The sequence below is a fragment of the Musca autumnalis genome, unplaced genomic scaffold, assembly GCF_047663935.1.
Source record: "Musca autumnalis isolate F117 unplaced genomic scaffold, ASM4766393v1 scaffold_3, whole genome shotgun sequence".
NCBI classification, from domain to species: Eukaryota; Metazoa; Arthropoda; class Insecta; order Diptera; family Muscidae; genus Musca; species Musca autumnalis.
Genome location: NW_027411866.1, coordinates 112,843,655 through 113,071,982, shown reverse-complemented (window position 1 = coordinate 113,071,982; position 228,328 = coordinate 112,843,655). Strand labels below are relative to the sequence as shown.

Sequence of the window (228,328 nt, the reverse complement as noted above, 5' to 3'; positions counted from 1 at the left end):
CATGTCAAGTTTGAAGAAGATCGACAGCACTATTAGGGTGGTTTTAAAAAAATCGATGTCGGATTTTTTGGCGGCACCCCTCTTATGTGTTAAGTTTTTTTTTAGATTTTAAGATTATCAAACTTTGAGCACAATCGGAATATGTTAACGCGTGCCACTGGGTCCTAGAAATTTCCATAGTAATTTGTATGGGCACTATTAGGGTGGTTTTAAAAAAATCGATGTCGGATTTTTTGGCGGCAACCCCCTAATGTGTTAAGTTTTTTTAGATTTTAAGATTGTCAAACTTTGAGCACAATCGGAATATTTTAACGAGTGCCACTGGGGCCTCGAAATTTCCATAGAAATTTGTATGGGACCAAAGGCGAATTTTCATGAAATTGCTCTAAAGACCGCATTTATTGTCCAATCGTTGAGAACATTTTGTCAGTTCATTGCTATGGCTTGAAAACGATGCCTTGAAAAATTTATTATGATCGGTTATCTGTAACCAGTGCCCCATTTCACGAAATGGCTCTACAGGTCGCATGTATTGTCTAATTGCTGAAAATGTTTTCTCACCTTTTCTCCCGAACCTCTCTCGTGCGCTATTGATTGAAGACTAGCCTTATATGCCGCATTTTTCTCTTCGGTAGCTGCACAACACTCCTGGTCATACCATGGATTCCTTAGTGGAGGTCTCTGGTATCCAAGTATGTATTTTGCGGCTGTTTGCATGGAGTGGGCAATACTTTGCCATTGTGCTGATATGTTATCCGGATGAAGAGTGCTTTGATTAAGCAATTGGGCCAGTTGAGTTGGAATATGCTGTGGCTATCTGTCGTGATTGCAGCTTACCCATGTCCAACTTCCGTGTTGTGGTTGTTCGTACTTTATTTGCTACGTTTAACCAGGTACGTACCTTTGCTGCAACATGGTGGTGGTCGGAGTCTATGTATGCTCCTCGGAACGAACGTACATCCAACACGCTCGATGAATGTCTTTCATCTAGGTTAGGTTAGGTTAGGTTGAAAAGAGGGGCGAATATAAGAATCGCCACATGCCCGTATGGGGCATACACTTAAGTCAGTATAGGCCTTGTCTTTCATCTATCACAACGTGATCAATTTGGTGCTCTTATGATTGTAGAGATGCCTAAATCTGGTGCTGCTAACTACCTTGATTTTGCCGCTGCGAGTCTATCAGCCTCATACCATTGACAGATGTTTCCCTTTGTTGACTGAATTTTCCGCCTAGAATACTTTTAATGTCATGGGTAGGGCAACGGTCGTATGTTTCTTCTAAGCGCTCGTAAAATATATCTTTGGTCTGTTCGTGCTTGTCTTGAGTGGGAGCATGAACGCAAATAAAGCTGATGTTGAAGAATTTTGCTTTTATTCTATATAGCAAGTCTTTCATTCTCCGGGTTGAAACTAAAGACCAGATGTTTTAACCTCCGACCAACTACTAATCCGCAACCAAACTCATGCTTTATATCATGGCAGTTATAATATAGTGCGCGTCACATTCAGATGTTGTTGTGACGCCTTTCCCAATCCATCGTATTTCTTGTATGACAGTAAGGTCGACCTTGTACTTTTCAATTACATCGGCCACTGCGTAAACTGCACCTTATCTATAAAGAGTGCGCACGTTCCAGGTGCAGATTCGTAGATCATAGTCCTTAAAACGTTTGCGTGGTCGTCAACTTTAGAGGGGTTTATTTTTCTTTTCCTTTGTTTTTTTTCATGGTAGGATGTTTTTTTTTAGAGAATGATTACTAACCAGACGCCCAAACACAAGTTTTTATCGTTCTTATCGGTGACCGCGCGGCACATGTTAGCTCACTACCTTTAAGGGGTGTTAAAGGCAGCTCGACAGGTGGCTTTGTCATGTTAAAGCCGGCCAGGTCCAGTGCTTGGTATGCTCCATCCCCTAAGTCACTCTAAAACAGTTCCTGATTTCCAATGAATTTTCCATGTTAAATCTATTTATAGATCCGTTTCGGCCCTTCTACAGGGCAGATTTGGATTTTCCCCCCTCAGAAATATTCACACAGACTGGTCATTCGATTAATATCCTTAATAGACTAATTATGCTAGTAAATCACAGTGGACGTGATTTTGGAGCTCCTTGGCCAACTTTGTCTCTTATTGTTATGTCATATAGCGCGCAGCTTATCTCCAAGGGCCCGGTCAACCTGAAACTCGTCTAAGAAAAGCTCATTCGATGCATGCAGCGAGTGTATACATCTTCAAAGGTGCTCACTATGTGGTTGTTCTAGTCCATGTAATGCGGTTTCCTCTGATCTACCTTTAAATTGTGTATATTGAGTGCATTTGAGCATATCGTTGGGAATCTTACTTTTTATCCTGTTGTCGACCGTGCGTTCCCCTGTCTAGAGTAAGAATGAGGTTTAACTCATCTGGCGATACAATTTTGGTACTTGCCTTGCCGTGTTTGGAAATAAAGACTAGCCTTGCCTCTTACCAGACTATGGACGAAATATAGTCGACTTCCTTTTGAAGTAGGTCCGGCACTTGTTGCTTCGTTGAGAAACTCATGATGGCTTGTTTTTAACCATCGATTTGTGGATTTTTAGTGCTTATTTTGATACGTATTCACTCTCTGTCGATGTCACTATGTGATCAGTAGTGTTATCATCCATTTATTCGGTTTATGTTTGAGTTTTAGATAAAAAGTTTTTTTTTTCACTTTTGATACGTCATTTACGCTATCAACCTGTTCACAAAAGATTTTCCTGGAGTTGCGTCATCCAGGTTTTTTGTATGTAGTTTTATATTCTCGAAGGGGGCAACTTTCTTCAAATGACCGGGCGTAGGCATTCTTCATTTTCTTGCCCTAGTCTTTCTCTCTCTTGCTTTCCAAACTTAGTATAATTGGGTTTGGCGGTGGTTTCGATACTCTAAACCTACTATACCTGTAGTCTAAAATAACCTGATAATTTTTGTTAGTGTAAAGTGGGGTACACACGATCAGTTTTGACTGTCAGTTTTGCTCAAATAATCGGCTGTGTGCAAAGTGGCCGTTCATTTTCGTCAGTCATAAGGCAACCACAAAATATTTTGTGGTTACTTACTGGACAGTTTGACATTTATCGATATTTCCAAAAAATCGCAAGTCAAATCGTGTGTACCCCGCTTTAGTACAGCCCTTCGAAAGGTGGTGTGAGTTAGCATCGCTACCTAGTTATTGAAACCCTTTGTTTTAGTATAGTGGCATCCGACGTTGACAATTTTGGAGAAAAAAGCATACATTTATCTAGCATATAACGTAGGATCTCGTTATAGGTGGATAATTTGTATGATATAGTCCAGTCATCTTGTTCTTTACGGTCCAAGGTTTTATGGGTTAACCCAACATGTATATTAACTTTATTGATTTTCTCCATCAGGAGATAGAGGTTTATTTGGTTGAACTTAATCAATAAATGGCTTTCTTGGCCATGCAATAGGGAGGCATGTTGCTCAGTGGTTTAATCCTCTCCTGTTCTTATTCTTCCAATTTTGAAGCTGACTGCACTGGGGTGCAAGGTGAGTGCCATCCTCTTTTTCCTCCCTGTGAAAGACTTCCCATCTCTTCGCTTCGAAAGTTTTGTCTTGGATTTCCATGCGCTCCGTTTCGATTTTGGGGCCTACCCCTTTACGAATATTTTTGGTGATTAGGGATTTCGTCCATCCTCACAAGCTGCATTTTAACACCTTTTCAAACAGGTTTTATACTGCTGTCTACCTCCCCACAAGGCGACTGCTATCCCCTTTCTCCTTCCTGTGAGAGACTTTCCATATCTTACCTTCCAAAGTCTCGTTTTGTTTGCTTTGTCTTATACTGCCGTTTTGGACAGGTGATTTCTTTCTTCCTCACCTGTTTCAGGACTTGTTATGCTACTGACTAATTCCCCACAAGGAGAGTGCTATATTCTTTCTCTTCCCTGCGAAAGACTTTCCATATCTTATAGTGCTTGCCAAAGACCACGAGCATGCGTTCCGCTTCCATATGCCTTAACGTATACCTCCGCATTTGTCAGGTGAGGCATTTCGTTCTTCGTTAACAGCTTCAGTTTGCCACCTTTCCAGAGTGTAATAATCGTTCAATTCTCTGGGAATAACTTCCCATCTCTTTACTTCAAAAGAATCGTTTTGTTTGCCAAAGACCACAAGCGTGCGCTCAGTCTCGAGTTGACGTATACCGTCGCTTTGATCAAGTGAATGATTTCGACCTTCCTTACCAGACCAAACCTCCCCGACAGCGGCCGAGTTGACATACGGTCCCAAATCGTACATTAGTTGGCCCCCCAAACTGACTGCTTATTATTTTTATTGGCCCCTTTTGGATAGTCTTTGGATAGTCTGCGAAACACTCTACTAGTGTCGATCACCGCATAACACAGTTCGTCCCTGTAGTGCCTTTTGGACACATTAGCACAAGTTAATGGCGGCTCCGTTCCAGTCTCTTTTGCCATCTTCCCCAGTCGTTTTTCAGAAAACAGAGTGATCACCCTCTCCATATCCAAGTTCATTTTGTCGACATTTGGCAAAGCGTACTTGGAACAGTCTTCTCAGTGTGGGTCTTGGCGAGTTTTAAGGTGGATAGCTCTTTTTCTTCTTCAATGGATTAGTCGTGTTGTGTTCTGCGGGAGATCAATTCCTCTTCACCGCTTACGTCGAAGAGGAGGGAGTGCTTTTGATCTCCTGAAGAGCATCTTGCTGTTTTTTTATTAAGCAGCGTCCGGACGTCGTTGAACCTCTTCCTTTTCGTGCGATACTCTTGCCCACCTCATGCACCACCTTGTGGACATTGTCGTTATTAGAAAATTCTACAACAATTGTGTCTGTTCGATTTTGCTGTCAGAGTCAGGGACGCTCCCAGTTTCTAAGGTTTATGTCAAGATTAAACTCTCCCATAGTTTCCCGTTCTCCTCCTCTAATTTACTCGGCGCATTTGAAGGCTCTTTTTCTTCTTCAATGGTTTATACTCTTCGCTGTTTCCTTGAAAGTAGAGGGAGTGCCTTTGATCTTCTTCAGAACATCGCGCCTGGTTCTTCTTGAACTTCAGTTGTTTAGCCCCAAACTACTGCCTTCTTTTTGGTACAGAATTCCACAACGCTTGTATCTGTTTCGCTTTCCCTGTCAGGGTCACTCCCAATCTCTAATGGTTGAGTCCAGATTAAACTCTTCCATCTCTCCTTCTCTATTTTTCCTTTTTGTTGTGTGTTTAGTCAGTAGTCGCACGCACAAAGTTTGCGGTAAAAAATTCGAGTTTTTGGGTGAGGGCGGGGAGGAAAAAGTATAGAGGAGCTCTTTCCACTCCGCTCTCTCCTAAAAACTCAATTTTCTTTACCACAAACTTTGCACCTGTGACTATTGACGTATAGCAGTACCTTCGAATGTGGTAAAGTATATTTTTGCGATCAAATTTGTTGTAATCTCCAAAACACTTTTTTACCAAACTTTAGGATCCCCTTATAACAGTACCTACCAATTTTGGATGTTTAGAAGTTTAGCATCGATACCGCTCGGTTAAATATGCTTCGTGGTTTTTAGCCCATAATTTTTCAAATTGACATATGTATTTTGGCCCCTCTTCGAGGTACTTATTCTGAATACATTCAAGTTCCAGAACTTTAACCTGCTGTAGAGAGAACGAAGGAATTGGTATGAGTGATTTTTTAAAGAATATTTTCCCAACATTGTCAGGAATTTCTTTCCCAATGATGTGGCATCATTTGAAAAGTAACCACCAATTTGCAACTCTACACGTCGTATACGAAAACAACGGAAAGAGCAAGAGAGGAACTGGAAATAAAGAGCAGTGTTGCCAATTTATTTGCAGCAAAACGAGCGAGAACGGATGAGTCAAAGCCGTAAAGGATTTGGGGCAATTCTAAAACCAAACAAAAATCTCAAATAATTTGCAGAAATGCAAAGAACAAAACTACTGAAGAGAAAGAGAGGAAGATAGTATGGGAAAATGAGCAAATGAGCGCCATCATTTATTGATTCAATTTAACAAAATTGAGAGGCCATAATGCGGAGGATTGTTGCGACAAATGAATGGGCCATAGCGAAATTCTCGCACGCACTCACACACACATGCACCAGAACAAAACCGAATAAAACACATACAGTTATAGATTTGTATTTTATGGAGCAACAAAAACATAAAGGATAAAAATGGGTTGTTGAATGTTAACAGGCAGCTCCGCTAGCCTAGGCTGGTCATAGAACGGATGGTGGTTGTTCAAGGCGTAAATGCCGTTATAAAAACATTTATTGCTTTTCATTGTTTTTGTTGTTGTTGTTGGTGGTGGTGGTAGTAGGTTGTTTCGATGGTTCGTTTATTATTATTGTTATTTTTTTTTCTTGCCTCTTTTTGTGTGTTCTGTTTCTTGCTCCACATGATATCAACAGGAAACATATGACATGTTCGTTCATGTTAAAGGATTTCGAAATGTTGCTATTCTACGAAATGAATTGAAACTTGAATGGGTTACTAGTGGGAAGGCGGGTGCTTGGGGTTGTAGATTTTCCTGTGTTTGGCGAGTCATGTGAGATGTTATGATACGATAACGAACACGAATGAGAGTTTTTTTTATTTGACAGTAAAATTTGTAAGAAAAAATTTAGATAAGTAAACGTGGACTGTTGTTCAGTTGAAAGGAGCAACATTTGTGTGTATTATGTATTTATTTGTGTGTGTGTGTAAGTATTAACACACACACATCCAAGTGTACATACTAGTTGATTAATAAGGTCAAGTGTTTTGAAGTTTTGGGCTGCACTTTCTATATCTAAACGGATATACACATGCACACTGACTCCATACGACGTATCCCTGCCAGCAATTGGAAGTGAGTTTTATCTAATTTTATAAATGAGGATCTTTTTGGTGTCTAATTTTCTGTAAAAATGCGACATTTGTCTAATATACAATAACAATTGCATTGTTATCCCATTTGTATCGTATCCAGTCACCATTTAGAAAAGAATACGATAGACAAATAACAACAATAACATATGTATCTAAAAATAAATGTAAGCTATCTCATTTATATCTCAATGAAGGATGGAAATTAGATAGACATATCTATTTTCCATCCTTTATTTGGATACAAATTAGACAGCTTACATTTATTTTTAGAATTGTTGTAAGTTGAACAAATAAGACATTTGTACACAGATTGTTATATACGCAGGTGGTGCAATGGTAAGCATGCTCGCTTTGCAATTTGAATGTCCGGGGTTCGATTACCAGGTCAAGCGACATCACATTTTTCAAATGACAAAATTAATATAAGCGACAATTCCTGAAACAAATATAAAAATATAATGAATTAAGTAATAAAACCAAAAAGTCAAAAATAACCCAAACAAAGGATTAACGACACAAAAACAACAATAAAACAAAACATAAAATAAAAAGGAATTAAATTAAGTTAAAAAGAAAATCAAAATAAAATTTTGTTCTTTTTTATTTATTATTATTTTTATCAAGTTTTTAACTATATTAATGTTTTATAGTTAAAAAAAAGATTTGTCATTAAAAAAATGTCGACTGGCCTGGGAATCGAACCCGGGCATTCAGATTGCAAAGCGAGCATGCTTACCATTGCTCCACCGATATTATCGTTTTAATAACTTTCTGAAATGTCCAATTAGACACTCAAAAAAGTATCTAATGAGTGGAACAGTTCTTCCCGAGAGCTTTATCTTTTTGGATAAGAATGCGACTATCGCATTCGTTTGTGCAATCTAATTGAAGTGACTCATTGGACAATAAACAGATAGCAAATGTTGGCAGGGATCCCTGCAAACATTTGCTATCTGTTTCTTGTCAAATGAGTCACTTCAATTAGATTGCACAAACGAATGCGATAGTCGCATTCTTATCCAATAAGATCATGCTCTCGGGAGGAACTGTTCCACTCATTAGATACTTTTTTGAGTGTCTCATTGGACACTGCAGAAAGTTATTAAAACGATAATATGGGTGGTGCAATGGTAAGCATGCTTGCTTTGCAATCTGAATGCCCGGGTTCGATTCCCAGGCCAGTCGACATTTTTTTTGAATGACAAAATTATTATAAGCTATAAAGCATTAATATAAGCTAAAACATTGATAAAAATAATAATAAATAAAAAGAAAAAAATTATTTTTTCTTTCTTTTTTATTTGATTTGATTTAATTTTTTTTATTTTATGTGTTATTATTGTTGACCCATTGGTCGTTAATCCTTTGTTTGATTTATTTTTGGCTTTTTGGTTCTTTATTTATAATTCATTATATTTTATTATATTTTATACAAGTTATGTTTTTAGAATTTTTGTCGCTCATATTAATTTTTTCATTTGAAAAATGTGATGTCGCCTGACCTGGTATTCGAACCCCGGACATTCAGATTGCAAAGCGAGCATGCCTACCATTGCACCACCGTCTCATATAATCATCTGTGCACAAATGTCTTATTTGTTCAACTTACAACAATTCTAAAAATAAATGTAAGCTGTCTAATTTCTATCCAAATAAAGGATGGAAAATAGATATGTCTATCTAATTTCCGTCCTTCATTGGGATATAAATGAGATAGCTTACATTTATTTTTAGATACATATGTTATTGTTGTTATTTGCCTATCGTATTTTTATCTAAATTTTGACTGAATACGATGCAAATGGGATAACAATGTAATTGTTGTTGTATATTAGACAAATGTCGCATTTTTACAGAAAATTAGACACCAAAAAGATTCTCATTTATAAAATTAGATAAAACTCACTTCCAATTGCTGGCAGGGATGTATGTACATACACATACAAACACGAAACAAGTCACCTAGAAGCATTCTGACTAGAAAACAAGGTAAAGATTTTGAGTTTGCGAAATCCCTTAAATATTTTAGTAGGTATTACCATAGAACAACAATTTAATTTTGAACGCTGTAAGGTGCAGAAGATCTTTATTTTCCTTGCAAGATATAAGAAATAAGCAAAGGCTATAGTCGGGATGTAGCACATAGGGGAAATGTACAGTTAGTCAACTATATTATTGCAAACGATGAATTTTTAAAAATTTAGATGTTTAATTAGGAGTTACTACAAGAAATTCTTTCAATAATGTTGGGATTTTTGCAAATATCTGTTGATTTACCTGTTAATGACAACATCAAGCCAATAAATCCAGAAATCGTTTGGAAATAACAAAAACAAGGGGCAAAAAGGAAAGGTACATGGGTTTTGTCGTGTCAACTAAATAATTGCAAAATGAATTAATGTGCAATAAAATCGTGGGGTTTCCCCCGGGAATTTTTGCATTTAAGGATTTTTAAGACTTTTATGGTATGTGGACATGTACATAGATCCATAATTTTTGATCATAAATTAATTTTTGTGAATGGTATATTCAAAAAAGAGAAAGTCAGGTAAACGGTTTCGAAAAATATGCTACATTTGGTCTATTCCACTTATTATAGTGGTAAATCCGAAACAGAAATCCCTAAAATCACTGCTCGTAAGCTGAGAAGTGTACACGCAGAAAAATTTATGTTAGAAATAAGTTTGGATCCAAACAAATATATGTTTGGTACCGGTTGCAAACAAATATATGTTTGGATCCAAACATAATATGTTTGGGCCCAAACAAATATATGTTTGCAACATTTTGTAACAGATCTCAATTTGATATGACATTTGACATTTTTTTCATAGGTGGAGAGAGGATGTTTGCCAACGAGAGTAATAAGAGTGCTCTCGCAGCTGTGGAATGCTGTTTTATAATGAAGTGTTGTGTGTATTGTATAATAGAAGACGTAGAAGCGAAGAAGGGGGCTTTGGTTGCATGTATGCGTCAAACTCGTGAGTTTCTTGTTTTGTTGTTATTAACCAACTTAGCAGGAGAAGAAGAAAAGAAAAAATTATATGAATTATATTTTTTTCTTTCTTCAGTGTTTTAGACGTAAAGTGAGTGAATAAACCAGTGTTTTGTGTTTTCTTAAAGAAATTGTGCATTTTAGTAAATTAAATGCCCAATACATTTTATAACTGAATCGGAAAGTTGAATGGAATTATTTTATTGGACAAGGAAGAAATCGCATTTAATATTGGTAATTACATACATACTTATGTATATTTGAAATATGGCATATCCATATTTATTTATTACATTACATAATCATTTGATTCCAGATGCCGATTCCCCGCTGATGATTTCAACTATGAGGACAATTTGTTTTATTTCACAACTAAGGAGAAGCGTTCAACTACGTTTCTATATATTTTTCCTTTTTAAAAGTGTGACTATTTACAAATTATTTCAATCAGTCTTTTATTAAAGTGTATTGTGTATTTCTTTGGAATTTTGTATGTACCTATGTGTTTGTTGTTCTTTTGCCTTTCAATAAACAACCTCAACATTTGTGTGTATACTATAGAGATAGCCAGTGAGTTCTTACTGAGAGCAAGTGAGCACACATTTCAAAGAGTTTTACATTGAATTTTACGCTCCCTTGCTCTCAGTAAGCGCGCACTGGTGCATGTGTTTGTTTTTTTTTGTGCCTTTTGGGTTTGTACTTTTTTGCACCCAAACATATAAAATGTTTGCACCCAAACATAAAATTGTTTCCACCCAAACATATCTTTGTTTGCACCCAAACATATATATCTTTGCACCCAAACATAAATATCTTTGCACCCAAACATATATATGTTTGCACCCAAGCATATATTTGTTTGCAGACCCAAACATATATTATGTTTGGGACTGTTGCAAACATATGTATGTTGTCTGCAAAATATGTTTTGGACATATGTTAGAGAGGCCGTTTTTTTGCACCAAAGGCGCTATACACTACATTCGATAGAAGCTTAAACTCGATGAATGTATCCAAAAAGTATGCCTAATTTGGTCCAAATCGGTTCAGGGACGTAGTCAGAAATCCATCTCGACACCATTTCGGATTTTGTGAGTAAAATACACACCCACTGACTACGTCGGTGGTCCCCATATATACATACATATATATATATATTTTTTAATCCCAAATTTTCTTCAAGCTGCACAAAACCCACAATATACCTCAGACCACGAAGATATAAGAATTTAAATTATAAGAATTTAAATTATTAATTACACGCAGAAAAATATATGTTAGGAATATGTTTGCATCCAAACAAATATTTGTTTGGGACTGATTGCAAACAAATATATGTTTGGATTCAAACATAATTTGTTTGTGTCCAAACAAATATATGTTTGCAGCATTTTGTAACATATCTCAATTTTATTTGTTTGGGTACCAACATAGTTTTTATGTTAGAACATGTTTTTTATGCGTGGAGAGAGAATTTTTGTCAAAGAGAGTAACAACAGGGATCTCGCGGCTGCGGAATGTTGTTTTATAATAAAGAGCTGTGTGTATGGCGTAATAGGAGACGAAGCTTTGGTGGCGTCTATGCGGTAAAACACGTGTGTTTCGTGCTTTGTTGTTGTTAACCAACGTGGCAAGCGAAGAAGAATAGAAAAAAATGGTATTAATTATGTTGTTCTGTTTTCTTCAGTTTTCTAAATAGAATCGTTGAGTAAAGACGGTAAAGTGAGTAAATAAATCAGTGTTTTGTCTTTTCTTAATGAAATGGTGCTTTTTATTAAATTAAATGCCCACCACATTTTATAATTGATTCAAAAAGGTGGATGAAATATTTTATTGGACAAGGAAGAAATCGCATTAATATTGGTAATTACATCAATACATTTTTCATTTACATACATATGTGTATTTGAAATATGGATGTACCTATTTATTACATTATAGCTTCGAGAACTGCAAAAAATTTGTTGTCACACACAAGTTTTTTGAAATAGTTCGGGAACGGAAAAATGGAAAATACGTTAAAAAACTGGAACAAATGTCAAAGTCGGTGTATCAGCCAATCAGACGCCGGAAACCATGTTACTATTTTTTTTACTCGCCCAAATTTGTCGTGTAAAAAGTTTTTAAAGAGAGCGTCATTCAGCACTATTTTTGTTTAAAGAGAAGTGAACATTTTACAACTTTTTTGTGTACGGGAACGGTTTTTGGAGTAAAATGTGTAAAAGTCGTAAAAATTGTAAAAACTTTTTAGTTCTGGAACACAGCTTATATAATCATTTGATTCCAGATGCAAGCTGATGATTTCAACTTTGAGGAAAATGTGTTTTACTTCACAACTTAGGAGAAGCGTTCAACAATGTTTTTATATAATATGCTGTGTTCCAGAACCTGCAAGAAGCTACTATTTTTTACTACGATAACATTTTTCCCTTTATGTTATCGGAAAAAATAGAAAAAATTAGTAGATTCTTGCAGTACTGGAACAGACCAATGATTTATTTTTAAAAGTGCGACTTTTTATAAATTATTTCATTCACTTTTTCTTTTATTAAAGTCTGTTATGTGTTTCTTTGGAATTTTTTTTATGTACCTATGTGTCTGTTGTTGCTTTTTTTCTATGCCTTTCAATAAACCCCAAGCCAACAATTTTTGTCGATGGCTCTGATATCAGATATTTTTCCGAGTTTTGTCCGAAATTTTGCAGAGAATCCAAAATTCCCTCAAAATTTCCCTTTTTTCATTCGAGTTTTTTACGAATTCGTTTAGAATTCGGAAAGAAACTCGAATGTTCCTTCTGATTTTTTTCCGACGAAACTTTCCGAATTCGTGGGCACCTTCACACAATTTTGTTCCGAATTCGGACGGACATTGCTCAATCGACTCCAAATTGTCTGAAACATATTCCGTCCAAACATACTTGGGGTCTAAAACCATTATTTCGATGAGGCACATTTTGCGCGTATGAAAGTGAAAATACCCTCGTTAGCATAAATGCTGAGGGTATAAAAACAAAATTTCTTTTAGAATTCCATTTGAAAAAAATTAAAAAAAAATGATTGTGAGCACATCTACAATTTTTATACCCGCAGCATTTATGCTAACGAGGGCATATACACTTTCATACGGACAAAATGTGCCTCATCGAAATAATGGTTTTAGACCCCAAGTATGTTTGGTCGAAATGTGTTTCAGACAATTTGGAGTTGATTTAGCCATGTCCGTCCGTCTGTCTGGCTAGAGCGCACGATAACTCTCGAACGGATCAACCGATTCGGTCAAAAATTTGGCTTTCGTAATATTTTGTCCAAACTTAGTTTAAGTTCGAAGTGGGTTATATCGATCCACTCCTTCCGGTACATCCCCTAGAAAAGTTCAAAAATGTTCGGAAAATTTGTGCGCATGATAACTCTTGAAGGCAGTAACCGACTTGGTCCATATTTTGCACATCGTCAAATTTCTACCAGACTTAGATGAGGTTCATATATGGACGCAATCGGTTCACTCCTTCGGGTACCTGCCACACAAAATTTCGGAAAAGTTCAGTTTAGGACCATCTCTCGAATCGCTTTGATTTTTGTTGTAGCAACTTGTATTCACTGCCCCCCCCCCCCATACAAGGTACAAGTTCCGTCAGGGGCAAGCTCATACTTCCCGAGAAAATAGCCCGAAAGGTGCGAGAAAACCTATGACACCGTGTGTATCACTTTGATTTTTGTTGTATATAGTAAACGTTTTTTCTGGGGTAAGTCCACGCTTCTTAAGACAATAGTCCCAAATGTGTCAAAAACCCCTATGACACCATATGTAGTGGCTCAAACCGAATACTGCGTTCGTCCACACTTTGGACATCGTAATATTTCTTTGAATATTAGATGAAATTCGAAGGCGGTGCTTATAGGTCCACTCCTTCCGGTACCTTCCCCACAAAAGTTCGAAAATGTTCGCAATATCACAAACGGAGCAACCGATTTGGTCCAAACTTTGGATATCAAAATATTTTGTCCAAACTTAGTTCATGTTCAAATTTGGGATATCGAAATATTTTGTCCAAACTTAGTTCATGCCCTATCGGTCCAAACCTTGGGGTACCAACCACACAAATGTTCAACATTTTTGTTTGGTAAGGGTCCTTTCGAGAATCCTTTGGATAGTGACCCTGTTTACAGCGATATTATGTAGGCTAATATGGTACAAAAAGTCTATCGATATCCCCCGCAAATTTTTGAGCTTTAATCCAATCCATATTTTTGTCGGTTCATACGCCCAAAATTTTGAAAACCCCCTAAACACATAAGCTTTTTTGGAAATAAAGTATTTCAATCCACAAAGGCTGAGGGTATATCACTTTGCAACACTGAAAATGCAAACAACTTCTAGTATGCATTTTTTGAAAATACATATTTAGACTACAAAAACTCTGGTAGGGTTTTGTCCTGTCAGATCCAGTTCGGATTTTATGGCCTCATCTAAACGGGGCTGTTTGCACAAGATCACCTTAAAAATGTTGCACAGTGTATCTCTGTCGGCAAAGCCGACTGATACTTTTTTACTTGTTGGTATAGGGGTTAAGAAAAAAAATGTCGGTTTCAAATTCGTTCAGGTTCACAAAATTGGACGATGCGCGCAAAAGTTATAGCGGTTTTTATTCTCATTTAAAGAAAAAATATTTAAAAATGTTTTATTTATTTTTGTGAGAAAATGTATGCATAAATCTCTAACAGAATTTCATATCTATTCGTAGATGTTTAAATATTTACTAAATTTTCGCGAAAAATCAACAAATAATAAAAAATCTCGAAGTAAATCCAAAATATCCTGCGCCAAAACTCTAAAAAATAAATTAAAAATCTGTAGATATTGTAGATATCTAGACAATGCATATAAATGCAAATAAATTGCATATTATAAGAACAACAAAACAGAAAAAAACATTTGGTTAAAATATTATTCCAAATATATTTTTTGGTTCGATTAGAAAAATTCGTTCAAAACCCATATAATAATTAATCTATACTTCTAAAAGTTCATCAAGAACTATACAACCAGTTTCTATATGACGATAGAAGAATGTGTGCGAATGAAACACGCCCGAACTTTAGATTTCGAAATAATTTTACCTTTGCTTTTGCTTCAAAACAAAAAACAAATTTGAAAAACACACAAGAGCTTGGACGTGTTTCTTTCGCACACATTCTTCTTTCGACATACAGAAACAGGCTGATAGTTTACCATCGCGAAAGCTTAACTGGTTACTGTGATAACTAGACATCGGATTTTGCATATTTGCATATTTTTTATTAATAAAGATACGAAAATTCTGATTGGACCAAAATTCGTTTTGACGAAAACTGAATGCAATGACAGGCTCATATTTTTGATTTTTTTTTTTTGCATATTTTGCATATGCACAAAATATGCAAAAAATATGCAAAATATGCAATTAATTTTTTTGACGAAAATCGTCAAATTAAATTTGGAAAATCATCCAAAAGTATTCTAAATTAACTTGCAAATAATTTCAGATCATCAAGCTTAACTCTAAACGAGAAAATTAACAAAAATCATTAAAAAATGATCTTCGCCCTAAAAAGGCAAAATATCAAAAAATAAAAATTCTAAATTAAGTTTATTGCTGTTAAACGTCAATTTCTTAGCAGATTATTATGTTATTAATTACTATTCCGCCACAGCAATAAATCTGGACTGAAAGACTTAGAAAATTTCCTATAACCCAGCCTTCTTATTACAACATAAGTTGCTTTCATATAAAAATTTGTTCAAAAACTCAATCAGAAATGTCAAAATGAACTTATCCAAATATGTTGATAATTAAGACTAAGAAAATATTGAATATTACATAAAATCTTTCATATTTTACTAAAAACATATAACACATAATAAACATATACAGGGCAATTACGAATATTTCCCTCTGAATTTTCCGCACGGAAAATAATTTTAAAAAGTGAAATTCTTTTAAAATCAAAATTTGTTAAAAGTTGACAACTACTAGATTCGCTGGCGTATTCTAGTCGACTCGACAAAAATATTCCCTTTTTGGGCATAAATATGGAAATAAAAAATTGTGAAATTGGTGAAAGGAAACAAATTCCGCACGGAATTTTTATTCATGATTGCACTGATAACTACATTTTAATACCCTAAGGGTATTGTCTTAGTGAATGAGTTTGCAACATGCAAAAGGAAACGAAATAGACCCACATTTCCTTTTGATGATCTGCATAGATTCGCACTTACCCATCTGGCCATGTCTTTTTGAAAACAATGTACAGGTCACATTCATAGACCAATTCGCATAAAAATTGGAGATTTTTTGGCCCTAAGGCGATCCCTATTTATTTTCGTAAAAATCGATTCAGATTTGGATATTGCTACCATATATACAGTATAATCTCGATAATCCCTACACCACAGGTTTCGGCGGTGTCCGAATTATCAAATTGTCCGGATTAACGAATAGTAAAGAAAATAAATTATTTTCTATGATTTAATCACTCGTGGTAGTAATATAATAATATTTTTTAAATTGTAATTGCTGATACCGAACTTTTAAATAAAATAAAGAAGTAAAAATAGTGAGATTTTTCTACATGAGAATCCGGAAATTTTTATTGGCATTGCCCTATTTGTTCCTTTGCTGGCTGGAGCGCGCGATAACTCTCGGAGTAACCGATTTGGTCCATACTTTGCACATCGTTAAATTTCTACCAGAATTATTAGTCCATACTTTCTGAGAAAATAGCCTGAAAGTTGCAAAAAAGCCCTATGACACCGTGTGTAGTGGTCCAAAATTTGGCCTTCGTAATATTTTGTCTAAACTTAATTTAAGATCGATGATAAGCTATATCGCTACACTCCTTCAGGTACCTCCCCAAAAAAAGTTCAAAAATGTTCGGAAAAATTTTGCGCACGATAACTCTTGAATGGAGTGACCGATTTGGTCAATACTTTACGCATCCTAATATATATACCAGATATAGATGAGGTTTGAATATGAAACATTATTTGTCCACTCCTTCGGGTACCTCCCACACAAAATTTCGGATAAATTCACTTTAAGGCCCGCTCCGAATCACTTTAATTTCTGTTGAAGCAACTTGCATACGCTGCCTCCTTTACGTCGGCAAGAGTTTTTTCAGTGGCAAGTTCATACTTCTTGAGAAAATAGCCTGCAAGTTGCAAAAACCCCCTATATATCTCGAACGGATCAACCGGTTTGGTTCAAAATTTGGTCTTCGTCATATTTTGTCCAAACTTAGTTTCAGTTCGAAGATGGACAATATCGGTACTTCCCCCAATATTTAAAAAATGACACTAAAATGATATGCACGATATATCTTGAACGGTGCAACCAATTTGGTCGAAACTTTTGATATCCTAATATTTTGTCCACATTTAGTTTAACTTTTAAAATGGCCCATATCGGTCCTCTCCTTAGGGTACCTCCCCCACAAAAGTTCAACATTTATGTCTAAGTGAAGTTTAGGGTCTGTTCGAAGATCCTTGGGAAATATATACCGATGCCGTTCGTTGTGGTCCCGTTTGCAGCGAGATTATGTTTTCCGTGGACAAGTCAATGATCCAAAAGTTATACTATGACCCACTAAAGTGACTAGTGGGAGCTATATCAATCGAAAAGATATGACCCACAAAATAAGATCAGCTTACATAATGGACTATGTCGGTCCATTAATTCACGTACCTCATCCGCAACCTTTTGAACTTTAATCCTAATACAAATTTTTGTCGGCAAGTTCAAATGTCCAAAAAGAGCCAAAAAATGCTGTACGTAGATGAAAGTTTCGATTCATATAGGCTCAAAAATTGTGATGACTAACTCTAGTTCTTTGTTTTTCTGCTAGACAATTTTGGCCGAGTAGAAACTATCACCATATTTGGACACGTTGATTTTGACATTTTTCCATCACCTACATTTGTATAGGAAGCAAATTATGTTGTAATAGGAATGCTGGGTTATTTGGCATTTTCTCACCCTGTGAAAACTGATTTAAGTCTTATAAGCCCACATTTATAGCTGCGGCGGAATATCTGGAGAGTCTCAATAACATAATAATCTGCAAAAACCTATGTTAAACGGCAGAAAACTTAATTTAAAGCGCTTTTTTGATGATTTTCCAAATTTAGTTGACGATTTTCGTCAAAACAACACTTGCATATTTAGCATATTTGTTGCATATTTTGCATATTTTTTGCATATATTTTGCATATTTTTTGCATATTTTTTGCATGTTTTTGATATGACCCCAAATATCGAAAAATTTACCCTCAAAACGCCTAAATCCAAAATTTGAGTCCAATCGGATAAGAAATAAAAATCATGCTAAAATCCGATGTCTAGTGATAACTTATAAGAATAGGGAATTAATCAATCATTCCAAAAATATGAAAATTAAAAAGCCTGTTATTCGCGAATTAAAGTCGGTTGATGCGCATCTCATTTTGGATGCAGTGAATCAATCTCTTTCAATATCTACACGCAAAAAAAAAAATCGGCCTCTCTAACATATGTCCCAAACATATTTTGCAGCAAACATATATATGTTTGCAACAGTCCCAAACATAATATATGTTTGGGTCTGCAAACAAATATATGTTTGGGTGGAAACACATATATGTTTGAGTGCAAACATATATATGTTTGGGTGCAAAGATATTTATGTTTGGGTGCAAACAATTTTATGTTTGGGTGGAAACAATTTTATGTTTGGGTGCAAACATTTTATATGTTTGGGTGCAAAAAAATACAAACTCAAAAGGCACAAAAAAAAACAAACACATGCACCAGTGAGCGCTTACTAAGAGCAAGGGAGCGTAAAATTCAATGTAAAACACTTTAAAATGTGTGCTCACTTGCTCTCAGTAAGAACTCACTGGCTATCTCCATAGTATACACACAAATGTTGAGGTTGTTTATTGGAAGGCAAAAGAACAACAAACACATAGGTACATACAAAATTCCAAAGAAATACATAACACAATTTAATAAAAGAAAAACTGATTGAAATAATTTGTAAATAGTCACACTTTTAAAAAGAAAAAAATATATAGAAACGTAGTTAAACGCTTCTCCTTTGTTGTGAAATAAAACAAATTGTCCTCATAGTTGAAATCATCAGCGGGGAATCGGCATCTAGAATCAAATGATTATGTAATGTAATAAATAAATATGGATATGCCATATTTCAAATATTCATATGTAAGTAATTACCAATATTAAATGCGATTTCTTCCTTGTCCAATAAAATAATTCCATTCAACTTTCAATTATAAAATGTATTGGGCATTTAATTTACTAAAAAGCTCAATTTCTTTAAGAAAACACAAAACACTGATTTATTCACTCACTTTACCGTCTTGACTCTACAAAGGCATCTAAAACACTGAAAAAAGAAATAAAATATAATTCATATCATTTCTTCTTTTCTTCTTCTCCTCCTAAGTTGGTTAACAACAACAAAACAAGAAACACACGAGTTTGTCGCATACACGCCACCAAAGCCCCCTTCTTCGCTTCTACGTCTTCTATTATACAATACACACAACTCTTCATTATAAAACAGCAATCCACAGCCGCGAGAGCACTGTTATTACTCTCGTTGACAAACATCCTCTCTCCACCCATGAAAAAAATGTTCTAACATAAAAAATATGTTGGTACCCAAACATATCAAATTGAGATATGTTACAAAATGTTGCAAACATATATTTGTTTGGACCCAAACATATTATGTTTGGATCCAAACATTAATTTGTTTGCAACCGGTCCCAAACATATATTTGTTTGGATCCAAACATATTTCTAACATAAATTTTTCTGCGTGTATGCATATTTCGAGGTTTCACCCAGGTTTCACAAATAGATTCTTTAAGAACCGTGGATGTGCCTACACATTCTACTTTGCGCAAAACCCCATGTTACTCGCGTATCTCTGTAATTTATGACACGCGTTTTCGCGAATATTATAATCACGTATAAAGGATTCCATTTATGTAAACATTTTTAAAGGAATTCGCGGATTAGTACGCGGTTTGTCAAAATATATTTTAGCTGATTTTCCTATTTTCAAGGTATCTATATCCGCGGTTGTAGTGGATGGATTTGAAGGTCTCATTAGATCCGTCGCGTAAAAAAGAAAATTCACGCATCAAATTTTGGCCTTTAGACTCCAAATACTAATGTGTTGTAAGGAGCACACTCAAGAGATATACATTAAACGACGTAAATTCACGAGTTCTATAATTCTATTATGAGTTTGGAACATTAAGTCTGTCTGGTTACTTTTCCAGCAAGAACTTTCTCAGAGAGTAAGGAGTTTTTATTCTCTTTTGCAAGAAAATTGTAAAAAGTAAACAGACACCTTCCCAGCAGAAACCAGCAAGCAATCAGCTGACTTGCCAAAACAGAACAATTTGTCCGCCAATGAAGGAACCAAAGGAAGCAAAAATGTTGTGTTTTATTAAAAACTAGGGGACCCGGCGAACTTCGTCTCGCAGTTTGTTAGGTATAGAACTTGATGGCTTTGGTTCAAACCTATAATACTATTATTGCTATCACCTTGTTCAATGGCAAATATTTCTTTGTTTTGAACTATTTAGGACGATCTTTGAAGCAGATGTACATTAGACAATTGTCAGTTTGACGAAGAGACAAGGTACTGAGAGGCGACGTGTTTCTATTTTCCTCGACATTCTCTCCTATAAACTGACAATAGCCGCGAAAAAAATTGGCAACTGTAAATCGGGACTAAGATATATTTTTTAGTTGCTTAATGAAGTTAATTAGTTTTGCGATGAAAATAAAAATATTTTGTACCACAGTGAAGCAAAATAATATCATTCGTTTCATAATCGATGGTTTTCTGCAATTCTTGTTTTGACCACTGAACACGACATCTCACTCCAGCAATTGAATACGAAGGAAGGAATGCGATCGTAGGAATTTGAATTTAATACTGAATATAATGCTTATTTAAATTTTCGTTTTAATCAATTAACCTATTTTGAGCAGAGGGATCCGATCGTTATCACGTAACCACCTTCGTCTGCCTTTTTTCTGACTTCTCTGTTTAACGTGATCTCCCGAATTCTACGTGCATTGCAATTTGAATGCAATGGCTCTGGTGTTTCGGATGCTTAAAGTCTTGTCACACTAACACGTGACTGTTGTAGATTACTTGGTCACCCTATATTTAATTTCGACGTGAATAACATAATCAAATTAATATCACAAACTTATTAACGTTTAATAAGTATTTACCTACTTATGTCACCCGATAAAGAACATTTGTCAGATAATTCGGCCAAAAAACTCTGCAGTACCTCCGATTTCTTTTTTTTTTCTTTCCAATTTTGAATGTCATCCTTTTTCGATGTACACACATACAGTGTACCAACAGTACCAGTGTACATATGTATGTATTTGGCCATTTGTAATTGCCTTCTAGCTCTACGGGAACTAAACTGATTGAATTTATTCCTTTCAGTGGGGAAATCATTTTTTAGTATCATGACAGGATCTGAACAGTACAAATATATATCTGTTACAGCTTAAATTTTATACCGCATAAATCAGAAGTTGATCATTCGAAGATGTTTTTACTTACAGTTTAAAAGTATACATATATGTCACAACCTCACTTCCAATGAAATTACATCGGAGCTCTTGATTTTTCAAATAATTTTGTGGATTTCCTTTTTCCTCAAAATTATGGAAACCACTTTCGGCGTTATCATCTTCACCTTCTAATCGGAATCTGACCGAAACCACCGCTAATATTTACAAACTCTAAACAAAGCCCTCTCTTTTTAACCATTTTTCGCTGTTAATTTCCTAAAAAGACGCTTGAAAATCAATTTGATGGTGAATAAAAAATTCTGTACAACTTTCAAAAATTGACAAAACAGAGGTGTACAATGAACCTCACAGTTGGTGCGTATACAATTTTCTCCAAAAACTGTCCAAATAAGTGTCAAGATACATATATTCCAAACGAGAAGCTCGATAGAAATTTGTAGAAAAATTGACTTTCTTCAAAAATATTTTTGCAAATTTTCGCGATTTTGTTAGGTTTTATCCTTTGCTGCCATGAGACCATTCCGAATTGGTGCGAATTGTCAAAATCTTTTCCGCCGTTCTTGAGTTATAAGCGTAGTAACTAACATCATCATTTTTTATATATATAATAGATAAAAAAGACAATGACCCAAAAATTGTTTTTTTCCATTTTGCAACTTTGTTCTACAAAAAAATAATAAAAGTAGACTTGCTATTTCCGCTGTTTTGGCTGTTTTCAGGAAGAAGAAGAGTTGCAAGTTCTTGCTAGAAGAAATTTGTCCTGCAAGAATTTGCAAACTCTCAGTAAAAGAACTGTCAAAATGTCTCTCTCGAATCGCTCTCTTTTGCTCACTTTTTGCGTTAACAGACGACTTCCCAGCAACAATTGGTACAAATTGTTACAAATTTTAGGGTAACCACACAGACCACACAGACCACACCGAAATTCCGTCTTCAAAATGTCAGCATCAATTTTAGGTGGATGCAGTGGATATATCGAAAAATCATACACTAGTATCATGTTGTGTCCATGGAGTACTTCGTGATTCTTTCTTTCAGAAATCGGAAGGGAACATAAAAAAACTTGTTGTCTTCAACCCATTTTTTTACATTGATGCCAACAAAGCTTCCACGAAAATTAATGTTAATGGTCAAATTTTATGAAAACCCCTCCTAAAACACTTCATTTTAAAGAGTTACAGTCATATATAATATAATTGTTCCACAAACATCCCATTCGGGACAAGGGAGACTTCTCTCATACCAATGAGTGCACCCCGATTCATATTAGCTCAATGATAAGGGACCTACTGTTTACTGCCGAGTCCGAACGGCGTGTCCTAAGACACCACATGCAGAGAAGTTTTACATGGCTGAAATACTCATTTTTGATGTTGCCTGGCCGGGGAATCGAACCCACGACCTTTAGTGTGCAAGACGTGTGTGCATACCATTGCACCACGGTGACGAAATCTGAATGCGTGAAACTCGGATTCATCGATTGTAAAACATGTTTGGTTTTTAATAATATTTTTTTTCAAGGTACGATACTTCTTGAGAAAACAGCCCGAAAGCTGTAAAAACCCCATATGTCACCATATGTAATGGCTGGAGATTTTGAACCGAATACACCCAGAGAAGAGATATTGTTGGAACAATCATATTCTAAGAGCAAAATAGTGTATTTTAAAAATCTGAAAATATATATTATTGTTTCAACAATATATTTTTTATTAGGTAACATGATGACACAAAATATATTGTTGTGCCAACAATATATATTTTAAGAATTTTAAAATACACTATTTTGCTTTTAGAATATGATTGTTCCAACAATATTTTTTCTCTGCGTGTACTGCGTTCGTTCACACTTTGGATATTGTTATATTTTTTCGAATATTAGATAAAATTCGAAGGTGGTGCTTATAGGTCCACTCCTTCCGGTATCTCCCCCACAAAAGTTCGAAAATATTCGCTAAGATGGTACGCGCGATTTTTCATAGAAATAGCAGCCGATTTGGTCCAAACTTTGGATCTCTAAATATTGTCGAAACGTAGTTTATGTTGAAGTTTGGGTCCTATCTATCCAATCCTTGTGGTACCACTTGTTAACAGCGATATTATGTTTTTCGTAGGCTACTGTGATAAAAAAAGTTCTATCTATCGATATCCACGCAAATTTTCGAGCTTTAATCCTATCCATACGTTTGTCGGTTCATACGCCCAACATTTTGAAAACCCCCCTAAATACATAAGTTTTTTTTAGAAAAAAGTATTTCAATCCACACGGGCTGAGGGTATATCTCTGTCGGCAAAGCCGACTGATACTTTTTTACTTGTTGGAATAAAACTATTCCAACAATTAAAAAAGTATCAGTCGGCTAAATTTTCGGTCAATGAATCTGGAATTTTTCCCCATCCTTCTTGCAAGGTATTTTTCAGGGTTCCTATACTTGAGATGTTATGATTTCTTACATTTGTCTCCAAAATACACAATAAATTGTCTATAGGATTCAAATACGGGGTTAAACCACTTTTGGACAGTTATATAACATACATTCTCGAACAATGTGTGATTTGTGCTTGGGGTCATTATCTTGATAAAGTTGGAATATTCATTGCTACATACATACATTACAAAATGTCCCTTAAAATGTTTAAATAATACATCTTACCTATAATTCCTTCAATAAAGACAAGACTTCGTACACCGTGGTGCACCGGAAGCACTCATACAACCCCAACCATATCAAATTCTCCTCCGTGCTTTACGGTCGGAATTGTGTATTATGGATCCAAGGCTCTATTTGCCCTACGCCATACCTTAATGGGTCCATCCGGCCCAAATAGTTGAAATTTGCTTTCATTTGCAAAAATTACAGTCTACCAAAACTACAAATCTTTTTTTCGTGTTCCTGCACGAACTCCAATCGAATTGCCTTTTCAGTGCAACTCTGCCATGAAGACCATGATTACGCAAAATTCACTTAATGGTTTCTGGATTACACTTTTTGTTAAAATAATTCTCCGCGATTTCAGCAAGTTTAGGTGTAGTGTACCTAAACTTCGGGTATCGACCACCTTTCGAAGCAACCACTTTTCGTCTCTTTTAGTGAAAAAATTTTTTCTCGTTGTTTTTATACCCTCAGCATTTATGCTAACGAGGGTATATACACTTTCATACGGGCAAAATGTGCCTCATCGAAATAATGGTTTTAGACCCCAAGTATGTTTGGACGAAATGTGTTTCAGACAATTTGGAGTCGATTGAGCAATGTCCGTCCGTCTGTCTGTGTGTCTGTCTGTCTGGCTGGCTGGAGCGCACGATAACTCTCGAACGGATGAACCGATTCGGTTAAAATTTCGGCTTTCGTAATATTTTGCCCAAACTTAGTTTAAGTTCGAAGATGGGCTATATCGGTCCACTCCTTCCGGTACCTCCCCCACAAAAGTTCGAAAATGTTCGAAAAATTGTGAGCACGATAAATCTTGAAGGATGTGACCGATTTGGTCCATACTTTGTACATCCTAATATATCTTGTACATCCTAATATATCGAATACGGACTATATTTGTCAACTCTTTCGGGTAGCTCCCACACAAAATTTCGGATAAGTTCACTTTAAAACCTGCTCTCGAATCACTTTGATTTTTGTAGAAGCAACTTGCATTCGCTGTTGTTAAAAGTTGTTTCAGGGGCAAGTCCATATTTCTTGAGAAAACAGCCCGAAAGGTGTAAAAAACACCTATGGCCCCATATGAAATGGCTGGAGACCACGCTTAACTCTCGAGCTGGTAAACCGATTAGGTCCAAAATTTGGCCTTCGTCATATTTTGTCCAAACTTAGTTTTAGTTCGAAGATGGCCAATAGCAATCCACAACTTCCGGTACTTCCCCCAATATTTAGAAAATGTAACTAAAATGAGCGGGACAATTTGGCCAATTTGATCCAAACTTTGGATCTCCTAATAATTTGTCCAAATTTAGTTTAACTTCTAAAATGGCCCATATAGGTCCTTTCGTTAGGGTACGTCACAAAAGTTCAACATTTGTATCTAAGTGCTTTTAGGGTCTGTTCGAAGATATACCGATGCTGCTCGTTGTGGTCCTGTTTAGAGCGATGTTATGTTTTCGTGGACAAGTCCAGGCATGCCAGGAAGGCCCAAAAGTAATACGATGACCCACTGATATGACTAGTGGGCGCGATATCTATCGGCCCATTCCTTTAAATATCTCCTCCGCAACACTTTGGAACTTGAACTAATCAACATTTTTGTCGGCAAGTTCAATTGTCCAAAAAGGGCCACAAAATTTGAAAGGACTCTAAGTACATTCGTTCTGTCCGTAAATGAAAGTTTCAATTCACATAGACTGAGGGTATATCTCTATCGGCAAAGCCGACTGATACTTTTTTGCTTGTTCGTTGAGATTTTCCCAGTTCAGCATGATGAATAACTAATTATCTTTCGGCAATCGTTACATGGCGTCCCATGGTTTTAATTCGAAAAAAATTAAATCTCAACTGACAAACTTATGCAGAATGTGTAAAAGCAAATTTTGCAATATTGTGCTTATAATTTGAACACAAGGATCTTTACCGTTATAAAATTGTAAGTATTACTAGGTGGATACTTTTCATTGTGAAGTAAAATATTATGTTGTTTAAAAATTATTATTATTTGTTTTTAAATTTTACAGAATATTGCATATTTTATTTTAAGTTAAGACACTAATGTAATGGCTCGAAGATCTTTCGTAGAATATTTTTTCAATCACACCAAAAACTGCCTTATCTGCTGTGTCCAGGCTGTATGAATTATTTTTTCTGGGTATCAGCGTGTCGCGTCCGGTTTTGAAGTGCTCGGCTGCTAAGCTATCGGCTTCTGCTGTTTTATCATTCTTCACATTTTTTGGTAGAGCTCCCATAGAACGGTACCTCCAGATTTTCGGTATTTTGAAGATTTCTGCCACATCACCCAAATGAAACAAATAATATGTTTGGGTGCAAACAAATGATATGTTTGGACCCAAACATATTATTTGTTTGCTGCATTTTTCTCCGGGCACAGGTCCATTGGAGTTAGATGAGTAAGATTGGCAGGGCAGTCATGGGCGTAGCCAGCTAAAAAGTTTGAAAAATTATAAAAAAAAAAAACTGCAGTTGTTCTGATATGCTATTTTTTAAATTTAATAATGGCAAATGGACGAATAATATCTTTCGAATAAGCAATATTTTTTTAAAAGCGGTTATCAAATGTTTGGGTCACAGTCATAGAAGTGTAAAAACGCATTAAAAATAGGAAAATGCTTTTCCTCCTGCTCTAAGCTGCTTAGAAGATACCAAACATAATTTATTATTTGTAAGTATATTTTGAATTCTGTTGAAAAATACATGAGATATGCAGTTTTTAATTTAAAACTTCTCTACAAGTGGTGTCTTAGACACGCCGTTCGGACTCGGCGATAAACAGTAAGTCACATATCATTAAGCTAAAATGAATCGGGCTGCACTCATTGATATGAGAGAAGTCTTCCTCGTCCCTTCTGGTATGTTTGTGGAACAACTATTATTATGCAATTTTTATACCCCCCACCATAGAATGGAGGGTATATTTTTCCGTTTGTAACGCATTGAAATACTTATTTGCAGCCCTATAAAGTATACATATTTGTTATCAGGATAAAATTCTGGGGTTCCGCCCGTGGAAAAAATTCGAAAAATTATGGCAACAAATTTGATTCCGATTGAAATAAATATTACCTAAACACATAAATTGTTAATATCCAGTACAATTTTGCCAATTTACAGCGGTAATATGTCAAATAATGTCGAAAAATTGAAAAGCATTCGCAGCTTATGAGTGAAATTATAAAAAAATAAAGAGGTAAATGTACAATTTCCAGATTTAAACATATAGTTGATAGCATTGACAATGTTTTTACGTAAAAAGATATTCATACATAGTTTTCTAACTTCCTTAAAAATAAATTCTTTGTAAATAATTTTTCTGGTAGTTTTAAAATCCGTACTATAAATTTATGTTGAGTTTTACTAATGTTGGGAGTTTTTGGGAGACTCCGTGTTTTTTTTTTAAAAACACCTTTATATGGGGGCTATACCTAAACATGGACCTACATATATTGAACATTTTTTGTGAGGATGTATTTTGTTCACTGAGAACTCAAAATGCGAAATTTCAACCAAATCAATTGGAAACTGTGTCTAAATTCATAAAAATACCAAAAATCAGGCATTACCTTTATAAGGGGGCTATACCTAAATGTGGACCTACATCCACTCAATTTTTATACCCTACACCACTATGTGGGGAGGGTATTATAAGTTAGTTTTGGCCAAAAAGTTTGTAACGCATCGAAATAATGGTCGTAGACCCATACTTATATATACCAAAATGAATGTCTCGACGAGCTGAGTCGATCTGGCTATGTGTGTCCGTCCGTCAGTCCGTCCGTCCGTCTGTCCATCTAAACCTTGTAATCACGCTACAGGTCGTAATTTTGATCGGATCGTCACCAAATTTTGGGTGTTGATAAGGGTCCCGGAGGGGAAGAAGCCTATTGATTTTGGTGATGGTCGGATAATATTCAGGGGTCGGAATGGGCAAAAAACTTATTTGGGGAAAAAGTCAACGTTTTATTTCAAAGCGAATATCTCCGCATCTATAATGGGTATATCAAAAGCAAACCCTGCTAATGAAAGTAGAAAACATCACCTTTACAACGATGTATAGTAGGTTGTCGTAGGTTGTCAAACAAAGAAGAAATCGCAATAGACGCTAATACAACCCATCTTTTTATTTTTGCGATTTGAGTTATAATTACGAATATCACAGCTTTGGTTGGGGATCTTCCAAAAGCAAAGCCTGACTATAAAAGAAGAATATCCCACCTTTACAATGATTCAAAGCGGGTTGGTGTAGGTGGCCAAATAACGGAGATATAGCAATAGTCGGTAATACATCCCATTTTTCAATTTTTTTCAAAATCGCGCTACAGGTTGCAATTTCGATCGGATCGTCACGAAAATTTGGGAGTTAATGGGGGTCCCACAGAGGAAGAAGCCTATTGATTTTGATGATGGTCGGATAATATTCAGGGGTCGAAATGGGCAATAACTTATTTGGAGAAAAGGTCAACGTTTTATTTCAAAGCCAATAGCTCTGTCTCTTTAAGAGGTATATCATAAGAAAAACCTGGCAAGGAAAGTAGAAAATATCACCTTTACAACGATGTACATTAGGCTGTCGTAGGTGGTCAAACAACAGAGATATCACAATAGTCGGTAATGCATCCCATTTTCCGATTTTTTTGTAATCACGCTACAGGTCGCAATTTTGATCGGATGGTCACGAATTTTTTGGGAGTTGATGCGAGTCCCACAGTGGAAGAAGCCTATTAAGTTTGGTGATGGTCGGATAATATTCAGGAGTCGGAATAAGCAAAAAGCTTATGTGAAGAAAAGTCAACGTTTTTTCTTATGCCAATATCTCCGCTTCTGGCAGGAGCATTCCAAAAAGAAAGCCCGCCAATGGTAGAAGAAAATATATCCTTTATATTGATGCAAAGTATGTTGGCGTAAGTGACCAAACAACCGAGATATCGAAAAAGTCAGTAATATATCCATTTTTTTAATTTTTTGTAATCACGCTACCGGTTAGAATTTTGATCGGATAGTCACTAGATTTTGGGGGTAGATGCGGGCCCCACAGAGGAAGAAGCCTATTGTTTGCAGTGATAGTCGGATAATATTTAGGGTCGGAATGGGGAAAAACTCATGTGGAGACAAATTCAAAGTTTTATTCTTTGTGAATATATCGGCTTCTAGTAAGGGTATTCCAACGACAAAGCCTGTCAATAGAAGAAGAAAATATTACCTTAAAATTGGTAAAGTAGGTTGGCGAAGGTGGCCAAACAAGGGTGATACCACAATGCATCAAATTCTTCCATTTTTTGCAATCACGCTACAGGTCGCAATTTTGATCGGATGGACACGAAATTTTGGTTGCTTATGGGGGTCCCGAGAGAAAGAGGCATATTATGTTTGATGGTATTCGGATTATATTCCCTAAAAGAAATGCTTACCAGTGAAAAGCTTATGCACAGGGGTAGTGGTGTAGGGTAACACATGGTCGGCCCCGTCCCGACTATAGCCTTTGCTCACTTGTTTTTCTATCATCTTGCCTCGTTGTAAAACTATGTGGAAATGTGTCAGTGCTGGTTCACGTTTTGGATTACCCCGCATAGAACGGGCGGTACCGTAATTTAATACATATTTAGTCTTCTTTGGGCCTACTAAACTTTTATCCAGAAATTTGTGAGCAGTGGTTCATGTTTTATGTAGCCGAACTAGAGCGGTACCTCCCGATTTTAGGGGTTTTCAGGATATTGTAGGATAGTACGGCTATGCTACAGAAATGGCTGAAATTTAATATTTGGTATTCTATGGGGCTATAAAAACTCTTCCCCCTAATTTGTCCATACATTTCCACGTTTTGATATAGCCACTGACATTTATGACAATTTCGAACAGTCAACTTTGCACATATGTATGTAAAGTCCTGCTTGTGCATCTAAAGCATCTTCTTTACGTTTTGTAAAACGGTTTTATGTATTGACAATAATTCACCATGATTACTTTTTAAATTTCATGTTTTTTTTTTGTTTTTTAAAATTAATTTAAAAAAGAATTCAAAAATATAGGCTTCGAGGAGGAGGGGAAGTTTTCAAGGGAAGATTTTTTTTATTTGCTGACAGAGAAGACTTAATATACATACTAAAAATTGTTTAAAATTTTACCTTTTTCCCAAATTCAAAATTTTTATTTTTATTTACATTTTCTCTCTAAATTGGGTGCAATTTAGCATTAAGTGTTCGTAGTTGCGGACATTGGTCCACGTTTTGGTTTACCCCTAAACAACGATACCGCCAAATTTCAAGTACGCAATTCACCTAAAATCGTGGCCAACAGAACTTTCATAACGGAAAGAAAACTATTCCACATAAATTCAGAATATTTTATGGTGGAAGCTTTTTTACTTGTTTTTCATTAGGTATGTAAAGGGTGTTTTTTAAGCTAGATAGAACTTTAAATTGTAAAAAGTAACACAAAAAAATTAAATTTTGATGAAACTTTTTTTTTATTTGTTTCAGTATACTCTGACAAATTATCATGAATAGACTCACGCTTGAACAACGCTACGAAATTATCGAAATTTACTTTGAAAATCAGTCGTCGATTCGCGCAACTTATAGACGACTTCGTCATTTGTATGGCGTACATAATCGTCCATCTGAACAAGCCATTCGTCGAACTGTGGATAGATTTTTGGCTTAACGGGTTTGTTAATAAGCAAAATTGCCGCATATGGAGTGAGACCAATCCAAAAGAGACCCTACAGACTCCATTACATCCAGAAAAATGCACCGTATGGTGCGTTTTTCACGCTGGTGGCATCATCGGACCTTATTTCTTCAAAAATGAGGCTGGAGCTCGCGTTACGGTCAATGGAGATCGTTACAGCACCATGATCAATGATTTTTTGTTTGAAAATATGGATGACATTGATCCGGAGGAGATGTGGTTTCAACAGGATGGCGCTACGTGCCATACGGCGAACGCAACCATCGACTTATTGAAATCAAAATTTGGCGATAAGTTGATTTTGAGAAGTGGACCTGTCAATTGGCTTCCAAGGTCGTGCGATTTGACACCTCGATTATTTCCTGTGGGGCTACGTGAAGTCACTGGTTTATGCTGATAAACCAGCAACAATTGATGCCTTGGAGGCCAGCATTGTTCGTGTTATTCGTGACATACGGCCAGCAGTGCTCGAAAAAGTGGCCAAAAATTGGACGTCCAGAATGCACTTCGTCAAGAACAGCCGCGGTGCCCATATGCCCAAAATCATTTTCAAATGTTAATGTCACGTATTGATCTTTCGAATAAAAAAAAAATTTGATTACAATTTAATTTTTTGTGTTATTTTTTACAATTTCAAGTTCTAACGGGCTTAAAAAAAACCCTTTACTTAAATAAAGGGTTTAAAATTTTTATGTAAAACCTATACACATCACAAAAAAAAAAAAATAAGTTGCCCCCCCCTAGATTTGATCCTGCCTACGCCCTTGAGGGCAGTTGAAAAGGATGTTTTGCACGGTGCGATCGATCTTTGCCATATAAGAATTTAGGCGACTGGACTGGCCTTAGCAACTGCGTCCGTGCGAATGCTATTTAAACCTGCTTGATATGCTTGTTGATCTAGGTGTTCTCTTCTGTTTCGTTGGACCTCTTGCTCAAGAACGTGAATATCCTTCTGTGCCTGAGTGTGTCGAGCCTACCCACCACTTGGTTATTGGGATGTCTCTCACGTTAATACCCGAGCAAGTACTGTAACGAAAGTAGAGTTGTGCCAATTGAACTTTATTGAACGACATAGTTCACTATCTATTTATCTGAACACCGGTCGTTTGTATGACCAAACTGTGAATACGTAATGTCATACGTTAGTTTGTATGACGTTCTTCACACCTTTTTGAACTAGGACAGTGAACTAGGTCGTTAAATTGCCCAACTCTAAATGAAAGCATCTCATTGTGTTGCTGTACTGGAAGAATCTTGGCCTCCTCATGTAGATGGTCCACGGAAGACATGAGGAGGCACCCTGCTGCTGTTCTCGGGGACCAAACTGGGCGCCGCATATCTTACCAAAGACCGACCTATCGCGTTATATGTGGTCAACAACTTTTCCTTATCTGCACCCCAAGTGCTGCCGGCTTTTTAGTTTGTCGCAGATAGCTGCGGCCCACTTGTGTCATCGTAATAGCGGATTTCAGCGCAACATGTTGTAAGAAAAATCAAAGCTATTCGAGAGGAGGTTCCAAACTTAACTTTTTCGAAATTTTGTGTGGGTGGTACCCGACTTTATCTAGGTAGAAATATTACGATGCGCAAAGAATGGATCGAATCGTTTACTGTCTTCGAGGGTTGAACTTTTGTGGGGGAAGTATCCAAAGGAGTGGACCAATATGAGCCATCTTAGAACTTATTTTAATTTTGCGCAAAATATTACGACTGCCAAATTTCGAAAGTTATAGTGCGCTCCATCCACCATTTTCTCAGGAAGTATGGACTGCCCCTGTAAAAACTTGTACCGTCGTCATGGGGGAGCGAGTACAAGTTGTAACAAAAAACATAAAATTGATTCGAAAGGAGGTCTTAAACTGCACTATTCCGAAATGTTGTGTTGGGGTTGCCCGAAGGAGTGGACCGATAGAGTCCATATTGAAAACTCATCTATGTCTGGTAGAAATTTTACGATGTGCAAAGTTTGGACCAAATAGAGAGTTATCGCTCACACCATTATACAGAGAAAATTTGAACTTTTTTGGGGGAGGTAGCCAAAGGTGTGGGCCGATATGGCCCATCTTCCAACTTCAACTGACTTTGGACAAAATATTACGAAGTGCAATGAGGCACATTTTTGGTCTTATCAAAGTGTAGGGTATAACCGTTAGCCTAAAGGCTGAGCCACCATATGATGGTGCCACCCGATTTCACGTAGCTTCAAGATTTTATCTTCATTCTTAGCCCGAATGGGCTGCAACATGGCATTTGGAGTTCCCAGTGGTACAGACACTTCCCCACCAAAAATTATGGACATATGTCCAGGTTATGGTATAGCCCCCATATAACGGTACCGCCCGATTTTAGACATTTTAAAGTTTTTATCTACATTTTCGGCCAACATTGGCTGTAGTTTGGTTATGGGTTTCTCAGTGGTCAAAAAAAATTGTATTTACTAAAAAGTTAAAAATAACAAATAATTTAAAAAATTAAGCTACAGTGTTTTATTTATAAATGCATTTAAGGCTAGAAAATAGTTTTTCGCTTAGCATCAAGTAGTATATTCTTCATGATGGAATCTCTCAAATAAAGCGATTGCATTTAAATTAAAAATGGTGACAAAATTAAACGGCACGCGTTTTATTTGAGAGATTCCATCCTGAAGAACAATTAGTCTGTTCGATAACTTCGCAAGTAAAAGTACGTGCAAGTTATCTCAGTTCTCTTTTATTGAACAAGTTTCGAGTATTTACTCAAATGGTTGGTAGAAACTATTAAACTTCCGAACCAATTGACCAAGGCTGCCAAAGTTTGGCTAATGGGTTTTTATTTCACCAGAACTTTTTGAATTGAAACAGCCTCAACGAAACCGTACCTCCCGATTTAAGTTATTTAGCCATTTGGGTATTTACCCACGGTCCATCTCTACGAACAGGCCTAATATACTACTTAATGCTAAGCGAAAAATTATTTTCTAGCTTTTAGTGCATTTCTAAATAAAACATTGTATCTTATTCTTTTAATTATTTGTTATTTGTAGGATTAGTTTTTTATTCTCAACAAAGAACTAGTAACATTTTTTCATCGATTGGAAAATAAATGTTGTCTGTAAAGCGATTTCGTGAAATTTAGCCGTTGGCTCCATACAAATTACTATGTCCCGGTCCATACTAGAGTAATTTCACTGAAAAAATAATGAAATTATGCGTTTCTTGATCGAGTTCCATAGTCCCGGTCCACACTAGAGCGATTTCAATGAAATAAGTTCATGAAATTAAACGCTCTTAGATCTAGTTCCACACTACAGCAATTTCATAAAATCACTTTAGTATGGAACTCGATCTAAGAACGCCTAATTTCATTAAATTTTTCAATGAAATTCACACTAGTAACATATTTATGGATTTTAAGGAATTTTTCAAAGCACGGGAATGACGTTAGTCGCACGGGAATGATATTTAAATATTAAATTTTGTAAGATTCATTGGTCCTTTCATTGTTTTAATTAACTACAGCCTTGACTTTGAAATTGGTCTATTTGGATATAGCTCCAGCGTTGCCGACAGTTTTTGATCGGAAATCGTCAAATCGTCAACAAAATTTGGAAAATCGTCAAAAAATCGTCAGCATGGTCCAAAACTCGGTTTGGCTACCGTTTAATGCGATTTTTCGCTGATATTTTTGTGAATGAGACAGGCAACATAAGATATACAACACTCAGCAATAAATCTTACCCAATATCACTTAAATACCGCTAAAAGAACAGCTCTCAGAAGATGATGGTTTTCCTATGGTTATCGAGTTTGCAGTAATGCAGCATGGTAAAGCTGGGTACACATGGTCATTTTGAATGACAGCTTAGCTTAAATATTGCTTGATTGTGGCCGTCAATGTTTGTCGGTACATGTACATTTTAGTTGTTTGGCAGTCGTAAATCGATAAAAAAATTCATTCAAAACTGGCTGACAGCTTAGAGAGGGCATTAGTAGGAAGTTAATAAAGCTGGATTCATATTTTTTACAACAAAATATATATAATAAATATTTTATCTCGAAAACTTTTTAAGGAAGATTTTCATCCATTAACCAGACTAAACGAAAATCTTTTGCTGATGGAATTTGAATGTGGGGCAAAAACTATGAAAATACCTGTATTCCAGATATGTGCCTACAGCTCAAAAATCGACTTTGGAACATGGTTTTCCTTAAAGTCTTTCGTAAAATTTGTGTCAAAATGTAGCTATCGTCTTTTATTTCATGCATTTCTGGCTTACTGAAAAATCGTCATTTTGGACCATAAAATCGTCAAATCGTCATTTTTCAATTGTGGTCCAAAAATCGTCAAAATGACGATAAATCGTCAAATTCGGCAACACTGTATAGCTTCCATATAATTTAACATATTCACAGTGGTGTAGGGTATCATATAGTCGGGCCCGGTCGACATTACCCTTTTCTTATTGACTATTTATTTTTCCTCTGCATTTCTACTTTTTCTTTATGGTGTTCCATGTTGTATTTGATGGTTTGTTTAAAAATCCTCTGATAAATTTATTTAATAATTATCATAGATTTAATAATCTAGAATTTACATTAATTATACGCACGGTAATGACGACACGGTAATAATGGAAACGTGAGTATTCTTGGATTTAAGTGTGCAAATCTTATTTTTTATAAAATTTAAAATAATTAAATACAGACTAAAACTAGTAAGAAAAGTCTATAGTCGGACGGAGCCGACCATGGGATACCCTATACCACTATCCCTGGACAATCGCTCTCCACGGAACTTCTTTTCAATGATTGTGAAAATTAAATTATCAAATATCAGAGATGTAATGTATAATACTTATGACCAAAACCAAAAAGTTATCTTGCATGACAAAGACATTTTTGTAGCAGGAAAGGAAAATTTAGTTCACACAAACTAAAAGTAATGAAACCCACTTATGTATACTACTACTTCCGTTGTTTAACCACTACGTTATTGAATTTTTTACCAATTTCACACAAAAGTTTCAGTCCATTTAACCCGCTAAGTATTATCTGATCTTCACGTTAGTTTGTACGCTTCTTCTTCACCATAAACTCAAACTTTGTTTAAAATTTTGCGGGTTATTATTTTGACCTACAGAGCCGCTACAAAATTGGTTAAAATTTTGTTTTTGGTCCATTTCATCCCCTGAACATTTCACGATCATCACCAAAAACTAATCATTTCTATTCTGGCCTAACTCAAACTCCTAAAAAATTCGTTGCAATCGGTCCATAATTGCGGCCTTAAGCTTGTTTACAATTTTTAATGGCTAAATCGCTTTATCTCGTCGAGATATGAATTTTGGCATACCAAATAAGGGCTCTAGGAAGAACATTTCGTGGTGTTACATAAACTTTTGGAGAGACAATATGTAGCATGGGCTAAAAATGTGGTTCTCTACACAGAACCCATTATATATTAGGCAGTAGGCCCGTAATCTAGCAAACACTTTATTGCAATTCACAGCAGAGGAAAGGTCAGTAGTTTTTTCCATATATAGGCTACTTTGCGAAATATATATGTCCTCAAGTAATAAAAATATCGACCAAAAATAAAATTATTATATTTTTCATACAAAAGTAATGGTCCATTTCACCCGCTAAAGAATATCAGATCATCATTCAAAATTGTAGGCATCTTTTCCGACCCATACTCTTACTCGGAGCAAAATTTCGTGACTATTGATGTATAATTTCAAAGTGCCATCAAGGTATTTGAGATATGCTGAATTTTTTAATGTAACAACTCATAGAAGCAACTATGCTCAATATGAACCAATTACAAGAATATTAAGTGAATTTAATGTGATAAATATGAGAGTAAACTTGGATTTTACATTTGCTTTTGATAAATTTAAAGAATGTTTAGATTTATATTACTGTAATAATTTCTAGTCTGTAAGGATTGTATTTCCATAGACTGAATAAAAATAAATAAATAATTGCGACATCTAGCGAGTTTATTATTACACTACAAACAAATAACGGGATATATTAGGCTGTAACTCTGTTATCTGATCATGCACACCAACATAATTGGCATCAATTGGAAGGTCAAGCGTTCCACTTTCAAGTATATCTCACTTGACCGGAATGTCACTTCCAGGAATTAAGATATAAGCTGTATATTAAAAATTTTCACAATTTTCACACAAAGGTTTTGGTTCATTTAACCCTCTAAATATTATCCGATCGCCATCTCAAATTGCAAGCTTCTCCTTTGTGATATACTCTTACCATATTTAAAATTACGTGTTAATCGGACTATTATTGAGACCTACAGAGCCGCTAGAAAATTGGATAAATATTATGTTTTTGGTCCATTTCACCCGCTAAATATTTTACGATCATCACCAATAAGAATAGGGATCTATTCTGATCTGAACCCGACCTCCATACAAATTTTCGTGACGATCGGTCCATAATTGCGGCCTGGAGCGTGTTTACAATTTATAATGGACAGACGGACGGACACACATCTCAAAATCGCTTTATCTCGTTGAGATATGAAGATTGGGGGTCTCCGACGAATATTTCGCGGTGTTACATGAATTTTTACCAAAACAAACTTATAATACCCTTTTCCACATTGTGGTATAGGGTATAAAGATTAACATACACATACCTACCATTAATTTGGAAATTATAACATAAAATATATAAAATATACTCACCACGGGAATGACGAAATTTGTGCACAAAAAAACACTGAACACTTCAACAGCTCTAACACAACCGACTAAATTTTTCACTTCTGTCTATTATCTTTAAAACTAACGGGAATTGTCGTTACTTTGACAGATTACTTATAGACAAAAAACCGGTTTAAAGAAGTTTTTCTTAATAAACACATTGACGCACGGGAATGACGAAAAAATTGGGACACGACTAAAATGTCTCAAAAACATAAATTAAAAAATAAAATTATATTTATGAAATCAAAATTGGCTTGGTTCATTCTTCTAGAATAACTCGGCGTACTTCATTTATATATTTTAATAAATTAATGAATATCAGTGTTTTTTAAACACAAAACGGTTGGGGACACGCACGGTAATGACGTTTTGCACCTTGCGACCAATTTTTTTGGATATAAATATATAAAATGTTTTATTTTGTTTTTCGGACCTCGTTAAAGGACATCTTGTTTTACTTATTATGTTTCTAAAAATTTAATTTTTTTTTCGGGATACAGAAACTGGTCTTTTCGCAATATTCACCCATATATGTACAATTCATTGAATTTTAAAAAATCTAAAATATTTAAAATTGTAAAATTGTTTTGGTCAAAAATTTTAGTCTTACATTAAACAGCCGATTAAAAGTCAGCTGGCCAAATTTAAAAATCAGTCACAGAACTGTCAAAATATCACTCTCAACTCGCTCTCTTTTACTGAACAATTCTGTTATCGGACAACATTCAGTAATGTGTCGTTTCCACGGTACGTCGTTCGTTCTCTAGTCATTGTTCGACCCATAACTACGAATCAATTACTTACATATTTCCCCACACAAAATTCTATGAACGCACGACGATTTTTCTACGTTGTTCGAGTAGAAATACTCTCTGAACGACGAATAAAAAAGTCTCATCCCTAACAACTGAGAGAATTTATCGAAAAAATTAATTGTGACATGTCTAAATTCAAAAATGAAAGATTTATTGAAAACACAAACATTTTTGGAAAAAAAGTGAATGAAAATTAATGAACTAAACATTTTATATAGATGCAAAAGGAAGAAGGTTGTGTTTCCTTCTTAATTTCACAAACATTTCTTGTCCATTATTTCAAAACCGCGTAAAAAAATGAGAAACAAATAACTGAAAGTCTGTATACACAAACATGGTTTTGACATGTCTCTCTCTCTCTTTAATTTTGAAAATAGAAACATATAAAAATATATTGAAAATCCAAAATTCTTCAGAATTTATGGAAAAATTAGTGAAAAGTGTGTAGTTAAATATAGAAGATACATTTGAAGGTATTTGATTTGATTTTCCTGTTCATTTAATGTATATTTTATGTGTTTTCGGTTCAAATTTACATGGAAACAAAAACGAATGGTGTCGTGGAAACGGGTTAATTCGTGTACGTCGTTCGACTGGCGAACAACGTAATTGAAACGTTCGTGTGAACATGACATAACAATTTGTTCAAATTTGTACAATTTTTTGTGTTATCGTACAAACCTATTGAGTAAACGAACACACCTACTGTCCACCATGAAAAGTCGTTTATCTATTTTCTTCATAACCTAAAGTCGACATCGATATTTCGACTTTGCCAAACCAAATCGACGAAAGTCGACTTGCGTATCCCTAGTCGTTTGTTTATCGCGTATTGTTTAAAAGGTGGTAGTGGAATTCGATTTTTTCGGTTGTACGGTTGCTTTGCGGTAATATTACGGTAAACGGCAAACGTAAAGTGCGTTCGTTTTTTTTTTGATTTTTCGTTTTGTTCGGCATTTTGTTGTAGTTTTCGGTTCTGTTAAATTTTTCGGTTAAGACCGGCATTCGTTTTGTTTGAATGAAGAAACCGAAGGAGGGAAAAAGAAAAAAAGGGTATTTGCTAATTAAATTTAATTAAAACCCCTCTCATAATAATAATGCTGTTGTTGTTTATGTTGTTAAGTGTATGTGATGCGGCGTGCGTGTGAGTGTTTGGTTTTTTGTGTTAATTGAAGTTCTAAATGAAGAAGAAGTTCGTAACAACTTCTATAACAGAGCAAAGTTGTTGTTCTTTTTGTCAAACAACAACCGGTTCCTTTCTAACACAAGAAGAAGAAGAATTGAATATCCTCTTGATTGATCAGCATTATTAGTACGTTGCCGGTTAACGCGAACAGTAATAAAAATTAAAACAGCATGATACAAATACAGCGAAATACAAATTGTGCAAGAATTAATAATAACAACAACCGGCACAGAACAACGTGAAAAAAGGAAATTATCAGCAGGCGTTTAACTTACCTCTACCTACCTACCACATAACTACCATCAGCCAACCTTGCAATCGGCAAAAAAATAAATAAACAGAGCAGTGAAAAATTTTGTAGAGTACGCATAAAAATAACAGAAAAAACCCATCAACGCTTCGATACACCTTTTTAGTGTGTTCATTGGTCTCTTTTTTGTTGCCTTTCATTTTGTGTACTTTTTGTTTGTTCTTTTGCGCGATACCAACAAAGAAAGATACCAATAAAAATAATAAAAAAAGTTCTATCACTTTTTTGTCTTGAGGCCAAGAATAAATATCACCTGATGTTGTTGTTGTAATAAAAAGTTTGTTTAACGAGAAATCGGTGGTGAAAATAAGGCGTTTGGCATATAATCATCATCATTATCATCTAAAGTCTCATCTCTTGCCCCCCTGCCATCTGTCAAATAACAAACCTACACATCTGACATTCATTCATTTTTTTCGTAAGGGGCAGCAATCTTGCAGTTCTTCGTAGATACTCATACCTCCTCGGAATATTTTCATTCTAATTAATATTATTATTTGTTAGTGCCATCCAACAAAGCTCTGCTGCATCATTTAAAGTGCCTTTTTCAAAAATTTGTGTGCCTTAAAACAACTGCCCATTTACTTGTTTGCTGTCGACGTTGACGCCAGCCAAAGCAGCAGCAGAACTTGCTGCAAAAACTCAGAGACAACCAAACAATCAACCAGCAAGCCAGTGTTTTGTGAAGTACAAAAGGCAATTAATTGTATAACAACAATAAGAATAATTGTAACAGTGCAACAACAACAAAAATAATAACGATAATCATCACCATCATCGTCGTCGTTATCCGAAGAAAACTAGTGCCAAGATCAGTGTCAACATTTGCGCCAACCACGGCGGCCGGCCGTAGTCATATGTAAACACAACAGAAAAGAAACCAACAAGAAGAAAAAACCAACAACAAATGACAAAGGAGGCAACATTCGGTTGCAACAAGAATAATAAATATCTACACAACACAGCCAGTCCAGTAGCAGCAGGCAACAAACAACGACATACTACAAGAATAACAAAAACAAAGGTCACCAAAAGAACTTCTCTTGCCGAGAGAGAGAATAAGAAAGAAAAAACGAGACCTCCAAAGAAAGACAGGAAGGGAGTGAGACTAAATATTAACAATAAAAATACATACAAAGGGATCCCCATAATCCCCACATAACACAAGAACAACAATAACAAAGGTCATCACGCAAACAACTTCGTTTATGAAAAACGAAATTCCCCAGAGAAAGTAAGTGAGAGTAAACATTACTCTTACTAAAAACACAAAGGGATCCATGAGTAAGGGTCGATAGAACAATAACAAAGGTCGTCAAATGAACTTCGTTTAACGATAGCGAAAATAACGAATGTCCCCATAGAAAGGAAGGGAATGAAGGAAGTAAATATTAATTGAAAAAAACTCGTACAAAGGTATCCCAATGGCCCCATAAAAATTCTATAAAAACCGGAAAATGATAAACAACTGAGAGGGATACGAATAACAGAGACTTCCAGAGAATGTGATAAAGGTTTGTAAAACCTCAACATGAAACAATAACCCAGGTCGCCTCAAAATATCGTTTAACGAAAGTGGAAATTTAAAGAAGAGGATTTTCGAATGCTCAGCTCAAACAAAGAAACGAAGTAATAAGTCGCAAAGACGAGACCACCCTTCAAAAGGAATTAAATATAACAGCAAATCCAATAACTGTAAAGACTTACATTTTTCAAAAGTTCTCCATTAACATAATAAACGAGTCTCCACATAACCAAAAGGATCTAAAATCGTACGAGATCGAATTTTTTGCGGGTTTTGTGTTGCATGTCTCTTGCATATTTTGAGGAGCTAAATTGAGGGGGAAAATTAAATAAATTTCTCCCAACAAAATATTGCATAAATTAATGTGTTTTGAAACATCGTAAACCCCATCTCCCATTTATGTAGAGTGCCGCCTGCCTATGCCCTTAACCGTTCCTGCTGTTGCCACTCAACAATATTACCCCAACACCCACCACAATGCATATCCCTTTACTATCAAATTCAAAAATGCGTCGCACCTCACTGAGCCGCAATCATTACTTTGTTATTGGCCTCTTTCTGGGTCTTGTCCTATCATTTTATGTTCCACAAGACATATGGGAATTGGTCCAGCAAGAGGAGTGCCCTCAGGAAGCTGCCGAAAATAGTCTTATTGAAAAATTTGGCCAAGAATTTGAACCACATTTGAATTTAATCAATAAACCATTAGCGGCCAAGAAAACGGTAAGTACATGCCATCGTTTTTTTAATGGGGGGAAGGGGGTGTGATCTTTTTTTGACAAGTTATTGGTAAATCAAGTTGGAAATTAATGGTCAAAAGAATTTTAGATTAAACGTGGAGTTGTACCTAATAAAGTTTAGGTGGGACACCAAATGTTCACAAGAAATCTTTGTACTTTGCCTGAAAGAGGCTGTGCGGTGTAAATAAACGAAAACACAAGTAAAAAAAAGTATCAGTCGGCTATGCCGACATACATAGATATACCCTCAGCCTGTGTGAATTGAAACCATTTTTTCCCAAAAAACGTATGTATTAGGGGGTGTTTCAAATGTTTGTGAATATGAACCGACAAACCTCGGGTAGCTGCCTTTAACATTCGTTAAAGGTATATAGTTAAAATTTGCCGCGCGTTTTCCCATAAGAACGTTAAAAACTTGGGTTTGGGCGCCGGGTTAGTAGCCCTTCCCTAGAAAAAAGCCTCCCACTATGAAAAAAAGAAAAACAAATCCCTCTAAAGTTGACGTCCCCCGCAGCTGCGAATCTGCACCTGGAATGTTCGCACCTGGAGAATGTGCAGTTTACTGCCTTACATGAAATGCGATGGAATGAGAAAGGCGTCACAGCAACACCTAAAGGCGACGCCCTGTATTATAGCTGCCATGACATAAAGCATAAGTTTGGTTGCGGATTTGTAGTTGGTGGGAGGTTAAAACACCTGGTCTCCAGCTTCACCAGTGAATGAAAGGCTTGCTACAATTCGAATAAAAGCAAAATTCTTCAACATCAGCTTTATTTGCGCTCATGCTCCCACTGAAGACAAGAACAAACAGACCAAAGGTATATTTTATGAGCGCTTAGAAGAAACATATGACCGTTGTCCTGCCCATGACATTAAAATTATTCTAGCCAAGGTTTAAAATGCTAACGCCATATTAGCAAAAGCACCGAATATTTGCAGCTTTGCCTGCTAAAATTTCTTCGAAATATGTTTAGCAACAATGAAAAACGGCAACATGTAGCAACAAATTTCACAAATATATTGCTAGCGATGCTGATGCTATTTGATATTGTCGCTTTAATAAAATAGCATCGGGCACGCATACTCATATTTTGCAGCACACATGATCAACACATATCAGAAAAGAGAATAAGCAACAAAGTTTCAACGGCTTAGCCATGTTTTCAGCAAACAATTGTTTTGAGATCAGGGTTACCAGTGTAATGCATTAAAAATCACGATATAATTAATTGCACTTTTTCGTTCAAAGGACATGTGAATTTTTGGTGAAGCTGTTCAATATATATTTTTTATTTTTAAACTATAATAATTAGTATTCTTTAGGTTCTACCATATGATGGAGGCATTTTGACATTAAATGACACCTTTTTATTATTGCGTTGGTAACTCTAATCAAAAAACCACCCTCGGATGCTAATTCGTTCTTACGAATGGTCAGCCGACTGCTAAATATGTAGCGTGGTTGTCGATTATGCCTAACGCAAAAAAGATTAGGAGTAAAAAAACGAAATAAGCAAAAATGTACAAAAATAAATATGCGTTCGGTTGCTTATTTAGCCGTGTGTGTCAATATTGTGTAGCAGTTGAAGTGTACAGCTAATGCTAATGTTTTTAGATGCTGGCTTTTAAACCCTGATTCTAGGCGATTTCAATGCCAAGATTGGAAAGTAAAATATCTTCGGCCAAACAGTCGGAAAATTCAGTCTCCACAATGAAACATCGGAGCAAACATAGGCTCGGACCACTACCTTGTTGCAGCAAAGGTACGCACCCGGTTAACCGTAGCAAACAAAGTACGAACAGACACAACACGAATCTTAGACATCGGTAAGCTGCAATCACAACATATAGCCACAGCATATTCCACTCAACAAGCCCAATTGCATAATCAAGGCACTCCTCATCCCGATAACATTTCAGCGCAATGACAAAACATTGCCCACTCCATGCAAACAGTCGCAAAATCCATACTTGGATACCAGAGACCTCCACCAAGAAATCCATGGCATGATCGGGAGTGTCGTGCTGCTACCGAAGAGAAAAAAGCGGCATATAGGGCTACTTTACAATCCGTAACAACGCGTAGCAGGAAAAAGAGAGAGATGGAAAAGCGGGAGTGTGAACAAATCGAAATGTATAGGAGACAGATTGAAAATTCTACCAAAGAGTGAAACATCAAACTGATGGCTTTGGAACTGGCACATCCTCCTGTAGAGACCAGCAAGGTAATTTGGTAACTGATACATATAGTGTACTCAGGATATGGAAAGAACATTTTTCAAAACTGTTGGTATCCAATAGCAGCGAAGACGAAGAAGATACCACAGTCCCAATCCCAGAAGATGGTATTGAATGTATACCGCCCAGCCAATATATGGTAAAGACAGCAATAAATCGGCTGAAGAATAATATGGCAGCAGGAGGCGATGGCTTACCAGCCGAGCTGTTCAAAACCGGAGGTGACACTAACTATAGGGGCATAAGTCTACTCCCTATTGCCTACAAGATCGTGTCAGGGATATTGTGCGAACGACTAAAGCCTATGATCAACGAGATAATTGGACCATACCAATGCGGCTTTAGACCTGGCAAGTCCACCATTGACCAGATATTTACCCTGCGCAAATCCTGAAGAAGACCCAAGAGATGCAGATCGACATCTACCACCTTTCTGTCGATTATAAAGCTGCCTTCGACAGCCCACTACGTTCAAAGGTATTCCAAACACATTTGCATTTGAAAAACGAAAAGTTCTAGGACAGAGAAGCCATTCCACAGTCGATACGTCTGAAGAGCTGCTCAACTAACAGTGAAACCAGGTCACGTAGTTTGGTGACTGTGTGGGTTCGAGTCCTTGGCTTTTCTTTTTCACTTGCAAAAAATTTCCGATCATCAAGTCTTGTAAAATGACATGGCTTTGGCTTTGTAAAATGACATTAACGGACACGAGATCCTCAGTTCAAATAGGAAAAAACCTCTCCGAAGAGTTTTGTACCAAAAGAGGTTTCAGGCAAGGAGACAGTCTTTCGTGTGATCTCTTCAACGTCCTTCTGGAAAAGGTTATACGAGAGGCAAACGTCAAAAGAAGTGGCACAATCTACACCAATAGCAACATGTTACTTGCTTATGCTGATGATATAGACATCATGGGACGATCAGTAAAAGAAGTAGTGGGTCTGGCGGTAAACGGCAGGAAGGCCAAGTTGATGGTGTCGACGTGCAATGCGTTCATTGAGCTCGGACCAACTGTTGACGTTGGTTCCTATAATTTTTAGTTAGTAAGGGACTTCGTCTACCTCGGCACCGCCGTAAACACAACAAACGACGTCCGTTGTGAAATAAAAAGAAAAATTGTATTGGCCAACAGATGCTACTTTGGCTTAAGTAAGCAGTTTAAAAACAAAGCCACATCTCGTCAAAAAAAAAAAAATAACGCATTATAAAACACTGATACTACCCATGCTGATGTATGGTTCCGAAGCCTGGGTACTTGCGCAAGCAGACATGGCAGTGCTCGGTGTGTTTGAGAGAAAAATTCTTCGAAGGATCTACGGACCAATCTGCGTTGACGGTGAATATCGATGTCGCATGAACCACGAACTGTATCTGCTATACAACGACATCAATATAGTTAAACATATCGAGATGCAACGATTGCGTTGGCTAGGTCATATCATAAGAATGAGCGATGATGAACCCAATAAAAAGGCATATAAATACGGGCCGCTTGGCGGTGCACGCAGAATTGGCAGGCCAAGGAATAGATGGCGCAAACAAAAGTTTTGCGGGGGAGGTACCTAAAATAATGAACCGACATAGTCCATTTTGGAAGTGAGTTTTAATTTGGGAGTCATCCCTCTCGATAGATATCGCGCCCACCTGTCATTTCAGTTGGTCTCCATATAATTTGGAGGTTCTGGACCATTATATCATGAAACATGTACTTGCCTACAAAAAACATAACATCGTTGTAAAAAGGACCACTAGGAGTACCTTCGGTAAAACCGCACAAACATTTTGAACATTTGTATAAGTGGTTCCCCAAGGAGTGGACCGATAGGGAAAATTTTTGAACATAAGCAAAGTTTGGTCAAAATATTTCCATATCCGAAGTTTGGACCAAATAGGTTGTTCGTTTTTGAGATATCCCGCGTACCACTTTAGCGATTTTTTCGACCATTTGTGGGGGAGGTACTGGAAGGTGTGGACCTATGAGCACCACCTTCGAATTTCATTTATTATTCGAAGAAATATTACGATATGCAAAGTGTGCACCAGTTGTCGTGCTCACCAGCCACTACACATGCTGGCCTTATCGTTTTTTTACAGCTTTCGGGTCATTTTCTCAAGAAGTATGTACTTGCCACTCAAAAAACTTGTACCATTGTAAAAGAGGCTTTGAGCGCAACATGTTGCATGCAAAATCAAAACTATTTGAGAGAAGGTCCTAAACTGCACTTTTCCGAAGGAGTTGACATATATAGTCAATATTCTAAGCGGATCTATGTCTCGATGTGTGTGAAAATAAATTGGAATTTAAATTGGAAAATTTAATTTTAGCAAAGGCGCACACCAATAACAGGGTGATTATGAGATGACATTTTAAATTTAAATTGGACAAATTTAATCACAAATTCCAATATAAGGTGACATTTTAAATTGAAATTGGACAAATTTAATCACAAATTCCAATATAAGGTGAAATATTAAATTAAAATTGGACAAATTTAATTACAAATTTTAATACGCAAATTTGCTGATGTGCATACTGCTGGAACCACTGTTCAAAAACGGTGATGGGTGCGCCGGCGGAATAATTTTTTTTGTAATCAACATCGAAAATGCCTACAGGCCATGAATGTCGGATTTTTCTATATCTGTTCAGAGGCTGGTAAACAATTATTTGATATATCCCCAAGAGAAAATTTGATGAAGTTTATATATTGTTTTGCCCACTATTCAAAAACGGTGCCTCGTGCGTCGATGAAATAATTTTTGTCGGAATCAGCATCGAAAATACCCCTAGGCCATGTATTTTGGGAAGATCAATGCTTATTAAAATCTTGGAAAAAAATTTATTTGTATGTACACCCAATGAACCTCTCGAAGTGCATTTCCTGTTGGGCCCACTGTTCTGAAACGGTGGCTCGTGCGTCCGCGGGATAATTTTTATTGGAATCAGCATCGAAAATACCTCTAGGCCATGTATTTTGGGAAGATCAAAGCTTATTAAAATCTTGGAAAAAAAAATTATTTGTATATACACCCAACTTGCAGAAATGCATATTTTGTTAGGCCCACTATTCCGAAACGGTGGCTCGTGCGTCCACGGGATAATTTTTATTGGAATCAGCATCGAAAAACCTCTAGGCCATATATTTTGGGAAGATCAAAGCTTATTAAAATCTTGGAAAAAATTTATATGTATGTACACCCAATGAACCTCTCGAAGTGCATTTCCTGTTGGGCCCACTGTTCTGAAACGGTGGCTCGTGCGCCCGCGGGATAATTTTTATTGGAATCAGCATCGAAAATACCTCTAGGCCATGTATTTTGGGAAGATCAAAGCTTATTAAAATCTTGGAAAAAAAATAATTTGTATATACACCCAACTTGCAGACATGCATATTTTGTTAGGCCCACTGTTCTGAAACGGTGACTCGTGCGTCCACGGGATAATTTTTATTGGAATCAGCATCAAAAATACCTCTAGGCCATGTATTTTGGGAAGATCAAAGCTTATTAAAATCTTGGAAAAAAAAATAATTTGTATATACACCCAACTTGCAGACATGCATATTTTGTTAGGCCTACTGTTCTGAAACGGTGGCTCGTGCGTCCACGGGATAATTTTTATTGGAATCAGCATCGAAAATACCTCTAGGCCATGTACTTTGGGAAGATCAAAGCTTATTAAAATCTTGGAAAAAAAATTATTTGTATATACACCCAACTTGCAGACATGCATATTTTGTTAGGCCCACTATTCCGAAACGGTGGCTCGTGCGTCCACGGGATAATTTTTATTGGAATCAGCATCAAAAATACCTCTAGGCCATATATTTTGGAAAGATTAAAGCTTATCAAAATCTTGGAAAAAAATTTATTTGTATGTACAACCAATGAACCTCCCGAAGTGCATTTCCTGTTGGGCCCACTGTTCTGAAACGGTTAATAAGATTTTAATAAGCTTTAATCTTTCCAAAATATATGGCCTAGAGGTATTTTCGATGCTGATTCCAATAAAAATTATATCGTGGACGCACGAGCCACCGTTTCGGAATAGTGGGCCTAACAAAATATGCATGTCTGCAAGTTGGGTGTATATACAAATAATTTTTTTTCCAAGATTTTAATAAGCTTTGATCTTCCCAAAATACATGGCCTAGAGGTATTTTTGATGCTGACTCCAATAAAAATTATCCCGTGGACGCACGAGCCACCGTTTCAGAACAGTGGGCCTAACAAAATATGCATGTCTGCAAGTTGGGTGTATATACAAATAATTTTTTTTCCAAGATTTTAATAAGCTTTGATCTTCCCAAAATACATGGCCTAGAGGTATTTTTGATGCTGATTCCAATAAAAATTATCCCGCGGACGCACGAGCCACCGTTTCGAAATAGTGAGCCTAACAAAATATGCATTTCTGCAAGTTGGGTGTATATACAAATAATTTTTTTTTCCAAGATTTTAATAAGCTTTGATCTTCCCAAAATACATGGCCTAGAGGTATTTTCGATGCTGATTCCAATAAAAATTATCCCGCGGACGCACGAGCCACCGTTTCAGAACAGTGGGCCCAACAGGAAATGCACTTCGAGAGGTTCATTGGGTGTACATACAAATAAATTTTTTTTCCAAGATTTTAATAAGCATTGATCTTCCCAAAATACATGGCCTAGGGGTATTTTCGATGCTGATTCCGACAAAAATTATTTCATCGACGCACGAGGCACCGTTTTTGAATAGTGGGCCAAACAATATATAAACTTCATCAAATTTTCTCTTGGGGATATATCAAATAATTGTTTACCAGCCTCTGAACAGATATAGAAAAATCCGACATTCATGGCCTGTAGGCATTTTCGATGTTGATTACAAAAAAAATTATTCCGCCGGCGCACCCATCACCGTTTTTGAACAGTGGTTCCAGCAGTATGCACATCAGCAAATTTGCGTATTAAAATTTGTAATTAAATTTGTCCAATTTTAATTTAATATTTCACCTTATATTGGAATTTGTGATTAAATTTGTCCAATTTCAATTTAAAATGTCATCTCATAATCACCCTGTTATTGGTGTGCGCCTTTGCTAAAATTAAATTTTCCAATTTAAATTCCAATTTATTTTCACACACATCTATGTCTCGTAGAAATATTACGATGTTCAAAGTATGAATAAAATCGGTTACTGCTTTCGAGAGTTATCATGCGCACTATTTTTTGAACTCTTGTGTGGGAGGTACCCGAAAGAGTAGACCGATATAGTCCTTCTTAAAACTTGTTTTAATTTTGGGCAAAACATTACGACCGCCAAATTTTGGAACTTGATCTATGCCTGGTAGAAATCTTACCATGTGCAAAGTATGGATCAATTCAATAAATCCCTTCAAGAGTTATCGTACGCATAATTTTTGCGAAAAATTTTGAACTTTTGTGGGGGAGGTACCCGAGGGTGTGAACTTAAACTAAGTTGCCAAGTGACGTCATTTGTCAGACCGTGCGACACGATGCTTATGTCTGCGAACTGTGACACTCTCCCCGAATTCTGGTAGCGGCGTCCTCATTGGTTAAACGTAGAGCTATCAATCTGCTCAGCCCACACTATACCCCTCTGGTCGCTTCCGAGGACAAATACCACAACTCATGGCGAATATTAAAGTCCCTTAAGACCAGACGGTTATGACCTTCGAAAAGCGGACTAATGTTGGGCCTATAACTTTGAGTACAGCTATTTATCAGCGGGATGTATATGTTCAACAACTCTAAATCGGCAGTTCCACACCTGACTGCTACCCCTATACACTCCATGTACGGGTCATTATTGTCAGACTCAAGGGATATATGGTAACATGGGGCGCCTTCGCCACGTTTTTTTTCAAAATGTTTTCATAGCGACATCGTTAAAGTTTTTTCAAATATTATTTTTGGTACAAATATTAGCATATATTGACTATAAGTTTTGATATATAAATGGTTATAATTTTGTTTTTAAAATATTATTTTTGAGAATTTACAAAATGTCTAAAAAGTGGCGAAGCCTCCCCACCCATGGGGGAGCTTCGCCATCGATATTGAACATTCTCCAACGGACTTTAAAATGTAATTTACCATACTTCTTCCTTAAATATCAACATTATGCAAAAAAGGAACATGTTTTCTATTGAATAATCAAAACTGATTTTAAAATTCACAACAAGTAACCGCCTCTGGCGGTTAATTGAAGTAGGTACCTTGAATTTAGGTGCAAAAATCATAATATGACTAAAACAAGATACGTTTAGGATAATATTTGATTTTAATTTCACATTATAGTGTGGTATGACAAATTTCTAACATTAACCCACCACGCCCCTATCATGGCGTAGGCGCCCCACCCCTTACATATTTCATAATATTGCTATATTGACATTTCAATGGCTTTTTTCATGCGAATTATTGGGATTTATATTCTTCAGTAGTTGTCTTCTAACGGTATAAAATGTGTTTTTGATATCACAAGAGGTAAGGAAGATATCACAAAAAATATCTACCATAATTATTTTTCCCACCACCCTGAAAACACAAAGCCGTGTGCGTCCGCTATCATAGCTATGACACAACTGCCAACTTTTGGGAGATGATAGACCTTCATTAAACTCACAATTTTGCCTTTAACGGATTTTTTCTAGCACTTGTATTTTGCGAGAAAATCGGCGCTGGCGTAGCCGCCCCAGTGGCGAAGGCGCCCCATGTTACCATATATGTATATAGGTCTCTATTGAACAGTTTTATACACTTCATGTGCGATCTTTCCTCGGTATGTTGTAACCATCACAACGCTGTTAGATGCAGCTGCTTTTGAGTTTGGTCCCTTGAGATCTTTGGGCCTCCTGTGCACAACAAAGAACCCTTTTAGGTCTTCCATAGACTACAGAAGACCTCTATAGGTTTCCCATAATAAAGTAGTCCCCCTTAAACAACAAAGAAGGACTCATCGTGGTCTTCTGTAGACAACAAAGGCCCCCCTGAAGATTCCTTTAGGCATCAAAGGATATATTCGCCACATGGTCAGTTTGGCCGAAGAAACAGGCGACCCTTTGCTTCGAAGTGCTTCATACATGAACAACTTACGGTTTCGAAGATCTAAACGGTCGATTCCTGTTTTGTTTTGGGCTCCTAAGCATAGATCCAAGATTCGTCATCTTTGACGATCTTACAAACGTCGTTTGAAACACGGCGATCGTTTTTATTCACTATTTCTTTGCACCAACCCACAAGAGTCTTTTTTGAGCGATTTTTTTGTTCACAAGTAAATTCCATTTTTTTTGGAAAACGATTTTTTCAAGTCACTGTAAACAACACCCCACAAAGTCGTATGACAAACTGTCCTGAGTACGTTGTATAATCTAAAAACTGTCAAACTGTCCAAAAATATCAGAAGTGTGTTTCTGGGTGTTCTATAGGCAACAGAGGACTTAAAGTTCTTCTATGTGCAACAAAATACTTCTTGAGACAGAGGACTTCCTGAAGTATTCTACCGACAGAGTACTTCTGGAAGTCTTCTATAGACAAAAACATTTTGTAGTGTTCTATAGGCAGATAGATGGCCCCTTGAGATCTGATATGGACCCTTTGAGGTTTTCCATAGACAATAAAAGACCCTTGAGGTCTACTATAATCAACAGAAAACCTCTTCAGTTGGACTTTATGCAGCAGAGGACCCTTTGGGCCTCGAGTGGACAACAAAGAACCCTTTTAGATCTTACATAGACTACAGAAGACCTTAAGGCCTTCTATAAACAACAAAGGACTCATCGAGGTCTTCTGTAGACAACAGAGGCCCCTTGAAGATTTCCTTAGACATCAGAGGATCCCTTGAGGTCTTCTATAGACAACAGAGGACTTCTTGAGGTCTTATAGAGACAAAGGAGGACCTTTTTAGGCCCTCTATAGACAATGGAATACCTTCTTAGGTATTGTAAGGGCAACATATGACCTCTTGGTATCTTCTTTAGATATCAGAATCCTCTTGAGTTAGCTATAGACAACAGAAGACCCCTTGAGGTTTTCTATAGGCAAGAGAGCATTCCTAAGGTCTTTTGTAGGCAACAAAGGACCTCTTGAGATCTTCTATATGCAACATAATACGGCTTGAGATCTTCTATAGACAAGAGAGTACCTCTTGTGGTATTTTATGAAAAACGGGAGACCTCTCAGAGACTTCTATAAACAACAGATGACTTTTTGAGAGAACAGAGGACCAATTGAGGTCTTCTACGTCTTATATGGTACCATACACACAGCTCATTATTATGGAGTAAGCGAGAGCCCAGTTGTTGCGCTCATTAACAAAAATCCTCTCTCCACCCATAAAAAGTATGTTCTAACATAAAAAAAAATGTTGGTATCCAAACAAATAAAATTGAGATATGTTACAAAATGTTGCAAACATATATTTGTTTGGATACAAACGTATTTCTAACTTATATTTTTCTGCGTGTAGGCAACTGAGGACTTCTTGAGATTTCTTCTGTAGACAACTGAAGACCTCTAGAAATGTTGTATAGGCAACATGAGACATCTTGAGGCCTTGTACAGACACCACAGGACCTTTCCAGAAAATTCACGAAGCGGGAATTCCCGATCCCAAACCCTAATCATGGGTTTTAAAACTTGTACTTTTTTATTATACCATTAATTGAATTCGAATAAATCTTATATTGATCATTCACGTTTGTATGTATAGAAAAACTTGTTTGCGAATTTTACTGTCTCTGTATACACGCTTATAAACATGGAACACTTTGCTAAATTAAAACATTTCCATGATGTTTTATATGAAAGTTCGGTGGAATTTCGTTAGACTTTTTAAGTTCAAAGACCCAATAAAGTAATTTATTATTAAATACTCAGCTCACTGTTCGCTGCACTGATGCCTAATCATTTTTATTGGCCCAATGCTTGAACCCGACTAATTGCTGCCATCGAATAGAAGTATTAATAAGCTTATCTTAAACGTTAATGCCTTAGCGCGAAAATGATTGCAAAATAAATCGAACCAGAATCTCCTCCAGCTCTTATTGTGATGGATTTCTGTCTGATGGTTGAGATGATAACTTTTGAACTTCCTCAAGCAGACAGACGACTCATGCTAAGAACGAATGTATTTGGAAACCATTAAGGCTAAATGTTTTGTGGATCAATAGTGTCATTCAATAACAAAAAAATTCCAAACCAAAACCATGTGGGGAGCAATGAACATACAAACATTCATACATTGTTTGCTTGCATGTTTTGGTAATTTGAGATTTTATTCTTGTTGTTTTTTCTTTTCCACAAGGGGTTCGTTCGGTGTGTTTGTTTTTAATTTTTTGGTGCTCCAAGAAGTATTTGAAAATCAACCCAGTGGGAAAATTGGGAACATCCCAGTGGGAAAATTGGGAACATATTACATTGAAAATATATTAATTAACGCATTATAAGCAATACGTTCCAAAACGTATCCGTAAGAATCGAGAAAAGAATATAATTGGACAAAAAGTTAAATTATTAAACATATTATAGAAGATACGTTATATAATATACCGTAAAGAATCGAACGAGTAATTCCACTTGACAAAAAATTCATATTAATTACCTCTTACATTCCCACTGGATACGACAAGGGAATGCAATGTTTCTTTTTGTATTTTTTTGTAATCCCGTTATCTGCCGACGCCTTTAAGTCGCAGCATAAATTTGCCAGTTTTGTTTGTGTCGTGTAACAATAAAGACGTAATTTTGTAAAAAAAATTTAATGAACTATTTTAATTTCGGTTTTTAATGAATGAATATTCTTTTTTTGTATTCTATGAATACTTTTTTAACTACATAAAATCCTTATATTTCTAAATATAAAAAAAATATGAATTAAAATTAATGGTTTTCTATTTTAATCCAATAAATTACTTAAGGCATACGGGGGAATAAATTACTTATAAAAAGAGAATACATACATAATACGATGCATTCCAGTATATGAATTCCATTATATATTACTAAAGAACTATAAAAGAATATACCCATTGATTACACGATGCTTTCTATGGATACTATAAAGGAATATATTATTTTCCTAGGACATGCACCGTGTTACGAATAATGTATTCGGTAATCAATAAAACATAGTGGCTCTGTATTACCCGTTCGATTCCCATCGATTACATTTTCCCACTGGGAATTAGCAAGATTTTTGAAATGGAAGAAGAGAAACATGAGTTCTTCGTTGCCTCTTTTTTCAATTTTATTTTTCCCCTTTTGGCTTTCGAATACTTTCCTCATTGATGCCCAGACTTCAATTGGTTTGTTTTTGCCACTTGAGAATACATAAACCAATTTGGCGGGAATTGTGTCTTATGTTCAGGCGGGTACACGTGTTTGTGTGGTATTTGAAATCGAATCTGGCTGTATTGACGCAGTTTGGTTTTCACAAATATATTGTTAAAATTTTTTAGATTAATTAAAATAAATACAGCAGAAGGTCATGGAGCAATTGGTGGTGGTAAATGTTCGCCTTGCTGGAGGTTTCCAGCAATATTCGGCCCGGCTTGTGTACTTGAAACTGTTGCATCACATTGTACATTTAAACTATGATCTTTCATCTCAATTAAAATTTTGTTTTTGTAAGAGTGTGTGTTATTTGTTTTATTTTATTAGTTTGCCTGTGGGATTGAACAAAAAAAAAAAAAAAAAAAAAAACTTACTACAAATTCCATTTTATCTAATGGTATTTAAGAATCTCTGCACAGTGTCTAACAAATGGATGAGTCATATTTTGGATTTTTAACATATCTTTCAATTCAATTGAAGCTAAGAAATAATTGGTTAAGAATTTTTGTAGGGTAATTTGAGGCAGCTTCGCCACTGTTGCGCCTTTGCCATCGCCATTTGTATTGATGCTTCAGAAAGATTCTCCAAGGAATAGTTGAGACTTTATCGAAGATATGCAACTTTCCCTTTGACGGCCTTTATGTTACCTATATAGCTCATTTACTACTCAAAGAGTGAGAAAACCCAAAAACAAACAATTTTGCAATATTTGACACTCTCTCTGATATCCACGATAAAATTGAGGTTTCTATACCATAAAAGGTTTTCCAGTTCAAATGAACAAATTCTTCTTCAAACCTTGCCCAATAAAAAAATTCTAATAAGTCGTCATTGACGTCACTGTATAAGGTTGTAACACAACAACAACAACAACAACAACAACAAAATAACTATGAAAATATCTCCTTGAAATGTTTGTCGTTTGTCCATCATTATTTTCTACTGTGATTATTTGACTTGACCGACCGTAATCTTCTTCTTCTTCCACATGATCATCATCATAATGCTCTATGACCGTTTACGCTGTGATGTAAATATCTACAGTCATGAGTCAATGGATTAGGACAGTAGGGTGCAAACAAGAATTTATGGCATATTTCTCTAAGGCAATTATGGAGTTCTTGAACCAACTTTAAATGGAAGGTGCTTACAACTGAGAAGTTTTTGCGCATTCTGAAACTACAATGTTCATAGATGAGAAAAATACAAAAAACAAAAAAATCGTCATTTACATAAATCACGGTCACATAGTTCACATTTTTAGGATATTTTAGTTTTTCACGATTTTGCTGGGAAACCGCAAGACCTATCGAAATCGGAATGGAGAAAATATTGTAGCTGTGAAAATTCTCTAAAAGATTGACCTTTATGATATTTTCGTAGGTTTTTACCATTTTTGAGATATATAGAAGTTCAAATTGGGACTGTATCGCCTCCTTATAAAACAATGTCATCGAAATGGATTTTTTTTCATAAAGTATCAATATTTTAAAATTTCTGCAATTATCATGTACCAAAATTAGTATTTTCTCATAGGGGTCTCAATACCCTATTTAGATGTGCCAGCCATTTATCCGCACGACGCTTAAATTTTCCCTCAATAGGTCCACCCACACATATTAAGTCTTTTCATAAACGGCCAATATTTCAAAATTTCTACAATCATCATGTATCAAAAGTATTATATTCTGAAAGTAGTCCCAATACCCTATTTATAGGTGCCCGCCATATAACCGCAGGACGCATAGGGGGGCCCTCAATAGGTCCACCCACATATATAGAGTCTTTTCATAAACAGTCGATATTTCCAAATTTCGACAATGAACCTATGTGAATCTGTTTTCATTTGTGTAAAGTGGACACATTCAGCTGCCCAACGCTACTTTCCCTGGGCGCGTATCTTTTCTAGATCCTGAGCAATAGTCTAAAACACTGTTGGGCAGAAATGCTCGGCCTCATACACAAAAGTATAAAAGTACATGAGTCTCTCGCAATTTGCCCACCATTGGTCTAAAACATATATTCTTCAAAATCATTTTGTCAAAATCACGTGAGAGAATGTGTTTTTGCTAAATGTGGTAGTAGTAGTGATGGTGGTTTTTCAAAATCGTTTTTATCTTCACGCACATTTCTCGTTAGTTGTGAAATGAAAAACAAAAAATTGAAGTCATCAACGAAAATTCCGTATCTGGAATCAAATGATTATGTACGGGTATGTGATGAAAACCGAATCGACTCAATTTGCAGAATCGAAATGGTATATAATCGGAGTGCCGTTGATGATATATATAGTTTTGCTTCGCAAACGCCCCTTATTTGAATAATATTTTTAAAATCCATTTTCAATTTCATTAAAATATTCACCAAAATGGAGATATACGATTTCGATTTATGGCAAAACGAGTCGAATCGTTTTCCATCACATACCTGATAAATTAATCAAAAGGTAAATCCATATTTCAAATATATGCAAGAGTTGTGTAGTTCCGGAACGAACTAGTTCCAAGAAACTATTCCTGATAATGAACTATTGGAACAATATCCGGCTCCTGCATTTGTATAGTTCATTTAGTTCATATAGTTCCAGTCGAGCATATAATTCCATTCCATTTGTATAGTTGATTTTCTTCCTTTAATTCCACAATCACTTCGATCTTCCTCGTTCGGTTCGTTCATCATTCAGATGCGGTCACATCGTAAAATAAACTTAAATCACATCCTCGTTACATCGCTTTATTTATTTATTTTATTGTTTATTTTATTTATTTATTTGTATGTAAATTAGTCCACCATAAGAATAAAACAAAAAGAAAGAGAAAAGTTCGTTAAAGTATTTCACTCTCGGAACTATTTGAAACGAAGGAATAAGAGGAACCACGAAAGAGAAAGATTCATTGAACTATGTCGGCCTCGGAACTATTGGGAACGAAGGAAACAAAGAACGATGAAACAGAAAGATTCATTGAACTACATCGCTCTCGGAATAATTTGGAACTATGGAATTATATTAAAGAACTAGTTCCTTTTAAGAAAAGGAACTAGAAAGATCGATCCGCTACAGGAACTAGATTGCCCAACTCTAATATATGCATGTATATGAAAAATGTATTAATCTTATTACCAATATCAAATGCGATTTCATTTTTGTCCAATAAAATATTTCCATTCACCTTTTTGATTCAATTATAAAATTTTCATTTATAAAATGTATTGGGAATTTAATTTATTTTTACTTTTGAGAAAACTCAAAACACTGATTTACTTATTCGCTTTACCGTCTGCACTCAACGATTGTCTAGAAGAAACTGAAGTAAAAATGCTCTTTGCCTTGCTCGCAAAAAGAACAGGAATAGTTCATACCGTTTTTTTTTCTTTTCCTCTTTGCTTGCTAGGTTGTTTAAATGTGAGTTACAGAAAAAAATGGATGCTTGTGGAAGAATATCGCAATCGCAAAAATAATAACACTACCAAAGCAAAAATAAACTTTTTCACCCTTCTGTCGTCGCTTCTACGTCTTCTATTGCACCATACACACGGCTCTTTATTATAAAATAAGCGAGAACACTGTTGTTACGCTCTTTTACAAAAAATCCTCTTTCAACATATAAAAAATATGTTCTAACATAAAAAATATGTTGGTACCCAAACAAATGAAATTGAGATATGTTACAAACTGTTGCAAACATATATTTGTTTAAATCCAAATATTTTCTGCGTGTAGCCAACAGAAAAATACACATCACTAAGCTTTGCCATTTCTTTCCCACATTTTCTGGACTTTTTGCTAGTGTATAATAGCTGCCGACCAGACAACAGCTCTGAGTTCGTTAGTTGTCACTAAGTATCCTAATTCCGTTGCCTCACACTGTAACACTCAAATATAAGCTTTACATAAATAATTTTAAGTACAGGTCAGTCAGTCGGCTTAATTCAACAAGTAGGCAGTTTGTCAGGCTGAGACAGACAGAGAGGTCAGACCCGCAGATAAACATTTATTTTTATAACATACCAACTGTGGCTTAATTTAAGTTAATAAAATACGAATTTTTTATGGATTCAAATTTTGATTTTTTTTTACTTTTTACTGTCCGAAAATATTTTTTGTCTCTAGAAAAGTATGTACTTTTTGTTTGTTTTTAATTAAAACTTTTGGTCTGATTCATAGTAGTCGTTATTGTCTGTTTACAACAACACACAGTTAACAAATAAAAAAAGTGAAAACCCCCAAAAATAAAATAAAAATGCTTTTACGAGCGGTATCTTTTCTAGAGGTACTTACATATGAAACACCAGACTCTGACAACAAGTGCGCAGGGCAATATGCCGGGATATCGCTTAGTTGGTTGGTCGGTTGGATGGTTGTGGCAGTGTTGATGTTGTTGATTACATTGTTAACGTTATTAAATATTTACATAAAATATTTTCACTATTTTAATTATTTTTTTTCACAACATTTGAAACAACTGTCGATCTTAGAAGATTCAGAGAGAGAGAGAGAGATAGCAAAATGTTAATGGGATAAGTTTTGTCTGCAGGACACTATGGGCAGAAGAGCAATTTCAAGGCATTCTATAGCAATTATTCAGAAATTGTGGACCAATTTGATCTATTACAACGAAATCCTCAGAGCCCATAGACCATTTTCGTTTAGAGAAGTAGAATCAGTAGCAGTAGAATCAATCATTTTTGTAGGCAAATGTCATGCCAACATCTTTAAATCGTCGCATAATCTAACCTCCTTTGATGGACAGCTGCTAATCGTGACGATGTGTGTGTGTGCTCGCCACCTTCTGAGTAACCTTCTGATTTCAAAGCCAACCCATTATCTTCATATGTAGTGACGTTTATGTTACCAAAATTGTTCTCTCTTTGTTGTTAGAATTTTGCCAAAACTGATAAACGATGATAAGCAATGCGCTGCGATAAATGCTTCATTGCTATCAGCAGTAAATCCTCCAACACAAAACCAAAATAAAATCTTGAAAGCAAAGAGGAGGAACGAACTTTTCGGAAATTAAACATTTGACAAAATTATAAAAAAAAAAAATTAAGAAGAAGAATTAGAAAATGACTGTAGGACGGTTATGGCCCATTTGAATTTAATAGACTTTGTTAAAATTGTTGGCAAACTACCAATTAAGTGGCGCGCCGCAATGAATGGAACACGTGCAGCACGCAATTGAATGCCAAAACGGCTGGCTGGCGGAATTTGAAATATCAACAAGTGGTTCGAATCATCAAAAACATAAACAAATGTTTTTTTGTTTTCTTTGTCAATAATACTGACTTTTGAAATTCAAATAAACAAAAAAGAACAAATAAAGGAATGGGGGGGTATTGGGGAGGATTTGCTTGAGGAAATTCGGAAGTAATTATTAAATTTTTTGAGCGGAAATATGCCAGAATTTAATGATTTTTTCTCATTACTTAAATCAGTAAAGATAATCATATAAAAACTTGTCCTGATAATTATAACCTTTCTTCGGGGAAGTAGGTGGTAGCTAAAGGTACCCAATGTATGCGCAGGATGCTGGATTATTCTGAACGAAAATTCCCCGTCAGTTTTGTCTTTCCGCCGTTTCACCTTAAAGTAGAAAGTGAGAAAACTCTCGCGGAATTTACCGTCAGGTTACCCCAATGGTTTTAGACCTCAAGTGTGTTTGGAAGAAATCTGTTTAAGACAATTTGGACTTGATTTAGCCATATGTTGGTGCGCACTATAACTCCCGAACGGATCAAGCGATTTACTTCAAAGTTTAGGTATCGTAATATTTTGTCCAAATTTAGTTTAATTTCGAAGATAGATCATATCGGTCATCATCATCTTTTTCGGTACCTCCCTTTTGCTTAAAGGGTGCGCACGATAACTCTCGAAGTTGTAACGGCATTGGTCATAACTTTGCATATGGTAATGTTACCTCCAGGCCTAGATCAGTCTAATAGCTCGTCTCGAATCGTATCTTTTAGAAAAAAGTGCAGTCTAACAGATCGTATCGAATCGTTTTGAATTTTTTTGCAACATCTTCTCCTTGTTGGCTCTGTTATGTAGGCGCAATTATTTTCGGGGGCAGGTCTGTACATACCTCCAGCGATATTGGCCCAAAAGCTCCAAAAAAGCCTGCCTACACCAACTAAACAGGGTAGTACGTAAAATAACTCTCTATTGATTACATAGGACTACTCTTTCGGATATCTCCCACACAAAGTTTGAAAAGAATGCAGTTTAAGAACTCGTTTTTAATTTTTTGGCAATAGGTTGTCCTCGCAGCCTCTTCTTGCGAGCCCTATTACGAAGGCGCAGTTATTTTCGCGGTCAGGTTCGTCCATACCTCCTGCGATAATGGCCTTAAAGTTCCAAAAACGCCTGCCGACACCAACTAAACTGGGTAGTACGTAAGATAACCCTCAAAGAGAGAAACCGCTTTGGTTCAAACAACGGATTTGGATTATGTCCGAATATTGATTACATTGGACTACTCTTTCGGATACCTCCCACACAAAGCTTGGAAAGAATGCAGTTTAAGGACTCGTCTGGGATCGTTTTTTTTATTGGCAACAGCTTGTCCTCGCAGCTCCTATCACAACAGTACAATTTTTTTTCTGAGTCAAGTCCATACTTTCTCAGAGAACGGTCTAAAAGTTATAAAGATGGACATAGGTCCATTCCATCCCACAGCAGTTAAAATTTGTTCGCTAAAATGATACGAAAGATGACTGTGGAAGCGAATAACCGATTTGGCCCATACAGTGCACATCGTAATATTTCTTCAAGAGTTCGAAGATGCACAATTCGAACGTAGGCAAGCAAAGGCCCTGACCGAATTGAACATGGGAAAGCCCAGGACTTATGTCGGTCTCTCTTTCATCTCAAGTAGAGACTGACCTCTCAGTGATTTCACATGGGGAGCAGCACCCGTAATAAGGTAAAGGTAATGAGCTAAAATATGCCGCTCAGAGTCTTCTCCCATAACAAGGTAAAATATTTGAGTTGGGCGTTAGGCAAAAAAAAACAAAAATACAGATTATGGAATGGGAGCCACCGAGGTGCAGTGGGAAGCACGCTCGACTTACTCGGCGGTTCAATATCTAAAATTTCATCTGTGGCAAAACCCCTCAGTGTAATGTTGGCTTACACAGAAAAAAAGCCACCCCGGAAATTTTGATTAAAAACTTTAACACCATATTTTTGTCGAATGACGATAAAATATTACGAATATAATGGGAAAATGTTTATCAAACATGAAAATGTTACTAGAAAGCGATCAATAAACGATTTCAAACAAATAATTTATTGAAATTTGTTTATGGTTATTAATAAATTTCTGTAGTTAAAATGATTTTCAACGGTTGTTGCATGTTCTCGCTCTCAAGAGCGAGAGAAACAAATTTTTTAGGGCATAAAGAGAGCGTTACATCAATGTGCTGTGTTTTTTCTTGAGATGTGAGTGTCGTTGCTATGCATATTTCAAAGCATGGTGATGGAATTTTTGCAGCATGCACGATGGGGCCAATGACAGGTTTTCCAGGCAACAAATCACTGGGGCAAGCTAGACCTTCCAAATGTTGTACAGATGTTTATAATGGGCTTAGAAACTAATATGCCAAATTTGGTTCATATCGGTTCATATATACATATAGCTGCCGTATATATGTTCGCCCGATTTCAAGCAATTGATGGACCAAACACGCAAATTCTGCCCAATTTTTATGCGATTTGGAAAATACCACGGAATAAGGACTACAAATAAGTTTGCCAAGTTATATTGAAATCGGTTCAGATTTTGATATTGCTCCCATATATATTTTCGCCCGATTTTAGGTATTTGGTGCACCAATCCCGCTATGTATGTCCAATCTTGATGAAATTTGAAATGTGTGACGGATTTTGGTCTAGAAACATTTTTGGCAAATCATATTGAAATCGGTTCAGAATTGGATATAGCTCCCATATATATGTACGCCCAATTTCAGGAAAATGATTGACCAAGAATGCAAATTCCATCAAATTACAATAAAATTTGGAAAATGTTACGGAATTCGGACTACAAATAAGTTTGTCAAGTTATATTGAAATCGGTTCAGATATAGAAATAGCTCCCCTATGTTCAAATTTCATAATTTTGTCTGTGGTTTGTTATAAGTTAATAAAAAAAGGTTCCAAATTTAGTAAAAATCGGCTAAGATTCCGCCACAAAAGCCAAAGTTTGCGATATCTTTGAAATTATATATTATTATTATTATATACGTCTATTAAATTTTTCCGAAATCCAATTGGTAACATTAATGGGTTTCCGATTATTCGCCAACCAAAACATAAAAATGTCCATATTTTTAAGTATTACGACATCTGAAATCAGATTTTTATGAAAAGGCGCAGATAGGCGCAGCTAATTTTTTCACAAAATGATAGTACACATTAATACCTTTCACCACATATATATAATATCCTAGATCTACCTAGATCTCAAAAGTTATACTCCAGAGAACACATGGATAACAAAGCAAAATACTCCAAAAAAGACATAACATCTTAACTCAAAAATACATTTACCACACCTAACGTTTTTATTATTTGTTAACACTATCTTATTTTACATACCCATTGAAGAGCTTTCCATGTTTAAAAAATATAAAAATGTTGAAATGTTCTTTTTGGCGCCTAAAATGCTTTCACTACTTATTTATAATGAATGTCGGAAAATGATGCATAAGAAAATATGTCACCATTGCCAGATCAGTATGTCGCTATGTGATGTTACCAGATTGATTTATTTTTTTATTTTTAGTGATTCAGAGTGTTGGCAATCGAAATCTGTTATTATTTTTTTCAAATTGTTCACTTCAAAAATTGACTTTTTGCCTCGAAAACCTGCTATTGGCCCCATCGTGGCATGGAGGGATAGTGCGTTTGTGTGGAATTTGGCTTGTTTATTTATTTGTGCTCGGGTGAAGGCTTGCATGTATACAATAAGTTTGTTACCGTTTTTTGTTGCTGATTTTTATGAACCTAACAAACGAATAGGGAAAGAAAAAAACTGTACGATTTCTCATGTTTTTTTTCTGTTTGGTGGTTAAGGAAGGCAGATAACATTTTTTAACCATCAGTTTGGTTTATTTTGGTAGTTTCTTTAAAGCAGCCGTTGTATGTGGATCGGTAGTGCCGAATTAAATCTGCATTTGTGTGTTTTCTTAAAGTAAAGTATATTTGAAATATGTATGTAATATATTTGTAATTACAGATACCCATTTTGCGCCGATGAGTTTCATTGTGGCAGAAGAATGTGTTTCATTTCACAACTAACGAGAAGCTTTCAACGATGTTCCCTGTATTTTATATTTAAAAGCTATTTTTTCTTCTATTACAATTGAAGTGTCCACTAAATAATTATTTACTTCTGTTATTAATTATTCCACTCCGTTTTTCTTTCGTTTATCTGTTATTTTTTATGTACCTATGCGGCGTCTGTTGTTGCCTTTGTACTTGGCATTTCAATTAAATAAAATGTGGCTTTTAGGTTTGTATTTAAGAAAAATACAACAAAATAAATTTAAATATGAAAAAAAATGCATTCAACAATTTTTTTTTAAAAAGAAAATATTTTGTTTTTATCAAGCATAATGTGGAATATTTTGATATATATTTTTGTCAATATGTGAAATATTTTATCAGTGCAAAATAAAAAAATCGATAAATATTTTAATCAATATTACAATTTTATTTTATAAACATGTATTTTTACTTTGTGATCAAATCATTTTTATCGAATTTTGTCAATATGATAAGTTTTTTATCGTCGGAAAATCGATAAATTTTTGATTGAATATTTGAATTTTTTTATCAAATTGCTAAAATTTTTTCTGTCTAGATTTCTTGAGTATTTTACGCCATGAAAAACTTCTCTACACGTGGTGTCGTAAGACACGTCGTTCGGAATTGGCCAAAAAAGTAGGTCGCATATCATTGATCCTATATGCATATACATACACTCATTAATATAAGATAACTCTCCATTGTCCCTTCGGGGATTTTGTGAGAACATATGCATGTTATGAAGAAAAACAAACCCCTCTAACGCAAACGTTTTAAGGACTATTATCTGCAAATCTGCACCTTAATTGTTCGGCACTTTAGAGAGAAGGTGCAGTTTACGCACTGGAAGATGTACTTGCAAAGTACAAGTCCGATATTACTGCCATAAAGGAAAAACGATGGATTGGGAAAGGCGTCACAACAACACCTAAAGGTGACATAGTAAATGTGACGCACTGTATTGTAGCTGTAAGGTAGTTGGTCGGAGATTAAAACATATGGTCTCCCGCTTAAACCCCTTGAATGAAAGGGTTGCTACACAGAAAAAAATTACTGTATTTTAGGAATAGTGTTCATAAAATCTTTCCAAGGTTAAAATTTCTGCATTTCAAGAACGACTTTCATAAAGCAAAAAAAAAAAAAATACTGGTTTCTTCTGAGAGATTGATATTGGTGGTTGTTAGTCAATAAAAACAAAACAACTCGCCAAGTTTTGTTGTTTGTAGTTGTTTGGTTTGTCAGTTAACTACCCTGCAAACCATTTCTATCGCCTAAGAATAATACGCGATTTTCCTGGGCGAATAATTTTTCGCAGGCGATATCGCATAAAAATCTTCCGCGTAACACTAACCTAAAGTAAGTGTTTAAGGAATGCGAATCGCGAGCAAGATTCGCTGACGAATCATTTGGAAGATCTTAAGAAGAATAACATATGAACAAAAAATTAAAGAAATTTTATTTCTCATTCTTCTTTGTTTTTTTGTTTCTTTCATTTGTGGTCTTTGATTTTTATACTTTTTGTTTTATTTTCTGATTTGTTATAATTTTTTATCATTCTTTATGATACAGTGGTTTTTACTGCTCCTCGGGCCTTTCTTAATTTCACTTGGCAAAACCCAGACATGTACTATGTTTGTCAATACTCATAATATACTACGTGCCATTTATACCAAAGTTATGCAGAATGTGTATATGAGAATTATATGCAACCAAATCAAAAATTTTAGTAACAATCGCGTGATCGGGGTTCGGAAGAATAATATATTATTCACCTGCTCTAACAATAGCGGAACATAACACAACTTCGCGGAAAGATCGGCGAGAAGCATAACAGGTAATTTGGTGTAGCGATTGATTATAAACAATAATTTTTCAGAATCGTCTACGAATGGCAAATTACTCGCATGGTTGAATTTTATATAAAAATTCGCTAAAAGATCGCCGGAAAGAAGCGTTGAAGAAAAGTCTGGCCGAAAAATCGTCCAACAATCTTCCAATGGTTTGCAGGGATAACAACAATTGTAGCGACAGTGGTAGTTGTTGTGTGTGTTGTGGTTTGTTAATAAAGTCTCAATGTGATGGTGAGCCGATGGTGGGGGTTGTGTTGTGGTTTCTTTCAGCAAACCAAATGTCGGATGTCCGACACATGAAAACAATTTCGGAAGCAAAATCGTTCAGATTTCGTTCCGATTTCTATACGATTTTTCGTAGGGGAATTCGTTCAGATTTCGTTCCGATTTCGGAGAGAATTTCGGAAGTATATTTCACTTCGAATATACCAATGTTTTTCTTCCGATTTCGGTACGAATTCGGATCGATATGTCTGAAATAAATTTCCCTTCACACAACAACTACCTATGTATATATCTAACAGCAAGGGGTTGGTTTTATTTTAGTTTGTTGTCGAAAAACAAAATTGTTGGTTATAATTATAAAATTCGCATATACAATTTTTAAATATGTTAAATATAAATGCAACATGTAATAATTCAAGCTAGTGCTCAATAAAGAAAAATTCATCAATAAAAAAGAGTCGTCATAGAATTTTTTTCCTTCGATATTCATACGACGTTATTCCAAAATCGTTCAGAAATCTTTACGAAGATTCGGAAGGTGTCTCCGATTTTCATAAGACAGTATTCCGAAATCGTTCAGAAATCTGTACAAAAATTCGGAAGAAAAAATTCGCCTTCCGAATTTCTCAAGGATTTTCTTCCGATTTCGTTCCGAAATCGATCCGATTTCGCTCCGAAATTATGTCAACCACTTCATACAACTTTCGTTAAGATATCGTTACGATTTCGGATCCGACCTCGGACGTAGCGTCCGAATTTTGTTCCGATTTCGTTACAATGTAGGTACGATTGGTTTGCTCGGTTGCTACAAAAGGAAACGAGAACAAAGTTGAGAGCATTTACCAAAGAAGAGAGGCAATATGAGAGGAAATAATGGGAGTATAGGGAAAAATAGGAAAGTTATTTTGTATCTCATGAAAATCAAACATATTTTTGAAAAAAATAGTGGCTTTCGGATGGATATAAGAAACTGCACATGTACATATGTTATGTGAGGTACCTGTACAGTATGAAAAAGCTACATCACGAACGAAAATATGTACATATTCTTGAAACATTTTTTTCTGTGTACAATACGGATAAAAGCAAAATTCTTCAACAATTCTTCAACAGCCTATTGCGTGGTCTCTTCAACATCCTGCTGGAAAAGGTTATACGAGATGCAAACGTCAAAAGAAATGGCACAATATACAGCAATAGTCATTTCAATATTGGCATCATGGATCGATCAGTAAAAGAAGTAACTGATACCTTTAAGAAGGTCGAAGGGAAGTCTGCTAAAGTGGGTCTGGCGGTAAACGGCGAAAAGACCAAGTAGTTGGTGTCGACGCGCAATGTGTCAATAGAACTCGGAAGTTGGTTCATATAATTTTTTGATAGTTAAAGACATTGTCTATATCGGCACCTCCATAAATAAAACCAACATCAGTTTTAAAATAATGAGACGAATTAATATTGACGAACAGATGCTATTACACTGTGCAACAAAATGGACCTCAAAGTCTGGGGGGTGGAAAATTCCTTTTGGGGATGAAGGCTCTTCTTGAGTATATACAGAACCCAGAAGGACAGATCCGCCGTGAGTCGAACTTTTGAGATATGGCGTGATGAATATTTTGCTGGAGACCCTATAAGCCCTCAGATATTAGCGTTATATCTTTGTCCGCTGTTATTTAAGCTTATTTTTGAGATCACATTTCTTCAGCCAAATCAAATGAGGATTATTTTCGTAGAGCATTTTGACCTTCTATCTCGCTTCCTTCAATGTCCTTTTCGTCCTTTATTTAAAGAGCCGCTAGAAAAGTACCAGAAGATGACGTTTCAGCTTCGAAATGTTCTGCAAAAATATCGCTCAGAAAATTTTAGGTACGGCTCTCATTGACAACTAATCGATTTTGTTGTGTTTTCATAGTAATTTTTTACATTTACCCCTGTTTGCTCAAAAAACACTGTGTTTTGTGTTTTTGAATGTTCTGTAACGAATATACAAAAAACAAAATATACAGCCTGTTCATGTATGTCGATAAGAAAATGAATGCGCAAGAAAAACTACCAAATTTGAGTGTGTTTTTCAAATTTGTTTTTTGTTTTGAAGTAAAAGCAAAGGCAATAATATTTCAAAAACTAAAGTTTTGGTGTGTTTCATGCGCACACATTTTCGTTTCGAAATACATAAACTGGGGGATAGTCTTTTTCTGAACAAAAATAGGATAAATGCACAAAACGACCACAAAAACGCGACAAAATCGATTTGTTGTCAATGAGAGCCGTAGCTAAAATTTTCTGGCCGACATTTTTGCAGAACATTTCGAAGCTGAAAAACGTCATCTTGTGGTACTTTTCTAGCGGCTCTTTAAATAAAGGACGAAAAGGACATTGAAGGAAGCGAGATAGAAGGTCAAAATGCTCTACGAAAATAATCCTCATTTGATTTGGCTGAAGAAATGTGATCTCAAAAATAAGCTTAAATAACAGCGGACAAAGATATAACGCTAATATCTGAGGGCTTATAGGGTCTCCAGCAAAATATTCATCACACCATATCTCAAAAGTTCGACTCACGGCGGATCTGTCCTTCTGGGTTCTGTATATACTCAACAAGAGCTTTCATCCCCAAAAGGAATTTTCCACCCCCCAAAATTTCGGTTCACAGTGTTATGGAACAAAACGTTCTGTTTAGGATAAAATAAGTAAGTAATGCCTCAAGTGGATTTTGGTCAATAGCAAATATTTTTCCTAAGAATGATTTTCCTTAAGTTTTATAATCATCCCAAGTCACACTGCCGCACAGATAACATGTGAAAATAACTTAAGGTGGTATAACCACTTATTGAGCACCAAAAAGTCATTTTTCATGAATTTTTATACCCTCAAATAATGGTTTGGACGTATGGTATGTTTGGACGAAATCCGTTTCAGACAATTTGGAGTCGAATTAGCAATGTCCGACCGTCAGACTGTCTGGCTGGAGCGAACGATAACTTTTGAACGGATCAATCGATTCGGTCCAAAATGTGACCTTTGTAATATTTTGTGCAAACTGAGTTTTAGTTTGAAGATGGGCCATTTCGGTGCACTCTTTTTTGCTAAAACGGCGCGCACGTTAACTCTCGAAAGCAGTAACTGATTTGGTCCATACTTTGCACATCATAATATTTCTATTAAAGATAGATGAGTTTTCAATATTGACTATATATGTCAACTCCTTCGGGTACCTCCCGCATAAAATTTCGGAAAAGTGCAGTTTAAGACCTGCTCTCGAATCTCTTAATTTTTTTGTAACAACATGTATTCGACGATTCAAGTTTTTTTTTTCTGAAGCAAGTCCATACTTCCAAAATTTGGTCTTTGTAATACTTTGTTCAAACTTAGTTTAGGTTCGAAGATGAATCACATCGGTCTTCTCCTTCAGACACCTCCTCCAAAAATTAAAAAAATGTCACTAAAATTGTACGCCTTAAATATGTTGAACGGATCAACCGATTTGGTCCAAACTTTGAATCTCCTAATATTTTGTCCAAATTTAGTTTAACTTCGAAAATGGTTTATATCGGTCTTCTCTTTAAGGTACCTCTCCACAAAAGTTCAACAGCACGATAACTCTCGAAAGATAACGATAACTCTCGAACGGATCAAGTCCAAAATTTAGCCTTTGTCAAAACTTAGTTTAGGTTCCAATATGAGCCACATCGATCAACTCCTTCAGTTACCTCTCCCAAAAGTTTAAAAAAATGTAACTAAAATTGTACGCGCTAAATATGTTGAATGGAGCAACCGATTTGATCAAAACTTTTAATCTCCTAATAATTTGTCCAAATCGAAAATGAATGTCGATTCATTCCTTCAGGTACCTCCTCCGCAAGATTTTTGAGCTTATTGTTCGCAAGTTCATATGTCTAAAAAGGGCCACATAATCTGAAAATCCGCCCGTAGCCCGTATTCGATTCTATATTGTCCCTAGATGAAAGTTTCAATTCACACAGGCTTTCTTTACTTGTTTACAAGAAACCTACCAAACTGTTTAGAAGTTTTTTTTTTATCTGAAAGGTCACAAAATGAGTTACTTTCAGATTTTTTTAGTTGAAAAATATTGCATAGTTTTCTGACAAATGACAGCCTACAAAACACTAATTTTACCAAAGCAGTTTGCGGTGCCCTTTGTAGCTCTAAAACGAATAAACCGATCAGCATATATTTTTGTGGGATCAGTAAGAACCCAATATTGTTGTCCATAAGCTAAATAGAATTAAAAACTATCAATTTAAAAAATGAAATTGTGAACTGTTAAGGTCAAAATTTCGATTTTGCATTTTCTTTGCTTGGTTTTTCTCTTTTGACAAAATTAATTGAGGTGATAGATTTTGAGCTAAAAAATTTTTGTTATTTATTTATAGCATAAACTCAGCCAAATACTAAATTTTTTGAAAATAATTCGTCATGTATATAAAAGAAAAATTGGTGGCGAGATTCTGTGGCGATTATCGAAACCAAAATTTCTCCTCTAATAAATTAGTTGTTTTAAAATATTAAAACAAGAATGGGTTTAAGCCAGACTATTAAAAAAAACATGTATGTAATATTTCTTATACCTAACGAATTTTTCTCAATTTTTTTAACATAAACCCTATTTCCTAATGCTATTTCAAATCAGTATTGCTATTTTATCTTCAGAATCTTAAATATAAAAAAATAAAATACAGTCGAAATCGCTTATAACGTCGTAGTTTATAACGTCATATCGGTTATAACGACGATATCTAAAAGCCCCAAATCTCTGGGGCCCTTTATGGCCCTATCGCTTATAACGACATATCGGTTATAGCGACAAATTCCGTCGGTCCCTTGACCGACGTTATAAGCGATTTCGACGTAAATATAAAATGATGTTATTAATTTTCTCGTTTAGAGTTAAGCTTAATGATCTGAAATTATTTGCAAGTGAAAAAGGAAAGCCATGGACTCGAACCCACATAGTCACCAAATTACGTTACCTGGTTTCATTGGTGGTAAAGCAAATCTTCGGACGTATCGACTATGTAATGGCTTCTCTGTCCTAGAACTTATCGTTTTTCAAAATGTTTTTATACATTAACGGATATTTGGCCGTTGAAATGTATTTTCTTCACAACAACCGCTTATTGCGATGCCTTTGAAGTTATGAGTTTTGGCTTTGAACGCTAACACGCCGTGACAACATTTTTTTGATATGTTTTCAAGGACGTGGGTTCAAATCCCAGCCGGGCTCAGCCTATTTTTTATTTTTTGAAATTTTGCCTGTTAGGGCGAAGATCATTTTTTTTAATGATTTTATTAATTTTCTCGTTTAGAGTTAAGCTTAATGATCTGAAATTATTTGCAAGTGAAAAAGGAAAGCCATGGACTCGAACCCACATAGTCACCAAATTACGTTACCTGGTTTCCTTTTTCACTTGCAAATAATTTCAGATCATTAAGCTTAACTCTAAACGAGAAAATTAATAAAATCATTAAAAAAAATGATCTTCGCCCTAACAGGCAAAATTTCAAAAAATAAAATGATGTTATTTTGGTGTTTTTTTTTTCAAACAGCGGATTTTCAACTTCCGGTTCGTTTTACTGTTTGTTTTTATTGTTATATATTATTTTTCTATGTAGTGCACTTTAAAATAATATTCGGAAAGGATCAACATATAGTGAACTTGTCCTTTCATATATTTTTTGGGATTTAATGATATGGAAATTTCCATTTGTATACTAAGAAGTGTAAACGAAAAAATAGATCGTGTTTTCGCCATAAATCCGACAAAAAAAAAAGAAAGCCTCTCGCTTAAGGACAAGATTTTTATGTGTATAATAATTCCACAAAAACATATAAATATCGGATCATCCGTTTCCGAGCTACAGTGGGCACCACTTTCAAAAACACCATTTCGAGAAAAGCACGTTGGAACCCTCACATCTCAGCCAATGATAGTCCGATCGACTTGCATTTTTTGCAACATATTCTATTCCACATGTACTCTGAGCCAATAAAAATTGTTTTTAATATTGTTAAACATTTCCATTAGATTTATGTGATTCGATAGTTTGTTCATATTTTAAGTTCTGTTATATTTTTATTTTAATAAATTCCGACCTACCTATCTCTTTATCTATTATATCGACACCTCCAAATAATAGTATGCTAAGTCTGAAAAGTGAGTTTTGCAGGAGAAGCTCTCAAAGTTTACATTTTTCTTTGACTTTCACTACTATTCTGAGTAAACATTTGTTTATAACTTCTGTTCGGATTGACCGATCGTTACCAAAATTTGACAGAATTTAAGTTAAAGGAGGTAAAATGTAAAAATGTAAAGAACTTGAAAACATGCTAAGTCGACTTAGCATACTATTGTTTGGAGGCGTCGATATGACGTGTTAAATATTCACGCATTCATATACATACATACATTCTTATTAGTTTTATCGGTATATTTATTCAAATGTTCTTAAAAAAATATACGAAGTGAAGAATGGTTCGACATTAATTAATTTGGGTCAAAGCTGAAGACGAATTTCTAACGTTTCTTTTTTGTCTTTTTTAATTTATTCTAATGAGGACAGAATAATTTGCATAATTATATTCCATATATATTATACATCATTTATAAAAAGTTCAAGGTCATATTTGAATCCATACTTTCGAAATTTATGCACGGACTAATAATGAATAATGATGGTTTATTCTGATCATTATAGAAAATCGTATGTAAATTCATGGGGTGTAATATATTAAAGGCCTGAACCCTAAGAAATGAAAGTAAATCAAGTCCCAAAATGCATTTATTAATATTAATTTAAATAATGTTATACACGTATTTAGTTCACATGACCACCGAACTGTTTTAACATAATTTTTAATGTTTAAATTTTAAAATTGATTTTAATTGTCAGTAATGGTGGGACGTTAAATTTGAGAAGATGCTTTTCATCTGAAATAATTGTCCCTAATGATGATTGTCGATTACAATCGAAATATTGGATAAATCAAAATAACATCAAAATTAAACACGACCCAAACATTAGAATCAATATTATTATTTATAGTAAAAATTCGTTTCTTTTTTCTTTTATTTTCCATATAAATTAACCCCCAGTTTTTGTAAAAAATTTTATTCTTCTCACACGAATTGTCAAATTTTGTAGATCGATTTACTCGCTTTAGCGCAAATGTAGAGCGCTGATTTTTAAATGAGGAATCCTTAATGATGTATGGAACGGGTATAAGAAAAATTAGATGTGTATGTAATCTGGGGGCTGAGCTATGAATTCCTAAATTATTACGAATATAGACGAACGAACAAAAATAAGTTACAAAAACAGGGGGTAAATTCTATTTAACGTCTAGTCACCATAGCGTATCTATCAAATATTAGGTGTGTACGATAACCCAATAATTTGTACAAATTTGTACAAATTATTGCTGAATGCTGTTCGATAACAAAATTATCCAGCAAAAGAGAGAGAGTTTGGAGAGATTTTTGGAGAGTTTTGTGACTGAGAACTTGCAAATTTTTGCTGGGAAAATTTGTCCCGCAAAAATTTGCAAGTCTGATCAGCTGATTTGAAAACATTTGTTTTGTTTTATTTTTTATTCTTGTTTGACGAAAACAAAATTAAACATTGAAATATCAAAAAATTAAACATCAAAAGCTGAAAAATATAAAAAAATCATGGAAAACAAGAACATCAAATTGATGCAAAAACTTTTCTTCTTCTTCTTCTTCTTTTTCAAAACAGTTGATTCCTTGCAAGTTTTTACAAATTGTTGTTCGATAACTTTCTGCAATTTTTCTTGCTTGAGAGAGTAAAATTCACTGAGAGAGGTTGCTGGAATTGACTGAGTAATTTTTGCTGGGAAAGTTATCGTACACACCTATTGTTGTTTATATACATATGTTTATATGCATGTACAAAGATATGAATGTTGTGCTGTGGTCTGTCTGTCTTCTCATATTCGCCCATTCATTAACCTATTATGTACGACAAATATTATCTGTCAGTTTTTATCAATATTGCGTCAAATTAAATATTCGTCATTCAGAAGTTTTGTTTCCCCAAAAACTATAGTCGATAAAAAACCCAATGTTGTTATTTTCATATACTATATTTAAAGATTTCTAGTTTTGAAAATATGTGTGTAATTTTGATAAAAAATTTTTCTAAGAATGTTATTCATTTTTCTCAGGTTGATTTGCGGAAAAAACTTTTCGTTTCTTTGTTGCCTCCAGAGTATAAGGGAATTTTTGTATTTTTTTGGAAATTACATGTTGTGTGTCGGAAATCTTCAAGGATTTTTCATGTTTTTACAGAAAATTGCCAATCTTAATTGTTATTTTTTTATTTTAAAAAGCACAAATATTTAATAATTTGTGACCAATTTGGCAATCGCTTAAGAAAGGCTCGTGTCGATTGATGAAAAAAATTAAAAAAATGCGATCGCGGTGCTTTGGAAGACATTTGAAGGAACATCACAGGTGACGAATCATCGATTCTGTAACATAACATTTACTTACATATTATCATATCATCTGATCGCCGTACTTTTCTGAACCATGGAAAAGCTGATTGACAAGAATTCAGATAATTTACCAATCGTCGCTTTAGAGATATGCCATTGCCTCTGATCCTCAAGTAGCTGACAGAATTTTCCGGCACATCATGACAGCTTATGGCGCTTGTTACATACCTGTTAGTCGAATACCCGATATTAGACCAAATTTTCTAGCCGAGGCGACATGATTAGCAAATGAGGGTGATGAGCTTCGTCCTGGAGACCCAGGAATTAGACAACTTAATCTTTAAATCTACTGGCTGGTAGGCGAGCATAAGCGGAACAAGTGACTAGACCACCTGAAGCAATGCAACATTGGTGCAGGATTAAGTGAATTCTAGGCCACGCTGAATTGTAGGCAACGCCACTCTCGAATCCGGAAAATAAGGATGATAGAACGGATATTACTTTCAACATCGTTACACTGATAGATCCGAAGAGGGGCACGTGTTATTTTAATAGGCAGTTTATAGAATACCCCGAAAGCGATAGGGCGAAGAAACCATCCATAACGTTTGGCCCACATGGAATCTGGAAAAAATAAACAAATAAATAAATATATATAAATAAATAAATAAATAAATAAATAAATAAATAAATAAATAAATAAATAAATAAATAAATAAATAAATAAATAAATAAATAAATAAATAAATAAATAAATAAATAAATAAATAAATAAATAAATAAATAAATAAATAAATAAGTAAATAAATAAATAAATTAATTAATTAATTAATTAATTAAATAAATTAATTAATTAATTAATTAAATAAATAAATAGATAAATAAATAGATAAATAAATAAATAAATAAATAAATAAATAAATAAATAAATAAATAAATAAATAAATAAATAAATAAATAAATAAATAAATAAATAAATAAATAAATAAATAAATAAATAAATAAATAAATAAATAAATAAATAAATAAATAAATAAATAAATAAATAATTGTTGAATCGGATGGTACCGTTATATGGAGACAGGACTTTTGTTGAGCAATTGTATTTCTTTTTCGAACAACCCAGCAAGATTAACTAGTTCGGAATCTAAAAGTCTTCGATTCTCAGGGTTCCAGTAACTAGTTCCACTTTAGACACTTACCTTGCACTCTAGTTTACAGTTATACATACATATATCGTTCCTCTCATCTGCTGTTCTTTACAAAGGTGTTGGTTTTTGTTTGAGATTTAATAGCTGTACCTGACGTCTTCTCGTATACTTGGGGATAAAAAGTGTAAACTAGTTCCCTTCGCATTACTTAGGGATCAATTTTGTACTAGTACCGCTTAGAACTAGTTCTGGACTAATTAAAATGCGACAATTGCTAGCGAGAAGTCTTCATTAGTGTTGAGACATTTTTAGAAAAAAAATCTATTCTATTTATGCCCATTTAAAATGATTTAAACTGCTTTGCATTTCTTTTCCAAAAATAAATAAAAAGAACAAATCAATGCTTAATTGTCTTGAGCGGCGTATACATATTATACAATCAGCTAACAGCCTTGTCCAGCAGCAGATAAGCTGCCACAAAAACAAATCACTTTTAATCCAAGGAAAAAGTCAAATGTCTATCATTTACGGAAAAATTTAATTTGATTATCAGTTTTACTGTCTATCTCTGGCTGGCCTGGTGGTGGTTGATTGGTCGTGGTGGTGGTGGTCGCCAGGTTTGCGTCATACCTTAATCGAATCTGTTGTGTTTCTGAAATAAAAGTGTTGTGTCTTTTATGTTTACTTTTCACATTTGACTTGATTACGGAAAAACATACAAACATTTACATACATATGTCTGTGTGTACATGTGTTGGTACATTCCAGCAAAGCACAACCTCCGAACAAACCGTCCATACCCGCAAAACCAACAAAATAATTAAAATAAACACTTTTAAATTGAAAATCCAATAGACATCCGCCGAAAAAAGCGACGACAATTCAAAGAAAGCAAACGAAGCAAAGCTGTGGAAGGGAAAAAAGAAATCAGCAAAGAATCACAAATGTCGACAATAAGGTCGGGATCTGTCCAGTGATTCTTTGTAAACACTATACATTCAGTGTTAAGATACATACATACACCACACGACAGTTGTTGTTATGATGATTGTTGTTGTTGTGCTTTGCATATTCATTCATAAAAGACAAAATATGTCGACCACTAAATAGTCATGGCAGAGGAAATGTATAGGGTAACAAATTTCCTACTCAGAACATCTGACCAGAGATTCCAGTAATTTCTGTATAGAAAGAACTCCGACCGAGGATTTGAAGAGAGGAAATATGAGAGAAAATAATGGGAATATAGGGAAAAATAAGAAACTGATTTTGCATCTCATGAAAATGTTACATATTTTTGAAAAAATAGTGGCTTTCGGATTGATATAAGAAATTTCACATTTACCTACACAGTATGAAAAAAACCACTTCACGACCGAAAATATGTAAAAATTCTTGAAATATTTTTTTCTGTGTAGTTCAGCATCATGCGGTGTTTTTTCCGTTATTATGGAAGATGAGCTAGATGGGTCGACTAAAGCACAAAACATAGACTCCTTCTAGTTCCTTTTCCCAAAAGGAACTAGTTCCTTAATATACGTCCATAGTTCCAAATAGTTCCGAGACAGATATACACGCAGAGAAAAAATATTTTTCGCTTTTGTTGGAACAAAAATATATGTTTTGGTTCCAAAAATGTATTTGTTTTGTTCAAACATTGTAATCCAAATCCAAAAATACCATCTTTTGTTCCAAACATAGAAAACAAAAACAACTTTCGAATTTCCGCAATATTGTTAAAATCGTTAACAATACCGATTGTAGGAACTATCATAATCTAATTTTGTTTACAAAAAGTATTGTCAATACAGAAAACCAGCCCAGAAATTTTTGATTTGAGTGCATATACTTCTCATATACACTTTTCGCATAACTTGGATATAAATGTCGCGTATAATATTGCAATCATTGATGAACACAATACATGGTTTGCTGCATTGGCTGACAACAAAGACAAACAAAAAGCCACAAGAACCCACCACAACATAAGGAATAATTAAACACCATAACAAACATGAAAAGGAAAGCAAAATGAAACAAAACAGAAACAAATAAAAACAAGAGTCTCACAAGTACATACACACAAAAACAAAGGTAAAGGCAGCATGTCATACAAACACACCACAACTCACCAAAATTGTTTTTTCAACACGGCATCGAATAGCGAGAGAAGAGAAACAAATTTTCGAAGAAAAGAGAGAAATATTGTTCAGTTGACACAAACTATTTTTGGATTTACAATACTACATGAGGAATCCAACAATATGTTAACAATACATATTTTGATCTTGGAATATTGTTGGATCAAACATATTTTTTTCTCTGCGTGTAGTTAGACAAATCTTTCTCTTTCATAGTTGTTTGCGTTCCAAATACATCCGAGACCGAAATAGTTCACGATTCTTTCTCTTTTATCGTTCTTTTTGTTTCCTTCCTTTCAAATAGTTCCGAGATCGAAATATTTCCATGGTTTGGTGGATGAATTGGCATAAAAATAAATAAATTGCAGCGTATAAACAGCAACGATAAAAGAACGAGAAGAACGAATGGAACTATATAAACGCAAGAGCTGGATATAGTTCCAATAGTTCCTGAACTACACAACTCATGGGTTGATTATTGGTTCAGTAGTCTAACATTCCGCACTGAAGATTTTAAAGAACCATCTGTAGAAAAAAGGTTGAATTTCTAATCAGCATTGTCCGAAGCACCCAGAGCAGTGAGTATGCAATAAAAGTTAAGACAGGAAACTAATATACAGTGAGAGGAATCCCTAGCGTCAAAAATATACGCTAATATTTAGAACGCCAATGGAAATTGAATCAAACTACGGCCACCCACCAGCAGGTATAAATTGTGGTGGTAGTGTAGAGACAATGGGGGCAGTCGTCTACGGACAGTTGTTGAGTCAAGTGGGGTTATAAAACGTACCTTAAGCTTGTGTGTAAGTAGCTTAGTTGTTGTTGTTGTAGCAGCATACAATGTAGTTTTAGTCGGGTGGAATTGTGAAACAGGCTTCGACTTACAGTGGAAGAAGATTTAGTGTGGTTTCTGCTCACTTGAGTGGTGTTAAACGTTCTCTTGGGTTGAACAGAGGATTGTGTTGTCGTCTGAGTCTAGTGGGGTTGTAAAACCTGCCTTTGGCTTTAAGGCGAGACATTAGCATGTATCGGACAGTCACTGCAGCAGCTCGGTCTGCAAACGTGCCCTTGAAACATTAACGTGCATAGGACAGTCACTACCGTAGTTGACTGTGTCGTCGTCTCAGTCAAGTGGGGTTGTAAAACGTGTGCTTGGCTCTAATGCGAAACATTAGCGTGCATCGGACAGCCACTGCCGTAAAAGGCTGTGTTGTCGTCTGAGTCAGGTGGGGTGGTAAAACCTGCCCTTGACTTAAAGCCGAGGCAATTTGGATTGTACAACCTTCCTTTGGCTTAAGACGAGACATTAGCGTTCGTCGAACCGTCACTGCCTTAGTCGGTTGTGTTATCGTCTGCCCTTGACTTTAAGGCGAGAAACCAGCGTTGCATCGGACCGTCACTGCCGTAGCTGGTTGTCGACTGAGTTATGTGAGGTTGTAGAACATGGCGAAACTCCAGCGTGCATCGAAATGCCACTGCCGTATCTGGCTGTCGTCTGAGTCAAGTGAGGTCGTAAAAAGTGCCCTTGCGTTTAAGATGAAATCACGTTGCCATCAACCGAAATACCTTAACCATTCATCGTATGACCGCAGTGACAAAGCCTCCGGCAACGGCACTGTCATCCGTTCGTCAGGCTGCTGCTGTACTAAAGCCATTGTCAATTGTCCTTTTATCCATATACATAATTCCATGCAACTGCCTTTGATCATTTATGCTCGTCGTATCCTCTCGTGCCAAAGTCTCGTCTTAAATGATTTGGTCTACCTATCAACAGAATCAACAACCACTGTATTTTGTGATATAAGAACGATTTCTGTGGTGTTTCGTAGTGTACGAGGGCTACTATATAAGTTTCTGGCCTAGACAACAGTATGTATTGCCAGGCGAAATGTTGAAAAAATACCATAATTTCCTTATGCCTGAAGTATATATGTTCGCATGTATTTCAAATATTCATATTTGCCAAACCTCTTGAAGCGAAAATCTCTAAGGTACTTGAAAGTCGATTAAGTCTCCACTTGCTACCTTACTATGACTATGAAGTCATTATCAATTGGCTGAAGAGTGCGCACACAACACAACGAATTTCTTCTATCTCACTGACAAACCTCATATGGCATAGCATGGACTCAAACGACATGGCATTCAAGTGGATTCTGTACATTTTGGGTGTCATTGTTGCTGTCTGTCGTTGTTCTCTTGCTCCATTCATTCCACAGCTGCCCCAACAAATTTCTTTAAAATTTTTTCTAATGTCTCTGTCTAAGATACTGATTTAATGTACGCTATCATCGTCAATTGTTGAGATTTATGGGAGGGATTTCGTTATTTTTTCCATTCGTTGTCTGCATCTTTTGTTTGCATTCCTTTTTTTATATTGAAATTCTTAACGTGCGAATATCAATCTTGATTTCGTCGTATACAAACAAGCAGATCTTTTAATATGTATTTGCGTCTGTTTTGAAATGATGACCAACTGACCGAGCGACCCACACGTTGAGGATTTTGAAGAAATGAAATGAAGAAAAAGAAGAGAGATTTAAATGGCTGTGGATATTAGGGTGGTGAAGGACTAAAAAAAAAGATCAATTTCAGGCTGGTGCTTCGTTATACCCTCCATATCGTTGTTCCACAGAATCTTTGGGTCGTTGTTCCGTAGCTGGTATCGGCAATGCGTGACTAGATCGTAGTGTTATTACTAAGGTCATCGATAATCTACGAAGTTCTCAACCCAACAAAGGATAATGGACTTCCCGATCATCTACGAAGCTATTATTCCCACTGGAACAAAATGTGGAAGAAATATTACGAAGGACGAAATTCATACTAAATGGGGTTATCCCTTTTTTGAGTTATCGTGCTCGGGAGGGATTTGGTCGCCGCATGGATTTTAGGATGCACAGCCATCTAATAGTGTGAGTGATTGCTCCTGGATGGATAATTTTGAACATGATGAGGTGATGATGAGAGAGATTTATATGGTCATTGTTTGTTTGAAGATGGAGAAGACGAAGTTTTCGGAGTATTAGCGTATTGTTGATAGATAGAAAGAAGTAAATTGAGTTGTTGTTGTAACAGTGTTTATTTTTATGTTTGTATGTTCGTTCTTCTGTTCAATCTGGCTCTGGGTCTATCTACAGTTCCAGGAAAGTGGTTGCTTCGATGGGATGTATCCACTGGATTTAGATGAGTTTGGCGGGGCAGTCGAAAAGGTGTTTTGTGTCGTGCGGGTCCATGCCGCATACTGGGCAGATGTCTTGCACGGCGGGGCCGATTTCCGCCCAATAAGAATTTAGGCGACTGCAATATCCCGAGCGTAGTTGAGCAAAAACTACTCTGGTTTGTCGTGGCAGATGACGCTCCTCAGCTGCGATAGATGGGGGATGTACCCCGAGGACTTTATTCACACTATATTTGCTTATGGCTTTAGCAACTGCATCCTTGTGAATGCTATTTAAACGTGCTTGATATGCCTGTTGATCTAGGCGTTCTCTCCTGTTCGTTGGTCCTCCTGGTATGCCTTAATGTGTCGGGCCTAGCCAGCAGATGGTGATTGGGATGACTGTCACAGTAACACTCGAACAAGTACTGAAAAGAAAGCATCTCATTGTGTTGCTTTGCTGTAAGAATCCTTGCCTCCTTATGTAGATGGTCCAATTAAGACTTGAGGAGGCACCCTGTTGCTGGTCCCAGGGCGGCATTCAATATTTTTCCAATTCGTATCACATGATCCCGGGGACCAGACTGGAGCCGCATAGTTTACCACAGACCGACCTATTGCGTTATATGTGGTCAACAAGGTTTCTTTATCTGCACCCCAAGTGCTGTCGGCTAGGGACTTGAGGACCATGTTCCTTCTTTTCAGTTTGTCGCAGATAGCTGTGGTTTGCGCTCACGACTTGAAAGTAGTGTCGAATGTGCACCTAAAATTGTGGGGCAGTGTGTGGTCGGAATTCTGCTACCGTCGAATATGACATTCAAACTGCGCTGTCCATGTGTTGAAAAGAGTAGCTGTAGATTTTGTGGCGGAAATCTCCATATTCCTCGCATGAAAAAAGGTGGTAAAATCGGTTAAATAGGAGTTCAGTCTCTCACAATCATCCGCATACGTTACGATCTCGATGCCGTCTGGAGGGGGCGGAATACAGGAGAGGTAGTGGTTAAACAGTTCCGGAGATATCAACCCACATTGGGTAACTCCCTGTTTCACTCTACAGGGTTTGGACTTCTTGTTCCTGAGTTCCACGTACGATTGGCGTCCACACATATAGTTGTTCGCTCAATGTACTCAAAGGCTTTTGATAAGTCAATCTCCACCATCACTGTTCTATCATACGGCGGTCTCTGGTTGAGTCCTTCACAAATATATCTGGGCGTGCAGCGCTGTTGTCGTGCTGTGCTGCTTACGGAATCCATGCTGATGATCGCCAACTTGAAAGCTATTCCTAATATTGGGGAGAACTAAGGCCCAAGGGTCTTTGCTACGAGCGACAAAAGCGAAATCGTCCTGTACGATTCAGTTTTGCACCGATTCACCTTGCCTGGCTTCCATAGCGGGCAACCCTGCCCATATTCCAGACTTCGGGAACAATGAGGGTGGCTAGCGACAAGTTAAGAACTTTAGTGAGGTACTCCACTCCCGGCTTATCCATCTGCTTCAGCATTACCATGGAGATTACATCAGGGTCCAACGCTTTGGATGATTGTAAACTGTTGTGGTTCATCCTCGGCAGGAAGAGATCTGATGCGACGTAATACTCTCCTCTTCGCCCTGTCACTCTCGGGGTTCTCGGCAAACTGTCGATTGAAATAACTTGCGCACCTCTTCGGGCCAGTCAACGTAACGTCGAGAAACGTGACTGAGTTCCTATATTCCTTCTTTCCAGGGTTCGAGATTGACTGAACAGTTGCCCACAATTCACTTATACCGGCTCCAATATTGGAACTCTTCAAATGATTTAACCATTTGTTTCGCTTATGCTAGCCGACCAGCCTGTTAACTTCCAGTGTCAGTAGCACATTGGTGGCCGAATAGACTCATAAACCCGTAGATTGGAGGTCCTATTTCACCCTGCTGAAAAGATTGTGCACATCCCTCGATTGTGATTTGTTGGCTCGATGGGCGTTCATAAAAATTCTGTCCCTTGACTGAAAATTTTTTTCACCTGTATCAATTTACCTCAATGGGCGGGGATTTCAATCAGAAATCTTAATCAATCTGCCTCTGTCCTCAAGACTAGAAAAAACACTCTTACTCAAAAGTTGTCTTTGTGTCTCCATGACAAAAGTTACCAATAGACTTTGAGCTACCTTGTGCTAGTTCATATGCAAATTCGTGTCCATGCGGAACTTTACTGCAATCAAGGATAGCTCGAGAATTTATGATCCAAGAGACTTAAAGTCGCGAACATTTGCATCGCATATGAAGATAACCTAGTCTATGCTCCCCAGCCCGTCTAGCAGTTCCTGTGTGACTTTGCCTGGTGCGTCGGGGTCCTCGTACGGCATGTAGGTCGAAGACAGTAGCGAATACACATTATCTCAACTTGTCTCCATTCGATGCGGTGAGCATAGTGTAAGTTTTGCCGCTTAGTTTGCTTATTTTTTATAAAAAAGGCTTAGATCCAGCCGCTACCATCCTATTGCTTCTTTGGAGGGATTTGGAAGTATAACCTTCCTTTCGACTTGTCGATGTCAAGTCCGTCATTCGATTACGATTTGCAAAGTTTGAACAAAATAGGTTACTACCCAGACAGACAGAGGGGTGGACATGGCTAAATCGACTTCAAATTGTCTAAAGCACGTTTGATCTCATTCCACATATAAATTAGCCATAAGCTTAGGGTATAAAAATCCCAATTTCTTTTGAACTTGTTATTGAATATGAACATATACGAAAACTATTCCACACATACACTTAATAGCATTTTGGAATTTGCCCAAACTATATTCAGTAACTAATTTGTTGCTTGTTTATAGCAACATAGCTCGTGCTCTTAAATTAATAACACCTTGCTGCCGTTCATAGATAAACAAAAACTGCCGACAAATAGATAGACAAACTAACATCAGCAGCACAATTGATAATCCAAAAATATGGTTTTATGTTATTTTAGGAATGCCAATCAGAAGAAGGAAAGATGGTCCCAACAAAAAATCCTACAAAAAGAGATCAATTCAGTACCGTGGCAAGAAGGAAACTTTTTCTATGCCTATCTTTTAAACTTTTGGCATAACTTGGTGTAACATTTGAAATAATTTCGATTTTTACTATTGACATCCCTATCTGCATAGTGCTACAGCTGAGAAAAACAAATCAAAGCGTATTTGGTTTACAAACGAAGTGATGATACTTTGCACCATGTCTCTACAAATTTCCATATTTTGTTTTTTGCAATTATAAATCTCGACGAGAGGTCACAAAGTAATTTCTTTAATCGCTTAAGGTCACACTTGCTATTCTGTAATTACGCAGATATGTAGTAGCAACTACTGATAATGGTTTAACGAATACCAAAGCATCCTCCATGACAGAGAGGTAAATGTAATAAATTATCAAAAAAAACAAAACAAATCACTTATGAATTCCACAACTGTTTTCGTTGTGTCAGTTCGTACTTTATACGCTGCGTTCAATCGGTTACGAACCTTTGCTCTACAACAAGTTAATGATCGAAGTCGATGTTTGGTCCTCGATGCGCACTGCATGAGTGTATTCCATCTATCACAACCTGCTCGATATGGTTTCATATGACTTGATCAACTGACCGCAACTTGGCCTTATACATATTGAGATGGTTGAATTTCATGTTGTTTCCAGAAGAAAAATGACACCATTCGTGGTCAAACTGACCACATCCGTTGTCGAGAGTCTATCAACATATTTTGTGGCCGAAATAAGCACGCAGCTGTCAATTTGACAACGAGAAGGTGTGAACGGTTTCGAGAACTGACTGCGTACCGTGGTCAAAGTGAGCACGATTGTGGTCGAAATATTAAAAATTGTGCACGCATATGATCATGTTAACACCATTAATTGTCAGATTCAAATAAATGACAAAAGCCGTGGTCAAAAAAAAAAAAAAAAAAAAAAAAAATTGATCACGCCTGTTCTCATGTTGCAGCCATACGGTGTTGATTTTGATTCGAATTTTTCCCTCTGTGTACCCTCGACCTTTAGGCTAACGAGTGTATATATATGTGCATCATGGAAATAATGGTTTTTAACCCCAAGTATGTTTGGAATAAATGTGTTTCAGACAATTTGGAGTCGATTTAGCCCTGTCCGTCACTCTGTCTGTCTGGCTGGCTGGAGCGCATGATAACTCTTGAACAGACTAACCGATTTGGTCCAAAATTTGGCTTTCGTAATATATTGTCCCAACTTAGTTTAAGTTCTTAGATGGGCCATATCGGTCCACTCCTTTGGGCACCTCTACCACAAAAGTTCAAAATTTTTCTGTAAAATGGTGTGAACGATAACTCTCGAAGAGATCAATCGATTTGGTCCAAACTTTGTACATCGTATTACTCTTTGCAGATAAAAATCGGCTTAGAATATGGACTATATTGGTCCACTCCTTCGGGTACCTCCCACACAAAATTCGGAAGAAGTGAAGTTTTAAAGCTTCTCTCGAATCGTTTTTTGCCCCGAAAGCTGAAAAAAACTGCTATAGAACCATGTGTAGTGGATGCAGCGCACGATAACTCTCCAACGGATAAACCAATTCGATTTGGGATAAAAGTGTTTCCATTCGCACAGGCTGAGGGCATACCCAACATATGGTGATTGGGATGGCTCTCACGGTAGCACCCGAGCAAGTACTGCAATGAAAGTATCTTATTGTGCTGCTGTACTGGAATAATCTTCCTAAATTATTTGGGATTCTATCCCAAATTATATATTGTCATTAGAAACTGTTTTACCTGATAACCACTTCTACACCTTGAAACTTCATTTGGATTATATTTCCAATACAGTGTATAAATATAAAAACCAGAGGCTGCCACACATACTCTCCTTAAAAATATGGGAAAAAAGAATTTTTTGGGCAAAAGCCACGTGCATTACGTCGCATGTATGGATTACATTAATAAATTCAATGTTAGATAGGCTCAACAGGATAAGTTATATGGAGAAAATAGAAAAGGCGCATGCAAGTGAAAATAGATTTTACCTTTTCTGAATCCAAGTGATTTATTCATAATTTTTCTCATAACAACAAATTAGATATATTTAAATATTTTTCTTTATATGAGAATAAAAACCTCTATAACTGTTGCGCGCATCGGCCAATTTGTGAACGCGAACAGATTTAAAACCAGGATTTTTTCCTTACTCTCTATGCCAAAAATTGCAGATGTGCTCGCAAAAAAAATTTAAAATTTTTTCAAATGGAATTGCAAAGAAAATTTGTTTTTACCATATGCACCCCAAGTGCTGTCGGCTAGGGACTTGAGGACCTTGTTCCTACATTTCAGTTTACAATTTTGGGGTAGTTTGTGGTCGAAATTCTGCTACCATCGACCATGACATTGAACTCTGTTCTCACCCCTGCTGTCCATGTGGAGAAAGAGTGTCCGTAGATTTAGTTGCGGATATTTGCATATTCCATGAGTGGAAAAGGTGGTAAGATTAGATAAATAGGAATTCAGCCTTTCACAAATGTTATCAGGGAACATTGTCAAATGCTTTTGACAAGTCAAGCGCCATCATCACTGTTCTATCACACGGCTTGCTCTGGTTGCGTGGAAATCATACTGTGGTTATCATACTGTGCTGCTTACGGAACGCATGCTGATAATCAGCAATAGGATGGCCATATCTAACGCTGGAGAGGATTATAAACTCATGAGTCTTTGCTACGGGCAACAAAAGCCAAATCGGTCTGTATGACAAGTCATATGTTTGCTGCCATACTTGTCTGGCTTCAGTAGCGAGACCAATTTGTCCATTTTCCAGACTTCGGGAACAATGCGGGTGGCTAGCGACAGCTTGAGAACTTTTGTGAGATACTCGATTACCGGCTTATCCATCTGTTTCCGCATTACCATGTAGATGGCATTAGGGCCCAAGGCTTTGGACAATTTAGCGTTCCTGATGACATTCGCAACTTCATCTATTGCAAATTGTGGTGGTGCCTCGTTTGCTGGTAGGGCTCTTCTTATACGGCGCAGCACACTCATCTTCGCCCTATCACTCTCGGAGTTCTGTCGATTAAAATAACTTGCTCACCTCTTCGGGCCAGTCAACGCAATGTTGCCAAACGTGACTGAGGTCCTATCTTCCTCCTTTCCAGGGTACGAGAGTGGCTTCACAGTTGCCCACAATTCACTTATACCGACTCCAAATGTGTCAACTCTTTACATCATTTAACCACTTTTTCCGCTTATGTTAACTCCCAGTTTCGGCTCCCTGACTATAGGGTCACTGGGGTTGGTGGGCCAAAGCTCATCACGCTAATTTGCTAATCCCGTTGCCTCCCTCTGCTGGGAAATTTGGTCTATGGTAATATTCCATATATGTGCCTGATATTCGCGAGCGGCTGCAGCAGTGATGATGTCTCAGAACGTTCTTTCTGCTACCCTAATATTAGAAGGGTTGGGCAGATCTCTGAAGCGGTGATTAGTGAACTCTATGAAACTAGGCCAATTAGCTTTCCCATTATTGATGATAGTGCAGCGTTCAAAGGTGATGAAATCGGGCGGTCTGAGGATGGGGACAATTATGGGCAGATGGAGCCGGGTTGTCAGCTGACTTAATTTTTCAGACCAGTAGTGGGATTCTGTAACTTTTTTTGCAGTTACCGACAAAAATCGGTAAATTAAAACGCAAAATTATGAATGAAAAGTTGAAGTAAAAGATGACAACACTTGCGGTATCGGTATACGCAGAAAAATATATGTATGTTAGAAATATGTTTGGATCCAAACAAATATTTGTTTGGGACTGATTGCAAACAAATATTTGGATCCAAACATAATTTGTTTGAGTTTATGACCTTAGTATTATGTATTCAATAATAGTGGTTTTCACTGGGCTGATTAGGTCAATTGTTCGATGGAATAAATAAAACTAATTTATTTCATGATCAACTCAACGTTTCGTTGGCCTTTTTCCAACTTCATCAGGAGTTTTTATTTGAAAATCAATTAGTTTATTGTAACATGATTATTAATTATGTTCATTTTTATAAAAAACTGGACTTCACAAGACAGATATTTGTATAATTTAAAAAATAATCAATAATAATGTGTATAATAAAAAAAAAATATTGCAGCAAAAGACTTAACCTATGTGTATCACAGAACTGTACTTCAAAAATTAAAAAAGCAGGCTGAGCCCGGCTGGGATTTGAACCCACGTCCTTAAAAACATATCAAAAAAATGTTGTCACGGCGTGTTAGCGTTCAAAGCTAAAACTCATAACTTCAAAGGCAGTCGTGAAGAAAATACATTTCTGTGGCCAAGTATCCGCGTAAATGTATAAAAACATTTGCATTTGAAAAACGATAAGTTCTAGGACAGAGAAGCCATTACATAGTCGATACGTCCGAAGATTTGCTTTACCACCAATGAAACCAGGTAACGTAATTTGGTGACTATGTGGGTTCGAGTCCTTGGCTATCCTTTTTCACTTGCAAATAATTTCCGATCATCAAGCTTAACTCTAAACGAGAAAATTAATAAAAAATAATTTATTTGTGTTCAAACAAATATATGTTTGCAACATTTTGTAACATATCTCAATTCAATATGTTTGACTGTAATGTTTTTTTTTGTGTTAGAACATATATTTTATTGGGTGGAGAGGAATTTTGTCAAAGAGAGAGAGAGAGAGAATATCAACAGGGCTCTCGCAGCTGCGATATATTGGTTTATAATAAAGAGCTGTGTGCATGGTGTAATGCGTAAAACACGTGTGTTTCGTGCTTTTTTTGTTTTTAACCAACGTAGCAAGCGAAGAGGAAAAGGAAAAAATGGTATTAATTATATTAATCCTTTTTCATCAGTGTTCTAGAGAACATAGTTGAGTAAAGACGGTAAAGTGAGTGAATAAATCAGTGTTTTGTCTTTTCTTAAAGAAATTGTGCTTTTTAGTAAATTAAATGTCTAATACATTTTACAATTGAATCAAAAAGTGAATGAAAATATTTTATTTGACAAGGAAGAAATTGCATTTAATATTGGTAATTACATCAATACATTTTTCATATACATACATACATCACGGTGCTCTTGAATCAAATTTAAATGGAAAGTGCTTACACCTGGGAAGTTTTTGTGACTTCTGAAACAGCAATGTTCATAGATGAGAAAAATCCAAAAACAAGAAAAAATCGCTGGATTTTCGCGGGATTTTTAAATAAATCGCGGTCAAAATTCACATTTTTAGGTGTTTTTTATGTTTTCACGATTTTGCTTGGAAACCGCAAGTCCAATCGAAATGGTGCTAAAGAAAAAGTTGTAGCTGCGAAAATTCTCTACATGATTGACGTTTATGATTTATTCTCAGGCTGTACCATTTTGAGATAAAGAAGCTCAGTTTACATTTTTAAGTTTTTTTGTTAGGGTTTCAGGATTTTGCTTAAATAGCAAGTCTTATCTGCATGGGACCTGAGAAAATCTTATAGCTGTGAAAATTGTCTACAAGACTGGCTTATGTAATTGTTCCTAGATTGTACCACTCTTTTAGATATATAAATTTAAGTTGGGAAATTGCAGTCATGACATTGTTTTATAAGGAGACGATACAGAATTGAATTGAATTTGAATTGTCCCAATTTCAACTTCTATATCTCAAAAGTTGTAAAACCTACGAAAATATCATTTTGATAGCTACAACATTTTCTTTATTCCCATTTTGATGGGACTTGCGGTTTCCAAGCAAAATCGCAAAAACCTAAACAACCATTAAAAATGTCAACTTGAATCGCGATTTATTTAAAAAGCGCTCCGGCGATTTTTTTCTTTTTGATTTTTCTCTTCAAGAGCACCGTGACATATGTGTATTTATAAAATATGGATATACTTATTTATTACATTATATAATCATTTGATTCCAGATTCCGATTTCCCGATGATGATTTCAACTTTGAAAAAAATGTGTTTTATTTCACAACTAAGAAGAAGCGTTCAACGATGTTTCTATATAAATTTTTATTTTTAAAACTGCGGCTAATTTATTTCATTCAGTTTTTCTTTTATTAAAGTGTGTTATGTTTCTCCTTGGAATTTTGTATGTATCTATGTGTATTTGTGGCTTTGCTTTTTTTCTATGCCCTTCAATAAAAAACACCCCCACTTATAAATGTGTTTACATGTTAGAAATAGCCAGTTAGCGCTTGCTGAGAGCAAGTGAGCATACATTTCAATGTGTTTCACATTGACATTTACGCTCCCTTGCTCTCAGAAAGCGCCCACTGGTGCATGTGTGTGTTTGCACCCAAACATATATTTGTTTGCAGGAACCAAACATATGTTATATTTGGGACTGCTTGCAAACAAATATATGTTTGCTGCAAAATATTTTTGGGACATATGTTAGAGAGGCCATTTTTTTCTGTGTGTAGGGGTAAGCGACAACTCCATTTTGGTCGGCAACTTATCGACAAAAGTCGTTAATTATCGAAATTAAATGCAAATAAAATGCAGGTATCGATAATTGTTGGTAATTCTGTCGTTAACTAGTTACAGTATCGCACTACAGGTGACACTGGTCTGGTAAGGGTGTCCTCATTGACCGTGCAGCCAGTGATGCCAGATTTGCCGATTTATCGGAATTTTGCCGATTTTTAGTCCAAGAAAATAGAAATGCCGATTTGCCGATTTTACCCCTAAAATGCCGATATTTCCTATTATGTCCAAATTTATTAAACATATTTTAGTCTTGCCACATTCTTCAGCAAATGTGGAAAGAGTTTCTAGCCAAGTAAATTTAAATAAAAACAAGTAAAAAATTATCAGTCGACAGAGATATACCCTCAGCCTGTGTATATTGAAACCATTTTTCCCAGGGGGTTTTAAAATTTTGGGCGTTTGACAAAAATGTTGATTAGGATTAAAGATCAAAAGTTTTGCGGAGGAGATACTAAAAGGAATGGATCGACATTGACCATTATGGAAGTGGATCTCCAGCCACTACATATGGTGCCCATGGGGTTTTCACACCCTTCGAGCTGTTTGCTCAAGAAGTATGGACTTGCCCCTGAAAAAACGTTTACCATCGTAATTGAGGTAGCGAATGCAAGTTGCTTCAATTAAAATCAAAGTGATTCGAGAGCAGGTCTTAAAGTGAACTTATCCGAAATTTTGTGTGAGAGGTACCCGAAGGAGTGGACAAATATAGTTCATATTCCAACCTTGTCTATATCTTGTATATTTATTTATTTATTTATTTATCAACTTTACAATAATTCTAAGCCATCGGGCCAATTTAAATGAATTACATTATATTACATATGTGTATGTTATCACTACTCAGAGTGCATATAAAACTAGGTATATGATATAATCCTATAATTACAAATACTCCAAGCCATAAGGCTAAAAAAAATACAAATATTTATATTCCCACTACTCAAACGTAAGAAAAGATTAAAAAAAATGTAAAAAAAATAAACTATAGATAATAATAAGGTTATAACCCTTCATATTTGAACTGACAGTTAAAAATAAGTGAGATCACTAAAATAATAAAAAAAAACAATTTGGCGTTCATCAAACGATGGAAAGAGAAAGTATCTGAGCTTCAGAGTAGGTGTTGCAGAAGATGTCTTGAGAAAGAAGCTGGTGAAATATTAAATACTTTTAAATTGTTGGGCAAAATATTATATAGCCGCGCTACTCTTACTTCGAATGAACTATCCATTAAAAAAAATAGCACTAGAAATATTCAATTGGCTCCTTCTTGTAAAAGTGGAGAAGTTGAACAAAGACATTAAAAAAGTAGGACATTGGTTACGAACCAACTTATAGAAAAACACCAGTAATCGAAGTTTTATAAAATTTGGAAAAGAGGTCCCTAGTAATTTAATGGTATATGCCGTAAACATAGCGAACTACTCTATTAATTGCGAGCGTAATCAAGTCAATAATTCCCTGACCTGCACCAGTGTAAACCTCCAAGCAGTACAAAACAGTAGGCAGAACTAGACTATGAGCCAGACGATATCTAACACTCATGGGCAAATATAGATCTACCATATCAACATGACGGTTAAAGCTAAGTTTATCATCCAACAAGATGCCTAGAATGCTCACTTCATGTACAAACTCAATAATTGTGTTGCTATATTTCAATGTCAGATCATGAACCGGAACAGTGGAGAAACACAGGGCTTTAGTCTTTGACGGATTGATGTTCAAATTGTTATCTGACATCCAAGAGTACAAAACTGACATAACCAGATCAATTTTTGATTGAAGAACTGGTAAAAATCTGACCTCACCAACAAAAAGCAAGTTAATATCGTCCGCATATGCAAACGGCATGCACCAACTCTGCAGCTTGGGAAATAGGTCATTAATGAACAGTATAAACAAAAGTGGACCCAACACCGATCCTTGGGGTACTCCACTTTTAACCGGAAGAATGCCACTATACCTCCCACCAGCACATACAACCTGCTTTCTGTTCGTTAGATAAGACATAAGGAGCTTACAAGCATTATTAGAAAATCCATACAAAACACTCAGCTTGGTTAGCAATAATGCATGATCGACACGATCAAAAGCTTTTTCTAGGTCAAGAGCAACTAGGACATAGATTTTAGAACCACCAAAATTAGACCTTACACGGTCAGTTAAACCAAGTAGGAGAGAAGCCGAACTTCTATTCCTACGAAAGCCACATTGTGCATCATGAAGGGAAGAATTACTATCTAAAAATGCAGATATCTGAAATTTGAGGCAGTATTCCACAATTTTAGAACAAACTGGCAGTATGGAAATAGGCCGAAAACTATTAATATCATGGATAGCTCCCTTCTTTACAACAGGAACAATCTTAGATACTTTCCAAGCTGTGGGGAAAGTTGAAGTCATTAGTATGATATTGACAAAATAAAGCAAGTGCCTAGAGATCGCTGTATAAATACGTTTCCAAAACTTCGATGATAAACCATCAAGGCCAGCTGCATTAGATTTAATAGACATAAAAGCTTTATCCAATTCTAAAGAGTCAATGCAACGAAATGAAAAGTTGCCATAATCAGGATTAGGGTTATATTGAAAAGTCGAATTTATATTAATTTGGTTATTTACAAAGATACTATTAAGTTCTTCAGGGCTTACATCGCAGTCATAACATTTATCAGCAGCTACACCAGTAGACCTCAGCAATCTCCAAAAATCTTTACCACTGCTCGCACTATCAAATAGAGTGGAGTGGGCCGTTCTCTTTGCCTTACGGACAATCGACTTTGCTTTATTACGGGCCTTGCAAAAAATTTTCCAATTTGCACTACTTTTGTTTCTCGTATACTCACGAAACGCAATGTCACGCAAGGACGTAAAATAATCAATATCTCTAGACTTATACCACTCATTATTATTCGGTCGATATTTAGGTATCCTTTTAACGGGAAAAATACTGTGAACTTCACTAATGCAAGATTCAAAACGACTCCAAAGCGTATCTACATCAAAAAAATTATACAGTGTAGAAAAATTGACAGAAGAAATATGATCGTGCAGTGTGTCTTGGCTTACAGCACCATAATCGATATATTCAATATATTCCCGCACGGAGTTCACTAACCTATCAACCGATAAAAATATAAAAGAGTGATCAGATATACCAGGACATATAAATTGATCAGACACCAAAACAGACTCTGGATTACTGACAAGAAAGAAGTCTAAAAGCGATTCAGAATTGTGTGCAGCGCTATAATGAGTGGGAATAGAGTTATGAATAATAGAAGCATTTAATCTTATACAAGAATTCCGAACAATTGTAGACGTATCAATGTCAAAAAGATTACTATTGAAATCCCCCATTATAACATACTCAGGATAGCGCACCAAAAAATCAGATACCTTATGCTCGAAATCAGAAAAGTTACCGTGAGGTAAATATACTACTCCAACTAGAAACTTCCGACCACCATCCAACAATTCAACAAACAGATATTCGACATTGCTATTACCATCACTTTTATGCACAACATTAAATTTCAATGTATCCAAAATAAACAAAGCAACGCCTCCCCCACGTTGCGCAAGACGATCATTTCTGACGCAAGAGTAGCCCGTCAAACCAATTTTACTCGAAGGAATGTGTGGTTTAAGCCACGTCTCACTAACACCAACAACTTTCAACAAACTATCTTCCACCACATTTCTCACCTCAGACATTTTAGCTGACCTACAAGACAGGTTAAAACTACGACAATTGAAATGCCCGATATTAAGGCTATTGCTGAGACCACCAAATGATGAACGCAAATAGGAATTATCATGAATAACATTGCCAAGGTTACAAGAATTCATATCAATGATGGAGAAATTGAAGAAATATATAAAAGCGGAAATAAAGACAATAAAAATAATTATTCTCGAAAACTGCAATCAAACACTACACCACTACTCCCACACTAGGCGTGGAAACATTATCGCCAGACGCGCCAAAATAGCGCTCTAATTCAAGAGCATCCAATACTAGCGGTTCAGAGGAAGAATTAGCTGTGACTTTAACCTTAGGCAGGTCGCCATTAATTAGAACATATTTATCTATCCGGTTCTCTCGTCGCAACCTCCGACATTTATAAACCAGCTGAGCAGCCGGTGGAGTTAGGTGATCATTTAAATAAATCCGTGACATGCCACCACTAACAACCACATCCTTTAGGAGAATCGATTTACAACGGTGAAATTTAGCCATTATAGTATCCCTAGTGTGAACCGAAATGAATTTCACCAGCACAGACTTTCCACCATACACGTAACAACAATGGTTAATGTCACTTGCCTGGATTCCAACCCCACATAAACTTACTATCTTAATGATAGGATCACGAAGGTCGACAATACCTCTAGGTAGGCCATTGATTAATATGTTCGAACGATTCATACGCCTTTCGTTAACATAGTTATCCCGTTGAAATCGGGAAAATTTATCAAAGGAATCGGACTTAAGCTTAGCTAAATTACGCTGACACTCATCCACATTGGTATCAGTTATGCGTAAGGACGCCATAAATTCCGATCGAAAACTACCCACCACATCATTCACCATAGCTTCGAAACTTGTCATACACTGTTGTATGTGATCATCTATCTGTTTCTTCATAGATGCCTCAAAGTCCGACATAAACTGTTGCATACGATCATCAAGGTTTTGCTTTAAGGATTTAGCCAACTCATCAAACAAAGACTGCACAGGTACATTACGATGGACCCGATCACCAGCATTTACGGAGCCATTAGAATCACAATTTACGGAGCTTCTTGAAGCTTCCCCATTAGAACCACGACTGCTACAAGGCATTTGAACAGCCAAAGATGTCCTAGACGGTAGTTTACAGGCTGCACAGGTATACTTCAAAGTTGGTTTTGTCTTTAAATCCTGTATGGAGATATTTATACATTTCGGGTGAAAATATCTATTACATTTCATGCACCCCACTCTGTACGTTCCTTTTGTGGTGGCTTTGTCGCACAATGGACATTTGTGACATGACACAGCTTTGCTTGGTGCCATAACAATAACGGCGGCAGAAAAGTAAACAAACAAGATGTGAGTGTATTAGCGAATGTGTGTAATACAAAGCAGCAATCCACAGCTCCACCAAAAATTAATTAATATTGACTGACAGCAAATAATTTACACAGCAACTCCAAACATTAGCAAAAATGTCAATGTTCAAGAACACCACGAACAAAATATATTGGTGTAAAACGATTTTAAACTACACAAAAATCAACTTTTAATAATTTCTTCAAGAGCGCGTAAAAAAGTCAGCTGCTCATGGTAGGGATCTTAAAGTCGGTTGAGGATTTGTAAAGTATGGACCAATTCGGCCACTCCCTTTAAGAGTTACCATACCAACAATTTTTCCGAACATTTTTGAACTTTTGTGGGGGAGGTACCTGAAGGTGTGGACCGATATGGCTTATCTTCGAACTTAAACTATGTTTGGACAAAATATTACTAAGGCCAAATGCTGGACCGAATCGGCAGATCCGTTCTAGAGTTATCTTGCGCTCCAACCACTTCACACGGCGTCATAGGAGTCTTTGCAACTTTTATGCTATTTTCTCAGAAAGTGTGGACTTGCCCCTAATGAAACTTGTACCGTCGTATGGGGGGCAGTAAATACAAGTCGTTAAAACAAAAATCAAAGCGATTCGAGAGATGGCCCCAAACTGAACTTTTCCGAAATTGTGTGTGGGAGGTTCCCGAAGGAGTGGACCGATTGAGTACGTATTGGAACCTCATCTAAGTCTGGTAAACATTTCACGATGTGCAAAGTATGGACCAAATAGGTTACTCCCTTTAAGAGTTATCGTACGCACAAATTTTCCGAACATTTTCGAACTTTTGTGGGAGAGGTACCTGAAGGAGTGGACCGATATTGCCCATCTTCGAACTTAAACTAAGTTTGGACAAAATATTACGAAAGCCAAACCTTGGAAAAATCGGCTCAACCGTTCGAGAATTATCGTGCGCACCAGTCAGGCAGACAGACAGACGGGCGGACATTGCTAAATCGACTCCAAATTGTCTGAAACACATTTCGTGGTTGTTGGTTTATGAATTGTTAATTGTTTTGTTGCACCTAACATTTTATTTTTTAACTTATGCTTATTAAATATAGCATTAATTTGAACTGAAATAAACGTTATTTAATTTGCCGATTTTGGCACCCGAAAAGTGCCGATTTTCGACCAAACTTATCTGGCATCCCTGCGTGCAGCACGTAGAGTTATCAATCTGCTAAGACAGCAATATAACCCTCTGGTCGTTTCCGACGACCGAATGCCACAATTCATGATGTGCATAAGTTCAGCAACTCTACCTCGGCAGTTCCGCACCTGACTGCTACCCTCATACATTCCATGGTCTGGTAAGGGCATTCTCCTCCTCAGAGATGAACAGGGCGAGTGAGCGCCTTTCATCTCACCGTGTTCATATCAGATTTAGATCAACCTAATTCCATCATATGTATCTCCACGTGTTTTATTTTCACTTTTTTAATCATCAACATATTTCTACAGAAATTCGAATTCGTTGAATTTTCAATTTTTAACCTTGTCTATCTTCATCTATTTCACACCACTTCGTTTTTCCGACTAATTGCAGTTTTGTGTATCTTTACCTTTAGTGGGAATTATTCCAAACCACAGCAGCCAATTGTAAAAAAAAAACAAAAACTTAAGAAAATAAAGCAAAACTCAAGGTCGGTCGGTTGGTCGAACAACAATGAGGTGGCGGCATCTGTGCTAAATCTGAATTGGAAATAGCACGAGAGAATAGAAAGAAAACATTAAACGCATTTTTTTCTGCTTAGTTAAATGAAAATGTAAATATTTAGACAAATAAATTAAGAATTAGAAACGGGTGATGGGTGTTGTTGTTAAATCGTTTGTTGTTGTTTGTTTTTCGACGTTGTTAATTGTTTTATTATCTAAATAATGTAAATGCTAGAAAACTATAAACTATACAAAGCTGTATAAGAAACTAATTCCAAAATATAGAATGCAATGGACTGTGGTAAGGACACAGCGAAAGGGATAGAGTTGGGTTCGTTTTTTTTTAAAGTGGGAAAGGTTTTTTCCACGATTTTCCACAACTTTTGATTTTGTACGCTCGAGGTATTTCGGTAGTATTCATAAGAATGCAAGTGCACTACTTTAGTGGCGAAGAACACTTTGGGCGTACGGACGTATTTAGGTCTAGGTGTTATACAAATTCGTTAAGATTAATATTTTTACTTTTTAAGTATGAAAATGAAAGGTATACGTTAGGGTATCACCGGTTCTACATTGTCCATTCCTTAGTTTATTTATATTTTTATCTTTTGCTTCCTTATCACTTCTTCGAAAAATGTATATATGTATTGGCGGAAATTGAATGGTAACAATGTAAGACGTTTTTTGCCTTGGTGGTCACATAAAGTAATTTACTTTGCCCCTAGCCAACCAACCAACCATCCAGCACACATGTTCTCACTTATCTATGGCCGATGAAAAATAAATACAACAACTTTTTATGGGTCATAGAAGTTGTATAAAAATTACCGATATACATAAATATCTTTTTGTCAGTTTACAACCCATTCTTAAGTGGTGGGCTATGAAGGTGTAGGCAGGCTGTCAAGTGCTCATATTCACGTTCCCATACAAAACGCTGTGCTGCACTTCATTTACTGAAGTAACAGCATTTATCGTCGAAGAAGAATTAGAAAAGGAAAATAACAAAAGACAGCTGGTAACCATATCAGGGCCAAGGAACACAAGGTCATTTGGGAATTCCCATTTGTTAGACTCGAAGAAAATTCTTTGTTAATTAATTGGGTGAGAATTTTATGAACAATTTTTAATGTTATTTTTTTAAAGAAACTTCAAAAACGAGATTTGAGTGATTATAATTTTTAGTTTCGAATCAATTTCAGTTGAATCAAGTTGGATAATTCTTCATTTACTGGAGAAACAGCATTTATCGTCAAAGAAGAATTAGAAGCAAAATTAAAAAAAAAAACGAAAAATAACAAAGCTGGTAACCATATCAGGGCCAAGCAACACAAGGTCATTTGGGAATTCCCATTTGTTAGACTCGAAGAAAATTCTTTGTTAATTAATTGGGTGAGAATTTTATGAACAATTTTTAATGTTATTTTTTTAAAGAAACTTCAAAAAAAGAGATTTTAATGTTTATAATTTTTATTTTCGAATCAATTTCAGTCCAATCAAGTTGGATAATTAATGTCAATATTTTAGGGAAAAGTTTTGGCCACTATAGGTTGTTAAACATGAGTTTTCTAATTTTTTTTTAATTTCTTCAGGCAAAAAGCATCTACAGAAGCACCTTTTCTTTTAGAAAGGGTCTATAGAAGCACCCTTTCTTTTAGAAAGGGTCTATAGAAGCACCCTTTCTTTTAGAAAGGGTCTATAGAAGCACCCTTTCTTTTAGAAAGGGTCTATAGAAGCACCCTTTCTTTTAGAAAGGGTCTATAGAAGCACCCTTTCTTTTAGAAAGGGTCTATAGAAGCACCCTTTCTTTTAGAAAGGGTCTATAGAAGCACCCTTTCTTTTAGAAAGGGTCTATAGAAGCACCCTTTCTTTTAGAAAGGGTCTATAGAAGCACCCTTTCTTTTAGAAAGGGTCTATAGAAGCACCCTTTCTTTTAGAAAGGGTCTATAGAAGCACCCTTTCTTTTAGAAAGGGTCTATAGAAGCACCCTTTCTTTTAGAAAGGGTCTATAGAAGCACCCTTTCTTTTAGAAAGGGTCTATAGAAGCACCCTTTCTTTTAGAAAGGGTCTATAGAAGCACCCTTTCTTTTAGAAAGGGTCTATAGAAGCACCCTTTCTTTTAGAAAGGGTCTATAGAAGCACCCTTTCTTTTAGAAAGGGTCTATAGAAGCACCCTTTCTTTTAGAAAGGGTCTATAGAAGCACCCTTTCTTTTAGAAAGGGTCTATAGAAGCACCCTTTCTTTTAGAAAGGGTCTATAGAAGCACCCTTTCTTTTAGAAAGGGTCTATAGAAGCACCCTTTCTTTTAGAAAGGGTCTATAGAAGCACCCTTTCTTTTAGAAAGGGTCTATAGAAGCACCCTTTCTTTTAGAAAGGGTCTATAGAAGCACCCTTTCTTTTAGAAAGGGTCTATAGAAGCACCCTTTCTTTTAGAAAGGGTCTATAGAAGCACCCTTTCTTTTAGAAAGGGTCTATAGAAGCACCCTTTCTTTTAGAAAGGGTCTATAGAAGCACCCTTTCTTTTAGAAAGGGTCTATAGAAGCACCCTTTCTTTTAGAAAGGGTCTATAGAAGCACCCTTTCTTTTAGAAAGGGTCTATAGAAGCACCCTTTCTTTTAGAAAGGGTCTATAGAAGCACCCTTTCTTTTAGAAAGGGTCTATAGAAGCACCCTTTCTTTTAGAAAAGGGGTCTATAGAAGCACATTTTCTTTTAGAAAGGGTCTATAGAAGCACCCTTTCTTTTAGAAAAGGGGTCTATAGAAGCACATTTTCTTTTAGAAAGGGTCTATAGAAGCACCCTTTCTTTTAGAAAAGGGGTCTATAGAAGCACATTTTCTTTTAGAAAGGGTCTATAGAAGCACATTTTCTTTTAGAAAGGGTCTATAGAAGCACATTTTCTTTTAGAAAGGGTCTATAGAAGCACCCTTTCTTTTAGAAAAGGGGTCTATAGAAGCACATTTTCTTTTAGAAAGGGTCTATAGAAGCGCCCTTTCTTTTAGAAAGGGTCTATAGAAGCACCCTTTCTTTTAGAAAGGGTCTATAGAAGCACCCTTTCTTTTAGAAAGGGTCTATAGAAGCACCCTTTCTTTTAGAAAGGGTCTATAGAAGCACCCTTTCTTTTAGAAAGGGTCTATAGAAGCACCCTTTCATTCAGAAACGGTCTATAGGAGCGCCCTTACATTCAGAAAGGGTCTATAAAAGCACCCTTTCATTCAGAAACGGTCTATAGAAGCGCCCTTTATTGAAGTAAAGTCAGGTCTAAAAAGGGAATATTAAAATATGCCTGGTTCTTTTTCGCCATGTTAGATTTATTTTATATTCGGGACTGTCTTAGTTATTTTTTAACTTTTAACTTTAACAACAACAACGTTTATTATTATTAATATGTCATTTCCGTCTTCTTTGTTCTGTTTTTTAGGTGAAAAATGTTATACGACCGCGTTATTATTCCTCGGAACTGGGAATACGTGAGAAAATCTTTATTGGCGTTATGACAACGCAAGACAACATTAATACCCTTGCAACGGCCATAAATCGTACCACCGCCCATCTGGTGAATCGCATTAAATTCTTTATCAATGCCGATAATGTGAAGACGAATTACAAACTCAAGAATATTGTGGGATTTACCGATACCCGGGAGAATTTACGACCATTTCATGTCATTAAATATATTGCCGATAATTATCTGGATGATTATGACTATTTCCTCATCATACAGGATAATGTGTATGTGGATGCGCGGAAACTTAAGAAAATGCTCTATCACATGAGTATAACATTCGATTTGTATATGGGTACAAAATCGGAGTCAATCAATTATGGCAGTTATGGAGCCAATGATCACATGGGCCCTGTCGCGGCGGCACAACGCCAGCCATTGGAAGGTGGTGAAGATGGTGCGGCGGCGGCAGCAGCAGCACCAGAAGCTGCCGCCGGTGATGAATTTCGCATGCTAAGTGATCGAAATTATTGTGATTTAAATGCTGGTATCCTATTGAGCAGTAGTGTTATACGGAAAATGCGTAACAATCTGGATTGGTGTGTTCGAAATGGTATTACGAATGTTCATAGCATTAATATTGGACGTTGTGTCAAGTATTCAAGCAATCTGCCGGGATGTCAGGAGGTATTTCAGGTGAGTTTGACGAAATAAAAAATCTGTTTTTATTTTTTGTTTGGAATTTTTCTATATCGTCACCATAAATGCCCGAGGACGTAACCCACAAAAACAAAACTTTACAGGAGAATCAAAAAACGTTATAAAATGAAAAACTGATTTATAGAATATCAATCTTATGAGGGCGAGTATTTGGGGTATTATCAATCATGTATGAATGGGGGTAAGTAATGAAACTAAAACCGCAAAACGCATGGTTTGTTGTAATGACGGATCCAAACGTCATTACAACAAAATCTGCAATGTTATCCTATTTTCCGAAATGCCAATTATTGAATAGGATCGTTATTTTTGAACGTAGAAGCTTGAAATTTTGCCAGAGCATGTATTTTAGCTTTATGTATCAGATTCCATCAAAAAAATAATCTCGATTTTCATGTAGATTACGTCTTCGGGCATTTATGATGAGGATATACTTTCAAAACATTTCAGTTGTGTTTTGTAATATTTCATTTGTAAGTTGTAACAGTAAACTATAAAGGCCTGCGTACATAAGCTGCTCTGCCTGATTGCCTTGCTTTCCTGCTTCATTTTTGACATAATAAAAATAAAAGAATAAAGAAGGCCGAGGAAATTTCGAACTTGGTTGCCCTTTTCTTTTTTATTCTTTTATCAGAAGTAAGCATGGTAAGCAGGCAAGGTAGCTTATGTACGCAGGCCTTAATAATTCCAATTGAAATTCCAAAGATTTTAATTATAGTTTGGGAATTTCCTCTATTTGAAATTCGAAGTGATTTATTTGATATACGAAATATTTTATTTGTAATTCAAATCATTTAATTTTGCGCTGCAAAACAGGCGGTAGCCTCTTAAGACTTGCAACAGATTCCAAATTGTACATATTGGCAGCAGTTCAGTAATCTTTACTGAAGTAGGGAAACCCTTTCATGTAGAGTACCATAAAAAGCGAAGCTGGAAACCGATTTTTCAAGATCTGTTTTCACTTTTCCTACCAAAGATTTTTCCATAGGAAAATTCCTAAAATCGTACACGATGCCCATTTTAGTCGACATTAAGTTGGAGTGAAAAAATCGAAATTCGAACAAAAATCAGAAAATCTAATATTCTGTTTCTCTAAGACAATTCGATGCCAAATGTTTTTTTGTGTGAAGTATATTAACTATGCAAATACGTCAAAGTTGGTCAAAGTGCACATAGAGCCAGCCCAACCTAAACAATGTGTTCTATTTAATGGCAACAGCAAATTTATGGTTTTATCTCTAAGCGAAAACTTTAAAGCCAAATAATAAAACAAACTACGCATTGTTAGTTATTCTGTCTCTGTCAGTCAATTGGTTGATTTTCAATGGAAATCCATAAAACAGAGGCAATAAAAAGTTATTAAAGTTGTGTTGAGGGAACATGTGTGTTCTCATACATTTAGTGAAGTGTACTACAAGTATTTACTTATTGCACGCTAGTCATACTTTAGTGAGTAATTAGTAAATGTGGTTTATGAGGTTCAAAGGTTTAAGCAGGCATGTCATAATTTTCACAATTTGTTTTTGCATTAGAACGAAGTTAATGACAATAATGTAAGATTTTATATTTCTAAAAATTTGTAGAAATTGTTCCAAAGAAATTTATACTTTTTTAGATTTATTTAGAGACAGTACAATTGTAATTCATGGATTCCATTTGTAATTTGAAACGTTGTAGGTTCAATTTCCCAGCAAAAAAAAAATCATTACAAATCGACCTTACCTCTATAGAGCATTTGTTCTATAAGCCGAACTAAGAAAAAATTTCGATTCATCTCTACTTGTTGCTTTACTTTACCAATTTGGAAAATCGTTTTTTGCAAATTGGTCCATAGATCTTTCGAAGAATTTTCCTCTCAAACACACAAAACACTGCCTTATCTGCTAGCGCAAGTAACCGGGCTTCGGATCCATATATTAGCACGGGTCGTATCAGTGTTTTGTAAAGTGGTATTTTTGTTTGAGAAGATGTGACCAAAGTAGCATCTGTTGGCCAATACTATTTTATTTTTATATTATATTAGCAGACCCAGGTCCGCGTTGCTTGCCCGTTGTATTGAGTTTTAACGACAACTTTCTATGGACTTTATGTTTTACAATTCAAAAATAGGTATTTTCTACCTACTTCTGGTCCATTGTCAAACCAAATTATTCATTGAGGATATTAAAATTTATCAACAGATTTTGTCTGTAACCTTTCTTTTCTCTTACGGACTTTGTCGGATTTGTTCGCTCATTTATTCTGGTTAGGATTAGGATTATCGCCCAGTGGTCGGGTCTTTAGACCCGAAAGAAGTACCTAGATTGTAGATTAATCCGTAAATTTTTAAACCGATACATTCGTAATTTTTGCAAATATTGAGGTACTCCGCCCCCTCTGGAATTCAATAAAATATGTAGCCTCTTTTCGGGGCCATCCCTGTACATTCCCTGACAATCTCAGAAAAATCTGTTCAGTAGTTTTTGTAGAAAAAAAATTTAATTTGAAAAAAGTGGTCGTGGTAAAATTTCCTTTTCATAAAAGCCTAAGTTGGACTATGACAGCATTTGGTTTTTATTAATAAAGATAAGGTTTTTTAATAAGGCACAGGAAGGTACCGAGCCCCCTTCGAAATTCTGAAAATATGCATCCTTTTTTCACCGGGGGCCATCCCTTTGCATTCCCTGAAAATTTCAGGAAAATCTGTTCAGTAGTTTTGTAGATGTAACGTATTTTAAAACGAGTGGACGTAAAAGTGGCCTTGGTAAAATTTTCTTTGCATAAAAATCTAAGTCGGGTTATGGCGAACATTTCACAAAAATAATTTTCCAAATCGGTCTAGCCGTTCGCAACTGATGTCATTACCAACGAACGACATTTGATTTTTATTTAAATAGATATAGCATTTTTAAAGAAATAGGGTATATCGGAAGAACCCCGCCCCTTCGAAAATTCAACAAAATTTGTATCAACAGATTTTGTCGGTAACCTTTCTTTTCTCTTACGGACTTTGTCGGATTTGTTCGCTCATTTAAGCTGGTTAGGATTTATGTATTATCGCCCGGTGGTCGGATCTTTAGGCCCGAAAGAAGTACCTAGATTGTAGATTAATCCGTAAATTTTTAAACCGATACATTCGTAATTTTTGCAAATATTGAGGTACTCCGCCCCCTCTGGAATTCAATAAAACATGTAGCCTCTTTTCGGGGCCATTCCCTGACAATCTCAGGAAAATCGGTTCAGTAGTTTTTGTAGAAAAAAATTTAAATTGAAAAAAGGGGGCGTGGTAAAATTTCCTTTTCATAAAAGCCTAAGTTGGACTATGACAGCATTTGGTTTTTATTAATAATGATACGGTTTTTTAATAAGGCACAGGAAGGTACCGAGCCCCCTTCGAAATTCTGAAAATATGCATCCTTTTTCACCGGGGGCCATCCCTTTGCATTCCCTGAAAATTTCAGGAAAATCTGTTCAGTAGTTTTGTAGATGTAACGTATTTTAAAAAGAGTGGACGTAAAAGTGGACTTGTTAACATTTTCCTTGCATAAAAACCTAGCTCGGGTTATGGCGAACATTTCACAAAAATAATTTTCCAAATCGGTCTAGCCGTTCGCAACTGATGTCATTACCAACGAACGACATTTGATTTTTATTTAAATACTAGCTGACCCGGTTCCGCGTTGCTGGCCCGCCGTTTTGAATTTCCGTGTAAGGATTAGTAATCTATCTACAATGTATCTATCTAATATTGATACCTCTAGATATTCGAACCGAATTGACGATAAATCGACGTTTTGGTGTAACCCTCATGCAATGGTATCTCCATATGTAAAATATAATATTACTTTAATTAAAGCCTCCACCATAATATGAAGGGTATAATTAACTTTATGATTCTGTTTGTAACACATCGGTATATTCGTCGGAGAACCTATAAAGTATATATTCGTGAAAAACATAAAAAATAAGTGAATATAACGAAGTCCGTCTAGCTGTTGAAATCAAGATACAGCTCACGATATTTAACATAGAGCTTTTCAATTTGGTACAGAGGTTTTTATTTTTTCTCGTAGCATGTTCGGTATTGAAAATTGGTTATATCAGTTCACAATTTGATATAGCACCGACTGACCGCCCGATTTTCGGAATGTTCAATGTTTTAGCCGCATTATCCTACCGAAATGACAATACTTTGGAATTTAGTCTCCCTTAGAAGCATAAATCATTTTTCCAAAGGATTATCAGCATAGGTCCACGTGTTGATAGAACTACCCTAGAACGGTACCGCCCGAGTGTCTATATTTTGGAGGTTTTAGTCTGATTGTCCCACCGAAATGGCTGCAAATTGATATTTAGTATTCAGTGTGGGTATAAAACAAAGAATATTCGGTACAGGTCCAGGTTACTAAATAGTCTTCATTGATCTTCGGTATTTTCAAGTTTATAGCCACATTATTAATACGAAAAGGCTATAATTTGTACTTAGTCTTCTTTGGCGGTATAAACCAATTCTACAGAGAATTATCGGCATATAGGACGGCACCTCCCGAGTTTAGATTATTTGGAAGTTTTAGTCCCATTATCCCACCGAAATGGCTATGGCAATTTGGTGCGTTGTCTTCATTGTGGGTATAAAACATTCCCGCATAGAATATTCGGTGGATTTTTTTATGTAGCCTTCATTGAACGATACCTTCCGATTTTCAAGGTTTTAGCGGCATTATTGAACAGAAATAGCTGTATTTGGTATTTAGTCTTCCTTGGAGGTATCAAATATTTTAGCAGGGAATTGTCGGTATAAAACCATGTTTTCATTCATAAAACGATACCTACCGATTTTTTGGGAGATTTTGAATGTTTTAGCCACATTATTCAACCTGAATGGCTTAAACCTGATTTCAATATAATTTATGGTGGTGTGCATAAAAGTTGGGGCCGGTCGAACTTAACGTCGTTTTTACATCTTGTTAACAGAGAGATGTTTCATTGAACACGTTATTATTTTGCACTCCTAAACATGAAAACATCTGTGGTTCATAAAAATTACTTCAAAATGCTATTGGGTTTATCTAGACTTTGTTGTATTAAAAAAACGTGGTCTTGATCGAGTTATTCCAAGCACTGAAGTCAATGTTCATGCCATGTTTGCTGTCTTACTTACTAAATTTGTAAATCTAATCAGTAAGAATAAAGCTTTCAAAAATTGGACGCAATCGCGGTATTTTGCTTCCAAAACACCCATTAATGGCAGAGGCCACAATTGCAATTGTATTAAGTACCAATACGCCTAATAATCTCTGATATTTAGCGATTTGTTAAAACCCGTTGTTGGGGTGGTCCCACACCCTCCATTTTCGGTATTCTACCACCTTATGAACATACACACAATTTCATCCAATTAGGTATAGCCGATTCGGAGTTTTCGAAGTTTAATTTAGAAAATCATGCCAGTCTTAAAGATCCCTATATACATTTAGATAGGTTAGATGCACCGAATTTCTGGACCATCGCTTTAGTGTCCAATTTACATTTTTTAGACGTTCTAGTTATTTAACCATCTTTGAAATTATGTTTTGCCTGATTTCTCAATCGATTTTTTGGAATTTCGGTCAAGGGACATTTAACGTTATTTTGGGTTGTACTGTATTCCAAAATGTGGTGTTGATCGCGCTTTCCCAATTATTGAAGCCAGTGTTTATAGCGTTTTTGTAGTCACGCTTACTAAAATTAAGGACATTACCTATAATTATACATTTTTAAAAAAATGGCCGGACCGCGATATTCCACTTCCGAGATGACCACTCAGGATCAAGTCAGTTATACCTTAGTATTGCAATCAATTTTTAACAATACGTTCAAAATTATCTTTGATTTCACGTTTTCTTAAAAAAAATTTGTGGGGGAGGTACCCTGGTCACTCCACTGACCAGTATAAAAAATAGCTAAAAACCTATTCTCAGACCTAAAAACTCCACATACAAAATGCCAAAGAATTCGGTCCAGCCGTTTCGGAGGAGTTTAATTTCGAACATCATGGCAGTCTCGAAGAATTTTATATATATATAGATATATATCATTTTTAAAGAAATAGGGTATATCGGAAGTACCCCGCCCCTTCCAAAATTCAACTAAATTTGTAGCCTATTTAAACCGGGAGCCATCCCTGTACATTCCCTGGCAATTTTAGGAAAATCGGTTCAGTGGTTTTTGTAGAAAAGATTAAAATTGAAAAAAGTGGTCGTGGTCAAATTTCCTTTTGCATAGAAACCTAAGTCGGGTTATTGCGAACATTTCGCAAAAAGAATGATCGAAATCGCTTTAGCCGTTCTCAACTGTAGTGCAATTCTCTAACTCATTTTTTGAGTTACCAACAAAAATCGGTAAAATTAAAACACAAAATTATGAATGAAAAGTTCAAACAACACTCTTGTTATCGGTAGAACTTTACGACTGCTTTTTATTATTTATTATTATTTATTATTTATTAATAGATTTATACTTGTTACAAAGAGTTTTACACTAAAAATTTGCATTCTATAATAGGCTAGCAAAATGCTGTAAGCCATTTTAATTTACAGATTAATATATTTAGTATAAAATACAATCAGAGTTTTTTTTTTAATTCATTTAAGTAACAATATTTTATACGATTTTGTTTCTAATTAAATTCATTTAATATTAGACTTCTATATTTTATACAAGTTTCCATATATTTATATAGTGATTCATAATTTAGGCCATTCAATATCCTACATACTTCAGTTAATGTTAGAGTACTTCTACCGAAATACGCAGTTCTATATTCTTTGTATACCGGACAGATACCAATAAAATGCAGTGTATCTTCAGGCACGTTCAAGTTACACACTGAGCATATGACGTTACTGTCGTTACTAAAGCATCTTGCATTTAGATTTAGTAACCCACACCTCGCTTTCAGAACTAAACTACTCGCTCGTGCAGATAGCTGTGTAATATAGAGCGGATTAAGATCGTAGTTTAATAGATAGTATAAGTCATGATGTTGGGAGTTTGTAGCGCTTATGCGAAAATCTCGCTTGTCTTTGATATTGTGTAATTCAATTATTTCTTTCGAGAAATAACATATAGGTAAACTTTCATTCGGAGGGGTATAATGTAGAGAAGAGCATATATTAGACCAATCCTTTGCCCAAAATATTCCTTGTCGAATAATCTCCTCTGCTAATATCCGCGGTAGTCTATGAGAGTTTAAATGTAGAACTTTATTGATATAATCAAAATGCAATTTTAATGTTGAAACATATAAGGTATTCAAGCCTGTTTCGATGTGTAGCACGTAATTCGGAGTGTTATCTGGAAGAAGTAAAACTCTCTTTATAAAAAAACGAAAAAGCTTCTCTACTTCTTCATACCGTTTATAACCCCAAACCTGGGCACTGTAAAACAATATAGATTTCGAACAAGCATCGAATATTTTCAATTTATTCGCATATGATATTTTAGAGTTAGAAAGGTATTTTGACCAGGTAGAGTTGATTGCTATCTTTGAAGCAGAAAGTTTCTGTTTCATATGTCTGTTGAAAGAGAGGTTGTAGGTTAAATCAACGCCAAGATATTTGTAACTATTGACAATTTCAATCTCATCCTCACCAAAATACCATTTAAGATTACGGGATATCCTAGAACTTTTGCGAAATACCATAATTTTCGATTTAGAGAGATTAACATTTAGGCTCCATAATGAGCAATAATTACGTAGGGCATCAATCATTTCTTGTAACACATCTGAAGAGTTAGATAATATGACAATGTCATCAGCATATAAAAGTATTTTTATATTAGTGTTGGCAACATCTATACCTCCGGGGAGAAAATCAGGTAGGTCATTTAAGTATAATGAAAATAATAAGGGACTTAGAATGCAGCCTTGCCTAACACCAGACTCAGCGGGAAAGAAAGATGAAAAGTTACTTCCGTCCCAGATCCTACTTTCAGTATTTTCATAAAGGTTCTGTAAAATTCGGACTATTTTAGACGACAAACCCATGTTAGAAAGTTTGTAAAACATGCTGTTTCTGGGAATTAAATCGAATGCGGAGGAGAAATCTACGAAGAAGGCATATGTACGATTGTTTTTCTCGTTGTTAAGGCTTATTATATTTGTTAGGTTGAAAATATTATCAACCGTGGAATATTCTTTGCGAAATCCAGCCTGAAATTCGTTTAAGATATTGTTCCGAGAGGTCCAATCTGATAACCTGTTGAGCAGTATATTGCAGAAAATTTTACATAATGTATTTATGAGGGATAATCCTCTATAATTAGTGACAACTGTTGGGTCGCCTTTTTTAAATAAAGGTATAAGAATTGATCTTTTGAATGATATTGGAATTGTCTCGCGAAGGAATATTTTATTAAATAAATCTATTAAATAGACGTTAAAACAATGAGGTGCATATCTGTAGATAAGAAATTCCATCTTCACCGGGTGATTTTTTAGGCTTTAACCTTTTTAGAACGTTGGTCAACTCCCAATATTCGAATGGTGAATCCAAAAATACATCTATTCTGTAGGGCATAGACCAACATATCGTGTTAGTATTGGTTCTGTTTAATAATAAAGTGCCAAAATGTTCTAAAAAGTCATTAGCGCCAAGACCTGCACTGGCTGTGTGGCTTTGATTCTTTAATGACTTCGACAAGTTCCACCACTCTTTGCTACATGTCACGGAGTCTAATTTCTTTATGTTGTTATTATAATACTCTAACTTCTTGAGGCTACAGGCTTTTTGAAAGATTGTTCGTGAAGAATAGTACCTGATTCTGTCTGCTTTTTATTCGTCGCTAACTTACCGAATAACATCGGTAATTACCGAAATTATAAGCATATGAATTTTACCGACAATTGTCGGTAACCCTAAAAATGAGTTAGAGTATCGCACTACTGATGTCTAGAGTTGTACAATCTAGTTCATTTAAAAGATCTAGTTCAATAGTTCAACTCTTTTAACTGAACTAGTACAGTAATCTAGTTCATAGTTCACTATCCAGTTCAATCATTCGGATCATAATCGTTCAATCAAACGCATACATACACCAAATAGAAACAAACAATAGCAAAAATCTTATGTTGTGTGTGTGTGTGTAGAAACTGTCAATGCGAAAAAGCTTTATGCGTGTGTGTTTCTTTTTTTTCTATCCAGAACAAGGCACATTCAATATGGGAATATGTGGAATTTGTTGTGTTTTTGGAGAAATCTTCACTTTCGAACAGCTATTCATTGTACCTTGATCCAAAACGTAAACAAACTCATCAACGTACGAAGGCATCACTTAACACTGACGACGGCATAACTTTATGCATATGTGAACATGATCGTACGGTCGCCGACTGATTATAGTTCAGTGAACTATTGAACTATAATGAACTATATCGACTGATCTAGTTCATACGCTCTATTCAATGAATCGTTCAATTGAACTAGTTCGTTCATGAACTATACAACTCTACTGATGTCATTACCAACGAACGACATTTGATTTTTATTTATAATGTTTTATTTATTTTGTTTATGCTGCTTCTTGTGTTTATGGCGGAGCCGAGGTAGACGAAGTCTTTAACTAACTCAAAATTATACGTACCAATTTCCACAGTTTGTCCGAGTTCTATGGACCCATTGCGCTTCCATACCAACAGGTTGGTTTTGATCCTGATTACTGCCGGTCCCATTTTAGCATATTCGCCCTCGACCTTCTTAAAGGTATCAATTACTTATTTTGTAGATCGACCCATGATGGTAATGTCGTCGGCATTAGCAAGTAACATGTGGAGCTATTGGTGTATATTAAGTCACTTCATTTTATACCCACAGCATTTATGCTAACGAGGGTATATAATTTTCGCAAAAATTATGCGCACGATAATTCTCGATAAACGATTTTGTCCATACCATGCACATCATAATATTTCTACCAGGCATAGATATAGTTCGAATATGGACTATATCGGTCCACTCCTTCAGGTACCTCCCGCACAAAATTCAGGAAAAGTGCGGTTTAAGACCTCCACACGAATCGTTTTGATGTTTGTTGTAACAACTTGTATTCGTTTTCCCCATTACGACGGTACACGTTTTTTGAGAGGCAAGTCCATACTTCCTGAGAATATGGCCCGAAAACTCTAAAAACTCAGTATAATACCATGGGTAGGGGCTGGAGCGCACGAACGGATAAACCAATTCAGTCCAAAATTTGGCAGTTATAATATTTTGCACAAACTTATATCAAGTTCTAAGATCAAACCTTTTCGCTAAAATGGTGCGCGTGATAGCTCATGAAGGCAGTAACCGATTTGGATACTTTGTTCGAAAATATTCCCTAAACGGAGCAACGATTTGGTACAAACTTTGGATCTCGAAATGTTTTGCCCAAACTTAGTTTATGTTCAAATGTGGGCCATATCAGTCCACTCCTTAGGGTAACACCCACACATATGTTCAACATTTTTGTTTAAGGGTCTGTCTGGGGATCCTTTGGACATTTTTACCGAAGGTACTCCTAGTGGCCCTGTTTACAGTGACATATATTTTTTTCGTTTACAAATCCATATTTCCTGATATAATGGTCCAAAAGCTCTAAATTATATGGTGACCAACAGAAATGTCTCGTGGGCGCGATATCAATCGAAAAGAAATGACTCCCAAATTATGACCCACTTCCAAAATGGACTATGTCGGTCCTTTCCTTTCGGTGCCTCCACCACAAAACTTATGAGCTTTAATCCAAATCAATGTTTTTGACAGCAAGTTCATTCGCCCAAAATTCTGAAAACGCCCTAAATACATTAGTTTTTTTTGGGATAAAAGTGTTTAAGTGCACACAGGCTGAGGGTATATTTCTGTCGGGGTCGGCTTTGCCGATAGAAATATACCATCAGCTGATACTTTTTTACTTGTTACGTTTGCATCTCATATAACCTTTTCCAGCCGAATGTTAAATAGGTAAGACCTCGTAAAATATATTTTTGGTCTGCTCGTCCTTGTCTTCAGTGGGAGCAAATAGAACTGATTTTATTTTTTTTTTTTCACCGTGGTGAAACTAGAGACGATCTTCAAATCCGCAATCAACTACAAATCCGTAATCAAACTCATGCTTATGTTACGGCAGCTATTTGGAGGGGTTACTAGCCCACCGCTCAACGCAAGTTTTGTAGGTTCTTATGGATGAACGCGCGGAACATATTAGCTCACTATCTTTAACGGGTGTTAAAGATAGTTCCCAAGTTGGCACCGCGGGTTTAAAAAAACATTGTCCGTCAATTCCTTCGTTTAAAGACAATATTTTGATGTGTTACTTTGGTTGCAGTCATCTCTACATGGAATAATGACCTCAACTTTTTTAACATAACTGGTGATATATAGTCGCTAGATTTCCCTCGAGAATCCACTATAAAATCTGTTCCTAATTCCCTTATTCCTGCCCATAGGAGCTGTCGCGCCAAACATTCAGTTTATGTTGCCTTAAAGCACTACGAGCTGCCTAACATTTAATGTTGAGCCTCAAAGGACGGAATGCTTACAAAGGCTTTAGTAATTAGAGTGCAAGCAGTTGGACATCGATTTCTGACGTAATGAATGCATAGAGATCCATAGGATAGGGTTGGCATTACCACAGTGTTATACATCCAGTGTTTCTCTTTCCAATCGAATAGAGTGTGTAAGAACTGTTCGCTTCTCAACTTCTCTTTTCCATCGCAATTGACAGTCCAGAATTGTACCTAGGCACTTAGCTTCCATCACTAGTAGTACGTAATCGCCTTGTATTAACTCCAAGGCTTTGTCCCATCAATACAGTTTTAATAAGGCTCCCGGCATATTCGTAAGTTTCGAAATTGTAGATCTCTTATTTGTCAGTAATCAGTAGTACTACAAAATCAGTACCCAGATTGCCCAATTCCGTCAATATGTTGTTGATGACGAGTAGCCATAGTAACGATGAGAGTACCTCAACCTGACCACCTCATGAAGAGCTTTTTCAATAGATTTGCCTGTATGTATGTTACGAGTAGCTTGAACAGGCGGTCGATCAGTCTTTCGAGTGCCTTGAGGGAAAGACAGGGTAAGCCAAAGGGTCTGCAGAGTTTGTAGGGTTAGGTTTCAATGTTTTCAAGATACAGGCTGGGTTTGCATCTCGTCCATGATTTGGTATATTCGCGGTAAGGGAAATTGAAGTAACTTCGGTGTTATACTTTCTGGACCAGGTGATTTATAGGGTTTGAATGTATTGGAGGCTCGTTTTATCTTTTTTTCTGCTTACCACCTTTCCAATGAGATGCATATCCACACCCGCTTAGGTTTGGAAGTCGCCACACTCCACGTGAACGGTACCAACGTCTTTGTTGCAACCTGGAGATGGGTCTCCGTTAAGAGTCGCAAGACCAGGGTCTGTCTACATACCAATTGGTCTCCGACTTCTACCAATAGGCTAGGGTCCTCGTAGCGTATTCTACGAAAACTGACTGCGTCGTTGACTTATTCTATCGACTCGCAAAAACTGACCCAGGACTTTTTGATCCCGCTCTTATATTTATTGAAACTTGCCTTGTACATCCTGAGAAGAAATGATACCACACCTGGGTAAATTGACCACATCCGTTGTTGATAGTGTATCAACACCGTTTGTGGGCGAACTGATCACGCCGTTGTCGAAATATTAAAAATAGAGCCCGCGTGTGGTCAGATTACTACTCCATTGAAAATGTTGGGAATTTCGTCGCATGCAAGAATAAACTTAACATGCCCTTCTTTTCGTCCAGCATCATGCGAACAGGTTTGGTGGGTAGGGTTCCTCAAAAGGCATGAAAACTGAGGACAGGAATGTGAAAGAGACGGACTAACTACATTCACTCTAGCCTTATCTGCGAAGTCATACTAACTGAAGGTATCCCAGTCTCTCCAGTATTGATCCTTCCACTATCCTTTATGGTCCCCGAAGCATACGATACAGATGAATGGAGTCTCTGTTATCACATACTAATCAAGATTCCATATGCCCTCGGGCTTAGTTTTTCTCTATCTATCAATTGTTTTCCTTCCTTTATTCATGAAAAAGATTGGGAGGTGGGGCAACTGAGTTTCTCAGTGAGGAAATCGTATCTTCTCCGGTTTCGTAAGAGTGTTGTTAATGAATCACATTGGTTGATGATTTGCCCTCTAATATTGAAAAGATATTCGCCAACTTGTCTGAAACGTACTTGGTCCATTATTTTCTTCAATTTCTGCCACATCGATTTCCATTAATTTTATACTGCTTTTTCTCAACAAAGCACAATAATTATGATCAAAATTAAAAACGACAATGTGCCTGTCTGGTAATAAAAATTTTAATGAGGACATTACCATGATCTCCAGCAAGACAATGAATATCTCATCACTTTGTCACAATGAGGGAGGCCCACATGAAATTGATTCACAGTAATTTTAATTCTGCGACTCAAATGAGGCCATCTCATCGTCACAACGCGCTTATATTACTCAAAAAACATAAGTAGCGGATTATGCGTTTCATTTTTTTAATGAACAATGCAAATTTGAAATAAGCCGCTTATAAATCAGACGAGAACCGTTTTTCACACATCCTTTTTGCAGCAGAACAGAATAATGTGCTGCTGGGCCGCCAGCGGAAATAATGTGACTCATAAAACAACGAAAAAACTAAATATTTGAATTAAAATGAGTTAATTCACTAGTGCCACATGCTGGAGTTCAGTTAGTTTCGGTTATTATTTGCATGCCTTATGACACCCAATTAAGCAACTAAGTCAGCGAATGTTTGTTTGTTTGCCAGCCAGACGTTCAACTATGTGTCCGGAAATGTCACCACTGTCGTCGATTGGTCGGCCTGTCTACAACCAGACAGCCAGACACAACTTGTTTGGAAATTCATCAACCAGATACCAGAAATGGTAACATTTTTGATTAAAGTTAGTGTTTGGGCTTTTAGTTAGAATTGCAGTAGCACTCAATGAAATAGCAATGATTTTTATTATTGTTTAATAATTGTTCCAAAGCCATCTCAAAAGGGACAAGAGAGACTTCTGTCATATCAATGAGTTTACCCCGATTCATATTAGCTCAATGATATGGGACCTACTGTCTATCGACGAGTCCGAACGGCGTGTCTTAAGACACCACTTGGAGAGAAGTTTTGCATGGCTGAAATACTCAGGGAATTTTGCCAACATTACGCGGAGGAGTATTTTGTCAACGTTGAAAAAAATTATGTGGCTTGTGTACCATTGCACCACGGTGGCAACCTAGTGATTTTTTTTTGTAATAAAAGATTATTACTCAGAGGTAGAGGCGGGTGCATGTCGTGCCGTGAGTAGTGCGTGTTCGTGCCTTCTCGAAAAACGCCGTGTTTGTGCGTGTCGTGCCGGAATACATTTTTGGCCGTGCGTGATCGTGTTTTTTTGTTCGACACGGTTTTGCACGAGACGACTAAACACGATCTGCACTATGTGACACGATCGTGCGAAATTTTTGGTCTCCCTTTAGAAGTCGTGCAAGAGACCATACTAAACACGAAAATCGAACAAGAATATAAAGCCGACCAAAATATTCCTAAAATTATTTGCTTCGTTTTTGTAGTCTGGTTCTTATTGCCCTTTTGTTATGGAGAGGCCAGAGTATGAGTGAAAAAATGATGTTTGTTTGCCATTTGTTTTGTTCATGAGAGAAGCAAATACAAAAACTACTCAGAGGGTTAACGCAATATACACTCTTTGCAAATCAGATGTTTATCTGACTGTATTATCTGTTATGGATGATGTTTTTGAAAATCATCCTCTTACCGAATTAGGAAAACTAATTGACGTTGTAGGATATTTTTTGTTTTGTTTATTGTTGAAGATTCAATCTCATTTGATTGCTAAAGCAGGAGTATTCCCCCATTGGCTTAACTTCATTTATTACCCTCTATTACAGAGAGTAATGTTTTTCAAAACGAACTGACAGTGTTGCAAAATTTTACTGATCGCTACCATTATCATGATTTCATCCCGGCGAAGGGAATTATCAATTGGCCGAAAAGTGAGTGTGATTCTCATTTATTTGAGAATACTAGACACTTAAAGAGTTCGGTCTTTCGCTAAAAAGCCATCATTTCAAAAAGCTGAAACAGCCAATTGTTAATTCCCTTCGCCGGGATGAAATCATGATATTGGTAGCGATCAGTTCGTTTTGAAAAACATTACTCTCTGTAATAGAGGGTAATAAATGAAGTTAAGCCATTGGGGGAATACTCCTGCTTAAGCAATCACATGTTGTAGGATATTTTAAACACTCGGAGCTGAACAACAAATTGTCCAAAATGTTAAAACAAGATATAAGAACACGTTGGAATTCAACATAATATATGCTTTAGTACATATACCAAGTCCAGAATGAGATTAAGAGTATTTTGCTAGCATTTGCTAGAATGAGTTGGATCGTATATCTGACCTAAAGTTTTTTATTTCTAGAACTTCTATTGGGTTTTCATAAAATATTCAAAGAGTGTTCCAAAACATTAGACTCGGAAAAGTACCCTACTATGCACATTTTTGCCTTTTGGTCTAAAAAACTTTTTCAGAGTTTTTGGATCAAAATGGCAAAAAGACGAAAAATGAAAAAGTCTCCAATTGATACAGAAATTGATACATATGATCGAGTGCATCTGAAATCGATGGGATTTCATTTGATGTTTTAGCAATGAAATTGACAGTTGAAATCGAGTGGATTTCGTAAATGTAAACTTAATGTTAGACAGGGAATGTTTGGCTATACCAGTCTGCCCCGCAACGAGCGAAAGATTTTGTTTTCCACATCTGGAAATACTCTTAAACAAAGACGTACTAGACTTTTGAGTTTTAACTTGGATAAAATAATGTTTTTAAATAAGAATAGAAAAAGAAAAAGATAAGAAAAAAAGTACATATGAATATGAAGTCGCCGATTAAAGGTTTGGAAATGTACTCCACATTTAGAGGAAGATAATCTGATATGAAAACAACCTCTATTTTAATACACTAAGGGAAATTTTAGTACTTTTTAAAAGCAACATACGAAACCTAAAACCTCAATCTCCATGACTGTGTTTACAGCGAAAACAGGGCTTTTTCATATGCTAGTTCAGTTAAAAGAACTACTAAATCGTAAAATCCGGTATGGATAGCATAACCATTTACATTATAACATAACACTGTTGAGAACAGTCGCGGACACCGAAATAAGAACACATATAAAATACAAAGTCCAAGGGTTTTGTTTAATTTGAAAAATGTGCTAAAATTGCACTCAGTGCATTTAAACATCGGTTTTTTTCATGTCAGATTATCTTCCTCTAAATGTGGAGTACATTTCCAAACCTTTAAACGGCAAACTTGTTCGCGGAAAATCATTTTATTGAACATAACATCAAGGTTTTTACAAGAAATTTTGACGTTTTTCATAATTATTTTGAAAATGTTCCATGTTATCAGCATCCGAAACACTCGATTGTATCCGTCGAGGTTGTCTTTGTCATATTCTATCTTATTGTGAAGAAATATGACAACCGCGCTGCTCCTATTAATATTCCGAGATGTTTCAATTATCTGTCATTTGAAACCCTTTTATGCTGTTATTTCGTTGTTCGAGGAATTATTTATAGGTTTTCTTTGGTGAAAAATTAGAAGAGAGCCTTGCTTTATCGACTGAAAGAAAATTTGGCGTTAATATCTCAAAAATTCGCGAAAATAAAATTACTGTTCTATCCTGATGACCAAAAATATTTTTCATAGTATTATCGGAAAATGGATCAGAAAATCATTTCGCGAAGAGCTAGAAACATAATTTTTTCTGTGTTTTATGCGGAACATCATAGACTTTAAATACCTTCAATATTAAAAACATATATTCATTCGTTTTGGGATAAATAACCTAACAATAACAAAAATTGGTTATATTCTACTGACGTGGAGTTTCTCCTTTTTTTGTAATTTCGTGCGTGAGTGTGCGTGTTCGTGCCTTCTCGAAAAACGCCGTGTTTCTGCGTGAATGTGCATAAAAATTTTGGTCCGTGTTCGTGCATGTTCGTGCCGAATTTTTTATGCACGCGCCCATCTCTACTCAGAGGTTTCCTTTTCCCGTACTTACAAAAGTAGGTGTAACAGACTGTTTCTTCGTGACCTTAAATACAGTTGAACCTCTATTATCCGTGAATCGATTATCCGGGAACCTCCATTATCCGTGATAGAAAAAAAATGTTGAACTTTTTTCCATTTCTTCTATTTTTGTTATATACTTCGTTACCCGGGAGTAAAAACACACTTTCCGATTAATCTGATTAAGCAAACAAAAGGTAAACAAACGAAAACTGGAAATTCTCCCGTATTACACAATTTGTGTATTTATGGTATCACAAAAACCATGGGGCAAAGTCAATTAATATGAATATGGGCCATTATCACATGTGTTCTTTTACTACACAGCAAAATGTTCGATGCCAAAGATGACATTCAATCATGGGTGCAAGTGATCTAGCATGTCATCTTTTTAGCATCTTCATCGATGAATTTTATATGAGCGTGGACCCCAAAAGATGACGTTCTTTTCTGGATCCTAAGCATGTCATTTTAACCAATGCGTTGACATGTCATTTCCACCAATGTTTTGGCATGTCATTTCAACCAATGATTTGACATGTCATTTTCACCAATGCTTTGACACGTCATTTTCACCCATGCTTTGACATGTCATTTTAACCAATGCTTTGCCATGTCATTTTCACCAACCCCTTGGCATGAAATTTTCATGTCTTGTTTGGAAAATGGAAATGCTGTATTGAAATATGGTTTTCATGAAAAACAAAACTCTTTATTAATTCAAACGAATTCATGAAATAGCTACAATTAATTTATCAGTTTAGTTTTTCAAAAGTTTACATCCAAAATTGCAATGTAATCACCACCGCTGCAACGCAAAAGATTACTTCCTCCGTTCTCCGCAACTGATATTCTTTCATATTACAAAAGGTTTTTTCAATTATCTTCCCATCACCAGTTCAGATTTCGACATGGACTCCAAATGCACTCCTTTAAGTATTTTTATTTCGTAAATTACTTTTATTTTATAATTTTGTTATTTTATAACAACATTACATTTTGGTAATTTATACTCTTTTGTTTAGTGACGGAAATATGTAGGGATCTACAACCCGGCTTCCTTTAGGGATCTCTAAGAACAAAATGTCACGAACGGGGAGGAGAGACTTTTTATGGAAAATACCATTTATGCTTAATTAATTTATTTTTAATTGTTTCTTTCCAAAAGTAGTTTCTTCTTTATTTTCAGATTCTTGTTCCTTTTCGTTTCGGATTTTTTTTTCAAATTCCAAGAAGCGAGATTTGATTGATTTCATTCTATGTCAGATTTAGAACAGACAAGGGAACTTTTAAAATAGCAATGTGTGCAGTCCGATTCTATTTTTAGCTCGATGGTTGGGACTTCATATAATACCAATTGTTTAGAAGTTTTAGTTGTTTGATATGCAGGAAATGTAAGACAACATCACGACGACAGTTCTAACAACTTTGGTCTGTTCCAGAAACTGCAAGAATCTACTTATTTCTACTACGATAACAATTTTTCCTTTATGTTATCGGAAAAAATAGTAAAAATTAGTAGATTTTTGCAGTACGGGAACATACCAAAATGAAAATAAACAGGTGTATAAATAAAAATACAAACATCATCTCTATTGGATCGATGGAATGGGTACAAATGCTGATGAAAAGATCGGATCTTTCACGACTTCCTTTGCATTGGTTCAAATCCTAATGAAAAGATCGGATCTTTCACGACTTCCTTTGAACCAATGCAAAATATGACATGAAATCACGTCATCGCAAAGAACCCCTTCCGTCAAATTTTGCTGGGTATCTGATGGATTTAAAAATGCAAAATAAAATAATTTGGAGGCATTAAAAATCTAATTTTCACATTGCAAGTTAATGACAAGAAGGTCCTCCTTGAAATTCAATCATCACTTTTAACTTTAAGTTAACCGGAACGCTATAAATCTGTTCGGTAAATCCAAACTATAACAAAAGAAGACTTATAATAATGGGGGTATGATGATGATATTTATTTATCCTTCTAAAATTTGGTGGATTACCGTAACAAATTTAATACAAATTGCAGATGTCCACATTGTTGTACAATATTATGCCATTTTTAATTAAGAATATCTTCAAAAATAGCATAAAAACATTGCCTCCATTATCCGGGAAAATCGATTATCCGTAATGCCTGCGGTCCCGACCATGACGGATAATCGAGGTTCGACTGTATATCGCTCATTTACTCAAAGAGTGGCATAATTAAAAAAATGCGATTTCTGAGTTAGCAATTTCTATTTTTTCTACAACATCTACTTTACCATGTGTAAAATTTTATGCTGATATCTCTAAAACTCAACGAGTTACAGCCCATTTACTACGAGCTTCGCATAATTCAACACAACAGTTTTTTGAGTTTATGAATCACTAAAACAATTCAAATCATGCTTAATCTTGCACAGAAATTTAGCACCGATATCTGGCTAACTGTTTGCAAAATATGGTCCAAGTAGTTATTGTAGTTTTTGTGTAATAATCTTTTTAAGTTGGGAAGTCAAATTCCAATCGCGAACTTAAATCGTGCTTTTTCTCGAAACTGGATTTTTTGAAATGTGGCCTCTTTGAGTAAATGATGTGAACTTCTAGGTCTGGTTTGCATTCAATTTTTTTACCTGGAGCGTAAGTTTTATATATGTAAACATATGTGAAATATTTGTCATTGTCGGATTAAAACACGTCCAGCTTTCCAATATTCGTCGTCTACGCGCTTTGGACCATAGATCTTTTGAATATTTTTCTCTCAAACATCCAAACTGTTTACTTGTGGAAAATGAGGCCCTTGACAAAGGTTTATTTATACATATAAAACATACCGCAATAATGGCACTACACCCACCTTTTATTACGCCGATTTACTTCCCTCCTGATTCGGAGTCAACTTAGACCTGTCTGTTCTATAAAAGCATCCTTTCGTTCAAAAACGGTCTGTAGAAGCATCCTTTCGTTCAAAAACGGTCTGTAGAAGCATCCTTTCGTTCAGAAAGGGTCTATAGAAGCACCCTTTTGTTCAGAAAATTTCCCTGGAGGCACCCTTTAGTTCAGGGAGGGTCTATAGAAGCACCCTTTCGTTCAGGGAGGGTCTATAGAAGCACCCTTTCGTTCAGGAATGGTCTATAGAAGCACCCTTTCGTTCAGTCTATAGAATATACAAATCGTCAAACAATATTCGAACATTTTAGCTCCCACTCTTATTTTTCAACGCGGAGAGTATACTGCTTTTTTAGAGGGTTTATGATCGCTCATTCTTGTGGTATGGCCTATCCAACTCAATTGTTGTATCTCGAAACCATTAACTATACTGGTTTCGCTGTATAGCCGATACAACTGGTGGTTCATACGACGTCGATATTTACTGGTGGTAATCCCTCTTAGTTGTGCAGTGCCAAAAAGCATTTTCGTGATATTTTTCAAGAAAACTACCAATCTTTTTATACCCTCAGCATTTATGCTAACGAGGGTATATGAGGAAAAGTCAAAATTTTTTAGTTTCCATGAAGCCAAGGTTTGCACTATTATAATACGCGAACTATTGTAGTTTACCAGTAACTATGACTATTGCTGGATTAATTTAGATGTTTTTGTACAAAGCTCAAAAATTTAGCAAAAAAATTTAATTTACGTGGTAGTTACGACCGCGTAAAGGAAAAAACATAGGTAAAACACGTTGAAGCTAAACAGGTTTTTTACATTGCTATTCGATTTCTGATTAAACCATTCAAATGACGGACATCTGTCCAAAGTAAAAGTAGGAGAATACAAAATGAAGATTACACTTCTAATGTATCACTTTCCAAAATTTCCACTGCATCCACCTTTTATGGATGCTGACATTTTGAAGCCGGATTTCAGGTGTTTTTTGTATTTTTTATGTAACTGGGAACGCGCATTCGGATATTTCGAAAAACCAATCATAGGATTAAAGAACTCGCGATTTCGCATAATCTGATATGTATATTGAGTATGTAGCCCACACAGCAGCAGAGTAATCTACTGCCAAAGACCAAAATTTAGTGCGATATTTTTTCTAAAAAACCTATTTTTTGGGTACAGTATTTACAATATCGTTTTGAGTGTGCTGGTACCCCGCGATATTTTAGTTTTTCGACGATCCGGATCATATAAATCACAGATCGTAAAAATCCATCTACTAGAACGGCGGAAACGGCTACTGCAAAAATTGAAAAATTTGGGAAAAATGTTTTTGAAAATATCGCTGATTAATTCGCGTTTTCTATGGATCGTTTTCTCTTTACTTAAAAAACCGACACATCACTCGCGTTTTCGTGGAAACAGAGGTTTACAAAGTTTAGCGGTAAAGAAGCTGTATCCGATTTATCCCAAAAATTGAGTGTTAATGTACATCCACGGTTCTTGATGGATTTTATTGAAATATGTTTAGATCGATGTATTTTTTCACGGTTGATAGTGAAATCGGATGCGCATAAAAAGTGTATGTGCTTTGTGCAAATTATAAGCGTTATACCGTTTTTTGCACACTACGCTGCAGGCGATGCTACATCTTAGCCGCCAAAGTAAATCCTGGCATATGTGTATAAATTAAAAGAGAAGAATTCGCCGTATTGATAACCCGCATGCGCATCAAGTGATTTTGAGGATTTCGCGATTTACACGCATTTCAGAATGAACATTACCCGATACAGTTTTATTTGAAGATTATATACCATTCAAAGGAACCCAACATTTAGTTGAACGTTACCTATATCTTCCGTTAGATGTTAGCGCATACTCGAGAAGTGATTAGAATAAAAAATGTGATTTTTTGCGTGAAATTTAACTGAAATAGAAGAATAACTCCGACCTAGTTTTCTTACATTTTCTTCAACTAACTCACAAAATAAATTTGAAAAAATATTTTCTCTTACAAAAATTTTATAACTTTCCTCAATATATTTTTTTTGTTTTTGCTATAATATGCAAACCGCTAAACAGATTTGTATATTTTTGGGTTCATTCGAATCGTCGCGATCTTTAGATTACGTACATATTTTTAAAATATTTTTCCGATGCATAAACAGCTTAAATTTTATTTAAACAAGTTGCAAGCAAGCAATTTTTTGAATTCTTTCTTAATTTCCGCGAAAATTTAAAACTTTTTCAATAAAGTTATTGGACCTCAGTAAACATATAGTATGTAGGAAGCCATAAATTAACACTGTTTCTCAATATAATGAATAGCGTTTTTATAAGATTTTTTCTTATAATCAGAATTGAAACCGCCATAACTTTTGCGCGCAACAACCAAAATTAGTATCTCGAACAGATTTAAGAATGGGATTTTTTTCCCAATCTATGTACCAAAAATCTTTCATGTAGCTTAAAAAAAAATTTTTAATTTTTTTTTTATGGAAAACTAAAAAATTTTGTCTTTTCTTCATATACACTTTCATACGGGCAAAATGTGCCTCATCGAAATAATGGTTTTAGATCCCCAGGTATGTTTGGACGAAATGTGTTTCGGACAATTTGGAGTTGATTTAGCCATGTCCGTCCGTCTGTCTGCCTGGAGCGCACGATAACTCTCGAACGGATCAACCGATTTGGTCCAAAATTTTGCTCTCGAATCGCTTTGATTTTTAATGTAGCTACTTCTACAGTCCTCTATACGACAGTACAAGTTCCATCAGGGGCAAGTCCATACTTTCTGAGAAAATATCCTGAAATATGCAAAAAACCTCTATGACACCGTGTATAGTGGTTGGAGTGCAAGATAACACTTGAACGGATCTGCCGATTCGGTCCAAAATTTGGCCTTCATAATATTTTGCCTAAATCAGAAAAATTGTGCGCACGATAACTCTTGAAGGGAGTAACCGATATTTGCATGTACATGCTTCCTGATATAATGGTCTAAAACCTCTGAATTACATGGTGACCAAACGACAACTAAAAGGACAGGTGGTCGCGATATCTATCGAGGGGAATGACACCCAAAATAAGACCCACTATCAAAATGGAATATGTCGGTCCATTCCTTTAGATATCTTCCCCGCAAAACCTTTTGAGCTTCTATCCAAATCCATATTTTTGTCGGTTCATACGCCCAAAACTTTCAAAAATATATACGTTTTTTGGGAAAAAAGTGTTTCAATTCACATAGGCTGAGGGTATTTCTCTGTTGGCAAAGCCGACTAATCCTTTTTTATTGTTAGTATTTATTATTTGTCTGAATGACATATCCCAACAAACCAAATGTCGGATGTTCGACACGTCTGAACAATTTCGGAAACACATTTCGACAAAATCGTTCCGATTTAATTCTATCTTCTATTCGATTTTCTTAATGATTTTTTTCTTGGTATCCGACTTCGGACGGACAAGCTACCATCTCCATTACCAGTAAGGAGAAAAATAATGTTTTATTTCTTAAAAGGCAAAACTACTTGCATTACTCATTACTAAGTAATGAATACGGTGGCACTGAGCGTGTGTGGCCAATGTGGCTCCACTGTACGAGCCTCAGACATCTTCACCCAGTTGTGGTTTAAACAAATTTCATATTGTGATGGAATTACCACGATCACGATATTCAAATGGGGGAGGGTTATGCCGCCCACAATCGGTAGTCATTGTTATCTACAATTTCCTCTTGGCTCATAATTCATTTATCTACAAATATCGACATCCACTCGTTTTGACAGCCAGTCATTTATTATCAGTATTTTGTGTTTTTTTTAGTTTACACATCCACAACTTTGTCTCCGCTAAACGTTTTAATCCACTCGCACTTTCATTAATTCGTTTAGGAAATTATCTGAATAACAATTGCAGAAAAAAACTTATTCGCCTAATTGCACAATAAGTGATTTATAAATCACTTTTATGACGTTGGCAGAGGACTGGCGACAGTGGCTGCTGTCACCACCACTACCAGATGTAGTGATAGAGATCAAATCCAGAATAATTGATTTACTAACAATGCCAATGCAATAAATAACAAAATGCTTTCCATTTATTGCCCAGTATTGCCAGGTTTTGTCAATAGAATAGGATAAGCTTCATCAGGCTATTGGGACAATTTTTGTCTATGAGATGATAGAAAAAGTTCTCTACTCCTAGGGACGAAAGAAAGAAAGAGTGCTTCTATAGACCCTTTCTGAAAGAGTGCTTCTATAGACCCATTCTAAAAGAATGGGTGCTTCTATAGACTCTTTCTAAAAGGAAGGGTGCTTCTATAGACCCTTTCTAAAAGAATGGGTGCTTCTATAGACTCTTTCTAAAAGAAAGGGTGCTTCTATAAACCCTTTCTGAAAGAAGAGGTGTTTCTATGGACCATTTCTGAAAGAAGGGGTGCTTCTATAGACCTTTCTGAAAGAAAGGGTGCTTCTATAGACCATTTCTGAAAGAAAGAGTGCTTCTATAGACCCTTTCTGCAAGAAAGAATGCTTCTATAGAACCCTTCTTAAAGAAAGTGTGCTTCTATAGAACCTTTCTTAAAAAAAGTGTGCTTCTATAGACCCTTTCTGAAAGAAAGAGTGCTTCTATAGAACCTTTCTTAAAAAAAGTGTGCTTCTATAGACCCTTTCTGAAAGAAAGAGTGCTTCTATAGACTCTTTCTGTGTGTGTTTCTATAGACTCTTTCTGAAAGAAAGGGTGCTTCTATAGACACTTTCTGAAAGGAAAGGTGCTTCTATAGACTCTTTCTGAAATAAAGGGTGCTTCTATAGACTCTTTCTGAAATAAAGGGTGCTTCTATAGACCCTTCTTGGGTGCTTCTATAGATCCTTTCTGGCTGCTTCTATAGACCATTTTTAAAAGAAAGAGTGCTTCTATAGACCCTTTCTGAAAGAAAGGGTGCATCTATAGACCCTTTCTGAAAGAAAATGTGCATCTATAGACCATTTTTAAAAGAAAGAGTGCTTCTATAGACCCTTTCTGAAAGAAAATGTGCATCTATAGACCCTTTCTAAAAGAATGGTTGCTTCTATTGACCCTTTCTAAAAGAATGGGTGCTTCTATAGACCCTTTCTAAAAGAAAGGTTGCTTCTATAGACCATTTCTGAAAGAAAGGACGCTTCTAGACCATTTCTGAAAGAAAGGGTGCTTCTATAGACCATCTCTGAAAGTAAGGGTGCTTCTATAGACCATCTCTGAAAGAAAGGGTGCTTCTATAGATCCTTTCTGAAAGAAAATGTGCATCTATAGACCATTTCTGAAAGAAAGGGTGCTTCTAGACCATTTCTGAAAGAAAGGGTGCTTCTATAGACCATTTCTGAAAGAAAGGGTGCTTCTATAAACCCTTTCTGAAAGAAGAGGTGTTTCTATGGACCATTTCTGAAAGAAAGGGTGCATCTATAGACCCTTTCTAAAAGAATGGTTGCTTCTATTGACCCTTTCTAAAAGAATGGGTGCTTCTATAGACCCTTTCTAAAAGAAAGGTTGCTTCTATAGACCATTTCTGAAAGAAAGGGTGCTTCTAGACCATTTATGAAAGAAAGGGTGCTTCTATAGACCATTTCTGAAAGAAAGGGTGCTTCTATAGACCATTTCTGAAAGAAAGGGTGCTTCTATAGACCATTTCTGAAAGAAAGGGTGCTTCTATAGACCATCTCTGAAAGAAAGGGTGCTTCTATAGATCCTGCCTTTTTTTGCAACTGTCACTTGCATGTGTAATGACAGGGTTAGCTACTGAGAAAATTGTTTAAATAAAAAAAAAAACTACAGAAAAAAATATCCAAACAAAAAATACCCCACAAAAATGTGTATCCATTAAAAATTGAATAGATAAGTTATTTTTAGCGGTAACCCTATTTTCTTTTAATCTAGTTTAAATTACTTGTAAAATGATTCTTTAAATGCCAAACAATAAACATTAGCAGCAGCCGACGATGAAGAGAAACGATTTGCTAAATGCATTTCCGCAATCAATTTTTCACAATTTCATTCACAACTAATAAGCAAAGTATGCATTCGCGCAGCCTATTATTTGAGCGATGATGATCATGGGAATGGTGGCATTCCCAATGTTTGTGGTATGCCACATGCCAACCAACCACACAGCCATCAATACGATAATTGTGAATAGAATATGATGGATGGTATGAACCGTTTGTAAACAAATTACGAATTCAATACCAATAAAATAGAAACATACATACAGTCGAACTTCTCTATAACATAACAGCAGGGGACGAAGAATTACTATGTTATAGAGAAAATTTTTTACAAATACACTATTTTGTGTGAGAATGTATGTTTTCTTTTATAAAGCGATGCGCTATAAAGAATTATTTGTTATAGAGAAGTTCGACTGTATGTGCATCTGTATATCATTATGCCAATCATAAATACCTCTTAGCAGCACTTATATTCGTTGCGAACGTGAGGGAAACGTGCATCTAACATGAATCTATGATTCGTATTACACGAATATAAGATTTCATTTAGTTAGGAGGAATGCTTTGTTCATGAAGGAGAAAATGAGGAAGCAAGATCAGGATGCTATTGTTGTTACTGGTTAAAAAAACCTTAGTTCCATAAACCCAACTAAGAATAGTTGCCAATCTTTTACTTTCTCTTCCAATTTTAAATACAACTTCAACTTAGTCTTTCATCATAGTCTTGGGCTTCTCCACTGTGTGTACCATCCAGCGGGGTTATCCTCATTCATACTCATGACATACGTTTAACTAAGTCAATGTCGGCATATACATATGTATGTATGTTGTACAGCTTATAATTCATTCGATGCCGACACTCATTGCCAACACAGATTGGCCTATATTACCTACTGGTTTAGGTGGACCTATACAGAACATTTGTGCGATAAGCCGAAATAAGAAGGAGCGGACATTTAACTCCTCTCTATTTGTTGCTTTTATTTGTTCAAATTAGAATATCATATTTTTTGATTTGGCCTTCTTGTACACCTTTTTAGTGGGTTTATCGCCCATTCGAATGGCACGGCTTGGCCAAAGCAATCTTTGTAACTCGATACAGATCGTGGTTCATACGATGTCGATATTCACCGTCAACGAAGATTCGCCTGTAGATCTTTCGAAGAATCTTTTCTTTCAAACACACCAAGCACAGCCTTATCCCTCAGAATTGAAAGATTCATTTAATTATATCGGTCTGGGAAGTATTTAGAAGGACAGAAAAACGAACAGTGTATCGGTGTCCGAACAATTTGGAGCTAGATTTGATCAACTTCAGTTATCTACTTGTGCAAGTAGTGCCAGTGTTTTGTAGTCTCTTTTTTGGAAAGATGTGCATTTGCTTCTAATCTGCTTACATTGACCTGAGTAACATCTGTTGGTCAATACTATTATTCTTCTTATTTCACAATTGATGTTGTTTGTTGTGTTTATGACAGTGCCAAGTTAGACGAAGTATTTAACTGAGTTCTGTGGACGTATTACGCGTCGATACTATCAACTTGTAGCGGTTTATTGGCAAACACATTTTAGCAGATTCTCCTTCGACTTTTAAGGTATCAGTTACTTCTTTTGTTTATCGGCCCATAATGTCAATCTCGTCGGCATAGGAAAGTAAAGTGTCAATATTTGCGTTATTTCTGCTAACGAGGGTTATACAAAATGTGCCTCATCGAAATAATGGTTTTTGACCCCAAGTATGTTTGGACGAAATCAGTTTCAGACAAATTAGAGTTGATTTAGCCATGTCCGTCCGTCAATCTGTCTAGCTGGAGCGCACGATAACTCTCAAACGGACTAACCGATTCGGTCCAAAACTTGGCTTTCGTAATATTTTGTCCAAAATTAGTTTAAGTTCGAAGATGGGTTATATCAATCTACTCCTTCCGGTACCTCCCCCACAAAAGTTCGAAAATGTTCGGAACATTTGTGTGCACGATAACTCTTGAAGGGAGTAACCGATTTGGTCCATACTTTGCACATAGTGAAATGTCTACCAGACTTAGATGAGGTTCCAATATGGACTTAATCGGTCCACTCCTTCGAGTACCTCCCACACAAAATTTCGGATAAGTTCAGTTTAGGAACTGCTCTCGAATCGCTTTGATTTTTGTTGTAACAACTTGTATTCACTGCCTTCCATACGACGGGGCAAGTCCATATTTCCTTAGAAAATAGACTGAAATATGCAAAAACCCCCTTGCTGATTCGGTCCAAAATTTGCCCTTTCTAATATTTTGTTCAAACTTAGTTTCAGTTCGAAGATAAGCCCTATCTGCCTACTCCTTCAAGTACCTCCCCCCCAAAAAATTCAAAAATGATCGGAAAAATTGTGCGCACTATAACTCTTGAAGGGAGTGACCGATTTGGTCACATCCTAGTATATCTACCAGATATAGATCAGGTTCAAATATGGTCTATATTTGTCCACTCCTTCACGTATTTCCCACACAAAATTTCGTGTATAGTACCATATGTAGTGGCTGGAGAGCACGATAACTCTCGAACTGATCAACCGATTCGGTGCAAAATTTGCCTTCGTCTTATTTTGTCCAAACATAGTTTCAGTTTGAAGATGGGCAATACCTGCTCACAACTTCCGGTACTTCCCCCCAATATTTAAAAAATATCACTAAAATGGTATACACGATATATTTTGAACGGGGCAAGCAATTTGGTCCAAACTTTGGATCTCCTACTATTTTTTTTTTTCTAAATTTAGTTTATCTTGGCCCGTATCGGTCCTCTGCTTAGGGTACCTCCCCCACAAAAGCCTCCCCCACAAAGTTTAGGGTCTGTTCGAAGATCCTTTGGAAATGCATACCGATGCTGTTCGTTGTGGTCCTGTTTACAGCGATATTATGTTTTCGTGGACAAGTCCATGCTTCTTGGCATACTAGCCCAACAGTTATATGAAATGACTAGTGGTCCACTTCCAAAATAGACAAAATCCAGAAAATACTCTAAATACATTCGATCTATCCGTAGATGAAAGTTTCAATTCACATAGGCTGAGGGTATATCTGTGTCGGCAAAGCCGACTGATACCGTTTTACTTGTTATTTTTAATTTATCTGTAAATAGAAATGTTAATAAATAAACTCGGTTTTCAGGAACTCCTATTAATCTGGATCTTTTTACTCTCATATTTTTCCATTTCTCTCTTATTCCTGTCGGTAGCAGCACGACACTCCTGGCCATACCATGGTTTCCTTATTTGAGGCCTCAGGTATCCAAGTATGGATTTTGCGTCTTCTAGCAGGGTGTGGACAATGATTTGCCACTGTGTATATTTGTTAAAGTGCTTACATTGAGCTATTGGACCAGTTGCTACTTTAAATCGGCTACGTATGTAAGCACCTTGGTTACAAAAAGTTGGTGATTTGAGACTGTGTTTGCTCCTCTGAACGATTGTACATTCAATACACTCGATAAATGTCTCCCATCTGTCACAACGTTATCAACCAGCTGCACTTATAATAGTCGAGAATCTTAAATATGGCGGCACACATCGGACATATGTTTTTTTCTAAGCGGTCGTAAAATATATCTTCGTTCTTTTCTTCGGTGGAAACATGTGCGCAAATAAAACTAATGTCGAAAAGTTTTGTTATCTACATTTTAGCAAGTCTTTTATTGTCTGGGCTGAAGCTGGATACCAGATGCTTTAACCTCCTGCCAACTATAATACAGTGCGTCGCTTTTTTGTGTTGTTGTGACGCCTTTCCCAATCCATCCACCACAGTGTGGAGGCTATATTAAAATTATTTTTCTGTTAATAACCCATCGAAATAATCATTTGCGACTCCATAAAGTATATATGTATATTCTTGATCAGGGTAAGATCCCAGTAAAAATTCGGATCCGTATGTCATTATGTAACCCATTACAAAGTAATTAAAAAAAATTAGAAGTTCGCTATAAAATTAGAAGTTCGCTTGATCAAATCTCGTAGAGGTCAAAATAAAATAAAACAAGTAACAGAGGGCTATAGTCGGACGGGGCAGACCATATGATACCCTACACCAATAACCCTGGGTACTAGTTTTCAACATATCTTAGCCGTCCGACCATACGTAAATAATTTGACATACATATGTACATACATGATAACTATACTGGTTTTAACTCAAAGGGAAAATCGATGTCGGATTTCATAGGCGGCACCGATATAAAATTATTAATTTTGTTGGATTTTAAGATTACCAAAGTTTAGCACAATTGGAATATGTTAACACGTGCCACTGGAGCTTCAAAGTTTCAATACTAATTTGTATGGGGCCAAAGGTGAATTGTCATGAAATTGCTTAAATTGCCGTCCAATCGATGAGAATTAATCCAACCAACCACATCATAGGGCCCAAATGACATAAAATTGGTCAAATATACTATTGGAGCAAAAACAAAATCTTTGTAGAATCGTTTTCTAGCCACAGCAATGAATTGGTAATGTGGCCTTTAGGGCAATTTCGTGTAAATTCACTTTTGGTCCCATACAAATTACTATGGAAATTTTGATTCCCCAGTGGCACTTGTTAACATCTTCCAAACTTTGGCAATCTGAAAATGTAACAAAAATAATAATTTTAGGGGTGTGCCGCCTAAAAAAAATCAACATGGATTTTTTAAAACCACCCTAACGTTAGATAGTATTTTCCTTATTTTATAGTGGTTAGAAGGATTGCTTGTTAAAAAAAATAAAATGTATTGTATTAAAATGTATTAAGAAAAAGGCCTTTATAATAGTTTTCGGCGACCAATACATGCATAATTGACACCAACGGAAAGGTTAAAAAGCTGTCTTGCGAATATACGCGGGCGGAATGTATCTTCCAGGGATGAAGATATGAGATTTATATCAAAAATTTTAGCAATTTTCACACAAAAGTTTCGGTCCATTTAACCCGCTAAATATTTTCTGATCATCATGTTAAATTGCTAGCTTCTTCCTTATTGTAAATCCAAACTTTACCTAAAATTTCGAGCAGGTCGGATTATTATTGTGGCCTGCAGAGCCGCTACAAAATCGGGTAAAAATTTAGTTATTGGTCCATTTCATCTCCTTAGTATTTTGCGATCATCACCAAAAACTATAGGGGTCTATTCTGGTCTAAACCCGACCTCCATATAAAATTTTGTGACGATTGGTCCATAATTGCGGCTTGCGTACAATTTTTAATGGACGGACGGACACACATATCAAAATCGCTTTATCTCGTCGAGATAAATTTGGTATACCACATGGGGGGTCTACGACGAATATTTCGCGGTGTTACATGAATTTTCCGAAAAACAAACTTATAATACCCTCCCACATAGTGTGTAGGGTATAAATATGAAGTGCCTAGAAATTAAAACAAATTCCCACCTCAACAGTTCTAAAAATAGAAAAACATACATATGTTTGTAGCTAATTTTTTTACTTCCAGTGGCCATAAAATGACTAGTTTTTTAGCAGTCGTAGAATAGCTGGTTATTCAGTGCGACAAGCCCTTGTTAAAATAATGGGTTAGTAGGGGGCTTTGTAAGTAGTTACGACTACTAAAAGCACTTTAAAAACCCATATTTAGTAAGGATTTTTTGCTGGGCAGTTTTTTATATAGTTATACAACATTGCCCATCAGCCGACATTGTTAAGGGGTGATCCCCACAGAAAATCGAAATTTTTTTATTAGCTTATTTTAAAGTAGAAGTAGCATAGAATATGTGGTAAAATTGTCAAGTCGCTCGGACCAATATTGCCTGAGATATGAGCTTTGTGTTTTGTATACAACGTAGAAACTAAGAACGTTTTTTTTCGAAATGAAATTTTAAAATCGCGGCCAACTCTATAGCCCGAAAACTAATTAACCGATTATGATACAATTTTGTGGGGTTATCCAGGATATCAATACTTAGTCCTTCATCGATCGATTTTATTCTAAAATTTTTTTTTGTCCGCTTTATCTCCAGAAAATGTTAGTTTTTTAAGCCAAAAATTGAAATTTTGAATTTTTCTATCCACCATTTCAGTAAAATCTAATAATTTTTAAAAAATCGATCGATGAAGGACATTGTTCTAAATAAGCCCACAAAATATATGACACAGGGTTAATTAGTTTTCGAGCTAGAGTTGGCACCGCAAAACGCTTTTTAAAAAAAGGTTTCGTGGACGGCCATTTGCACAAACATAATTTTTCAACAAAAAAAATTCAGACATTAGATTAAGATGTGCTCTTTCAAATGACAAAATATCTACCAAACAATTTGATAGTTTTCTTGGAAAAAAATCAAGAAATTGCCATTGGGGTCAGCCCTTAAGTCTGTTAACAGCAGAAAATTAACAGCTGAGTAGGAAAGGCTATGAATTCTAGTCGTTACCCCGGTTATATGTAACTACTGAATTATTTATCCTTGGGCTCCATATACACATTTTTAATGTTTTTATTACTTTTAATGATTTTGTTACTTTTTTATCTTGTCCCTCGACTATGTCAGAAACATAGCCTATGTTCTGGTGACATAATATCTAGCATTAGCAGGCCCAGCACGTTCATCTAATTTTTTATTAGAAAATATAATATTATCAAAACTAATTCTCTACACAATTTTGAATATTCCCAATATAGTTCTTCAGCATTTTTTCGGAGAAATGTTTCCAAAAAATGAAATTCAGCATCAACGAAAGAATTTATAATGGGATGCATAACAGCTAAAACGCATTTGTACTGCTAATTATGATTCAAACTGTCCAATTGAATAAAATATATGTATTCCAATTATGCATATTCCAAATATGCAGTTGCAATAATTTAAGAATGGTGTTAATTCAAATATTTTAAAATACTGTATTATAAGATGTTTAGTATTAAATCCTATGTTATGTCTGGTAAAAGTATGAAAGCAAAGAATTTGACCCGCCCATTCTTTATTCTTTTACCAGAAATGACTTCAGCAAGAATGCCAACCTGCATATGTACCGAGGCCTTCAATTTCCATTAAATTCCATACTTAAGAAATTATCACATAACCCTCGTATGAACTTAGTTTATTTTTCTTTTATTAAAACCAAATCGTATCGTTTGACATCAGGAAAAAAATGAAACAAAAGTTTTGATACGTGTTTTTAACAAAATCACACCACATTTTTTTTGCTTCAACACATCAATTACTTGTTCAAATTATGTGAGATGCACAGCAATGATACCTCCTAATTGAAATAAGTATTGCGGTTAACAGACAAAAAAACTGAAGTAATTCATTAAGAATTATTTTTTTAATTCATAGATTGTAATAATGTTGAGTTGTGTATAGTTATGGTGATAATATTGACAATGGTGCAACTCGAAATAAAATAATTCTATACAAAATTTAAAATTTTCCTAATATAGTTCTTCAGCATTTTTTTCGGAGAAAAGTTTTCAAAAACAAAAGGAATTCAAGATCAACCAAAGAATTTCTAATGAGAAGCATAACAGCAAAAAATGAATTTGTCATGTGAGCTATGATTAAAATTCTTCATTTGAGATTGATTGGGAAATTATTAATTCTATTCCAATTATGCGTAAAGGAAGACTGTTTTTTTATCGAACGTTGCAACTGACATACTAAAAAGTTTAAATAATTTGGAACATTTGAGAAACGGACTTATTCAAATATTTCATGCTTTTAGATGCTAAGAATGTTTATACCCTACACCACACTGTGGTAAGGGGTATGTATATGTATGTATGTATATGTAGTTATCAACATCCAAAGTTGGCCCGAGACTACTGGACGCCTTGATACCTAAACTTCGTCTTATAGCCATTGACAGCCAGATTCATCTTGGCAGACTCTTTTTCAGTTTTTCCAAAGGTGGCTATTACGGCTCCCGTTAATCGACATACCTGTCGAAGCGGCCTTATAGTCGACGAACAGGGTATTCGTGGGTATTCTCTAGTATTTGGCGCAGCGTGAAGATTTAGTCAATTGTTGATTTAAAAGTAGTGGGATTCTGTAACCGACAAGAATCGTCCTGTGATAGATCGCAACTTAACTTAACTACTACGCTTCTCGAATCGATGGGACATCTAACACACTAGAAGAATGTCTTCCGTCTATCACAACATTATCGATCTGGTTTCTTTTTTCTATCTGGGGACATCCACGTGGCATTGTGTGTGTATGTCGAGGTGTTGTAGCCTGTTCTTGCCGCTGCAAAATCGATCAGCCTCATTCCGACTTATACTTCTTTACTGGATTACTTGTTACGGAAAAAATAAAGTATTCTTTTCAACATCGTCATCGACTTTTAGGGGTTTTTTACAGCTGCTTATTCGTGCGACATACGTTAGTGGGTTAATGGTTGTAAGAACCTGGCTACCAAAAGCTCTATATTAACCCATTATTTGGCGATGGGAATTTTTCCTGGATATGTAAACATATTTTTGTTTTATAAATATGTATGTACATATGTGGAAATGTCCGAGCTATTCTTGAATGATTTTATTTCTCTTGTTTTTCTTTTTATCTTGTAGTTTCTATTATGTCAGAAACATAGTTCATATCAAGCATTAGTAGTAGGCCGCGAAACACGTTCATATAATTTTTTTCATTTGCAAAAATACACATTATTTATTATTTCAATAATAATTCTCAATGAAATTTAAACATTTCTAAACCTATTCTTCGGCACGTTTTTTTTTGGAGAAACGTTTCAAAAATATAAAAAAATAAATTAACAAAAGAATTTCTAATGAAATGCATAAAAACGCATTCATGTCATGTGAATTCTGATTGAAACACTCCATTTGAGTATGATTGCGAACACGTACTCCATTTTAAACAAATTTTATTTATTTTTTTTTTTTTTTGAAATTATTTCATTCAATATATGTTGAAGGTCTAACAAAATACTAACGTGTGGTGTGAGCTAATTTGTATAAAAAAACAAGTATTGAGGTAAATACTGTATTGAAATAAATATGAACAATTAGTAACTACTAAGCTCTTTCTCTACGTTAAGTATAAATCCTTGGAGAAGAATAATATCTTAACCAATGATAATCACTTTATACTTATAATTTCCTGTGTGTAGGTTTTCCACACATTGAGATTCCAAAATCCCAGTTTACATCCACGTCAGAAGGAAAATGTAACAAAATATAGCTTTCTATCCGACTAAACACAATACCAAATTACAGCAATCTCGGTTCGAAAATTTGGCAAAAGTCCCTCGAAATACATAAAATTAAGCAATACCGAACCATGGGGGCTAGACTAAAACCTACACATATGTATATGGATAGTTTTTTTGCTAGTAAGTTATCTTTCTTCTGGGAACACAAAATTCCAATTAACAAACAAAAAAATCTTAAATTGGATTGTACCTTTACATCATGGGGCCTTTGGCAAAACGTGAATGTATGCTGTTTGATTTTTTGCACGGAATTTTTTGTACCTGTGGTAATGGTTTGTACTCCTGGCTAAAACTTTCAAAATATCGAATATCCGCGAGTGCCGTTCAATGGGGGCTATATAAAACCCTATACCGACAAATTTCTGGTGGAAAGTTTATATGCCCAACGAAATACCAAATTTCAGCCATTTCGGCGGGATGTTGAAGCCACAACCTTCAAAATACAGAAAATCTGAAGGTACTTTTCTATGGGGACCATATAAAGACGTGGACCTATACCCATAAATTTCAGGAAAAAAGTTGTATGGTCCCAAAGCGGACTAAGTACCAAATTTCAATGTTAAGACGTGACCTATGCCGACAAATTTCAGCTGGAAAGTTTTATAACCCCAAGGATGTCTAAGTACCAATTTTCAGCTATTTCGGGGGAATATTGAGGCCACAACCTTCAAAATACCGAAAATCGGGACGTACCGCTCTATGAAGGCCATGTTCAGACGTGGACCTATACCGACAAATTTCAGATGGAAAGTTGTATACCCCGACGAAGACTAAATATCAAATTTCATCCATTTCGGAGGAATATTGAGGCGACAATCTTCAAAATACCGAAAATCGGAAGGTACCGTTCTATGGGGACTATATGAAAACGTGGACCTATACCGAAAAAATTCAGATGGAAAATTTTATAACCCCAAGGATGTCTAAGTACCAATTTTCAGCTATTTCGGGGGAATATTGAGGACACAACCTTCAAAATACCGAAAATGGGAAGGTACCGTTCTATGGGGACTATATGAAGACGTGGACCTATACCGATAAATTTCAGGATAAAAGTTTAATACCCAAAAGAAGACTAAGTTCCAAATGTCAGTCATTTCGGGGGAATATTGAGGCCACAACCTTCAAAATACCAAAAACCGGGACGTACCGCTCTATGAAGGCCATGTTTAGACGTGGACCTATACCGACAAATTTCAGGTGGAAAGTTGTATAGCCAAACGAAGACTATTCAGCCATTTCGGGGGAATATTGAGGCCACAACCTTCTATGGGGGCTATTTTAAGACGTGGACCTACAGACAAATTTCAGGTGGAAAGCTTTATACCACCAATAAAGACTAAATACCAAATTCTAGCCATTTCAGTGGTATATTAAGGCTAAAACCCTGAAAATACCGAAAATTGGGAGACGTTGACCCGTACCTAAAAATTTCCGGTAGAAAGTTTTATACCCCCAACGAAGACTAAATAAGAAATTTCAGCCATTTCAGTGGTATATTAAGGCTAAAAACCCCGAAAATACCGAAAATTTGGAGGTACCATTCTATGGGTGCTATATGAAGACGTGGACCTATACCGACAAATTCCAGATGGAAAGTTTTACACCCTAAACGAAGACTAAGTACCAAATTTCAGCCATTTTGAGGGAATATTGAGGCCACAACCTTCAAAATAAAGAAAATCGGGAGGTAACGTTCTATGGGGGCTACATGAAGACGTTGACCTAAACCGACAAATTTAAAGTGGAGAGCTTTATTCTTCCAAAGGATTCAAAATAATTTCGTGGCGATATTGAGACCACAAACTTCAAACCGAAAATCAGAAAGTACGGTTGTGTAGTGGCTATATGAAGACGTGGACCTATATCGAAAAATTTCAGGTGGAAACTTTAAAACCCCCAACGAAGACTAAATACCAAATTTCAGTCGTTTCGGGGCGATATTGAGGACACAACCTTCAAAATACCAAAAATTGGGAGGGGCTATATCGAAACGTGGGCCTAGGCCAGTATGACTAAATATGACTTTTTGGAAGCAAAATGTTAAAAAATTGTATGAACATTTTTCATTTCGGTACGTCCCTGGTATAATCTTTTGGGGACTATATCCAAACGTGGACCCATATAAAAACTTTGTGGTACAAATGTTTTTTAGCCTCTGGAAACACAAAATATCAAATTACAACTAATTCGGTGGTCAAATGGGACTAATACCTTAAACATATCTTAACTTTACAAGGGGTGTTATATGGGGGCTATACCAAAACGTGGATCTATGTATATAAACAATTTTTGGTAGAAATGGTAGTTAGCCTCTGGAAACACAAAACTTTGTATGGGGCTTGACGAAAACGTGGGCCCATATAGCTCGTTTTCAGTACAAAAAGATCTACGTACCAACAATAAATGTTGCCAAAATTTGATCCAACTACTTCAATCAGTTCGGACGCTAGAGTGATTTCCACAGACGGACGTACTTGGCTATATCGATGTAGAATTGCACGCAGATCAAGAATATATATATATACAGTGCTGGACATATCAATGGAAACTTTTTTCAGAAAACTATATATAATAATTTACGACTAAGTACATTTATTCCTTATATAAATATACCTGCTTATTTAATTTTATGCAAACATATGCGGGTATATCTAGCTAAGGAATAAATTAATTTAGTCAAAAATTATTATATATACTTTTTTGAAAAAAGTTTCCATTGATATGTCCAGCACTATATATATATATGAGGAAAAGTCAAAATTTTTTAGTTTCCATGAAGCCAAGGTTTGCACTATTATAATACGCGAACTATTGTAGTTTACCAGTAACTATGACTATTGCTGGAATTATTTAGATGTTTTTGTACAAAGCTCAAAAATTTAGCAAAAAAATTTAATTTACGTGGTAGTTACGACCGCGTAAAGGAAAAAACATAGGTAAAAACACGTTGAAGCCAAACTGTTTTTTTACATTGCTATTCGATTTCTGATTAAACCATTCAAATGACGGACATCCGTCCAAAGTAAAAGTAGGAGAATACAAAATGAAGATTACACTTCTAATGTATCACTTTTCAAAATTTCCACTGCATCCACCTTTTATGCATGCTGACATTTTGAAGCCGGATTTCAGGTGTTTTTTGTATTTTTTATGTAACTGGGACGCGCATTCGGATATTTCGAAAAACCAACAATAGGATTAAAGAACTCGCGATTTCGCATAACCTGATATGTATATTGAGTATGTAGCCCACACAGCAGCAGAGTAATCTACTGCCAAAGGCCAAAATTTAGTGCGATATTTTTTCTAAAAAAACTATTTTTTGGGGACAGTATTTACAATATCGTTTTGAGTGTGCTGGTACCCCGCGATATTTAAGTTTTTCGACGATCCGGATCATATGAATCACAGATCGTACAAATCAATCTACTAGAACGGCGGAAATGGCTACTGCAAAAATTGAAAAATTTTCGAAAAATGTTTTTCAAAATATCGCTGACTAATTCGCGTTTTATGTGGATCGTTTCCATTTCAATGAAGAAACTGAATCATCACTCGCGTTTGTGCGAAAACATCGGTTTAAAAAATTTAGTGGCATGGGAGCTGTATCCGATTTATCCAAAAAATACTGGGTGATGCTACATCCACGGTTCTTGATGGATTTTATTGAAATATGTTTAGATCGATGTATTTTTTCACGGTTGATAGTGAAATCGGATGCGCATAAAAAGTGTATGCACTTTGTGCAAATTATGAGCATTATACAGTTTTTGGCACACTAAACTGTAGACGATGCTACATCGCAGCCGCCAAAGTAAATCTTGTTAAAAGTATACAAACGAAAAGAAAACAATTCCTTGTATCGGGAAGCCACATGCGCATCAACTGATTTTGAGGATTTCGTTATTTTCACGCATTTCAAAATGTATATTACCTGATACAGTTTTCCTTCAAAATTATTCCCTATTAAAGGGAACCCATAATTTATTTGAAGGTCTTCCATATCTTCCGCAAGGTGTTAGCGTGTGTACTGAAGTGATTACAATAATAAATGTGCCTTTTCGCGTGAATTTTACCTAAAATAGATAAAGAACTCCAACCTATTTTTCCTATATTTTCTTCAACTATTTCATAAAATAAACTTGAAAAATATTTTTTTTTTCTTTTTTGAATTTGCTCAATATAATTTTTGTTTTTGCTATAATATGCGAACCGCTAAATAGATTTGTAAAGTTTTGGTTTCATTTGAATACTCGTGATGTTTACATTACGCACATATTTTTAAAATATTTTTAGGATGCATAAACAGCTTGAATTCTATTAAAACATGTTGCAAACTACAATTTTTTTTAATTCTTTCTTATTTTCCGCGAAAATTTACAAAATTTTTACTAATGTTATAGCACCTCAGTAATCATATAGTACGTAGGAAGCCATTAGTTAACAGTTTTTCTCAATAAAATGAGTAGTGATTTTTAAAGATTTTTTTCTTATTATCAGAATTGAAACCGCCATAACTTTTGCGCGCAACAACCGAAATTAGTATCTCGAACAGATTTGAGAATGGGAATTTTTTCTCAAGCCGTGTACCAAAAATCAATCATATAGCTTTAAAAAAATTTTTTAATTTTTTTTCAATGGAAAACTAAAAAATTTTGTCTTTTCTTCATATATATATATATATATATATATATATATCGTCACCATAAATGCCCGAAGACGCAACCGACATGAAAATCCAAATACGTTTTTTGACGTAATCTGATACATAAAGCTAAAACACATGCTCTGGAAAAATTTCAAGCTTCTATGTTCAAAAACAACGATGCTATTCAAGAAACGGCATTTCGGAAAATGGGATAATATTGCAGATTTTGTTGTAATGGAGGATCTCAAAACTAAGCACTTCAGCGGTTTTGGTTTCACTACTAATTCCCCTTCGTATATAATCGATAATATCCCATATACTCGCCTTCATAAGATTAATATTCCATAAAACAGTTTTTAATTTTATACCGTTTTTTGCTTCTCCTGTAAAATTTTGGTTTTGTGGGTTACGTCTTCGGGCATTTATGGTGACGATATATATATATATATATATATATATATATATATATATATATATATATATACATATATACTTTGTTGGGTCTAACATGATTATTTTGATGAGTTACAAACGGAATGACAAACCCCTCCATAGTATGGTGGAGGGTATAACAATTTAAATATTTTTTCATTTGACCCAAACACCTAATACATGCAATTTTTTGGGGATTGGGTTTGTTTACATAGTATGGGACCAAAGATGATCCAATCGATGAAAAACTTTACCAATTCACTGTTGTACCTAAAACACATTAATCTTAACACGTGCCGCCTGACCGATCTTTATTTCCACAGTAAATTGTATAGGGGCCAAAGGCGAATTTTCACGAAAGTCAACCAAATTTTTACATGACCCTCGTAACAATTTAGTTCTTTCTTTCATATGATCCAAATCATATCGCTTGATATGAAAGAAATTAAAAAAAAATATATGAAACCAAATCTTTGATACGTGTTTTTAACAAAATCACACAATAATTCTTTGCTAAAACACATCAATTAGTTGTTCAAATTCAAATGTGAGATGCAAAGCGATTATATTATCGCTTAATTGCATAATAAATATTGCAGTTAACGAAGAAATTAATTAATTCATTCACTTTTTTGATTCATGGATTGTAATGAGTTTACAATGAGCGATTAAAAAAAAATGTGTGTTTGAGCAAAAAAGATAATGTGATATTCTTAAGAACACGTATCAACAGTTAGTTTCGCTTTCATGTTTTAATATTTTTAATGTTAATAATCTTTAGAGCTTGAGGCCGAAAAAAACCTTTCTTCTATTAAGAACTGGCAAATGCTCGCTACTTCGTATGCGGAAAGGGAATAATATACAAATAAACAATAATTAATATGGAAATGGTTAACAATGGAAATTTTTTGTACTAACACCTATTTTTATTACTAATATTTTATTGATTTATGGGGTGACACCCATATTTTTAAAATATAGATTAAATCCACATTGTCAAATTGATTCCTGCCGACCGAGGGGGCCACCTTCCCAACGTAGGGAGCGCGTACACACCATGGACCGGTCAATGGCGGGTTAGTTGTGTATAGTTCTACCGGCTACAAATCAAATCACCCGATGTAAAATTTTAATTAATTAGGGAAATTAATATGTATATTTAAAGCTCTTTAGGCTGAATACTACTGGTTCCGCTGAGGGAGTTGTAGTTTGCCGCTAAACAGAGCTCCAGTTTTGACACACTCATTATTCAAACGAACAATGGTGATAGACATAAATTGAAAATAGTTACTGCTCTTTTGCTGTGTTCTACTGTTCCGCAAAGGGAGTAAACAGGCACAAGTAGCTTATAAAACAATAGATTCTAAACTAAGTTACTAAAAATTTAAAGATTACATAAAAGAGTAATGGTAAACTGATTGGTTATACATTATGAATGCAATACTAATTTTTTAAAATATGTAATGGTTCAGCTATAGATATCGTATTATAAATTTTACTATATATATATCACACAATGAACATAATGGGTTATTAGCTTCATAATTAGTTTTCACAGTTGGCAAATTGGCAATTGGTCGTGTCTCAATGTAGACCACGCAGGGCAAACAGAAGGAATCGGATTTAAACCGACTCATTCTTATCAGACTATAATTTGTAATAAGGGCTCCACCCATATTCAAGAACTGGGCGGACAAGGCTCAAGGGTCATCAAATTCTTTAGACCAACGTTTCATAAAACCCTATTATGATTTAGCTTTATTAACACAAGAATCAATGTGCAAATTGAAACGCAATCTAGGATCTAGTAAAACACCTAGATCTAGGAAAGTGTCAACGTTTTCTAATTGATGTGAACGAATATAATTGGAGAATAGATAAAGAAAATTTTTTACACCTTTTCACTTTTTTTCAAAGTCATCCATATGCTTAACATCAACTAGTAAGAGAGTGCAGATCATATTGTAGAATATTTGAATTACTTAATGAATTCAATTGAAAGAAGAGCTCAGCATACATTAAAATTTTGCAGTAACGTATAGCTGAAGAAAGATCGTTAATGTAAAGTACAAATAAATGTGGGCCCAGGTGGCTACCTTGCGGCACACCGGAAGAAACTAACAAGTCCTTGGAAAATGGCTCGTTAAATAAAACTTTTTGCGTGCGACCTTCCAAATTATAAGAAATCCAATTCAATAAAGATTGTAGAATTCCCATGATATCAAGCTTATAAAGCAAATGTTTATGCTTTTTGACCATGCAGAATTGTCCTTGCGGACGCGGGAGTTAGAATAGTCGTCTTGACTTAGGGTTACCTCCAAAATGGTCAAATAACTCGGAAACTACCTGAACTTTTCGACTGTTTGATTATTTCAGTAGATGCTACTCATCAATAGCATTCCATTGGTACCCCTTTTGACCATGCAGAATTGTCCTTGCGGACGCATTAGTTAGAATAATCGTCCTGACTAAGGGTAACCTCCCAAAATGGTCAAAAATCTTGAAAACTAGCTGAACTTTTCCGTAGATGCTACTCTTCAAGAGCTTTCCATTGGTATCTATTTTGTCTTTGCAGAATTGTCCTTGTGGACGTAGTACGCAAATGACCTATCGCTATACTTCTGTTATTACATACAGGTTGTAAATAACCATAGAGCCGGGATTACTTGGTAAACAATGGAAATTAGTAAAAAGTGCCCTTTTTGATCCTTTTTAGGCTAAATTGAGTAAATAAATTCGATTTTGTAGCAAAATCAATTTTACAATAGCTTTAATGTTATGCGCTGCCAACGCTCTGCCAACTGCGTTGTTTGTGTCTTAGGACTTAAATTTAAAAGTTATCGTAAAGCACCTGATTTGTGAAGTGGAATAATGAAGCTCGATCTCCAGAATGTTGGAAAATAACACTGTACAACAAAATCGAACTTTTTTAAAATTACAAGAAACCCCGCACAGATTATGAAAGAGGGCCGAAAAAAAGAAGACACGTGTATCGGCGTTTTGAAAGTTTACGTCGGGATGTAACCTAAATAGGCGTGCCAAGTTACGCCCATTTCTGAAATATTCGACATCAGATTCCTTGGAATCCTTGCATTTCAGGTATAAAGTGTCTTTGGCAATATTGCTGAAAATAATGCGGGGTATCTTTATATGAAAAAAATTAACCCTCATGCGAGTCAGTAAAGGGGTCCTTTTGGTCCCTTTTTTCAAAAACTTTTTTATGTAGAATATTTTTTCTTTTAACACCTTTCCTCTAGAACTAAATTTTATGTTACTTTCATGCATCAACTCGAAAAAAGAACAAAACAAATTTATTCAAAAAATATTTGGGTGTTTTGTTGGCAAACTTGATGTATATATTTTCTTGATATATATTGGAAATACATATTTCATTTATTCGGCGACTTATATTGAAATTTGATGGAGATTATTTTTGTCTTTGACGTCTTCTATCTAGAATGAAGTTTTGAGGGACAAAACTTAATAGTCTCAGATAAAGTACAACATTAACCCTAAAACGTGATTTTACTTTTGGCAGATTCCTAGCGTTTAGGTACGATTTAGAGTTTTAGTGTATTCGGGGACCTATAGTAAAATTTTATGACAAATAATTCTGTAGAAAATTTTGATCTGATACGATCACATTTTCAAGGAGTTTTAAAAAGTTTTTAAAAAAGGGACCAAAAAGTCCCTTTATTGACTCGCATGAGGGTTAATTTTGTTCATAAAAAGATACCCCGCATTGTTGTTGTTGTAAGTGGCAAATAAATTTCATTGGCACAAGATTTAAGAACATAAGTAGGAACACCATCTGGAACGGGTATGTTTAAAGAACGAAGTGACTTTAAGCCTACAAGGACTTCTTCAGACAACAAAATGTGAGCTAAATTATTCAGGTTATCAATACTGTAGTTACATTTCTCATTTAGAATTTTAGATGAATAGCAAGACTGAAAGAAGTCGACAAACATGTTAGAGATTTCGGATTCATCCTAAGATTCTCTGCTACCAAATTTCATACAGATTGGGAAATTATTAGCCTTTCTATTAGAATTAACAAATTTAAAGAAACTTTTCGGGTTATTTTTGAAATTACTTCTCACTTTATCCAAATATTGCAGATAACAATAAGAATTGGCAGAATTATATTTATTTCGGGCTACAATGTAGTTAGAGCAATTCACTATAAAGTTAAGTTTTTTTTTTAATTTTTGAAGCATCTACTTTTACGCAACCTCCTTAACGTCGATGTGAACCAAGGAGGACCGCGATCAGAAACTTTCGTTATATATGGAGTTGTTTTAGCAAAGGCAGAGTTACGGTAACTATAGAAGATATAGGATATTTTAAAGATTTTATGCATATTTTTCAACCGAAGTAGCTGTAATTTCTGAATTTTTGGCATTTAAGGGTAGAACAATTTTTTTTTTTCAAATAATTTTACTTAATGCGGACGCTTTCACATAGACCAAAATTTGCAAATTAACTTAAAACAAGTTTCAGAAAAATGGTTAAAAAGATACTTCACGTTGGACTACTTGATTTCAGTATATTATTTATAAAACGCCTTCGCGCTAACATAAACTCAGTACACTTTTTCAAATTCAGGACCTTATCTCAAATTTTAGAAATACTAAAACACTCATAGTACGACCAGAAATCTAGCTCTTTTATATAGCCCAATATCAAATATATTTTTCCTTTGGTATTTTTCGTACACTAATAGCATACGCTTTATTCCTACACCCAACACCAAATTTAGTACCATTTAGTAATTTTCGTAGTTCTATTGTAGATATTTCAACATCATCTCCATAACTCAGCCCACAGCAATTTCAGATTTGTAACTCATTTCAAAAGCGCCTTACCTAAAAAAACACTGACCCTAATACAAAAAATCCAAAATTACAGTCCTATCCTTTTATACAATACCAATATGGTACGGACTGTAGTACTTTTCGTACACATAGGTGTAAGTAACAAAAAGTACATTATTGTATCCGACCTATATCCCAACTGCAATTCTATTTTCAAGCTCTATCTATTCCCTTACAACCAATTATATTACTATTTAGTACTTTCCGTATGCATACGTTCGAATTTCCACAAACTCCTCCTTATCTCTACTCTAAACACATATTTCTATCCGACTACGAATTTCAAAATTCACGCTCTTCCATTTTACACAATGACAAATTGTACCAAACTCCATTGGTCACTTCATACACTTATGACGCGTATTTCCACAACCACGTCTCAACCGTACACACCAAAAACTACTATAATACCAAATCAAAAAATCGGATCAAAATTGCGACCTGCATCGTGTTTACATGGTTTAAATGGAAAGATCAGCAGACGGACATACACACCAGATCGACTCAGCTCGTCAAGACATTCATTTTGATATATATAAGTGTGTGTCTACGACCATGTCCATGTCTTACCAATTTTACCCATTATAGTGGTGTTGAGTATAAGAAAGACATAAAGTATCAGCGAACTGTGCCGACGGAGATATACCCTCAGCCTCGGGCCTAACGAAAATAAGTAAACACAATACTTCTGATGTCTATGCGGTTTTTTTTTAGTTTTTAGGTCAAAATTTTCAGGAAGTATGGACTTGCCAACGAAAACAGTTGAAAGGCGTGTTCTTAACGGCACTCTTTCCAAACTTTGTTTGGAAGAAAGAGTGGCCAGATGTAGTTAATATTCGGACATAATTCGGAGTCTGTAAGAAATAATACGATGTTCAACGCGGTTTATCTTACGTATTACCGAGTTTAGTTGGTACTGGCAGGTTTTTTAGAGCTTTTGGCAATTATCTGAGGAAGTACGAACCGATATGGGAGTGGACCGTTATGGCCTATCTTCGTACATATACCCAAAATTTGATGTGTGTGAAGATAAAATCGATTTTAACTAGCGGAGACAAAAACCACATAACTAGTGGCATAACAGTATAACAGTTGTATAACAGATTCGTACGAAGGTAAAAACGATTTTGAAAAACAATTTTCTTTCCATATATGTTTTAGACTATTGCTCAGGATATAAAAAAGATACGCGTATGTATAGTACTAAGCATTACATTGTAGAAATTTTGAGAAAATCGGAAATTTTTGAAAAAAAAATTATTTTCAAAGATATCTTATGTTTTGGCCTATTACGACTTTTCAAGAATATAATATGTTTTGGCCTATTACTCAGGACCTAAAAAGGATGGCGTTGGACAGCTGAAGTTGTCTAGTTTCTAAAAATGTATAAGATTTAGCATTTCATTTAGCTATACCACTAGTTGTGTGGTTTTTGTCTCCGCTATTTAAAATCGATTTTATCTTCACACACATCTAAATTTAAACCTAATCGGTTGATTCGTTCGAGAGTTATCGTGAACGCAACCAGACAGACGGGCGAAAGGGTTAAATCGACCCCTAATTCTCGGAAACGAATTTCGCCCAAACACACTTGCGGTCTAAATTCATTATTTCGATGACGAACAATTTTGGTCGAACCAATTGGGATTATTCTCAACATATTTTTATGCGTTTTTTCACTCTCTCTCCTTTAAGTTGTAGCGGCGGAAAGACAAAATTCACTTGGAATTTTCGTTCAGAATAACCCCAAATGTGTATACCCTCTTACAGGCTGGGGGTTTAAAAACGATTCGTTATTGAGACGTTCGTAGTATAAAACTTCCACTTTACTAAGTTCCGCTTATGAGAGAATTGTTCCGTTTCGTACAATAAAATACTCATCATTTAGGAAATGTGTAATATACCTTTCCGCTCATAGCATCATGAATATTACTAAAACGCTTCTTATCATTTTTGTTATTTCTCTTTTTAAAGAATGAAAAATGAAAACGTTATAGCCCTGACTTACATTGAACTTTGTGGGCCACAAAATAAAATTAAAAACTCTGCGTAAGCATTTTTGTTTAATGTGAAAATATTTACCATGAATAACAAGTTAAAAGTGCGTTTTGGATATTGCTGACATGATTCATCGAATGATTCTATTTAGGACAGCTTATCTGCTCTAGATGCTACAAACTGCATTTAACTCTTTCTCCAGCGATATATTTGAGGTACTGCATGCTCCTCTAAAGACCTAGGTACATAAGCAGTCTCGTCGCCTTGCTTTCTTGCCTTATTTTATTTCTGATATAATAAGAATAAAAGAATAAAGAAGAAAATGGCAACCTGGCTCGAAATTGGATCGACCTTCTTGATTCTTTTGTTTTTATTATGTCAGAAATAAAGAAGTCAGGCGACGAGGCTGCTTATGTACCCAGGCCTTTACATTGACAATGCCATTACCTTGTTGTTGGTATTTGTTCTAAAATGCTTGTGAGGGTTGGGTCAATATTTTAATATGTAATTTAATTTGTCACTATATTTAAATCGTTCTGTCAATTAAATAAATTTATGGAAAATCAATTGTATTGAATGTCACTGCCACTTTTGTTTAAAACTTTTCGTTATTTGATAAAATTCCTAACTCAGCCAAATTTTATTATTCACCATATTTTCAATATCATGTTAATGGTAACTGGTAATGGACTGCAGGTAAATTTTTGACGTCAGCAAAATTGCTCATCGTGTGGTGGATACGTACCTCTACGGGAACATAGCACATTGTGTGGCAAATTTTTATTTTGTTTATTGGCTCTGTTCGGTAAGTTGATCGATCAATTGATCGCTTGAACAACTCACCTGATTTTACCAAAAAAAAAATTTTGCCAATCATTCAACAAAAAAACTATTGTTGGCAATGACGTGTTTAATATTGGCCCAAAAATAAACTGACTTGGCGTGTTCTGCACGAATATTTATATCCGGATGAAATATAGTTTCCCGCCTCGCGAATCAAGTTGATTCACTACAAGTTATAAAGAATTCTAAACAAACTTTTTCAGTTTTTCTTTTGTTTTGTTTAATGAAAATCTGTTGTTAATTTTTCATTTGGTAAGTAAATCAAAAACTTGTTCTAATGTAAACAACATATCATTTGGAATTGTAGATCAAAGCCTATAAGAAAATATAAATGGTGAATGGTAATAGTTTTGTGAAGAAAAATTTCACACTATTTTTTCTTTCTCTTTGGACAAATTATGGCTATTAAATTATGAAAAATTAATGTATTTTCATTGGCTGACCTTGTATAAGGTGATTATTTGAGGTTTCTTGTACCCCAAGTGACCTATCTTCCGACTACAAGCTTCTGCTCATTCATTGTGTAATAATCCCCAAAAAATGCTTCATGGCGAAAAATATTCTTAAAAATCCACACTTGTTGTCTTAAAGTTACTCCAAAAATGAGCCTAGCACCGGACCTTGAATGTGTTTTTAGGTTGTCGCCTTAACCCCATCCGCCAATTTTGTCTTTGTTTACTCAAGTTACTGAAATCATGGCCACATATGAACTTCATCTGTCTGTGATCTCAAGCTTAAATCCCAACGGTCAGTAACTTTCAAAAATTTTTAGTTTCAAACAAATGCTGGTAGATATTAGCCTTGGTGTACTCCGCACGATGATTTAAAAAAAAATCAATTTCTTAAATATTAAATTGCCAGCTTCCTTTCCCAAAACCTAATATAAGCAAAGAACAAAAAAACAAAGCACTTGCTTTGTTTGTGCGCTTTTCCAAACACTTTCACGCAAAGGAACTTAACTGTCTGTTGGACTCATTGTCTCCTCATGGTGCCCAAAGAATTTAATGGCAATTTAATGAATTTTATGTTGACAGGAGGTCGCTGAGGCATTCAAATATTCATGAATTTTATGTTACAGACAGTGGCGTAGACAAAATATGGGGGCAGAAGCAATGGTTATAAAAGAAAAAATAAAAATAGAAAACAAAAAATGTTAAAAAAAGATAAAAAGGAAAACTTCATTGAGAAGGGCTTCAAATAGAGGTTCAGATGGTCGTCTTTATAGGCAACCATAAAGGGATTACGCATTATAAACGTATCAAAGACAAACTTAACACAAGTAAGAAAGTATCAATCAGCTGTGCTGAAGGAGGTTTACCCTCAGCATCTGACCAAAAACAGTATGGCGACACAGTCAGTGCATTGTCCCAATTTGAACTTCTATATCTCAAAAATGGTAAAACCTACGAATATATCATAAAGGTCAATCTTATAGAGAATATTTACAGCTACAATATTTTCTCTAATCCCATTTCGATAGGACTTGCGGTTTCCAAGTAAAATCGTGAAAACAAAAAAAAAAAAAACCAAAAACCCGTAAAAATGTGAACTTTTATCGCGATTTATTTAAAAAGCGCTCCGGCTATTTTTTTTTTTTTTTTTTGTTTTTTGATTTTTCTCTTCTATGAACTTCCCAGGTGTAAGCTCCTATCATTTAAAGTTGTTTCAAGAGCACCGTGAATATAAATCACGTTAAACTATGCTTGGAAGAAATTAAAATAAGTTTTGAGAGTTCACGCTGGTGGGATTTTTTAAAAAATCGCGGTCAAAGGTCACATTTTTAGGTTTATTTTTGGATTTCAGGATTTTGCTTGGATGCGGCAAGTCGTAGCGAAATGGGTCTAATGAAAATGTTGTAGCAGTGAAAATCCCATACAACATTTCGATAGGACTTCCCGTTGCCAAACAAAATCCTGAAAACCTAAAATAAACCTAAAAATGTGACCTTTGACAGCGATTTATTTAAAAATCCTTCCAGTGATTTTTTCTTCTTTTTCTAAATCCGCAAAAACATTCCAGGTGTAAGTGGTTTTCATTTAAATTTAGTAAAGGTGCACCCTGCATGACGTTGTTTTATAAGGAGGCGATACAGTCAGTATATTGGTCCCAATTTGAACTTCTATATCTCAAAAATGGTAAAACCTACGAAAATACCATTAAGGTCAATCTTGTAGGGAATTTTCACCGCTATAACATTTTCTCTAATCCCATTTCGATAGGACTTGCGGTTTTCAAGCAAAATCGTGAAAACCTAAAAAAGCCATAAAAATGTGAACTTTGACAGCGATTTATTTGAAAATCCCTCTGGCGATTTTTTTTTTTGTTTCTCGATTTTTCTTATCTAAGAACATTGTAGTTTCAGAATCCGCAAAAACTTCCCAGGTGTAAGCACCTTTCATTTAAAGTTAGTTAAGGCGCACCGTGAGTTATCTTGCGCACTAGCCACTTTAGGATTTTTTGGGGCTTTTGGACTTATTCCGGAAACAATTGTGCCATTGTAATAGGGACTGCGAAAACAACTTACTGCAAAAAATTCAAATAGATCCGAGACGAGTTCTCAAACTGAGTTTTTCCCAAATTTTGAGTTGGAGGTAGCCGAAGGACGGGACCTTGCGGATTTGCCATTTTAGTTGGTGCCGTCAGGATTTCTTGGAGCTTTTAGGCAATTATCTGAGGAAGTATGGATTTTTTGTACCGCAAAGACAACCTGCTGAAAAAATGTTCAAAACTATTCGAAAGGTGCTCTTAAAATTCACTTTTCCCAAATTGTTTGTGGGAGATACCCGAAGGTCGGGTCCGATATACTATATATTCCAACCTGATACATGACTGGATGAAATAATACGATGTGCAAAATTTGGACCAATCTGAAACTCCTTTCGAGAGTTGTCTTGCGGATTTACCACTTTAATTGGTGCCGTCAGGGTTTCTTGTAGCTTTTAGGCGATTATCTTAGGAAATATGGGTGATTAGAAGATCATCTTTATAGACGAATATAATAGCGTCATTATAGACGAATATAATAGTTTTCTTATCGACCACCATATGGACGTCTTTATCGACAATCGTAAGGACATCTTTACCGACGACCATAAAACCGATGACCATAAGAGCGTCTTTTAGACGTTTATAAGGGTCTTTATAGGCAATCATAAGGGAGTCTTTAAAGACGACCACAAGGACGAAATGATACTCAACTGATCAATTGTGTTGACCCCTAATGTCATATTTATAGACGACTACAAGGACGTCTTTATAGATAACCTTAAGGGTTATTTTAGACGATCATAAGGGAGTCTTTAAAGAGGATCGTAAGGGCGTATCTATTGAAGACCATAGGGGCGTCCTTATCGACGACCACAACGGCGTCTTTATAGACAACTAAAAGGGCCATAATTAGGTCTCTTTATAGACGATCCCTAAGGGCCTATTTTAAAACGACAACCTTAAGGATTGTTTCAGAGGATCATAAGTGAGTCTTCTTAAAAAATCATAAGGACATCTGGGTTTCAAATGTCAATTCCTTTGCTTATACGTCAAATAAATCCTCATTAAGAAGGTTAACCCTGCAAAAAGCTATAATACAAACATGGCCTAAGGGCATCTTATCAGCAATAAGACTGTCTTTATAAACGAACATATCATAATTGATCATTGATTGAACAGATTTTACGCAACCTGTCCCGGGTTTCCGGGCATCAGAATAAACGCAATGGCACAAGAATGCCATCATGCAGTGCAGATGTTTGTTTTAACGCCTGATGCTCGTGCCATAAGATCGTCTTTGTAGACCACATAAGAGGACCTTTAAGATCATCACAGAGGGCGCCTTTTTGACCATCATAAGAAAGTCGAACAACGACCTCTAGATGATACGACTCTGACTTCTATTTCGCTTGTTTAACAACATGCAGACTCTACACGATCTGTGTTTTTTGGCCTTTCTGTCTGCCTTTGTTTATGCAAAAAAAAAAAAAGAAAACAGCAACATACACTTTGTCAAAGATTTAAGTTTCGTCTTCGCTGAACTTGTCAAACAGAATGAAACATTTGTTAACAATATGCCGTCAATGATCGGAGACGACCATCACTTCAACATACATATGCATACATACAAACATCCATAAACATTTTTAAACAAACATTAAATAATGTCTCTTTTTCTTCTTCTATTTTCAGGGAATCCAACAGCGTTCATATGACTTGAAATCGAGTGTGAAACTATTTAAAGATTTGAATTTACTAACAAAAGATGAAGCATTCCGCAATGCAACCACAATATATCCGGTCACATCAACCGATGATTTCTATCGTTTGCATGCCTATTTCTCCAAGGTAAGGAAGAATTTTGTTTTGAACATAATGTAGTAGGCACGATAAAAGGTAAAACTGTAATTACAAAAAGTTTTAGAATGGTTTATAGGAACGATTCTTAAGTGTTAACACACTACCAACATGGTCAGCGTCATCTTTATCTGAATAAGAGACTCACCTACATCCTTCTCAAATGAGATCTTAAACGAAGGTCAAATGAACCAATCATTGCCAAAGGGAGACGAGGAAAATCAGAGAAGTAATGAATTTCATAAGTCTGTGAAATAAATTAGTTTCGAAGTAAGATAAATAATATCTGAGGCTTTAAGGAATAGCTTTCTTCTTGACAACGAATTATTTCATTTGACCATATGTCTTTAATCTCAGACTGTGCAGCTTCTTCGCTTCTAAGATGAACCCTTCGTCAACTTATTACAAATACATTGCTCTTCCGTGGATCTCTCAGAATCTGGGAATCACGTTCGACAGCATGTACTTGCCATATGTATTTGAAACAAGTAAAAAAGTATCAGTCGGCTTTGCCGACAGAGATATACCCTCAGCCTATGTGAATTGAAACTTTCATCTACGGACAGATAGAATGTATTTAGAGTCTTTTCAGAACTGTGTGGCGCTTTTTGGACATTTGAACTTGCCGACAAAAATGTGAATTAGTCAAAAGTGTTGCGGAGAAGGTACTTGAAGGAATGGGCCGACATAGTCCATTATGGATCTTATTTTGGGAGTCATATCTTTTCGATAGATATCACGCCTACTAGTCAATTCAGTGGGTCATCGTATAACTTTTGGATCAGTATGCCAGGAAGCATGGACTTGTCCACGGAAAACATAATATCGCTGTAACCAGGATCAGAACGAACAGTATCGGTATACATTTCCAAAGGATCTTCGAACAGACCCTAAACTGAACTTGGACACAAATGTTGAATATTTGAATGGGAGGTACCCTAAGGAGGGGACCGATATGGACCATTTTAGAAGTTAAAATATATTTGGACAAAATATTAGAAGATCCAAAGTTTGGATCAAATTGGTTGCCCCGTTCAAGAGATATCGTGATATCGTCCATTTTAGTGACATTTTTTAAATATTGGGGGGAAGTACTTGAAACTAAGTTTGGACAAAATATGATGAAGACCAATTTTTGGACCAAATCGGTTGATTAGATCGAGAGTTATCGTGCTCCCCAGCCACTACATATGGTGCCATAGGAATTTTTTACACCTTTCGGGCTGTTTTCTGAAGAAGTATGGACTTGCCCCTGAAAAACCTTTTACCGTCGTAATGGAGGTAGCGAATTGAAGTTGCTTCAATAAAAATCAAAGTGATTTGAGAGCAGGTCTTAAAGTGAACTTATCCGAAATTTTGTGTGGGAGGTACATGAAGGAGTGGACAAATATAGTCCATATTCGAACCTGATCTATATCTGGTAGATATATTAGGATATGTAAAGTATGCACAAAATCGGTAACTCCCTTCAAGCGTTATCGTGCGCACAATTGTTCCGAACATTTATGAACTTAAACTAAGTTTGGACAAAATATTACGAAGGCGAAATTTTGGACCAACCACTACACACGGGTTCATAGGGTTTTTGCACCTTTCAAGCTATTTTCTCAAGAAGTATGGACTTGCCCCTAATGAAACTTATAGCGTCGTATGAGGGACAGTGAATAAAAGTTGTTTCAACGAAAATCAAAGCGATTCAGGAGCAGGTCTTGAACTCAACTATTCCGAAATTTTGTGTGGGAGATACCTGAAGGAGTGGACCGATATGGTTTATCTTTGAACTTAAACTAATATATAATAATAATTGTTCCACAAACATCCCAGGCGGACAGGGGAGACTTCTCTCATATCAATGAGTGCACCCCGATTCATATTAGCTCAATGATATGGGACCTACTGTTTATCGCCGAGTCCGAACGGCGTGTCTTAACTTTAACTATGTTTGAACAAAATATTACGAAGGCCAAATTTTGGACCGAATCGACAGATCCGTTCGAGAGTTATCTTGCCATTTGAGAGCAGGTCCTAAACTGAACTCTTCCGAAATTTTGTGTTGGAGGTACCCAAAGGAGTGGACCGATTAAGTCCATATTAGAACTTCATCTAAGTCTGGTAAAAATTTCACGATGTGAAAAGTATGGACCAAATCGGTAACTCCCTTCAAGAGTTATCGAGCGCACAAATTTTCCGAACATTTTCGAAATCAAAGTGATTCGAAAGCAGGTCGTAAACTGAACTCTTCATAAATATTGTGTGGAAGGTCCCCAGGGGTGGACCGATTGAGACCATTATGGAACCTAAGTCTGATAGAAATTTCACGATGTGCAATGTATGGACCAAATCGGTAACTCCCTTCAAGAGATGTTGTGCGCACAAGTTTTCCGAACATTTTCGAACTTTTGTTGGGGAGGTAAAGAAGGAGTGGACCGATGTAACCCATCTTCGAACTAAAACTAAGTTTAGACAAGATATTACGAAAGCCAAATTTTGGACCGAATCGGTTGATTCGTTCGAGATTTATCGTGCGCTCCACCCAGACAAACAGACGGGCGGACATGGCTAAATCAACTTCAAATTGTCTGAAACATACTTGGGGTCTAAAACCATTATTTCGATGAGGCACATTTTGCCCATATGAAAGTGTATAATACCATCGTTAGCATAAATCCTGAGGGTATCATAAGCTGAAAAGTTGAAAAAACACGTATTTTTTTGTTACGAACAATTCGCATAAAATATGAAAAATATACCCCATATAGTGCTTTTTCTACCGATTCCAAGGATCTATAACTTTTGTTTCGAGAAAACTTGGAATTTAAAAGTATATTTTGATCGCGTAACCGATCATTGGAAAAGGTCTTAAATCCCGGCAGAAGGCCAGCTATTTAAAGAAAACTTGCTAATTAAATGAAAATTTTGTTTGCGTAGCCGAGATTTGCACCCCTCCATAGGAGAAAGTCTCAAATCACAGGCCGAAGGCCGACTATTTAGAAAAAAAAAATGTGAAACTTTCGAGGCTTATGTCTCGGAAAGTGTACATTGTAGCAATCGGGAGGAAAAGCACTATCTATGGCATTTTTTTTTTAATTTGTCTGCGAACTCTCGGTAAAGGAAATTTGTTCCTAAACTTTTTTTAACCTCGTCGGGGTTTTCAAATATTAATGCAAAGCAGTGTAACGACATTCAAATTTCATAAAATGCTGCCCGATTTCGCTCCTATCGACCTCTCCGGACATTCCAATGGTAGTTATTTGAACATCGTGAATCAACTGCTGGCATTCGAGGTCATCCTTTTACAATACCGGATTCTCAGCGGCTTCTTTCAAAGCCCTCAGACAGGGTTTCGTAGCGTACACACAGATGCTGTCACTGAGAGATACAACAGACACTGCCTATGTGTTTATCGTATATTTTTGTCACCACGGAAGCGGCAATATATCTCGGAATGCCTGCTCCGAGCTCTTTTGGTGCTTGCAGGGTAGTTAAAAGCCTTGGGCCACGGATCTGATTCGTTTGGCAGATCCGCGTCCACTACATTTCAACCTCGGTGAGATGTAATGGATGCAGAAAATAGGTCCACATCCGAGGCACCTTAGCCGTTTCCAGGACTACTGCGATAGGAGTTATGTTACTGCTTGTTGCACCAGAACATCTCCCAGACCGCAGTCTCGCCAACAATGACAAATGCAGCGTCTAACACCGCATGTGGTTGTTCAATTGCAACGATCTCCGTAACAAGGTCAGCGAAGTTCTAGACTTTATGAGACGAAGAAACATCACACTGTGCGCCTTAACTAACTTTTAATGAATGGGGCTTAAGCCGGGGAAGTTTTTGCGGATTCTGTAACTACAATATGCATAAAAGAGAATAATCGAAAAACAAACAAATCGCCGGAGGGATTTTCAAATAAATCGCGGAGGCGATACAGTCAGTACATTGTCCCAATTTGAACTTCTATATCTCACCATTAAAGTCAATCTTGTAGAGAATTTTCACTGCTACAACATTTTCTCTAATCCCATTTCGATAGGACTTGCGCCTTTCAAACAAAATCGTGAATCGTCCTAAAAATTTGAACATTGACCGTGATTTATTTGAAAATCCGTCGTTTTTTTTTTTCGATATTTCTCATCTATGAACATTGCTGTTTCAGAAACCACAAAAACTTCCCAGGTATCAGCACCTATCATTTAACGTTAGTTAAGGCGCAGCGTTATCGTTGTAGCCGAGATCCAGGAAATAAAGCTCACCGTCACCTGTAGCATACAATGTTGCATGGTTAAAACGTTTTACAGAAAGTTTGTTCAAGAAGCGGAGAAGTAGGAGGACTTGCCTACTTTATACACCAGTCTGTCCAGTTTAGACCTATCTCGTGTGGGACTGCCGAGGTAGAGTTGTTTGATGTGTATGTACACATTCCCCAGGGGACACGGGTGACTTCTCTCATATCAAAGAGTGTACCCCGATTCATACTGGCCAAATGATATGTCACCTACCGTGTCCGAACGGCGTGCCTTATGACACCACTTATAGAGAAGTTTTTCATGGCTGGAATACTCAGGAAATGTCGCCTACATTACACTGAGGGGTATTTTGCCACTGTTGGAAAGTAAAATATTTTTGTCTGAGAATCGAAAGAATTAAAGGGTGATCGAAAACACTCCTAAGAGGATAAAAGGAGATTGCACCAGCTGGGCAGACAATACCATTGTGGAACCAGGTCTGATAAATGACTACCCGACTTCATAATATCTGGCCGCAGTACTTTTTTGAACCATAGAAAAGCAGATTAGCAAGGATTCAGAGAATTTACTAATCACTGCTTCAGAGAGATGTCCATTCTCTCAGATCCTCGGCTAGTTGAGAGAATTTTGCGGGATATCACCACAGCTGTAGCCGCTCTCAACATACCAGCTGGTGAATATTCGAAATTAGACTAACATTTTCAGAAGTCGGCAAGGGGCTAGCAAACAAGCGTAACGAGCTTCATAATACGAACCCTGAAGAACCAAGTGTTAGGGAACTTTCTCTTGAAATCAACAGGCTAGTAGGCGAGCATAAGCGAAAAAGTTTCTAGACTACCTGAAGCAGTGCAACATTGACATTAAAAATCACTATCGAATCCGGAAAATAAGGTTGATAAACGGTTAAAAGGCACTATCGGAGCCGGAAAATAAGGTTGATAAACGGCTGTTACTCTGAGACCATCCCCCATACATCGCAGCAGAAGAACGACAGCTGCCAAGGCAAACTCGAGTGTTTTTTGCCAAAATAAGATCCGGACATACTGCCGCCTTAATTCCTATTGTGTACGATTTGATGATACCCGAAACATGTTCTATATGTGGATTGGGAACGTACGACTAATCCCACTCACCTGTCCCCTGATTCTATATGGACGCAACCAGTCCCGGTTGCAGAATTATTGAATTGGGACATAGAGGAACCAGAACCATATTACTGAAAAAGATATTCCAAATCATCAAAAAATTAAGGCAAATATGAAAGATATTATCGCAGCAACGACTTATACGGTACAGACGCCTCAATTTTTGTTGGGCCTGAATTGATAGTACGATAACGATGTCCGGATAGATTGGGCCGCACCATACATGGCGCAATTTTAACTGTCCATCTGGCATGTTTCCTGATCCACTTGGATACAGTCAATTCAGTTGTCCGGCTTTGAGGACCTGAATACAAAAGAGTCATATCCTGAAAATTAACATGAACTCTGGTCAGGTATTTCTAATCCAGCTCGCCACTATAAAATGCCTTCATGATTTACACCGTGGCATCCAACGGTACAAACACATTTACACAGATTCAGTCATAATAGAGCGTAACTATCGGACTCATACCCACCTATTCAGACGCAAATACCGAATCCGTATACTACCAATGCTTCTGCATTGGCGATATCGAAGGCCGTTGATAGGTCAAGAGCCAAAATGAATGTTCGGTGTTCGGTTGGCCCCGCACCCTGATAACTTTCCGAGATGTTGTAGAAGGGTGAGATAGCAAAGCAGAGATGAAGACATTGCAAGGCGCATCCATTTGCATTGGTCCGGACAATAAACGTTTTTATAGGAATTTAACAGGAAGCAAGTAAATTAGAAAATCTGTCTATAGGCAATATAAGATCAAGTCTTTATATAAAATTTCGCTCTATAAATCAATTTTTTTTAACCTAAACTTTCATATGAAACTCTTGTCATCTCTTTCCAGTATCATTTAGAAATCGTTCAACAAAACAGTGCCGAACTGGAACAGAAATCCTATCGCATTGCCAATGGTACCATATCGAATAATATTCTCGAAATACGCTGGCCACTGGGCGTACCCTTGGCTAGTGCCCCAGAGACACGACATGACATTATAATGTGGCATTATATGAATCAAACGCATATATTTTTGCCAAATGCGGAAAATAATGTAGAACCCTTACCGGCAATCGAAGCGGATGATTTGGAAAAGGTACTCGAGATAACGCGGCAATATGCTAAACATAAATTTCCCAATATGGTATATGTTGGAATCCACAGTATCTATAGGAGATTTGATGCGACTCGTGGTATGGACTATCGGATACATTTACTGCTACGCGATACAGGGCGAATATCAGCCCTCACGCAGAGGGCACCACAAATAAAAAATTTCCAAATTGTCAAACCTTTGGGCAGGGTGGAGGTTGTACCATCACCGTATGTTACGGAATCGACAAGAATAGCCATATTGGTACCCACATTTGAACATCAAATGGAAGAGGCTCTACAGTTTATTAATCAATACGAAAGGACGTGTATGCGTAATCAGGATAACACCTTTTTATTAATGGTATGTATGAAATTTGTCACCCTATGGTACTATTTTCTCGAATAATATCTTTCTTTTTCATTTATCTTCAATTTAGATCTTTATGTATCGCACCGATTCAGCCAGTAAGGGTGACAATGACCCTTTTAAAGTTGTTAAAACTCTTGCCTTAGATCTCTCCTCAAAATACAAAACGGATGGCTCACGTATTGCTTGGGTCTCAGTAAGACTACCCCAAGTGCTTAGTGAATCTTCCGCCAATGAAGATATAATGCTAAGTTCCATATATGGCCGCAATGAAATTCTTAGCATTGCTGTAGCTGATCTTGCCCTCCCCAAACTTGGTCTTGATAGTTTGGTCCTAATGGCATCGAATTCGATAACCTTTAAACCAGATTTCCTCAATCGGGTATGATATTATATCGGATCTTTTGTGTATTATATCCATTTAATATTTATAAATTTACTTCTAGGTTCGTATGAATACCATCCAAGGTTTCCAGGTCTATTCACCAATTGGTTTTATGATGTATCCCTGTAAACTTGCCGGCTTTTGTAAGGAATGTGAAACGTGTGATGTTAGCCAAAGTACCGGTTACTTTGATAAATGGAATTATGATGTAGTATCATTTTATAGTCGAGATTATGTTCAAGGTAAGTTGGGTCATGCAGATACATATGTCCCCACAACATCCTCGAAGCGACAAGGGAATCTTCTCTCATATCAATGAGTGCACGACGATTTATATTGGGTCAATGATATGGGACATACTTTTGATTGCCGAGTCCGTGTGATGATGGTAAAGAAGGTTCAATGGTAAAGAAGTTGTGGATGTTACGAAAAGGGTTAGAGTCGGCTCGATGTTAATATTTTCGTGTTTAAATTCTTGTTGTTGAAGGTGGATAGGTTATGTTCCAAACAATGCGGAAACGAGATTCAACAAATTAATAATGTAAACGGAAGTCTGAATTAGTAGCAGGAGTGATGAGCCTCCTTTCTGTGAATACACAAATAGCTGTGAGCGTGCTGCGTGTGATTCGTGAAAACAGTGAACATTGTATAAGTGTCCCGGACAGTTACTGTTGTAAAATTATTTGATATGATTGCGTATCCGTTTCTCTTTAATATGACTCTGGTTCAATCTCCGAGCTGTTGCTGATTTCATGGGCTGTGACTACATGGCTTGAGTAATCTTGACTGGACAGTTGACAGTCGCATGCTGCCTGACAGGAAAGTGGCTGCTTCGATGGGATGTAACCACAGATCCACTGGAGTTAAATGAATTGGTTTAGCAGGGCAGTTGAAAATATGCGCATATGGGGCAGATATTTTGCACGGTTCTATCGATACTTTCCCAATAGGAATATAAGCGACTGCAATATCCTAAGTTGAGAAAAAACTACTCTGGTTTGTCGTGGCAGCTGACGCTCCTCAGCTGCGATAGATTGGGGATGTACTCCGAGGACTTTATTCACACTATGTTTGCTTATTTGCAACTACAACAATGTTTCTTTGTCTGCACCCCAATCATTGTCGGCTAAGGGCTATTTCTCGGCATGTTCCTGGCACGGAAGAATGCAATAAGATTGATTAATAGTAGGAGTTTACCCGTTTATAAATGTCATCAATGATTAGCAGTTGTTGTTATTGTAGCAGCGGAAATATGTTCGTTCATATATTTTATTCAGTTATCTGGTTCTGGTTCTTCTATGTCCATATTCAAAAATGCTGCAACCTGGACTGGCTGCGTCCATAAAGAATCCGGAGGCACGTCGCCAATGAGCTTTGCCTCAAGCATTTTATATACATACATACAGTGAGTGTCAAAAATATTCGGTTTTCTATTTTACCAATAATAACACCTCAGTATTTTAGAAGTCCATACCCAATAACCAAGAAACCAAATACTTAACAAAATGTTGGTCCTGTGGCTATTAAAAAATGTATGTAGCATGGATCCATGGCAACCCTATAAGCGAGAATAACAAAGAAGAAGTTGTTAACCCTGTTTTCTATGCGTCAAAAATATTCAGTTTTTGTAACTTTTGTTAAATATTTTGGCAAAAAACCAGTCAATATTGAAATTTTTCTGCAATATGAGTATAAATTTCAATAATTGCGAACAGAATCTTTGTTCCTGTGTGCAAAAATATTATATTTCATAGCAAATTATTAAAATTTAGGGCTAAGGAGAAACGCTATCCCAGAAAAGAGAAAACTGTTTATATTTCATTATAAAAACGACAGAAATAGAGGGAATTTTTGCTTATTTTTGAATATTTAGTCGAATATATTTGAAATAATTTGCAAACGTCACGAAAATATAGAAATAATCGATTTCGTGCAACAAATAAGCCAGCCAAACCAAGGACTGGGAGGGAAGGTAGAGGTATCTCCTGAAAAATTACGGCTAAACCGCCCTTAATTTTCTTGAAATTTATCACCGAGCCCTAAATGACTTTCAAAAGATTAAAAATATGCACTTATTTTCCAAAAAAAATCTTAAGGATAAAGCATTTCATGGCTTTGTAACACATCATAAGTCATTGATAAATACATGTCCCCTAGAAGCTCCTTCGTACTTTTTGTGTTGGAGTACACAGAAAGGCCGGAAACTTGGTGGTATATTGATATTCCTGCTTAGACATTCAAAACTAACTCCATTTCACCAAGTTTCTGATGTACTTCAAGTTTTGAAGGTACATCAAGGCGAAGTGTGTGATGTGTTACAAGGCCATGAAAGGCTTATTTTCGCTTATAGGGTTGCCACGGATCCATGATACATACATTTTTTAACAAAGACATAAAGTAATAAAGACCTGACAAAATGCATGCAACAAAAAAATGTTTACGAAACTTTGTATAGAAACATTACCCTTAACAGGTTGCAGTTAATTCAAAATCGCAACCAAGGAGGAACATTTCATGTAATGGTATCAGAAACGAAATTTATGAATTCAAGGATCTATTCAAGAATAATTCCATGTCAATTGGATCGGTAAATTCGGTTAAATACGTAAAAATGTATAAAAGAAAAAAATGTTATATCACCATATCGTAACATAACATTATGTTAAATTCAAAAACCATTCACTGAAGAATGATAGCAACAGAAATGTCTTATCTTGTTGTATTTATGTCTTTGTTTTTAATTACCACAGGACCAACATTTTTTTAAGTATTTGGTTTTTTGAATATTGGGTATGGGGTTCTAAAATACTGAGGTGTTACTATAGGTGAAATTGAAAACCGAATAATTCTGACACTCACTGTACATACTAATTGAAGACAAGAGCCGAAATAAGTTATATTTAGTTATTTTTGTTATTTTAAGTTAACTTCGAATGGCCTTTATTTAAATTCCTACTTATAAAAGTCCGTTCTGTTCACCGATCACACAAAGATATGTGTTTTGCTTATAATAGGTGTGTTCATTAATATTGTTACGAATGTAACTGATAGGTTTAAGTTAGTTTAGTTTAATTTCCGTTAATTTAAAAATTTGAATTGTAACGTAAAGTTTTTATTACGCAACAACAACTACCATGTAGAACTCTCTTCATTATTCTAGATGTTACTTTACCTTTCATTAACGTGCTTTTATTTTGTTTTGTCATATTCATGATTTTATTGTTTAGTTTGTTACTTCTTTATTTCTTAAATTTGTTTGTTGTTGTAATTACGTCACTCGTATTTCACCCATGTATGTATGTGAATGTGGTTGTTCGCTTATTGCGAATGTGCGTCTGTGTGTTCGTTGCACAGATTCGAGATGTTGCCAGATTTTGTGGATAATTCTAGACCAAGGAGATTTTGGGTATAAATATGAGATGCCGGCCAAACAGTGAGCAGTTGTGAATTTTATACCGAAGTGTAAACATCGACTAGTAAAGAAGTAAAGAAAAGCTGTGTACTTAGCTATAACAGTCAGTTCCAAATAAGTGTAATAAAGTAAATAAAGCATTGTAGAAACGTAATGTAAAACGTACCCTGTTTTATTTGGTACGAATCGTATCGGGGAATAAAACAACGTCTACACGGAGATTAGTTAAACCTAATTCCGTAACAATTGGTGTCAGCAAGTGAGATTACGATCATCCTACAATGAAGTTTAAGGATCTACGAGTGGAAGACTTGAAGAAGGAGCTAAGTAAGTTGGAGTTGTGTTCTACTGGCAACAAGGCCGAACTACAAAAACGCTTGTTGGAAGAGTTCGAGCGCCGTGGAATGAACATCGATGAATATGAGTTCGATGGTAAGGAGGAAGTCGAGTTACCGGCAAAGGGCGAATCCACTGTTGAGGAAGTTTCATCGGTAGCTGCCAGGGGTGACGATTTGAAATCAATGCTGGCTATGATTATGCAGGAAATGAATAAGAAAAGTAAAGAAAATTCCAAAATGATGGAGAAATTAGATGCTAAAATGGAAGAAAATTCCAGTAAAATGTTAGAAGAGATGTCTCGAAAGAATGAAGAAACTTCTAGGCTTATGATGGAAATGAAAGCAGAAAATTGTCGAATGGTTGAAGAAAATTCCAGTAAAATGATGGAGAAATTAGATGCTAAAATGGAAGAAAATTCCAGAAAGAGTGAAGAATATTCCAGGAAATTAGAGGAAAAATTAGAGGTAAATTCTAGAACAATTAACGAGAAACTCGAGAACATCACGATGGTGATTGAAAAGAGAGTAGAAAACGTGGAGGTACAAATTAAAGAGTTGGATAAAAAGATTTTGTCTGTTGACGAGAAATTTCTGGCTCAAGATGAGAAGATTCTGGGCATAGAAAAGAAAATGTCGGAACTGGAAATTAAAGGCGGTCCAGTGAGAGCTATCCATAACGCGTTAAAAATTAAGCCTCCAGTGTTCGACGGCTCTACCTCTTTCAATGTGTTCAAATTACAGTTCGAGACAGTGGCTGCAAGAGATTCTTGGAACGACAACGAAAAGGCGGTATCACTCCTTATGGCATTGAAGGGTGATGCTGCTGACGTATTACAGAGTATTCCCGCCGCTTCTAGAAACAGTTATGGGGATATAATGGCTGCACTCGAACGTAAGTACGGTGGCGAACATAAGCAAAACATCTACTTAATGGAATTAAGGGGAAGAATACAGAAGCCAAATGAGACCTTACAGGACTTTGTAACTGAGGTAGAACGTTTGGTGCTAATGACGTATCCAGGAGAAAACCATCCATTGTTGGACCGTATGAAAATCGAAACATTTGTGAATGGTATACGTGACGCCGAGATCAAACGTGCAACATATGCGTCACCAAAATCGTCATTTGCTGAAACCGTGTCGTACGCCCTTACACAAGAGACGGCAAGAATAATCACCAATCCCCAGACTCACAAGGTCCGCAAACTGGATACCGAGTTCGATGAACCCAAATATCGTGTTAACGAGATCGAGGCAGCAATGAAGCGGGTATTACAAGGAAGGTATACGGCAGCACCAACTAAGGCCAAGGGTAGGTGTCACAATTGCGACAAAATGGGTCATTTTGCGCGTGAATGTAGAGCGAAGCGCAAGCGATCGAGGTCATCGTCACCATCCCCGTCAAAAGAAAGTAAAAGAGTGGCTCAACGTCCTGCAAATGAGTCACCGTTAAACTAAATCGAGCCAGTCCAGCGGGGCGTGAACTGGCTCCCATCGACGACGGCCCCACAATCTCCATAGCGATAGTACAACAGAAAAACCACAACCTTACAACAACTGGTTATATCAATGGCGACAAGCGAATTCTGACCTTGGATACAGGCGCATCAAAGTCCATCATCAGATCAGATCTGGCCAGGGGAAAGATAACGCCACTAAATGGAGTCAGACTGCGCACAGCAACAGGGGAGCCTGCGGCAGTACATGGAAAGATAACCGTGAGACTAACTATTGTCAATAAATCGGTCGATTACGAGTTTATAGTTGCTGATATCGTAGACGAAGTTATAATAGGCGCAGATTTTATGATTGCCTTTGGTCTTAATCGGGATATGAAAGAACGTGTGATGACTTGGTCCAATGTGGAAATACCGATTAATGTGGGCTACAAAGAGAAGAAAAGCATGTGTCGCCCTAGCGCAGAATCTGACGAAATCGCTGTAGATGTCCGTACGCTGAAGGTGGAAGCCGCCGAAAAATGGCCAGTACGAAAGCGGAAAAATCCAGCAACGAGGACGAAAAAGCGAAGATGTACGTCGAGGAAAGGTCCATCGAAAAGCGGCCGTACAGCAAGGAAGGACAAGTCTGATGAAGACCAGGTGGCACTTAGGAAGGTGACCACAAAGAAAGAAGGTATAACGTCACGATTCCTGGAGAGAAGGCAACGTCGTCCAGAAGAGCAAAAGACCAAAGCTGACGCAGTAGAGGGTACATCTAAATCGGTTGCCACCACTACGGAACGAGAACTGCGTCTAGTCAAGAGGAACAGGCTTAAGCGGGAGGCAGTGTTACCAATGCCCATACCACAGAGAGGGAACTGTGCCTATTCGGGACGAACAGGCTTAAGCGGGAGGCAATGTTACGAATGTAACTGATAGGTTTAAGTTAGTTTAGTTTAATTTCCGTTAATTTAAAAATTTGAATTGTAACGTAAAGTTTTTATTACGCAACAACAACTACCATGTAGAACTCTCTTCATTATTCTAGATGTTACTTTACCTTTCATTAACGTGCTTTTATTTTGTTTTGTCATATTCATGATTTTATTGTTTAGTTTGTTACTTCTTTATTTCTTAAATTTGTTTGTTGTTGTAATTACGTCACTCGTATTTCACCCATGTATGTATGTGAATGTGGTTGTTCGCTTATTGCGAATGTGCGTCTGTGTGTTCGTTGCACAGATTCGAGATGTTGCCAGATTTTGTGGATAATTCTAGACCAAGGAGATTTTGGGTATAAATATGAGATGCCGGCCAAACAGTGAGCAGTTGTGAATTTCATACCGAAGTGTAAACATCGACTAGTAAAGAAGTAAAGAAAAGCTGTGTACTTAGCTATAACAGTCAGTTCCGAATAAGTGTAATAAAGTAAATAAAGCATTGTAGAAACGTAATCTAAAACGAACCCTGTTTTATTTGGTACGAATCGTATCGGGGAATAAAACAACGTCTACACGGAGATTAGTTAAACCTAATTCCGTAACAATATTCTACTACATACTTAAAAATCTTCCTTTATTTCTATTTTTCAGCACGCAAACTAATTGAAACTGCTGTACCAATAACACGTTCCGATAATGACATTGAACGGCTGCTAACACGACCAAATAAGAGCATTAATAATGTTCTCGATATGTTTGTGGCATCTCATCTGCCGGTACACATTTTACGTGGCGTGGAGCCCAATTTACGTTTTGGTGGTGCCATTAAGAATTTCATTGATCGACAAAGTTATGAAACGAAACCCATACCAAAATGCCCAACAGCAGCAGCCGCAGAAGATCCCTCAAATGCCAACAATCAACGAAGTAGTACGACGACAACAGATGAACGACAAGAACACAAGTGCATACATTTAGCATCAAGAAAACAAATCGGTGATGCCATAATACGTTATGAAGATAAAAGTATTATACACAAATGAGCTACGAGGACACTTTAGGGGGAGAGAGTGAAGGATATTTTTGCTCTCTTGACTGTTAATTTGTTGTTATTAGTTTTTATTCAACTATATGAAATTCAATATCATATATTCCTCATAATGCAGCTAGTAGCTAACCTGCTGGCAGCAAAGTCTATAATTGAGTCAAGTATTTCCAATTTTTTTTAGTCTGTAGCTAGGGAATTTATTAATATGTTTTTTTTATTTAATGTTTAAAGAACTAAATCATGCACATACAAAACTATTCATACTATTTGTTTGTTGTCATTTATTGTTGTAAATATTTAGAATTATATATGTTTAAGATTAATATTTTAATTAAGAGATATACGGAATACTTTTACAAAAAAACTAAATAAGTGGTCATGTTTAATAAGTCGGGAAAGTCGAAAAATCATTTGTAAAGAATCTATGAGCTTTTAAGACGGTGCTGTGAATGAATATAAATATGTAATATTGCCAACGACATGTAAAACAAGAGGCCACTTTATCCAATCAATTGTAGCGTGTTTAACCACTTTCCCGACTTATTAGTATTACCACTTGTATAGGCCAATTTAAAAAATGTAAATCAGATGTTACAAAAAACCAACGATTGTATCAAATGCTCAAATAATTTAAGATGTGTTATATTTATTACTTTATATAAACTTTGCCAAAATCTTGCTGCTTGTATTTATTACATACATAATATATATGTATTATATAAAAATGATTCCTATAGATTTTATTTGAATGGTTTTTACTTTGTATGTTTTTGTATTTTAACATATTTTTAAATTTCCGCACGAAATATTTGGAAAAAAACCTGTAAAAAATCCTTAAGGGGTTTTCCCTAGTTGTACAGGCAATTTTTTCATGAATTTTTTTAAAGAAACTACCCATATTTTTAAGAATATCTTTCTTACAAATAAGAGAGCAATTCTTAAACATCTTTTGGAATTTTTGTTGTTTAAAATTATTGCATAGTTTGTGGTCATGGTAGAACAATATAAGATAAAAGCAATACACAGCTGACTGAAATGGGCTTTAACATTAGTGTCAAATTCCATACATTTTATATATTTATTTCTATGTTCGATGTATATTAGGGATATATATATATATATATATATATATATATATATATATATATATATATATTTGAGGAAAAATATATCATACAGAAAAAAAAAACTATTTCCAGTAATGACTTCTTCATATCAATAATATGTAACCTCTTCCAAGTTCGAACAATGTGCCGCACACTGTAACACCGCTTATAGAAGCGGTATAATATTTTTTAAAATGTGTGGTATTTTGTTAAATTTTAAAAAAATTAAAGCCCTAATAAACATGTGCTTTTTGATTTCAAAAACAAAAGTTTGAAACAGCTTCTCCTTTTTCAATGAATTTTTTGCGACCCCAAACATTTTTTGCAAGAATTCTACTTTCTGATTTCAAATTGAAAATGTACTTTCAAATTGAAAATGTAACGAATTTTCATTCATTTTTTTCAAAATATTCAATCAAATGTGAAAAAATAATAGTTGTATAAATTCCAATCATGGTAGAACAAACCAAGTAAAGTAAGTATTACAACAAATTAGTTAAAAATTAAAGTAAAATTCTTGCAAATATGTTTGAGGTCGCTGGTAATTCATTGAAAAGGGAGAAGCTGTTTCAATGTCTTGTTTTTGAAATTTTTTCAAACTTATCAAAATACCACACCATATGTGTTTTAGTGTGCGGCACATCGTTCGGACTTGGAGGAGGTTACATGTCGTTTATATGAAGAAGTCTTTATGGGAAATAGTTTTTTTCTGATGAATATACATATATACATCGAACATAGAAATAAATATAAAAAATGTCGTATGGAATTTTAAACTATCATTACAGCCCAGTACAGTCAGCTGGGTATTGCACTTACCTTTTCTTGTTCTACCATGAATTCCAATAATTTATAGACATTTCCTTGTTTTGTTTACATGTACAGATGACACTAACATTACAAACAAAAACAAATTCTTATGTGGTTGTTGTTGAGTAGTATTTGTTGTAGTATTTACTCTACCTTCTTTGTTCTACCTTGGTTTGTGGTAAATGGCTGCCAGTGAAACCCCCTTTCTTAAATCGCAAAAAGAATAGGCCGATCTTCATATATTGTTGTGGGTGTTTTAATAATCTAACAATCTTGTCTTTAAGCGAAAAAGAATTGAAAAAATAAGTTATGAACTGTCAAAGTCAAGTTTTTGTCGAAAAAATTTAAAAAGTCTGTCTCACTTAAAGACAAGATTTTCATGTATTTTATAAGCTCACCAAAATATATGAAGATCGGTCCGTTCGTTTTCGAGCAATCGTTGGCACCGGCTTCAAAAAAGTATAACAGTGCACAGTGGCCAAATTTCTGAAAAACCTGGCCAAAAATCTAAAAACAATTGAATCAATTTACACTAAATAGTGTCTAGTATTGTTTATAGGATACCACTGCGTGTAGTTATGAAAACATATATACATACGTTTCGTGTTTAGTAAGTGGGTATTAAAGCAGATCAAAGTGACCCTATTTGGATTTTTTTAAGTTGTTTTTTAAAATATTATAATGTCCAAAATAAACAACGGGTTTTAAATATTTTTTTTTTGTAATTGTAAAAACGTATGTGAAACGAATATAAAATGTTCAGTGTCTCCAATGAAGCCCGCGTTTTTTAATAATTGATGTCCGTACTTGTTGATTTTTTTCAAGGTCAATTGTCACAATAAATGATGAAAATAGTTGTGAGTAAGATCGAGTTGGGCTGTGTACCTTATCATTTCATAAAAAGGGAAGAGTTTTTTATCAATTTTCATCGAAACATTCTGCACACATTTGCATTTGTTTTTATGTGATATTTTATCTTGCATTTATGACATACACGAGGCTTCCAAAGATGTTTATAAGATCGTCGCAGATGACGAATCATGGATATATGTGTATAATCCGGAAACACAACGGCGATAGACCGTGTGGAGCTTCGAAGACAAGCCAAATCTAACGAAAGTTGTCCATGGAAGAAGCACATCGAAGCAAATGGTCGCCTGATTCTTCGACAAAAGAATAATCGCCACGATTATTCCGCTAAGTGATACACCAGAATTTGGTTGCCTGAAGTCTTCGGAGAAATTCGAAAAATGAACAAGAGGAGACGAGTCATTGTGCATCGTTACAACGTGAGCTCTGTCTGACGGGCCAAAACGTACACCCCTGAATCAAGAAAAAAATGCGTGGTCAACGATTTTCCTCGCCAGAAAATTCTGCTGAAGCGTTGAAAAACCATGTTTTTGGGAGTGTCTCAATCGGAGGAAGTGCTTCGACAATTAGTTTGAGCGCATGCGAATGTATATATGTATATGATGCTGGATAATACATTAAGAAAACATATTAATGATAAATATTCGCGTTCTCATTATTAGGCCAGAAATTTATCTAGTAGTACTCGTAGTTGGTGGCCGTATGGTTTTTACGGCTTTAGGGTAATTATTTCAGTCAGTATGGACTTACCCCCGATAAAAGTATACTGCCTTAATATGAACACCGAGGACTACCTGTTGTAAATATTTCAAAACGATCCTAGACATGCCCATAAACGGCTTATTTGCGAAGAATTTTGTATGGGAGTGGACCGAAATGCCCGATCTTCAAACTTGATCTAAGTTTGGAAAACGTATTACGAGAACCAAATATTGTACGAAATCGGTTTATCTGTTCGAGAGTTATGGTCCGCCCCAGCCAGCCAGACGGCTAAATCGTCTCCAAATTATCTGAAACGGATTTCGTCCGAACATACTTGGGTTCTAAAACCATTATTTCGATGAGGCACATTTTCATTTATCAAATTGTATCATTAGCCTATGAACCTGAGTGTATAAATATTTCGACCACGTTAAACCGTCATCCGGCTCTTTGTCCATATTTACATTAGGCAATTTTCATTGCGGAAATTGTCAGTTTGTCGATGAGTGAGGGTGTTGAGAGGCAAAGGGTTGCCATATGCCTCGCCTCTCCCTCCTTCAAACTGACGGAGGAAAATTGTTTAATATAAATATGGACTTTATAGGCTCCCAAATTTTTAACGACATTTTCAGTCACGCTGAAACAACTTGGCAAAAATTGATAACAGCTCAATAAATTTGGAACTCTTGCGAGAGTTTTGCTGAATAATGTTCACAGTGACCGTCACACTTAGAAATATGTATGTCGTACATCATCCTGTCTTGGAATTTTCCTTGCTCAATAACAAAATAAAAAATCAACGAGTTCGGAAATCTTTTGCTTATAGAATAGAATTTTCAGTTTACAATAAAAACCAAGGAAATTGTCCTCTTAATTCAAAAACGTACAAAGTAAAAACCATACTTTATATATATTTTTATTGAACAAGTCAATTTATCCTACAACTATACTCTCTTTTATAAATCGTATCTAAAATAAATGGACCGAAGGCCTGTGTTTCTACATTTTATATTATTTACTACAGAGATAACTGCATATTGAATTCCATACTCGTAATTTATAGATGTCTTCTGATTATTTCGTTTTAAACATATGACTGCCTTAGCTGTTACTACCTCTCTATGTATATCAAGATATTTTTGGTATTTTGTTAAAAAGAAAAAGAAAAAAACGAAGAAAACAAAAATTACATGAGTCATATAAATTATTATTACAAATATTTTAAGTTTAAGAAATATATAAAATATAGGTAGTAGAATTATTACTTTTTAATATTGCCAAAGTTTTACTGCTATTATTACCGAAAAATAAAATTAAAATCCCAATAATTTTTCTTTGCTCTTTAATAAATATATTTATGTATGTATATTTTATTTTCGTTATAAAAAATGTTCAATATTCCTATGATTTGTTTTTGTTTTCCTCTTATGTATAAATTGTTTTACATTTTTATGTAAATATATTTTTCTGTGTATTTATAAGTTTGGTACTGTTTATTTTTACTATTTATACATTAAAATATATAATTTATTTTCGAAAAATTGTATAATTGTTAATTAAGTAATAAAATGCGTGTGTACATATTGTATTAAAAACGTTGTGAGCGAGTAATTATTTAGCAAAATGGGAAAGGAAAGTATTCGTATTATTATACCCTCAGCTTATTTTGTTCTGTTTATGCGTCGTTTAATGGCTATTCGAGGATCGTTTTTATACCTTCAGGCTAACTAGGGTGTATACTAGGGTTGACTTTTTACAACCTCATATTCGAGAATCATATTTTGATGAGTGTTAGAGGTCCATGGCTGTTTAAACTGTCCGAAATAGACCTCCACGCTTCTTCTACATACATTTGGTTTCACCAAAAACCCGAACTCCTCGGGATAAAATTGGGTTTGCACTCAATCTATCAATTAATCGGGTATGTTCCGAGACACACTTCACTTCTCACTTTGTTCACCCCTCAAGCATTTTGTTCACCCCATTTACACCTATCTTTTGCGAATTTGTTGGGGCTAACATTCATTACACTATTTTAAAAGAATAGTACACCCTAGTATATCCATAAAATACTCGAAAAATAAGCGTAAATGGGGTGAACAAAATGCATGAAGCGTGGAGTGATAGGTGAAGTGTGTCTCAGAACATACCCGAATATTTCAAACTGATGCTTTGTCGTTTTTCAATGAAATCACTCTAGTGTGGACCGAGACTGACAAATAGCCGCTTCGACAACTGAGATTGGCAACTTCCACATAATGTTTTGAAAAACATGAATATGGCAATTTTCAATTTCACTGTTTCCATATCATTCCAAAAAATGCATGCTTTCTCGCAGAAAGAATTCTTCATTGGAAAAGGAGAAGCAATTTCAATCTTTTGTTTTTTAAATCGAAAAAGCACGTGATTAGTAGGGCTTTATGTTTATTTTTTTAAATTTAACAAAGCGGTGTTCTTGTGCTTTACGTCGTTCGGACTTGGAGGAGGTTACATGTCATTGATATGAAGAAGCCTTTATGGGAAATGTATTTTTCTGAATGATATATATATATATATATATATATATATACAATTTTTTTTTTTTTTTTGAAATTTTGCCTGTTAGGGCGAATGATAATTTTTAATGATTTTTATTAATTTTCTCGTTTAGAGTTAAGCTTGATGATCGGAATTTTTTTTGCAAGTGAAAAAGGAAAGCCAAGGACTCAAGCCCACACAGTCACCAAAGTACGTGACCTGCTTTCGCTGTTAGTTTAGCAGCTCTTTAGACGTATCGACTGTGGAATGGCTTCTCTGTCCTAGAACTTTTTTTTTTCAAAATTATATCCCTCACCGACAAACTGAGAATTGCCGCAAGGCAACTACTTGCAAGTTCTTCTCAGTTCTGTTTTACTGAACAAGTTTGTTATCGAACAGCATTTTGTAAAAATTTGAGTTATCGTACAGACCTAATATAAGGTAACAGAAATACCCAGTTGATTGATGCCCGTAATTTCTACGCGTAGTTATCTATGAGTTCATAGCAAAATTTCATAATTTCAATTCATAGGTAACGTTACCGGGTCGAAAACGGCCGTGTTACACCAAGGATTTTGCCTGGTTGATCGTTGTCAATGTGTTACATATATGTGGCAATGTTTTTACGAAATCATGAATGAAAATTACCAATGTTTCCACATGTTTTCGAAATTTACACGCTTCGGTAAATGGCACGTAGAAATTACCAAACGCGTAGGTAAAGATAACTAATAGGTAGCTACCTTAATCTTACTCTGCGTTTACACATGACAGGACAGGTTAGATCATGTATTGATTGTCAAAAACCCAAAACTTACCTGTGTGACGTAGTCGTCCAGACAACTGCAAAAACAGTTGTAAAATTATGAATGAAAATCATAGATTTCTTTTTGTTTCCGTTCACATATTTTGCTTTTGTTCATGTTCCTTTGTTTTCAACACATTTCAATTATTATCTCATTTATTTTTACAAAAATGTAAAAATATAACTATTTCCCATAAAGACTTCTTCATATCAATGACATGTAACCTCCTCCAAGTCCGAACGACGTGCCTCTGTTTTTTTACAACTGTTTTTGCAGTTGTCTAGACCAGGGGTGCTCACATTGAAAATGTGTTTCTCCGTTGCAGTCCAAACAACGACTGAAGCTTACTCTCAATTTACGCTACCGTGAAGAAATGAGCAGCCCTAGTCTAGACGACTACGTCACACAGATAAGTTTTGGGTTTTTGACAATCAATACATGAAGTCAACTGTCCTGTCATATGTAAACGCATGGTTATGGCACAAATGTAAAATATTGTATATTACATGAAACAAAGCAAGGTACATTTATACAAGGTAGAAGTGACAATCAGCTGTATTCTTACTTTTTTGTTTTCAAAATGTAATAGGGTCTACTCATGAAAGCTGTGTTCCTTTACTTACCTGAGGTTACCATTTTAACCATTTGTTACCATTTTTAACCTGCAAAGCGTTCCTTAACCCCGAAAAGTGGCAGAGTGAGAGGGGAGAGAGAGCGAAAATGTCTTTCTCTTATACCACAGGCTACCAGCAAAATTTCTACAGGTAGAAAATGGCAGAACTGATTTTTCGAATTTGTTTGACGATTATTTCACAAAATGGACGAAAACCTGAAGAAAAAGTCGAACACTGACAACACTAAATTAAAAACTGTGAAATAAAAGATGAAAATTGATTTTTTATGTTTTTGCTGACATTGCTGCCGGATCTACCATTTTTCAGTTCCTTTACTTTTCTGGTAAAAATGTTCATGAGAGAGCAATTTTGAACAATTTTGACACTTTTCTCTTTTACCACTCTTACCATTAAAAAAGTAAAGAAATTTGAAACATCGAAATTTGCTACCATAAAATTCTTCTTTTCACAGTAAACGTGTAATAACAAGACCTACGACAGTTCTGAATGCTTTATATTTACATTTTGATTAAAATTTTTTCTATTTCAGATGAATTCAAAATGTATTTATGTTTTTCCTGAATAAATTTTTGGAACGACCCTATTACTCAATATTTATCTTTGACAATTAATTTTCAATAACAACAATAGCTGTGTCTGGTTACCCTAAAATTTGTAACAATTTGTACCAATTGTTACTGGAAGTCGTCTGTTAACACAAAAAACCAGCAAAAGAGAGCGATTCGAGAGAGACATTTTGACAGTTCTTTCACTGAGAGCTTGCAAATTCTTGCTGGACAAATTTCTTCTAGCAAGCACTTGCAAGCTCTTCTTCTTCCTGAAAACAATCAATCAGCTGTTTTTAGTTTTTTGTTGATTTATGTTTGTGAACATTAAAAACAATTTTATTGTGGAAATAACATAGTCTAATTGTATTGTTTTATGGAGAACAAATTTGTAAAGTGGAAAAATACTTTTTTGTTTCATTTTCTTTTTTATTTTTAATAAAATACAACGTGTTTGCTTCCTTTGTTGGCGGACAAATTGTTCTGTTTTGGCAAGTCAGCTGATTGCTTGCTGGTTATTGCTGGGAAGGTGTCTGTTTACTTTTTAAAATTTTCTAGCAAAAGAGAATAAAAACCCCTTACTCTCTGAGAAAGTTCTTGCTGGACAATTCTTGCTGGGAAAGTAACCAGACAGACTTAATGTTGTTTTTGTAAATTGGTTAGTTGTTGTAATTCATGCATTTACCTTCGGCCTGTTCCTTTACTTTAGAAAGTGGTAAAACCGGCAAAAGTAGGAAAAGTTGTAAACTGCTCTCATATGAATTGTATGGTGTCTGAAGTAAAGGAACGCCTTTTGAGTGAAAAGTGGTAAAACTTGAAGATTCTTGAACGTAAAGGAATATGGCTCTTATATGAATATGCCATGAAACAAAGCGACAACAAAATTTTCCCATCTTTGCGTCAATAAATTCAAAACTTCTGAATCGCAAGTTAAAGTTCTGATTGTTGAAACCATGCTTCAATAATAAAGGTTAGCTAAAGCTTCCTGTCAATTTAATTTTTTTTCTTTCGACTGTTCCTAAAACGTCAAAACAATATACACAATCTTTGTATGTGTGTGTGATGTTTGAATAATCAGCCTTATTACGGTTGGCGTAGTCGTAACCAAAATTGCAAATTGACGTGTCGTAACGTCTAATTGGTATTCAGCCTTATTACGGTTGGCGTAGTCGTAGCCAAAATTGCAAATTGACGTGTCGTAACGTCTAATTGGTATTATGTATGTCGTACACGACATTTTCGCAACGACTAATTGGTATTATGTATGTCGTATACGAGATATTACAACTCTGTATGCCATTCTTTTACAATTTTGCTACCACGAGAGGCGTTTTATTACGAGAAACCCTGTGAAATTAGTCGTTAGAGATTTTGTTGACGACAACAGACAAATTTCTTAATAAAATAATAAAAACGAACAAATAAAATGGATTTAAACAAAAGGTATGTGTCTATATAACAAAAAGATTATATATTCGTATAAATTTTATAATATTGCACATGTTTTAGAACAAAAGTCACCACAAAAAAGCAGTTTGACACAATGGTCCAGATTTTGCAGAACTATCCAAATTTGGCCAGAGGTTACAGCAATGGAATAAAAAAATTAGCGTGAAAGAAGAGCGGAATAAAATTAGTACGAAACTCAACATTTTAGGACCGCCAGTACGAACAGGTGAGGGTTGGATGAAAGTCTTGGCTGACTACAAATGCAAGTTAAGGAAGAAGTTAGTTCACAATAAGGCGGAATGTCGTGCTACAGGTGGAGGATCCTTCAAGCAGTACATACTAACAGACACGGAAGAAGCAGCATCAAGCTTGTTACAATTGGATACAATTGTAAACGCGGGCAATAAGTCAATTGGAATCCAGCAGCCTTTAACGCTTCGAGAAACAACCACTGATGAAGAACTGTTTGAAGCATGTATAATCCATGAAGATTTAGAAAACCACGATCCCTGAACAATTACTCCCCAAAGCGTAAGCAGGTCTCATGCAAAAGAGCCGCAGGTCGTAGTGAATCAGGATCCCCGCACAATAACCCCAGTAAGCATAGGTATCACTCATGGAAATGAGCAACAGGTCCAAGTGAACCAGGATCCCTGCACACTAGTCACAAATACCCCTCACAGAAATGGATTTCAGCAACAGCAACTGAGTATCAGTCGTGGAAAGTATGTTTGATTCTTGTCGTAACTGTTTTCTTCTTACTTTTAAATCGTTCGGAGTATATTCATCCTCATCGTCGGATATAAAATAACCCACACTTAACATTTTTATGGTTTATTAATAAATAATTGTTTTTTTTTTTATTTTAACTGACTCTATTTTTTTGTTTTCTTTTTTATAACAGGGTGGCGTGTAATAGTCGACAATGTTAATAATCTTCAACACCCTGTATTTTGCAATCTATTACAAAACAGACGTAGTCGAAAACTTTACATAATCAGCCTTATTACGGTTGGCGTAGTCGTATCCAAAATTGCAAATTGACGTGTCGTAACGTCTAATTGGTATTATGTATGTCGTACACGACATTTTCGCAACGACTAATTGGTATTATGTATGTCGTATACGAGATATTACAACTCTGTATGCCATTCTTTTACAATTTTGCTACCACGAGAGGCGTTTTATTACGAGAAACGCTGTGAAATTAGTCGTTAGAGATTTTCACCCTTATTACGGTTGGCGTTGTCGTAGGCGTTCAAGTGTCGTAGACGTAGTCGTAGGCGTTGTCGTAGTCAATAATTTTTGGTATTATGTAAAATTTTCGACTACGTCTGTTTTGTAATAGATTGCAAAAATACAGGGTGTTGAAGATTATTAACATTTTCGACTATTACACGCCACCCTGTTATAAAAAAGAAAACAAAAAAATAGCGTCAGTTAAAATAAAAAAACAATTATTTATTAATAAACCATAAAAATGTTAAGTGTGGGTTATTTTATATCTGACGAGGAGGATGAATATACTCCGAACGATTTAAACGTAAGACGAAAACAGTTACGGCAAGAATCAAACATACTTTCCATGACTGATACTCAGTAAGTAAACACTTAAATGAACATATAAAAAAGTATCAGTCGGCTTTGCCGACAGAGATATACCCTCAGCCTGTGCAAATTTGAAACACTTTTTTCACAAAAAACTTATGTATTTAGGGGGTTTCAAAATTTTGGTCGTATGAACCGACAAAATTGTTGATTAGGATTAAAGTTCAAAAGTTTTGCGGAAAAGGTACTTAAAGGAATGGAGCGACATAGATCATGGGGGTGCCATAGGGGGTTTTTACACCATTCGGGCTGTTTTCTCAAGAAGTATGGACTTGCCCCTGAAACAACTTTTACCATCGTAATTGAGGCAGCGAATGTAAGTTGCTTCAACAAAAATCAAAGTGATTCAAAAGCAGGTCTTAAAGTGAACTTATCCAAAATTTAGTGTGAGAGGTACGGGATGGAGTGGAAAAATATAGTCCATATTCGAACCTGATCTATATTTGGTAGATATTATGAGAATGTGTAAAGTAAGGAACAAATCGGTCACTCCCATCAAGAGTTATAGTGCGCACAAATTTTCCGAACATTTTCGAACTTTTGTGGGGGAGGTACCGGAAGGAGTGGACCAATATAATCCATCTTTGAGCTTGAACTAAGTTTGGACAAAATATTACGAAAGCCAAATTTTGGACCGAATCGGCAGATCCGTTCGAGAGTTATCTTGCGCTCCAACAACTACACACGGTGTCATAGGGTTTTTTGTAACTTTCAGGCTATTTTCTGAGGAAGTATGGACTTGCCCCTAATGAAACTTACAGCGTCGTATAGAGGACAGCGAATACAACTTGCGTAAAGAAAAATCAAAGTGATTCGAGACCAGGTCCTAAACTGAACTTTTTAGAAATTTTGTGTGGGAGGTACCCGAAGGAGTGCACCGATTGAGTCCATATTGGAACCTCATATAATTTTGGTAGAAATTACACGATGTGCAAAGTATGGACCAAATCGGTTATTCCCTACAAGAGTACTCGTGCGCACAAGTTTTGCAACAATTTTTTAAACATTTGTGGGGGAGGTACCTGAAGGAGTGGACCTATATGGCCCATCTTCGAACTTAAATCGAATCTGGACAAAATATTTCGATACCCAAAATTTGAACCGAATCGATTGATCCGTTCGAGAGTTATCGTGCGCACCAGCCAGACAGACGGACAGACAGACGGACGGACATTACTAGATCTACTCAAAATTGTCTGAAACGGATATCGTACAAACATACTTGGGGTCTAAAACCATTATTTCGATGAGGCACATTTTTGGTCGTATCAAAGTGTAAATACCCTCTTAAGCCTAAAGGCTGAGGGTATAATTAATACGTTTCTTTAGGTGATGCAGGGTATCCATTATAACCTTTTTTAATCACTCCATTTAGATCCGCTGATGAAGGTTTCCCAGAAAGTAAATTCAACACAGTACATTCAAAGACAAGAAATATAGTGGAGCGAACAATTGGCGTTTTAAAAAACAGATTTCGGTGCATACTAGGCACGAGACAATTGCACTACACTCCTGATATGTGTGGAAAAGTAACTGCAGTTTGTGCAGCACTGCACAACATTTGCATACATTTCAAAATTGAAAGTCCAGAACTTGGCACAATTCCCGTCGTACCAGATTCCAATGACGTTGAAATGCACGACGATTCAAACGCTATAGATATAAGATTATCAATAATGCTATCTTTAAATACGTATCTCACTTTATTTGTAACATACCTTAGATTTAATTATAAACTACTTATAGGAAAACTACTAATAAAAATAAAATTCATTTTGAGTATAAAATATGGAAACTATGTTTATATGTTGCTTGGCAAAGGGTCGACTATAAATTATTTCTTAGTTCTTCTAATTCGAGGTGTTTTCTTTGAATTATTTCTTATTTCTTCCTTATAAAGTTTAACTTTTTTCTTCTTTTAGTCTTTTTTGTGTTAACAACTCCTCAGTAAGCTTATAGTTTTTGCGCTGGTACCTCTCTATCTCACTTAAAGATCGCTTAACATCGGCATATAAATCGGTCTGGACTTTCAGCTGTTCTTCGAGAAGCAAATATTTCTGGTCAGCTTTCCTTTGTCTTCTTGAAGAAGTCATTGGATGCTGTTGCTAAAATCCATTTCTGTGAGGGGTATTTGTGACTAGTGTGCAGGGATCCTGGTTCACTTGGACCTGTTGCTCATTTCCATGAGTGATACCTATGCTTACAGGGGTTATTGTGCGGGGATCCTGATTCACTACGACCTGCGGCTCTTTTGGATGAGACCTGCTTACGCTTGGGGGAGTAACTGTGCAGGGATCGTAGTTTTCTAAATCTTCATGGATTATACATGCTTCAAACAGTTCTTCCTCAGTGGTTGTTTCTCGAAGCGTTGAAGGCTGCTGGATTCCAATTGACTGATTGCCCGCGTTTACAATTGTATCCAATTGTAACAAGCTTGATGCTGCTTCTTCCGTGTCTGTTAATATGTACTGCTTGAAGGATCCTCCACCTGTAGCACGACATTCCGCCTTATTGTGAACTAACTTCTTCCTTAACTTGAATTTGTAGTCAGCCCAGACTTTCCTCCAACCCTCACCTGTTCGTACTGGTGGCCCTAAAATGTTGAGTTTCGTACTAATTTTATTCCACTCTTCTTTCACGTTAATTTTTTTTATTCCATTGCTGTAACCTCTGGCCAAATTTGGATTGTTCTGCAAAATCTGGACCATTGTGTCAAACTGCTTTTTGGTGGTGACTTTTGTTCTAAAACATGTGCAATATTATAACATTTATACGAATATATAATCTTTTTGTAATATAGACACATACCTTTTGTTTAAATCCATTTTATTTGTTCGTTTTTATTAACGTTTTAAGAAATTTGTCTGTTGTCGTCAACAAAATCTCTAACGACTAATTTCACAGCGTTTCTCGTAATAAAACGCCTCCCGTGGTAGCAAAATTGTAAAAGAATGGCATACAGAGTTGTAATATCTCGTATACGACATACATAATACCAATTAGTCGTTGCGAAAATGTCGTGTACGACATACATAATACCAATTAGACGTTACGACACGTCAATTTGCAATTTTGGATACGACTACGCCAACCGTAATAAGGCTGTTTGTTGACAACAGACAAATTTCTTAAAACGTTAATAAAAACGAACAAATAAAATGGATTTAAACTAAAGGTATGTGTCTATATAACAAAAAGATTATATATTCGTATAAATTGTATAATATTGCACATGTTTTAGAACAAAAGTCACCACAAAAAAGCAGTTTGACACAATGGTCCAGATTTTGAACAACAATCCAAATTTGGCCAGAGGTTACAGCAATGGATTAAAAAAAATTAGCGTGAAAGAAGAGTGGAATAAAATTAGTACGAAACTCAACATTTTAGGACCGCTAGTACGAACAGGTGAGGGTTGGATGAAAGTCTGGGCTGACTACAAATTCAAGTTAAGGAAGAAGTTAGTTCACAATAAGGCGGAATGTCGTGCTACATGTGGAGGATCCTTCAAGCAGTACATACTAATAGACACGGAAGAAGCAGCATTAAGCTTGTTACAATTGGATACAATTGTAAACGCGGGCAATCAGTCAATTGGAATCCAGCAGCCTTCAACGCTTCGAGAAACAACCACTGAGGAAGAACTGTTTGAAGCATGTATAATCCATCAAGATTTAGAAAACCACGATCCCTGCACAGTTACTCCCCAAAGCGTAAGCAGGTCTCATGCAAAAGAGCCGCAGGTCGTAGTGAATCAGGATCCCCGCACAATAACCCCTGTAAGCATAGGTATCACTCATGGAAATGAGCAACAGGTCCAAGTGAACCAGGATCCCTGCACACTAGTCACAAATACCCCTCACAGAAATGGATTTCAGCAACAACAACTGAGTATCAGTCATGGAAAATATGTTTGATTCTTGTCGTAACTGTTTTCGTCTTACGTTTAAATCGTTCGGAGTATATTCATCCTCATCGTCAGATATAAAATAACCACCCTTAAGATTTTTATGGTTTATTAATAAATAATTGTTTTATTATTGTAACTGACTCTATTTTTTGTTTTCTTTTTTATAACGGGGTGGCGTGTAATAGTCGAAAATGTTAATAATCTTCAACACCCTGTATTTTTGCAATCTATTACAAAACAGGCGTAGTCGAAAATTTTACATAATACCAAAAATTATTGACTACGACAACGACTACGTCTACGACACTTGAACGCCTACGACAATGCCAACCGTAATAAGGGTGAATACCAAAAATTATTGACTACGACAACGCCTACGACTACGTCTACGACACTTGAACGCCTACGACAACGCCAACCGTAATAAGGGTGTATATTAGAGCTGGCAAACCATCGATATTCCCAACATTAGATATTTTCGATATAATGTTTTAAAATATCGATTGCTATCGATATTATCGTTAAGTTGTCATCACCATTAATTTGGAAATGAAAATGGCGGAAATGTCAATGATTTTCTTGAAATTTTGCACAAGTAGTTCACAGAAATGTGAGGGAGAATCAACAATTGCTTTTATTTTATAAAATATAAAAAAATACATTTTACTTTACCGAAAAATGTGTACGTGTGACTACGGGCTTACTTTCTCACACACACATAACCGAAAAGTAGCGAAATTTCTATTTATTTCAATGAATTTCAAGTTAGGGGTTTTTATTCCGATAATATCGATAGGTAAAACTATCTATCGATATTGAATTTTTAAATAACAATCGATATTATCGATAGTGCCATCGATTTTTTGCCAGCTCTAGTGTATATGCCAACAAATTTAAAAACAATCGAATTCAATGATTTTCAAATTTGTTTTTAGAACACTTGTATGGAAGAAATCCTTCAGCTTATTATTGAAACAAAAATTTTATCACATCCACAACTCGATTATGTGAAGAAAACTTGGCCCTTCATTAATTTTTCGCGTTTTTTATAAAATGCTCAAAATTGGTATTTTGTAAACAAACCCACTTGTTGCCTTTTTGTTTACTAATTTTGAAGTTTTATGAATTCAGGAAAAACAAGGGTTCTATAGATTTTTTCATTTAGATCTACCTCTTTACTTATAGCTCATTTAGACTAGCCATAAATCCTCGACTGGATTTAATAAATCCAGTACATATCTCATTGCATTTAGATATACATTTTGGAGGATTTAAATGGCAGTCAGCTGATTTTTGTTCATAGCACAATTACCAAGGTAGATGCATCGGCCCATCTGATCGAATTTGAAACGGCCAAAGAATTTTTTGTAAATTGAATTCGTCTCAAGAGACATACGTTAAATTACTAATTTATTGTTCAACACTGAAAATGTTAGCACATTATGCTACTAATGCTAACTAAAGAGCAAATAAATTATTACTTTATCGCAGTTTGCCCATCTAAAATAAATAAATGAATTATTTTATCGTTTAGACATCATAAATATTAGTCTTGGTTGATTAAAATCAACTTTGTACATCAAAACAAATTTAATTTTTCCGTCTTGTTTACAAATTTTTACATTTTAAATTATTTTTAGTGTAGCAATTCACCGATGCATCTACCTTGTTTCTTGTGCCAGCTTGCAACTTTTTGTATTTTCTAGCAACAAGTTGCTAAAAACAGAGTTGTATACGAGGATTTATGTCAGATTTAAAACAAATCCACTCAATAGGAGGATTTATTTTTGTATGGAAAATCTTGTATATTTTGGCTGGATTTAGCAAATAAAACCTGATAATGCGCTAAATCCGGCTAATGGTGTCATATCTAAATGGCATATTAGTGGCATCGTACAATTTTGAATATGTTATGCCAAAACTTTATTTATGTTTTTTTTTTTATAAAGGGATTTGATTTTTCATATTCGAACAGCTGGGGCTGGATTCTTGTTCTATGAAAATTTGAAATAATTTTTTTCATTTGACAGTTTTCTCCTTTATAAAAGTTTTAATTTCACATTTTCATAGAAACAGAATTGAGCTCCTGGGTAATTGTGCCATGGTATGGGCGTATGCCAGTGACTGTTCGAAAAATTCGATACATACACAATCAGCCCTATTCTGAACATTCCCATGGGAGCTTTTTCCCATGGGATCAAAATTTCACATTCCCACGAATTCCGTATTCTCAACGACGTGGGAGCAGCCAAAAAAGGGAGGAAATATTTCGAAATTAGTTACACCAAATTATTATAGCATACTTTTGGGGATGTAATTTTGTTTTATAATACAAAATGCATCTTGGCATTGAATTTACGGTTTTTGAATTAGCTAAGCAAACGTAAATGTCGCCTAATTCAACAACCGTGCATTTGGCGAGACGAGTCATGTCGCGTCGTCTATCGTCTCTGTGACAAAATTTAAAAAATGCACTACGTACAGCGATAGAAAATAATCGTCGATAACAAGTTATTTTTATTTTTTTTATTTTATTTTTATTCGTTAGTAAAAATGAACGGCGACAGCTAATTTGTTGTCGCTGACTTCCGTAACGTCATTTGCTTTGTGTTGTGTAATCTTCGTCAAAATATTTCAGTTGCACACTCATGAATTGTGCCTCCAAAATGCAACTAAATGCATCAGAAGTAAAAATGATACATGTTTGCATTTTACCTGCGTTAAAAATGGGTGTTTTGACCTTTTGAAACACGTTGCTTCGCATTTGTTAAGTACTATGACGTTAAAAAATCATAATACTCGCACATTTGCAGGCATTTGTTAAGCGACTACGATACGGAAGTCAATCATGCTCTTTTTGACCCAAGAAATCCGTCCATTTCCATCGAATTAAGAATATACAAAGTCCGAAGTCTTCTATTGACATTTTTACAGTACATTTTGTATGCTTTTATTAAAAAACACATGCCGTTTATATATAGCTTCGTTCCAGTTCTTTTTTAATGGTAAAAAATTGAACTTGCACTGGCATGGAAACTGCATGACAGTCGAACACTTTTTTTTGGCATTTTCGAGTATAATACATGTACTCAATGGCACCAATTTACTGGCGTGTAACTGCAGGGTTATAATCATATTTCATACGAAAATATAAAAAATATGTACGCCAGTGTAATCAGCTGAAAAAATATGGAAGCATGAAATGTTTTCATTTGATGGGTTTGGTTTTATCAGTTATAAGCAGTGAATGCGATAAACCCAAAACTTAATTTACTACGGGTAAAACTATTTATTTTGCGAACAGTATTCATGCAGAAGGTAACAAAGATGGCTGAAAGAGCTCTACTGCTATTGTCTTCCTCTCGTGTACATGGTTATGGTTATTTGGAACATGCCAAGTCGGAAATAACAAACTTTTTCAATAAGTAAGTGGATGTTATTATTGGATATTCAAACAAAAATAAATAATTTACTGCTCCCCTCTTTCCAGGCGAAATGTCCAGACAATATTGTTTGTGCCTTATGCCCTCAAAGATCACGACAAATATACTGCAACTGTGAGCGAAGCACTTCAACCATGGGGTTATAAAGTTGAAGGTTTACATACCAAAGAAGATCCGGTTAAAGCAATTGACAGTGCTGAGGCCATATTCATTGGTGGTGGTAATACCTTTGTGCTCCTAAAAACTTTGTATGAAAAGAAACTTGTGGAAGTGATAAGAGATAAGGTCTTAAAGCAGGGCGTACCCTATATGGGTAGTAGTGCTGGTACTAATGTTGCCACTGCTTCCATAAATACTACCAATGACATGCCAGTGGCATATCCACCCACCTTTGTTGCCCTCACTTTGGTGCCATTTAACATTAACCCACATTATTTGGAAACTGATCCAAATACAAAACATAAAGGCGAGACACGAGATGAGCGCATCAATGAATATTTGGAATACAACACTGGATCGAAAGGTGTATTGGGTTTACGTGAAGGCACTGCTTTGTTGGTAGAAGGTGACACGGCAACATTGGTGGGTGACAGGAAGGCAAAGCTATTCAGACCGTAAGTACCAGTACCCATACTTATTATTACTTAATTTTATATAGATTTTTGTTAGTTTTAACATTATAATGTAATATTCAGCCTTAAGGTCGAAAGACTAGGCATAAATGCAATTGAAAGAGGTTATAATCAAACTTGGTATGGGAATATGGAACAAACTGGTAAATGGTGAAATGTTATTGTTTCCTCTTTTGAAGTTACAGAATAACATTCGAATTTCAAATACAATAAATAGGTTTGAAAGTTATATAGGAGCAAAAAATTCTTTGAACGTCTAGTGGAGAACGTTTTTAGTTTGAAAATGTAGACCAAAATCCATTGAACTTATGCTGTTGTCCTACATATGAAGTTCAATGGAACTCTTTGTTTCCTTGTTTTTTTATTTGCTCACATAGCCTGCCTATATAACGAATGTTTAATGGTCTATTTTACTTTTAATATTTGGGAATAGATCTGGAAGCAAATGTATTAATAGAAGTTTTCCAAGATTTCTTTATAACCTTGTTCATCGCTAATAATATTTAAAAATATTATTTTAATACCAATATTTGTTTACATACTTTTTCCAGTAACCAAGAGCCTGTGGAATATGAACCAAATGCCGATTTGAGCTTTTTATTGCAATAATAAATTGTAAAACAAAAACCTTAATCTATAACAACAATAAAAGTGATAATGTACAGACGATTAGAAACATAAGTACAATGGAACTCCCCTTACCGATGATCTGAAAATTCATGTATATATTTGATATGTGGCTGAACAATTGTCTACATTCATTTTCACTGTAATATAAATTCGTTTTTGTAATTTTTTGTATAATATATTTTGAAAAAAAAAAAATAACATTTTTTATTTCTTGTGCATACTGGGACCCTCATTTAATAAATGCTTATCAAACAAATAACTACTTAGTTCACATTCAGACGTCTCAATTTGTGTAATATAATCGGCCAACTGCTTGATGCCATCTACTTGTTCTTGTAAAAAATTCGATTCTAGGAAGCCACACATATTCGGATCATTATTCTTCGATGCAATGGCGTGGGCTTCCAAAAGGGCCTAGAACATAAAGAAAGTAGTAAATTTTATAATCAATTTAGAGATAGGGACCTCTTCTTGAAAAGATCTCACACATTAACATAGAGAAGAACGCTAAGAAACATGGCCCTTGTGTTCTCCACAATCTGTCTTGAATATTAGGAGTCGATTATGAATAGAAACTCAACTCCAATTGCGTTGCCCACCGCAAATTTAATAATATAATTTTCTATTTCCGCATTAACATGTATACTTTTTTACAATTAAATTAATATCTGAAGGTTCAAAACACTGATATAGATTGAATTTGACAACAATTTGCGTCTTTTTACTAATTTTAATTGCATGATTTTCTTTTCTGGCAACGCAACTACAGTTGAGTTGCTATCCATAATCGACCCCTTCCCAGCAAAATGTTCGATGCCAAAGATGCTATTCAAGAATGGGTGCAAGTGAAATGGAATGTCATTTTTTCAGCATCTTCACTCATTCTTTTTACAAGAGCGTGACCCCCTAAAGATGCAATTCATTTTCAGATCCTAAGCATGTCATCTTTACTAACTCGATGGAATGGCATCTTCAACAATTCTTTGGAATGGCATCTATACCAATCCTTTGGCATGCCATCTTAACCAATTCCCAAGAATAACATTTTCACTAATCTTTGGCATGTCATTTTCACCAACCCTTTGGCATGTAATTTTCACGTCTTGTTCGGAAAATGGAAAATGCTGTATTGAAAAATGATTTTATTTTTTTTTAATTTTATTAATTCAAAGGAGTTAATGAAATAACTATAATTTATTTATCATCATAAAGTTTACATCTATATTTGCAGTTTGTTCTCGTTGTTGTAACAGTAGTTAGTATGTTTGTATTCTCATTTTTCTGCTTAATCTGACTCTGGGTCTATCAGTCGTAAGAATGTGGATATTTCGCTATTTATATGGTTTGTAACCACAAAGCTGCAAACTTAAGTTTCTTAGCAGGATTGGTAGGGCAATTGAAAAGGAGCAGTGTGTCGTGGGGGCCTGTTCTGTATGCTGGGCAGATGTTTTCCGCGGTGTCATCAGTACTTGCCCTATAGGAATTTTGACGGCTGCACCATCCCGAGCGTAATGACCCAAAACTACTCTGGTTTGTCCTGACAACTGGCGCTTCTCAGCTGCGATAGATGGTGGATGTTCTCCAAGGACCGCATTCACACGATAACTGTTTACTGCATCTGCGACTGCATTCGTGTGAATGCTTCTTAAACCTGGTTGAAAGGCTTGTTGATCGAGGTTCTCTCTTGTAACGTTAGGCTTCTCTTTCTAGATTATGAAGACCCCCTGGCTGCCTGGGCCTGTGGTCTGAATTCTGCTATCATCGACCATGACATTCAACTCTATTGTTCCCAACTCGGCATATTCATCGCGTGGAAAAAATGGTAAGATCAGACAAAAAGGAGCTCAGTCTTTCACAAATGTCGTCAGGGAAGGCACCTGACGCCAAGATAGTACAATCATCCGCATACGTTACGTTCTCAATGCCGTCTGCAGCGTTTGGAATTCAGAAGAGGTTTTCTTCATTCTACGGGTCTTGGACTTCTTGATCCTAAATTCTACGTACTACTGTCATCCACACTTAAAATTTATATCCAACGTTTCAAACTTGGACAGTGCGTAGTCTGCTCGATGACATCAAACAACGAGGGTGCTTGACAATATCAAAGGGCTTTGCTAAATCAAGTGTCACTATCACTGTTCTATCGCACAGCTTGCTCTGAGTGAGTCTTCGGCTAATATGGAGATGGCCTTCAGCGCAGTTGTTGTGCTGCTTATGGATATCCTATGCTATTGATCGGCAACTCGAAAGTTATTTCTGATGGTGGAAGAACTAAAGCCACAAGGGTCCTTGCTACGGGCGACAAAATCGGCCTGTAAGATTCAACTTTGCTGGCATCCTTTTCGGGCTTCAGTAGCTGGCCTATTTTCCAGACTTCGGGAACGATGTGTTTGGCAAGCGACAGGTTGTAAATTTAAGTGAGAAACTTGACTTCCGGCTGTCCCAGCTGTGGCAGTCTAAACACCGCCGCTGTACCGCAACAGAGTTTACTTCGTCTACTCTCAGCCACTGATTTTGTTTCATCTTACAAAAGCTTTTCTATTATCTTCTCATCACCAGTTCAGATTTCGACATGGACTCCAACAGCAATCCTTTAAGAATTTCTTGTAATTTTATAACAAAATTTTTGGAAATGTATACTCTTTTGTTTTGATGTCGCAACATGTAGGGATGTACAAATCGACTTGTTTTTTTTTTTTTGTAGTGATCTGTAAAAATGATTCAAATGCTGATGAAAAGATCGGATCTTTCACGACTTCCCTTGCATGGGTTTAAGTGCTAATGAAAAGATCGGATCTTTCACGACTTAATTTGAACCAATGCAAAAGATCCAGTGAAATCATGGCATCTCATGGAACCACTTCCATAAAATTTTGCTGGGTTAGTATTAAATATCGAAACAATAGCAAACTTGGAAACAAAAATGCAATATAAGCCACAAAGGACTAAAGACCCATTTGCTTGTCCTCTTTTCTTTTCAAGACACTCGAAAGATTGATCGACGTGGATATTAGAAATTATGTGGATACCGTCTATAATTGTTCCACAAACATCCCATAAGGGACAAGGGAGACTTCTCTCATATCAATGAGTGCACCCCGATTCATATTAGCTCAATGATATGGGACCTACTGTTTATTGCCGTGTCCGAACGGCATGTCTAAGACACCACTTTTGCAGAGAAGTTTTTCAAGGCTAGAATACTGAGGAATGTCGCCAACATTTTGCCACCGTTGAAGTGTTTTGAGGTTGCCTGGCCGGGGAATCGAACCCACGAGCTTATGTGTCCAAGGCGGGTGTGCATACCATTGCACCACGGTGGCACACATGTGGATACCGTCACTTTAAGCAATTGGTAACATGTCTACATTAAAGGGCAATCTTTGGAAACAGCTCTTAATAAAGAAGTTGCTTATTTTGAGATGAAATTGGAAAATTCAAACTTTACGCTGGCCACTTTTCTTTATATAGAATGAGCTTTGATATAGATGAGCTTTTAATCACTTAGAAATGTCAACACACCGAAAACCCTGACATGTTGGATAAATAAAATGCTAGAAAGCAGAATTCAAATATCGAGGAGACAACCATTAGGAAAACAGTAATTAGAGGTACTTCTTAGGGTGGGGTGCACTCACCGTTATGGCCCCGGCACATACGGTCCGTTGTTCGTCGCGTCACGTGTTAACCACAGACCTGACAGGCCAGGCCACCCGATTTCATTACCTCTAACCGACGTACTTTTCTGAACCGTGTAACAGCTGAGCAAGGGTTCAGAGAATTTACCAAACGTCGCTTAATGTCCAGTCTCTTACATACTCCAGAAGTTAAGTTAATTTTCCACGAGGTGTCTAGTAAATGAAAAACACTTGGACCTCCTAAAGCAATGTAACATTGATAAATTGTGTGCTACGGTTATATCGCTCTCGAATCCGGACGGTGTAACAGTCAGTGACAGATTCGAAGGGGTGGGAGAATTGTTTTAATCGGCAGTTTATACAGCACCTGGAGAGCAACAGGATGAAAAGCATTGTGTCATCACATTTAACAGACCTTCCTGCGCGAAATTGCCACTACAATTAACTACCCAGCAAAATTTGACGGAAGGGGTTCTTTGCGATGACGTGATTTCATGTCATCTTTTGCATTGGTTCAAAGGAAGTCGTGAAAGATCCGATCTTTTCATTAGGATTTGAACCACTGCAAAGGAAGTCGTGAAAGATCCGATCTTTTCATCAGCATTTGTACCCATTCCATCGATCCAATAGAGATGATGTTTGTGTTTTTATTTACACACCTGTTTATTTTCATTTTGGTATGTTCCAGTACTGCAAAAATCGACTAATTTTTACTATTTTTTCCGATAACATAAGGGAAAAATTGTTATCGTAGTAAAAATAAGTAGATTCTTGCAGTTTCTGGAACAGACCAAAGTTGTTAGAACTGTCGTCGTGATGTTGTCTTACATTTCCTGCATATCAAACAACTAAAACTTCTAAACAATTGGTATTATATGAAGTCCCAACCATCGAGCTAAAAATAGAATCGGACTGCACACATTGCTATTTTAAAAGTTCCCTTGTCTGTTCTAAATCTGACATAGAATGAAATCAATCAAATCTCGTCCATGTCGAAATCTGAACTGGTGATGGGAATATAATTGAAAAAAACCTTTTGTAAGATGAAAGAATATCAGTTGCGGAGAACGGAGGAAGTAATCTTTTGCGTTGCAGCGGTGGTGATTAAATTGCAATTTTGGATGAAAACTTTTGAAAAACTAAACTGATAAATTATTTGTATTTATTTCATGAATTCGTTTGAATTAATAAAGAGTTTTGTTTTTCATGAAAACCATATTTCAATACAGCATTTCCATTTTCCAAACAAGACATGAAAATTTCATGCCAAGGGGTTGGTGAAAATGACACACCAAAGCATTGGTTAAAATGACATGTCAAAGCATGGGTGAAAATGACGTGTCAAAGCATTGGTGAAAATGACATGTCAAATCATTGGTGGAAATGACATGCCAAAGCATTGGTGGAAATGACATGTCAACGCATTGGTTAAAATGACATGCTTAGGATCCAGAAAAGAACGTCATCTTTTGGGGTCCACGCTCATATAAAATTCATCGATGAAGATGCTAAAAAGATGACGTGCTAGATCACTTGCACCCATGATTGAATGTCATCTTTGGCATCAAACATTTTGCTGGGATATACCCAAATTCATCCAATGCATTGGACCAACGCGCAATCTCAATGGTAATACTTACGCTACCGAATAAACCCAGAGTTAACCACCCATATTGTATCAGAAGCCTGGAAAGGCAAATCGTATAGACCGACATCCTTTTGTCGCCAGTACCGAATATTTTTGAGACACTACTCCTTCATATGATGCAGATTCCTAGCTGCCCAACATCAACATGGATACCGGAAATTTCACAGTGTTACTAAAGCATTTCACACTATCTTCACACAAATTAGAGAATGACTGATAGTGCATGCGACCGAACAGTCTAGTGGTTCTTGATATAACGTCACCATGATAAACGATTTCAGGACATAGAGAGGACTTTCCTGCAGCCGTGTTGGGAACATTGGATAATCAATTATGTATATATATCGTCACCATAAATACCCGAAGTCGTATCTCCAAAAAAGTCGAAATCAGTTTTTTGATTGAATCTATTACTATTAAATAACGATCCTATTCAAGAAAAGGCAGTTCGGAAAATGCCGATATATAATAATGTATAATTCCGAGAAAAGGAGTCGAAGACCCGTGAAGTGAAGCAGATAATTGCCCTAAGGTGGTGTAATATTTCATCTTTCTTTCTGAAATTCCACACGCCCCGGACGGCATGTGTGGTTGTACGATATTGGCGTTGGGTCCTTTCTTAGTGAAGATTTTCCATGTGGGGAATATGAAAATATCTGCTATAAATCTAATGTAGCACTGTGAATCACTTGGTGCCCCTGAACATATGCACGTTCGATAGCTTATTTAAGTCGCACGTACAAGCCCCTGCTCCTTAAGTCTCTGACCGGCAGGTAAGCTATATTATATGGACGCCATGACGCCTAGTACAATTTTGTGAACAGGCTTCCCCCAAAAAAGGCATGTCTGGAAAACTCTTTATGATCTTGAAAGAGAGGTCCAAAAGTGAACGGAAATCATTAGACATTCATACTGAAGTAATCAACCAAAAAAATAAATAAATAAAAAAATTTTTTTCCTCCTCTAAAACTATTCCTCCCCTCTTAAACTTTCTTGTAATTTATTCGTTCTTTACTTTTCTAACAACTTCCTCTTTTCTTGCAGCTTTTTTCTACTGGATGATCACAATGGACCGGAAGGTCTCCGAGTGACGCAGTCACAAGTTAGTGGCTGCACATCCCCTAACCTAACCTAATCACCCACCATCGTAGCAGAAAATCACCGGTTAACAAGATTAACGAGAATGGTTTTAGCCCAGTTAAGATCAGGACTATGCAACAATCTTAATTTGTATTGTGCCGGAACTTATAGCACGATTCCTACCTGGATTCATCAGTGATTACAAAGGATACAAAACGCTAACTTTTTGTCATTTGAAAACGAGATAAAAGCAGTGAAGGTCATTAAAGCTTTAAAAAAATCTGAAAAAACATTGATCAATTACCGTATTCACTGACTTCTCCATATTTAATGCTTCCACCATTGCTTCCTTTATGGATTCGTAAGTCTGCTTTGGACTTTCAATGGGCATCAATTTAATATCACCTCCCCTTTTATTCATATAATCCATAATTGTAACTGCATGTTGATGCTCTTCATCACTGGCTGTTTTGAAAAATCTAAATGCTCCCGCAGAGGCAACATCACTGCGATTGAAATGGAATGCCTGTAAAATAGAAAACATAAAATAGGAAATTAAATAAATACAATAACTCTTACTCTTTCTCTCTCTCAACTTACCATTGCCAAATATCTATAGAAGGCATTCATCTCCAAATTGATTTGTTTATTTAAAGCATCCTCACATTCTTTGGCGAAATTTTGTCGTACCATCAAAGAAAAAACACGACGAAAATTTAAACTGGCAAAATTTTTAAAAATTTTCATGATCCCGACAATATTTCAAACATAAATACAACTCAAGGCAAATGACTTGATAAAACTTTTGAAAGCTTCAAACAAAATAGAGTTCGAAAACTACTTGCGGTAAATAAAACCACCAGTGCACCCTAAACCGCTCATAGTCTATTTTTTAAATAGACCGACCGGAGTCCAATGTTGATTCACACCAAATAATTTTAACTGATGCAATTCTAATTGTAATGGGAGCCATTCCAATTACTAAATAAGAAAACTATACGTATTGGTATGTTGATTGCTCGAATTTCCAAACGTTTATCATCCTTCGATTCTCACAAGATCAAAACAATATATTAATAAATTACTATACACGTTTATTAAACTTTCGATGCCTAATGAAAAAATATGCGTTACAAAAAATACGATGACTTGATGAAAATATACAATTTGAAATTTACGCGAAACACTTTTGTTTATCGATGACTTTTTTATACATCCAAAAAATATTAATATTACTATAGAAAATATAACATCACAGGTACATATTATGGCTGTCAAAATACACGAATACTTCTTAAAGCATTATTTAAATGAGATCTCCAGGTGATAATTGCGATTCGCCCTCGGCCAAATAGACATGCATTGCTTTGAACAACAGGGCAATACCTAAATATTTTCTCTCTTTCATAGACCAAGACTTTGCTGGGCCATAGTAGTCGCCACGTTTGCAATTTGTTAAATGTTGTAAACTCAATGCATCAATTATAGCCGCCTCACGGGTATATGCTTCCGTGGGTACAATATTATGGAAGACGTGCAAACAAACGACACCATAACCACTACCCCAAATACTTAAAATACGATCGAGTTTTTTGCTATCCGATGATTTTTGAGGTGGTGATTTGAACATGTCAACATTTAGGGGTTGTTTTTTAACTGTAGGAGGAGATAATTAAATGTTTATATTTGCAAAAATATTGAGAAATATAACCTAAAATCTTACTTGAAACTTTTTTTCCCGTTTTACTGCACACCTCTGCTGGAGCGTCTTTGTTGTGCAACCTCGAATGTGCCTTCATGGCATCATAAAGATGTGAATAGGGTCTTGAGGTTTTACCTTTGCCCACATAGAATATCGATTGCAAAAATCTTTGCCAAACCTCGAATTTTTCTAAAAACTGTTGAAAAAATAAATTGCAATTCTTTTGTTGTATTACCTATCTAGCTTACCGCACTTTCTCCCGGTAAATTACACGATATTTTCGGATCAATTAACATGTAAATAAAACTTTGTTTCAAATGGCCTTCACGCATCCGTTTCTTGTCTTGATTGTGCATAAAATACTGCATTGATTGCGTCTCATATTTCATAAAATCTTGTATACGCAAGAAATTCTCTTCCGATTTGGTTGTTCTTTGTAATTCTACAGAAAATTCTGAAAAAAAACGAGAAAATATTTACATGTACACGTATATTTTGTAGAGATTATTTAAAATAAACGGACTTGGTTTTGTATTGTTCTTTACGGCAAATTTATTAACGTTTCTCAGGAAATTTTTGCCAACGTCTTGCAGCGTTACTTTCAAAAGGCAATTTGGTAAAAACATTTTGCAAATTTTGGAAAGAATTTGAAGTTGAGCTTTTTAATTTGAAAACGAAAAGAACAAATTGAAAGGGGTCTTCTGTCTCATAGGAAATTAGGGATAGAATACAACGGTTCTGATTGGCTTTAAAATGTCTAGGATTTTGTTGAACATATTCCAGGATATTTTTAAGAAGAAACGTGGATATTTGAAGAATATTCGAAAGAGTTTCAGTCTTAGTGATATATTGGTAATAACTATCACTACTACCATAACTAACTGCTAATGAGATAGGGACCGTCGAGCAACAACTTTGCTTTATGCTGATGATGATTATATAATAATAATAATTGTTCCACAAACATCCCAGATGGACCAAAGGAAATTTCTCTCATAATAAGATTCTACACCACTTTGTTTATTCTTCACAATATCCAGGATGAACACCATGGACCGCAGGGCTAATCCAAATGACGCCGGTTCTCAGTTAAACAATCCAAAATCACAATCAGTGTGAAATGGGTGAGGTCGTCCGTGAAACAGCTTTCTGCAGCGAGGAAGTTGACACTGTCACAACTCGCATCGTATGCCTTGACGACAGAGAAGGTTAGTGAGAAGATCACTACTGTAAAGAGTAAAATCTGTTTAATCAGCGAGCGAGGATAACGCGAAGCTTAGATCTTCCCAAAAACCATTCTCGTCTAACACAAAGCATTTTGACAATACTGTACGACAAACTGTTCCAGATGATCTACGACTAGCAATTATCGACAAAGCTGATACCCAATGGGCTCATCAGGGATTGCCATTTGCTGCAAGCCGAAGGTCATCTTAGGGACATCCTCATATTGGACGTAATTGACTTGATTAAAGAAGTCAAGGTAATTAGCTGGGAGAATCAGTATACTTTCTTATTCAAGAAGTTACGGACATTGGCTCGGTCTGTCCTGTTACTGAGATACCATTTAAAATGGTGACTTCAGTATGGGTTCCTTCAATGGTGTTGTAACGAATATTGAAGTTAGTCAAGAAACAGAACCTCGGTCGGAAAAGTGGAGAATTCTTAACTCCTTTCAGAAAAACGACGGTCTTTTTATTGCGTTTGTCATCGACAAGTTTGGGAAGAACTACCTAAGAAGAAGGTTATGTTTCCGAATCCCTCCAATGATAATTCTGCTTCATTGACTAAACTGCAAGTCCTATACTGTGTTCTCCATTTTGAATGGGTAAAGGTGAGAGTGGCTAAAGAGATCCATAAGGCCCCCACTCATTTATCAGTCTATGCCGTCAGTCCGATGAACCCTTTCTGTATGTGTGACTGACAAGTGTGTAGCACCAACCATCAGTCAAGTCTAAAAATCTTGAATTTCTCCTCCACAAATGAATGATTTCTACGTTTTTTGTGTTCCTACACGAACATTATTTTCTGTTTTTCAAAATTGTTTAATGACAATTTGAAAATAAACACAATTCACCCAGACTGATGGGGGTTCATTTTGAAATCAAAACTATTTTGATTTTCATCAGTCTTGAAAAAGTCACACATACATTCTCAAAATTTCAAAAATTTACACATACTACCATAAATGCTGGCAGTCAGACTGACTAATGAGTGGGGGCCTTTACTTAAATCGTTCTGTCTAATTACAGTAGAGGTGACATCACTACGCCAAGGATAAAAGTAGGTCGGAGTAGGCCTTTGATACTGTCTTCAATCTACATGTCTTATGAAGACCCCGGCGCACCAGTCAAGTCACTTCGGAGCACATGCTGGGTGATCTTTGGACATGATGCATATGCCCACCACTTCAACTGGGGAAGCAGAGGTTTTATTTTACAAAACATTTACAAAACTTAGGGGGACGAGATCAATATAACCTTTCCCAATATGGACGAATCTTATAAAGAAAATTGGAGGGTATCTGAAAAGTGTTCCTTCTCGGATCATCGGATGATACTCTTCCAAATTTCTATACTTGGAGTAATACAGAGTCTCAAAGGAATCCAGGAGAACGGACTGGTTTAAATTCAGAGCCCTGACGGATTCAAAATTCTGCGGAAACAATATCTTCTACACATTCAAGGAAGTGGAGGGAGCTGCGGATTTCCTAACAAATACTCTCCTGAATTGCTGTGTGGATGCCTGTCCAATCACCTAGGGTTATAACCAAAAAATTACCACCCCAGTGCCACGTTTTTCCGATAACGAAAACACGTTTCCGCACCTACAGAGATTACTAAACCCCTTTTTGTATATAAGTTTGTTTTTCCGAAATTTCATGCAACGCACGCTACAGGCCGCATTTATGGACCAATCTTCACGAAATTTTGTCTGGAGGTCGGTATCAGACCAGAATGGACCCCTATAGTTTTTAGTGATGATCCTGAAATATTTAGGGGTGAAATGGACCAAAAACAAAATTTTTATCCGATTTTGTAGCGGCTAGAGTTATTGGAGGAATTCCACAGTGTAAATTGTGTATAGTGTAACCATAATCACGCTAGGGGTTTCAGTTATAGCTCAAAACTGACAAAATTTTGCACAAGGTAAGAGTTTTAGTCAAGGAAGTTGCCAAAAAATGTGGGTAATGATCAGATAGTATTTTGCGTGTGAAATTGACCATAACTTTTGTGGGATAAATATCCTCATTTAATTTTTGAAAGATAATTTCTGGGGGAACATATTCCGTCAATTTACGAATACGAAACTTGAAAACCAATCTTTGATCACACCCTTGATGCAAATTACATCAATGTAGCGGTTAGATAACGGACCTTTATTGTTTTGGCTTATTTGTAAGGAAATATATTTACCTTGCATGTTACAAAATGTCGCAATCATGAAAGACAATGTCATGATATGGAAATTCCCAGTTTTTAAATTGAGGGAAATGACAATGATGCACGTGGTCTTGAAGTTTTTGTGCCGCTTTGGGAAAAATATTGGTCGGTTCCGTAAAATTCGCCGAAAGCTATTATAAAGGTCTTTTGATATTTTTCTTAAGATGCAATCCGTCTTTCCATTTTAAAATAAGAAAAATGCCATCTAACGTTTCCAGTAATGACGCTATATCATTAGGATGGTTTTAAAAAATCGATGTCAGATTTTTTAGGCTACACATCCCAAAAATGATTAGTTTTGTCGGATTTTTAGGTAGCCAAAGTATGATCACAAATGGAAGATGATAACACGTGGTGAAATTACACGAAATTGCTCTAAAGGCCACATTTCTTGTCCAATCGATGAGAAATTGTTCATTGCTTTGGCTAGAAAACGAACCCTATAAAGATTTTGATATTGCTCCAATAGTATATTTGATTACTTTTAGGTAATTTGGGCCCTATGATATAATTACGGCCATTGAAGCAATTTCGTGACAATTCGCCTTTGGTCCCATACGAATTACTATGAAAAATTTGTTCTCATACCTTGATAATCTTAAAATCCAACAAACCTAAAAATATTATAGGGTGTCGTCTAAAAATCCGACATCGATTTTTCCCTTTTCCGCGGAAAACGAGTACCCAGGGATATTGGTGGAGGGTATCACTTGGTCGGCCCCGTCCGACTATAGCCCTCACTTACATGTTTTTCTATTTAAAAAATTAAATTTATAGAAAACAAATACGATTCTCACAGGAAAAGTCATTAAAAGCAGTGTAAGAAAAGCGTATATGACATTATAACAAATAAAATTAAATTATGCATTACTAAACTTCAATGCAATGCTTATTTCATAGTAGTTTTTCATGCTCTACACGGCTAGGCTATGCGGTGGCATTTTTTATATTTGCAAAAATTTCAAAAAGGTTTTAACCCTAATATACATACATACGTATGCTGCGAAGAAATCCCAACCAGTGGAATAAAAATTAGCCAATCTTCGTCAATTAGCTAGTAAATTCTAGGAATGCCTAATACGTTTATTTCTTAATTTAGTTTTAGTCAGTCTACAGAGGGAGTTAATGAATCAGTCTACAGAGGAAGCGAACAATGGACTTGAGTTAATCCAGAGAAGACGGATCTTGTATAATTCACAAGGAAACGCAAAATTGCCGATTTCCAACCTCCTGTTTTTTGACTCTGAAGGTATCTAGTCTTAGATGTTCAATAAGGCAAAGATTAACTACTACTTATTTTGTCTGGCACATCTGGCGACATGGCAATGGTGATTTTTGGTTTCTCGCAAAAAAACTATATAATCCCACGGTTATTGTGGTTTTAGTTCCTTCAAAATTCTTTAACTAATTCACATTTGTTGTGATGAAAATGCCAATAAAGTCTTATGATATACATATACACGTTGTGTATACAGAACAATTAAAATTGTACTTACTTGCTTCGGTTTCTTTCTGACGCGATTTTATTTCCTGAACCAATTCGGTTTTGCGTTTATACTTCATTAAACGTTTCAAATATAAGCGTTTAGTGGTCTTAGTAATAGGTCCTGGAGGATCACCAAATATTGTCAGTTCGGCTCTTAAAGTATCAGTCTCATAGTCCAAAGGTAATGTAACATTGGTCGATTGGGAAGTCATTGAGGCATCATGAGATCTAGGGGTTCTAAAAAAAACCAGAAAACATTAAGCTTAAAAAATGAAATGAAAAAAGAAAAAACTACAATCACTTACTCGGGATTTCTTTGATGAGCCACCTTGTTGCCCACATTGCTTAACAATCGAGTTTCGTAAAAGACCATACCATTTTCATCGTCCGTGTGAACATACGCCTCGGCCATTTGTAGAAAATATTCATGGTTTTTCGGTGAACGTATAAAATTCGTTGAGGTATTTTGTTCATCGACTTTGGTGGCTTGTGGAGAAAAAACTTTAATTTCGGGTACTGTTTTATAACTACTATCTAAATCAGTAATGCCATCCTGTTGTGGTGATGGTGTTTTTGTCATTACCTCAATTTCAGCAGACTTTCTTTCCTCTAATGAGGTTTCTTTGACAGTTTCCAATTTTGTGGTGGCCGCAAAAGATACCGTGTGTTGTTTAAGAGAATGCTCCACATTCGACTTTTCATGTAAGGATTTTTGTTCCTGTGGCAATAGACGATATTGTGTTATCTCATTATCCGATGATGAAGATGTTGTATCACAAGCTCCACTATCATTTTCTATGATTTTGGCATTTTTATCCACGGCTGTATTTTCTTTTATCTCTTCATTAACCATGACCTTTGGGTCGTCATCATTCCGTCTTATTTCATCTAGAGCATCTAGCATATCATCAAAGTTAGTTAAAATGGAATTACGTTCTCGAGATTTTTGTACTTTATCGCGCCATGTTTGTATAAGGGAAAGTTTTGATTTTTCACTGGTTCTGGTTCGTTGTGTTAGTTCCATAAGATTTTCTTTGGTTAATGAGAATATATTCACTGTTTCTTCATATTCCTCAGGTTCAGGAGTTGTTACTCTAATACTTTGCATAGAAATGGATAAAATGTTATCAACACCTTCCTCTCCTACCACAATTTCGTCGTCATCGTCTTGAACTACAATTTCTTCGGGACAGTCTTTTGTTTCAATTTCAGTTTGTATTTCAGGTTCTACCTGTGTTGCTTCAGGTGAAGGAAATTTTGGTTGTGGTCGATGTCGTCGATGTGTTATATTGATATAATACGGGGAGGTAACATCATAATTATAATTTACCCGATTGGGAGTATATTTTCCACTGTCGGATAAACCATTATTACTTCCTCCACTATCCACAGGATTTGTATTGTTTATGGAATCATTAATGGCTGTAACTTTTAGTAAATTTTTATTTATACACTGAGGTGCCGCAGGAGGTGTGGAGCTAATATCTTGAACATCTCTATTATTAGCTGTGGAACGAACCGGCGTTGATAGCTTATTTAGAGATTTTCTACTTAATGAATATTCAAATTTACTTTCGGACATTAGTATTGAGTTTGTATGTTTCTTTTTGGCATATTTATTAAGAAAGATATGATCTCTCATAATTTGCACTACCTCGAATTGACACTCTTCAATGGCATATAAAACTGGGGTTTTCCGATCGTCATCATAAACTTCTAATTCGGCACCATGTTGCTGGAAATAGAAGGAAGGGGTTATTCGGTTATTCTTTTTATAAATCATAAATCAAAAATGAACAAGAATTATTAGTTCAGGTGCTATTTACTTTTATTATCTAGTCCTTTCAAATAAACCCTTGCACACTGTACGATAAAACATGTTGGTTTTTCCAACCTCTTTGTAAACATCTGTTTACAATCTTTGCTAAAATATAAATACTATGTACATTGTTTGTGTACAGTCAAGTCTGTACTTACCAGCAATAAACGAACAATTTCCACTTTACCGTACATAGAGGCCACATGCAATGGTGTCATCCCATCTTCACTTTTGCAGTTAGGATCAGCTGAAAAACAAAATACACAACTTTTAATTTTTGTGAATTCTATTTAAACTACAATGAGGAATACATACCACCCATATCTAAAAATCGTTTTGTAATCTCAATTGCCAATTTTTCATTCGACATTCCACAGACATAATGCAAGGGTGCTATTCCACGATCTTGCGGCACAAATCCAGGATCAATTGCGTTGGCATTACGATCAAGTACAAAATATATATCACTGTAATTTGAATTGTTTATTAATAGAGCATTTATTAATTTTTTACACAAACCAAAACACTTCTTTTTAGTTTTGAGGTTTTGTATTACCCACCCTTCATTTTCATCTTCCAGTGCATCCAATAGCATTAACGACAAATAATTAGTTCTTTGATCCATGATTACATACTAAAATGAGTAAAATGAGTACACTTTTTCCAACTTAATAACTGTTTCACTGTCCAACGTCCTTAACTCGACTAAAATCACTTTCGTCCTTTTATTTGTTTTTAATTTTAAAGGACTCGCCCCGCGCCAGTGCAAAGTACACAAGATAATAAAACTGCATTATCGACAACGGGGTCCACAGAGATGTGTAAATCGAAAAATACAGTATCGATAAAATAAATTAATGACCCGCTATGTTATCGTTATCGATGTCATTTACAAACACTGCAGTATCGACTTCGATAAACGTCAAATGAAATCCTGATGTGATTTCATTTGACGTTTGAGCTAGGGAATTGACAGTTGAAATCGAGTGGATTTCGTAAATGTAAACTTATACTATGTTTACATTTACGAAATCCACTCGATTTCAACTGTCAATTCCATTGCTCAAACGTCAAATGAAATCCAAATGATTTCAGATGAGTTTTCATTTGACGTATACACAAAGGAATTGACAGATGAAATCGAGTGGATTTCGTAAATGTAAACAGTATTAGCATAATCGTTTACAAACACTGCAATATCGACTATAATCCAATTTTTGCGAATTTTTGGTAAAATACATAATTTATTTGACAGTTTTTAATTGAATATACAACAGTTTTTAATTGAATATACAACATAAATCTCGCATTTTTTCCAAACTAATTTTCACTGGCATCTAAAACACAAGTTTGAAACAATATATCATTTATTTTTTTTTTAATTGATCTTTAAAACAACTTTGTATCCTAAATTTTTACAAATTGTTACTGGATGTTTTTCGTTTACTCTACAGTACAATGCAAAAGAACTTAGCCGATTACAAGAAGTTACTGAACTTATACAAATTTGTACAAATTGTTGAGTAAACGAACACACCTATACCCAGCAAAAAGTTTGCATCCGCGGATGCAGTTAAATCACTAGAACAATTGCCGCTGGCGTACATCTTTTCCTATGAATTCACTTATGAATTTTACAAGAGAGCGCGCAGCTAGGATGCACTCCATTTTGCTTCCACGGCACACAGCTAGGATGCACTCCATTTTCGATCCAAATCACAGCCTTTGATGTAGTGTTTTGGATTGAATTTAAATGCAGTCTAAAGCTGGGTACACATTGTCAGTTTTGAATGACGATTGTTTGCAATTATCGATAACTGTCCAACCGTCCAGCAACCACAAAATATTTTGTAGTTGCATGATGAATGATGAAAATGAACGGCCACACTAGCAAGCAACCGCAAAGCTGTCATTCAAAATTGACAATGTGTACCCAGCTTTTAAAGATGTTATAAAATGCAAGCCATTGCAAATAACCCAAAATAAATAAAATACATTGCTTATTCGTGTAAAACAAGAATATTAACTTTTGGTCTGTTCCAGTACTGCAAGAATCTACTAAGTTTCACTATTTTTTCCGATAACATAAAGGAAAAAATGTTATCGTAGTAAAAAATAGTAGCTTATTGCAGAACACAGCATTTATTACATTAACACAAATTATAAAAACTCTCCATTAAATTTGATCGTAACTAAGTTTACTTCCTCTACTCTGCTTTTTATGACATCGAAATTGATATTGCTTCATCATCCAAATGGTTTTTCATTTTTCCTCCTACTTCAGTTCAGATTTCCAAAAAACTCCAACTCCACTTCAAAAATAATTTGCGTCTTGTGAATTACAGCAATGTTCATAACTTTTGTTTGTATTTCTTTAGTTTTTATAAAACAAATTCTTAGAATTTTAACACTCTTTCTTGTGTTCAGAAAAAAAAGACTGCGAATGTAGGGTTCAAAAAATTGGCTTGCTTGGCTAGGGATCTTTAAGCGAATGCTTCCAAAATGTATCGAGCGCAGTGCATTTTCATAACTCCGTGTGGACTGCATCCAAAGATGTATTGAAATCATAACTCTGCATTGCACTACTTCCAAACTTTTTTGCTGGGTAGTTTAATCACTAGTGCAAGTCCCGCACAGTACACAGTATCGTCTTGTATGAATGCACTTGTGATTTTTAAAAGAAAAATGCAATTTGGTTTTTCTTCTTTAGTACGTCGTTTTAGAACTTGTACTTTTTGAACAATTTTGTTATACTATTAAAATGTACTGAAATGGAACTGTTTTCTATTAAAAAGTCTTGTCAAGGAAAATTATTTTAATTTATAGGTTATATATTTTTTAATCCGTTATAATATGTAATATATAATATATTTCGATTCAGATTAGACATCTGCATTCTGAATAGTTCTGGTTTCAATAACTCCCTTATAGTAACGTGCTGAATATTTAGCAATCCGTTCCTTTGTTACACTGCCGCTATTTACATAGTACAATCCAAACTTTTCTCTAAAAAAAACAAAGAAATATAATTTAATGTAATATCACGTTATTATACCCTCAGCAAACTTGCAAACTATCGATATTCCCAACATTAGATATTTTTTGTTTGTTTTTTTTTTCAAAATAGTCTGGCTTAATCCCATTGTTGTTGTTTTATTATTTTAAAACAACTAATTTATTAGTGGAAAAAGCTTGGCATTGTTCGCCAAGGGGTAAGGCAGGGAAGACTAGTTTCGATTCAGGCCACTGGATCTCATCAGTTCCCTTGTTTCTTGTTTGTGGATATTCTCCACCGAAGTTATTTTTCAATAACTTCTTCAACAAGAAACTTTTTATACCCAAACCTCAATCGTCAGCTCGAAGTATAACACTCTTCAATGGCATATAAAACTGGGGTTTTCCGATCGTCATCATAAACTTCTAATTCGGCACCATGTTGCTGGAAATAGAAGGAAGGGGTTTGTTGAGTTCGAGACGCAAAACAACTTTTTTAGTCGCCCTCTTCCAAATAAAACACTTTGAAATAATTTCACTTAAAATGTTTATTAATAATAAAGGGACTGTGGCGCTTTAAAAACAATTTGTTCGCTGCGTATTCAAATTCGAACTAATTATTGTCATCTCTTCGTTGCCCTTTGAAGCTACTTGTTTTCGTCCATTAGACATTGCCGTTATTAAACAATAACAACATACATACTTATTACTTTATGCATGTATGTATATACACATAGGCAAAGGGCCACATAAATAAAGGGCAACATAGAGATAAATAGAGATCAATGCAAAAGTGTGTTGACTACATGAAAATTCAAGGTTGCGATCGTATTTAATAAAACAACATAAATAAGAAGAAAGGTAAATAAACAGTGGCGGCGGTAACATTCCCCCCTTCGTAAGCGAACTAGGGCCTCTTGAGCTTACTGTCATCCTTCTTAATACCGACGTCCAGGACTGCTATTTTGGTTACTGGCCTTTCGTACTCGCTGGAACTGGTTCTAACTTTGACGCTTCGAACTTGACCATCTTTTGCTGCAAATAACTCGGTTACAATACCTTTGGGCCACTTGTTGCGAGGTAGTGTATCGTCAACTATAATTACAACATCTCCGACAGTTGGTGGTGGAACTTTTTCGAACCACTTGCTTCTTCGTAGCAACATTGGTCCATATTCACGTACCCATCTTCTCCAGAAGTTATTTGCAAATTGTTGGGTTTGATGCCATCGTTGTCTTAGATCGTAGTCGTATTCACAAAGAGGTTTCTGCCCTGCTGCTGAGCCCAATAATAAATGGTTCGGTGTAAGTGCATCGTCATCCACTGTATTTAGAGCCACAAATGTTAACGGGCGAGAATTGATGATAAATTCGACTTCATAGAGTGCACATCGTAGGGTCTCATCGTTAAATTTGAAGGCTGGACACATTGAGTAAAGAATGGATTTTACTGAACGTATTAAAAGTTCCCATGCACCGCCCATATGCGGGGCAGCTGGAGGGTTGAATCGCCACTTGATAAAATCATATCTGGAAAATAGCTTTTTGAACTCCAAATGTTGTCTTTCCTCTTGGAGCATTCTTTCAACAGATTTAAAATTAGTACCGTTATCGGTGTATATTTCTTTGGGAGAGCCACGACGACTTATGAAATTTTGAATGCACATTATGCAGGAACTGGTGTCAAGACTATGAGCCACTTCGATGTGAATAGCACGTACCGTTAAGCATGTAAACAGAACACCCCATCTCTTTTCTTTGTGCCTGCCGACTGTGACATATAATGGGCCAAAGAAATCAATTCCGACGTAAGTAAATGGACGTTCAAAACTAGATACTCGGGCTGACGGTAACGCTGCCATCTGAGGTGGACATGGTACTGCTGCTAAATTCTTGCATTGTTGACACTTTCTTCGTACACTCTTATAAAGTGCTCTCAATCTGGGGATGTAGAATTCGGATTTAATATTTGACATCACTGCTTCATGCATACAATGATGAAATTTTTGATGGTAGAAGTGAACCACCAGAAATGTTATGTAGTGACTGTTGGGTAGAATTATTGCATTGTTGCAACTTAACATCTCAGCTCTTCCTGAGACACGTAGAACTTCATTTTCGTCTAAATAGATATTCATTGGCTTCAATTTGCTGCCTTTTTCTAACGGCCTGTTATTCTTGAGGCACCATATTTCGTCAGGAAAACAGCTTTTTTGGGCATACTTGTACAAAACAAGTTTGGCTTTCTGGACACATTCGAAATTCGCATTTTCTGGTAATTTGCAGCTACGGACCACGGACTTTAACTTCTCCATAAAAAGTAAGAATAGCGACAGCGCCTTATAAAGTCGTCTCCAGCATGAAAAATACTCAATATTTATGGTGAACGAATGTGATTTCGAAATATGCAACAGACAATTACGTACCTCTTCATTGGTTTGTGCTAATACAGGACTTTTCGGCCAAGAACTTTCATCTTCTTCAAGGAACTTAGGACCATGGAACCACAAATCTTCATTACAGGACCCAATTTTCGTCGCAAAATCAGCTGGATTCAATTTTGAGGGCACCCAATTCCACTGGCTAATATTTGTAGATTCCAGGATTTCTCCAACTCTGTACATGACGAACGGCTTAAAATTCTTCGGATCCATGGACAACCAGCTGAGCACAGTTTTTGAGTCCGACCAGAAAAAAGTTTGAGTACACTTAAGTCTCGTTGCTTTTAATATTTTGTTTGACAGGCGCACTCCAGTTAGGGCTGCTTGAAGTTCCAATCTCGGAATAGAAACTGGTTTGAGGGGAGCCACTTTGCATTTTGCTGCTACAAGACTGGTATTGACCTCTTCGAGATATTTAATCCGAAAGTAGCACAACGCTGCGTATCCGTCTTCTCCAGCATCAACAAAAGTATGAATTTGAACTTCCTGGGTGAACTTCAACAGCTTGGAGTAACATCTCGGAATTTGTACTTGCGAGATCACCTTCAAATTGGACAACCATGAGGACCACTTGTTGTATAGTTCTTCATTCAATTCATCGTCCCATTTAATTGCAGATCGCCAAATCTGTTGTAGAAGTATTTTCAACCCAATGGTGTAATGAGAGATAAATCCAAGCGGATCAAATATGGACATCAGAACTTGTAGGACCTCCCTCTTGGTAGGGACCACATTTGACTCGAATACGTTTCTCGAGAGCCGTGAAAATCTGCAATTATACTGAAACACATCATTATTGGATTCCCAATACATACCAAGAATTTTTTCGACGGCTCCAAACGTATTCTTTGTCAGCTCTCCATCGCCTAATTTTTCCTGCACCAATTTGGAATTCGACACCCAATTTCTCATGTGGAAGCCACCAGCAGCATGTATCATTTTAACTTGTAACGCTAACTCGAGGGCTTCTTCTTCACTTTGCACACTGTCGATAAAATCATCCATGTAGTGATACGACTCAACCGCCTTAACTGCTCTGGGATAATTTTCACGAAAGTCGTCTGCGTTCTTGTTGCGCACAAAATGAGCAATACATGGGGCACAGCTGATTCCAAATGTTAACGCTTTCATCACATAAACACTGATTTGGTTTACCTCGCCATTTTCGAACCACAAGAAACGTTGAGCGTGCATGTCTTCATCTCTGACGTTGATTCTATGAAACATCTCAGCAATATCACCACAGACTGCAACTTGACCAACTCGGAATTCGATTAAAACATTGAAGAGTGACGTAAGCAAATCAGGACCACATAGCAAATAATCGTTGAGTGATTTATTATTGGATTTGGCTGCTGCATCCCAAACTAGCCGAACTTTTCCAGGCTTATTTGGGTTAAGAGCCACAAAAATTGGAAGATACCAGGTGCGACCGGGATAACTATTCATTTCGGAGTCCAAAACTTTCCTTGCGTATCCTTTTGAGAGAAGCTTGTCGATTTCCATCTGCATAGTCTGCTTTAATTCAGGATTTTTCTTAAACTTCCTCATGAGACACTTTAGTCGATGAACTGCGACATTGTAGCTATCAGGTAATTGCGGATCACTATCTTTCCAGAGTAGACTCACTTCAAATTGTTGATTTTTCTTTACGCAGTTGTTTTCTAAAATCTGCATGGCCTTTTGATTTTCAGTAGACAGTATATTTTTAGGTTGAGACACATCCAGGGAAAAATATTCTTTTACTTCATCATGTAAGATTTCATAACGGCGTTCACATTCACAAGTATGTATATTCAGCGAAGCTCTTTCACCAACATCTGTGCCACTACCTTGAAGTGTCCATCCAAGTCGAGTCTTCGTTGCAATAAATTGATTATAACCACCTTCACGAATTTTCATTGGGACAGCCACACGCCAATTATTAACTCCAATTAAAATCAATGGCTTTGCGTTGACATATGACTCGACTGGCAATCCTTTTAAATGTGGATTATATTTCACAACATCTTCAAATTTTAATGTTTGCTTGGGCAGTTCAAGATTCTTCACTGTTCTCACATCGTGCAGCATAAAACGAGAATCACCTTTGACACCAGACACTTCAATATTAATTTTCACCGAGTCATCTTCAGAACGAGTTGTGTTGCCTGTCCAACGTAATTCCAGAGGTTCCTTCTTGCCCTTAATTCCAAGCTTATTAAAGAATTCTTTCTCCATAAGGGTCACAGAAGAACCTTCATCCAAAAAAGCAAACGTTGTCACTGAGCCACCATCATAAAAAACTCGAATCGGCAAAATTCTAAAACATGTCTTCTCTTTATCACTGTCACGATGAGAATTTACACTTCGGCTTTGTTCGGTTGGCACGAAATTACTAGCACTCGCATTCAATGAGGATTGATGATTATGTAACAATGGATGATGCTTTGCTTTACAACCACCGATTTCACACAATTTATTGGAAAAACACTTTCTGCGATGTGAATTTAGGCACTGGCGACACAATTTGTTTTCTTTCACTATCTTCCATCTAGCTTCCAAATTTAGGGATTGAAACTCACCACAACTCTGGATTTTATGAGCTTCACTTTTGCACGAAAAACAAATTGGTTTCTTTGGGCCACTGTGCTGATGTGTATTCACCGATGCTCCTTTCTTGCTTGTTATTGGAGACACGACTTGGCTGGCGGCAGCGGCTATGTTGTAAATCCAATCACTGAACACTTTCACTATCGGAACACTAGAATCCTTTTGATGCATAGCCCAACTTAATTTGTGGTTATTCGGCAATTTGTCCACTAATGTCTTCACTAACATCGGATTATTTAAATGAGCCTTCATATCGCACGCTTCCATTGTAGAACAAATATTTTTAATTGTTAATGCATATTCAATTATGCTATCCAGTCTGTCCTTCAGTGGTGGAATCCTCATGGCTTTATCGATCATGCCATCTAAAATATGCTCAGGACGACCGAAACACATTTCCAACGTCTGGATAATTTCACCCACCATCGAAGGAATTAACAATTTACTTTTCACCAACTCTTTAGCACGACCACGGAGACACGACTGCAAACGCATTAAATTTTCACCATCAGTGTAACCAGCAATCTCGGTACTATTTTTGAAATTACTGATGAACAACGGCCAATCCTCTGGGTTTCCATCAAAATTCGGCAAATCCTTTGGTATCACTTGTCTGGCTGCAATTTGAGCTGCTGTTGGTTGAAATGTTGTAAACGTCTGAGAAAAGGAACACGATGGCTGGCTTACGTTGCCTTGGGACAGAATTTTATATTTCTTCTCCAAATATTGCCTTTGTAATTCTTTCTCCTCTTCCAACATCTGCAGCTGCAATTGAGTCTGAGACATGTTGCTTGGAACCACGTCAGAATTACCGGAATTCTCAAAATGGCGGTCTTTATGAAAATTTTTATTAACACTGTTTGAATATGTCGATGTTGTTTTTGTCAGTGGCATAACTGTCGTTTGAGGCATAGTTGTTGGTACTGACGACACTGTACTGGAGCCATGTTTACTTGTACTTGGATTATGTGCCTTTTTATATGCACCTTTTCCAAGAACGGGATCCATTTCTTTTTGTTGTTGTTTTTGTGATGTGCCAGGTTGCGCCATATTGGCTGGTGATGATGAAGCCTGCCTCCCGGCGGTGAAATCAGCGGTATTATTTACGGCTGGCATATGCTCCGATCCATCACACTCGTTACTTTGGGCCACAGATTGGTCACCACAGCACGAACAACTCCAGCTTACATTTTCAATGTTGCTATCCACTTTAACACACTCGAAATGGAACCACTTGTCACAAGAATCGCATTGCACCATACGATCGGTGTCTTTTAAATCGCATTTGTTGCAATTAAAATCGGTTTCTGACATGTCGTCAAATTGTTGAAACACGATATAAAATTATTGTTATTTTATTGAGAAAATATTTTTTTTATTTTTCAGAAAATAATTCCTTTTTTAAAATAATAATATCTTTATTTTAATGTGATGCTGTATCAGCGGCTTTTTGATATTTTTCACAGCTTTTATATTTATTATTATGAGCCACAAACAATCTTACACACTCTCTTCCCAATAACAAATTTATTGCTGAAACCACTGTAATAATTTGCAGCACTCGCGAAATTATTTTTATTTGTTATGCTGAACTCTTATTGAATTGTTTTTAAAGAGTTAAATTGTTTTTAAAGAATGTTGAGTTCGAGACGCAAAACAACTTTTTTAGTCGCCCTCTTCCAAATAAAACACTTTGAAATAATTTCACTTAAAATGTTTATTAATAATAAAGGGACTGTGGCGCTTTAAAAACAATTTGTTCGCTGCGTATTCAAATTCGAACTAATTATTGTCATCTCTTCGTTGCCCTTTGAAGCTACTTGTTTTCGTCCATTAGACATTGCCGTTATTAAACAATAACAACATACATACTTATTACTTTATGCATGTATGTATATACACATAGGCAAAGGGCCACATAAATAAAGGGCAACAAAGAGATAAATAGAGATCAATGCAAAAGTGTGTTGACTACATGAAAATTCAAGGTTGCGATCGTATTTAATAAAACAACATAAATAAGAAGAAAGGTAAATAAACAGTGGCGGCGGTAACAGGGTTATTCGGTTATTCCTTATAAATCATAAATCAAAAATGAACAAGAATTATTAGTTCAGGTGCTATTTACTTTTATTATCTAGTCCTTTCAAATAAACCCTTAGCACACTGTACGATAAAACATGTTGGTTTTTCCAACCTCTTTGTAAACATCTGTTTACAATCTTTGCTAAAATATAAATACTATGTACATTGTTTGTGTACAGTCAAGTCTGTACTTACCAGCAATAAACGAACAATTTCCACTTTACCGTACATAGAGGCCACATGCAATGGTGTCATCCCATCTTCACTTTTGCAGTTAGGATCAGCTGAAAAACAAAATACACAACTTTTAATTTTTGTGAATTCTATTTAAACTACAATGAGGAATACATACCACCCATATCTAAAAATCGTTTTGTAATCTCAATTGCCAATTTTTCATTCGACATTCCACAGACATAATGCAAGGGTGCTATTCCACGATCTTGCGGCACAAATCCAGGATCAATTGCGTTGGCATTACGATCAAGTACAAAATATATATCACTGTAATTTGAATTGTTTATTAATAGAGCATTTATTAATTTTTTACACAAACCAAAACACTTCTTTTTAGTTTTGAGGTTTTGTATTACCCACCCTTCATTTTCATCTTCCAGTGCATCCAATAGCATTAACGACAAATAATTAGTTCTTTGATCCATGATTACATACTAAAATGAGTAAAATGAGTACACTTTTTCCAACTTAATAACTGTTTCACTGTCCAACGTCCTTAACTCGACTAAAATCACTTTCGTCCTTTTATTTGTTTTTAATTTTAAAGGACTCGCCCCGCGCCAGTGCAAAGTACACAAGATAATAAAACTGCATTATCGACAACGGGGTCCACAGAGATGTGTAAATCGAAAAATACAGTATCGATAAAATAAATTAATGACCCGCTATGTTATCGTTATCGATGTCATTTACAAACACTGCAGTATCGACTTCGATAAACGTCAAATGAAATCCTGATGTGATTTCATTTGACGTTTGAGCTAGGGAATTGACAGTTGAAATCGAGTGGATTTCGTAAATGTAAACTTATACTATGTTTACATTTACGAAATCCACTCGATTTCAACTGTCAATTCCATTGCTCAAACGTCAAATGAAATCCAAATGATTTCAGATGAGTTTTCATTTGACGTATACACAAAGGAATTGACAGATGAAATCGAGTGGATTTCGTAAATGTAAACAGTATTAGCATAATCGTTTACAAACACTGCAATATCGACTATAATCCAATTTTTGCGAATTTTTGGTAAAATACATAATTTATTTGACAGTTTTTAATTGAATATACAACAGTTTTTAATTGAATATACAACATAAATCTCGCATTTTTTCCAAACTAATTTTCACTGGCATCTAAAACACAAGTTTGAAACAATATATCATTTATTTTTTTTTTAATTGATCTTTAAAACAACTTTGTATCCTAAATTTTTACAAATTGTTACTGGATGTTTTTCGTTTACTCTACAGTACAATGCAAAAGAACTTAGCCGATTACAAGAAGTTACTGAACTTATACAAATTTGTACAAATTGTTGAGTAAACGAACACACCTATACCCAGCAAAAAGTTTGCATCCGCGGATGCAGTTAAATCACTAGAACAATTGCCGCTGGCGTACATCTTTTCCTATGAATTCACCTATGAATTTTACAAGAGAGCGCGCAGCTAGGATGCACTCCATTTTGCTTCCACGGCACACAGCTAGGATGCACTCCATTTTCGATCCAAATCACAGCCTTTGATGTAGTGTTTTGGATTGAATTTAAATGCAGTCTAAAGCTGGGTACACATTGTCAGTTTTGAATGACGATTGTTTGCAATTATCGATAACTGTCCAACCGTCCAGCAACCACAAAATATTTTGTAGTTGCATGATGAATGATGAAAATGAACGGCCACACTAGCAAGCAACCGCAAAGCTGTCATTCAAAATTGACAATGTGTACCCAGCTTTTAAAGATGTTATAAAATGCAAGCCATTGCAAATAACCCAAAATAAATAAAATACATTGCTTATTCGTGTAAAACAAGAATATTAACTTTTGGTCTGTTCCAGTACTGCAAGAATCTACTAAGTTTCACTATTTTTTCCGATAACATAAAGGAAAAAATGTTATCGTAGTAAAAATTGTAGTTTATTGCAGAACACAGCATTTATTACATTAACACAAATTATAAAAACTCTCCATTAAATTTGATCGTAACTAAGTTTACTTCCTCTACTCTGCTTTTTATGACATCGAAATTGATATTGCTTCATCATCCAAATGGTTTTTCATTTTTCCTCCTACTTCAGTTCAGATTTCCAAAAAACTCCAACTCCACTTCAAAAATAATTTGCGTCTTGTGAATTACAGCAATGTTCATAACTTTTGTTTGTATTTCTTTAGTTTTTATAAAACTAATTCTTAGCATTTTAACACTCTTTCTTGTGTTCAGAAAAAAAAGACTGCGAATGTAGGGTTCAAAAAATTGGCTTGCTTGGCTAGGGATCTTTAAGCGAGTGCTTCCAAAATGTATCGAGCGCAGTGCATTTTCATAACTCCGTGTGGACTGCATCCAAAGATGTATTGAAATCATAACTCTGCATTGCACTACTTCCAAACTTTTTTGCTGGGTAGTTTAATCACTAGTGCAAGTCCCGCACAGTACACAGTATCGTCTTGTATGAATGCACTTGTGATTTTTAAAAGAAAAATGCAATTTGGTTTTTCTTCTTTAGTACGTCGTTTTAGAACTTGTACTTTTTGAACAATTTTGTTATACTATTAAAATGTACTGAAATGGAACTGTTTTCTATTAAAAAGTCTTGTCAAGGAAAATTATTTTAATTTATAGGTTATATATTTTTTAATCCGTTATAATATGTAATATATAATATATTTCGATTCAGATTAGACATCTGCATTCTGAATAGTTCTGGTTTCAATAACTCCCTTATAGTAACGTGCTGAATATTTAGCAATCCGTTCCTTTGTTACACTGCCGCTATTTACATAGTACAATCCAAACTTTTCTCTAAAAAAAAACAAAGAAATATAATTTAATGTAATATCACGTTATTATACCCTCAGCAAACTTGCAAACTATCGATATTCCCAACATTAGATATTTTTTGTTTGTTTTTTTTTTTTTCAAAATAGTCTGGCTTAATCCCATTGTTGTTGTTTTATTATTTTAAAACAACTAATTTATTAGTGGAAAAAGGTTGGCATTGTTCGCCAAGGGGTAAGGCAGGGAAGACTAGTTTCGATTCACGCCACTGGATCTCATCAGTTCCCTTGTTTCTTGTTTGTGGATATTCTCCACCGAAGTTATTTTTCAATAACTTCTTCAACAAGAAACTTTTTATACCCAAACATCAATCGTCAGCTCGAAGTATAAAGGTGAACAAAGAAAAAACTTCAATGAGAAATTTTTCTTTGGCAACCTAACACAACGAAACTGTTTGCGAAACAGACCAAACCTTTTCCCACTGCTATGTGTCGTCGAATTTCGACGCAGCTTGTCTTTTTTAGTACGTCGTTTTAGAACTTGTACTTTTTGAACAATTTTGTTATACTATTAAAATGTACTGAAATGGAACTGTTTTCTATTAAAAAGTCTTGTCAAGGAAAATTATTTTAATTTATAGGTTATATATTTTTTAATCCGTTATAATATGTAATATATAATATATTTCGATTCAGATTAGACATCTGCATTCTGAATAGTTCTGGTTTCAATAACTCCCTTATAGTAACGTGCTGAATATTTAGCAATCCGTTCCTTTGTTACACTGCCGCTATTTACATAGTACAATCCAAACTTTTCTCTAAAAAAAAACAAAGAAATATAATTTAATGTAATATCACGTTATTATACCCTCAGCAAACTTGCAAACTATCGATATTCCCAACATTAGATATTTTTTGTTTGTTTTTTTTTTTCAAAATAGTCTGGCTTAATCCCATTGTTGTTGTTTTATTATTTTAAAACAACTAATTTATTAGTGGAAAAAGGTTGGCATTGTTCGCCAAGGGGTAAGGCAGGGAAGACTAGTTTCGATTCAGGCCACTGGATCTCATCAGTTCCCTTGTTTCTTGTTTGTGGATATTCTCCACCGAAGTTATTTTTCAATAACTTCTTCAACAAGAAACTTTTTATACCCAAACATCAATCGTCAGGTCGAAGTATAAAGGTGAACAAAGAAAAAACTTCAATGAGAAGTTTTTCTTTGGCAACCTAACACAACGAAACTGTTTGCGAAACAGACCAAACCTTTTCCCACTGCTATGTGTCGTCGAATTTCGACGCAGCTTGTCGCAGCCAACCATACAAACGGTGCCAGTGTTTCTCAAATCGAACATTGGTGGCGTCCACTAATAAATTAGTTGTTTTAAAATAATAAAAAAACAACAATGGGATTAAGCCAGACTATTTTGAAAAACAAAATTGTATTAGCTATCCCAATAAAAAACGACGCCACCAATGTTCAGATTAGATATTTTCGATATTTCATTTCAGAAAATCGTTATCGATATTATTGTTAATTTGTCATCACCATTAATGTCATGTTCACACGAGCGTTTCAATTACGTTGTTCGCCTGTCGAACGACGTACACGAATTAACCCGTTTCCACGACACCATTCGTAATTAACAGAAACATAAACAACATTCCCTTCAGTTTTGTTTCCTTGTTTTCACGAAAATTTGAACCGAAAACACATAAAATATACATTAAATGAATAGGAAAAGCAATAGACTTTCCTTCAAATGTATCTTCTATATTTAACTACACACATTTCATTCATTTTTTCCATAAATTCTGAATAATTTTGTATATTCAATATATTTTTATATGTCTCTATTTTCAAAATTAAAGAGAGAGAGACATGTCAAAACAATGTTTGTGTATACAGACTTTCAGTTATTTGTTTCCTTTTTGTTTCTGATTTTTTACGCGATTTTAAACTAATGGACAAGAAATGTGTGTGGAATTAAGAAGGAAACACAACCATCTTCCTTCTGCATCTATATAAAATGTTTAGTTCTTTAATTTTCATTCATCTTTTTCCATTTTTCTAAAAATTTTTGTGTTTTCAATAAATTTTTCAATTTTGAATTTAGACATGTCATAATTAATTTTTTCGATAAATTCTCTCATTTGTTAGGGATGGGACATACTTATTCGTCGTTCAGAGAGTATTTCTAATCGAACAACGTAGAAAAATCGTCGTTCGTTCATAGAATTTTGTATGGGGAAATAAGTAATTTATTCGTAGTTATGGGTCGAACAACGAATAGAGAACGAACGACGTACCGTGGAAACGGGCTATAATTTGAAAACAAAAATATTGAAAACATGATACAATAAGAAGGTAGCATTATCAGCCCAGTTGATGGTAACATAATGTGCCAATTGCATTGAATTTATGTCAAATTTTGACACCTTATGTTACCAAAAACGTCAGTTGCTGCTACCTTCTTATTGTATCATGGGTGAAAATGCCTATGCTTTTGTTGACATTTTGCACAAACACTTCACAGAAATATAAAGGAGAAAAAAGTAATTGCTGTTATTTATTAAAAAGACAAAAATGCATGCTCTAGAAGCTACTATTTTTTACTACGATAAGAATTTTTCCCTTATGTTATTGAAAAAATGGTAAAAATTAGTAGATTCTTGCAGTTCTGGAACAGAACAAATATTTCTTTCTCACATCCACAACACCGAAAAGCCGCGTAATTTCTATTCATTTCAGTAGATTTTAGATTTGGCGTTTTTAATCCGATAATATCTATAATGTCTGGAGCGCACGATTCGGTCTAAAATTTGCCCCAACTCAGTTTAAGTTCGAAGATGGGTTATATCGGTCCACTCCTTCCTGTATTTCCGCCATAAAAGTTCAAAAATGTTTTGAAACTTTGTGCGCACGATAAATATTGAAGGGAGTAACCGATTTGGACCATACTTTGCTTGGATGAAGTTCTAATATGGACTCAATCGGTTCACTCCTTCGGATACCTTCCACAATTGCTTGTATTCACTGCCCCCCATACGACGGTACAAGTTTCATCAAGGGCAAGTCCATACTTCCCGAGAAAATAGCCTGAAAGGTGCAAAAGAACCCCTATGACACTGAGTGTGGTGGTTGGAGCGCAAGATAACTCTCGAACAAATCTGCCGATTTGGTCTAAAATTTGGCCTTCGTAACATTTTGTTCAAACTTAGTTTAAGTTCGCGGATAAGCCATATCGGTCCACTCCTTCAGGTACCTCCACCACAAAAGTTCAAAAATGTTCGGAAAAATTGTTCACACGATAATTCTTGAAGAGAGCGACCGATTTGGTCCATACTTTACACATCCTAATATATATATGTACCACATATAGATCAGGTTCGAATATGGACTATATTTGTCTACTCCTTCGGGTACCTCCCACACAAAATTTCGAATAAGTTCGCATTAAGACCTGCTCTCAAATCACTTTGATTTTTGTTAAAGCAACTTGCATTCGCTGCCTCAGTTACGACGGTAAAAGTTTTTTTTCCAGGGGGGCAATTATATACTTTTTAAGAAAACAGCCCGAAAGGTGTAAAAAACCCCTATGGCACCATGTGTAGTGGCTGGAGAGCACGATAACTCTCAAATTGATCAACCGATTTGGTCCAAAATTTGGCCTTCGTCATATTTTGTCCAAACTTAGTTTCAGTTCGAAGATGGGCAGTACCGGTACACAACTTCCACCCAATATTTAAAAATATCACTAAAATGCTATGCACTAGACTGTCGGATTTTTTTTATGCGGCACCCCCCTAAAGTGTTTAGTTTGTGAGATTTTAAGATAGCCAAAGTTTGAGTACAATCAGAATATATTAACATGTGTCACTGAGGCCTCAAGATTTTTAAAGACCACATTTATTGTCCAATCGATGAAAAAATGTTAAAAAATCGGGTCAGATTTTAGAAATAGCTATATAAAGGGCCCATAGAAACATTGAGGCCCCAGTGGCACGTGTTAACATACTCCGATTGTACTCAAACTTTGACAATCTAAAAACTTCAAAACTAAACATTTTAGGGGGTGCGGCATAAAAAATCCAACCTAGATTTTTTTTTTAAACCAGCCTAGTATAGACGATATCTCTTGAACGGCGCAATCAATGTGGTCCAAACTTTGGATCTCCTAATCTTTTGTCCAAATTTAATTTAACTTCTAAAATGGCCGATATTGGTCCCTTAGGGTACCTCCCCCACAAAAGTTCAACATTTGTGTCTAATTGCAGTTTAAGGTCTGATCCTTTGAAAATGTATGTATGTATTGTATGTTTTCCGTGTACAAGTCCATGCTTCCGGCATACTGGTCCAAAACTTATACGATGACCCACTGAAATGAATAATGAGCGCGATTTTTATCGAAAAGATATGACTCCCAAAATAAGATCCACTTCCATAATGAACTATGTCGGTCCATCCCTAAAGTACCTCCTCCGCAACACTTTTGAACTTAAATCCTAATTCACATTTTTGTCGGCAAGTTCAATTGTCCAAAAAGGGCCACAAAATTCTGAAAATACTCTAAATATGTACATTCGATCTGTCCGTAGATGACAGTTTTAATTTACATAGGCTGAGGGTATATCTATGTAATTGCCAATTACAAGGTCATAAATCGACACCTACCATCTTTTAGTCGATTATAAAGCAACAACCCTATACGTTCAAAGGTATTCCACGCCATGTCTGATTATGGCTTTATAAGATGACATTAACTGATACTGGGTTCTCAGTTAAAATAGGAAAGAACAGACGGCCTATTTTGCGATCTCTTCAATATCCTGTTGGAAACATATGGTCAAGCCATATGTTACTTCCTTATTGACACCATGGTTGGATCGGTAAAGGAAATAACTGATACCTTTGTAAAAGTCTAAAGTCGGTCTGGCAGTAAACGGCGATAAAAATAAGTTGATGGTATCGACGTGTAATACGGCCACAGATTTCCCACCATCTGTGATTGTTGGTACCTACAATTTTGAGGTAGTAAAAGAATCGTCTACCTCGGAACCGCCATAAACACAACAAATACGAAGAAGAATAGTGTTGGCCAACAGATGCTACTTTGGACTAGGTAAGTATCTTAAAAATAAAGTCTCATCTCGTGAAACAAAAGTAACACTTTACAAAACACTGATACTGCCCGTGCTAATCTATGATTCCGAAGCATGGGTACTTGCGCAAGCAGATATGGCAGAGCTTGGTGTGTTCGAGAGAAAAATTCTACGAAAGATCTATCTACGGACGTCGTATGAACAACGAGCTGTATCTATACAACGACATCAGTTGAACAAATTGAGATACAAAGATTGCGTTGGCTAGGCTATGTCATAAGAATGAGTGATAATGAACCCGCTAAAAAGGCATGTAAATACGGGCCGGATGACGACACACGCAGAAGTAGAAGGCCAAGGCTTCGTTGGAGCGAACAAGTGAAACGCGACATTAGAAAACTCCATATCCCTGATTGGGAAAATACAGCAGCAAACAGAGAGGATTGTGGATCTTTTCTTAGTTCAGCTTATGGAACAAATGTTCTGTAAAATTCCAGCAGGTTGTATAAAGATGGCCCCACCAGAGAGGCATAAAAATACGAGCCAGTTCAAGGTATACGTCCCATGAAAAGGCCAAATGATATCACAAAGGATGACATCCAAAATTGGAGAAGTAAAGTGGAAAATCGGTGCATTTAAAAATTTATTCTTACCCTGCGTTTACAAATGCCAGTATTGGCAAGACAATAGCAAAAATACAAACCTTTTTATAAATTTTTAAATATGTATAGAGAAAAGTATGAATGTATTGGTGAAAATGGTTTGTAACTTTGTTATTGTCTTGTCAATACTGTCTGTGTGTAAACGCCTAGTTAGATCAGCTTATGGAACAAAACATTCTTTTTAGTGTAATATCCACCAAAGTTTAGGTTTACAACAAGTATTTCTATGTCCAAAATTTGCGTACTACCTTCGATAGTTATAGTACTCATTAGGGCCATCATTCAGAATGTATGGACTTCCACCAAAAAAGTTTTTGGGATTCTTTGGGGATTACAGAAGATGTGGAACTTTATGTAAGTTTAGAACAAATATTATGATGTACAAAGTTTGGACCACACCGCGAAAGTATGCACGCAGAGAAAAAATATTTTTCGGTTTTGTTGGAACAAAAATATTTATTTTGATTCCAAAAATGTGTTTGTTTTGTACAAATATTGTAATCCAAATCCAAAAATACCATCTTTTGTTCCGAACATAGAAACAAAAACAACTTTCGAATTTCCGCAATATTGTAAAAATCGTTAACAATACCGATTGTAGGAACAATCATAATCTAAATTTTTTACAAAACATATTGTCAGCCCTGAAAACCAGATACTAAATTTTTTGATTTGAGTGTATATACTTCTCATATACACTTTCCACACAACTTTGATGTAAATATCGCGTATAATATTACCAGCATTGATGAACGCAATACATGGTTTGCTACTTTAGTTGACAACAAAGACAAACAAAAAGCCACAAGCAGCCACCACAACATAAGGAATAATTAAACATCATAACAAACATGAAAAGGAGAGAAGAATGAAACAAATAAAAACCAGAGTCTCACAAGTATATACACACAAAAACAAAGGTAAAGGCAGCATGTCATTCAAACACACCACAACTCACCAAAATTGTTTTTTCAACACGGCATCGAATAGCGAGAGAAGAGAAACAAATTTTCGAAGAAAAGAGAGAAATATTGTTCAGTTGACACAAACTATTTTTGGATTTACAATACTACATGAGGAATCCAACAATATGTTAACAATACATATTTTGCTCTTGGAATATTGTTGGATCAAACATATTTTTTCTCTGCGTGTGGACTTTCCTAGGTGAAAATTATAAAAGCAGCAACCCTCAAGAGAAGATTTTTGAACTTTTGTGGAAAAGTGCCGGATAGTTTTGTGCGGTACAGCCCATCTTCGAATTTGATTTAAGTTTGAAAGAAAATATTGCGATTTACAGTGTCTGGACCACATCACAAATTGTCTGCTACGGGTTTGCTTCTAGCAAAGTTTTTATTTCGATGAAGCACCTTTCTGATAGCATCAATATTTATATATGTATTTTTTTAATTGTTCCGCAAACATCTCATGAGGGACAAGGGAGACTTCTCTACCACCGTTGAAAAGTGTTTTGATGTTGCCTGGCCGGGAAATCGAGCCCACGATCTTATGTGTGCAAGGCGGGTGTGCATACCATTGCACCACGGTGGCAATATTTTTATATAAATATATATTCCTTTCCATAAATAAAATGGTAAAACTGGCAAAAGTAGTAAAACTTGTGAACTGCTCCCATATGAATTGTATGGTGTCAGAAGTAAAGGAACGCTTTTCAAGTAAAAAGTGGTAAAACTTGAAGATTCTTGCACGTAAAGGAACAGAGCTATAAAATAATTGATACTTACGTATAACCCTTTTGCCACTCAAAATTGTCAATTAAACTCCAATGCGTGTAATGGGTTACATTACAACCATTATTCACGGCATTCAAAACAGCCTGTAAATGGGCCTACGAAATAAAATAAAGTCAAATAAATATCACATCAAGGTAAATCCGCCAACCTTAAGATAATCTATTCGTTCGGTGTCATCCAACTGTCCATCGTCTGACCAGCCATTTTCAGTTACCATAACCTCAATGTTATTGAAACTCAAACGTATCCAGCTGAAACCAGAGGAAAATTAAATATATAACAACATGTATCCTGGCCTCATCAGTTTCTCTTACTTTAAAAGGCTTTCAAGTCCATGTGGCACACAATATAACCAAGATGATTTAGCTCTTTTCCATTTTGGATCCAAGGCATACTTTAAACGTGAATCATAATCCCAAGAGGGTTGTTTTCCTCTAGGCGGGTCAGCAATTTCCACATATCGGGAAGTATAATAATTTAAGCCCAGGAAATCGGCAGAATGTTTTATAAGATTTCTTTCGCTTTCGCTTATAATCGGTAATCGAGACCAGGTTCTTCCCTCTTTGCGGCTATTCTCCGCTATGTCATCTATTATCATTTGTGGATAGTTGCCAGTTTCACCAAATATGGGATAGGCCAACCAACCTAACTAAAATGAATAACAAGAAAAAAGTATCAGTCGACTTTGCCGACAGAGATGTACATTGACTGGTCCACGGAAAACATAATATCGCTGTACACAGGACCACAATGAACAGTATCGGCATACATTTCCAAAGGTTATTCGAATGGACTCTAAACTGCATTTAGACACATTTTTGAAGTTTTTTGGGGGAGGTACACTCAGGAGAGGACTGATATAGTCAGGTATGGACTTGCCCCTGGCGAAAATTGTACTGTCGTATAGGAGACAGTGAATACAAGTTGTAACAAAAAAAACAAAGTTATCGAATCGCAGGTCCTAAACTGAACTTTTCCGAAATTTTGTGTGGGAGTTACACGAAGGAGTGGACTGATTGAGTCCATATTGGAACCTCATCTAATGGCCTGTTTCTCTAAGACGATTCGATTTCAAATTCGTTCGAATAACTACCAAACTCCTGTTGTTGTACGAAATGTTTGCTTGATTGAAATTAAAATCAATTCAAATATTTTTCAAAAACACAGACATTTTTTAGTAGTTAAAACAAATTTGTATTCGAATCGTCTTAGTGAAACTGGCCATAAGTCTGGTAGAAATTTCACGTTGTGCAAAGTATGCACCAAATCGGTTAATCCCTTTCAAGAGTCATCGTGCGCACACATTTTCCGAACATTTGTGGGGGAGGTACCAGAAGGAGCGGACCGATATAACTCATCTTCGAACTTTAACTAAGTTTGGACAAAATATTACGAAAGACAAGTTTTGGACCGAATCGCAGATCCGTTGGAGAGTTATCGTGCGCTCCAGCCAGACAGACAGACCGACGGACATGGCTAAATCAACTCCAAATTGTCTGAAACGGATTTCGTCCAAGCATACATGGGGTCTAAAACCATTATTTCGATGAGGGACATTTTGCCCGTATGAAAGTGTATATGCCCTCGTTAGCATAAATTTAATTGAAGCAAGTCTTTATGAGGTTACTACTTACCGAATACTGCATTGCCCGATCAATAAGTGTTGTATTATTCGTTTTTGAATAATAAAATCTGGAACTTATTGTTATGCCAATTTTACCCTTTTGTTTTTCAAAATAATGTCCCTTATAAAGGCGATAAGTTTCAGCATGAGCCTTCAATGTGGTATCCATGCAAAGATAATCCGCTATACCAGAATCTTTGCCCATGGGTGGATAATTTCCTTCACCGTAACCTGGCATGCAATAATCAAAGGGTTCATTAAATGTTATCCACACCTTAACCCGATCACCAAAGCTGTCAAATAACAGCTGGGCATAATCAAGGAAGTATTTGATTAGCAACTGATTGGTAAAGCCACCATATAAATTCAACGATTCCGGCAAGTCATAATGGAACATGGTGACCATGGGTTCAATGCCATTGGCCAAAAGTTTATCTATGACCATATTATAATAATCAATTCCTTTTTGATTTTTCGAAGTTATTAAACCATCGGGTAAGATGCGGGACCAGGATATTGAAAAGCGATAAAAATGTACCTATAAAGAGAGAGACAAAGATTAAAGAATACAACAAATATGCAAAGATGTTCGTTACTTTCAGTTCCTTTAAAGCTTCTAAATCTTTGTCGAATAGATGATACGAATCTGGACCAACATCTGCCGTTGAGTGATCAGCAATCATCTCTGGATGTTCATGGGTATATGTATCCCAAATAGATGGACCTCTGCCATCAGAATTCCAACCACCTTCAATTTGATAGGCAGCAGTTGAAACACCAAATTTGAATGACTCTGGAAAATATTTACTTCCCGGTTTGTGTTCTAATTCACAGGTTTTATTTACATTCTGTTCGCAGGTCACAGAATGAAAAGACTTATAGACCCAAACCAAACTAAAAATATAATTTTCTTTAATTGCCCTTGAATTTGGAATTGTGAGCAATATAGGTTACCTTAAAATTAAGAATTGTATCCGCTTCATAACACTTGTCCACTTCGTTGACATAAAGAAACTGAGAAACTGTCGTTGGCCGGAAACTGGTTCAAACAAAACAATGATATTTGCATTCTTATGGGCATTCAATCTTTAGTGGCAATGAACAATGTCATCGTGTGGAAAGCGAAGCTGATAAAAAGACACAGCAGTGGGATTTTGAATTACTGCTGATCAATTTTTGAGGATATTAATGTCAGTAAAAGTGCTAATTTAAGAACAGTTTTTGGATGAGCCATTGATATGTAGTAGTAAATTTGAATTTGATACTAGTATTACAACAGGATCAAAACAGGCGATACTTGCTGTTACCTCTAGTAACAGTATAGAGAATATATAGGGTTGGAGTAGCAGTACTTGAAAGATAAGAAGGTAAGGAAAAACAAAAGTGCAAAAAGAGATAGTGTAAAGCATTTGTATAAAGATGTGGAGAGTTTAAAATTATGAGGAGTTTTAGAGTACATAGTGATGGTTGAAAATCTGTCGGAGATACAGTTTACGTATTCAGGTCCCAACCATTTCAAATTTCTAGCTAGCATTATACAGCGACAATGAAGATCTTCAATTGTCTCCTTTTCTCCTTCGTCTTCACAGATTCTGCAGTAATCATGTAACAGGGCTCAGTAATGGATCCCGTCATTGCCCTGGGCCTAACCATGGCATTCGATGCGATCGAGTATTTGCTTGTGAATGAAAAAATCGAACTATGAAAACCTATGTGTTCTTCAAAGAACATAAGGAAGGTAGATGGTGTTTATTTTAAAGCAACAACTAAAAAACAAAATTATTAATGAAAAATGTAAATATTTGTTGAATTCTTTGAACAATACTTTGGGTAATAATTTCGGAATGAAGTTGTGCTAGAAAAATGTACAAAATAATTTATTTTTGTAAAAATGTTTTCCAAAGCTACTTTTCACTCAAGGACGTCCTGCTCCGTAGCGAGCAGGCTGATTTTCTAATAAATATAGTGAATGTCTTAGTAAGGTTTGCATGTGTAGAGGAGAGAGATATTTACTATATAGCAGCATCCGGCAAAAAGGGGCACACGTGCCCTTGATGAGAATAACAACAGAACAACCACCGCTCAGTCTTCTTTCAGAAGTCAATGAAGAAGGTTCTGCTGTCGGTTGTTTCAATGATTTTTAATTTTAGCAATGTATTAACGCACACGCTGTTTGTGGAGAGAGTCGTATGCGTGAGACCGCAAACAATGCGTGAGTATTAGTGCCGATACCTGCTTTATAGTAAATATCACCACTTATATAAGTGGTATGTCAGATAACGAAGTGTGTTGGTGAACTTTCCATAAGATTGTATGAGAGATGTCTTCGTACACACTCTCCCTCTCTCGTTTACACACTAGTCTATGTTAGGTTAAGTCATCTTGTAATACGTAAGGCCTGGGTACATAAGCAGTCTCGCCTGCTTGCCTTGCTTGTTTCTGCCCGAAGCCCCAAATGAAGAGTAAATGCCAAATGTCCGCCATTTCGGCTGGATATTGAAGCCATAACCTTCAATGTACCGAAAATCGGGAGGTACCCTTCTATGAGGCTATTTCATATATTTCATATAGTGTGGACCTACACTGATAATTCTCTTTCGGAATGCTTTATACCCTCACCGAAGACTAAATATGAATTACCATCTATTTCGGTTTGATAATGACGCTGAAATCTTCAAAATACCGAAAATTGGAAGGAACCGTCCTATGGGCGATATATAAAGAAGTTGAAAGTTGGTTTACGCCAAAAAATGTAGCACGAAAATATTGGTCGTAGTCCTATACTAATATATATTAAAATTAATGTCTCGACGAACTGAGTCGATCTAAATATATATGTGTGCCCTCCGTCGTCTGTACATCTAAACCTTGTAATCACGCTACAAGTCGCAATTTGGGTCGGATCGTCACGAAATTTTGGGTGTTAATGGGGGTTTCGGAGGGGAAGAAGCCTATTGATTTTTGTGATGGTAGGATAATTTTTTAAGGGTCAGAATGGGCAAAAATCTTATTTGAAGAAAAAGTCAACGTTTTTTTCCAAAGCGAATGTCTCAGCTTCTAAACGGGTATACCAAAATCAAAATCTGGAAATGAAAGTATAAAATAAGCCACCATGTGCACATTTCGATTAACTCCGTTTTTTGAAAAATCTTAAATTTAAGCGTCAAAGCGCTTGATATTGTCATAACTTTTTATATTTAAATAACTTACCTGAATAATAAAGTTTAGCACAGTTAAATTGCAAATATATACGTATGAAATGGCAAACTTACATTTCATCATCGCTTTTCTCAACTTTTCGTTATATGGAGTTAATCCATGTGTGCAGTGAACGGCTCAAATATCACCTTTACAACGATGAAAGGTAGAT

The 228,328-nt window shown here is 35.9% G+C and overlaps 6 protein-coding genes across 9 annotated transcripts; 2 read left to right on the top strand and 4 right to left on the bottom strand.

Moving 5' to 3' along the window:
- Positions 1-39,122: 39,122 nt before the first annotated feature.
- On the top strand, positions 39,123-168,935 carry Chpf (Chondroitin polymerizing factor). Of its 4 annotated transcripts, XM_073973857.1 has the most exons (9): positions 39,206-39,427; positions 39,498-39,922; positions 40,375-42,118; positions 100,700-101,419; positions 153,636-153,791; positions 160,030-160,638; positions 160,715-161,026; positions 161,091-161,271; positions 167,811-168,935. In XM_073973857.1, exons 3-9 carry the CDS (start codon positions 41,873-41,875, stop codon positions 168,200-168,202), a joined length of 2,616 nt encoding a protein of 871 aa, XP_073829958.1. In that variant the 5' UTR covers positions 39,206-39,427; positions 39,498-39,922; positions 40,375-41,872; the 3' UTR covers positions 168,203-168,935. The 4 variants fall into 4 exon arrangements, with proteins under 4 accessions (XP_073829959.1, XP_073829958.1, XP_073829956.1 ...); XM_073973858.1 differs by lacking the exon at positions 39,498-39,922 and having other exon boundaries at positions 39,123-39,427; XM_073973855.1 differs by having other exon boundaries at positions 39,209-40,147.
- A 17,403-nt stretch (positions 168,936-186,338) lies between these two features.
- On the top strand, positions 186,339-187,932 carry LOC141397499 (probable alpha-aspartyl dipeptidase). The gene is made up of 3 exons (XM_073973859.1): positions 186,339-186,590; positions 186,656-187,222; positions 187,792-187,932. Exons 1-3 carry the CDS (start codon positions 186,475-186,477, stop codon positions 187,847-187,849), a joined length of 741 nt encoding a protein of 246 aa, XP_073829960.1. The 5' UTR covers positions 186,339-186,474; the 3' UTR covers positions 187,850-187,932.
- A 142-nt stretch (positions 187,933-188,074) lies between these two features.
- Positions 188,075-195,035, bottom strand: Fer3HCH (Ferritin 3 heavy chain homologue). The gene is made up of 3 exons (XM_073973860.1): positions 194,837-195,035; positions 194,541-194,762; positions 188,075-188,284 (listed from the first exon to the last, which is right to left on the bottom strand). Exons 1-3 carry the CDS (start codon positions 194,981-194,983, stop codon positions 188,075-188,077), a joined length of 579 nt encoding a protein of 192 aa, XP_073829961.1. The 5' UTR covers positions 194,984-195,035.
- Positions 195,036-195,313: 278 nt separating this feature from the next.
- Positions 195,314-203,490, bottom strand: LOC141399920 (uncharacterized). The gene is made up of 8 exons (XM_073979298.1): positions 203,247-203,490; positions 203,002-203,153; positions 202,845-202,933; positions 201,173-202,602; positions 200,878-201,104; positions 196,187-196,392; positions 195,960-196,134; positions 195,314-195,892 (listed from the first exon to the last, which is right to left on the bottom strand). Exons 1-8 carry the CDS (start codon positions 203,309-203,311, stop codon positions 195,543-195,545), a joined length of 2,694 nt encoding a protein of 897 aa, XP_073835399.1. The 5' UTR covers positions 203,312-203,490; the 3' UTR covers positions 195,314-195,542.
- Positions 203,491-206,027: 2,537 nt separating this feature from the next.
- On the bottom strand, positions 206,028-213,685 carry LOC141399919 (uncharacterized). Its single transcript, XM_073979297.1, has 4 exons — positions 213,395-213,685; positions 213,150-213,301; positions 212,993-213,081; positions 206,028-206,125 (listed from the first exon to the last, which is right to left on the bottom strand). The coding sequence occupies exons 1-4, from the start codon at positions 213,457-213,459 to the stop codon at positions 206,039-206,041; spliced, it is 393 nt and encodes a 130-aa protein (XP_073835398.1). The 5' UTR covers positions 213,460-213,685; the 3' UTR covers positions 206,028-206,038.
- A 2,754-nt stretch (positions 213,686-216,439) lies between these two features.
- LOC141397493 (myrosinase 1-like) lies at positions 216,440-226,007 on the bottom strand. Its single transcript, XM_073973851.1, has 7 exons — positions 225,913-226,007; positions 225,555-225,852; positions 224,969-225,496; positions 223,649-223,983; positions 223,483-223,585; positions 223,326-223,429; positions 216,440-216,635 (listed from the first exon to the last, which is right to left on the bottom strand). Exons 1-7 carry the CDS (start codon positions 225,963-225,965, stop codon positions 216,512-216,514), a joined length of 1,545 nt encoding a protein of 514 aa, XP_073829952.1. The 5' UTR covers positions 225,966-226,007; the 3' UTR covers positions 216,440-216,511.
- Positions 226,008-228,328: the final 2,321 nt, after the last annotated feature.

Excerpts from the sequence above, each read along its gene's own strand:
- Chpf (XM_073973858.1), top strand. The coding sequence starts at position 41,873 with ATGCATATCCCTTTACTATCAAATTCAAAAATGCGTCGCACCTCACTG. Across the intron at positions 42,119-100,699 it reads CATTAGCGGCCAAGAAAACG|GTGAAAAATGTTATACGACC; the intron begins GTAAGTACATGC and ends TCTGTTTTTTAG. Across the intron at positions 101,420-153,635 it reads GATGTCAGGAGGTATTTCAG|GGAATCCAACAGCGTTCATA; the intron begins GTGAGTTTGACG and ends TTCTATTTTCAG.
- LOC141397499 (XM_073973859.1), top strand. The coding sequence starts at position 186,475 with ATGCAGAAGGTAACAAAGATGGCTGAAAGAGCTCTACTGCTATTGTCT. Across the intron at positions 186,591-186,655 it reads ATAACAAACTTTTTCAATAA|GCGAAATGTCCAGACAATAT; the intron begins GTAAGTGGATGT and ends CCCTCTTTCCAG. Across the intron at positions 187,223-187,791 it reads AAGGCAAAGCTATTCAGACC|TAACCAAGAGCCTGTGGAAT; the intron begins GTAAGTACCAGT and ends TACTTTTTCCAG.
- Fer3HCH (XM_073973860.1), bottom strand. The coding sequence starts at position 194,983 with ATGAAAATTTTTAAAAATTTTGCCAGTTTAAATTTTCGTCGTGTTTTT. Across the intron at positions 194,763-194,836 it reads TCTATAGATATTTGGCAATG|GCATTCCATTTCAATCGCAG; the intron begins GTAAGTTGAGAG and ends TCTATTTTACAG. Across the intron at positions 188,285-194,540 it reads TGGAGAAGTCAGTGAATACG|GCCCTTTTGGAAGCCCACGC; the intron begins GTAATTGATCAA and ends TTTATGTTCTAG.
- LOC141399920 (XM_073979298.1), bottom strand. The coding sequence starts at position 203,311 with ATGGATCAAAGAACTAATTATTTGTCGTTAATGCTATTGGATGCACTG. Across the intron at positions 203,154-203,246 it reads CTGGAAGATGAAAATGAAGG|TGATATATATTTTGTACTTG; the intron begins GTGGGTAATACA and ends TTCAAATTACAG. Across the intron at positions 201,105-201,172 it reads GCTCATCAAAGAAATCCCGA|AACCCCTAGATCTCATGATG; the intron begins GTAAGTGATTGT and ends GGTTTTTTTTAG.
- LOC141399919 (XM_073979297.1), bottom strand. The coding sequence starts at position 213,459 with ATGGATCAAAGAACTAATTATTTGTCGTTAATGCTATTGGATGCACTG. Across the intron at positions 213,302-213,394 it reads CTGGAAGATGAAAATGAAGG|TGATATATATTTTGTACTTG; the intron begins GTGGGTAATACA and ends TTCAAATTACAG. Across the intron at positions 206,126-212,992 it reads AAATTGTTCGTTTATTGCTG|CAACATGGTGCCGAATTAGA; the intron begins GTAAGTACAGAC and ends TTCTATTTCCAG.
- LOC141397493 (XM_073973851.1), bottom strand. The coding sequence starts at position 225,965 with ATGTCAACGAAGTGGACAAGTGTTATGAAGCGGATACAATTCTTAATT. Across the intron at positions 225,497-225,554 it reads AAGCTTTAAAGGAACTGAAA|GTACATTTTTATCGCTTTTC; the intron begins GTAACGAACATC and ends CTCTCTTTATAG. Across the intron at positions 223,586-223,648 it reads GGACTTGAAAGCCTTTTAAA|CTGGATACGTTTGAGTTTCA; the intron begins GTAAGAGAAACT and ends CTCTGGTTTCAG.